The 251,356-nt window shown below is 42.8% G+C and overlaps 6 protein-coding genes across 10 annotated transcripts; 5 read left to right on the top strand and 1 right to left on the bottom strand.

Annotated features, from left to right (window-relative positions):
- Window positions 1-2,071: 2,071 nt before the first annotated feature.
- Window positions 2,072-86,292, top strand: LOC121553169 (sorbin and SH3 domain-containing protein 1). Its single transcript, XM_045211518.1, has 27 exons — window positions 2,072-2,246; window positions 28,381-28,423; window positions 29,949-30,044; window positions 30,553-30,669; window positions 31,716-31,825; window positions 32,147-32,282; window positions 33,209-33,363; window positions 33,897-33,957; window positions 34,123-34,200; window positions 38,794-38,829; window positions 39,843-39,939; window positions 43,157-43,271; window positions 44,718-44,801; window positions 60,644-60,693; window positions 65,393-65,568; window positions 68,067-69,542; window positions 71,388-71,473; window positions 71,727-71,900; window positions 72,933-72,979; window positions 73,348-73,462; window positions 80,747-80,872; window positions 81,133-81,327; window positions 81,574-82,131; window positions 84,168-84,266; window positions 84,915-85,111; window positions 85,469-85,575; window positions 85,795-86,292. The coding sequence occupies exons 3-27, from the start codon at window positions 30,011-30,013 to the stop codon at window positions 85,860-85,862; spliced, it is 4,497 nt and encodes a 1,498-aa protein (XP_045067453.1). The 5' UTR covers window positions 2,072-2,246; window positions 28,381-28,423; window positions 29,949-30,010; the 3' UTR covers window positions 85,863-86,292.
- A 9,497-nt stretch (window positions 86,293-95,789) lies between these two features.
- On the top strand, window positions 95,790-107,027 carry pdlim1 (PDZ and LIM domain 1 (elfin)). The gene is made up of 7 exons (XM_041866216.1): window positions 95,790-96,196; window positions 97,254-97,405; window positions 99,663-99,747; window positions 100,611-100,798; window positions 101,098-101,210; window positions 102,551-102,665; window positions 106,217-107,027. Exons 1-7 carry the CDS (start codon window positions 96,104-96,106, stop codon window positions 106,401-106,403), a joined length of 933 nt encoding a protein of 310 aa, XP_041722150.1. The 5' UTR covers window positions 95,790-96,103; the 3' UTR covers window positions 106,404-107,027.
- Window positions 107,028-123,481: 16,454 nt separating this feature from the next.
- sgpl1 (sphingosine-1-phosphate lyase 1) lies at window positions 123,482-153,972 on the top strand. Of its 2 annotated transcripts, none has more exons than XM_041866938.2 (14): window positions 123,482-124,921; window positions 138,498-138,663; window positions 139,824-139,891; window positions 140,440-140,587; window positions 140,947-141,026; window positions 141,238-141,366; window positions 141,503-141,591; window positions 141,800-141,908; window positions 142,600-142,698; window positions 142,868-143,014; window positions 143,213-143,451; window positions 143,770-143,916; window positions 150,290-150,410; window positions 150,629-153,972. In XM_041866938.2, exons 1-14 carry the CDS (start codon window positions 124,910-124,912, stop codon window positions 150,785-150,787), a joined length of 1,713 nt encoding a protein of 570 aa, XP_041722872.1. In that variant the 5' UTR covers window positions 123,482-124,909; the 3' UTR covers window positions 150,788-153,972. The 2 variants fall into 2 exon arrangements, with proteins under 2 accessions (XP_041722872.1, XP_045067451.1); XM_045211516.1 differs by lacking the exon at window positions 123,482-124,921 and adding an exon at window positions 135,123-135,211.
- A 1,162-nt stretch (window positions 153,973-155,134) lies between these two features.
- Window positions 155,135-157,426, bottom strand: pcbd1 (pterin-4 alpha-carbinolamine dehydratase/dimerization cofactor of hepatocyte nuclear factor 1 alpha). The gene is made up of 4 exons (XM_041866939.1): window positions 157,320-157,426; window positions 156,131-156,262; window positions 155,720-155,800; window positions 155,135-155,507 (listed from the first exon to the last, which is right to left on the bottom strand). Exons 1-4 carry the CDS (start codon window positions 157,320-157,322, stop codon window positions 155,415-155,417), a joined length of 309 nt encoding a protein of 102 aa, XP_041722873.1. The 5' UTR covers window positions 157,323-157,426; the 3' UTR covers window positions 155,135-155,414.
- A 1,097-nt stretch (window positions 157,427-158,523) lies between these two features.
- si:dkey-192p21.6 (uncharacterized protein LOC565246 homolog) lies at window positions 158,524-204,039 on the top strand. 3 transcript variants are annotated; one of them, XM_041866672.2, is made up of 18 exons: window positions 158,524-158,623; window positions 162,735-162,832; window positions 163,138-163,259; window positions 164,379-164,497; window positions 166,975-167,044; window positions 167,155-167,218; window positions 168,261-168,322; window positions 176,988-177,064; window positions 181,398-181,428; window positions 182,529-182,689; window positions 190,217-190,329; window positions 190,545-190,666; window positions 191,473-191,596; window positions 191,808-191,894; window positions 192,777-192,854; window positions 201,874-201,944; window positions 203,289-203,401; window positions 203,708-204,039. In XM_041866672.2, the coding sequence occupies exons 1-18, from the start codon at window positions 158,530-158,532 to the stop codon at window positions 203,887-203,889; spliced, it is 1,788 nt and encodes a 595-aa protein (XP_041722606.2). In that variant the 5' UTR covers window positions 158,524-158,529; the 3' UTR covers window positions 203,890-204,039. The 3 variants fall into 3 exon arrangements, with proteins under 3 accessions (XP_041722606.2, XP_045067363.1, XP_045067362.1); XM_045211427.1 differs by lacking the exon at window positions 162,735-162,832 and having other exon boundaries at window positions 158,540-158,623; XM_045211428.1 differs by lacking the exons at window positions 181,398-181,428; window positions 182,529-182,689.
- Window positions 204,040-207,407: 3,368 nt separating this feature from the next.
- Window positions 207,408-243,649, top strand: ret (ret proto-oncogene receptor tyrosine kinase). Of its 2 annotated transcripts, XM_041866474.1 has the most exons (20): window positions 207,408-207,694; window positions 229,198-229,434; window positions 229,871-230,158; window positions 231,914-232,152; window positions 232,249-232,444; window positions 232,645-232,844; window positions 233,129-233,420; window positions 233,741-233,872; window positions 233,951-234,061; window positions 234,196-234,309; window positions 234,502-234,758; window positions 234,962-235,109; window positions 235,814-235,921; window positions 236,263-236,480; window positions 239,536-239,658; window positions 239,813-239,883; window positions 240,285-240,422; window positions 240,673-240,772; window positions 241,332-241,479; window positions 242,593-243,649. In XM_041866474.1, the coding sequence occupies exons 1-20, from the start codon at window positions 207,631-207,633 to the stop codon at window positions 242,748-242,750; spliced, it is 3,342 nt and encodes a 1,113-aa protein (XP_041722408.1). In that variant the 5' UTR covers window positions 207,408-207,630; the 3' UTR covers window positions 242,751-243,649. The 2 variants fall into 2 exon arrangements, with proteins under 2 accessions (XP_041722408.1, XP_041722409.1); XM_041866475.1 differs by having other exon boundaries at window positions 241,332-242,685.
- The last annotated feature ends 7,707 nt before the right edge of the window (window positions 243,650-251,356 follow it).

Below are 251,356 nucleotides of genomic sequence, written 5' to 3'. Positions count from 1 at the left end.
ACACTTGCATTAACATGTTAGGGTTCCCCATTGTCTAAGCCAACAGGAATCCACATCCTACACCTTAGGCGAGGCTTGTCCTCTGGCGGTGACAGTGTAAATGAGGTCTTCCAGTTACTGAATTACCAAATAAGATACTCTATGTCAGTCAAATGGCATCTCATCTATATTGTATGTTTAAAAAAAATTATCCCACTTTCATATTTGTATTGTTTTGTACTTTTTGCCAGGTGCCTCACAATAAGTATAATTGTTTATTCTCTCTCTATCTGTGATTCTTTGTGTATTCTCTACCAAGCGATATTGTGAGGCAACCGTATCGTCCTTGGTAAACTTTCAGCTCAGTGACATTCTTATTACACTGGCTCTAAAAGCTGAGCTGTGAGGTTGTGCCCAGACTGGCTCTCTAAAAATGTCCATGTGAGACATTGTGTCCATGTGGTGAGTCAGTGCCTTCCCCAGGACCTTCACACATGCCAAGCCCACTCTGTCCTCAGGATCTGGTCATCGTCAACGCCCAATAACTGTCAGGGCTTTTCATGGCCATGCTAGCTAGATGCAACACCAGTAACAACTACCCTCCAACCTCAGAAGCACTATGCTTTCACTGGCCAGGTCAACACACTGGGTGGGTGTTTTTCCTCTCCGAAAAGAGTGACACCTCACCCCACTGCTCAAACATACTGTAAAGTCGCCCTGTTTTTCATTATTCATCACACACATTTTAGTGGATGATTATTTGTTTAAAATAGAGATTTACCTCTCTTTCCGTGCTTATGTACTTTTCAGTTATTTTCATTGTTATATTGTTTTTCACTTTCTCAAACTGTTCTTTTGTAAGAACTTATGTAGGATTATCAGAATACTCCAGTCCAGTAGGTATGTGTTGGCCATATTTTCACTCTCGACAATTACTCATTGTCTTTCCTGAAACACTAGAAACCCAGAAACACTAGAATATGTCAAAGTTGCATGCATTTCCTTTTATGTTGCAGTTAAAACTGCTAGCCCCTGAACATCCAATGGCTCTTGTGTGGAATGTGTAGAACCCTTGGCTAGCAGCCAGTGTGGAAGCTGTTTATGGAAGAGAGGGGGTCCTCACAAATAGAGCTGCTGCTCTGGACCGGGCCTTTTCGAGCCATGTTTGGAGCTGTTTGGTGAGATCCACGCTGAGCACTGGACAGCTTCTCTCCACTCTGCCATTTGTTGAGAAAGAAAAAGTCTAACTACATTACATAACAGCTCCCTGTCTTTTTCTCTGTAGTACACCAGACCTTGTGGTGAGAGCTATTTTATTTATATGAACACTGCTCACTTGAAGTCTCAGAATTAGAGTAGGGATCCCTGGCTGTTTGAGGTTTCTCATAGTTCAACTATTTCTTTCTAAGCAAGCAGAGAGCAGTTCTCGAACATGTGTAGCCTAATGGATTGCTACAGCACACAACAGCTGTTCTCATTCACTGGTAGTGACACTGAGTTTACAGGAGTTTAAATTAGATCATTTTACTGCAAACATATACACTTAGGAAAATGTTTTCCACCATACCAGTGTCCACATTCCTCTCATTTGTCATTTTCATTATTTTTTTTTATTTTTTTTGAATATCTTATATCTCTTCTCATGCTCCTGAGAAAGACAGTTGGAAGCTGGATGAAAAAATCACAAAGCACATACGACTGTCACCATGCACTTTTACAGTTCTACAAAGACCATAATTACATTTCAGTATGTTAGTATTATGCACACATGTTGTTAATGACCTTAGTGAAATGGATTGACTGACCAGTGTAGGTTATCAACACAGTAAGACAACAGTTAGAGAGCATGTGAGTCAAGCCCCAGGGTTGTCCAGTAGCTAATTCCAGACATCTTGTAATGTCCAGTCTATTCTGCATAGGCTGGGTTTGGATGGGGGGCTGAATGTTTTGATATGATCTGCTACAGTTGTTGAGTGAGTGCCACATTCCCAGATGGCATGTGGTGACAGGTCCATCTGGGCACGCCTTGTGCTGAAATCAACCAGAACCCCAGACTCCCCTTGTTGGTCTGGTTCAAGGTTAGAACTGGGCACCTAAAGCAGAGGGTGCAGGGCCCAGTCCGTATCACCTCACCCAGTTAGTCTCAGAGGTCAGAAGGGGGAGAACGAGATCTTGAAGAGGGTCTGTCTAGAGTCGGAGGCTTGTTGACTATCTGAGAGAGCTTCCTACTCCAGGCTGGTTGATCTGGTTTACAAAGAATATTGTAGGTAAGGTGTGATCTTTAATGTGATGTATAATACCACTGCTACACCTGGTTATCAGCGGAGCCTTGTCTGGCAGCGAATCAGTTCATTCAGCCTCATTTAATGCCATAAAAAAAAAACATAGCTGATATGGCTGACTTGCTTAAACAAATGTGGTTTCTACTGACAATTGAGATGTACAAACTATGGCATAAGGAGACGACGAGTGGATGAGAGGCAATCCGTCAGTTGAACAGTGTTTCCTCTGACACATTGGTGCAGTGATGTATAGAGGGAATTTAGTGTCTTTTGGGAAGTGATCCAGAGGATGTGTTTTTCCTGTATGTCTTGTCTTATACATAAGTATACATTCACAGTAAACTGTCCTCCACAAGCAAGTTGTGTTGGACTCCTGAAATATTAGACATGAGTTTGTCACATGACATCTGTCAAGCCTCAGAACAAAGCTTCTTATCAACGATCCTTGATTTTGAAGCTGTGCTGAAGGGAAGGCTACATTTCTGTAGCTATCTGTGCTGTGGAACCTCAGCTGAAACATATCTACAATGAATATGAGTTTCTCTGTTAGTCCTGAATCACACATTAGGGAGAGTGAGCTTTCTTTAAAAGAAACATGTATTATAAAAAAAATTGTACACTTATTTGTTATGGAGTTGCTGCGGTTCCGAATTCTTCGGAAGCCTCTTCCCAATAGCATAAAATCTGAAGCTTCTGCGCTTGTGTGGGATTCTCTACTTTACGCACAGTCTCTGCTCTACTCATTCGGCTGCCCAGAGAACAGGCTACTCTGGCAAATTTCAGTGATGAATGTAGAATGATGCTTTTTAATAAAGTTAGATCAAAGCCAGTGACACGTATTGATGGTTGCCAAGGGAAGCCAGTCTTGCCCCAGATAAAGTCCAAGAAAGAAATATACATTTTCCTTCAATTTGCAAGAGGCTGAATGTATCTCAAAGGAGAAAGCATCCAAGCTAGTGAAACAGCACCCCTCTGTCTCTCTACGTGTAGGCCATCTATCTGATGCTGTCTGGTCCAAACGAGTATGACATTGTTGCCGCCTGTAGCATTGAATGCAAGGGAAGCCAGCGAGCATTTGGCCTCCCTTGATAAAAAAAAAAGTATACAAAATGTGCCAATCAGCGTTGAGCTAAACTGAGCGAGCTCAACTGTGAATGGTCCTGGCGCACCCAAAAAAAGTGTCAAGGGAAGCCAGTTTGGATTTTGCCGTCACTCCTATCAAATCGCATTGAGAGCATACGTCATTGACAGAAACAACTTGAATTGTTGCATCTCGTTGTGTTGTTGTCCTCTGGTGGCTAGCTACCTAGCTAGCTAAAATTGGCCCTTTCCTAAATTAGCCATGGATGTAGATAGGGATTTGGACTTGTAGTTGTACTTAATTCGCCGTACTGGCCAATGATTATAAAGGTGATTCTGATCCAACCATTAATTAATTCATTGTTGTGCCCCTGGCCTGAGAGGATGGAAGTTCAATATGTAGCTAGATGTTGAAGCAGTGGCGATTTTAGCATGTCAATCTTGGTGGGGAAAACAACCCCCAGTTTTTGTGGCATGCCAGCAAAGCCACTACACAACACAACACAACACTAAACAGTACATTAATTGCACTATAACGGTGACAAACGGTGCCCACAAACTGTTAGGGCCTACATAAAGTCCCAAAAGCAGTCCCAACACCTTACCACTGCTACACCTGGCTATCAGCGGAGCCTTGTCTGGCAGCGAAACAGTTCATTCAGCCTCATTTACTGCCATAAAAAAAAACATAGCTGATATGGCTGACTTGCTTAAACGAATGTGGTTTCTACTGACAATTGAGATGTACAAACTATGGCATAAGGAGACGACGAGTGGATGAGAGGCAATCCGTCAGTTGAACGGTGTTTCCTCTGACACATTGGTGCAATGAGTGTTAAGAAGCAGCGTGGCTTGGCAGCTCATGTTTCGGTGGACGCAAGACTCAACCTTTGCCTCTCCCAAGCCCATTGAGGAGTTGCAGCAATGAGACAAGATCGCAATTGGATATCACGAAATTGGGGAGAAAAATGAATAACACTTATTTTTCCAGTCGGAGCTCATTTCTTTCAGAGTTCCCAGTTGTCTTGAACTCACCGAAGTCTGAGATTTCCCAGTTCCAAGTTTCCAGTTGTTTTGAGCGTGGCAGAAGTCATGCTGGATTGACAGCATGGCCAATGTTGAATGTTTATCATTTTAAGCTTGGAAAAGAGACCCTTAAACCCATACTTGGACCACACACTCACTCCACCGAATAGCAGGCTAGTGATTGCTTTGCAATGCTTGCAGTTAGCCACTGATTCCTTCCAAACCACTCATTGTTGAATTTGCGATTTCCAACTTCTTGAGTAATGGCCGATGAGCACCGATACGTTTTATCTATAATTTCTCTTAATTATTTATCTTCATATGTCAAGGATTGAAAAGGATTTGCCAGTAGATTGTCGACTTGATTCATGATGATGACTGCTAGCTTGCTAGCTAAGATTTTGAAAGTATGATGTTGACATGATCAGTCCAATCAAAGCTACTGTAGATATAATGTGATTTGACATCATTTTATCTGTGGCCAGTGACCTTGAGCCTTCTTGGATGGGCACTTCTAATGTAACCCTATGGTAGCACCCAAGAGGCTTGAATTGTCGAGCTCTACCTGTAGATTTTGCGGCGACGTAGTGTCCCCATGAGTGACAAAACACTGAGCCAATCACGGCGCAACTAAAGAACATTACCAACCCCTGCGCTCCGTAGTTTCCGCTGGCTGCCCCACCACCACAGAAAGCACTGAGCTAGGCTGAAACAACAGAATTTTGGTGCTGCCTTACTCAAGAAAGCAAAAAAGAGACCATGTTTGGATGCGACTTTATTAGCACAAGGATAATTTTTTTAAACATTTTTGCAAACTGATATATGACGCGTATTAATGCCAAAATAACATGCAAAACAGGCAAAAAAACAGCAACAATCTCACAAGACAAAAACATCACAGTACTTAGTTTTTGAGTCTTGAAGTGATTAAAAACAGGGGGAAAATATACAGTTGTAGTCAGAAGTTTACATACACCTTAGCCAAATACATTTAAACTCAGTTTTTCACAATTCCTGACATTTAATCCTAGTAAAAATGCCCTGTCTTAGGTCAGTTAGGATCACCACTTTATTTTAAGAATGTGAAATGTCAGAATAATAGTAGAGAGAATTATATATTTCAGCTTTTATTTCTTTCATCACATTCCCAGTGGGTCAGAAGTTTACATACACTCAATTAGTATTTGGTAGCATTGCCTTTAAATTGATTAACTTGGGTCAAAAGTTTCGGGTAGCCTTCCACAAGCTTACCACAATAAGTTGGGTGAATTTTGGCCCATTCCTCCTGACAGAACTGGTGTAACTGAGTCAGGTTTGTAGAGCTCCTTGCTCGCACACGCTTTTTCAGTTCTGCCCACAAATGTTCTATAGGATTGAGGTCAGGGCTTTGTGATGGCCACTCCAATACCTTGACTTTGTTGTTCTTAAGCCATTTTGCCACAACTTTGGAAGTATGCTTGGGGTCATTGTCCATTTGGAAGACCCATTTGCAACCAAGATTTAACTTCCTGACTGATGTCTTGAGATGTTGCTTCAAAATATCCACATACTTTTCCTTCCTCATGATGCCATCTATTTTGTGAAGTGCACCAGACCCTCCTGCAGCAAAGCACCCCCACAGCATGATGCTGCCACCCCCGGGCTTAAAGGTTGGGATGGTGTTCTTCGGCTTGCAAGTCCACCTTTTTCCTCCAAACATAACAATGGTCATTATGGCCAAACAGTTATATTTTTGGTTAATCAGATCAGAGGACATTTCTCCAAAAAGTACGATCTTTGTCCCCATATGAAGTTGCAAACCGTAGTCTGGCTTTTTTATGGTGGTTTTGGAACAGTGGCTTCTTCCTTGCTGACGGCCTTTCAGGTTATGTCGATATAGGACTCATTTTACTGTGGATATAGATACTTTTGTACCTGTTTCCTCCAGCATCTTCACAAGGTCCTTTGCTGTTGTTCTGGGATTGATTTGCACTTTTCGCACCAAAGTACGTCCATCTCTAGGAGACAGAAAGCGTCTCCTTCCTGAGTGGTATGACGGCTGCGTGGTCCCATGGTGTTTATACTTGCGTACTATTGTTTGTACAGATGAACGTGGTACCTTCAGGCGTTTGGAAATATCTCCCAAGGATGAACCAGACTTGTGGAGGTCTACAATTTTCTTTTCTGAGGTCTTGGCTGAATTCTTTTGATTTTCCCATGATGTCAAGCAAAGAGGCACTGAGTTTGAAGGTAGGCCTAGAAATACATCCACAGGTACACCTCCAATTGACTCAAATGATGTCAATTAGCCTATCAGAAGCTTCTAAAACAATGACATCATTTTCTGAAATTTTCCAAGCTGTTTAAAGGCACAGTCAACTTAGTGTATGTAAACTTCTGACCCACTGGAATTGTGATTAAGTGAAATAATCTGTCTGTAAACAATTGTTGGAAAAATTACTTGTGTGATGCACAAAGTAGATGTCCTAACCGACTTGCCAAAACGATAGTTTATTAACAAGAAATTTGTGGAGGGGTTGAAAAACGAGTTTTAATGACTCCAACCTAAGTGTATGTAAACTTCCGACTAGAGCTGCCCCGATCAACTGTAAGTGATGTTATTGTGAAGTGGAAACATATAGGAGCAACAACGGCTCACCCGCGACATGGTAGGCCACACAAGCTCACAGAACGGGAAGGCCGAGGGCATAACAATCATCTGTCCTCGGTTGCAACACTCACTACCGAGTTCCAAACTGCCTCTGGAAGCAACGTCAGCACAATAACTGTTTATCTGGAGCGTCATGAAATGGGTTTCCATGGCCGAGCAGCCGCACACAAGCATAAGATTACCATGCGCAATGCCAAGCTGTGACGAGTACTGAGTATACGAAGAGGCAGGATGCAGATGCAGGAATTAACAAGGTCAAGGTTTACTAAACAGTGACAAAGAGAAATAACAAAGATCGAGTAAACGACACGAAGCTAAACAATCACACACAACATCATCCAGAACAGTCCAGGGCTAAATAGGGGTGGTGATGAGATGATGAGGTGCAGGTGCGCTGGAGGTGATTAGGGTGCGTTGAGTTTCGATTCCGGTGTTGCCGAGCTGGTGCGCTCAGACTGGTGGCTCAGTAGACCGGCGAATCAGAGCACCTGAGGGGAGCAACGGGAGGAGACGTGACAGTACACCCCCTCCCCCTCCCCCCCTCCCCCGGACACGCGGCTCCAGCTGCTGGACGTCGCCGGCCAGGAGGACGACCCCGAGGACGAGGAGCGGGCCGGTCAGGGCGGCGACGCTGGATGTCCCGAATTAGGTTGGGGTCCAGAATGCCCAGCCGGAACCCAGCTCCTCTCCTCAGGACCATACCCCTCCCAGTCCACCAGGTAATGGAGCCGTCCCCCACGGAACCTGGAGTCCAGCAGGTCCCTCACCGCAAATGCCGGACTCCCGTCAATGTCCAGGGGCGGAGGAGGCATACCCCGGGGGACGGCATCCGCCAGAGGACCAGGAACCACCGGCCTGAGGAGAGACACATGAAAAGTGGGTGAGACATGGTAGTGAGGGGGAAGGAGCAGCCGGTATGATACCTCATTTATCCGCCAGAGGACCTAAAATGGCCCCACAAACCGGGGGCTCAGTTTCTTGCAGGGCAGGCGGAGAGGGAGGTTTGTTGTGGACAGCCAGACACGATCCCCAGGCTGGAATACAGGGGCCTCATTGCGGTGGCGGTCGGCTTGGTCCTTCTGCCGACAAATGGCCCTCTGGAGATGGACATGGGCGGCGTCCCAGACCTGTCCGGCCCTATGGAAACACTCGTCAACAGCGGGCGCATCGGTCTGGCTGGGTGTCCGAGGGGCCAGGGCCGGCTGGTACCCCAGGACGCACTGGAAGGGAGTGAGCCCCATGGAGGAGTGAACAAGGGAGTTCTGGGCATATTCTGCCCAAGGAAGAAACCTCGACCACTCGGCCCCGATCTTCTCCAGGAAAGCCTTCCACACTCGGGAGGTGAATTGGGGGCCGCGGTCCGAGACTATGTCCTCCGGAAGTCCATAATGCCGGAAGACCTGTTGGAACAGGAACTCAGTGACCTGGACAGCAGAAGGAAGACCAATTAGTGGCAAAAAACGGCATGATTTGGAGAACCGATCTACGACCACCATGACTGTGATGAAGTCTATGGACAGGTGTGACCAAGGTCACTGAGGCACTGGGAGAGGAACTCGTTTGCCTGCCGGGGCGTTCCGAGGTGTCTTTGTTTGGGAACATACAGAACAGGAGTTGACGTAGCGGGAGACATCAGAAGCCAAGGTGGGCCAGCAGTATTTTTGGGCTAGAGAATGCAGGGTGCGCGTAATACCAGAGTGCCCTGCTGTAAGGGTGGTGTGCGCCCAGATCAGCAGGCGGTCCCAGACACTGGTGGGTACATACACGCGCCCCGGAGGGGCGCTGACAGGCGCTGGGTCCTCCTGAGCCGGCAGGCGGATGTCTTCGTCCACATCCCAAACGACAGGAGCAACGATGAGAGACGAGGGCAGGATAGGACCCCCAGATCCTTCCTTTCTCCGGTATGGTGCATCCTGGAGAGTGCGTCGGCCTTCACATTCTGGGATCCTGGGCGGTAGGACAGAATGAATTGGAAGAGAGTGAGAAATTGGGCCCACCTGGCTTGACGAGAGTTCATCCGTTTCGCTGCCCGTATGTGCTCCAAATTCGGAATGGATGGACTGCGCCCTCCAGCCAGTGTCTCCATTCCTCCAGAGCGAACCACTGCCAACAGCTCCCTTTCTCCAACGCCATAGTTCCTCTCTGCGGGGGTAAGCTTTTTAGAGAAAAAGGCACAGGGATACATTTTCTCTGGCTTACTGTGCCGCTGGGAGAGGACCGCACCCACGCCCTCCTCCGATGCGTCCACCTCCAGGATGAAAGGACGAGATGTATCTGGGTGTTTTAGGATGGGCACTGTGGTGAACCTCTCCTTCAGCCTCTTGAAGGCAGCGTCAGCCTCAGGGTTCCAGGCCAGCTTCTGAGGCCCACCCTTAAGGAGAGAGGTGAGCAGGGCGGCTATGGAGCTGAAGGACCTGATGAAACGTCGGTAGAAATTAGCGAAGCCCAGGAAGCTCTGTAGGCCCTTGATGGTGGTGGGAACTGGCCATGACCTGACGGCGTCCGTCTTCACTCCTTCCCTGAACACCCCCTGAGGACTGATCTGGTATTCCAGGAAGGAGATGGCATGTTGGTGGAATTCGCATTCCTCCCCCTTCACCAACAGGCTGTGTTCCCGGAAGCGGAGTAGGACAGCTCGGACGTGCCTGACGTGCTCCTCGAACGTAGCCGAGTAGATCAGGATATCGTTGATGTACACCACCACCTGTCTACTCAGCGTGTCCCGGAACATGTCATTGACGAAGGACTGGAACACAGATGGTGCGTTGGTGAGGCCGTAGGGCATGACACAGTACACATGCCGTCTTCCACTCGTCTCCTTCCCGGATTCGGATCAGGTTGTAGGCACTCCTCAGGTCCAACTTGGTAAAGTACCGGGCCCCTCGTAGCTGCTCGATGGCCGACGGAACCAGAGGGAGGGGGTACTGGTACTTGGTGATGACTTCGTTCAGCCCCAGTCCTCCGTCTTTTTTGGCCACGAAGAAGAAGCTGGCGGAGGCAGTAGAGGTAGAGCGTCTGATGAACCCCTGTTTCAGGGTCTCCGCCACATACTTCTCCATGGCCTCAGTCTCCGCCATGGAAAGGGGGTAAATGCGACTCTTCGGGGGGTGTTGTCCCTCCAGCAGGTCAATGGCGCAGTCCCAGGGCCTGTGAGGAGGGAGACACGTAGCCTTTAATGAAGAGAAGACATCGGAGAGATCTGCGTACTCACGTGGAATGTTGGGCTGGAGGGCGGACTCCGGACTCTCCACTGACGTGGAACAACAAACCACCGGCAGGCAGGTCTTCTGGCATGAGGTGGACCAGGCTGTGATCCTCTTGGTGCTCCAATTGATGGTGGGGTTATGTAGTCTGAGTCAGGGCAATCCCAAGACGTTCCGGTGAAGGGGTGATGTGACGATGTGGAATGACAGATCCTCGTGGTGCTCCGGGAGTGTGGGATGGTGATGGTGATGGGGAGAGTGACGTGCGTAATGGTGCCTGATCCAAGGGGTTTGTTGTCCAGTGAGGTGACGTGTAGCGGAGATGGCAGTGGCACGGTGGGCAACCCCCATTCAGAGACCAGCTCCCTATCTATAAGGTTCCCCGCTGATCCGGAATCTATCATTGCGGTAGAAATGGAAGAGAAGGAATAACCAGTCACCGTTATGGGAGCTAAAAACAATGGTTTTGTGATAGGAGCTGACGTAACACTCATGGAGCGGCGACGGGAGTCATACCGCCTAGATAGGGAGCCGCCAGGAGATCTGTGGTCTGTGGTGGTGTAGGGGGGGCTGCCCACCTCCTTGGGTGAGGACTCGGAAGCAGGGCGGCTTCCATAGCTCAAATGGTGTTGCCGAGGTGGTGGGCTCAGACCGGTGGCTCAGTAGACCGGCGAATCAGAGCACCGGAGGGGAGCAACGGGAGGAGACGTGACACAAGCGTCGGCTGGAGTGGTGTAAAGCTCGCCACCATTGGACTCTGGAGCAGTGGAAACCATTCTCTGGAGTGATGAATCACGCTTCACCATCTGGCATTCCAACGGACAAATCTGGGTTTGGGGGATGCCATGAGAATGCTACCTGCCCCAATGCATAGTGCCAACTGTAAAGTTTGGTGTAGGAGGAATAATGGTCTTGGGCTGTTTTTCATGGTTTGGTCTAGGCCCCTTAGTTCCAGTGAAGGGAAATCTAAACGCTACAGCATACAATGACATTCTAGATGATTCTGTGTTCCCAACTTTGTGGCAACAGTTTGGGGAAGGCCCTTTCCTGTTTCACATGACAATGCCCCCGTGCACAAAGCGAGGTCCGTACAGAAATGTTTTTTTCCTGGATCAGTGTGGAAGAACTTGATTGGCCTGCACAGAGCCCTGACCTCAACCCCATCAAACACATTTGAGATGAATTGGAACACCTACTGCGAGCCAGGCCTAATCACCCAACATCAGTGCCCGACCTCACTAATGCTCCTGTAGTTGAATGGAAGCAAGTCCCCGCAGCAATGTTCCAACATCTAGTGGAAGGCCTTCCCAGAAGAGTGGAGGCTGTTATAGCAGCAAAGGGGGGACCAACTCCATATTAATGCCTATGATTTTGGAATGAGATGTTCGATGAGCAGGTGTCCACATTCTTTTGGTCATGTAGTGTATTTCCAAGTCGGTGAAGTTGTTATACGACATGCATGCATTCAAGTGCCTTTGAAGTCTGAATAATTTTTTCAACCTATGAAATGTCATTGAGATTGCTAAAAATATGTTAACTAGATTACTAACTGTGACAATATTGTCAAACTAGCTACATTCACATGATAATGATTTGTGCATTCAAGTGCTGTCGGAAACTCGTGCTGTCGGAAATTCGTAAATGCAAGTTTCCAACTCAGAAATAACCACTTGAACAACCCTCCAAGTGGGAAACTCTGCCCAGAAGTTCTGACGCGTCATCACTGACCCTTCACCTTTTCAACCAAACAACGATAAGACAAAGCCATTTACAACCTTCCTGTAATGATGTGGATATAGCTAATGATGTGTAAATGTTGGCAAGGTAGCTAAGGAATTATTAGCAACGTTACCTTGCTTAGCAATGCTATTCTAAATCTGTGGTTGAAGAGTTGTTCTAACTTAAAAAGCACTTGAACGCACGCATGTTGTATCAATGATTTCACCAACTGAGAAATAAGAGATTCGGAAGAGCATTTGAAGGCAGCATATGACTGCCATTGATGATATGTTTTTAATGGTATACCATTATATTGTAGTGGCAACATTGTGTTGTGTAATTGTAAATTGGAGCTAGAGTTTTGTTAATGTCCAGTATTGAAGAGAGAGCTTGCTCTCTTTCTGCAATTTGATAACACACACACACACAGACACACACGTGAGATGTATGCAGCCTTTGCAGAGAGCTCCACCCCTGTATTATCTGTCAACCAGGAAGAAGTAAGTTCACAACGGAACCACACTGTAGCATGTAGCTATTCAGTAATGCTCACAACATTCGGTCTAAATTATTTATTTGCCTTATGGACTTATAATTGTTGGAAATAATCAACATTCAAATATCCATTGAAGATGGTTGAAGAAACAGCATAATCTACTATAAATGGTTATTTCCAAGTTCTACTGACCTCACTGCTGTAAGTTTTCAAAAGTGAAAGTAAACCTCAATTCCAGAAGCCATCACAGAAGAGAGACGGTGGTGGTGAGAAAATGGCATCTAAACCTTCCCTCCCAGAGGATCTCTGATGTACTGTGTGCTGTGACATCTTCAGGGATCCAGTTTTCCTGTTATGTACCCACAGCGTCTGCAAAGCCTGTCTGAAGGAATTCTGGAAACAGAAGGGATCTCTAGAATGTCCAATGTGCCGGAAAATATTGTCAATGGATAACCCCCAATGTATGGATCCTCTGGTGTGCAGTGTAAAAATGGGGAATATACTACACATTCCTTATCTGATGAATGTACTCCATCCACTACCCTCAAAGTGAGAAAGTCCCAGAGAAAGGGAGAGCTTTCATTTGTTGACCCAGTTGATAATACAAAACCTCACAAATCCACACATCATTTCAAAGAGAGAGTTTTTCCATACATGTCTACTTTACGTTATAATCCACTGAGGATTTTGCCAGGGAAGGTCTCTATATCAATTGATTCTGCCTCTGTCTAAACCAGGTGTTAACATACTGTAAATGAGTCAGTAAAATGTAATCTTATTCAGTAATGGACAGCACTTCTAGCGACTTCAGTCTTTGTGAATACAGGCCCTGATATTATAGTTTCTTCTACATGAGTGTGTTTTTTTAAATTGTGGGTAACGTGTTCATGGTAGGCCTGTCAAATCATTGAATTTGAAAGGGAAAGCAACAAGTGCCATGATCCCATGGGAAATGTGGGACTTGAGAATGCTACAGCATCCAGAGACCAAATAGCTGAAGAGATACAAACAACATCATTTAGATTTTCGGGGGGGAGTCGGGGCTCAAACACACCAACAGCGAGTACTTAGCACCTCTGAACGCAATTTGCGAGCCGAGTTCGCACCGATTTTACACGTAGAACTGGTGAAAAACATCGGCAGTCAGATGTCTACAGTGGGTGGTCCCTAAAACAGCGTGCTGAAAGATCGGCAGGCGAACGCTAGATCCACATTCAGTGCGATGTGTGCAAGCATTTATTGAGTTAAAGCTGTCGGTCCTCAAAGATTAAATTAAAACAAATTCATAATTTCCAATGATTTACCTCCCGTAAGAGTGGGGTCCCGCTAGTGTAAATACGTTGCATTACTTATTGCCGTTATCGGTGGGGATTTACATTGGCTGTGTGTTGTAGGACATACATTGCAGATTTGGCATCATGACATTGTGACAGTGTGAGGCATTGTTCAAGCCTAATTGATGTATTCACAGTAATACTTATGGTATGCTGGTATTAATATTTCCTTTATCGTTTTATTTTCTTCTTCTTTTCTTCTTATATATATAAAAAATCTGTCCATACTTCATTTAGCACATGATGTTTGTGTCCCAATAAACAGTGACTTCCTAAAAAGTTATCAATAATAAACAGAGCTCTGTGTTTTCATTCTCGTACAAGCGGCGGTAGGAGTTGGTTTTTAAGAGATTAATGTTGATGGGAAATGTAGGGGTTAATAAGTGATCAGTGGCGACCCGTCATTTTGAGGCCCACCTTTTTTCCCCCAAAACAAATTTATTTATTTAAAAGAATCATTGAGTTAATAAAGCTGCATATAAACTTGGTCTCTATTTTGCTTTCTTGAGTAAGGCAGCTCCAAAATAAAGGTGTTTCAGCCTAGCCCAGTACTTTCTGTTGTGGTGGGGCAGCCAGCGGAAAATACGGAGCGTAGGGGTTGGTAATGTTCTCTAGTTGCGCTGTGATTGGGTAATGTACTCTAGTTGCACCGTGATTGGCTCAGTGTTCTGTCACTCATGGGGACACTAGGTCACCGCCAAATCTAAGGATAGAACTCGAAAAATCAAGTCCCTTGGGTGCTGCCATGGAGTTACAATAGAAGTGCCCATCCAAAAAGGCTTAAGGTCATTGGCCAGAGATAAAATGACGTCAAATAATGTTATACAGTGTCTTCGGAAAGTATTCAGACCCCTTGACTTTTTCCAAATTTTACATTACAACCTTATTCTAAAATTGATTAAATAAATAAAAATCCTCAGCAATCTACACAAAATACAAAATACCCCATAATGACAAAGCAAAAACAGGTTTTTAGAATTTTTTGCAAATGGATTAAAAATAAAAAACAGAAATTCCTTATTTACATATGTATTCAGACCATTTGCTATGAGACTCGAAATTGAGCTCAATTGCATCCTGTTTCCATTGATCATCCTTGAGATGTTACTACAACTTGATTGGAGTCCACCTGTGGCAAATTCAATTGATTGGACATGATTTGGAAAGGCACACACCTGTCTATATAAGGTCCCACAGTTGACAGTGCATGTCAGAGCAAAAACCAAGCCATGAGGTCGAAGGAATTGTCCGTAGAGACAGGATTGTGTTGAGGCACAGATCTGGGGAAGAGTACCCCAAAATTTCTGCAGCATTGAACGTCCCCAAGAACACAGTGGCCTCCATAATTCTTAAATGGAAGAAGTTTGGAACCACCAAGACTCTTCCTAGAGCTGGCTGCCCGGCCAAACTGAGCAATCGGGGGAGAAGGACCTTGGTCAGGGAGGTAACAAGAACCCAATGGTCACTCTGACAGAGCTCTAGAGTTTCTCTGTGGAGATGGGAGAACCTTCCAGATGGGCAACCATCTCTGCAGCACTCCACCAATCAGGCCTTTATGCCAGAGTGGCCAGACAGAAGCCACTCCTCAGTAAAAGGCACATGACAGTACGCTTGGAGTTTGCCAAAAGTCACCTAAAGACTCTCGTACCATGAGAAACAAGATTCTCTGGTCTGATGAAACCAAGATTGAACTCTTTGGCCTGAATGCCAATCGTCACGTCTGGAGGAAACCTGGCACCATCCCTACGGTGAAGCATGGTGGTGGCAGCATCATGCTGTGGGGATGTTTTTCAGCGGCAGGGACTGGGAGACTAGTCAGGATCGAGGCAAAGATGAACGGAGCAAAGTACAGCGAGATCCTTGATGAAAACCTGCTCCAGACTGGGGCGAAGGTTCACCTTCCAACAGGACAACGACCCTAAGAACACAACCAAGACAATGCAGGAGTGGCTTCGGGACAAGTCTCTGAATGTCCTTGAGTGGCCCAGCTAGAGCCCGGACTTGAACCCAATCAAAAATCTCTGGAGAGACCTGAAAATAGCTGTGCACCCATCCAACCTGACAGAGCTTGAGAGGATCTGCAGAGAAGAATGGGAGAAACTCCCCAATTACAAGTGTGCCAAGCTTGTAGCATCATACCCAAGAAGACTCAAGGCTGTAATCAATGCCAAAGGTGCTCCAACAACGTACTGAGTAATGGGTCTGAATACTTATGTAAATGATATACTTCCGTTTTTTTAAAATACTTTTGCAAAACATTCTAAAAACAAGTTTTTGCTTTGTCATTATGGGGTAGTGTGTGTAGATTGATGAGGGGGAAAAAACAATTTAATCCATTTTAGAATAAGGCTGTAATGTAACAAAATTTGGAAAAAGGGGTCTGAATACTTTCCAAATGCACTGTATCTACAGTAGCTTTGATTGGACTGATCATGTCAACATCATACTTTCAAAATGTCAGAAGGGAACCGATGTGGATGTGGTGGAGGAGTCAGGTGCAGGACACAGAGGTTAAGTCCAACAGACTTTAATAATCCAAAGTCAACAGACCAAAAATAACACGACCTCGACTAAACAAGAGGCGAGGGAGAATTACGCAAACACGCGTAAACACTAAACATAAAACAAACAGAGTGCAAACACGTAGCTCCGAAAAACATGACAGAAAAAAACAACACACAATAATACTAACACAAAACAAGGAACTTATAGGGCACGCAATCAACACACAAATGGCCACAGGTGATACAGACAGACAAAAGCAATCGACTGCAGAAACATAGAGCGGTGGCAGCTAGTACTCCGGGGACGGCGCTCGCCGAAGCCTGCCCGAACCAGGAGGAGGAGCAGTCTCGGCCGAAACCGTGACAGTACCGAGGACGCGGACCCGGGCGCGTGGGATGCCCATGGTGAAACTCAGTCAGGAGGGATGGATCGAGTATGTCCCTCCTGGGTACCCAGCACCGTTCCTCTGGACCGTACCCCTCCCACTCCACGAGATACTGGAGACCACTCCTCCGGCGCCTCGAGTCCAAGATGGTCCGGACCCGGTACGCCGGGACCCCCTCGATGTCCAAAGGGGGCGGAGGGGTCTCTCCTATCCTATCTTCTTGGAGTGGGCCAGCTACCACCGGCCTGAGAAGAGACACATGGAACGAGGGGTTAATATTTTTATACTCTATAGGCAGTTGTAACCTGTAACACACCTCGTTCAATCTTCTCAGGACTTTGAAGGGCCCCACAAACCGCCGACCCAGCTTCCGGCAGGGCAGGCGGAGGGGCAGGTTTCGAGTCGAGAGCCAGACTCGATCTCCCGGTGCGTACACCGGTCCCTCACTGCGGTGGCTGTCGGCGCTCGCCTTTGTTGACGGATGGCACGCTGCAGATGGACATGGGCAGCGTCCCCACGTCTCCTCCGAGCGCCGAATCCACTCGTCCACCGCAGGAGCCTCGATCTGGCTCTCGTGCCATGGTGCCAGAACCGGCTGATAGCCTAAAACACACTGGAAAGGTGTTAAATTGGTGGAGGAGTGGCGGAGAGAGTTCTGGGCCATCTCTGCCCAGGGGATGAACCTAGACCACTCCTCCGGCCGGTCCCGGCAATAGGACCTCAAAAACCTACCCACATCCTGGTTGACACGTTCCACCTGCCCATTGCTCTCTGGGTGGTACCCGAGGTAAGGCTTACCGAGACCCCCAACCGTTCCATGAACGCCCCCCAAACTCTGGAGGTGAACTGGGGACCTCGGTCAGACACTATATCCTCGGGGACCCCATAGTGCCGGAACACATGGGTAAATAGGGCCTCAGCGGTTTGTAGGGCAGTAGGGAGACCCGGCATGGGAAGGAGACGACAGGCCTTAGAAAACCGATCCACAACGACCAAAATGGTGGTATTCCCCTGGGAGGGGGGAGATCGGTTACGAAGTCCACCGATAGGTGGGACCATGGTCGTTGTGGAACGGGCAGGGGGTGTAGCTTACCCCTGGGCAAATGTCTAGGCGCCTTACACTGGGCACACACCGAGCAGGAGGAGACATAAACCCTCACATCCCTGGCTAACGTTGGCCACCAGTATTTCATGCTAAGACAGTGCACGGTCCGGCCAATACCTGGATGTCCAGAGGAGGGTGATGTATGAGCCCAATAAATCAGTCGATCACGAATCTCGAGCGGAACGTACGTCCGCCCCACAGGACACTCGGGGGGAGTAGGGTCGGTACGCAGTGCCCGCTCGATTTCGCATCGACCTCCCATACCACCGGAGCCACCAAACAAGACTCCGGCAATATGGAAGTAGGCTCGTTGGACCTCTCCTCTGTGTCATACCGCCGGGACAGGGCGTCTGTCTTACCATTCTGGGACCCAGGGATGTATGTGATCTTAAAACGAACCGGGTTAGGAACATGTTCCACCTAGCCTGACGAGGGTTCAATCTCCTAGCTGCCCGGATGTACTCCAGGTTACGGTGATCAGTCAGAATGAGGAAAGGGTGTTGAGCCCCCTCAAGCCAATGCCTCCACACCTTTAGGGCCTGGACTACGGCTAACAGCTCCCTGTCCCCAACATCATAATTACGCTCCGCCGAGCTGAGCTTCTTAGAGTAGAACGCACAGGGGCGGAGTTTAGGTGGCGTGCCGGACCGTTGTGACAGAACTGCCCCCAATACCGGTCTCGGAAGCGTCTACCTCTACTTGGAAGGGTAAAGAGGGATCCGGATGCGCCAGCACAGGGGCCGAGGTGAACAGGTTCTTTAGTTTGACAAATGCCCTGTCCGCCTCAGCCGACCACTGCAAACGAACCGGACCCCCCTTTAGCAGGGACGTAACGGGAGCTGCAACCTGTCCAAAACCCCGAATAAACCTCCGGTAGTAATTAGCAAAACCCAAGAACTGCTGCACCTCTTTTACAGTGGTTGGAGTTTGCCAATTACGCACGGCCGATACCCGGTCTACCTCTATCTCCACGCCAGACGCAGACAACCGATAACCCAAAAAGGAGACGGACTCCTGGAAGAACAGGCATTTCTCTGCCTTGACATACAGGTCATGCTCCAACAGTCTTCTCAACACTCGGCGCACCTGGGCTACATGCTCGGCTCGTGTAGAAGAATACACTAGGATGTCGTCGATGTAAACTACTACACCCTGCCCATGCATGTCCCGGAAAATTTCGTCAACAAAGGATTGGAAGACTGAAGGAGCATTCATTAACCCGTATGGCATGACGAGATACTCGTAATGACCCGAGGTGGTACTAAATGCTGTTTTCCATTCATCCCCCTCCCTAATGCGCACCAGATTGTAAGCGCTCCTGAGATCCAACTTTGTGAAGAACTGCGCTCCGCGTAATGACTCCGTCATCGTCGCAATCAGTGGAAGTGGGTAACTGTATTTAACTGTGATCTGATTGAGACTCCGGTAATCAATACACGGGCGCAATCCCCCGTCCTTCTTCTTCACAAAGAAGAAACTCGAGGAGACCGGGGAAGTAGAGGACCGTATGTATCCCTGTGCCAAGGACTCGGCTATGTAAGTCTCCATAGCCGCTGTCTCCTCTTGAGACAGGGGATACACATGACTCCGTGGCAGAGCCGCTCCTGTTTGGAGATTTATCGCACAGTCCCCCTGTCTATGAGGAGGGAGCCGTGTTGCCCTCGACTTGCTAAACACAAGTGCTAAATCCTCATACTCAGGGGGAATGCGCAGTGCGGGCACTTGGTTCGGACTCTCTACCGAGGTCGCCCCTACGGAAACACCTAAACATCTCCCTACACACTGGGCAGACCACTCCATAAGAGCTCTCTGTTGCCACGCTATGGTAGGATCATGGGTGCTTAACCAGGGAAGGCCCAACACCACGGGGTACGCAGGAGAGTCAATCAGATAAAACTGAATGATCTCCTCATGACCCCCCTGCGTCGTCATCGTCAGTGGTGCTGTGACTTCCCTGATCAGACCCGACCCCAACGGCCGGCTGTCTAATGCGTGGACAGGAAATGGAGCTTCTACCGGCCGAAGGGGAATTCCTAACCTACAACAAAATGCCCGATCAATAAAGTTCCCAGCTGCGCCTGAATCTACTAGCGCCTTATGCTGGGAATGAGGTGCTACCTGTGGAAATTTCACAGGAATACTCATGTGACCAACAGAAAGCTCTGGGTAAGTGGGGCGCCTGCTCACCTGAAATGACTCCCCAGTGCGTGGCCTGTTGTCACCTCTCCCAGGTGGTGCAGGAGATGGCCCCCCTCGGGTTACCTCTCCTCCTCTCTCTAGCGCCAGCACCCCCGAGCTCCATGGGAATCGGCTCGGAGGTGCTGGAGGGCGGAATGGATGACCCCCACTCGGGACGTCCGCGGGTAGCCAGCAGGGTGTCTAGACGGATGGAAATGTCCACCAACTGGTCGAACGACAGGTTGGTGTCCCTGCAGGCCAGCTCACGACGAACGTCCTCTCGTAGGCTACACCGGTAGTGGTCGATGAGGGCCCTCTCATTCCACCCCGCATCCGCTGCTAGTGTCCGGAACTCCAGTGCGAACTCCTGTGCGCTCCTCTTCTCCTGTCGGAGGTGGAACAGACGCTCTCCCGCCGCTTTCCCCTCAGGTGGATGATCGAAGACAGCCCTGAAGCGGCGGGAGAACTCCACGTAGGTGATGGTTGCGGCGTCTATTCCCCTCCATTCGGCGTTGGCCCACTCCAACGCCTTGCCGGATAGACAGGAGATGAGGGCGGAGACGCTCTCGTATCCCGAGGGCGCCGGGTGTATGGTGGCCAGGTAAAGTTCCACCTGCAGGAGAAATCCCTGACACCCGGCTGTAGAACCGTCATATGCCCTCGGGAGCGAGAGCCGAATGCCACTGGGTTCCGGTGCTGAGAGAGGAGGACTGGCCGTTGGTGATGGGAGGTTGTGAGAGTGCGTGGGCACCTCTCTATTCACCAACCGGCGCAGAGTGTTGGACACATCCTCCATGGCGGCCCCGAGTTGCCGGATCATGGTGTCCTGGTAATTGATCCGGTATTCCAGGGATTCGGGTGCCGCCGCTGTTCCTGCTGACTCCATGTTGGTGTGTTGTTCTGTCAGAAGGGAACCGATGTGGATGTGGTGGAGGAGTCAGGTGCAGGACACAGAGGTTAAGTCCAACAGACTTTAATAATCCAAAGTCAACAGACCAAAAATAACACGACCTCGACTAAACAAGAGGCGAGGGAGAATTACGCAAACACGCGTAAACACTAAACATAAAACAAACAGAGTGCAAACACGTAGCTCCGAAAAACATGACAGGAAAAAACAACACACAATAATACTAACACAAAACAAGGAACTTATAGGGCACGCAATCAACACACAAATGGCCACAGGTGATACAGACAGACAAAAGCAATCGACTGCAGAAACATAGAGCGGTGGCAGCTAGTACTCCGGGGACGGCGCTCGCCGAAGCCTGCCCGAACCAGGAGGAGGAGCAGTCTCGGCCGAAACCGTGACACAAAATCTTAGCTAACAAGCTAGCAGTCATCATCATGAGTCAAGTCGACAATCTACTGGCAAATCCTTTTTAATCCTTGTCATGTGAAGAGAAATTATGAAGAGAAATTATAGATAAAACGTATCGGTGCTCATCGGCCATTGGACATAAACAGTACACAATAAATTGGAAATCGCAAATTCAACAATGAGTGGTTTGGAAGGAATCAGTGGCTAACTGCAAGGTTTGCAAAGCAATCACTAGCCTGCTATTCAGTGGAGTGGATGTGTGGTCCAAGTATGGGTTTAAGGGTCTCTTTTCCAAGCTTAAAAGGATAAACATTCAACATTGGCCATTCTGTCAATCCAGCATGACTTCTGCATAACAACTGGAAACTCAGATCTGGGAAATCTGACTTCAGTGAGTTATTTTTTTTAAACGAGCTCCGACTGGGAAAATAAGTTTTGAACGGTCATCCAACTCGGAATTGCAAGTCGGGTTCTCTGGGCTCTTTTTAGAGCTCCGACCTCATCCTGATTCGACCTTGTTTTTTGCCGAGTTCCCAGTTGTCTTGAAAGCACCATAAATCCAGAGAATGCCAGACTTTGATGACAAAGTTTGATGACAAAATATGCCCACGAAGGACCGCCGCACAACCTTCCTGTTCAAGTGAGCACAGCACAACAAGGTGATTTCAAAAATGTATTGTATGCTGCTGCATAAATGATGTAATATGCCAGGGAGATAAGTATACTGTAGTTAAGAAAGTAATACTAAGTGTATGTTGTGTTGTAAGCTGTTAGTAGCCAATGTGCCTAGCCCTAATAATTTGGTCCCTTTCCCCCTCAGAACTTAGCCTTCTGTTCTGAGTTGATGGTGCACATGTAGCCTATAGCCTGTTTTAGAGAAATGTAATCATTGAATATTGTAAGGGCTTTCATTGTCTGCTTATATGTTCCCTTTATTTATCCTACGGTTCTGACTTGGTGTACAGGGAGAATACTGTAAGAACGGCCCATGTTCTGAATTCTGTCGCTGTACATTTCAAAAGTGCTGAACAGATAGTTATATTGACTACATCCATCCTAGCTCGCTTATTAATGTCTTAATCGAAATTACGGATTGCCTCTTATCCGCTCGTCGTCCCCTTATGCCATAGTTTGTACATCTCAATTGTCAGTAGAAACCACATGTTTAAGCAAGTCAGCCATACCAGCTATGTTTTTTTCAAAGGCAGTGAATGAGACTGAATGAACTGTTTCGCTGCCAGACAAGGCTCCGCTGATAGCCAGGTGTAGCAGTGGTAAGGTGTTGGGACAGCATTAGGTAGCCCCTAACTGTTTGTGGGCAGTGTTTGTCACCGTTATAGTGCAATTAATGCATTGTTTAGTGTTGTGTTGTGTAATGGCTTTGCTGGCAGGCATGCATCTAAAAAAATATGTTTTTAGTTTGCCCCACCAAGATGTACATGCTAAAATCGCCACTGTAAGTGATGAATTCCATGTGGTTACAGACCAAAATGAAAGTTAACTCATGGCCTCATAAATGAATGACCTGCAGCAGCCCTCTCATTACATATCTGAGAGCAGAGCACTATATATAATCATCCAAGCACACTGCCAAAATGAATTTGGTTAGGAATGTGGGTTTTGAGTTTCTCAATTTAGTACAGTATCTGTCTGTGCCACTGAGCCAAATTGACCTGCATTTGTTAAGGTAAATTAGCTCTAAAATCATCTCAGATTATCCGGATCAAGAGAATGTGCATTTAGGTAGAAACTTTAGTACTGTAGGTTTACTTGATTACAGTTTATCTCAGTCTCCTGTTTATCTTGGCCTGAGCACTGCTGGCTGTCCCTGCACTGATGACCTGTCTCTCTCTCCCTCCCTCTCCCGCCCTCTCTGGTCGGACTACTGACGATCTCTTTTCCTAATAAAGACTGAAGCAATCTTTGCACTGTGTTTACCTAGTGTACTGTACGCTGTTAGCTGTTACGTCTTCTCTATTGTCTGCAAGGTAGATTTATGATTCAGTGTTTGAAAACACTTAGGGACAGTTTCCTGGATACAGATTAAGCCTAGTCCTGGATTTAAAAGTGCCGTCAATGGAAAATCTCCATTGAAAAGGTTTTTTAGTCAAGGATTAGGCTTAATCTATGTCTGGGAAACTGGCCCTGTAAATTGACCATCTGTACTGTATCTTTCAATAGATTGATTTCCAGTTTGATTATAATTTCTTCAGATAGAGGTAAGGCTTCAAAAACAATGCAGTTATCTCTCATTACTCTCCAAAAGATACTGTTCTGAAACAACAAATGCTTCATGTCAAATAGTCTTAGAGTGTGTTCAGACTGGTCACGAAATATCACATATACAGTCGTGGTCAAAAGTTTTGAGAATGACACAAATACTAATTTTCACAAAGTCTGCTGCCTCAGTTTTGATGATGGCAATTTGCATATACTCCAGAATGTCATGAAGAGTGATCAGATGAATTGCAATAAATTGCAAAGTCCCTCTTTGCCATGAAAATGAACATAATCCCAAAAAAACATTTCCACTACATTTCAGCCCTGCCACAAAATGACCAGCTGCCATCATGTCAATAATTCTCTCGTTAACACAGGTGAGAGTGTTGACGAGGACAAGGCTGGAGATCACTCTGTCATGCTGATTGAGTTAGAATAACAGACTGGAAGCTTTAAAAGGAGGGTGGTGCTTGAAATCATTGTTCTTCCTCTGTTAACCATGGTTACCTGCAAGGAAACAGTGTCATCATTGCTTTGCACAAAAAGGAATGCTCAGGAATGGCAGCAGGCAGGTGTGAGTGCACAGTGAGGCGAAGACTTTTGGAGGATGGCCTGGTGTCAAGAAGGGCAGCAAAGAAGCCACTTCTCTCCAAGAAAAACTTCAGGGACAGACTGATATTCTGCAAAGGGTACAGGGATTGGACTTCTGAGGTCTGGGGTAAAGTCATTTTCTCTGATGAATCCCCTTTCCGATTGTTTGGGTCATCCTGAAAACACCTTGTCCCCGGAGAAGACAAGGTGAGCGCTACCATCAGTCCTGTGTCATGCCAACAGGAAAGCATCCTGAGACCATTCATGTGTGGGGTTGCTTCTCAGCCAAGGGAGTGGGCTCACTCACATTTTGCCTAAGAACACAGCCATGAATAAAGAATGGTACCAACACATCCTCTGAGAGCAACTTCTCCCAACCATCCAAGAACAGTTTGGTGACGACCAATGCCTTTTCCAGCATGATGAAGCACCTTGCCATAAGGCAAAAGTGATAACTAAGTGGCTCGGGGAACAAAACATTGAAATGTTGGGCCATGGCCAGGAAACTCCCCAGACCTTAATCCCATTGAGAACTTGTGGTCGATCCTCAAGAGGCGGGTGGACAAACAAAACCCCACATATTCTGACAAACTCCAAGGCTTGATTATGCAAGAATGGGCTGCCATCAGTCAGGATGTGGCCCAGAAGTTAATTGACAGCATGCCAGGGCGGATTGCAGAGGTCTTGAAAAAGAAGGGTCAACACTGCAAATATTGACTCTTTGCATAAACTTAATGTAATTGTCAATAAAAGCCTTTGACACTTATGGAATGCTTGTAATTATACTTCAGTATACATTTACATTTTAGTCATTTAGCAGACGCTCTTATCCATAGCGACTTACCCCCCCCCGTGGGAAACGAACTTTTGACCACGACTGTAGTTCTTAAAATGACATTTTAGCTGACCTCTTGTGGACACCCGGGGTCAGGAAATTTGTCTATTTCACTACTATAAGAAGAAGAAATATGGCTCAAAGACGTAAGTGTTCTACGATCTGTTGGTACCCTTGGGTCTTGTCTGGAAACTCACTAAAGTCTATTTAGGCTTAATTTCAGGAGGTTATCATCGAACCACAACTGTGTGTGTGTGTGTGTGTGTGTGCGTGCGTGCGTGCATGTGTGCCGTGCGTGTTTGCCTGCAAGCGTGTGAACAAGCGAGAGAGAGAAAGAGAGAGAGAGAGAAAGAAAGTGAGCAAATGTTTGTCTCTGTCTTAACTCAATTCCAATCTTTTCTACAGTGGGCAATATAAATGGGAGTGTTCAGAGTGTCTCTTAAATCAGTCCTCTTGGCGAGATACAATAGAGGACTCCCTGGAAGTGTTTCACTGCCTCTTTTATGTGGCCTTGGTGTTGTTCCTGCATGCTCCAATGATGCAGCTCGGATCAGCACACTGTATGTCCTGTTCTCCCTCTCCTCTCTTTCTACTAGTCCTGGAGGACACATTTAGCTGTCGCACAAGGGACTCTGTTTGATGTGTTCCCTTACTCTTTGTGCATGGAATATCAATAGCAGCACTGTCTTCAGTGGTAGTGTGTATCACTATGGTATTGTTTGTGTACTTAATCATACCACTGATGACTAATGAGGTGAACACCCCTATGTGATGACATATACCTTCCTTGGATACTCATTGTTCTGTGAGGAGAATAATGTTTTCAACTCCAATGTGAATTGCAGTTTCACAAGTGAAATTTGCGGTTTCACATGTTAAAAACGTTCACATGTGAGAATTGGATATGCAGTTTCTCATGTGAAAAACTTTCATGTGAAATTCTCACTTTCACATGTGGTATTGCAAGTACAGTGAGGGAAAAAAGTATTTGATCCCCTGCTGATTTTGTACGTTTGCCCACTGACAAAGAAATGATCAGTCTATAATTTTAATGGTAGGTTTATTTGAACAATGAGAGACAGAATAACAACAAAAAAATCCAGAAAAACGATTTGCATTTTAATGAGGGAAATAAGTATTTGACCCCTCTGCAAAACATGACTTGGTGGCAAAAACTTTGTTGGCAATCACAGAGGTCAGACGCTTCTTGTAGTTGGCCACCAGGTTTGCACACATCTCCGGAGGGATTTTGTCCCACTCCTCTTTGCAGATCTTCTCCAAGTCATTAAGGTTTCGAGGCTGACGTTTGGCAACTCGAACCTTCAGCTCCCTCCACAGATTTTCTATGGGATTAAGGTCTGGAGACTGGGTAGGCCACTCCAGGACCTTAATGTGCTTCTTCTTGACCCACTCCTTTGTTGCCTTGGCCATGTGTTTTGGGTCATTGTCATGCTGGAATACCCATCCACGACCCATTTTCAATGCCCTGGCTGAGGGAAGGAGGTTCTCACCCAAGATTTGACGGTACATGGCCCTGTCCATCGTCCCTTTGTTGCGGTGAAGTTGTCCTGTCCCCTTAGCAGAAAAACACCCCCAAAGCATAATGTTTCCACCTCCATGTTTGACGGTGGGGATGGTGTTCTTGGGGTCATAGGCAGCATTCCTCCTCCTCCAAACACGGCGAGTTGAGTTGATGACAAAGAGCTCAATTTTGGTCTCATCTGACCACAACACTTTCACCCAGTTCTCCTCTGAATCATTCAGATGTTCATTGGCAAACTTCAGACGGGCATGTATATGTGCTTTCTTGAGCAGGGGGACCTTGCGGGCGCTGCAGGATTTCAGTCCTTCACGGCATAGTGTGTTACCAATTGTTTTCTTGGTGACTATGGTCCCAGCTGCCTTGAGATCATTGACAAGATCCTCCCGTGTAGTTCTGGGCTGATTCCTCACCGTTCTCATGATCATTGCAACTCCACGAGGTGAGATCTTGCATGGAGCCCCAGGCCGAGGGAGATTGACAGTTATTTTGTGTTTCTTCCATTTGCGAATAATCGCACCAACTGTTGTCACCTTCTCACCAAGCTGCTTGGCGATGGTCTTGTAGCCCATTCCAGCCTTGTGTAGGTCTACAATCTTGTCCCTGACATCCTTGGAGAGCTCTTTGGTCTTGGCCATGGTGGAGTGTTTGGAATCTGATTGATTGATTGCTTCTGTGGACAGGTGTCTTTTATACAGGTAACAAACTGAGATTAGGAGCACTCCCTTTAAGAGTGTGCTCCTAATCTCAGCTCGTTACCTGTATAAAAGACACCTGGGAGCCAGAAATCTTTCTGATTGAGAGGGGGTCAAATACTTATTTCCCTCATTAAAATGCAAATCAATATATAACATTTTTGACATGCGTTTTTCTGGATTATTTTGTTGTTATTCTGTCTCTCACTGTTCAAATAAACCTACCATTAAAATTATAGACTGATCATTTCTTTGTCATTGGGCAAACGTACAAAATCAGCAGGGGATCAAATACCTTTTTCCCTCACTGTATATGTATAGCCTAAAAACATGGTTAAAACTATAATATTGATATTATGGATGGTCAGTCCTTGCATCCATAGCGTAATCTATGGAATTGAGAGTGGTTGCATTTCTCCAGCCCCATCCCTCAGCTTTTTACCGAAACTGTGGTGGGGAAATGTGTTTCAATGAAGGATTCCCGTTTTAAACACCTTTAATAGAGTGACTGTTATTATATGGTGCAATCCTCTAGTGAGTGAATTACTTTTGTGCCATTAATATCAAGCAAAACTTCTGAAGTCAAGAACAACATTCTTAGTATTGCAAACAAAAATAATAATATTGAAAGCAAAACATAAACCCAAAGATATTGATAGCAAAACAAAATATTGCAAGGAAATATCTATTTTTATTGTAAAAATATTTTTCTGTGATTTTGGTTTATGATAATGCAATTAAATAAAACACCTCCCTCTTTCCTGCAATTAACCCTATCTTTGGTTATGTTACCCTGGCCTTTGCTTTCGCTGCCTTTTTTTTTTCCAGTTGCAAGTTTTGGCATATTCCTTCCAGCAACATAGAACCCTGCATCGCACTTCTGGTTTGCTTCTGAAGCTAAGCAGGGTCGGTCCTGATTGGTCTCTGAATGGGAGACCAGGATGTAACTGGAAGTGGTAAAAAATAACATGAAAACCACGTGTGTGAAAATGTCACATGTGAATTAGATTTTATGCATCAGTACCAGCAGCCCTACAGTTCAGTATGTTAAAGTGATTCATTCAAATAATCAATAAGGATGATCATTTTCTCCATCCATTTAGGCCTATACAAGACTTCCTGGTCTCTCAAGATGGCCCTAACAGAGCTGACTACTATGCTGTAAATGAATACATTTTGCTCAAATCTGCTTTGCTTTACAATAACCCTCCCTCTGGCTTTCTTTTGCTCCAGGGCTGTCCAGCAGAGGGCAGTGTGAGATATGACCAATCCCACAGTAAGTTTCATCCACTTATTTTCCTCATAGTGTATCTCTCATTGTACTGCATAGCTCAGTTCTGCTTCCAGGGGTGAAGGAGGGTGAAATGGCAAAAATCAGGGCTGTCCAGCAGGTCTCCTATATGGAGGCAGTGCAAATGGTTGAAGGAGTGAGTAGAAATGGGGAAGAAATGGCAATGGATGCCTCGCAGCCTGCAGAAAATCTTGTTCATCAGTTAACAGATCCAGAAACCCTGATAGGGAAGAAGGTAGATTTTGTTGCGTTTATTGCACAGGTGATACTGTACAGTCCGCCAAACAAACAAGAAAACAAAGACACTGGATATAATTGTGAACGCGGCTAAAACGTTTTTGGATCTCCAGGGCTTCGTAGCCGAAACATTGAAAACTGACTAAACTGACTAAAGCATTTGAAACTGACTAAAGGAGTAAAAAAAAAAATGTTTTCACCCTTTCCCTATTTTCCCATGTTTTTTCTGTGTTCAAGTTCCCCAGTTTTCACCGCACACAGTAGGTGGCAGCATGCACCTCTAATGTGTGTTTGCAGACCACAATAATACCATAAAAGAGAAGAATAAGCTCAGTTCTGCTGTTGCAGAAGGCTTTAGTGATGTTTAGGGTATTTGATCACAATGCCTGTTCATTTTGTTGAGTGTAATAATCAAGTACATCTTTATCATTGCAGCAGCTTACTCATACAAGAAATAGGCCTATCATGTGTTACACCACTCTAACCATACATTCCAGGCAATCAGCTAAGGCAGTGAACAACAAAAAAAAGTGCTTGTTTATGATGGAGGGCTGACATACAGTAGGCTACATGTTAGCGTGGGCAGTGTTAGTGATTGCATGCGTTTGCGGCATTGATAGCTTAGGTGGAGGGGACACACAAATGCTGTATTCACACGCCACTCATCATCAAAGGGAAAGTTGCATGTGTTCTGTATGTGATGTAGGTTGCATGGTTGATATTCCAGTAAAGTAATCGTCGACACCATCTGTGACTGTACACTTGTAGTTCTGTTCTCTGTAGTCAAACGTACAGTGGCCTACTGTCTTTTCTGTTTCAAAAGGTCATTGTTACAGCAGTGCATCCCTATATGTCACTGTCGTCTCCTTCCTGCAATCTGTCTCCCAGCTCCACTTTCCTCACCGCGTCAACACTTCTCCTTGCTGTCGTCTGTCTCAAATCATGGGGTGTTATTTATTTCATGAGCATGTTGTGTATGTAGTAACATACAATGTGAAGTAGTACAGTGCTCATCAGCTAGTGTCCCAAAATATGTTGTAATAGAAAAAGACACAGGTGTACTATAGCTCTGTTTTGCTGAGCCTTCCTTGGTGAGGTTCACTTACACCCAGGGGTTCAATTGAGGTGTTAACAAAAATACATCCACCTTGTTTTGCCCCTTAATACACTGAACACCCCTCCCTGCCAATGCAACTACCATTCCCCCTGTTCACTTTTGAGAGTTTGCCCCCAGCTTACACTTGTACACTGTGTCTGTCTGTTGTTTTGGCAGCTCCTCCGGTCCCTTCAGGTCCACGCTGTGTGTCTGCAGTCAGAATCATCCCTCTGACAAGCATGAAAGGCTCTCCTGATCTGATTCCGTCTGCAGGTGAACACACTCATTAACTCCTCTTCCCCTCCTCCACTCCTCCACCCCTCCACTCCTCCGTCTCATCTATCTTTCATCAGCCTGAACTTTAGGACACCTTCGACACACTGGATATGCCGAGGAGGATCACTTGTTAACTATCTGCATCCATTTTAAACAACAGGAAGCTACTATAGTGTCTCAGCCAGTGTTACAACACAGTTGTACTTATTGGATATAATGACTGACTAATGGTGTTAGCACGGAATTAATGATATGGATGAGGAGAGTATTAAAGTGTTGGCCTGGATATTTTTATAATTTGGGGGGTGAGGTAACATGGATTCCCTCAGGACCTGAGGCAATAGAACTGTGTCTCATGGTGATTGAAGCTCACTCTGAGAATAGAGTCAAACAATGCGTGTCTGTGAGGATTTTCGCACATATTTTGCCTCGGAACAATGAGTGACTATGAAGATCCAATGAAAGTCTAGTGATAACATCATTGTGTGTTCCTATCTATCTATAGAGCTGGACCCTACAAGGGTGTGTAAAGGGAAGGGGGTCGTGACTCTGAGGGCCACTCTGGTCCACATAGACGACGAGGACTGCGTCAGTGAAGAATCAAATGTTGACACAGCACCAAGTAAGTCAAAGAGAATGCTAAAGCTGCTCTCTAAAATCTTAGATATTACAGCATATGTACAGTATATCTAATATCTCTGATATTATGTAGAGTTTTCCTTCTAATACGGAGTTGAGTGAAACGCCAGCAATAGCTCTGTGAAAGGGATCAAATTAGAGGGCAGATGTATAGCTGGAGGAATATAGTTGATGGGGCAAACTGGAAGGAAATGTTCCCGTTAACAAAATAGCACATTGTAATATCTTGATTATGTCATAGGATGAATCACTAGCAATAATGACTATTTAGTCATTTGTTTTCCATTGTTATCTTGGAGGAAAATTCACTGTGTTGCCAAGCTTTTCTATTCACAGAAGTCTTAAAATGCTTGAGATACTGTACTTCATCAAGTGCAGCTGGACTCACTTATGCACATATTTAGGTTGTTTTGATAGTAAAGTGAGATAACTTGCCACATTTTAAAGTGTATTTATATTTGGTTGCCCAGCCCAACAGAGAATCGTTGACAATGATTGCTCATATTTTGTCAAAAAAAAACTTTTGTTCGGACCTGCCCACACTGCACTTTGGAAACAGGGCCTTGACTGTATACTTGTTTGTTGCATTCAGCACGTTAGAACTGGGCTTTAAACTGGAGGGCTTTTGGGGAGATGCTTTAATTGTTGTTGAGACTGAATATAAAGGCCACTGGAACAAACAGCCTTTACAGACCACTGAATAGGCGCCTTGTTCTGATGACAAAGTTCACAGATTGTGGGAGAATCATTGGGTTTCTTTCTCCATGGAGATATTAGCATCTCTGTCCGGGAAAAGCACTATAGGAAGCGTTTGGTCCCCGCAGGATCAGCCAGAGATTTATTTCATTGAGGATTAATTGTTTCCTGCTTGTAGTTTGGTGTTAATCTCTAAAAAATGTTAATTGCCAAGAGACAAAGATTGCCAAGAGTACAGTAGTTTGTTTTTGTATCTTTCAGTATTGTTAGGTTTCTGATCGTCTTACACTGTTATTCACTGGCCAAACTGAGATTGTTTTGGGATCATTTCAGGTGGTTGGATCAGCCAGATCAATGGAGACAGCTCTCAAAAGGGATTGGCTGATGGAGGCTTCCACGACATCACAGCTGATTTACCTACAGTCAACAGAACTCAACCCCAGGTGCGTTTTCATCTAATCAGTGAATACGATTTTTTTTAATTTCCCCTATTTTGGGCATTTATGGGATAATACATTTGATAATAGCATGCTTGTTTAATGTGAATAAAACCATATTTCAATGTGATATAAATAGCCCTATTTGGTGTATTTCTGCTGAGGATTTTGTGTCAATTGAAGTTATTGCCTAAAATATGTGTTTTCTTAGCAAAACCAGAATATGTTCCTGCTCAACTACTCATACTATCCAGTTTATTGTTATTATCAAAAACGTATATAAGAGAGGAACAGCATCACTCACAAGTGTTATTCACTCATTACCAGGGAAGTTCACCTGTGATCACCGAAGAACCCCAGCTTCCTGCCTCTTCTGACATTCAGAACCATATTACTTCGACAAAGGCCCCCTCCAACACCAAAACTGTCAACCCAACCATAGTTCTACTACAACACAACAGAGGTAAGCACCTCTGATTCTGGGTAGTACTGTATGTGGGTTACGGATGAAATTGCCATGAAATCTGTTGACCACATTGTGAAGTGTGTACTAAATTCTGAAGTTATGTGCCTGGGATAGAGAGTCCAGTGAGACTGACTGAAAGGCGGATTGGGCTTGTACTGAATGTTAGCCAGCATGGATTGACCAGCTCAGAGCAGCTTAGACTTGACCCCTTTGATTAGCCTTGTTTCATTGTCCTTTGTCCATCTCTGTCCTCTCCTCACAACAGAGCAACAAATGCATATTTCTAATATGGAAGGTATGCGCTGGAGTTCTGACAAATTGTCTTGTCCACTGCCTCTTCTTTTCAATCTTAGTTCCTGCCGCTGGCTGGACAACGTTTAGTTTCATTACCTGATAATATAGTCAATTTAGCCAATTTGTTTGTCCATATCGTCCCTACCTGTTTCAGTCCATTTTCTTCTGTATGGTGTCTAATGAGCAGGATACATCTACTACCTTCACCCCCTACTGCCTGAACTGTGCCTAAATATGTTTGCTGTCAGCCTCATGTCGGCCCAATGTGACGTGTTTTCATGCTCCTGCTCTGAGATATTGGATCGTTTTTAATATTTACATAAGAAGAGTACGTCATACAATACCAAACTATCTTATAAATTACTGCACTTATTATATGTACATTTTTCATTGTAAAGCATTTTGTAATTCGTTATCTCAATTGCTGTGGTATTTTCGTGTAATCTGTTCATAATCATGTTTTACCATTGAAATGACTGTATATCGTTTGCATAGTATGCTTGTGGATCATATGGGGTAAACTGCTTGCCCACGATTTATGTAGACTTATTTGACAGGACAGATTTTGAGTGGTAGAACCCACTGTAGCACTTCTCTTCCCTTTGACACAGCAATGCTGGCTTTTTCAGACCACACCCAAGAGAGGGACAAATTGCCTGATCCAGGACCTGTAGTTGGGACAGAGAGAGAACAGAGCCAACACCCAGATATGGACGGCAAGAGGATGAGGTACTCTCAATCCCCTGTCTTGGGCCCACTGAACCAGCCCATTGTGCCAGTACGGGTAAGAAAACAAAATGAAGTGACTGTATAAAAATGCCCTGTGAAGGCTTCAGATTATTTAAAAAAGGCACATGGTTAAAAAAAAAGTGACGTACACGATTAAGCACAACTCATTACATCTGGACTGTACACTCATTGGTGTGTCTTCTTAGCCTGGTCCCAGATCTGTTTGAGCTGTATAGCCAACTCCTATGGTCGTGGTCATGCCAAACAATGACAACAACCATAGGAGTTAGTTATACAGCACATACAGATCTGGAATCAGGCTAAGAAGACACACCAATGAGTGTACAGTCCAGATGTAATGAGTTGTGCTTAATCGTGTACGTCACTTTTTTTTAAACCATGTGCCTTTTTTTAAATAATCTGAAGCCTTCACAGGGCATTTTTCATTTGATGCTAAGGTCGGTAGTACAGTGGTGAAAAATCGATATGCCTCACTGCCAAATGCCAATCCACTTTTACCTATATATTTTTGTCAGAACCCCTGTTTGTTTTTAAATATGACAAAAAACATGAATATGTTCTTTTCAGAACACAGAGAAGTCCAAGGACTGGTACAAGAACATGTTTAAACAGATACACAGAATTCCAGGTAAGGGGATCATTAAAAAAGTCTAACTCCGTGTTCTCATGTGTGTGTTTGATTTGATGTTGACCAACGTGTCAGTTGTTTCTGTCAAGCCGTTGTCTTTGTGAGTCTGTGAGTGTGTTCGTTGTTGTCACGTTGTGTGTTTTTTGTCTCCGTCACCTCGCTCAGAACCTGTTGAGGAAAACCCATACCGCCCCACCTACATATTCCCTGAATCCTATGATCCTAGGCAGATGAAAACCACAGGTACCCAATAGCAATCATGACTCCACTTCCTAACTTTACTAATCATGTATAATCCCTTCATTATAATGCGCTTATGACTGTGTTGACTCTCCCTTTGTTACTTACCATTGCCTTGATAGAATTGAAAACGGGTCAGTAAATGGAGCACTTGTTTGCTTAGTAAAACTAAGAGTGAGCGTAACAGAAGACTACACCATGAATTCACTTGAACTGTTATCTGATATTTCTCATGAATAACATTTTGCATTAACTAATTCATGGACCATATGTTGTAAGGCTGCTCATCTTTTAATATTAATATATTAATGAACAGACATTTCCTGGCATTTCAAGTTCTTCCTGATTGAAAGATGCAGTAGTGTAGACAGATTAGGAACATTTGAGCCACTAGATCAGGGATGGGTAACTGGCTGTCCTTTTTGTAGGCCATTGGATCCATTTAAAATGGAACTCAATCAGGGTCCCAACTTACTGTTGAGAGTTAGAATAGTAGAATAAACAAGGTGCAATTTCAAAATGTGCTTGTGCATCAGCAGTTATTCTCTTGTTATGTCAGTCCCTGACAGTCATTCAATAAGCCCAAGCCAGCGATTATTTTATTTATTGGTAGGTTAGTCTTTAGTCTAGCCATCTAGCCAGCTATCTAAACTTGTAGTAATTTACATTTTAGTCATTTAGCAGACGCTCTTATCCAGAGCGACTTACAGTTAGTGAGTGCATAAATTTTTTTCATACTGGTCCCCCGTGGGAAACGAACCCACAACCCTAGTGTTGCAAGCGCCATGCTCTACCAACTGAGCTACACGGGGCCAATCATGGTTGAATTACGGACCGGTGGGCCCCCATTGGTTTGTAAGTCACTCTCACTCAGATTTCATATTAACATGGCATAAGTCAAGGCAAAATGTGTAGAATTGCAGGAAATTAGCTGTAAAACTGCAAAATCTTCTCTACGCCCCATGGCAAAATATGTAGAATTGCAGGACATTCATTCTAAAACGTCATATTCTTCTCTCCACTGTCAAGAGGGGGGCCGCTAAAATGTTTTGCTCGCAAGCTGGGTGTGGCCCCCCAACAAAAATGTGCTTAGGGCCCCCAAAAGGCAGGCTCTGAATGCATGTGTAGGTAAGGATGTGGGTATGCAGACCCGCGAACCACTGCGGCCCCTCATGATGAGTTCAGATTTTTTGTGGCCCCTACCCCATTAAAGTTGCCCATCCCTGCACTAGATGGTGCTCAAGTGTTATGTATTACAACAACCAAGCATGACAGAGAGGCTTTGTATGTACTGTACAGGCAGTAGTAGATCACGCTGTGTTCCATGGACAGTATATCAACATGTTTACACTACACTAGTTTGAAACTGGTCTAGTCAGTGTAAAAACCCTCTATTTGTGTGTGCATGTGTATTCAGTTATTCTGTATTGACCCACTGAAATAATAGTTATTTAGCCGTTTGTACTATCTAACAGTTGACAGTTGTTTTTAAATCATCAATGCCATGCATGTCTAATGTCGGACTACATCACCTTGCATGTAGTTTTGGACAGTATACACTGAGTATACACTAAGTATACACTGAGTATACACTGAGTATACACTGAGTATACAAAACATTAAGAACTGCTGTTTCCATGACATAGACTGACCAGGTGAAAGCTCTGATCCCTTATTATTGTCACTTGTTAAATCCACATCAATCAGTGTAGATGAAGGGGAGACATGGATTGTGTATGTGTGCCATTCAGAGGGTGAATGGGTAAGACAAAAGATTGAAGTGCCTTTGAACGAGGTATGGTAGTAGGTGCCAGGCGCACCGGTTTGTGTCAAGAACTGCACCGCTGCTGGGTTTTTTATGCTCAACAGTTTCCTGTGTGTATTAAGAATGGGTCCACCACCCAAAGGACATCCAGCAACTTGACACAACTGTGGGAAGCATTGAAGTCAACATGGGCCAGCATCCCAACTCAATAATAGGAAGGTGTTCCTAATGTTTGGTATACTTAGTGTGTAGGTGCTGTGTACAGATGTACTTATTTTCCCTTTTGTTTCTGCTCATGTCTGCTTCCAAGCAACCTGATATGTCTGGTTATTCACTGAGTCAATCAATCAATTGATCAATAAATCGAATAGTTGACCAAAAAAAGCTTGTACGAAATGTGTACACTATTCAGAGATTTCCAAGAACAGCATTACTTATTTATAAGGATGTTAATCGATTGGACCCGTTTTTAGAAAAGTTATGCTTCTTCCAAAGTGCTTTGACTGACAACCTCTGAAAAGCACTCTATTTACAGTGTGTATGAAGAAATGTAATGCCAGAACTAATGGAATAAAGGACATACTGTACTGTGCAATTACAGAGGAGGAATAGACGCTTACTGTGCCCTTTGAAGAGCTGTACCCGGACTTATAGCCTTTTATTTGGATATATGATATACGGCTCTGGCTGTACCCTGCGTTACAGCAGAAATGTATGGAATACCAGTCAAAAGTTTGGACACACCTACTCATTGAAGGGCTTTTCTTTATATTTACTATTTTATACATTGTAGAATAATAGGGAAGACATCAAAACTATGAAATAACACATATGGAATCATGTAGTAACCCAAAAAGTGTTAAACAAATCAATATATATTTTATATTTGAGATTCTTCAAAGTAGCCACCCTTTGCCTTGATGACAGCTTTGCACACTCTTGGCATTCTCTCAAACAGCTTCACCTGGAATGCTTTTCCAACAGTCTTGAACAAGTTCCTACATATGCTGAGCACTTGTTGGCTGCTTTTCTTTCACTCTGCGGTCCAACTCATCCCAAACCATCTCAATTGGGTTGAAGTTGGGTGATTATGGAGGCCAGGTCATCTAATGCAGCACTCCATCATTCTTCTTCTTGGTCAAATAGCCCTTACACAGCCTGGAGGTGTTGGGTCATTGTCCTGTTGAAAAACAAATGATAGTCCTACTCAAATTTGGACTCATCAGACCAAAGGATAGATTTCCACCGGTCTAATGTCCATTGCTCGTGTTTCTTGGCCCAAGCAGGTCTCTTCTTCTTATGGTTGTCCTTTAGTAGTGGTTTCTTTGCAGCAATTTGACCATGAAGGCCTGATTCATGCAGTCTCCTCTGAACAGTTGATGTTGAGATGTGTCAGTGACTTGAACTCTGTGAAGCATTTATTTGGGCTGCAATTTCTGAGGCTGGTAACTCTAATGAACTTATCCTCTACAGCAGAGGTAACTCTGGGTCTTTCTTTCCTGTGGCGGTCCTCATGAGAGCCAGTTTCATCATAGCGCTTGATGGTTTTTGCGACTGCACTTGAAGAAACTTTCAAAGTTCTTGACATTTTCCGGATTGACTGACCTTCATGTCTTAAAGTAATGAAGAACTGTCGTTTCTCTTTGCTTATTTGAGCTGTTCTTGCCATAATATGGACTTGGTCTTTTACCAAATAGGGCTATCTTCTGTATACCACCCCTACCTTGTCACAACACAACTGATTGGCTCAAATGCATTAAGAAGGAAAGAAATTCCACAAATTAACTTTTGAGAAGGCACACCTGTTAATTGAAATGCATTCCAGGTGACTACCTCATGAAGCTGGTTGAGAGAATGCCAAGAGTGTGCAAAGCTGTCATCAAGGCAAAGGGTGGCTACTTTGAACAATCTCAAATATATTTTGATTGATTCCATATGTGTTATTTCATAGTTTTGATGTCTTCACTTTTATTCTACAATTGAGAAAATAGTAAAAATAAAGAAAAACCCTGGAATGAGTAGGTGTGTCCAAACCTTTGACTGGTACTGTATATGTCAGCATAATGTATTTGAATTAATGATGAATATTGATTTTCAGCCATCATGATTAGATGTTTTTAAAAACTATGGCCCCTCCTGGAAAGCTATTGTTGTAGATGTCTGATTCGAATCCAGGCTCTGTCGTAGCCGGCCACGACCGGGAGACCCATGGGGCGGCGCACAATTGGCCCAGCGTCGTCCAGGGTAGGGGAGGGAATGGCCGGCAGGGGATGTAGCTCAGTTGGTAGAGCATGGCGTTTGCAACGCCAGGGTTGTGGGTTCGTTTCCCACGGGGGGCCATTATGAAAGAAAAAAAACAATAAAAAAAATAATAATTGTATGCACTCATGTAAGTCGCTCTGGATAAGAGCGTCCGCTAAATGACGTAAAATGTAAAAATGTAGATGCATGCTATAACATGCCTTTTAGGTCTACGTATTTTTTATTTATTTTTTATTGCTATTCTTAATCTCACTTCTGTTTTAGATATCTTTGACGATACGTTAAGGTGTCAGTCTTGTACAATTGATTAATGTAGTAAACACATTCTTGACCTTGCCATTCTACAAGTTCACTGCTTGTTACATTGCTATAATAAGCAGTTCATAGTATTCTGTCATTATATATATATGTAGCACCACTATAACAAGCGAATGAACAGACAATAGATGGGGCCACCCTTGATTAACATTGCATAACATAGACTTATACAAGTGGAACTGCCAGTGGAGCAGGCTAGTAAGTACATGTTTATAGTGTATTTATAATAATGATTTTTCTCTCTCTTACAGATGATGGTCACTCCGCCTATGGTTATGTGGAAGATGGTGCGTTTTGTCATCCTCTTAGATTCAGAAATTAATAATAATAATCATTTATTTTACTTGTGTAGCGCTTTTTATTTCTGAAAATAATTTCAAAGGGCATTAAAAAGCAAAAAACAACAACAAATTTAAATTGAGATGGTAGAGACTGAGATTGAATGTCTCTAATTTTGGATGAAAGGCTGGGAGTTGAGGCAGTTTGGATAGGATATTCTATTATATATATATATATATATACATTACTAGTCAAAAGTTTGGACACACCTACTCATTCAAGGGTTTTTCTTTATTTTCACTATTTTCTACATTGTAGAATAATAGTAGAGACATCAAAACTATGAAATAACACATATGGAATCATGTAGTAACCAAAAAAGTATTTGAGATTCTTCAAAATAGCCACCCCTTGCCTTGATGACAGCTTTGCACACTCTTGGCATTCTCTCAACCAGTTTCACCTGGAATGCTTTTCCAACAATCTTGAATGAGTTCCCACATAGTCTGAGCACTTGTTGCCTGCTTTTCCTTCACTCTGCGGTCCAACTCATCCCAAACCATCTTAATTGGGTTGAGGTCAGGTGATTCTAGGTGACTACCTCATGAAGCTGGTTGAGAGAATGCCAAGAGTGTGCAAAGCTGTCATCAAGGCAAAGGGTGGCTATTTGAAGAATCTCAAATATGAAATATATTTTGATTTGTTTAACACTTTTTTGGTTAATACATGATTCCATATGTGTTATTTCATAGTTTTGATGTCTTCACTATTATTCTACAATGTAGAAAATAGTAAAAATAAAGGAAAACCCTGGAATGAGTAGGTGTGTCCAAACGTTTGACTTTGTACTGTATATAGTAGAATATCTATAATGTGATCTCAATAGCATGGTCTTTGTGAGGACAAGCCCCTACTCGGACACTTTAGACCTTGAGAAAGATTTCCGTTTATTTCAGTTTAAGCTAAACATTACAAGCCGCTTTCATAGCAGAGTCTGTTGTTCTTTTGTGTTTATTTTCAGTCAAAGGGGTCCCACGGTCAAAAAGTGCTGCTGAAGTTGACCGTAGGTCGTCTATGCCTGTGCCAACACGGTCCTCTTCCCTCAAACCTGCCAAAAGGTAAGTCCTTTTCTATTGCCGTTTCTTTTTAATATGGAGAGTAGTATAGCGTGTCCTCGAAGACCTCTTAACCCAATCTCATTATAAATGAATTGCATTTTTGGTTGCACTTTTAGATGTGGGACTGTAATGAGATACAATAAAAGGTATACGATTATATTCATTTTAGTCAACATGTTTGGTGTGATACTGAATATTTAATCACGGAAAATGTAACCTACACACTTGAATACACACTTGTCATGGATTCAAGAATTCTACTTTTCTGGTTATATTTGATGTTTTTCCAGGAATCAGAAGGGCATCTACAGTAGATGAGTACCAAGCAGTAGGAACAGTACTTTGTTCCTCACCTCTGACATTGACTCATGGGAACCTCATGGTTACCTTGTCCCCAGTTAGGTCCTCTCTAACCTCTACTACCTCCTGTCCTTGTTGTCACACTAGATGTGATTAGACACCCTCCTCGCACCTCCCCTTAAATGTTAGTGCTGACAAAGAAAATCCACTCTCTAAGGCAGGGATCATCAACTAGATTCAGCCGCGGGCCGATTATTTTCTTCAGCGGATGGTCAGGTGGCCGGAACATAATTACAAATAATTTGTAGAGTGCAATTGAACACAAGAAGCCAAACATATATAATATTTGACTAAAACATAATCATTTCAAAACTTGTTTTCATTTGTATAAGATCACATATATGTCTCTATTATGCGTGGTAATACTTTGGAACAGATTTCCAAAATTAAAATCACTTGGAGCTGATTTCCTGGTGTTTTAAATATATATATTGTTTCCCACGGGGGGCTAGTATGAAAATGTATGCACTCACTAACTGTAAGTCGCTCTGGATAAGAGCATCTGCTAAATGACTAAAATGTAAATGTAAATATATATATATTTTGCTCAGAAAACTTGTGGGGCCAAAATTAAATCACCCGCGGGTCAAATTAGGGAACCCTGCATTAAGGCATGTGGAGGAATGAGTGATGGAGTGAAGAAGGAAGACAGGTGATAGAGGATAAACTGTTGCTCACGGAGGCTGCAGATGGTGTGCCTGGTTGGCTCGAGCCCTTTCCTTGGTGTATACAGTGCATTCGAAAAGTATTCAGACCCCTTGACTTTTTCCACATTTTGTTACGTTACAGCCTTATTTTAACATGGATTAAATTGTTTTTTCCCCTCATCAATCTACACACAATACCCCATAATGACAAAGCAAAAACTGGTTTTAGAAATTTTTGCAAATGTATAAAACCCCCCCGGAAATATTACATTTACATAAGTATTCAGACCCTTTACTCAGTACTTTGTGTGATGCACCTTTGGCAGCGATTACAGCCTTGAGTCTAATTGAATATGACACTACAAGCTTGGCACACCTGTATTTGGGGCGTTTCTCCCATTCTTCTCTGCAGATCCTCTCAAGCTCTGTCAGGTTGGATGGGGAGCGTCCCTGCACAGCTATTTTCAGGTCTCTCCAGAGATGTTCGATCGGGTTCAAGTCCGTGCTCTAGCTGGGCCACTCAAGGACATTCAGAGACTTGTCCCGAAGCCACTCCTGCATTGTCTTGGCTGTGTGCTTAGGGTCGTTGTCCTGTTGAAAGGTGAACCTTCGCCTCAGTCTGAGGTCCTGAGCGCTCTGGAGCAGGTTTTCATCAAGGATCTCTCTGACTTAGCTCCTTTCATCTTTGCCTCGATCCTGACTAGTTTCCCAGTCCCTGCCGCTAAAAACATCCCCACTGCATGATGCTGCCACCACCATGCTTCACCGTAGGAATGGTGCCAGGTTTCCTCCAGATGTGATGCTTGGCATTCAGGCCAAAGAGTTTAATCCTGGTTTCATCAGACCAGAGACTCTTGTTTCTCATGGTCTGAGTCCTTTAGGTGCCTTTTGGCAAACTCCAAGCGGGCTGTCATGTGCCTTTTACTTAGGAGTTGCTTCGTCTGCCCACTCTACCATAAAGGCCTGATTGGTGGAGTGCTGCAGAGATGGTTATCCTTCTGGAAGGTTCTTCCATCTCCACAGAGGAACTCTGGAGCTCTGTCAGAGTGACCATCGGGTTCTTGGTCACCTCCCTGACCAAGGCCCTTCTCCCCCGATTGCTCAGTTTGGCCGGGCGGCCAACTCTACGAAGAGTCTTGGTGGTTCCAAACTTCTTCCATTTAAGAATGATGGAGGCCACTGTGCTCCTGAGATATTCACTTAGTAGAAACAATTTGAATATCAAAAAATTATCATTAATAATTACACACACTTATTTTAAAGTGTCCATCAACTGTGCTAATTTTGATGGCAGCCATTTCTTTTTAAGAACCAGGAAGATAAAGTTGTCCCTCTCAAAGAGACAACAGGACTTAATACAGTGGCTTGTATGGCCTCAGAGATACGGACCAAGAACTGATGTCCACTAGAGAGGACAAACATTTATTGCTGGGTCTCAGGGGGATAGAAAGCATTTGTTTCCGTAAAGTATTTAATGCAACACTAGGCCCAGTTGTTTTAATCTGAAACACAACCAAAACAAACAGCAAATGCATCCACCATGTTTGTAGAGTCACAAGCGTGATGTAATCATTGCAAGCTAGGGTTATGGGACCAAATACTAAACGTTTGACTACTTTAACACGCATATAAGTGAATTTCTCCCAATACTTTTGGTCCGCTAAATTGGGGGAACTATGTACAAAAAGTGCTGTAATTTCTAAACGGTTCACCCGATATGGATGAAAATACCCTCAAATTAAAGCTGACAATCTGCACTTTAATCTCATAGTCACTGTATAATTTCAAATCTAGAGTGCAGAGCCAAAACCTACAACAAAATTGTCACTGTCCCAATACTTTTGGATCTCACTGTATATTCTGAAGCAGATGACATTGACCACACCTTGTGGTCTATTCTCTCATGAAATGCAGCTAGGGTCTTTGGTTCAATCTAGTTAGCTAGCATGATTTGATTCATGCCTTGACATGACCGTACATTTTATTCTTTATTAAATCATCTCATAAAACAGCTTTGATCGAGCGCGAGAGAGAGAAAGAGCGACAGGGAGAGTAAAAGAGATGGAGAGTGGGAGGGGCACGAGCTTTACTGTATGGGAAAACGCTGTTGATGATGGAGCTGTAACCCAAAAAACTAGCCCCAGCCAGTTGCCATGGAGACTGCTTGACTTAATAGGGATCTGCTCGCTTTCCTACCCTCCCCCCTGCAGGAACGACTGGGAGCCCCCTGACAAAAAGGTGGACACCAGGAAGTACCGTGCCGAGCCCAAGAGCATCTTCGAGTACGAGCCGGGAAAATCGTCGGTGCTGAAACTGGAGAGAAAGGTACGACAGCCATGCTTCCAGTGCCATGCCTGTGTTTCTGTGTTTGCCTCTGCAGTCTCTATTATACGCATGTTGTGTAAGCTGTTTCCCTCTTAGAGCTTAGGTGGATGCTTCACTAACTAGGGCAGCTCTAGTAGACTGAATTGCCATGTGTACAATATTCCTAAAGGAGGATACTATTACAATGACAGATGACCTAGTTGGCGGTGTGGAGGTATCACTTACAAGCCATGGCCATTGTCTTGCAGTGTTTCAACAGCAAAAATTGGCTTGAATCTGCTTGGAAAATAGTCTGACACAGGACACAGTTTATGGACAAAAAATGCTATGAATACCGATAGATCAATGTCCCAATATAGTGTATGCCACCCGGGTTCAACTGAAAGGTTGAATCTGCGGGGCATTAAAGGCCCACTGTGATATTTACAGTCAATTTTTTCGATGACATACACCCATTGATTCTTAAACAGTATCACTTATTAATGCCTCATGAGATTCATTAACGAGTGGGCCTTTAAACAAATGCTGCATATGGGTTTTAGCTGACAGTTGGTTTAGCTGACAGCCTCTTTGTGTGGCTCATACAGAAGAGAATAGAGATGCTTCTCTACTGTATAATAGTTATTTGATTATATCATAATGTAATCATTGTTTGTCTGGAGCTCAATTAGGGTGAGCTATTATGGGTTAGGACCCATCCCAGTGGCACCACATACTGAACAGTAGAGATCAAGGCCTTGTTACTGCTGTCCACCATTGTCAGACAGATACAGTATGTGATGTGACAATGTATTTAATTACAGGACACAGTCTGTGGTTCTGTGTCAGGTTCCCGGCAGCATTAGTCTCTTATTTTAATCTAGCCTATTATATCTGTTGTTCTGTGAATTATGGTCTTCCTTATTGCCATTGTGGCTCATTGATTGAAATATACTATACATAAACATGTTAGGAAATATATTCACATTCAAATAAGTAGAAGAATAAGATTTCACAAGTAGGAATACAAGCATAAGAAGCAGATGGGACCTATGAAAGCACACTTGCTTATCTTCTCTTATACATGTGCACAGAGTGCACTCTGCAGTTGAGTACGATTCAGATGACTGCTTTATGTTATTTGTTGATGTCACATGTAATATGTGTTCTATGTCTTTATACATTTGAGAACGAATCCGACATCTGTCTGAGATCCAAATTTCCGGGAATGTCCATTTGTTTTTTCGCCTTGGATAACTCACCTGTCATAAAGACAAATCTTCAGGAATTCCTTTGTATTAGGAAATGTTTTGTTTAGAAATTCAGCATGTCGGGAATGTGGGAATGTTGTCTGGATCATATCAAGAATGTGTCATAGCCTCATTGCCTGTGTCTGTAAATTCTGTGCTGTCTGAACTGTCTTCTCTTTGTCTTTCTCCTCCTTTCCTTGTTGCCATGCCGCTGTAGACTCAGCACATTAGTCCAGAAGATGTAGATTTAGAGAATGAGCCTTGGTATAGATTCTTTTCAGAGATGGAGTTTGATAAAGCGGTAAGTGGTCGCTGTCTTAAAGTGACAGTGTATTTAAACAATGCATGTGGTAATAACATCCATGTTTAAATGCCTAATCAAACTACTGACCAAAAATATAAAAGCAACATGCAACAATTTCAACGATTTTACTGAGTTACAGTTCATATATAAGGAAATCAGTCAATTGAAATAAATAAATTAGGACCTAATCTATGGATTTCACATGACTGGGCAGGGGCGCAGCCATTGGTGGTCCTGGGAGGGCATAGGCCCACCCACTGGGGAGCCAGGCCCACCCACTGAGGAGCCAGGCCCAGCCAATCAGAATTAGTTTTTCCCCACAAAAGGGCTTTATTACGGACATAAATGCTCCTCAGTTTCATCAGCTGTCTGGGTGGCTGGTCTCAGATGATCCCATAGGTGAAGAAGCCAGATGTGGAGGTCCTGGGCTGGCATGGTTACACGTGGTCTGCGGTTGGACGTACTGTCAAATTCTCTAAAACGACGTTGGAGGCGGCTTATGGTATAGAAAGTATCTGGCAACAGCTCTGGTGGACATTCCTGTAGTCAGCATGCCAATTGCACACTCCCTCAAAACTTGAGACATCTGTGGCATTGTGTTGTGTGACATAACTGCACATTTTAGATTGGACTTTTATTGTCCCCAGCACAAGATGCACCTGTGTAATGATCATACTGTTTAATCAGCTTCTTAATATTCCACACCTGTCAGGTTGATGGATTATCTTGGCAAAGGAGAAATGCTCACCAACTAAGAGACCCCAGAAGACCCCAGAAATCTACCGTATGCACAAAAAGCGTATTCCTCTACAATTTTGTGCACAAATCTGTTTACATCCCTGTAAACAGATTTGTGCACAAAATTGTAGAGGAATACGCTTTTTGTGCATACGGTAGATTTCTGGGGTCTCTTATTTCAGCTCATGAAACATGGGACCAACAGTTGACATGTTGCGTTTATATTTTTGTTCAGTATATGTCTGTCTGTAAGGACTACTCCAACAACTTTACCTCACATCTGCAAACCTTTACTGAATATAAACAAGCTATTATCCCCTCCTAAAAGTCTTGCAATGGGGCCGTACCTTGTGTAATTGGAGCTACAGCTCTATAGGTACTCAGTTAGCTCTAGATCTAGCTCTATCATTGTATACTGTATACAACACATTTTTACGTTTTTCTTTCTACTATCAGTCGGGAGTGTGAAAGACAAATGGGTCTGTGGCAAAGCAATGCAGTTAATGGTTATTTTGTTATTTGCAATGCCCATGCCATTGCTATCATTGCTTGTCATTTTATTTTGCACGTTTTATATACGTTCTGGAACAACTCCATCTTTTGACTTCAGTAACACCTGAAAGTGTGCTGTCTTTTTTTAAATGTTGTTCTACTTTCATGCTGTAAATCTTGGCACCTGCTCTTCATCTGTGAGGCTTGCTGAGTTTGGATTGTAATTTAGCTATATCGACTATGTTGGCAGCTGAACATTGTATGACGACCTACAGTTGTCACGATTCAGACAGACGACCAGAGGACCACAATTGCGTCACACCAGAAAGTTTATTAAACTTAAGGGAAAAGGGAAGTAGGGAGTGAATGAAGGCTCCAGGGTAACAGGGATCCCGTCCAATGCGCTGGGTCTGTGCCCCCCAGTGGCAGCGATGCGTCCTATGAAGCCGGTGGTGGGTGGTCCAGAAGTCCTGGGGGGAGACACAGACACAACAGGGCGGAATGAAACCAGGCAGCAGTACAGTTCAAGGGAATCCAAAATACGTAGTAGCAAGGCAGAAGGCTGGTCAGAGTTACCGGGATTGAAGAGTAGTCAGGAGTCGTAATGGCAGAAGCAGGTCTGGATCTCCTAAGGCAGAAGAGTATCCAATAAACAGGCAGGTCCGGGGTCACAAAACCAGGGTGAGCCAGAAGCGCGAGCAAACAGGTTCCGGGTGTGAGCTTTGCAGACGATCTGACACCGGAGAGCTGAAAGACAGGGCCTTAAATACTGGGAGAGGTTAGTGGGTAATGCAGCGCAGCTGGCAGAGTAATTAGAGCCGAGCAGAGCAGGGACAGGTGGAGCTAGTTAGGCTGAGTAGAGAGAGGGAGGTGAGCAGAGTGGAAGATAGTGGAAACCAATTAAGGTGGTAACCCGGTGGAGTGAGAGGGCTCATGACAGAACCCCCCAGGGACGGCCCCAGAAGTCCCAAGAGCAACACCACGCCGGGCGGGAGGAGGGGAGCCGGAGGAGGGCTAGAACTCCTCCGAACGGTCCCAGTGAACGTCCTCATCCTCGGAGGAAGCCGGAGGGCCGTGGTCGGGAGATGGGACAGGTCCCGAGACAGGATCAGGCACAGGACAGGAAGCCGAGCGGGCCGGACGGTTAGGGACCCCTCTGGGGCGGCCCCTACGGATTGCAGGTTGATCAGGATGCCGTTGGTGGAAAGCGGTGATGAGAGTCCTATCCACAATCCGACTAGCTGGCACCCAGGTCCTTTCCTCAGGTCCATAGCCCTCCCAGTCAATGAGGTACTGGAGACCCCTACCCCTCCGTCTGGACCGAAGCAGGCGGCGGACGGTGTAAACCAGACCACCATCGACGAGCCGTGGAGGAGGAGGACCAGGCGCAGCAGGGACCAGCGGACTCTCATGGATGGGCTTAATCTTAGACACATGGAAAGTGGGGTGCACCCTCAGGGAATTAGGCAGTTGGAGCCGGACAGCAGTTGGGCTAATCACTCTTATGATAGGGAATGGGCCAATGAACCGAGGTGCCAGCTTCTGCGACTCCACCCTGAGTGGCAGGTTCTTCGATGACAACCACACCCTTTGACCAACATGGTAGGTGGGAGCAGGAATTCTCCGACGGTTGGCCCCGGTAGTGTAGCTGGCAACGGACCTGAGGAGTGTGGCTCGGGCTTGTGACCAGGTGCGGCGACATCGACGGGCAAAAGCAAGTGCAGATGGGCAAGTAACCTCCTCCTCCTGGCTGGCAAATAGAGGAGGCTGGTATCCATAAACACATTGGAAAGGGGACATACCGATGGCAGAGCAGGTCAGAGAATTGTGTGCGTACTCCACCCATGTCAATTGCTGCGACCAGGAGTGGGGGTTGCGTGAAGTCATGCATCGCAGTGCCTTCTCGAGCTCCTGATTAGCCCGCTCTGACTGCCCATTGGATTGGGGATGGAATCCGGAAGTCAGACTGACTGTGGCTCCCAGCAGGTGACAGAACTCCTTCCAAAAAGCGGAGGAGAATTGTGGACCACGGTCAGAAACAACATCCCTTGGCAGTCCGTGGATCCGGAAGACGTGTTCCAGGACCACCTGGGCGGTCTCCTTGGCGGTTGGGAGCTTGGGGAGGGAATGAAGTGTGCCATCTTGCTGAAACGGTCAACGATGGTGAGAATGACGGTCATGCCACTTGAAGGGGGCAGCCCCGTGACAAAGTCAAGGGCGATGTGAGACCAGGGACGTCTGGGCACAGGCAGGGGCTGCAGCAATCCGGCTGGGGGCTGGCAGGACGACTTGTGTTGGTTGCAGATGGGGCAGGCTTGGACCAATTCCCGTACATCCTTCCTCAGAGAGGGCCACCAGAACCTCTGGGCGAGCAGGTTGTAAGTGCGGGTGGAGCCAGGGTGACAAGCTAGGCGGGAGTCATGTCCCCACTGAATGACCTGGGACCTCAGGTCTTCGGGGGACAAAAAGGCGGTCAGCTGGGCAAGTGCTGGGACCTGGCTGGTTACGGAGAGCCTCCAGCACCTGTTCCTCAACAGCCCAGGTCAGAGCTGCAACGATGCAGGGACTTGGCAGAATCGACACAGGGTCCTTGGAGGGGGTGTCATCCTTCTGGAATTGACGGGAGAGGGCGTCTGGCTTGGTGTTGCGTGATCCAGGCCGGTATGACAGAGTGAAATTAAACCTGGTGAAGAACAGGGCCCAGCGGGACTGCCTGGAGTTCAACCGTTTGGCCGTGCGGATGTACTCCAAGTTCTTATGATCGGTCCAAACGAAAATGGAATGGTGGACCCCTCCAGCCAGTGACGCCACTCCTCCAAGGCAAGCTTCACAGCCAGCAGCTCCCGGTTCCCTATGTCGTAATTGCACTCAGAGGGGGACAACCGACGTGAGAAAAAGGCACAGGGATGGAGCTTCCTATCCTCCGCAGCCCACTGAGAAATCACAGCACCAACTCCCACATCCGAGGCGTCCACCTCCACAATGAATTGCCGGTCCACATCAGGCATCTGGAGGATGGGAGCGGAGGTGAACCTCACCTTGAGGGTACTGAAGGCTTTGTCGGCTGCTGGGGTCCAGGTGAAGGGTTGCTTGGTGCTGGTTAGAGCAGTGAGAGGGGCAGCAACGGTACTGTAGTTCCGGATAAACTTCCTATAGAAGTTAGCAAACCCCAGAAACTGTTGCAGCTTCTTTCTGTTCTCCGGAACTGGCCACGAAGTGACTGCTGATACTTTGGCAGGATCCATCTGGATACTTCCTTCTGCCACTATGTACCCCAGGAAGGCCACTGTCTTGACGTGAAACTCACATTTCTCTGCCTTGGCGTAGGGGGAATTCTCCAGAAGACGATGAAGGACTTGCTGGACATGGCGGGTGTGTTCAGACAGGTTTCTGGAGTAAATTAAGATGTCATCCAGGTAAACGAAGACAAACTTGTTTAACATGTCCCGCAGTACATCATTCACTAGAGCCTGGAACACAGCAGGAGCATTGGTGAGGCCAAAAGGCATAACCAGATACTCGTAGTGGCCTGTTGGTGTATTGAATGCGGTCTTCCATTCATCTCCCTCCCGGATCCGCACTAGGTGGTAAGCGTTTCTGAGATCCAACTTGGTAAAAACAGTGGCTCCCTGGAGCAACTCAAAAGCAGAGGTGAGCAGAGGCAGAGGGTAACGGTTTTTCACTGTGATGTCGTTGAGTCCCCTGTAGTCGATGCAGGGGCGAAGAGATCCGTCCTTCTTCCCCACAAAGAAGAAGCCAGCACCAGCAGGAGATGAAGATGAACGGATTAATCCTGCGGACAGAGAGCCATTGATGTAGTCCTCCATGGACTTTCTTTCAGGAGCAGACAACGAATAAAGACGACCCCTTGGAGGAGCTGTTCCAGGGAGGAGGTCGATGGCACAGTCGTGACGGTCGGTGAGGGGGCAGAGATGTGGCTCTTGCTTTGTTAAACACCTCTCTGAGACCATGGTAGCATTCTGGGACATTGGAGAGGTCCGGAGCGGAGTTAGTAGGTACTGGCCGAGGGGTAGTGCGGCAGCAAGCAGGCAGGTTCGGTGGCAGTCCTCTCCCCACTCCCTGATCACCCCGGTCACCCAGTCGAGCTGAGGGTTGTGCCGGGCGGAGCCATGGGTAACCCAGGATGAGGGGTTGGCCTGGAGAGGGGAGCAGGTGAAACTGGATAGTTTCTTGATGGTTTCCGGACAGACCCATCGAGACCGGGGCCGTGACATGAGTGACCGATCCGAGTAAGTGTCCGTCCAGTGCCCGGGCAGGAATAGGAGGTGTCAAACGGAGGTTCTCCAGTCCCAGTTGGCGTGCCAGCTTGACGTCCATTATGTTGGCTTCGGCGCCAGAATCCACCAGAGCAGCCAGGGTGTGAGTTGAGTCAGAGAGGCGGAGGTGAACTTGCAGCAGGGGTTTGCGGTCGGAGGACTGGATGGTCATTGAACTCGACCGGACTCCCCCTACGCCCGGTGAGCTTCGGCCCTTTAAAGGGCAGGTTACCACACGATGTCCATCACCTCCACAATAGAGGCAGAGGTTTGAGGTGAAGCGGCGCTGGCGCTCTGCAGGAGTGAGGGAGGCTCGCCCAATCTCCATAGGCTCAGACTGATCAAGCTGACCTGGGTGAGTGGCAGTAGATGACAGGAGCCCAGTCGGATCTCTCCGAATGCCGGTAGTAGGTGGACCTTGGCGCCCCCTCTCACGAACGACGGGTCTGTATCCTTCTGTCGATCCTGACAGTCAGTGCGATGGCTTCATCAAGAGTGGAAGGCAGTTCATGGGAGACCAACTCGTCCTTGATATAGTCAGCCAAACTATGGAAGAACGCGTCCACCAACGGTGGTGTGTTCCAAGAACTTCGTCTAGCCAGGGTTCGGAAGTCGATGGAATGGTCTGCGACTGTACGTCTGCCTTGTCGAATACTGAACAGTTCACGAGACGCCTCTGCGGTGGGTGAATCCAGGTCAAACACCTTCAGCATCTCCTCAGCAAACAGGTCGAAGGTTGCACATGCGGGGGTTTGACGTTCGAACTCTGCTGTTCCCCAGAGTCGAGCTCGGCCCGTCAGGTGAGTGATGGCATACCCAACTTTAGCCCCCTCCGTGGCGAAGGTCCTTGGCTGCAAGGAGAACTGAAGTCGGCAGCTAGTCAGGAATGGCCGGACCTGGGTTGAATCGCCGTTGAACCGCTCGGGGTTTCCAATCTTGGGTTCCGGAGCAGCGGCTGCAATGACCGGGGCAGGTAACTCGGGGCTGGGCTGGTGGGCAGACTGGCTGGGGTAAGGTTGGTGAGGAGTTGAATGAGCATGGCGAGTTGTTGTTGCTGCTGCTGGAACTGCTGCTCATGCTCATCGGTTTCCATGTCGGGGAAAGTGTGCGCTGAGTCCATAATGGTCAGATCGTACTGTCACGATTCAGACAGACGACCAGAGGACCACAATTGCGTCACACCAGAAAGTTTATTAAACTTAAGGGAAAAGGGAAGTAGGGAGTGAATGAAGGCTCCAGGGGTAACAGGGATCCCGTCCAATGCGCTGGGTCTGTGCCCCCCAGTGGCAGCGATGCGTCCTATGAAGCCGGTGGTGGGTGGTCCAGAAGTCCTGGGGGGAGACACAGACACAACAGGGCGGAATGAAACCAGGCAGCAGTACAGTTCAAGGGAATCCAAAATACGTAGTAGCAAGGCAGAAGGCTGGTCAGAGTTACCGGGATTGAAGAGTAGTCAGGAGTCGTAATGGCAGAAGCAGGTCTGGATCTCCTAAGGCAGAAGAGTATCCAATAAACAGGCAGGTCCGGGGTCACAAAACCAGGGTGAGCCAGAAGCGCGAGCAAACAGGTTCCGGGTGTGAGCTTTGCAGACGATCTGACACCGGAGAGCTGAAAGACAGGGCCTTAAATACTGGGAGAGGTTAGTGGGTAATGCAGCGCAGCTGGCAGAGTAATTAGAGCCGAGCAGAGCAGGGACAGGTGGAGCTAGTTAGGCTGAGTAGAGAGAGGGAGGTGAGCAGAGTGGAAGATAGTGGAAACCAATTAAGGTGGTAACCCGGTGGAGTGAGAGGGCTCATGACAACAGTAGCAATGGCTCTTATCCAGTGATTAGATTATTTACATTTTTACACATTGTCCATTTGTGAGGCAAATAATATACCCAATACAATTCGGGTTAGGTGTCCTACTACCACTGTATATGATGATATAGAATACAGTGCCTTGCAAAAGTATTTATCCCCCTTAGCGTTTTTTCCTATTTTGTTGCATTACAACCTGTAATTTAAATGGATTTTTATTTGGATTTCATGTAATGGACATACACAAAATAGTCCAAATTGGGGAAGTGAAATGAAGATCTGGTGCAACCAATTACCTTCAGAAGTCACATAATTAGTTAATAAAGTCCACCTGTATGCAATCTAAGTGTCACATGATCTGTCACATGATCTCAGTATATATACACCTGTTCTGAAAAGCCCCAGAGTCTGCAACACCACTAAGCAAGGGGAACCACCAAGCAAGCGGCACCATGAAGACCAAGGAGCTCTCCAAACAGGTCAGGGACAAAGTTGTGGAGAAGTACAGATCAAGGTTGGCTTATAAAAAAATATACAAAACATTGAACATCCCACGGAGCACCATTAAATCCATTATTAAAAAATTGAAAGAATATGGCACCACAACAAACCTGCCAAGAGAGGGCCGCCCACCAAAACTCACGGGCCAGGCAAGGAGGGCAGTAATCAGAGATTGGAGTATCTGTCCATAGGACCACTTTAAGCCGTACACTCCACAGAGCTGGGCTTTACGGAAGAGTGACCAGAAAAAAGCCATTGCTTAAAGAAAAAAATAAGCAAACACATTTGGTGTTCGCCAAAAGGCATGTGGGAGACTCCCCAAACATATGGAAAAAGGTACTCTGGTCAGATTAGACTAAAATTGAGCTTTTTGGCCATCAAGGAAAATGCTATGTCTGGCGCAAACCCAACACCTCTCATCACCCCGAGAACATCATCCCCAGAGTGAAGCATGGTGGTGGCAGCATCATGCTGTGGGGATGTTTTTCATCGGCAGGGACTGGGAAACTGGTCAGAATTGAAGGAATGATGGATGACGCTAAATACAGGGAAATTCTTGAGGGAAACCTGTTTCAGTCTTCCAGAGATTTGAGACTGGGACGGAGGTTCACCTTCCAACAGGATAATGACCCTAATCATACTGCTAAAGCAACACTTGAGTGGTTTAAGGGGAAACATTTAAATGTCTTGGAATGGCCTAGTCAAAGCCCAGACCTCAATCCAATTGAGAATCTGTGGTATGACTTAAAGATTGCTGTACACCAGCGGAACACATCCAACTTGAAGGAGCTGGGGCTGTTTTGATTTGAAGAATGGGCATAAATCCCAGTAGCTAGATGTGGCAAGCTTATAGAGACATACCCCAAGACACTTGCAGCTGTAATTCCAGGGTGTAAGGCAACAAAATAGGAAAAATGCCAAGGGGGGGTGAATACTTTCGCAAGCAACTGTACATGTAAGTAATAAATCCCACAGCTGTTATGGCTGTATCAGGCAGAAAGCCATCTTTTCATTTTGTCCCTTACAACAGGATCCTCACGGCTATGCCAACACTGGCACCATGCCCTCTGTACCATGTAATTAACTCAGCACCCATGTGGACATTTTTGTTGTTGCATTGATGGGCACCCTGCAAATGAGGACACACAGCATACGCCAGAGGACTGGGCAGGGTGATTCAACTGTGGTAACACCTCAGATCAAAACTGTGATACCCTTTTCATACTAACATGCTGACCCGAACAGTATTGTGCTGGCTCTGATATTTTCCTTTCACATGGTCCTTTCCAGTACAGTGTCTGACAACTATGGTAGTATATAAAACCAGGCCAGCACAAAATGGCTTGGCTCAGCCCTGTAGCGTGGGTACAACAGTGCCTATGCAAGCATTACACGACAGCCCCTATTCAATCTAGGTGTGCTGTCTAGTCTGGTATATTTACTATAGTAACTTTTCCAAGTGAGGGCATGTTGTCAAGGTTGATTCAGAAGTTTGATATTCGGTGGGGAGCTTGATAAATACCGGTAGGCTACATGCCTCGGGCTCCAGTGGGCACCAGACAAGTATTCAGACTCACTGGCTGCCCACAAACAGATGTTCCGCCTCCATGCCGTCTGCTCTGTCAGTCAGTCAGTCAGGGCCAACCTCTACAGTGGAGTCTGCCTGGAAACCACAACCTCTCCTCTTCCCAACCTTCTCTTTGAGTCACGGTGGTATCCATGGAAAGTCATGTCCGTCTGTCTCAGACTCCAGCAACTCCTGTCCGGCGACTTATATTAGAGTTAGGAGGGGTTAGTACTAGAATCTTTGGCCTTCAAGTGAGATGTCTCAGGGCGCGTGGATGGTTGCCAGATTAGCTCAATTTGATGACCTACTGACTCAACGATCCAGATACACCTGGTATTTGTAGCATTTGACCCTCAAGGGGTGGGCTAGACACCTTGGCACATTGGGTTTAAATTGGCATATCTCTTCTGGATTATGGTGACTCAATCTATGAGTTCTTAGAGTGCTCATGGGATGATGGTTCCTTCTTGGAAGGTCTAGTGAATCTAGACTCCATGTATGTCCATGTAACAGATGACGATCAACCTAAGGAGGAAACCTGAGTATTCTTTCACAATTTGTTCTAAATATTTTGCCCAAAGTTAAGTCCAAGAGCTGAATGGTTTCTTGACAGCATAATGATCTAACAATAGATAAAGTGGTTTTCTGACCTCTTATACTTGTAGGACATTGTCTTATGATCACAATCCCTGTTGCTCCAAAAGCATGGTCATAACCAGTAGGGCTGGGAATTGCCAGGGACCTGATGAGCCGACATTATCACAATACTTAGTTACCGATACGATATGTATTGAGTTTTTCTCGCGATTCTCACGATTCTATACTGAACAAAACTATAAACACAACATGCAACAATTTAAAAGATGTTTACTGCGTTACCGTTCGTATAAGGAAATCAGTCAATTGAAATAAATTCATTAGGCCCTAATCTATGAATTTCACATGACTGGGCAGGGGTGCAACCATGGGTGGGCCTGGGAGGGCATAGGCCCACGCACTTGGCAGCCACGCCCACCGACTGGGGAGCCAGGCCCAGCCAATCAGAATGAGTTTTTCCCCACAAAATGGCTTTATTACAGACAGAAATATTCCTCAGCTCATGAAACATGTGACCAACACTTTACGTGTTGCATTAATATTTTTGTTCAGTATATATGTATTGTGATTCGATACTGTAATTCTATTGTGATTCGATGTTCCAAACAAACGTTGAAAACAAATTGGCTCCCTATTTAAAAAGAAGATGGAGAACAAGCTATGAAGGAATAATACTGGAATTTTGGTGCAAGTACAGCAAAATAGCGCAAAAATAATATTGAAATATTGTCAAAACGACACAATATATCGTCTAAAATATTATCCCGATATGTATCTGTATCGATTTTTCCCCCAATCACTAATAACCAGATAGATGCAATGATATTATCGTTTAATCACATCAACCATTAATACATCTCAAAGATCACGACTTATGCATGAGCTCACAGTCAGAGGTCTGGACATTCGTATGATCACAGTCACGTTCAATCACAGCTCCATGGATATACAAGGCGATACGGAAGCCAAAATGCCATACGTATCTACGGTTAGGAAGAACATTTTGGCCTTCTGTGTTCCGACTGAGCGACACCGTCAGTGACTGGTCTGTCTAGCGTACGCTGTCACTGAGGGGGCAGATGCATGTGGGACCACTAATAAAGTATCTGACTCTGACCACAGTCTCTGTACTGAGTCATACCCTGACTGATATTGGAGTGCGTCCCAAATGGCACCCTATTCCCCATACAGTGCACTATTTTGGACCTGAGCCCTATAGGCCCAGGTGAAAAGTAGTGCACTATAAAGGGAATAGAGTGCCATTTGGGATGTAGCCATTATGAACCTCCATCACAACCTTAATGTTTGACCGGAAGTTACCCATAATCCCATCAGCTCATTGTGTTGTCATATATAACCTCTGTTATATACTTAAGCAATTAGGCACGAGGGGGTGTGGTATATGGCCAATATACCACGGCTAAGGGTTGTTCTTAGTCTCAACGTAACGCGGAGTGGCTGGATACAGATGTTAGCCGTGGTATATTGGCCATATACCACAAACCCCTGAGGTGCCTTATTACTATTATAAACTGGTTACCAACGTAATTAGAGCAGTAAAAATAAATGTTTTGTCATACCCATGGTATACGGCTTTCAGCCAATCAGCATTCAGGGTTCGAACCACCCGGTTTATAATGAACCTTTATCTCTAAGCATTTTATGCGGAGGGAATAAGGATACAGCTATAACAACATCCTAGGGGAGCCAGTGTTTTTATAAGACTTGAGGATTCACTTTTCGAAGGAAAGGCTCCCATTACATAGTGATACACTCATGATTCCTATTTTTGAATGTGAATAAACAAAGCCCATAGCACCCCAACCTGCAATGTTGGCCTATATATATCCCCCTCCAGCAAAGTAGTACATTTCTTTGAGTCAAACAATGTTAAAACAGTGTTCCACTGACGCGCCAAGGGAAAGGAGTTCACGGTACCTTCATCCGCCTAGATCGGTAAACAGCTTCTAAAATGTTGTGTCCCTTAATTTCCATTGAAACCACACATTACACGAAGAGACTTCAGATGTCTGCAATATCTGTCTTAAATCATTGTTTGACTTCAGGGATCTTGGCATGCTAGGGACAATTGTTCATGCATATGAACTTTCCATCTTTTATGATATTATTTTGTACTCCACTTTATATGGAATGTTTCACATTGAAGGTTTTAATCATATTTGGCCCCCAACATATGTGTGAACCTTTGTTTCTGTTCAACTTTTTATTGTTATATCACCTGCCATAGACTATACGGTATCTATCTGTGGCGTTCGGTGCCGTTTAAGATGAGGGAGGATGATTATATTTTTAATGATCATGGCCTTATTTCTATTACAGCATATTGGATGACTGTCATTCATATTCCATTAACCCATCTCAATGTAACATTGATGAGTTTAGGCTACTACATGATACTCTAATTTTCCCTATACCCATCATGAGGTTGCTACAATCTAGCCTATGAATGAAAGATAAAACATTTTGTAATCAAGGTGACAGACAGTGACACATTCAATACTGCCTTGCACACTTTTGCCTGCATCTAGCTGATCTAGGGTGTATTCATTAGTCCAACAGTTGCAAACGAGAGTTTCTATTGGACAAATTCAGCTATGTTTATTCCCGCTTCGTTCCGTTTGCTTCCATTTAAGAAACGTTTTAAAACAGAATCGGCAAAATGAATATACCCCTGATCACACACAAACACAGTTCACTTACATAGCAGCCACATACAAACAGCATGATCACTTTGCTCGTTAATTCCTTCTCGCATCTATGCGCTCTCCTCCTCTCACCTTTTCTCTTCGCTTGTGGACTTCAGTGTGCAACACATCAGCTGTCTGTGACCAGGGAAGAAAACCTTTCAAAGCCAAACCTTCATATCATAACCTCTACACACAGCCTACATCATTGTCACCATATTAGCTAACATCATAGTCAACATAGCTACTAGAACTAATGCATTAGTAAACCCGCTACAATCATACTGTACAGTGTACAGTCAGCAAGCACTTTAGCAGTTACACAGGCGGGTCCCGGTGGCAATAAATTAATAAAACCAAAAGCTTACCTTGACTTGGAAAAGTTCCAGTGTTGGATAGCTATAGCCAGCTAGCTAATATGGCATCTCTCTCTGTTTGAGCTGGGTGTTTGAGTAGGCTAGACTAGCTAGCTGTATTCGCTAGCTAAGTGAGTGAAAGAGAAAGTGAAATATAGCTCTCTCTCTCTCTCCCTCTCTCTCTTGGTTCTCCTTCATTTTTGAAGAAATTAATTTGTTTAAAACTGTTCAACTATTGTCTTTCTCTCTCTTTGAGTCAACTACTCACTACATTTTATGCATTGCAGTGCTAGCTAGCTAGCTGTAGCTTATGCATTCAGTACTAGATTAATTATCTGATCCTTTGATTGGGTGGACAACATGTCAGTTCATGCAGCAAGAGCTCTGATAGGTTGGAGGACGTCCTCCGGAAGTTGTCATAATTACTGTGTAAGTCTATGGAAGTGGGTGAGAACCATGAGCCTCCTAGGTTTTGTATTGAAGTCAATGTACCCAGAGGAGTACGGAAACTAGCTGTCCTCAGGCTACACCATGGTGCTACCCCACAGAGTGCTGTTTGAGGCTACTGTAGACTTTAATTGCAAAATAGTGTGTTTTAATCAATTATTTGGTTACATTAATATATTTAGTATAGTTTTATCTAAAAAGGATAACTTTTTAAAGTAGTCTATGCTGAAATCGCTCCGCCATTTCCTGGTTGCTAAAACTCTAATAGTTCGCCTAATTTCAGTTTATGTGACAAAATAAGCTAGTATAGGGTAGAGAATCATTGTACAATCTAAACCGCTGTGAAATATATTTCCCATAACCAAAAATATTGTTGTTTCAGCTGTTTGAAGCTGGTGTAAAACCAAAAGTAAAAGACCCAAAAACAAAACTTAAGAACGGGAAGCATAGAAATAGCACACATTGAACAGATCTACCGCTTCTTAGACTTGCTTTCACATAGAATTATAGATCTGTAACTCACATTTCTATGTAAATTTGGTCGGGTCACCCAAAAAGTTACATATTGCCACTTTAATGTTTCAGTATTTACATTTTTCTGAAATTCACTGAGGAGGATGGTCTTCCTCTTGCTCATCTGAGGAGCCTCCACTGGTATCTATACATATACATATCTATACATATACATATCTATACATATACATATCTATACATATAACGTAGATTGCTGGGAATCCCCAGGCTTGTAAATCTCTTGTAAATAATCAGATTGAGATCCACCTCTTTTAGTTCAGATAAGCCTCTCACCCCTATTTCCTGTTTATTTTCCAGCAGAGCAGTGTAGTGTCAGCTCAGTTACCCACAAGTAGCAGGAGAAACCATTCATTTCATCCCGTGTTGAGAGAGACTGGGAGATCAGTCAGCAGACCTGGGTTCAATTTGAGCGTTTACTTTAGCCTGCTTGGAGTGACAGATGGGTGGGGTTTGCCGTTTTGCAACGATTATATTGGCTCCATTGCGCCAGGCAAGCTCAATCAAGCCCAGCTAAAATATTTTAAATGATTTCCAATAGTGTTTGAACCCAGTTCCGTCAGACAGAGAGGGATATAAAGACAATAGAGACAAAATTCAGTGGCAGTGGCATGTTCTCGAAGAGGGGGTAAAGTGCCCGTGGAACATTTGGCTTTATAAATAGATGAGTCTATAGACCTGCCAGGCTGAATGCTAGTCTTATAAAGATAGCCATTCATTTTGAAAGGTTATTAATGATCCTCCTCCCCTGGCAACCAGAGGGAAGGCATGTTGTGGGAAATAAGCCTGTGCAGTATGCTACTGGTCTGGACATCTGTTTGAGATGGGCCGGGGGTGAAGACGTGTGGTTGGGGGAGAGGTGAGCGGGGGAGTGTGGCGCTACGAGAAGGGCCAGGCTGGCGCTTGGGATTGTGCAATCTTATTTGCAAACAACACTTGTGCTTTTATTCATGTTCATGTCATGTCTGTTATTTTTACACTCTGTGACGTCCGCATAGAGAAAAGCAACAGAAACAGTGGGCTAAAATTAGCGAGCTCTAAACCATTCAAAATGCTAGCGGGTGCTACCCCACCAGCGAATGGCTCTCCCTGTGTTTTGGGGTTAGTAACCTCCCCAGAATAACAACAAATAAGATAACGTGTGTTTTTAGCTCGCACGGCACAGTCCTATAAACAAACGTATTCACTCACCCTTTCCTTGTTTGTTTATGTATGTCTGCTTGTGCTTATACTATATGTCATTGTGTCAGTTTTACTTTATTTCTGTGTTATTGTAAATGTTTCTCATTGCTTTTATTGTATTCAGGCGTTGTTGTTATTTGCATTATACTGTGACGATATTTGTGTGTGTGTGTGTGTGTTTCTGTGTGTATGTGTGTGCATGTGTGCGCGCACGTGTGTGTAATTTGGCCTGCTTGCACCACCAGCTGGTTAATTGTCCCCTGGTCTGGTCCAGTGGTAATGAGAGTGACTCAATACCAGACAAAAGAGAGGCCCTCTGTGAGAGACACCACCCTATTGGCTGAGCCTAGTGAGAGCCCCCCCCACGCATGGGCCCCCACCCCTGACCGATGCACGCCCACCCCCCTGCACCCCTCCTCACTGCCGCTTGTTCTCCAACTTGCATGCCGGCCAAAACACACGCTTGCTCCTCCATGTAAAAGCTTCGTCCAGCAGAGCTAAGAATCGCAGGCTTTGGAGACACTACAGACAGACACAGGAGAGCGAGAGAAGAGAACCTCACGACAGCTAATGCTCCTGCTTCTGTTCTAGCTGGAAGAGACCTTCCTGTGGATTTATCAATGACTTCTTTGTTTGGTCTGTTGCAGAGTGCCCCCTCTTTCAGCCCCCTGGAAACACCCTCCGACCTACAGAAGTAGTAAGTCCATGCTTCTCATACCTCTATGCTTCTGTCTTAGTGCTTATCCATTCCCAAACGTGTGTTTGTTTGTGTGTAGGGTACGTTTTTAGGAGTGCTGTCAGCAGGGATTCTTTTGTGTGTATTTGAACACCCTATGAAGACTTCCCCATACAGGGAAGGGGGTGACACTCCTCCTGCTAGAGAGAGAGAGAGAGAGAGAGAGAGAGAGAGAGAGAGAGAGAGAGAGAGAGAGAGAGAGAGAGAGAGAGAGAGAGAGAGAGAGAGAGAGAGAGAGAGAGAGAGAGAGAGAGAGAGAGAGAGAGAGAGAGAGAGAGAGAGAGAGAGAGAGAGAGAGAGAGAGAGAGAGAGAGAGAGAGAGAGAGAGAGAGAGAGAGAGAGAGAGAGAGAGAGAGAGAGAGAGAGAGAGAGAGAGAGAGAGAGAGAGAGAGACCTATTAGAGAGAGAGAGAGAGACCTATTAGAGAGAGAGAGAGAGAGAGAGAGAGAGAGAGAGACCTATTAGAGAGAGAGAGAGAGAGAGAGAGAGAGACCTATTAGAGAGAGAGAGAGAGAGAGAGAGACCTATTAGAGAGAGAGAGAGAGAGAGAGAGAGACCTATTAGAGAGAGAGAGAGAGAGAGAGAGAGAGAGAGACCTATTAGAGAGAGAGAGAGAGAGAGAGAGAGAGAGAGAGAGAGAGACCTATTAACGAGGGTAAAAGCTGCCAGTACAGTGTGTCCTCTGTCTGCTTTGGAGAGATTTTGGGGGTGGTGGGGGGGGTGGTTACTATATATTATGCCGATTTATTTAAAGCTGAAAGCAAACAGCCCCTGAATCAAACCTGGATGTAATTTGTGAGTGGAGAGAGACAGGGAACTCCGCTCTACTCCACCACTACAGCTACGTAACTTTACAGAAACCGTCATCCCCCAGAGTGGGTGTGTGAAGCCAGCCTGTATCGTATAACAAGAATAGCTTTTATATGAAAGAGGGTGTTTGGTCATTAAGCAAACCAGCAGCGTTACGACTTGGATCGCTTTGTTTTTGTCAGCAGAGATTTATGTGTGCTATTTTTGTTTCCGCAATAAAATGTAAGGAATTCTAGCCCTCGCCATGGTGACGTTCTTGAGGTCCAATGGCTAAAAGTTATCCCTCCATTTCAACATGGAACTTTCCATCTCTCTCAACACTTAAAGTACATTCGGAAAGTATTCAGACCCCTTGACTTTTTCCACATTTTGTTATGTTACAGCCCTATTCTAAAATGGATTCAATCATTTTTTCCCCCTCATCAATCTACAAACAATAACCCATAATGACAAAGCAAAAACTGTTTTTTATAAATATTTGCAAATGTATTACAAATAAAAAAACGGAAATATCACAATTACATAAGTATTCAGACCCTTTACGCAGTACTTTGTTGAAGCACCTTTGGCAGCGATTACAGCCTTGAGTCTTCTTGGGAATGACGCTACAAGCTTGGCACTCATATATTTGGGGAGTTTATCCCATTCTTCTCTGCAGATCCTGTCAAGCTCTGTCAGGTTGGATGGGGAGCGTTGCTGCACAGCTATTTTCAGGTCTCTCCAGAGATGTTCGATCGGGTTCAAGTCCGGGCTCTGGCTGGGCCACTCAAGGACATTCAGAGACTTGTAACAAAGTCACTCCTGTGTTGTCTTGGCTGTGTGCTTAGGGTCGTTGTCCTGTTGAAAGGTGAACCTTCGCCCCAGTCTGAGGTCCTGAGCACTCTGGAGCAGGTTTTCATCAAGGATCTCTCTGTACTTAGCTCCTTTCATCTCTGCCTCGATCCATACTAGTCTCCCAGTCCCTGCCACTGAAAAACATCTCCACAACATGATACTGCAACCACCATGCTTCACCGTAGGGATGGTGCCAGGTTTCCTCCAGTTGTGACGCTTGGCATTCAGGCCAAGGAGTTCAATCTTGGTTTCATCAGACCAGAGAATCTTGTTTCTCATGGTCTGAGAGTCCTTTAGGTGCCTTTTGGCAAACTCCAAGCGGGCTGTCATGTGCCTTTTACTGAGGAGTGGCTTCCGTCTGCCCACTCTACCATAAAGGCCTGATTAGTGGAGTATTGCAGAGATGGTTGTCCTTCTGGAAGGTTCCCCCATCTCCACAGAGGAACTCTGGAGCTCTGTAAGAGTGACCATTGGGTTCTTTGCTCTGACATGCACTGTCAACTGTGGGACCTTATATAGACAGGTGTGTGCCTTTCCAAATCATGTCCAATCAATTGAATTTACCACAGGTGGACTCCAATCAAGTTGTAGAAACATCTCAAGGACGATCAATGGAAACAGGATGCACCTGAGCTCAATTTTGAGTCTCATAGCAAAGGGTCTGAATACTTATGTAAATAAGATATTTCTGTTTTTATTTGTAATACATTTGCAGAAATGTCTAAAAACTAGTTTTCTCATTGTCAATATGGGGTATTGTGTGTAGATTGATGAGGAAAAACAATAATTTAATCAATTTTAGAATAATGCGCTATCGTAACAAAATGTGAAAAAAGTCGAGGGGTCTGAATACTTTCCGAATGCACTGTATATTAGGATTTCACAGCATGATATCCCCTAACTCTTTGGAACAGTTTATTGTTATCATAAATCTTTGACGTCATTCATTGTCGTCAGCTCATTGTATATTAAGTAGCACAGGTTATTGATATTGCCATGCACTCTATTGCAATAAGTTAATTAGCAGAGAAATCTGTCTGTACATATTATATTATGTCATGTTATGAATACTACATGTTTTAACTCATTTCTACAGTCTAGATGGATTGCTTAAAGTATTGGTTCAGTCTAAAGCCGTTCTTTAAAAAATATTAAACATGTATTTGTAAAGGTCTAACAAATATGTATAGTAACTTGTTGCATCAGCTATCTGCCCCCAAGTTGTGAAAATTCCCATTTAAAATAAGCAAAAACTATTTATTTCTGGTTAATAGCTAATCACATTTGCACATTCCTTTGATAAAAATAAAATTTAAACAACTGTCAGACCACTCGCTTTATTGGCCTTAACCGCATTTGATTTGCTAATGTTTAATAATGTTTGTGATGCAAGTATTGCATTGCATCACAACAGTTTGTGTATAAACCCTGTCTATCGCCTGTTCAAGAAATTCGTTTTAAATAGCCATAAACTCCTGAGATGAAGCTGTACGTCCCACATGCTTTCCTCAAAGGGATACGAGACACATGTTTATGGCGTGAGAGTTTACTGGAGTTGCTTTGAAATTAGAGGCCTAGTCTAAATTCAAGAACTTTCTAGGACACATTTACCTCATTGTTGACTACCACATTGCTTACTGTATACAGACGTGTGTATAAACAAGGGACTAAAACAGATATTTTTTGCTTTGAGTTCAATATAGGTCAGCAACAGACAATATTCAGTCGTTAGACTGTTCACTATTGACTGAGAAGCTATCAGCTGTAGGCTTATATTTAAAATATGACCATTTACAAACAGGGTCAGCTACTATCAATCTATTTTTAGCCTTGCAATTTTATCCATCATCAACAATCAAGCTCTCTGAGCTTGATGCCTGCTGGTTAGATGATATTGGGTAAGAACATCTTCAGTCGTATAACAGATGTTATGTTGGTTCCAAGGAGTTATACAGCCCCTGTAGCCTGCTAAGGGGTATTTATTTGAATACTTGCATGTACTCTATAAAGTAACGTTTTTTTATTTAATATGTAGGCAGTATCCCAAATGGTTGGTTCTTCTGAGAACTATGAAAGAGGTTCTTGTTAAGGGGGTTGAATAAACAAGGAAGGGGGCATGTATAATCCAACATTTGGTTCTTCCTGATAAACTGTAATCAGGCACCATGTCAGAGAGCTTAACTCATTTGGGGAAAACCTGTTACTCTCCTCACGCCTCACTTCACTTCAATTCTGCTCGCAAATGTATGTCTATTGTGTCTCCAAATGTTTGTTTATTGTTAATTTACAGCACAGGAAAGTAGAACATCCGGCAATGGGAATTAGACTACTGTTGTGTCACCCTGTAAAGACACTGTCGGAGGAGCGATTCCCTATGCTGAAAAATTTTGTTGTCAGGCTTTGTTTTATTTTTCCACATGACTTACTACGTTACTGGAAATTGTTGTCAGTTTAATGGCCTCCGCTCGTGCATGGCAGCACAAATAGAAAGACAGGGAGGCGTCAAATTCTCTCCTCAGACAGTGGCATCTGAAGTAGAGTAATCCTGAGAAAAGTACAGGTGCATGGTAGAAGAGAGGCAGGAGCAACATGTGGCAACGTTCAGACAATATTGTTTTGAAATCTCTCCAATTGGCCCCTGTGGAATGCTAAGATAAGGGTGGTGAGCACAAGTAGTGAGTGTTTTACGTCAAGGTCCAAATTCCAGGCATGCTTATATGAAAGCATCTTTATACTCCTCATGTTCCCATAATACAAGTAAACAAAAAGGCTGAATCAACGAGGAATCAACCACAGAATGTTCAAAATAAGTCATAAAAAATCATTTTATGCAACATTTTTAACTCAATTAGACTGCACTTAATTACCAACACTGGCATGTATTAAAGCATGCTCCCTTCTAGCTACAGTAGCTGGTTGTGTAAACATGTAGTCCAGTTCTAATCAGGCTTTCTGAGTAAAGCTGCTTTTTAGGTTGAATCACTCTTTACTCCCTGTTTTTCTCGCCCCTATCTAGCTCTGGGTGTAAGGCCAGACACAGCGAGGTGGAGAAGGACGAAGGATCGTCTGGCAGCGAGCCAGCGGCTCCAGAATGCGACCGCTATGTTTACAAGAACGTCCTGGAGGGCGGTGATATTCCCCTGCAAGGTCTGCGGGCCCTCAACAAGCGCCATGCCAGCACCTGCTCTAAAGGTAGGATTCCACCACTCAACACATGCTGCCAGGAAAGAGAGGGGAACTGAAAGGGGTTTTTACCACTCAGACAGAACCAAATGACTTATGAGGATGTTGAACCATAAAAGTGTCTGTCAGGGATACATGTGTTTCCTTTTAACTTTGTGTTGGAATCCACATATTATTTTGCTTCAGGTTACCACACCAGAGGCCAATCATCTTGCAGCATTTATTTTTTCTCAAATGTTTATTTGATTTATTATTGATATCATGGATCTTTCACCAAACTGTCCATATAATATCCGCTTGGAAATCAATTGAGAGTTAGGCTGTTGAAGGTTTTCCTGCGAAATCAATGAATGAAGGCTATCAGACTAACCTTGGGTTTTCCCCTCGTCTTCCAGTCATTTGCCTCTGCAGGCCAGGCGGTCATTGGAGAGGCTTAGGGGCAGGGCTCCGGAGTGTTCTAAAGTCAGGGAGCAAAGGTCCAGGCGAGGGGACAGATGGGGAGGAAAGGGGAAGATAAACAGTAGTCTGGTTTTCACGGCTGGGCCAGACAGGGGTGAGATAAACAAGAGGGACACAGCAGGGTGGCCAGGAATGAGGAAGTCAGCTGTCAGAGGGAGGTCAGAGGATGGAATTCCTGCGCACATGACCAGGGGAGAGGGAGAGGAAAGGAGGGAAGGGGACGAGAAAGGAAGGGACAGATTGGGCACCGCGAGGTGATGTTGCCCCAATACTTAACATGTCAAGAATTCCAACAGGCAAAGCAAGGCCCAGTCCTAATGTCTAAAAGTAAGAGAATGTACCATTACGCCAGTCCATTTGGAGTTTGTTTGAGTTTTTGCCAGATGCACAAATGTATTCTTTATATTCTTATTTTACGTGAGCTGTCTGCGCTTCTCAATGAATAAGACATATTTGTTCTCTACAGAATGATTTTAGATGGCCAGTAGGCTTACTGTATTGTGAAACAAAGATACCAGATGACTTGACTGAAGTTCAAGTCCCTATCCTATAAAAGTCTTGACTGAAGTCCCTTTTCCATAAAATAGTGGAAACTGCTGTAAAGGGAATTCCGCCCAGAGTTATCTTGAGCAAACTTAGTCAACTGACTAGCACGCTCTCTCATTATGGCTTACCAGAGACATACCACCTTAGCGCTGTGGACACTCAGTTGCAGTACAACAGAGCAAGATAAAGTACAGACAGAGACAAAGAAGCAACCCAAAGTTGGAAGGCAAAAGCTTCATCATGTGGTTCTGCTTCATGCTCTTTCAAACAATAATGGAACACTTTGTTTGTCACAAAACGTTGCTTCCTGCAGGCTGTTCTAGTGGCTACGATTGTAACGTCCCCTTATAATGTCATATTCATGGGAATAACATTAGCATTCAACTTATTCAGTGTGTGGAGCTCAAACAGGATACTGAGTATATTGCAGTTCTTGCCATATATGACTGAGCCAAAATGACAGACTCCTAAGAATAATGCTAGTTAGAATTTGGAGCGTTCTGCTGTAGGCTACATCCCTGTAGAGTTGCTTTCACGACAGCTGGTGGCAGTTATGTGTCATCATTCCCTACTGTGATGTGTCATCCCTTACTGTGGTAGAACTAGCACATACAGTACTTGGCATTACTAGCACATCTCTTACTTAGGTGAGAGTCAACCATAGCCTACTCGTCACAGCAGGTGTGTCCTCCTGAATATTATATTGCAGTGGCTCACAGGGGCTTGTATGACCTTCTAGTTTTTACAGTTTTATTTGAGACTGTATCCTGAGAAGGAAGGGCTTTTTGGGTTAATTCCTCAATGCTGAGGCTTATTTCGTAAGTAGTGTGTTAAGTAGTGCGTAGATGGGCAAGTAGCTTATAGAGTCATTTGTATTTCGTATGAACACTTACAGTATGAGCTATTTACGGCATCATTTTTTTAATGCACATTTTCAAAGCTAGCTCTCTGTTGTGAGGTTCAAGAGGCAAATATTAGAAAATGAAGTCCAGTGTCTCACTCGAACAACAAGTTTACCAACATTACATCACATAGCATTTCATGCATGACATACTTCCCTGCTCTTTGCCCTTTCTGTTGTTTCATTTCTTTTATGTTGCTGCTTACGATCACTACTAATTTAATTATGAATGACTAAAATGTAAAAAATGTAAAAATGTGATTGAATAAGCATAACAGGTCCAATGAAAATACTACACACTTTGTTATTTGTAAACATGCATTTCTAGGCCTATTCAAAATCAACATTTTCATTGCTCCACTAAAAACAAAGCATTTTACTTTGTTTTACAAGTATCATTACTAATTGCATAACAAAGTAATTTGTAGTATAGCAAAGTCATTTGTTACTTGATGTGAAATGTATCAAGTTTTTATCTCCCTCTCATCAACTTTTGATGGAACTTTAGAAATGTGTTGACTGTATTTTTTTCAGTGTGTGTGAATTTGTAACCATAGTAACCTAATATGCTGTTTATTCTGTTGTTCTGCATGCTTGCCAGTGGATTATCAAGGTGGGAATGGCTATATAATTTCACCCTGCTCTTCTGTAAATAGTAGATCAGTTCTTGCCAGTAATGCCCTAGGTTACCAGTGTAAGAATAAGAAGCCTTTATCTGCCGCCAAAGCCTGCATACCCCAAATCCTCCCCTCTAAGTTCAAACCCAAGCTGATGCACCCTAGTGGTGACAGCCAGGACAGTAGGACTGTGCCTGCCAGGCACCCAAAGGCACACAGCTGTGAGGATATATACACAGGGAGCACAGGAGCAGAGGCCCAGGAGAACAGGTTACACTCAAACACAGACTCAAACTCCAATGGTCTCCCCCTTGACTCTGAGACTGATTTTCAAAATGGCAACCCTGCAACTAGAAGGAGCACAGCAGAGTTCTCCACCCTGTACCGGAACATGCACAGTATCCAGAGGCCTTCCTGCTCGGTGGGCTCCAGCCCCCACGGGAGTGTCCGTAGCCTGACCTCCCTGTTTGAAAAGGTGGGGATCAATGAAACTGATGGGGAGGGGGACGAGGCAGGGGGGAACATTCCCGGGCGGGACGCCGTGTTGTCAAGGGTTTCGGCGATTGAGCTGATCATCCAGCGCTCCAGCCCGACTCCCACACGCTCCTCCTCCATGCCAACGCTACCCACTTGCCCCACCCTTAACCACAGCCCCGCCAACCTCTTCATGGCGTCCGCCGTCTCGGCTGAGTTGCTGCTGGTCACTGACCCTGGGCACCCTGGGCAGACAAAGGGCTGCCCTCTGGAGGACACGGAGGGTAAGGCAGCCCAAGATGAGGCCTCTCTGTCAGGCAGTGAGATAGTGGAGGAGGTGGCATCCTCGGAGTACAGTGACACCCTGCGAGCCGAGTCTCTCTCTGGGACTGAGGTAGAAACAGAGCAGCACGGCTCCACAGAGAAAGCCCCAGTACCAAAAGAGAAACTCCCAGAGGTCACTTTCTCCAGAACCTCAAACAGTCCCCCAGCACCAGTCACTCCGTCTGCTCCCCCACACAACTACCACCTCCACAACCACCACCACCTTAAACCCAGCAGCAAGTGCAAAAGCTCCTGCCCAGCCTCCTACACCCGGTTCACCACCATCCGCCGGCATGAGAGGCAGCAGGAGGCCATGGCCCAGCAGGACAAACTGTCCACCCAGGAGAAAAGAAAGAACTCCTCCTCTCTCCCCGTTAACCTCTTCCTCATGGGCCCTGCACCATTCAGGGTGAAGAGGTCTCTCCAGTCTCACCGGGCCAAAAAGACTTTCACAGCCACTAAGGTGATGGCAGGTCAAAGGTCACAGACCCATTCTAATGAGCCCAGGCCCCTCATCCCACAGCGTCTCTCTTCCTTGGAGGTGCTGGAGAGGCTTGGCAACGGGGAGGGTGGGCCGTCCGACAGTGACAACAACCTGACTAATGGTGGAGGCTTGGACACCAATGGGAATCTTCTGCAGCCGCTGGCAGCTCATCGCAGAGGTGGCTATCTCCTCCCCATACTTTCACCTGAGTGTCACCCTCCAGCCTCCCTTCTCCTACACACCCGTGCCGATCTCTATGGCCACTCATTTTGTTTATTCTCCAAACTTTTCTTCCTCACATTGTCTCTGTATTTTTCACAACGTGAAGCTACCACCTTCCATCTTTTTAGTCTGTGTGGTGTGTGACAAAGTGAAAATGCAGCCTCTCCATTTCAGTTTTTGGTGTTTTGGTTTTGGTGGTTTTTTCCATTTCCATTTTCTTGCCCGGTGAAATTGTTTTCCCACCAACCCATCACAAAACATCTGAGTAACTTTGCATGACACCTTCATTTTGATTAAAATATATTGAACTTCATGTAAAATGCCATGCAATGTTGGTGTAGGCTATTGTTATGGCATTGCATACTATATACACCCTCAAGTAATGTATTACCATGCATTTTTTTAAAGGCTTTGTGGATTTGGGTTTTGTCAGCTTTGAGGTAAACAAATGTGCGTCCTCCATTCATCTGTCATCCTCCATTCTGTCATTCTGATAGGACTGCTATTTCAATTAGAGACTATGTGCTTCCCTCTTGTTTCTTTATTGCTGGTATTGGCATTTCCTGTATATATTCCGTGTGATAAAACACACAGAGGTTGGGAGTAATAGGGGTTTATTATGGTGCTTGCTTGGAGGCATGGTGAAATGTCTATTGCTAATGGCTGGGTGGGAAGCAAGATGAGTAATGTAGTACAGTTAGTGACTGGGATGAAGCATTAAACAGTCAGTCATGTCAGGGTGGAAATGATATTACTCATTGGTGATGGGTGATATGCATTTACATTGTACACCAACCATATCATAGTCACATTACTTTATTTCATCTGAGTGTTTTGTACAATATTTGTTTCCTCTATAGCCGTCAACCTCTTTTTCTGCCTTTTTTCATAAACAACACCCTAAAGCTGAGTCATAGTGTGTTACTGTGTTTATTGTTTTGTGCATGTGGGAATATACACTGAGTGGACAAAACATTAAGACCACCTTCCTAATATTGGGTTGGTAACAATCCCCCCCCTCCCCCTTTGCCTTCAGAACAGCCTCAATTCGTCAGGGCATGGACTCTACAAGGTGTCGAAAGCGTTCCACAGGGATGCTGGCCAATATTGACTCCAATGCTTCCCACAGTTGTGTTAAGTTGGCTGGATGTCCTTTGGGTGGTGGACCATTCTTGATGTACACGGGAAACTGACCCAGCAGCGTTGCAGTTCTTGACGCAAACCGATGCGCCTGGCACCTACTACCATACCCTGCTCAAAAGCCCCTTTTGTCTTCTCCATTCACCCTCTGAATGGCACACATACACAATCAATGTTTCAATTGTCTCAAGGCTTGAAAATCCTTCTTTAACCTGTCTCCTACACTTCATCGACACTGATTGAAGTGGATTTAACAAGTGACATCAATAAGGGATGATAGCTTTCACCTGGATTCACCTGGTCAGTCTATGTCATGGAAAGAGCAGGTATTCTTAATGTTTTTGTACACTCAGTGTATGTTTTTTCATTTTTTTTGGGGGGGGGGTGTGTATTTTTCCTTTATCATACTGCAAATGACACCTTTTCTTTGGAGCATAACTAGTTCTATATGGTACAGTGTTACAAATTCCCTTGCTTTGTCAAAATATGCTTTATACATCTATTGGAATTGTGGTATTGCAATGCTGTTAGGGCTATTTAAAAAATATATATATAGATATTATAGATATTGAGAGCAGCATTATTGATAAATGCTGTTATGTGAAAATGTTGAATCCCTTGTGAGATTTTCAGGACATAATTCATGTATTTTTCGTATTAGATTCAGACTCGTCCCAGGCTTTGACCCAAGGAGACCTTGGTGACGGCCAGGATGAGGTGGTCAGGAGACGCCATGGAGACAAAGAGGTAATGTTTCTTTATAGTTTTTTATCATTTCTGCAATGTTTTGTTTCTAGTCCTCTCTCAACAAAACCTGATAGGGCTTCACTCTCTTTTTGAACAAGAAATATCACTAAAAACTTCTCAGTGTACACTAAAACTGTGAAATATTTTAACAATATGAAAATGTCTGTGGTCCTCAGAACTATTAATGTGGCATGCAAAAACAAGTGAAATACAAAAAAATGTACTAGCAGATTATGGAATGTTTCCCTGACAGAAAGTCTTGGAAGAGCAGCGGCGGCTGAAGAGGGAACAGGAGGAGGCTGACACAGCATCGAGGCGACACACGGGAATCGTTCCCACCCACCACCAGTTCATCACTAACGAACGCTTCGGAGACCTGCTCAACGTCAACATCAATGACGCAGACAAGAGAAAATCCGGATCAGAGGTACAGTACAGTACCATCCCTCTCATTGTGCAAATTGACAGCTATTTTGGTGGTGTGTGTGTGTGTGTGTGTGTGTGTGTGTGTGTGTGTGTGTGTGTGTGTGTGTGTGTGTGTGTGTGTGTGTGTGTGTGTGTGTGCGCGTTAATGGCGCGTGGGACAGCTGTTTGTTCACCCGCACCCACCCGCAAATGCTAATAACCCATCCGCAACCGTCCGACTACCCACATAGGCTAGCACAACTTGTTATCACAACACAGTTTTGTTCCCTCCCCCGTTATGTTTCGGTGATTTACCATTTCAACATACCTGGCTACAATACCATACACTACTCTATTTTCAGTGACCAGCTAAATAGATCTGCCAAACATATATTATCATCATGATAAACCTGCTTTTTACTCTGTATTCCCTGGCACATATTTAGTACGTTTTAATCGGTCTGCCTGCTCTTTGACTGTAGCCCACAGTAGCTCAGTATTTACCACCGGACAGAAACACAGTCACAAGAGCTATTTCATTCATGTCATTGCTAGAATATTCTCAGTGGATCAGGGACACTGAAAGGGCACAACTAACAACCAGATGAGCTCAGAGATTAAATTAAGCACTCAAAAACATTTATGCATTTTAACTAATTACCATTATACGTAACCGGTACAAATTAGTACTATGGATTATATTTGTTTATGTTTTTATTCGATTTTGGAAGCATATAATGACAAAGTTAGTGTTAATTTGCAGTGCATTATATGCTGTGGAAAAGAAAACACATTTATATTGCAACTGACATGTACAAGTGATATATTTTTTTTTATGTGCCTCTACTTGTATGAATCAACAATGTCTTATTACAGGGTATAACTATGAGGGTATAATTGACTGTGAACATAAACCAGAAGATAGTCTGCAACCTAGCATGCAAGGCCAGCCTGAACTGAATAACCAACGTTCCGTACATGTCACAGGGCATTGGAGTCCAGGCTCCTTTATCCATGCTTATTTTCTAACAGTCCTTGCTTTGTTTGTTTACAGAGAACTCCAGCCCTGGCTCGGTTTGACTTCAGAGCGGAAACTCTAAAGTGGGTAAAACCCATTGGCACACATACAATGAGTGATTTCAAGAGCATGCACAAAATACTGTGAAGCTGCAGTGAAATATAAACCCTGGTGTGTTGTAATCATCATGAGACTGTAACATGGAGGCCTGTGTACCATTTGTGTGACTGATGGTGGTTTAGATGAAACTCCACTCTCACATAGCAATTTATACATGGGGAGACGTCATTCTGAGTCTTTGAGTGAAATATTGAACGTGGTTGATATGTGGTCATATTTCTGCCATACTTTGTCATATTGCTCATATGCCTTTGACGTTATGCATTTTGACATGAGTGCATATTGTTGAATCCAATAGCTAACCTATGTTTGTTGTTGTACTTTTTTTCAGGGAGTTACCATTTCAAAAGGGAGACATTGTGTACATCATTCGACAGGTGGATAATAATTGGTTCGAAGGGGAACATCACGGCAGAGTCGGCATCTTCCCACGGAGTTATGTTGAGGTACAACCATTTCCTGTATTTTGACTCCAAATGAACTCTGACCTTTTCTTACTAGATGGAACTCACTACAGTACGGTACAGACCAGTGTTGTAAAGTACTTAAGTAAAAATACTTGCTTTTTGGGGTATCTGTACTTTACTTTACTATTTATATTTCTGACAACTTTTACTTTTACTTCACTACATTCCTAAAGAAAATAATGTACTTTTTACTCCATACATTTCCCTGACACCCAAAAGTATTCGTTACATTTTTTATGTTTAGCAGGACAAGAAAATTGTAAAATTCACGCACTTACAGTGGCTTGCGAAAGTATTCACCCCCCCCCCTTGGAATTGTTCCTATTTTGTTGCCTTACAACCTGGAATTAAAATTGATTTTTTTGGGGTTTGTATAATTTGATTTACACAACATGCCTACCACTTTGAAGATGCAAAATATTTTTTATTGTGAAACAAACAAGAAATAAGACAAAAAAAGCATGAGCATGCATAACTATTCACCCCCCCCAATTACAGCTGCAAGTGTCTTGGGGTATGTCTCTATACGCTTGGCACATCTAGCCACTGGGATTTTTGCCCATTCTTCAAGGCAAAACAGCTCCAGCTCCTTCAAGTTGGATGGGTTCTGCTGGTGTACAGCAATCTTTAAGTCATACCACAGATTCTTAATTGGATTGAGGTCTGGGCTTTGACGTCCAAGACATTTAAATGTTTCCCCTTAAACCACTCAAGTGTTGCTTTAGCAGTATGCTTAGGGTCATTGTCCTGCTGGAAGGTGAACCTCCGTCCCAGTCTCAAATCTCTGGAAGACTGAAACAGGTTTCCCTCAAGAATTTCCCTGTATTTAGCGCCATCCATCATTCCTTCAATTCTGACCAGTTTCCCAGTCCCTGCCGATGAAAAACATCCCCACAGCATGATGCTGCCACCACCATGCTTCACTGTGGGGATGGTGTTCTTGGGGTGATGAGAGGTTTTGGGTTTGCGCCAGACATAGTGTTTTCCTTGATGGCCAAAAAGCTCAATTTTAGTCTCCTCTGACCAGAGCACCTTCAAATCAAATCAAATCAAATTTGATTTGACACGTGCCGAATACAGCAGGTGTAGACATTCGAGTAAAATGCTTACTTACAAGCCCTTAACCAAAAAAAATAAAAATAGCAAATAATTAAAGAGCAGCAGTAAAATAAAATAACAGTAGGGAGGTTATATACAGGGGGTACCGGTACAGAGTCAATGTGCGGGGGCACCTGTTAGTCGAGGTAATTGAGGTAGTATGTACATGTGGATAGAGTTAAAGTGACTATGCATAAATAATAAACAGAGTAGCAGCAGCCTAAAAGAGGGGGTTTGGGTGGGGTGGGGTGGGGGGGCAATGCAAATAGTCCGGGTAGCCATGATTAGCTGTTCAGGAGTCTTATGGCTTGGGGGTAGAAGCTGTTAAGAAGCCTTTTGGACCTAGAGTTGGCGCTCCGTTACCACTTGCCGTGCGGTAGCAGAGAGAACAGTATATGACTAGGGTGGCTGGAGTCTTTGATAATTTTTAGGGCCTTCCTCTGACACCGTCTGGTATAGAGGTCCTGGATGGCAGGAAGTTTGGCCCCAGTGATGTACTGGGCTGTACGCACTACCCTCTGTAGTGCCTTGCGGTCGGAGGCCGAGCAGTTGCCATACCAGGCGGTGATGGAACCAGTCAGGATGCTCTCGATGGTGCAGCTGTATAACTTTTTGAGGATCTGAGGACCCATGCCAAATCTTTTCAGTCTTCTGAGGGGGAATAGGCTTTGTCATGCCCTCTTCACGACTGTCTTGGTGTGTTTGGACCATGATAGTTTGTTGGTGATGTGGACACCAAGGAACTTGAAGCTCTCAACCTATTCCATTACAGCCCGTAGATGAGAATGGGGGCGTGCTCAGTCCTCTTTTTTTTCCCGTAGTCGACGATAATCTCCTTTGTCTTGATCACGTTGAGGGAGAGGTAATTATCCTGGCACCACACGGCCAGGTCTCTGACCTCCTCCCTATAGGCTCTCTCATCATTGTCGGTGATCAGGCCTACCACTGTTGTGTTGTCGGGAAACTTAATGATGGTGTTGAAGTCGTGCCTGGCCATGCAGTCATGGGTGAACAGGGAGTACAGGAGGGGACTGAGCACGCACCCCTGAGGGGCCCCTGGGTTTAGGATCAGCGTGGCAGATGTGTTGTTACCTACCCTTACCACCAGGGGGCGGCCCGTCAGGAAGTCCAGGATCCAGTTGCAGAGGGAGGTGTTTAGTCCCAGGGTCCTTAGCTTAGTGATGAGCTTTGAGGGCACTATGGTGTTGAACGCTGAGCTTAGTCAATGAATAGCATTCTCACGTAGGTGTTCCTCTTGTCAAGGTGGGAAAGGGCAGTGTGGAGTGCAATAGAGATTGCATCATCTGTGGATCTGTTGGGGCGGTATGCAAATTGGAGTGGGTCTAGGGTTTCTGGGATAATGGTGTTGATGTGAGCCATGACCAGCCTTTCAAAGCACTTCATGGCAGGTTATCTTAGTGTTCTTGGGAACAGGGAACAGCTTGATCACATAGTCATCCGGAACAGCTGATGCTCTCATGCATGCTTCAGTGTTGCTTGCCTCGAAGCGAGCATAGAAGTGATTTAGCTCATCTGGTAGGCTTGTGTCACTGGGCAGCTCGCGGCTGTGCTTCCCTTTGTAGTCTGTAATAGTTTTCAAGCCCTGCCACATCCGACGAGCGTCAGAGCTGGTGTAGTGCAATTCAATCTTAGTCCTGTATTGACTCTTTGCCTGTTTAATGGTTCGTTGGAGGGCATAGCGGGATTTCTTATAACTTTTTTACATTTTAGTCATTTAGCAGATGCTATTATCCAGAGCGACTTACAGTTAGTGAGTGCATACATTTTTCATACTGGGTCCGGGTTAGAGTCCCGCTCCTTGAAAGCGGCAGCTCTACCCTTTAGCTCAGTGCGGATGTTGCCTGTAATCCATGGTTTCTGGTTGGGGTATGTACGTACGGTCACTGTGGGGACGACGTCATCGATGCACTTATTGATGAAGCCAGTGACTGATGTGGTGTACTCCTCAATGCTATCGGAAGAATCCCGGAACATATTCCAGTCTGTGCTAGCAAAACAGTCCTGTAGCTTAGCATCTGCGTCATCTGACCACTTCCTTATTAACCTAGTCACTGGTGCTTCCTGCTTTAGTTTTTGCTAATAAGCAGGAATCAGGAGGATAGATTTATGGTCAGATTTTCCAAATGGAGGGCGAGGGAGAGCTTTGTACGCGTTTCTGTGTGTGGAGTAAAGGTGGTCTAGAGTTTTTTCCCTCTGGTTGCACATTTAACATGCTGGTAGAAATTAGGTAGAACGGATTTAAGTTTCCCTGTATTAAAGTCCCCGGCCACTAGGAGTGCTGCCTCCGGATGAGCGTTTTCCTGTTTACTTATGGCCTTATACAGCTCATTGAGTGCAATCTTAGTGCCTGCATTGGTTTGTGGTGGTAAATAGACAGCTATGAAAAATATAGATGAAAACTCTCTTGGTAATAGGTCTACAACTTATCATGAGATACTCTACCTCATGCGAGCAAGACCTCGAAACTTCCTTAGTATTAGATTTTATGCACAAGCTGTTGTTTACAAATATACACAGACCGCCACCCCTTGTCTTACCGGAGTCAGCCGTTCTATCCTGCTGATGTAGTGTATATCCCGCCAGCTGTATGTTATCCATGTCGTCGTTCAGCCACAACTCGGTGAAACATAAGATATTACAGTTTTTAATGTCCCGTTGGTAGGATAACCGTAATCTTAAGTCGTCTAATTTATTTTCTAATTATTGAACATTGGCTAATAGGATTGTTGGAAGAGGCAGTTTACTCGCTCGCCGTCGGATCCTTACAAGGCACCCCGACCTACGTCCACGATATCTCTGTCTCTTTCTCATGTGAATGACAGGGATTTGGGCCTTGTCGTGTTTCTGTAGGATATCCTTCGCGTCCGACTTGTTGAATATTTTTTTTAAATCCAATATGAGGTTAGTAATCGCTCTCCTGATATCCAGAAGCAATTTTTGGTCGTAAGAGACGGTGGCAGAAACATTATGTACAGAATAAATTACAAATAACGCGAAAAAACACACATAATAGTACAATTGGTTAGAGGGCTGTTAAACGCAGCCATCTTCTTCGGCGCCATTCTTCCATATGTTTGGGGAGTCTCCCACATGCCTTTTGGCAAACACCAAACGTGTTTGCTTATTTTTTTTAAAGCAATGGCTTTTTTCTGGCCTCTCTTCCGTAAAGCCCAGCTCTGTGGAGTGTACGGCTTAAAGTGGTCCTATGGACAGATACTCCAATCTCCGCTGTGGAGCTTTACAGCTCCTTCAGGGTTATCTTTGGTCTCTTTGTTGCCTCTCTGATTAATGCCATCCTTGCCTGGTCCGTGAGTTTTGGTGGGCGGCCCTCTCTTGGCAGGTTTGTTGTGGTGCCATATTCTTTCCATTTTTTAATAATGGATTTAATGGTGCTCCGTGGGATGTTCAAAGTTTTGGATATTTTTTTATAACCCAACCCTGATCAGTACTTCTCCACAACTTTTGTCCCTGACCTGTTTGGAGAGATCCTTGGTCTTCATGGTGCCGCTTGCTTGGTGGAGCCCCTTGCTTAGTGGTGTTGCAGACTCTGGGGCCTTTCAGAACAGGTGTATATATACTGAGATCATGTGACAGATCATGTGACACTTAGATTGCACACAGGTGGACTTTATTTCACTAAATATGTGACTTCTGAAGGTAATTGGTTGCACCAGATCTTATTTAGGGGATTCATAGCAAAGGGGGTGAATACATATGCACGCACCACTTTTCCGTTATTTATTTTTTAGAATGTTTTGAAACAAGTAATTTTTTTCATTTCACTTCACCAATTTGGACGATTTTGTGTATGTCTATTACATGAAATCCAAATAAAAATCCATTTAAATTACAGGTGGTAATGCAACAAAATAGGAAAAATACCAAGGGAGATTAATACTTTTGCAAGGCACTGTATCAAGAGAACATCCCTGGTCATCCCTACTGCCTCTTATCTGGCGGACTCACTAAACACATTTGTAAATGATGTCTGAGTGTTGGAGTTTGCTCCTGGCTATCCGTAAATAAAAAAGAAAAAAAAGAAAATCGTGCCGTCTGGTTTGCTTAATATAAGGAATTTGAAATTATGTACAGTGAGGGAAAAAAGTATTTGATCCCCTGCTGATTTTGGCCCACTGACAAATAAATGATCAGTCTATAATTTTAATGGTAGGTTTATTTGAACAGTGAGAGACAGAATAACAACAAAAAAATCCACACAAAAAAAGTCAAAAATGTTATAAATTGATTTGCATTTTAATGAGGGAAATTAGTATTTGACCCCTCTGCAAAACATGACTTAGTACTTGGTGGCAAAACCCTTGTTGGCAATCACAGAGGTCAGATGTTTCTTGTAGTTGGCCACCAGGTTTGCACACATCTCAGGATGGATTTTGTCCCACTCCTCTTTGCAGATCTTCTCCAAGTCATTAAGGTTCTGAGGCTGACGTTTGGCAACTCGAACCTTCAGCTCCCTCCACAGATTTTCTATGGGATTAAGGTCTGGAGACTGGCTAGGCCACTCCAGGACCTTAATGTGCTTCTTCTTGAGCCACTCCTTTGTTGCCTTGGCTGTGTGTTTTGGGTCATTGTCATGCTGGAATACCCATCCACGACCCATTTTCAATGCCCTGGCTGAGGGAAGGAGGTTCTCACCCTAGATTTGACGGTACATGGCCCCGTCCATCGTCCCTTTGATGCGGTGAAGTTGTCCTGTCCCCTTAGCAGAAAAACACCCCCAAAGCATAATGTTTCCACCTCCATGTTTGATGGTGGGGATGGTGTTCTTGGGGTCATAGGCAGCATTCCTCCTCCTCCAAACACGGCGAGTTGAGTTGATGCCAAAGAGCTCCATTTTGGTCTCATCTGACCACAACACTTTCACCCAGTTCTCCTCTGAATCATTCAGATGTTCATTGGCAAACTTCAGACGGGCCTGTATATGTGCTTTCTTGAGCAGGGGGACCTTGTGGGTGCTGCAGGATTTCAGTCCTTCACAGCGTAGTGTGTTACCAATTGTTTTCTTGGTGACTATGGTCCCAGCTGCCTTGAGATCATTGACAAGATCCTCCCGTGTAGTTCTGGGCTGATTCCTCACCGTTCTCATGATCATTGCAACTCCACGAGGTGAGATCTTGCATGGAGCCCCAGGCCGAGGGAGATTGACAGTTCTTTTGTGTTTCTTCCATTTGCGAATAATCGCACCAACTGTTGTCACCTTCTCACCAAGCTGCTTGGCGATGGTCTTGTAGCCCATTCCAGCCTTGTGTAGGTCTACAAACTTGTCCCTGACATCCTTGGAGAGCTCTTTGGTCTTGGCCATGGTGGAGAGTTTGGAATCTGATTGATTGATTGCTTCTGTGGACAGGTGTCTTTTATACAGGTAACAAACTGAGATTAGGAGCACTCCCTTTAAGTGTGCTCCTAATCTCAGCTCGTTACCTGTATAAAAGACACCTGGGAGCCAGAAATCTTTCTGATTGAGAGGGGGTCAAATACTTATTTCCCTCATTAAAATGCAAATCAATTTATAACATTTTTGACATGCGTTTTTCTGGATTTTTTGGTTGTTATTCTGTCTCTCACTGTTCAAATAAACCTACCATTAAAATTATAGACTGATCATTTCTTTGTCAGTGGGCAAACGAACAAAATCAGCAGGGGATCAAATACTTTTTTCCCTCACTGTATACTTTTACTTTTACTTTCGATACTTAAATATGTTTTTAGCAATTATGTTTACTTTTGATACTTAAGACTTTTACTCAAGTAGTATTTTACTGTGTGACTTTTTTACTGACACCAGTCAGTTCATCAGGGTTATGACACCAGTCAGTTAATCAGCGTTATGACACCAGTCAGTTCAGAAGTTCAACCATGTATGAGTCCCAGTAATGATATTCACTGGGGTCGTGTTCAGTAAGAAGAAACTGTTCTGAAACAGAGTGAAACAGGGAGGTGCTACCTGAACATGTCCATTAAAAACACAAATATTTGTTTCACGTCACAAAACGTTTTACTACAGTGTGCCCTCTTGAATGTGACACTGGTACCTTTCATTGACTTTAACTGATACCCTCCTAAACTTGACACTTGTTCCTAGCATTGACATTGACTGATGTATTTTGGGCTTTATGTTTTCCCTAGCTCCTTCCCCCCACGGAGAAAGCCCAGCCAAAGAAGAGTGCCCCAGTGCAGGTGCTGGAGTATGGAGAGGCCATAGCACGCTTCAACTTCACAGGGGACACAGTGGTGGAGATGTCATTTAGAAAGGTAAAAAGAAGAACAGGGTTTTAAGGATATTGAGTTTAGGAGCAGTTGTAACATTTGTTCCTCTTTTTGCGTAATACAAATGGAAATCGCAAAGTATTACATCATAGTTACATCATAGTGTTATGATACAGGAAATACAGTATGTTTAACTGAAATGTTGTGTGTGCCGGTGTTTAGTTTGTGCTTGGTGTTATGTTATTCTATGCTATGCGTCTAAATGTGCGATCATATGAGCTAACGTGATACCAATGTGTCTACAGGGAGAGAGGATCACCCTAATTCGTAGGGTCGATGAGAACTGGTATGAGGGCAAGGTCTCCGGCACCAATCGCCAGGGTATCTTCCCCGTCACCTACATAGAGGTGCACAAACGACCCAGAGTCAAGAATGGATTGGATTATCCAGACCCACCCATTGGCCAATCACCTCACCGCAGCCTCAATGCTTCCCCTCAGGTAATGACAAACTCCTCACACAAACTCCTCACACACACTCTCTCTTGTAGAGCTCAGTCTGTCCAGGAATACAACAATCCCATACTCTCCAAGTTTGTCTCTGTTTTTCTAGTTGACTTTGGTGTTGTGCTATTCCATTTTTTTTTACTTTATTATTTGTGTTCATTCATACTCATGTCTAATGTTCCATTTCTGTCCCTCGTCCTCCCCTCTCTCTCTCGCTGGATGGTCATTTTGGTCTATAAGCTGAACCGTGTCCGTAACAACCGGCTCATCACGTCCCCCCTGCCCCTCCCCCGTTCCCCCCGCCGCTCTGTGTCCCCCGAGGTCCATGCCATCTCCTCTGAGTGGATCTCCCTGACCATAGGGGGTGCCGGCCCCCCCGCTGCCCCAACCCCTCCTCTACCCCCACTCCCTTCCGTGTCTTACTGCTGGGGCGAGTACCTGCCCCCTTCCATGTCCGCCAGCCCCGTGCCCCCCATCTGCGGCAGCCCCTACTGCATCTCCCCAATGGCCTCCCCTTCCGCCTCCCCCCTGCCCCCGCTCTACCCGCCCCGCCCTGGCTCAGCCACCCCTTACCTCACCTTCACCCCGCCCCAGGGGGAGGACTTCCTGCTCTCCCCTCCCTCTCCTCGTCTGTCCCGCAGCCTGAGCCCCTGTGGGGGGGTGGGCCTGGAGAGCTGGCTGACTGGGGCCAGCCCCTTGCGCATCCTGGAGAGGGATTTGATGGAGGGGGAGGGGGCAGAGAGAGACAGGAGCACTGGACGCGAAGCCCTGGGCAGCTGGCGAAATTGCCCTGCAGAGGTATCTGGCCTACTGCATGGTGTGCGGTGTTGCATCTCGGGCTCACTGTGGCTGGAACTGGAGTTCTTACCTCCATGAACCACAATAATAGGATGTTTCCGTTGTTGCTGCCTCTAGATAGATAATTGTGCAATAGATAGTGAATGATGACTAACTGTAATGTTGACCTAAAGTTGACCCTCCTCCAATGCAGTCAGCAGAGCTTACACAACTCCTGTGTCATATTTTGGTCTGCATGTTTTTTTGTGTGTGCACTACTCACATGTACATGTTTGAGTGGTAAATTAAGTTTTCAAATGAAAATGTATCTCCTCAGGTGTTTGGAATGAAAAACATGTGACTGTGCATGATTTGTATTTTTAAAATGTGTTGAATGATTCAGAGAGTGGTTGCAGATTCTTGACCCCCACCAATATAGCGTCATCCCACTGGGCACAGACATCAATTCAACGTCTATTCCACGTTCATTGAAATGACGTGGAAACTACATTGATTTAACCAGTGTGTACCCAGTGGGATGTTGTCAAATATTGTCATAGAGGAGCCAATTTTATTACTATTTGAGGATCAAGATTGTTTTGGGAACAATCTGAAATAAGTTTATGAATGTTTTTATAGAACATATAAATGTTGTGATTGTTTTTTGTAATAGAAAATTACTTTTGGTCGAGAGATACACTACATGACCAAAAGTATGTGGACACCTCATTGAACATCTCATTCCAAAATCATGGGCATTAATATGGAGTTGGTCCCCCCTTTGCTGCTATAACAGCCTCCACTCTTCTGGGAAGGCTTTCCACTAGATGTTGGAACATTGCTGCGAGGACTTGCTTCCATTCAGCCACAAGAGCATTAGTGAGGTCGGGCACTGATGTTGGGCGATTAGGCCTGGCTCGCAGTCAGCATTCCAATTCATCCCAAAGGTGTTCGATGGAGTTGAGGTCAGGGCTCTGTGCCGGCCAGTCAAGTTCTTCCACACCGATCTCGACAAACCATTTCTGTATGGACCTCGCTTTGTGCATTGTCATATTGAAACAGGAAAGGGCCTTCCCCAAACTGTTGCCACAAAGTTGGAAGCACAGAATCATCTAGAATGTCATTGTATGCTGTAGCATTAAGATTTCCCTTGACTGGAACTAAGGGGCCTAGCCCAAACCATGAAAAACAGCCCCAGACCATTATTCCTCCTACACCAAACTTTACAGTTGGCACTATGCATTCGGGCAGGTAGCGTTCTCCTGGCATCCGCCAAACCCTGATTTGTCCGTCGGACTGCCAGATGGTGAAGCGTGTTTCAGCACTCCAAAGAATGCTTTTCCATTGCTCCAGAGTCCAATGGCGGCGAGCTTTACACCACTCCAGCTGACGCTTGGCATTGCACCTGGTGATCTTAGGAATGTGTGCAGCTGCTCAGCGATGGAAACCCATTTCATGAAGAGCCTGATGAACAGTTATTGTGCTGACGTTGCTTCCAGAGGCAGTTTGGAACTCAGTAGTGAGTGCTGCAACCGAGGACAGTCAATTCTTACCCTCTACGCGCTTCAGCACTCGACGGTCCTGTTCTGTGAGTTTGTGTGGCCTACCACTTCGCGCCTGAGCCATTGTTGCTCCTAGACGTTTCCACTTCACAATAACAGCACTTACAGTTGACCGGGGCAGCTCTAGCAGGGCAGAAATTTGACGAACTGACTTGTTGGAAAGGTGGCATCCTATGACGGTGCCACATTGAAAGTCACTGAGCTCTTCAGTAAGGCAATTATACTGTGAATGTTAAGCTATGGAGATTGCATGGCTATGTGTTCGATTTTATACACCTGTCAGCAACAGGTGTGGCTGAAATAGCCGAATCCACTAATTTGAAGGGGTGTCCACATACTTTTGTATATATAGTGTATGTCTAACCAAGAGTGTGAATTGACTTCCACTGCAATTGTGTTTACAGCACACACTGTTGAAAATGAATTGCATCCTGTAGACACGAACTCCGATTTGCGATCCTACTGAGTGTAATGTGTGTGTTGTTCCTCTTACAGCTGGTGAAGAATGAGAGTGTCTACCATGGAAGAACCTCCGGAAGCCCTATCATGTTGTTTGACATCCAGGACAACAACATGAATGCTAACTCATTTGCGGTAAGGTGCTGATTTGCATGTTGTGGGTGACGATACTATTAGAAAATTTATGTGTTTGTTGTTTCTGGATTAGAAATATGTGGTGGTGATTCATTTTTCCTGATCTATGATGATCGCTTCGTTTAACTCATCAATGTCAAAATATGAATTGAACTTAACATCATCACTTAACTAATCATTTATCCTAAACCTCATCACTCAGCTTCCGTCAATAAGATTGTCAATAAGATTAATATGACAGCATTCTTGCAAGACCTTGCTGCCATCTTTTCCTCTCCATTGATTGTGCTTGTCTTCTTTTGAATAGAATCAGATGTTCACTAATATTTCATTGTGACTGTGTACATTCTACATGCCACTCACTCTAGTGTTTTGCTCTTCCATGCGTACCCCTTTGCCGGACTCCACCACCATCTCTTCTGGTGTTTCACGGCTTTCCTGGTTTTTCCTGGTTTCTAACGGACCCCTCCCTTTCTGCCTTGCTACTCACCGGACCTCCTACCTTCCTTCTTCCTTTACGTCCTCTAAATCCCTGCCCCGCCCCTCTCCCCAACTCCTTAATCTCTCCTCTCCTTCTGGGCTGACTGGGAATTCTGTGGAAATTCTGGGAATGCTCCCTCTGACCTCTGACCTGACCACTGTCACTAGGAGGCGGTTTGTAATGAGATCATGAATATAGCTGAGACCTCGGTGAGGTACTGCAGCACCCTCTCCCCCCACCCCCATGACTCTGTCCTTCACAGACTCCTGCCCCACCTTCACCCCAGTAAACAATCTCTCATCATTTCCCAGCAACCCCAGTCCCACAGCAGCAGCCCGGAGCCGAGTCGTCTCAGCTGTGGAATGTGAGTATGGCCGTCTGACGTCTGTCCCTACGTCTAGTCTGAGCTCTAGATACACTGTTATACTGTTATACTGTTATACTCTGTCTAAAGGATTCAGAGCCCCAGTTCAAGAGTCATGTTCATTAGGGCACGCAACAGAAAAAGGTTTTGAAAGCTTTGCAACGGAAATCGAAAATGAGCGTTTTATTATTGGATAAGTCCCAGTAGTCCCTCCCTGTTTCAGTTGGTTTCAATCCGTTTGGTGCCTAATGAACACGGCCCTGGTCTGGTAAATACATCTCTTATATCGTTTTTGATATTATGTCTCTCAAGTCCTTTTATGGTTGTATTTCTGACTTATGTAGTGTTATCCTACAGTTTCCAGGCTTTGTACAGTTATGTGCCACAGAATGAGGATGAGCTAGAGCTGCAGGAGGGAGATCTTGTCAGCGTAATGGAGAAGTGCGATGACGGCTGGTTTGTTGGTATGTGCCTGGGGCCTCAGGATAGATTGCCCGAAGATATAGTCACAGTATGTCACATCCATCCATAGCAGAGGGTTAAACTTCCATGTCGGTAGTTTCTCAGAAATTCTCACAGAGGTTCAAACACATAGAGTTCAAAACGTACATTTGTTCTGCCTGAGTAGGCACATTTGATTGCAAAGAATAACAAATATTGTTGTTGTTGTTTTTCATTATCAGGTACCTCGAAGAGGACCAAACAGTTTGGCACGTTTCCAGGAAATTACGTGAAAGAGGTCAACTTGTAACCTGTCAACAAACATTTATAGTGTGAGGAGAACCCAGCTCTAACCATTGGTTACAATTCGAGTTTTGGGAAAGCATTACTATTGCGCTTGATTGTTTAAATTAGGATAGTCATTCAGCCAGGTGAATACGTTTGTCTGGGGTAAGTGATCTGTTTGGTGTGAGGTATGTTAATGTTCATGAGGCGAAGACAGAAGGAAGCTAGCTGTTGACTCACTGCCCAAACGTCAGTGTGGTGTATACGTACTCCAACCACATCCTACACAGTACATGGCTGAATTTATCATATCATATTCTGACAATGGAACTTTTAGTTTGAAAACATCCTCCCAAAATGTCAGCACATACAGACTACGGTATACACTGAGTGTACAAAACATTATGAACACCAGATTTTTCCATGACATAGACTGACCAGGTGAATCCAGGTGACAGCTATGATCCCTTATTGATGTCACTTGTTAAATCCACTTCAATCAGTGTAGATGAAGGGGAGGAGACAGGTTAAAGAATGATTTTTTTATCCTTGAGACAATTGAGACATGGATTGTGTATGTGTGCCATTCAGAGAGTGAATGGGCAAGACAAAAGATTTAAGTGCCTTTGAACAGGGTATGGTAGTAGGTGCCAGGTGCACCGGTTTGTGTCAAGAACTGCAACACTGCTGGGAATTTTAATGCTCAATCTGTTTCCTGTGTGTTTCAAGAATGGTCCACCACCCAAAGGACATCCAGCCAACTTGACACAACTGTGGGAAGCATTGGAGTCAATATGGACCTGCATCCCTGTGGAATGCTTTCAACATGCCCGACTCAATATTAGGAAGGTGTTCTTAATGTTTTGTACACTCAGTCTGTATTCTTGTACCGTGTATATATAGTAGCTGCGGTGTGTCATTGTGATTGTTAACTACTATACAAAGTATTTTTGAAGAACATGAATGTATATCTACAGTATATGGGGGTCAGCAGCAGAGCAGTTCATGGATCAAGAGAGTGGATCTTATAACTTCCATGATGGATCAGGAGGGCTCAAATGTGTTGTTGTTGATGAGCTAGAGAAATAGAAGCTGTTATTCATCAGCTACTTTTCAGGACCTTTTTTGGCGAAAGCATTTTTCATTAACTTTGAAAGCAGATACATACATTGGAAGGTTGACATGACTTGCTAAGTCGTCTAGAAGACTAATGTTTTTCCTAGGAAAACCCAGTAACTAGTAGTGTTTGGTTAGACATACCATGGAGGTATCAGGCTGTATGTGATGACACATACTTGGACAGTGTCCAACAGACCATATTCCTTGATTTGAATTTCGAAAACCCATTGACCTGACAGTGAATTTGTAGGCCTGCTATATTGTGAATCATCTTGGAATGGCTTGGTTTTGTTAGCTCAGAATGCACTGAAAACTATAAAGCTATGTTTGTGACAATGTAGTCAATGTAGGCTTGTAGTCTTCATAAAATAGCAGAACATTCTTACCTCAGTGTAGTTCCAAAGCTTCCAATGCCATTTTAGTATTGCCTCTGTTTATCCAAGGTTTGTACTATAATTCGAGCATGTTCATGTGCATGATAGAAATCCAGAAATGCTCAAACACGTTAGCTAATATTAGCTAAGCTTTCTGTCAGTTGAAGTGATTCATCCAATCAGGAAGACTGGCTGTGCTATGTACGTACCTGATTAAGACAGATCATGCATGTGTATGAAGGAGTGTACGTACAAGCAAGCAAGCATATTTTGCCTGTGCGTCACACAGTATAGGAACATCATCTCTTATCAAAAATAATTTTCTGTCATCTTGTACAGCATATCTGTCCCTGAAAATTAGAAGTAACATTAGCTGTCTGATCTTCTGTGATTCCTGTGAGGTAGCTGGTGGCAGTCAGCTGCCTATGCTATACTGGCTCCAGTGGAACCACAGGACAGGCGTGGTATGCCACTCTTTTTAAAGCACTTAACTTCCGCCCCGTGGTCATTTTTGGGCTTTCTCCTCACACTAATTGTATACTAATTCATTTGAAGTTTAAAAAAGCCTTTCGTGAACTAACACTCGCACTTTACTTTTTTTCCCCCTTACTATCTCTGACTTTGCTAATAATTTAGCTACTTTACTGAGGAAAAATGTACTTACTATGACTGTGATATGTGGTTGACCCACCTAGCTATCTTAAGATGAATGCACTAACTTTAAGTCGCTCTGGATAAGAGTGTCTGCTAAATGATTAAAATGTAAATGTAACTTGTAAAATCAATTTCATATTTTTCATGAAAGTTAACTCTTTGTTTGATTTTAATTTGTGAGCATTTTATTTTTTACATTTGACAAATTATATATCCCAAAATGGTTGGATACAGAGGCCTTTTATACACAGTAGGCTACATGTGTAGCCTCAGTGTAGCATGTACCATTCATCTGAAAGTGTTAAACTATTTAAGAGCATTAAACTGTATCAATGCCATTATTATTTTGAGGCCAGCAGGTGCAACCAGAAAAACATTACTCATTATCTTTGAACTGGATTGCTCCCTCAGTGAAGATTGCTTTGAATTCGGATATCAAAGCATCGAAGCAGTCTTCCTGTGAGGACAGAGGTCCTCAATCTGAGAGCTACATCAGATCACTACGCTGGTAACAGGCACCATATGTCAGAATATATCCTGAAAACTTGGCAGATTGAAAAAAGGATGCCTTATGTTGTGGCAGCTCTACTTTCTTTCTTACTTTGTTCACATCAAATTCTTCCTCCTTATGACTCACTGCTATGTGTTCTTCAGAGGAATCCTCAATGTCATGAGTGACAGCAGTCTGGGTTCACTAGGCAATAGAATTTAAAGACGTTTCTAAGACAAAAAAGTATATCTGTCATAAGACTATCAACATCTAACTAGTATTATTACCTTTATAGTAATACTTAATCTAGTTCATGAAGTGATGATGCTGATGATGATGACTTATATGTTAAATATCTTAATTTCTCCACTTGATGAGGTTAGCTACAGTAGTGCTGTGATGATTAGCGTTGACCAGATTGTGACATGGTTGGGAGCTATTAAAGCCGTGTTCACATTGGCAGTTTGAATTGACTCAAATCCTATTTATTTGCATATCCGATTCAAATCTGTTCTTTTTCCTGCAGTCTGAACAGCCAAAAACCACATGGAATCTGATATTTCAAGCCAAATTTCAAACCACCTTCTAATTCCTGGCCATGTGACTTGTGTCTTAATGGTCAAATCTGATTTATTTGCAGTTTTTAGACTGTAATTTGGGATATCTTGTTGCTTGCTAGCTACTCTGTTGACAGTTTGACAAGAATATGTGGTAACTAACTAGCTTTTTAATTGTTTACAAACAAATTACTGAATATGCTAGAAAGCTAAACAGCTACCTAGCTAGCTAGTTGACTACTGTGGCGAGCCAAAAATAATTTGTTTTGAAAGTTGGATCATCTTATCCTTTGAGGCTTTAAAAGTGTTCTTAAACTCTGATTATGAACATTCAAAGCAACTGGGAAACGTCCATGGCAGGAATTGTTGTCACCTTAGCATGCTACATAACTTCTGAGTGATATGAAGCATGAGCACCACCACCAATCAGCCTACACCACTGCGCACACACCGTCGTTACTATGACAACTAGCATAGCCATGTCAGCAAATTACTGCTGCCTGAACACACACAAATCCAATTTGGTCACTTGTAACCTGCTGTTTGGACAGTCAGTATTCCAAAAAACGGATTTGACATACAAAACTGATTTGAGCATTAAGGCTTTAGTGGCTGCCACCTATGATGTTACCTTGTGAGATATTTAAGTACAGTTCTGCCTGTTCACTCATCTGTCAGTTGTACTTGAAAGGAATAGACAGCTTCATTCTGTCAAGCTGTTACAGTGTTTGTCATTGACATGAGACAATACAACACCCAAACATTCAACATCATTGTTTTCCCCTAGCTCGTTAACAGCCAACTGCCAACATTGATGAGAATATAGTCTTGTGTGACAGTTATTTTAACGAAACCAGTTACATTGTACTAAGTTGCTGAGTTTGTCTCTGCATCATTCATATGACTATCAAGAAGTATTTTGCGGCACTAGGAGAACATAGATGAGGTGTTCTACTGTATGGCCATTCATGTGTTTGTAAATGTCAGTGTTTCTCCCATTGGTTTGCTGTACATAACTTCCATAACTTGTTTCTGAAGGATAATCCGAGTGGTTGTATTGTGACTCAGCTGTGAGCTGTTTACCCCATAGAGATACAGTATAACACAATGTGTTCTATTTAATTCTGTGGTTTCCACCATGCTAGCACTTGCGCTATAGCTATTATTATCTCCAACACAGAGACAATGACATCCAAAGTCAAAGCAAAGCTTACAGAATAAGGTCCAGAGACAATTTAATAAGGAAAGGTCTGTTCCATGTCAAACTGACTGTATGATAGACTTTGGCAACAAGCACTCTCTCTTTCGTATCATATCGTAGCCTCACAAGTCAGTGTAGAATGTTGATGGGATAATGTGCTCCATCAAATTTTTGAATGTATGATTGTGGAGTACTGTATACACTCATTATGTAACAAGGATCAGTGCTTTCAGCTTGAATTAACATTTAAAACATTAAACAGCCTGGCACAATAAGGATTGTAAATATGTATAATAAAGACGTATGGAATGCAAGTGATGGGAAAAGTCACATGAAGCTCTCTCAGTTGTTCCAGAAGGATTTTTTTTGGCAAAGCACAGAGTGAAGAGTTATTGAGCACAGACAGTTTGATGCACATGAAGTAACGTTACGCTGCCATTTTGTGAGGATCATAATGCCTCATTTTCATTCGCTTTTATTGATTATCACAGAAATGTATCCATATGTCATATTTAAGGATATTACTATTGTTGTCCCCATTGTTTTGTAGTATTTGTAATGGGTGAAGACATGTACTGAAGAACATGATAGCTACTGGACCAGTATCTAGACTAAAGTGTGACACAACGCTTGAAATAAATGATTAATCATCGTAAGTATGTGTTCTTTAGTTTGCCGAGACGCACAACCTGCAACAGGTTTTGTTTGTTTGCTTATTTTTTGCGGTGCTGTTACAATGTCAATATTAAAATGAAGACAACACTATTTACTGCTGTGATATTATTATTGATATTTCGGTATTATGCAATATTTAATAAACTATATAAAGCATCCTAAATTACCATGTGTCTTATTGTCCTGTAAAAGGTCTAACTTTGAAACAACTGAAGGGTTAAAAAAACTGTTTTACAGCCATTTGTACACATTGTTTAACTGATCATTTTTTCACAAACACATACACACAACAGACTCACAGAACAGGTATACTCCAGAGAAGACATGCCGTAACCTAAGATGTCCTGTATAACACTGATCATATAATCAATGATGGATGCAAGACAGCACAGTCAGTAATGAACAGATGTTTGTTTAAATTATTATGGAAAAGTAAATAATTTTGGCTACAGTGAGGCCGACACCACCACCAACATCCCAATTTAACCCCTGAATGAAAGTGATCAATGCAGTCCAAAAGTTTTTTATTGCTATGAAGAAGGTAGCTAGCAAATTGTTCAAGCGGCAATCAGCAGTTGAAAAAACTATAAAACGTACTCCACACCCCTCTTTCGGTAAAAAGCTGAGGGATGGGGCTGGAGAAATGTAACCACTCTCAAATTCATAGACAGAGCTAACGATGCAAGGACTGACCATCCATGATATCACAATTATAGTTTTTGTTTACATTTACTTTGTTTACAAACATTGGCATAAAATAAGCTTATATTTTGGGTTCTGATGGGGTACGCCAGCTGAACTATAAATTAATTAGAATTAATGGGTACATATCATTAATTTATAAGTCCAGAAATTATTGTAGCAACTGCAGATTGGCCCTTTAATGTCAACTATTGTTTCCATTGGTTAAAACTAGGCAGACTGGAGTATAATCACACTCCATGAAACTTCAAGGTTTTCAGGCTTCTCATGTACTGGGCAATTTCCATTAAAAGTAGGCTGTTGATTTTAAAGACTAGAAGATCCCAATACATTAGGCCTAGTAGGACAATTGCTGTGACAGCCTGGTCTCATAGACTAGACGTAACATAGTAAATGTAAATCCGGGACGCTCAAATTAGTATGATATGTTACGCTTGGTATGGTTACAGCTACTCATTCAAGGGTTTTTCTTCATTTTTACTATTTTCTACATTGTAGAGTAATAGTGAAGACATCACAACTATGAAATAACACATATGGAATCATGTAGTAACCAACAAAGTGTTAAACAAATCAGATTTTATTTTATATTTGAGATTCTTCAAATAGCCACCCTTTGCCTTGATGACTGCTTTGCACACGCTTGGCATTCTCTCAACCAGCTTCATGAGGTAGTCACCTGGAATGCATTTCAATTAACAAGTGTGCCTTCTCAAAAGTTAATTTGTGGAATTTCTTTCCTTAATGCGTTTGAGCCAATCAGTTGTGTTGTGACAAGGTAGGGGGGTATACAGAAGATAGCCCTATTTGGTAAAAGACGAAGTCCATATTATGGCAAGAACAGCTCAAAAAAGCAAAGAGAACGGCAAAGAGAAACGACAGTCCATCATTACTTTAAGACATGAAGGTCAGTCAATCAGGAACATTTCAAGAACTTTGAACGTTTCTTCAAGTGCAGTCGTAAAAACCATCAAGCGCTATGATGAAACTGGCTCTAATGAGGACCGCCACTGGAATGGAAGACCAGAGTTACCTCTGCTGCAGAGGATAAGTTCATTAGAGTTACCAGCCTCAGAAATTGCAGCCCAAATAAATGCTTCACTGAGTTCAAGTAATAGACACATCTCAACATCAACTGTTCAGAGGAGACTGTGTGAATCAGGCCTTCATAGTCGAATTGCTGCAAATAAACCACTACTAAAGGACACCAATAAGAAGAAGAGACTTGCTTGGACCAAGAAACACGAGCAATGGACATTCGACCGGTGGAAATTTGTCCTTTGGTCTGGAGTCCAAATTGAAGATTTTTGGTTCCAAAAAGAGACGCGGTGTGGGTGAACAGATGATCTCCGCATGTGTATTTCTCATCGTAAAGCATGGAGGAGGAGGTGTTATGGTGTGGGAGTGCTTTGCTGATGACACTGTCTGTGATTTATTTAGAATTCAAGGCACACTTAACCAGCATGGCTACCAAAGCATTCTGCAGTGATACGCCATCCCATCTGGTTTGGGCTTAGTAGGATAACACAGTGCCACTGACGAGGCCCACTACCAAGGACTGTGGCCTCTCCTTCTCCATGGCCAACGTGATTAAGACATTTAAGCATGTTAACCCCCGCAAGGCTGCCGGCCCAGACGGCATCCCTAGCCACGTCCTCAGAGCATGCGCAGACCAGCTGGCTGGTGTGTTCATGGACATATTCAATCTCTCCCTTTCCCAGTCTGCTGTTCCCACATGCTTCAAGATGGCCACCATTGTTCCTGTACCCCAGAAAGCAAAGGTAACTGAACTAAATGACTATCGCCCTGTAGCACATCTCTGTCATCATGAAGTGCTTTGAGATACTAGTCAAGGATCATATGACCTCTACCTTACCTGTCACCCTAGACCCACTTCAATTTGCTTACCACCCCAATAGATCCACAGACGATGCAATCGCCATCACACTGCACACTGCCCTATCCCATCTGGACAAGAGGAATACCTATGTAAGAATGCTGTTCATTGACTATAGCTCAGCATTCAACACCATAGTACCCTCCAAGCTCATCATTAAGCTTGAGGCCCTGGGTCTGAACCCCACCCTGTGCAACTGGGTCGTGGACTTCCTGACGGGCCGCCCTGAGGTGGTGAAGGTAGGAAACAACATCTCCACTTCGCTGATCCTCAACACTGGGGCCCCACAAGGGTGCGTACTCAGCCCCCTCCTGTACTCCCTGTTCACCCAGGACTGCGTGGCCAAGCACGCCTCCAACTCAATCATCAAGTTTGCAGACGACACAACAGTGACGAGACCGCCTACAGGGAGGAGGTGAGGGCTCTGGGAGTGTGGTGCCAGGAAAATAACCTCTCACTCAACATCAACAAAACAAAGGAGATGATTGTGGACTTCAGGAAACAGCAGAGGGTGCACCCCCCTATCCACATCGACGGGACCGCAGTGGAGAAGGTGAAAGCTTCAAGTTCCTTGGCGTACACATCACCGACAAACTGAAATGGTCCAGACAGACAGTGTGGTGAAGAAGGCGCAACAGCGCCTCTTCAACCCCAGGAGGCTAAAGAAATTCGGCTTAGCACCTAAAACCCTCACAAACTTTTACAGATGCACAATTGAGAGCATCCTGTCGGGCTGTATCACCGCCTGGTACGGCAACTGCACCGCCCGCAACCGCAGGGCTCTACAGAGGGTGGTGCGAATTATTTGCAAATAAATTCATTCAAAATCCTACAATGTGATTTTCTTGATATTTTCTTCTCAATTTGTCTGTCATAGTTGACGTGTACCTATGATGAAAAGTACAGGCCTCTCTCATCTTTTTAAGTGGGAGAACTTGCACAATTGGTGGCTGACTAAATACTTTTTTCCCCCACTGTATATATGAAATTGTTAGATATTACTTGTTGGATATTACTGCAGTGTCGGAGCTAGAAGCACAAGCATTTCGCTACACCCGCTATAACATCTGCTAAACACGTGTATGTGACAAATAACATTTGATTTGATTTGAGGACAATGAGCCAACACACCTCCACTCTGTGTAAGGGCTATTTTACCAAGAAGGAGAGTGATGGAGTGCTGCATCAGATGACCTGGCCTCCACAATCCCCCGACCTCAACCAAATTGAGATGGTTTGGGATGAGTCGGACTGCAGAGTGAAGGAAAAGCATCCCACAAGTGCTCAGCATATGTGGGAACTCCTTCAAGACTGCTGGAAAAGCATTCCAAGTGAAGCGGGTTGAGAGAATGCCAAGAGTGTGCAAAGCTGTCATCAAGGCAAAGGGTGGCTATTTGAAGAATCTCAAATATAAAATATATTTTGATTTGTTTAACACTTTTTTGGTTACTACATGATTCCATTTGTGTTATTTCATAGTGTGATGTCTTCACTATTATCCTACAATGTAGAAAATAGTAAAAAATAAAGAAATACCCTTGAATGAGTAGGTGTTCAAAAAATGTTTACCGGTAGTGTAAGACAGAAGGTTCCTTAAGGCAAAAACTAAAGGAGGGTGGTTGGTCAGAGTGGATGGGTGAGCGTATAATGCAAAGGTTGCGTGTTCGAATCTCATCACGGACAACTTTAGCATTTTAGCTAATTAGCAACTTTTTAACTGCTTACTACTTTTTAGCTACTTTGCAACTGCTTAGCATGTTAGCTAACCCTTCCCCTAACCCTAACCTTAACTCTTTAACATAAGTCCTAACCTTAACCCTAACCCCTAAACCTAATCCCTAGCCTAGCTAATGTTAGCCACCTAGCTAATGTTCGCATTAGCCTCCTAGCTAACATTAGCAACAACAAATTGGAGTTCGTAACATATCATACATTTTGCACATTCGTAACATATTGTACGTTTTTCAAATTTGTAACATAGGTAACGTCATACCAATTGTAATCACAAATTAATACATACCATACTAAGTGTAATATATCATAGGGAGTGTAACGGATTTACGTACAGAATAATAAGAAATTCTCTGACACCAGGTTGGCTGTGTAGGCCCTTCATTAATTTGCTTGTCTCCTATCTAACTCCTATAATGGAATTGTTGTCACATTATTATTATTTACAATTCGTTTTTGCAATGCAAATTAAAAAGTAGAGAATGTAGGCCTACACACACCGGGACGTTTCAGTTAGTCGGCTGTAGCCTACTTAGTGGAGCGAAAGGCAGGAATTCCATTTTTGGGAGCGGCACATACCACATCCTGGGATTAGGGTCTTCCATAAATGGTAAACTTGCATATAACATGGTGACGTAACCGTAAATGGTTGAACAAACATAGGAAATCGATCTTATCGGAGTGAAAACATCAAAAACCATTCGCTCAGCTTTGAAACAGGAACCGCCCCTTTAACTTCTAGCTACAAACTAGCCTCATCGAAGTTTGTTCACTTTGATCACACATGTCATATCTGTCAGGACATACACAGGCTGTCTAAGAATTATACGTTTTTAACTCGGATTCGGCAAGTTTGGAAGTAGGCTATGCCTCAACGAGTTGTCGTGCAAGGTCCTGGACCTTGGGGATTCCGTCTAGTTGGTGGGAAGGATTTTGAACAACCCTTGACTATCTCGCGGGTAAGTGTTGTTTCAGATCATCTGTCACTTTATAATGTACTGTTACAATGTAACGGCATCTGGCCTTTTCCCGTGGCAGAACTTTCACTTGCTGACTCGAACACACTCTTTCCGTGAGGCGCGAGGGGAAGCGCTCGTTCTCGCTGCTGTAAAGAACATTATTTTCGTAACCTCCCCAATAATGAATTGCCACTTGAGGGTCAGGAGAAAGTTACTTTTCGGGTCATTGTGACAGATGGCCATTCAATAAAACTGTATTTACTCTGAACGGCCTTTCCCGAGAAACCAGCTTCACAGTTTGTGTTGTGCAAAGTGTGCTACCATGTGCTACTGTTAAATTCGTCCATGAATTGGCCTAGTCTATTTCTAGATGACAATCTTCCATTGTTTGGCCAATACATCCATCCAAGCCTGTATAGGTCTATACATTATTGTTTAGTTTATCTAGAGGGTATTAACAACCAATTATATAGTTTATGTTATTTTCTCAGACATAGGCCTACAGTACAGCACATTTTGTGGGTAGGCAAGATCACATCCCTTGAGACTACATTGTCATAGGTGGGGCACTGAACTTCACTCTGTCTTCACCAACCTAACATTTGCCCTCAACTGGCCCACAATGTTTAGCCCTAAACGTTGTTGTCTCTGAAGTACATATTGAAGAATCATTGGCAAGGTGTATTGAGGGCTTCAGTGCAAAGGATTATGAAGTGTTTTAGATGTAACCAACTGAATGACTGCTATTCACACTCTTATCTTTGACCACCAACTATATTGTTAAGTGTGTTTGTGAAACCGATTCTTGTTATTTGTTAAGTTTCTCGAAGACATCCCTTTGAATGCTTAGTCACCATCATACTTTTCTAGTGTTACTAATCCATTCTGACAACTGAGACTGCGCCCATATTTACCACATAACATCCTGCCACGGGACACTCGAGAGTTTTGCCAAAGGATCCTTGTCCTCCTGAAATGTCATAGATGAATCCCAGATTACTAGGTCCCAAATTTGATAAGAAAGTTTAGTATGTTGATGATGTACTGAATATTTCAGGTCACTCCGGGCAGTAAGGCTGCCCAGGCCAATCTGTGTGTCGGGGATCAGATCCTGGCCATAGATGGAGAGCACACTGAGAGCATGACTCACCTGCAGGCACAGAACAAGATCAAGGGCTGCTTAGAGGAAATGGTCCTCTCCATCGACAGGTAGGGAGTTGCAGTTTTCCATAGACTCAGATGGGTTCAAAAAGCACTGAGTTATGAAACAATCCAGCACAAGTACAGTATCTCTGACACCTGATGTGGTTATATGGAAGGGATACTAAATTGTATGGTTCAAATGGTTAAGGGGGTGGGGGAAGGAAGTCTTGGATTTGTTTATGTCTGAGGTTAAACGCCCACACCAGTAGAAATCCACTTTTTCGAGCTGAAAGACTATGGCCAGAGCTTACCCATGATGTTGCACAACAATTTAAGTCGATAAATCATTGTTTTAGTCAAAGTATGACATATTTGGGCTTGAAGTGATAAATCCGAACTGCCCACTTCATATAAATCTGTGTGAATGCGGTGACTTTTCCTGTAATATGACATACAAATTATTTTCAGCCAACGTTTTGTTTCAGGGCTGGGTTTTATTTGAATGTTACCACACACCAGCATGGCATTGTTTATTAATCAGAAACATCTGAAAATGTATTATTCTTGGTGACAGAGATGAGCCAAACAGCCTTGTGTCCACCATGGAGCAAAACTTTTATATTTTTGCACCTCTGCTTTTTTTTCCTCCTGAAAATCATCATAATCCATCCAATATGTATGTGTAAGCCAGTCCTCAGTAAAAGGCACATGACAGCCCGCTTGGAGTTTGCCAAAATGCACCTGAAGGACTCTCAGACCATGAGAAACAAGATTCTCAGGTCTGATGAAACCAAGATTTAACACTTTGGCCTGAATGCCAAGCGTCACATCTGGAGGAAACCTGGCACCATCCCTACGGTGAAGCATGGTGGTTGCAGCATCATGCTGTGGGGATGTTTTTCAGCGGCAGGGACTGGGATACTAGTTAGGATCAAGGGAAAGATGTACGAAGCAAAGTACAGAGAGATCCTTCATGAGCGCTCAGGACCTCAGACTGGGGCAAAGGTTCACCTTCCAACAGGACAACGACCCTAAGCACACAGCAAGACAACGCAGGAGTAGCTTCGGGACAAGTCTCTGAATGTCCTTGAGTGGCCCAGCCAGAGCCCAGACTTGAACCCGATGTAACATCTCTGGAGAGACCTGAAAATAGCTGTGCAGCGACGCTCCCCATCCAACCTGACAGAGCTCGAGAGGATCTGCAGAGAAGAATGGAAGAAACTCCCCAAATACAGATGTGCCAAGCTTGTTGTGTCATACCCAAGAAGACTCGAGGCTGCAATCGCTGCCAAAGTTGCTTCAACAAAGTACTGAGTAAAGGCTCTGAATACTTAAGTAAATGTGATATTTCTGTTTTTTTACTTATAATACATTTGCAAACATTTCTTAATATATTTTTGCTTTGTCATTATGGGGTATTGTGTGTAGATTGATGAGTAAAACATGTTTTTACATCCATTTTAGAATAAGGCTATAACGTAACAAAATGTAAAAAAAAGTCAAGGGGTCTGAATACTTTCCGAATGTGTTGTATAGTTAGTTACATGTCATTTGCGGTGTGCATGATCATGAGCAATGTCATTCACTTCCCCTGTGAGAACCATGAGCACAGGCTAACTTGACTTTGCTGTGCCGAAGCCTGCCAGCAGTCTACATTTACATTTGACATTTTAGTCATTTAGCAGACGCTCTTATCCAAATGTTGATGTACCAACTTGACGTATGTGTGATATCATGGCAGGACAGTTGTTGTGAGTGGTGCTTTCCTTAAAGGGGCAATCTGTGTTTCTACATCCATTTTTGGACTTTTAAGTTAATGATATATAGCCATTGATTCTTGAAGAATATAACTTATAAGTGCCTCATGAGCTTAGATCTACTGTAACCCCCCCAGAACACAAAATATAAGCTTGTTTTACTCCTTTGTTTGTAAATGATGTAATTGTAAAAACTGTATAGCCTCAAAATATGGTTAAATGTTGGAAATTGATATCATGGATGGACAGTCCTTGCATTCATAGCGCTGTCTTAATTTAAGAGTGGTTACATTTCTCCCAGCCCCATCCCTTTGGCTTTTTACCAAAACGGTGGTGGGGTGTGGCTTTTTACCAAAACGGTGGTGGGGTGATGCTTTGTTATTGTTTGAACTGCAGATTGCCCCTATAAAATATGTTCTTTAGAAATGGTTGTGGTCCCATCAACAGGTTTGAGGCCTGCTCCGTACACACATCTTTAATGTTTATTGCATGTCTGAAAACTGTTTTATTGCAAGACTGAATGTTTTTTAATTGCAAGTCTGTATATTGTCTGACTGTCTTTTTAGATCAGAAACTAAAATCTGGTCACCGCTCTCTTCGGAGGATGGAAAGACCAACCCTTACAAGATGAATCTTGCATCTGAGCCCCAGGTGTGTCTGTCTTGTATCCTACTTCACTCAGACCAAAGATATCATTAGGAAATGAGGCATTCATAAGTTGACTTAGAGGTATGTCCCTGCTCTGTCATGGCATATTAACTGGAAAATCCCATACTCACAGAAAGGAAATTATCCAGTATCTGCAACCTTTCACATCCCCACTGCACAAACAAAGGCTTGGGTTGTGATACTGCCAACGATGAAGTCATTGTTTACTTCCCAACAGGAGATATCCTAGGAGACCATGGCGTTATCAGCCAAGCTCTGACGCAAGACTCAGTTCCTGCATAGTGAATGGAAAATTGAGGCCAAAGTGTGAATTTAATGTAGGAAGTGTGTGATTTGTCAGTCCTCCACAGCTTTCAGGGATGTGTCGCGAACATAGTGCATTTTGGTCACAGAATTTCTAGAAAATATATATGTTTTACGCATACACACTGTTTTAAAAGATTTTTTTCACTTTCGCTGTTAATGAATCCAACAAATGCATTTGTCGTGTGGAGCCACAGCCTGGAGCGGCAGTTTTTTTTGTTATGTCTTTGTGAAAATATGCACGGAGCATGAGCCAGATTTGAAGGTATTTAGTCATTTCATTGACTGTGTACATTAATGGTGTGCTTGCATGTCACCGTATTTTGTTTCGGGCAGCCCCTTTTTTACCGGCTATTATGAAGGAGGTACCCAAATAACCTTTTGACGATGCTATTCTTTACCTCTAATATTCACAAATTAGTCAAGCAACTGTCATACTGTTTCTATCAAGGCATGTGTGTGAGAGATGCCGTTGAAAATAGTTCTATGATTTTGTCCTGTACTCATTACTTTCTTTATCCCTGGCTACACCCAACTTGCAGGAGGTGAAACCCATAGGTTCCGCCCACAACAGGAGCGCCCTGCCATTCGCTGGGTTTGGCCCCAATGTGGTAACCAATCAGTACAACAACCCTGCCGGTCTGTACTCCTCCGAGAACATCAAGGACTTTAACACGGCCGTGGATGACGTGAAAACCATTGCCACTGCTGCTAACGAGCCCAGCACCATGTAAGGATCTATCCCAGCTGGTTGTAATAATGTCATTGCAACCAATTTTACTCGCTGGGTATCATTCTGAAATTTACGACGTGGCTTACGATCGCAGAATGTACTGCATTTTCACTTGTTAAATGCTTACAGTATGTGTTTGTTACAAGTCAAACTCAGTGGTGGCCCAAGGAAACATAGCAATGTGTAAGGCCCTATCACTATAATTGGTTTGTCCTTGATTTGACTACGCCTTTGTACTATATGACTCATTGTATGTAAACTAGTATTGATTTGAAGTGTGTTCATTTGTTTTTCAGCCCAACAGTGGCAGACTCGGAGGTCTACAAAATGCTGCAGGAAAACCAAGAGGCTAATGAGCCTCCTCGACAGTCAGCTTCATTCAAAGTGCTGCAGGAGATTCTGGAGTCAGGTACTTATTCACACATACAGTGCTGTGAAAAAGTATTTGCCCCCTTTCTAATTTTCTCTACTTTTGCATATTTGTGATACTGAATGTTATCAGATCTTCAACCAAAACCTAATATTAGATAAAGGGAACATAAGTGAACAAATAACACAACAATTACATATTTATTTCATTTATTTCATAAACAAAGTTATGCAACACCCAATTCCCCTGTGTGAAAAAGTAATTGCCCCCTTACACTCAACTGGTTGTGCCACCTTTAGCTGCAATGACTCCAACCAAATGCTTCCTGTAGTTGTTGATCAGTCTCTCACGTCGCTGTGGAGGAATTTTGGCCCACTCTTCCATGCAGAACTGCTTTAACTCAGTGACATGTGGGTTTTCAAACATGAACGGCTCGTTTCAAGTCCTGCCACAACATCTCAATTGGGATTAGGTCTGGACTTTGACTAGGCCATTCCAAAACTTCCAATTTGTTGCTTTTTAGTAATTTTCATGTAGACTTGATTGTGTGTTTTGGATCATTGTCTTGCTGCATAACCCAGCTGCGCTTCAGCTTCAGCTCACAGACAGATGGTCTGACATTCTCCTGTAGAATTCTCTGATACAGAGCAGAGTTCATGGTTCCTTCTATTAAGGCAAGTCGTCCAGGTCATGAGGCAGCAAAGCATCCCCAAACCATCACACCACCAAAGGTCAAGCATGGTGGTGGTGGTGTGATGGTAAATGAAATAAATATGTAATTGTTGTGTTATTTGTTCACTTATGTTCCCTTTATCTAATATTAGGTTTTGGATGAAGGTCTGATAACATTCAGTATCACAAATATGCAAAAGTAGAGAAAATTAGAAAGGGGCAAATACTTTTTCACAGCACTGTATATATGCAGCTGATATTTATATAGTGTTTAAGCAATGTGGCATTTACTTCAAAATGGGTTTGAAATGCAACCATTTTGGGTTGCATCACATGGATTGCGTATCAATTGGGTTGGATTATAACCCTGCATAAAGTATTGCCACCGTTGCAATGATGTTGCACAATTTTAGAGACACTAGCACTTTTGTTTCGCATTGTCAAATTGGGTTATAACTTTGTCATGTAATGTTTGGAGTTTTAACATTATGTAATTGGCAATTGTTCTTGAATAGATTTGGTTGAGCTAAGTAGTGTTTAAACGATCATTTTGATTCTATAGTTGGTAACAGACTGGTGACACAATGTATTGTATCTCTGTGTGACACGAAAAGCCTTTGCCATATTTTCCAGGGTTTTCCAAATATTTAATGGCAATTGGTAAGTGGCTTAACAAACCATGATGGCTTGTCTCCTCTTGATTGCAGATCCTGATAAGCCCTCTGGGTTTAGGAGTGTGAAAGCACCCGCCGCAAAAATCGTCTCAACAGTGGGAAATGCACACAAGTTACCAATCTGTGAGAAATGTGGATCAGGGATTGTGTAAGTACAGCATATGATTATTCAAACAGTCGTGATCTCATGATAATATTGTAAACTTTGCATTTTGCTCACAGTGATTTGACGAGGAGATCCACGCCTACTCTGAGATGCTTTATGAATACAGCCCAATTCGGATGGCTTATTTGATACCTATAATATGTTTTCCAGAAAGTGTAAACAGCAAAAAACACATGGAATCTGATCTTTTGAGTTCTGATGTATTCCACATTTTTATATGTGGTTCTCAATCCTGATACAATTAAGATGTTTCATATGCGACCTCAATCTGGATGATCAGATCTGATTTCTTTGCTCTGAAGTGTTGTTTTGCACATGACCTGCCATTAACATGACAAGCTTCCAAAAATTCAACGGTGGCTGCGTGGCTGAATTTCCTGGACGCCTCTTTTCGAAAGCTAAACAATCTTACCTTCTGTGCATGTGTGGGATTCTCTACCTCACGCACACATTTATTTACCTCGTTGCTGCTCCCTCCACTGCCGCTTTCCCCTCCTTCCTCCTGCGGCGATGATCAGATGTCTTTGTCTACAAACTTCGACATGTTGTACTACAAACTTCTTTGTCAGTTGTAACAGTAGGCCGTTACAAACGTAAGCAGGACACCGAAAGGCAGTCGAAGTAGCAATTTAATGTAATTTTTTCAGGTTGGGAGTTACATGCAGCTATCTAGGCAGCATATCAAACATAACAGGACACAGACGGGCTACTCTGGTGAATTTTATGTGCTGTCCATCAAATCATACGGCGTTGCATGATCATTTGAGAAGTGAAATATCAGTTGTATGTTATTGATGGTTAAAAGGCAGATTGTTTTGCCCCAATGCAATGTGTAGACTGCATCCTGCTTATGTTTGTGCTGCTTTAATATCCTAGTTACAACAGACCGAGAAGGTTGAAGCTACCTTGTCCACATTGGCCTACAAAATACATATTTTGGGGGGGAATATTTGTTCAAATCTTCGCTGGGTTTTTATTTAATTTGTTCAGAAATATGAGACAGAGACGTACATCTTCATGTCGATCAAATTGACTGATAGGTCATGTGTGTGTAAAGTAACACGTGCAGAATGTGATACATTTACATTGAGCTAAACAACCGTAAGAGGCATCCAGGTGGAACAGTGACCGGAAATTAGCATTGCATCTGTGTGCTGTTTCAGAGGCTACATCAGTGTGAATGCGGCAATCTGATATGGGTCACATGTAGAATTGCAAAGGGAGGGTGTATTACTGAAAACCTTTGACGTTTACCAGTAAACTACCAGAATTCTTGGTAACTTTTCACGTTTTTTGGGGGGTATCTAGTGGCCTTTTTGGGTGCTTCAGATTATCACAGTTGTTTTGTAATTATCTCTGGCCCTCTGTGTGGCCTTATCACATGTAAAATGTAATGACAAAGCTGTAAAACATTAGCCTAAATACAAACCAACTTAGTGAATACCATTTGTGTTTAATATGAGGGTTTCAGCATGAAATATCATTTATATTGTTTTTTTACACTTATTTATTTTACTATGTCAATATGTCTTTGTTGTAAATATTTTGGCACTAAACTGGTGGCAGTTGTGGGAAAAAGTCAATAGTTGGAAGAGTTGCAGAGTTAATTGAAAATAATATATTTGCTGAAGACGCTTTTTTCATTATTTAGGTTATTTTCTCTTGAACCAAATGGTCTATCCACTAGAAACGAATTAACTACATTGGCACGGCTATAAACAAAGAATACTATATATGAATACATTTTTTGAAAGTCATTCAAGTATAAATTACCAAAGTTACTATAGATTGTCATATATTACCTGTTAATTACTGAAGATTCCGGTAACTTTTGTAAATTAGCAGTATCTTTGCAACCCTAGTCACATGAAAAACTGAGTGTGGACAGTCAGAAAGAAATATCTGAATTGGGTTCTTAGGATGGCTGTATAAACGCAGCCTCGGTTGCTACACTAAGATGAAATACTGTATCTTAGTCTTTTTTGTCACTGGTATTTGTCTCCCAAGTTTTTTTTTTCTGGAATGTCACAGGAGAAGGGTTTTGTGTCACATATCAATTCAGTTGGCTGATATACAGCCATGCTGTGAGCATGCCGCCAACAGCTGTGCACTTCAGGGGTTGTTAACACTTGGTTATAATGTGTTAAGACTTAAAGGGCAATTCTGCCACATTTCAACCTCCTATTCATTATCTACAGCACCAAACCAGTGTCTGTATATGTGAAAACAGCATTTTTCTATGATCTGTGGTTGAAAAGATAAAGGTCCTGAGAAATGCTTCTCACAGGATAGGATTAAAAGTAAGAAATTGTGATTTTCAAAATCTGCAACGAGTTTCTAGCCAGAGGGAGGGTGTGTTCTTACTCCCCATGTCACCGCAAATCTGTTTTGAAAATCACTGTTTTAAAATGTTTGAACTTTTGATGATTTCGTCGGGTATAACTTTTTTACAAAAAAAAGTATACAAAACGTAGAACTGCGCCGTATTCATACATGTCAGTGGAGGCTTCTGAGGGGAGGATAGCTCATAATAATGGCTGGAACGGAGCAAATGGAATTGCAAACACGTGGAAACCATGTGTTTTGATGTATTTGATACCATTCCGCTCCAGCCATTACCACAAGCCTGTCCTCCCCAATTAAGGTGCCACCAACCTCCTGTGGCATATGTAGACACTGGTGTTGTGCTGGAGATAATTAAAATTAGGTTGAAAAGTGGTGGAGTTGCCCTTTAAGAGACGCTCTAAGGGTGCTTGGACATGCCTACTGTGAGACCTCCACGGTGGATTGGGTGGCAAGATTAGGTGTTTTGTCTATCATGATAAGAGAAGATGGAACAGTGTTAGAGGTGTGTGTGGAAAAACGACATCTCAGTTTCTAATTGTCTTACTTATCTAATTGTCTTACTATCTTCCTACAAAGGCAGAAATGGTTGTCTCTGTTTTTAGAATGTATTTTAGACCATTTTTGTCTAACATTTTAGATATAACATTTCATACCCTCTTCATAATGTATACCTCCTTATGCTCTATGCATTACAAGGCACTACATAGGCCTTAATAACTGCTTATAAACATCTGACTACATTCATAGAGCATTATGACAAAGGCTGTAAAATGGCTTATGAAGAGTTATGCCCTATGTGCAAAGCTCATTAGGAAATCTTAAGTTCTCGTCAAGGGGTATATTCAAATTCCCCTGCGCACACTGTCACACATGTAACTCTGTCTTGCACACCAAACATGATTGTCGAACCCCCTCATTTCCAATGAGCATTTCATATTGGCCATTATAAGACTTTGCTACATGGGATATTATGTTGCCTGCGCATAATGCTTTGTGAGTGTTATTAGGAGCTAATAGGTGCTCATAAATATCTATGTAATGCATTATAGTGTATTACGCATGCTCATGAAGCATTATAACTGGGCAAATAATGCATTATGAAGAGGGTTTTCATAAGATTTTTTTTATTATTATTTATTTATTTGACCTAACCATTTAGTTTGTGATCTCTTCTTTCCCAAACTCAGAGGGATGGTTGTCAAGTTGCGGGACAAGTTTCGTCACCCCGAGTGCTACACCTGCTCCAATTGTGACATCAACCTGAAACAGAAGGGACATTTCTTCGTGGAGGACCAGATCTACTGCGAGAAACACGCACGTGAGCGAGTGACTCCACCCGAAGGCTATGACGTGGTCACAGTCTTCCCCAAGTAGAGCTGTCTCGTTGAACACTGCCTCAAACTGCACATGACCATATTAGTGTCTCCAAGACTCCATGAAAACCATTCCAAGACATTCCAGCATTTTAAAGATGTCACATTCTAGACTGTAAAATGGTCTACTGTTTTATGCCTGGATAATGTTACTACCAGGCACAACATGTTAAGCTTCAATCGAGGTTTGCTACTCGTCAAATAATAATAATTTGCACATTATGCGTATACATTTAGGAACCAAAGAAGGCTATGAATTGGTTGCATACATGGTGTAGTCTGGGTTCAACCAATCTCTGTAAGAGGAATCCAAAACATTTGCATTTTAATCAGTAGGCTAATAAATGTTTTGGGTTTATGTTTTTACCATGAAAATCTGTCTCAAACATGCTGTGACTAAGGATATTCAAGGGACCTGCAGTAGCTACTGTACTTGGGTTTGACTTTTTCATGGTGGTTGGATCCAGGATTCTGGTGGCCCTGCTTCTGGGTGGATGTTCATAAACAAAACTCTTCCAAAATGATTGCTGAGCTCTATCTTTTCATAGTGAAAATGCTGTATTGGTCTTCAAAATTACTCTTGTCAATATAATTATGACTTAATAAATGTTGTCTCAAACCGTGATCCTTTGTTTTGTTAGTTCATCAAGTTCTCTGCATAAAGGTTGGGTTTTAAGGACGATTAACATTCTGCAGGGCTGTCTTTTTCAGTATTGGTAAAAGTGTGCTCAACGTTGTTTCAACAAGCAAGGGAGCAACGTCTTGCCCATAGAGCAAAAAGAAAAGGATGGAGAGAAGACGATGAATTGGACGACCAAAAAGGATGGAGTAAGAGTCTGATCGAGGAGACGTTGAGGGCCCGAGGAGACCGAGAGAGACTTATTGTCTGGGGGCATTGAGCAGGGTGGAGAGGAGACACTCAGAGCCCCTCCAGGCCAGGGAGATCATTAGAAGCATTTAGAATGAGATTGTGCTTCTCTTGGGTGGATGAGTGGGAGGCTTCCCACCCATGGGGCTACCTGACCTTTGGACCCAGCAGGAGATGGCACTGCCCTGGTAAGTAGGCCCATACATGCTTCAAAAGTCAGTTTTGTTTAAACACCCGTAAAGTACTGTACAGTAATTGACCATTTCGTCCCTATGTCTCCAGCTGGTCAGGCGCCCGGTCTACTTCATGTTATTCTGGCTGGGGACACCACCTGTTGTTTTTTTGCATGGTGACAGAGCTGGATGCTAGCGGTGACCACTGGTCACCTAGTGACCCTGCTGCTCTGGTTCTTTTTTAATTTACGCTCTTGCTGAAGAGTCTTTCTGGTTTCAAGCATTACCACCTTTCATGAGACCAGCTATTCTGTTTGATGTTATACAGTATTACAAATGACTAGTGACACCCCGCCCTACGGGCGATAAATCATTGCATCTGATTAATTCAATTCAATACAATTTTATCTTTGAGGAATACAACCACAATCTTCAACTCAATAACCTAAAAAAAATGTCACCATATGAGTGAATATTGAATGTGCACAGACAAATAATTTGCTTGCAAATGCAATTGGGGTCATGTAAATAATTGTAAGGCTATCCACAGGTGGGTCCACCTTGTGTGACCATAAGTCTGTGTGTGACCCAGCACAGTAAAATAATTTGGTTGCAGTTACTGCCTCCCTTACATTATAGAAGGCCCGCTTTCACCATAGAAATATAATTACTATTGTGATGCATAGCCTAATTGCCGTGGTAATTTTGAACGTTTAGTCAATTAGCATTATGGGGAATGTAGTCATTCTTCAGTTTCCAAATTGTCCTACAAATGCATAGGCCTACATCATATGCATTGTGACAGCACGGTATCCCAGGGAATACTGAAACATTCCCAACACAAAAACACAGCGGAATATTTGCGTTTAAATGAAGAAAATCTGAAAATTGTAGGAGATTCCCCCGCAGTTAAGTGGCTTACGGTAAACAGCACTTACGGGCGATAAATCATTGGAAATTAGTAATTTGATTCAATGCAATTCCCCCTTCCTGCAAATCAAAAATGTGTTTATCTGTTGTGTTTTTTATTTTATTTTATTGGGTAATATCAGTTATACCCGACACAACATTCAGTTTGCCTCATTCTATGTGTCATGCCACTAGGCTCTTCTAAGAACTAATTTGTTTTTCAGGTCTATATCTTCATTGATGTCCCACCTGGATGTGTGCACCTCTGCAGATGGACTCGGCTACATGCGTGGAAGACGCAAGTCATAATCAGTTTTGCCATTTTCTGTGGCTTATAGCTAACGTTATTTGGTTGAAAATAAAATACTATGTGCTAATGCCAATCACCTTTCTCAGTACCAACCAATCAGGGCGCTGGGAAGCACTCCAGTGGTCCGACCCGCACACCTCAAGTTAGAGCATGTTCACCTGCAGTCTCAAGTAGATGCAAGTTATGTTTGAGGGACGCACAACACTTCAAGATAGAAAACAGCATGTGGGAATCCGTCATTACACAACTTGCATCTACTTGAGACTGCAGGTGAACACGTTCTAACTTGAGGTGTGCGGGTCGGAGCCCTGGAGTGTAGAACCCCTCATGTATAAATATAAATAATTTCACATTCCTTATATTAAGCAAACCAGACAACACGATTTCCTTGGTTTTGTTATTTTTTATTTACGGAAAGCCAGGGGCACATTCCAACACTCAGACGTCATTTACAAATGAAGCATTTGTGTTTAGTTAGTCCGCCAGATCAGAAGTAGTAGGAATGGCTCTTGACAAGTGCATGAATTTGACTATTTTCCTGTCCTGCTAAGTGTTCGAAATGTAACCAGTAATTCTGGGTGTCAGGGGAAAATGTATGGAGTAAAAAGTACATTATTGTCTTTAGGAATGTAGTGGAGTAAAAGTTGTCAAAAATATAAATAGTAAAGTACAGATACCTCAAACTACTTAAGTAATACCTTTAAGTATTTTTACTTCAGTACTTTACACTACTGGGTGTGACGAAAGCATGCAGAGTCAAGGGTGCTGTATGTACACTCTAAAAATTAGGGCTTCAACCAGGGTTCTTCTAAGATCCTCAAAGTTCTTTGAAGAATCTTAGGGTTCTTGGCACTGAAAATTGGCCCCAAATGGTTCTTCCAAGAACCCAATAGGTGGTGGGGTTCATCGAGGAACCTCCTTTGTTGGTGGGGGTTCTTGCAGGAACCTAACTGCCCAACTGAAACATTTGGATTTGAATAAGAAAGGACAGCAGGTGCAGACACTTAACTGAAAAATGTAAAGATCTCAATTTAAGGTCCCTTATATGATCTAAATTCATATTGTTTGATGATGATACCATCTATCTTTTCATATTTGTGCAAATCTTTCTAAAACAGAAAATGGACACAATTCCATGGATATCAATCATCGAAGAGGTAAGAATATGTAGGCTATAAGAATATGTTGAAGGCTAGCTGTATTGGGTGCAGATGACTGAACTGCTCACTTTTGTGTCTGTGTCTGCAGGTATAAAGACGAGGAGGCATACAAAGGTATGTCAGTTGGTATTGGTATGTTATGCAGATCACATGTACCATCCTCCTCCCTTACCTCTTCAATGAAAATCCCATAGGCCTCTACATTGTGGACAAGGTATGTGTATGAAAACCATTATCAAAACTGTTTTTTTCATTCACATTTACCACAAAAACCAAGGTATGAATACTGTTGTGTGCATGTTCTGTTAAACATCTGTATAATTACAATTTTTGGGATTCACAGACTTCACCCTCCCTACACCTCTGATGAATATAACAGGAAACCTGTTCGATCACCATGCATTTCAAAATCATTCTGGCTATGGATACTGAAAACATCAACACATTAACATCAACACGCTAACATCAACATGCCAGGGGATATATCCATTGGACTTGGGGCTCTGCTGGGAGTTTACCTAATATTTTGATATTTTATTCTGCTTTGCCAAAAAAATCATAATAAACACTGACAACTAAAATATTGTGTTATTGCTATCTGTATTATTATTAATAATAATAATAGGGGAGTCCCGTGTAGCTCAGTTGGTAGAGCATGGCGATTGCAACGCCAGGGTTGTGGGTTCGATTCCCACGGGGGACCAGTATGAAAATGTATGCACTCACTAACTGTAAGTCGCTCTGGATAAGAGCGTCTGCTAAATGACTAAAATGTAAAAATGGGAGGGGGAATAGTTCAAAAATTAACCCCAAAAGGTTCTTCAAAAGGTTATTTGAGGATCCATTAAAAGGGGTTCTTTGATGAACTTAGAGGGGTTCCCCCACAGTTTCAATTGAAGAACCCCTAAAGGATACTCCAGGAACCTTTTATTTTTAGAGTGTATCCGCCCTGTGAGGAAGGTACACAGTCAAAGGGCACAGCATTTAGCTGCCCCATGCAGGACCACCGGTGTGGTGAATGTCGAATGCCCAGTTTAATAATAACAAGCTGTCCCCCACGCATGGTAAATCATTGAAAATAATTAATTTAATTAAATACAATGTCATTTTTGAGGACTGACAGTTATACAACACCAGAGAAACTGCAACTCAATAACCCCTACTGCAAATCAAAATGTGTTATTTTCTCTTTTTGGTCTCTGGACATGCTGCTACTATTCTCAACTCCAAAGCATTGTGATTGTTATATTAATTAGAAACCTTGCTTTGTTTGAAAGGATTTGAGGGTTAGTTTAGCAGTTGGGAGAAACAGGGCAGCTTGCCATAGGGCCATGAGATATGCAGTTGTTATTATGGGATGAACACCTTTTACCTCCAACAACTGTTTAATAGAGCCAGATGTTTGTCCCAAAAGCATTATTAAAGATTTGTATAACTATCTGTGGCATTATGATGCATGTACATGACACCACAATGGAAGCAGATATTATTGTGATGGGTCATCTTTCCCCATGGCAATTTGTATTTATTATGGATCCCCATTGGCTGCTGCTAAGGTACTCTTCTTGGGGTCTGGCAAAATTAAGGCAGTTATACAATTTTAAAAACATTACAATACATTCATTACAGAATTCACAACACACTAAGTGTGTGCCATCACCATTATGTCTTCACCCCAAGCTTGCATGCCCAAGTCATTCACCATTATGATCCACTCACTGTGATTTTATGACATACATAAAATGTGACGTCATATAAAGTTAGGCTGAATGTGAACAATACATCAACAGTTAGCTATCAATACTTTAATACAACAAATACAAAATATTTCAAGGATGTGTTTTAAATATAAATAAACAGTGCTACTTCAGACCTCATTCTTAATGATCTCACTAAGGTACTTACCAAGCTTAGGTACTTACATGCATTATAAAAAGCATTCTGCCCAGATTAATTTCTAGATTAGCCTAATCATATCGATAAAACCATTTTACCTTTCCAAAGTGCGTGAGATTAACATTAACGAGTACAAGAAAATTGTACGTGCTGATCAACATATCATTAAAATGAAATCAAGCTTTAGATATTACAACGAAAGATTAAATCAAGCTTTGGTTTGATTAGATGCCATTGTCTTTCATCGATCATTGTTGATTGTGAGATAAAATGCAAAAGGAAAAACGCTTCATTCCTCCTTTGTAAAATCCGTTTGACTCATCCCAATATTGCTTCTTATGTTCTCCGTGGTTGAAATCCGCCCACGTGTTTGCTGAATTCCCGTGCCAAGAGGATGAGGTGGATGTTGAGTCACACTCAGGTGAGATCACACTTGTTGGACTTCCCATGCAACCCTGTGATGCGGGTAAGTAGTGTTGTTGAAGGTTGTCAGGAATTTCACCGAAGGTGTCAGCCATGCGCAAAGTCTCAGTCAGTGCCCAAATGTAATTATGCGCAAAGCGCAACGTTTCAATCTTGGTCAGTTGGGCATCGTCGGGCAGAGCAGGAAGGATGCTTCTCAGAACATCCAATGCAGAGTTGAGATTGTGCATGCGATGCCTTTCCCTGTCGTTTGCCTTCGTCCTACGATTTACCGTTTGTCTGGGCAGTTTTAACCCCGTTTTTTTTCTGTAATTGCTGATGTTGACCACAGTGAATTCTTCTCCTGGTTTGACACCGACCTCTGAAGAACACATGTCAGCTGTCAGTGCGTCTTTGGTTATGCACGGCTCAACAGAGGCGCACAGCAATGTGGGTGACATTCTGCAAAATAAAAATGATGATATGGCATTGAGACGAAATCATGACAATAGTGAGATTACATTCAATGATTACCCACATAAATGGATGTCTTCATAAACAATATCCCAAATACCCTTTGAAAACATACAAGGAGGAAAAAGTACCCCGTGCTCTGATGCACAACATCACTTACCTATACGACGGATGCAGCTTGGGTTGAGTGGGAAGGAGTCGCGTGTCTTTTGGCTACACTTTGTTGATGCACTGCCTGGCTGCATTAATTGGTGACAGGCGCCCGGTCTCTCGGGGCTCTGTAGCGTATATAAGTGCTGCGCGAACAATGGAGAGTTTATGCGCACCTCTGCCATTTTCTGTCCCCTTTATCTTATCTGTCTGTATGGAGTGCGCCTGGATCAACAGCACCTGCCAAGTGGCCAATCAGCGTTTAGGCAGCTCTTTTTGCGCTCTCTGCGCTCTCGTCAGTCACTTATTGCCCTTGTGTCTTATTATCAATCTATACCTGCACAAAATTCAGTTCCATTGATCGAGGTTCACGAGTTCCGCATACAGTAAAAAAAAAAGATGGATAAATATTTTTCTCTGTCCTGAAATTATTTGTGATATTATTTATTGTGGAATGATAAAATGCTAAATTCAAATATAAGTGAGGCAATTAGTTGACAAAATATTAACGTATTTTGCTGTCATGATGCGAGTTCTATTGGTTGGTTAAAGTAACTAGGGTAGATCTACTAATCGAAGGCCTAATTTGTTTTGCTTGGAGATTTATAAGCATTCCCCTAATAATAAGTCTAAAAAGAGTTCATGCAGCTATATAGCAACGTTTTCGGGTGGTCCTTAATCTAAAACCAGTGAATGATGTACGTTTCAACCCATGCACACCCAGTGTAAATTGGCAAATGGTGAAACACACAAGTCCTTCGGCCATGATTCTTGACCTTTACATAAGTGGTAGCAAATAACAACAACACAGAAGCTCTAGTAGTGGTATATATTTAATTCCACCACTTAGAGAAAACCTGATGATAGGCGTTTTTCCCACCAACACACACACGACCAAAGCAAAATAAGAGTATTCACTCTGCAATGCCATCGTTATGTTCGAGTTTCAGCACCTTTTTGGTGTTCTTATCTGTGAGTGCAGATCAGAATTGTTATTCAAATATCACCACCATCCCTTATTTCATTCAGTTTGGATAAATTAGACACAGATGGAGAGCCTACATAGGCGTATATGGTGAATTATTCATAATGATTTGTTCCATAGTTAATATGTAGCCTTTCTCTAATGTTCACTATAATTTCGTGTATAATTCCCCAAAATCTCAAACATAATTAAAACTTCATTATTTGAACATTGGAGTGCTTGGAGATACTGTAGGGGCCGTGCGCCAAACTATTTGGCACTTTAGTTGAACCGTGGCATATAACAACTTTCCTCTAGCAGTTAGGATTTATTTTTTAACAATGTGGCGTTTATCATTAATGCAAAAATCCACATCCACAAAAATCCATATGACACGGTATGTACAAATGATTCATCCACACATTTGCTTTCGAATATTTACTTTTTGAAGGAGATTGCGCTTGAAACAGGTGTTGTGGTGAGCGACATTACGCAGGGGCCCACCTCCCAAACAATTAATGAAGACGTGAAACGTTTGGTCTGTGGTGAAAGACAAAGGGTCTAGCTCTTTGTCTAGTCCATAAAAGCTCTGTGTATGCTCTGACGTGGGAGTGATTCTGTGCGCTATGACATCTCCAAAATAACCAGTATCACCAGAAAGTCAAGAGCGCATTAAACAATTTTAAATAAAAACTAAAACATTTAATTAAAACATACTTCAATTGTATCTTCATTATCAAGATATATTGTTCTCAATTTTGTGAATAATGTCGAAAGAGCGTGTGGTAGGCCTGTAAGACAAACAGTAAGCCTATGGGCTAACATTTTAGATTGCCTACAAGTGAAAACAAAAGCACCCCTTAACTTTCTATCTAAATATGTATTTTGGGAGCCCTCTGATAACCATATGCTTTCAATAAAAAGGACAAATATGCCAAGCAGATAGGAGATGTTGCCTTGCTGTTATAAAAGGCACGAAAAGTCCAAAGTAAACTAAATATTACCGCTTTACAAATAATGCCAAATCCATATTCGGATACCATGGACAGGTGTGAGTTTGAAGCTGTCAGTCTTGTCCCTTGATTTTTATCAGTGTCGTGTAGTGTCTTGCTTGTTATGCAAAGTATAGGCAAACATAGACAGCCCAGTTGCTGTGGAAATGGGAGATATCGGGAAAGAGTTGGTACGAAAGTGATTGAACAATATTTAACAATAAACTGAGCTAGCTCGAGAGCAGGTGATACCTGCCCCAGTCTCGTGATTAACACTTCCTCTACTACTTCACTTTACAATCTGTTGTAATTATTTATTACACGAAATCTATTTATTATTATTTTAGCAACAGAAGTACCAGGTGGGGCTTTATTTTCGTCTTAAGCTGTTGCTTGAAGGACGTTTGGAGAGGGCAATCAAAGTCTAAAAACTCGCTGACCAGATTGTTGCCATCCATTTGTTACAAACTAGCGGCGAACCTATTGAATTTGTCCCCTCTTGTTCAGACACGAAAAAAGGCTGCATACAAAGAAAAAAGGGAAACATCTCTAAGAAAGAAAAACAACTTTAAAAACATTTAATTACAACCCGGAGGCCATATGTACACCTTTTGTGTATATTCTAACAATGTCTCTCCTTTAGAAAGTAGTGGGTGCGCCTTTGGAGACGCGTGCGCTTTTGGAGAGGTGTGCGCATCTTGACCAGAATGACCCTGAGCACACTTATCGCAAGAAGTAATCCGGTTTTGATGTGCTTTAGAGTTTTCTTTTCACATGCTATTTATTGTGTTCCAATACCTTAGCTTTTGATGACAATATCCACCAATTATAGAGGAATAGCAAACAGACTCGTGCTTGAACAATGTTCTTTGTGGTCTCAGGGTCTAATGAATACAGTTATTTAGTCCTCTTGTACAGGTTTAAGGCTCTGTAGTTTGAAATAGAAATTGAATACAATGACGATTGCCAGTTGATCTCGCTCAGTACTCAAGAAACCTGCACAGGTTCTTCAATCTTTATTATAATGAACTTTGTGATTTCATCAAGTGTACATACAAAACATACAATTTGAATAAAACAACGATTTTGTTAGTCTTTCTGTACAACAAAAGTGTTCCACTACAGTGTATTGGATATTTTATCCGATAAACAATAGTCTTACCTGTCAGTATTTGATTCCTACTAGGTACAGTGGAATTAATCATACTCTTTGTAATAATGAGCTGTAATAATAGTCTCTCTATTTGATTTATATCTGAAATGTTTATGGATTATGCTTGACATACATGAAAAAGTCTGAGCTGTATGTAGGTCTACCAGTCCTTAAACATAATCCATAATCAAATCACGAGTAAGGGTCACTGTGAATAGGACTTAATAATGATGACTGTCAAATACCAACTTTTGTTGCTTTTGTAACCAAATCTGGCTAAATTTAATAACCAGAAAGAAAATTAAAATAGATGTGATGTAATTAAATGTATTGTTATTGCTAAGGATTTGGGGTGGAATCGATAGCCTGTACTTCTCTGCATCTCTAACATTATGGCTGGGCTTGATTGTTTACAGTCATGGGAGACTATTTACTATAAAGTTGCTGTAATGTGTTGGTAAGGCCAGTAGGTGGCATTATTGTTGTCCCTCGTTAAACATGGGTCAAACAGGATGTTAACGTCCCAGAGCAGTGGCAGATAGCCTGCATTGGGATGGCACACATTGAACAGTCATGTATTGTGTCCTATAAATGCTCCTATCAGGCCAATAGGCCTACTATTCTGGGAATAGTATAACTCCCCATGTTATGATAGCCTAGATAACATACAGTGGCTTGCGAAAGTATTCACCCCCCTTGGCATTCTTCCTATTTTGTTGCCTTACAACCTGGAATTAAAATTGATTTTCTGGGGGTTTGTATCATTTGATTTACACAACATGCCTACAACTTTGCAAAATATTTTTGTGTGTGAAACAAACAAGAAATAAGACAAAAAAACAGAAAACTTGAGCGTGCATAACTATTCATCCCCCCAAAGTCAATACTTTGTAGAGCCACCTTTTGCAGCAATTACAGCTGCAAGTCTCTTGGGGTATGTCTCTATAAGCTTGGCACATCTAGCCACTGGGATTTTTGACCATTCTTCAAGGCAAAACTGCTCCAGCTCCTTCAAGTTGGATGGGTTCCGCTGGTGTACAGCAATCTTTAAGTCATACCACAGATTCTCAATTGGATTGAGGTCTGGGCTTTGACTAGGCCATTCCAAGACATTTAAATGTTTCCACTTAAACCACTCGAGTGTTGCTTTAGCAGTATGCCTAGGGTCATTGTCCTGCTGGAAGGTGAACCTCCGTCCCAGTCTCAAATCTCTGGAAGACAAAACAGGTTTCCCTCAAGAATTTCCCTGTATTTAGCACCATCCATCACTCCTTCAATTCTGACCAGTTTCCCAGTCCCTGCCGATGGAAAAACATTGGGGATGGTGTTCTCAGGGTGATGAGAGGTGTTGGGTTTGCGCCAGACATAGCGTTTTCCTTGATGGCCAAAAAGCTCAATTTTAGTCTCATCTGACCAGAGTTCCTTTCTTCCATATGTTTGGGGAGTCTCCCACATGGCTTTTGGCGAACACCAAACGTGTTTGCTCATTTTTTCTTTAAGCAATGGCTTTTTTCTGGCCACTCTTCCGTAAAGCCCAGCTCTGTGGAGTGTACGGCTTAAAGTGGTCCTATGGACTGATACTCCAAACTCCACTGTGGAGCTTTGCAGCTCCTTCAGGGTTATCTTTGGTGTCTTTGTTGCCTCTGATTAATGCCATCCTTGCCTGGTCCGTGAGTTTTGGTGGGCGGCCCTCTCTTGGCAGGTTTTTTGTGGTGCCATATTCTTTCCATTTTTTAATAATGGATTTAATGGTGCTCCGTGGGATGTTCAAAGTTTCTGATATTTTTTTATAACCCAACCCTGATCTGTACTTCTCCACAACTTTGTCCCTGACCTGTTTGGAGAGCTCCTTGGTCTTCATGGTGCCGCTTGCTTGGTGGTGCCCCTTGCTTAGTGGTGTTGCAGACTCTGGGGCCTTTCAGAACTGGTGTATATATACTGAGATCATGTGACACTTAGATTGCACACAGGTGGACTTTATTTAACAAATTATGTGACTTCTGAAGGTAATTGGTTGCACCAAATCTTATTTAGGGGCTTCATAGCAAAGGCTGTGAATACATATGCACGCACCACTTTTCCATTATTTATTTTTTAGAATTTTTTGAAACAAGTTATTTTTTTCATTTCACTTCACCAATTTGGACTATTTTGTGTATGTCCATTACGTGAAATCCAAATAAAAATCAATTTAAATTACAGGTTGTAATGCAACAAAATAGGAAAAACACCAAGGGGGGTGAATACTTTTGCAAGGCACTGTAGCCTACAGGCAACTGCAAAAAATAAAGGAAAAACCAACAGTGTCTTAATAGGGTGTTGGGCCACCTCGAGCCAGAACGGCTTCAATGCATCTTGGCATAGATTCTATATTAAAGCAGGGCTGCCAACTTTTGAAGAAAGCTTAGAGTGATGTGAATTTCATTGCCCCCTGGCACAACCCCTAAACCGAAAATGGTACTGTTTTAAAGCAAATTTCCTGCAATTCTACATATTTTGACATGGCTTAGGCCTATGACCAGGGTGGAAAATGTAAAAATTAGTAGACATATCAGATTTCAAATATGTGATTATGTAACCGGTGTGAAATGGCTAGCTAGTTAGCGGTGCGCGCTAGTAGCATTTCAATCGGTGACGTCACTCCCTCTGAGACATTGAAGTAGTTGTTTCCCTTGCTCTGCAAGGGCCGCGGCTTTTGTGGAGCGACGGGTAACGGTGCTTCGAGGGTGACTGTTGTCGATGTGTGCAGAGGGTCCCTGGTTCGAGCCCAGGTAGGGGCGAGGAGAAGGACGGAGCAACACTGTTACAATTACACTGGCAAAATTGGGAAGAAGTGGAATAATAAAGTAAGTGTGGAAAATAACAGTAGTGTTCTTGCTGACAAGCACATTAAATTCCCTATATTTTAGCCCATTGTTAAGAATGAGAATTGTTCCACTGATCAGACTAAATCAATTAAATAGATAATACAATCTCCTGAAGACAAGATGGCATAATCCTACACTACACCCTAACCAAATTATTTGTATATTCATTTTCCCTCCTCTAGAATCAAACAAACTTTTCTGTTCACAATCTGTTTGACAAAATTATTTTCATAGTTACAAATCAGGTCCCCCTCCCAAAACTCCCTGCTAAAACGTCCTGTAGGTCTGTCTGCCTTTTCGTTGTCACAGCCTAAATGCCAATCACGAAACGAGAGGACAAACGCAAGTGTGAATTACATGTACTTTAGTACATGCTGTCAAAAGGCTGCATTCTACAATAATAGGGAGGGGAGTAACAGTTACCTAATTTTGTTGACAACAGCAACCTAATTTTGTTGACAACATTGTACATAAAACAGCACTACCGTGCTGCTCTTTTCACAGTTCTCTCTCGCCATTCAGATCCACTCAAATCTTGAGAGGCGTTTCTTTAAAACACGTATCCAATCCCCTTGATCCCTTCCATAACTAGACCAATAATATTAAAAATTAAAATACAATTAAAATGTTTAACCTTTATTTGACTGGGCAAGTCAGTCAAGAACAATGCTTCAATGTGCCGCGGTTCACCATGCTGTGGCAAGACAGGACAATGATAGAGGTTTCGCTCGTGATGTTAAATTGCAGGTGCAGATGCTCCGATTTCAAAACGATTAGGATCACAGTTGAAAAGTTAACGTACAATGGACTAATTAGACAAATAAAAGCAGTACTTTTCAATGCGTGAGATATAAGAGGTATGCAGTGAGAGCGTGAGAAGATGGTAAAATTGGTGTGTCTCACGGCCAATGCGTGAGAGTTGGAAGCTCTGATTAAAGTACCTTTCTTCCACGAGAAATTCCATAATTTGGTGTTTTGTTGATGGTGGTGGAAAACGCTGTTTCAGGCGCCACACCAGAATCTCCCATGAGTGTTCAATTGTTTGAGATCTGGTGACTGAGACGGCCATGGCCATGACACGTGCTTATCTAACCATTCAGTGACCACTCGTGCCCTGTGGATGGGTTGCCTGGCTACCCAAATTCCTTGCAAACGCTATGCCTCGCCCACGAACGTTAGTTTGTTCTCCGCAATAGATCCCGCCAGAACTTAGTTACCTCTGGTTCATTCAGCCATTCCTATGTGGAAATTGAATGGAGAAAGAATAGGATTTTGGGATAAACGCCGAAAATAATTTCTGAGGTTAACACAGGCTTAGGAGATCTTGTTCTATGAGATAATATCAGTCAGTTAACATGACCTTTATGCAGAGGCGAGTGGGTCAGAGCCCCACCTATTTTGTGCCCCACCTGTTTAGCAAAAAAAAGTGTATATATATATATATATATATATATATATATATATATATATATATACAGTCATGGTCAAAAGTTTTGAGAATGACACAAGTATTGGTCTTCACAAAGTTTGCTGCTTCAGTGTTTTTAGATATTTTTGGCAGATGTTACTATGGTATACTGAAGTATAATTACAAGCATTCCATAAGTGTCAAAGGATTTTATTGACAATTACATTAAGTTTATGCAAAGAGTCAATATTTGCAGTTTAACCCTTATTTTTCAAGACCTCTGCAATCCGCCCTGGCATGCTGTCAATTAACTTCTGGGCCACATCCTGACTGATGGCAGCCCATTCTTGCATAATCAATGCTTGGAGTTTGTCAGAATTTGAGGGGTTTTGTTTGTCCACCTGCCTCTTGAGGATTGACCACAAGTTCTCAATGGGATTAAGGTCTGGGGAGTTTCCTGGCCACGGACCCAAAATGTCGATGTTTTGTTCCCCGAGCCACTTAGTTATCACTTTTGCCTTATGCAAGGTGCTCCATCATGCTGGAAAAGGCATTGTTCGTCAGCAAACTGTTCTTGGATGGTTGGGAGAAGTTGCTCTCAGAGGATGTGTTGGTACCATTCTTTATTCATGGCTGTGTTCTTAGGCAAAATTGTGAGTGAGCCCACTCCCTTGGCTGAGAAGAAACCCCACACATGAATGGTCTCAGGGGGTAGCGCTCCCCTTGTCTTCTCCGGACAAGCTTTTTTCCGGATGCCCCAAACAATCGGAAAGGGGATTCATCAGAGAAAATGACTTTACCCCAGTCCTCAGCAGTCCAATCCCTGTACCATTTGCAGAATATCAGTCTGTCTCTGATGTTTTTCCTGGAGAGAAGTGGCTTCCTCGCTGCCCTTCTTGACACCAGGCCATCCTCCAAAAGTCTTCGCCTCACTGTGTGTGCAGATGCACTTACACCTGCCTGCTGCCATTCCTGAGCAAGCTCTGCACTGGTGGTGCCCCAATCCCACAGCTGAATCAACTTTAGGAGACGGTCCTGGCGCTTGCTGGACTTTCTTGGGTGCACTGAAGCCTTCTTCACAACAATTGAACCTCTCTCCTTGAAGTTCTTGATGATCCGATAAATGGTTGATTTAGGTGCAATCTTACTAGTAGCAATATCCTTGCCTGTGAAGCCCTTTTTGTGCAAAGCAATGATGACGGCACGTGTTTCCTAGCAGGTAACCATGGTTAACAGAGGAAGAACAATGATTTCAAGCACCACCCTCCTTTTAAAGCTTCCAGTCTGTTATTCTAACTCAGTCAGCATGACAGAGTGATCTCCAGCCTTGTCCTTGTCAACACTCTCACCTGTGTTAACGAGAGAATCACTGACATGATGTCAGCTGGTCCTTTTATGGCAGGGCTGAAATGCAGTGGAAATGTTTTTTGGGGATTAAGTTAATTTTCATGGCAAAGAGGGACTTTTCATCTGATCACTCTTCATAACATTCTGGAGTATATCCAAATTGCCATCATAAAAACTGAGGCAGCAGACTTTGTGAAAATTAATATTTGTGTCATTCTCAAAACTTTTGACCACGACTGTATACTACCGTCAAAAGTATTAGAACACCTACTTATTCAAGGGTTTTTGTCGCTGTACATTTCAAAAGTGCTGAACAAACAGTTATATTGGCTACGTCCGACCTAGCTCGCTCATGAATGTCTTAATCAAAATTACGGATTGTCTCTTATCCGCTCGTTGTCCCCTTCTGCCATAGTTTGTACATCTCAATTGTCAGAAGAAACCACATGTTTAAGCAAGTCAGCCATATCAGCTATGTTTTTTAAAAAGGCAATAAATTAGGCTGAATTAACTGTTTTGCTGCCAGATGAGGCTCCGCTGATAGCCAGGTGTAGCGGTGGTAAGTATTCACTCCATGGTGCTGAAAAGAAAGCTCTGCTGTTGGGACAGCTTTATGTAGGCCCTAACAGTTTGTGGGCACCATTTGTCACCATTATAGTGCAATTAATGTATTGTTTAGTGTTTTATTGTGTACTGGCTTTGCTGGCATGCATTAGGAAAAAAAGTTTTTGCCCCACCAAGATTTACATGCTAAAATCGCCACTGCCTTTACTCAAGTGACTCAAGTGACTTTATGTTTTTACCCCATATGTAACTCTGTGTTGTTTTTATCGCACTGCTTTGCTTTATCTTGGCCAGGTCGCAGTTGTAAATGAGAACTTGTTCTCAACTGGCTTACCTGGTTAAATAAAGGTGAAAAAAAATTTTTTTTCCATGATTTTGACAGTTACCTGTAATTTAAAGTAACACCAGCAGTAGTAATAGTCGATGTGCTGTGAGCATCCCCACAAAGTCAATTGAACAACTGAAAGATTCCATGCATTCCAATAATCATTTTGGACTTTTCAAGATGTGAACGTTTGAAAGCCTTATTTAGAAAGAGGATATTGTTGAATATTGAATAGAAAGATACTCATCCTTACTCTCAAATTAGAATATTACCAGTGTGTGCCAATTCTCTTACGAAAAAAATATTGTATTTGGAGTGCAGTATAGCTGCAGAACAATGCAGTGCAAGTGCAGCAACAGTGCAGTATAACTGCAGTTCAACTGCAGTACACTGCAGTTATTCTGAAATTACTGCGTCCAAAATACCACAGTCGACTGCAGCAGTTACTGCACTTTTACTGCAGTTTAAAAACTACAATCTTTTTTGTATAGTTTGTTATATAAATGATGATTTCCATTATGGTCTATGGCCTTGTGTTATTATAGACTACTGTAATGTATTGAGGGAGTCATGGGGTGGCGCTCGGGGGCACTGTTCGCTCTCTGCTCCATCTGGCGTATGAAAACGTCTAACGTCAGTACAAATGAGTCGAAAGTACAAATGCATTTCCGTTTGCGGATGTCGAAAACTGCTACCATTATGCCATTAAACACGATATTTATAGTAGGCCTATATGGACAAAAAGCCAGTAAAGGAGTTTACCTATTGAGTAAATCTATCGGGTTTGTAGAATTATAATTGCGTGTACCGTGCACAAATAATATGACGTATGCCGCGTTCAAAACAACTGGGAACTCGGAAATCTCTGACTTCATTGCGTTCAAGGCAACTGGGAACTCGGGAAAAAAAACGAGCTCCGACTAGGGAAAGTTGTTTTGAACGTTGATCCAACTCGGAATTTGAACTCGGACACTTCTATCTAGAGCTCCGACTTTCCGACCTGAAGTTCACTGACGTCATAATTTGAATTCGTATTTTTCCGAGTTCCCAGTTGACTTGAAAGTTCCATTAAGACGGAAAGGTTGCTTGATGGGAGTGTTGTCGGGTTTGAGAACAATCGCGGAAGCAGAAGTAATGCTTGATTCTGTTGGCGCGAGTCAAGATAGAGGAAATTATTGGAATAGGCTACTGTAACGTCTAAGAATGGAGCTAAAAGGTCTAAAGTTGTAAATCAAGATAAGCCTCGGTATGATAATGCATCATTCCTTGTTGGAGTGCGATAAATGAGCAAGGATGTTTTTTTGGGGAAACCCGTTTGCGGTCACAAAGATAGTGAAGAATGCATTGGACTTGTGGAGTCAGCCAAAGTGAACAGGAGTGGTATGATGTTGATTTCATGTGTGCCAAAAGGAGAAAGCGCTGTGGATGTAGAAATTATCGACACATGAAGTGGAATGCTATGATTATCGGAGTAGGGCACCGATAAAAAGTGTAATATCTGGCATCTCGATGGATATTGAGGCTTCGTGGTTTAATTAAGATGAACATGCCAGGAATAGTTGATTCACGTCGCTTAACCCGCACTGTGAATGTAAAGAAAGAGGAAAGCCTTTCTGTATTATCGATGTTTGATGAATAATTTATCCCGACCCATGTAAGGCTGGGATATAATTTATGAGATGTGCGATGCAAGCTTATGTACAACAGCCACTTCAATGTCACGAATGTAAAAAGTTTGGCCACCTGTCAAGTGTTTGCAGACGGAATATTATTTTTGAATAGTCTGTGACGGTAATCACGTTCCAGAGTGCCCTGTTAGGGTTAAGGAGGTCAAAGTAGGTAGGATCAGGGCTGTCGAGAAGGTCTCCTATGCAGAGGCAGTGAACATTGACGAAGAGGCGAGGAGAGTTCATGAAGCTATGGCAGTGGATGATGCCCAATAGTATGTGGATGTCAGTCAGTTGAAAGATTCTGAAACACTAATCCTGAAGAATGTTGATTTTGTTGCGTTAATTGCGCAGGTGATTAATTGTACAGGACAAACTAACAAAAAATCGAAGAAACTGTAAATCATTGTGAAAGCGGCTAAAATGTTATTGGATCTCCAGGATTTCACTGCTGAAACATTGCAGGGAATACTGTCTGAAGATGCTTCCCCCTCTCAGGCCACAGAGCCTGTGTAGGGATCTGAGCACATTTGAATAAGTGAATGAGTACAATTACTTTCGTTTTGTTTTTTGAGAATAATATGAGTGTGTTTTATAAATGTTTTAGTTTAAAAAACAAAATCGTTAAAGTATCTCAGTTTTTACCCCACCCAGTAGGTGGCGGCAATACACCTTTTTGGATGTATTCCGCCAATAAAGGTTGCTTGCTTTTAGTTGCTGGTCACTTCCTGAATATAGGTTACGATTGTCTGTAATATAGTGGCATGTTTATCAGATCCTCGACCACAAAGCAAGCTATACAGAAATATTGAAGTGACTTTCCCTACTAAGAAAAAGTGAAGACAACCATTTGCTGAAGGCTTGCCTTGACACTAACCATGGACTATTGGGTAAGTGAATAATGGGCTATGTCAACCCAGATGCATTTTCTTTCTCACGTCTTGAATAAATGTAAAAATTGCTTGAACCATGTAACGTTAGCTAACTCCGTGTGTCAAAAAGCATATGAACAGCAGGTCTCACTGATAAATTATTTACATTATAACAATTATGTTTACTGTGTTGCTGCAAACTATAGTAAAGTGTCCAGAACAGTGGAGCGAAGTTTGCCTACACACAATCATGTTGCTTGCCCTGGAGCGCTACAATGTTGACATAATTCGCGCATTGTTAAAGTGATTATAGCACGTATTCTTACTATTTCAATAACACCCCTGGCATTTAGAATTATTTTGAAGTCGAACCTTTTTAAAGTGCGAGGATCATTTTCTTTAGGATCGTTTATTTTGTATGTATTCAGAGGGAATAATGTGGCATAAATACAAATCAAGAATCTGATATGGAAAGGTCAAGCATCTTCTAAGATACATTTTGTGTCTTAACTGCCTCAACAACCATTCACACTTGCAGGCATAGCCTTCTAGTTGTAGGTTTGATTTTCTTTTACAAGTTTGCAGTATAATAAGGGTTCTATTACAGTTATTAGAGTGAATAACTGACCAAATACATTCTAGAAATGGGGCAGTGTTCTTAGTATGGAGTAGAGTCACCTCTAGCTTGACGTGGTCTTTCTCACATTCAAATGATCCAGGTTCTTTCTCACATTCAAATGATATGACAACTTTATGATCAAACAGTTTCTCCTGCAGGCAATCTCCTTTGCAGTGATTTTAAGACAAAGAAAGGGAGCTTTTACTGAGATTTCCACATTGAGCCTCATTGTACTGTACTGCACACTGCCTATCATTAGACTTCCTGTTTAACACAAACATACAGGAAGTACTATTATTTATAATGCAGCATAGCTGCAGGAAGTAGGGGTGCTTAGGGTGCTGCAGCACCCCCTCCACCCCCCCCCACCCCCAAGAAAAATCGGAATAAAAACAAAATCTGAATAAATAAATATATGTAAAACAATAAATAATCATCTTCACAAAAGTAGTGCACTGGGCCTTTACTAGTCCTGTATTAGCGGACCGATATAGCCTTATATTGCAATAGACTTACACAGTATAATACGGTATATACAGACATCAGCAGCCACACATGTACTTGGACATCAGCTTTTTATCATCTGCACTACGGATGTCGGCTCTTAATTTGACCCGTTTAGTCGCAGGGGGAAAATAATCCTGCAGTAGGAGGATTTGAATGGCCTGAATAAATATTTAGAACCGCCACCAGGGGGCTGCTGGAAGCAGTGTTTGACCTATATCGGTTCAATTATTTGAATTCCATTTAGTTCTGGGTTTTTTCTGTGAGCTCAATAAGCACATTGTGCAGTTTCTCTAGAGATAAATCAGATCATGCCCGAACTGTGCAATGTCACTTATGAACATTTTTGAACATCTTGGCATGGTTCTGTTATAATCTCCACCCGGCACAGCCAGAAGAGGACTGGCCACCCCTCATAGCCTGGTTCCTCTCTAGGTTTCTTCCTAGGTTTTGCCTTTCTAGGGAGTTTTTCCTAGCCACCGTGCTTCTACACCTGCATTACTAGCTGTTTGGGGTTTTAGGCTGGGTTTCTGTACAGCACTTCGAGATATTAGCTGATGTAAGAAGGGCTATATAAAATAAAATTGATTGAAATTGATTGATGTAGTAGGGAGTTGTAGTTTCCAACAGGCCAATATTCTACACAGAGTAGCGCAGAAAACTTGGTAATTAACTACAATGACCATAATCCATTGCGCGCCTACTGTTTCTTTTACGCCTGCTACGAGAAGAGACCGTAGAATGCGCGATCGAGAGGGATAGAGAGCAGTTGCATCGCAAGGTATCTCTACCTGAAAATACATAATCTAAGTGATTGATTGTTGGTATTCAGCAGTCATAAAAGTATGGTTTATTTACTTTAAAGAACTAGTAAAATAGTGATTTTGTCAGACAGCATAGGCAGCAGCTCTATAGAGATGAGATGATGACTTGGAATGAAATAACAGTCATCAAATAAAACAAATGTAATATATACAACAAATATTTTATTAAATTAATGTAAATAGGTGATTATTAATAAGTGATAAGTAATAATGTGCAGGCCCTACAATCATGGGACTTTTATTAATTTGAATTGTATTATTGTTTTTCAACCCACAGAATGTCAACCGACATCCGTAGTGCGTTTAATAATTTTGAAACGATTGAAATCAAAAACCGTGATTTATTTTTTAATGATCGAACCGAAACCGAACCGACCTCAAAAAGCACTAATAGCTCAGCACTATTGTATACAATGCAGTACCATACCTACATTTGACCTTAGACTAGTTCAAGTACCCTATGTAACTCTAGTAGTGCAGGGTGGATAGGTGGATAGGTGGCGGACGGGTTGAATAAAGAGAGAACCAAACCTTTAAAAAATCCATAAATGTATCATTCTTGTGCAATTTATATCTATAGGCTACATTTGAGGTTTTTCTTTCATTATTTTAGGCTATCAGGCATTAGTGCGTAAGCCTAAGCATCAGGGCCTAACTGTATGCGTGCCAAATAGCCTACCCGCTAATCGCCAAATGCTTTTGGGAACGGGCAGAAAAAGTTAACATTCATCCACAGAGCCAAAAAGGACAATGTCAGAGTTGAACTCAATAAGAGAAAAGCTGCGAAATGGAGAGTTGAAAATAAAGAGACGGGAGGGCCAGAAAAGAAATGTTTAGGAAAGATTTGGTGAAGTGGTAAAAGAGGATGATAGCAGTGCCGGCTATGTTATGTGTGATGATTGTAAGGTGCTATACAAATTCGACAGTCACAAGACGGGGACTTCAAACAGGCCTATGGCACGTCAAGGGAACTGTACACTACTATTCAGATGGGTTAAATGAAAACTGTAATCTGGACACTAACTGTAAGTCTATAACCTCTCACATAGCCTTAATTTTAACTCCTGCAGAATTGAGCATTTCTTGCAGTAATATGATACACCAAATGTAGGCTACATTTTTACTCAGGAACAGGAGTGGATTATTTAAAAAAAAATTCAGTGTCTTGCAAGAATGCGAATGCAGGTAGATACCACCTGTAGAGGTGCTTTCTTTATCAGCATAATAAAAGCTGATAGTATTTCAACCACATAAAATATGCATCCAAGCTGAACTGAATTCTTATAAGAAATATGTTGGGTCGTTTTCACAGCTTTCTATTTCCTTACAACTTGTCAAACTGATGTCATTTGGACATTTTGCACCGAAAATCTTTACTGTTTTTTGTTGTTGAGTTATAGCATTTTCTCCCCGGGCCCTAAACGTCTTTGCTCCGCGAAAGAAGCAGAGATGACAGAGAGAACTTTACCAATGTCAACTAGATTGAAGCATTCATTCTATCGATTTATGACATTCTGGTGAGCAAGAGTTTATTTAGTCTTCTGGGGCAACATATAGGCTAATGACAGTCACAGAAGAGAAGCTGCATGTATTTAATTATAGACAAGTTGACTAACAAATAGCCTACCAAAATGTCAGAAATTATAAGCAGAAACATATCTAAATTAGGCAAAGAAATCCTGAACCTCCTGTCAAAAAATCGTTAAGCCATTTCTGACTGTAGCCTACAGGCATTTTCTATATATTAGTGGGTTAGGTCTGGTGCGGGCCTCAGATTCTCACTTTATCACATATAGTCGGGCGGTTGTGGATGGGTTATTATCAATTAAGGGTGGGTGCGGGTAAACAAACAGCTGACCCGCACACCACTAACGTGTAGGCTACAGTGCTTCTCGTGTGAATTCTTGTGGATTATAATAAATGGTCATATTTGTAAGGGTAGTTGTATTTTTCGTTAGGGAAAATCTTTTTATTTTTAGATCAATTGTTTTATTATGTTCAAGGCACACATATACAGTGGGGAGAACAAGTATTTGATACACTGCCGATTTTGCAGGTTTTCCTACTTACAAAGCATGTAGAGGTCTGTAATTTTTTATCATAGGTACACTTCAACTGTGAGAAACGGAATCTAAAACAAAAATCCAGAAAATCACATTGTATGATTTTTAAGTAATTAATTTGCATTTTATTGCATGACATAAGTATTTGATCACCTACCAACCAGTAAGAATTCCGGCTCTCACAGACCTGTTAGTTTTTCTTTAAGAAGCCCTCCTGTTCTCCACTCATTACCTGTATTAACTGCACCTGTTTGAACTCGTTACCTGTATAAAAGACACCTGTCCACACACTCAATCAAACAGACTCCAACCTCTCCACAATGGCCAAGACCAGAGAGCTGTGTAAGGACATCAGGGATAAAATTGTAGACCTGCACAAGGCTGGGATGGGCTATAGGACAATAGGCAAGCAGCTTGGTGAGAAGGCAACAACTGTTGGTGCAATTATTAGAAAATGGAAGAAGTTCAAGATGACGGTCAATCACCCTCGGTCTGGGGCTCCATGCAAGATCTCATCTCGTGGGGCATCAATGATCACGAGGAAGGTGAGGGATCAGCCCAGAACTACACGGCAGGACCTGGTCAATGACCTGAAGAGAGCTGGGACCACAGTCTCAAAGAAATTGAGGGGAGGATGGATGGGGCCATGTATCGCGACATCTTGGCCAACAATCTCCTTCCCTCAGTAAGAGCATTGAAAATGGGTCGTGGCTGGGTCTTCCAGCATGACAATGACCCGAAACACACAGCCAGGGCCACTAAGGAGTGGCTCCGTAAGAAGCATCTCAAGGTCCTGGAGTGGCCTAGCCAGTCTCCAGACCTGAACCCAATAGAACATCTTTGGAGGGAGCTGAAAGTCTGTATTGCCCAGCGACAGCCCCGAAACCTGAAGGATCTGGAGCAGGTCTGTATGGAGGAGTGGGCCAAAATCCCTGCTGCAGTGTGTGCAAACCTGGTCAAGACCTACAGGAAACGTATGATCTCTGTAATTGCAAACAAAGGTTTCTGTACCAAATATTAAGTTCTGCTTTTCTGATGTATCAAATACTTATGTCATGCAATAAAATGCAAATGAATTACTTAAAAATCATACAATGTGATTTTTTGGATTTTTGTTTTAGATTCCATCTCTCACAGTTGAAGTGTACTATGATAAAAAATTACAGACCACTACATGCTTTGTAAGTAGGAAAACCTGCAAAATCGGCAGTGTATCAAATACTTGTTCTCCCCACTGTATACCAGAGTTCGAATCCGGCCCTCTGCCCTTTTGACTACCCTATCTTCCCTGTCTTTGCCACGTCTTCCCTGGGCTCTGGGGGCCCCAAACCCATCCCTAGACAGCATATGAAAACATCATAACCCATGGCAAAAATGTTTAGAATTGGCTTTAAAAATGCAAATTTCTCTCAGCCTCAATGTGTAGAATAGCATGAGATTAGCTATAAAACTGCACATTTTTCTCTCTGCCCCTTGACAATATGTGTAGAATTGCTGAAAATTAGCTTTAAAACTGCAACATTTTTCTCTTTGCCCCATGGCAAAATGTGGTGAATTGTAGGAAGTTAGCGACCCCCCAAAAAAAAATAATAACTTTGGGGGGGTTGGGGGCTCTTACCCAGACCTTGCAGGGGGGCCCAAAAAACTGCAGTGCGCCACTGTGCCCCACTCCTTAAAAAATCCCTTTTAAGAAAGAATACGTCATTGGACAGATAACAATTAGATTGTGAGTGCACGTCCAATATAAAACATGGTTATAAATAATACAAGGTAAATTGATTCATAGAACACGCACAGACCTGGCAAGCAACAATAGATGCTATGCTAACTAATTCCACCATTGAAAGAGAAAACAAAGAAATAGAAAATAAACTCTGTATGCTGAGATTCAGTTTGGAGATTTTGAGGTGGAAAAATGTTAAGCCTCGAATGCATTTGTCCTTTCAGTTTTGACTCGCACACTGATCGTACATTTTTTTTGACCTTCCAACCTTTTTTTCGACCACGACCTTCCGCTCAAGAAAAAATCTAGTTGATGATCCCTGGCCTATAGCCTCCATTAGGCCCACAAGTTAATTGCATTGACTTAAAGTAAAACAAATAGTCTGATGATTTATACATCAAAGAAAAGTGTCTCGACTCAACTAAATCGTATTTGGATAGGCTCAAATGCATAAACATCTTGACAGTTTTTCAAAATGAAATAGTAGAGCCACACAATACAGGCTGTCAATCCACAACAAGAACTACTTCAAAATGCCGGCATCAAACTGAAAGTACAGTAGGTCTATGCTACTGTAGCCGGCGCATAACAGTTTAGCAATGGAAATCTCACCTACTGTAAGGGCCATCCACTCAAAATACCATAATTATATTGACAAATTATACACAGCCTAACTATAAAACGTGGGCGAGCATCCACACTGGAGGAAACTTTATCGTTCTACTGTAGGCCTACATCTGTCACTCAACTGATGGCCAAATCAGCTCATCAACTTTTTCACACCTTTCATTTTGTGCAATGGATAGGCTAACGGGTAGTCTACAGAATGTAGGCTATTGGAATATAATAAAATAACAAAGGGCCTATTGCAACCATCGATGGCACTATATTATCGTAATGCCTCGTTAAACCATCAATAGGCTCAAAATTCACCCGCACAGCTGATTTCAATTGCAACCATTATTGGTTACCGCATTGCCGCTTCCGAAAATATGATGTCGGGTTTACCTAAGTCCTGCTTGCAACCAAAGTCTTTCAAGACACTTATGTATATATAGTGTATGTGTACACCCCTTCAAATTAGTGGATTTGGCTATTTCAGCCACACCCGTTGCTGACTGGTGTATAAAATCGAGCACACGGCCATGCAATCTCTGTACACAAACATTGGCAGTAGAATGGCCTTACTGAAAAGCTCAGTGACTTTCAACCTGGCATTGTCATAGGATGCCACCTTTCCAACAAGTCAGTTCGTCAAATTTCTGCCCTGCTAGAGCTGCCCCGGTCAACTGTAAGTGCTGTTATTGTGAAGTGGAAACGTCTAGGAGCAACAACGGCTCGGCCGCGAAGTTGTAGGCCACACAAGCTCACAGAACGGGACCGCCGAGTGCTGAAGCGAGTAACACGTAGAAATCATCTGTCCTCGGTTGCAACACTCACTGCTGAGTTCCAAACTGCCTCTGGAAGCAACGTCAGCACAAGAACTGTTCATCGGGAGCTTCATGAAATGGGTTTCCATGACCGAGCAGCCACACACAAGCCTAAGATCACCATGCGCAATGCCAAGCGTCGGCTGGAGTGGTGTAAAGCTCTCCGCCATTGGACTCTGGAGCAGTGGAAACGCGTTCTCTGGAGTGATGAATCACGCTTCACCATCTGGCAGTCTGACGGACGAATCTGGGTTTGGCGGATGCCTGGAGAACGCTACCTGTCCCAATGCATAGTGGCAACTGTAAAGTTTGGTGTAGGAGGAATAATGATCTGTGGCTGTTTTTCATGGTTCAGGCCCCTTAGTTCCAGTGAAGGGAAATCTAAACACTACAGCATACAATTACATTCTAGACGATTCTGTGCTTCCAACTTTGTGGCAACAGTTTGGGGAAGCCCCTTCCTGTTTCAACCTGACAATGCCCCGGGACACAAAGTGAGGTCCATACAGAAATAGTTTGTCAAGATCGGTGTGGAAGAACTTGACTGGCCTGCCAGAGCCCTGACCTCAACCCCATCGAACACCTTTGGAATGAATTGGAACACTGACTGCGAGCCAGGCCTAATCACCCAACATCAGTGCCCGACCTCACTCATGCTCTTGTGGCTGAATGGAAGCAAGTCCCCGCAGCAATGTTCCAACATCTAGTGGAAAGCCTTCCCAGAAGAGTGGAGGCTGTTATAGCAGCAAAGGGGGGGACCATCTCCATATTAATGCCCGTGAATTTGGAATGAGAGTTTCAACGAGCAGGTGTCCACATACATACTTTTGGTAATGTAGTGTATGTTCGCCTTCTGGTTAGTGTTATCATCCGAAAAATGTGGACCTTTTTGAACAGACTAAGGGCGATTTATCTATTTGACAAGCATTCCGTACAATTGAAATAAAGTAGTTCCTCATTCCTCTACTGTGGCTGTTTACCCGACCCTTTGTATGAATGGAAACTGTTGGTGTAGCCTACTGTTATTATTTAATTTGTTTCCTATTGATGTTATGCATTAAATACAACTGTCTTTAAAATAAAAGTGTCTGGTATAGTCATCTGTTATCAAGATCGGGGGTCAAATATCCCTGGACTGTCCATATCTTATTGAGTTGTTTGTGACAGATGTGCCTGTGCCGGAATCGAACCCACAGTAGATCTATAGGTGCGCAGTGAAGGCAGCGGCCCTAACCGCTAGACCACGAATGAACTCAATGTTGATGGTTGACGCTCAGATGTTGGTATTTCACTGGATTATTTGAATTTTATTTTCCAGAAGATACAGACCTTAGAATTCATAGAATGTGTTTGCCAAGCCAGTGTTGATGCTAATGTGGATTATCACACTGTTTTCCCCATGATGTCTCTCCTAGCAGTAGCCTCCTCCTCACACCCAGTACATTTCCATGAGAAATACGACCTCCCCTTGGAGACAACAAAGGTCTCCTTACAGAATACAGTTGGCCTGGGAAAACGGATGCATGGGCGTTTTACACAACAATAGGGAGAACAAAATAAGCGTGAAGGCGGGCTTCAGCACTTCATTATTTCCCCCAATGCAAAGACGGCCGTGAAAAATGTTTTGTAACGGGCAAAGTATGTTAGTTGAAAAATGTCAGACAGAAATGTGTTGGATAACAAAGAGTACGTACGTGGCAAAGGGTTCATATATCTGTTGCAATAGGACTTTCCTTTTGCCCTGACGCAAGATAACACCATTTAATCTCTCCAGTTTATGGCATATAGAAACTCACATTTGCTCAGCTCTGCTGTCTGTGCTACAGAACCACTGAACTCCAAGGGAACTACAGCTTTTGCATACATATTTCAAAATATTCCTGACAATGTTTGTTATTTCACCATTTTTAGATGGAGAATGAAGCCTAATCCTATGAAAAGGCATTCAGATTAGCTGCCAATCTGGTCACATAGTATGTTTCTCCCGTTGCTCCCAACTCTGCTCTACCTGGCTAACCCTGGCAAACCTGTCGGAGAGCATGTTACACAGACAAGTAAACCTAACAACTGTCGTCAGGGGGTGTATTCTTGTGATTGAATGGCAAAGCTTCCATTCAGGTTAATTCATTGTAGAATGTGAGTTTGTCATTACTATAGGCTTAAGTACTGTCAGTACTCTTATGTACACCTTTTTATGTCTATTATTTTATTTTACTGTTTTCTTTTTGTTGCTGTGACTACTAGACCTGGATTGACGTGATTCCACTTAAGCAAGTAGTTAGTCAGTCAATCAAAGCCTACATTTCAAACGAAGTCACTAAAAGTGTTTGCATTGCATACAAATACTCTGCGTTGAGCATGGTTAGCTTGCATGATGTCACTGGAATGCATAACCAGTACCTTTTTGATATTTCCCCCCAAAGCATTATGCGATGTTAGTTTCAGTGGTTAGGAATAGTGGTTATTCAAGTTACTGTCCTGTGGACCTTAAGCTTTTCCCTATCTGATTACAGTGAACCTACATGGAACAATCTTTATTGTTATCAAGCAGAACAGCAGAGTGTTGTAAAAAGCAGTGATGGTGACATAATAGATGAACCCATTTTTACTGCACTCATGTAATTAATGAATCATTTTACTATGGCCACTGGTTTGGAAATAGGCTTAATTTGTCAAATGCAGATATTATATGAGCAGTTTTTCAATATTCCACACCTAAAATAGTGTATTCCTTACTTACTGTATTTGGTTAGTGATCCGTCTATCAGATAGTAATTTGTTTTGAGATGATAACATGCACAACTTGCAGTATCATCTTATTGCACTTCCTCTGCACTTGAATTAACACACCAAATTCATTTGTTTGGGGAGGAAAAGTGTTTCTGAGGTTTGTCTCCTCCATTGGCTATAGATGTTATGTCTAATGGGTGATAAGGGCAGAGTGTAGGCAGCTGACTCCTATTCCTCCACCCCACCTGGTCCTGGTTGTGGAAAATGAGCTACCTTTCAGTCTAATGACTAGTCGAACTTTGGAGTAACAGATTACACTAGTACCTCTCTGATGTAATTTTCGCAACTGCAATTGTGCCACGTTTCTACAGAGGGATCGAAATTGAACCATAGCACGATGACAGAGTCTTCTGGTGTAAGTACTCGTCATTAGTAGACGTATTACTTGTTGGTTTATTGTATTTCTACTTTCGCAAAGATTAAAGTTGACTGATGTTGTGTTGAACTTTATATGATGGAAAGTGTGATGTCAATTGATTATGAGGGAATTGCATTGTGACATTGTTCTAAGTTGTTGTCATTTCGATTTTGTGCATGGGATGTAAATCTGCTATTGGGGACATGATTACTCATGTGATTAATTGACGATGATATGCGGTGACAGTCGGTGTCTGTAGCTAGGTTTCCATCCAATTGTCGACAGATTGTTATGTGAATATTCTAAAATCCGCATTAAAACAATATGCGCATTTTCCCACCAGAGATGTTTCAAATTGACTTGTTGGAGATAAAAGGCTGTGCGTGCTGACAGTGCACACAAAAATAACTTGTTTTTGTGACAATTGTTTACTGAACAAAAATATAAAAAAATATATATGCAACAATTTCAATGATTTTACTGAGTTACAGGTCATTTTAGGAAATCAGTCAATTGAAATAAATTCATTAGGCCTAATCTATGGATTTCACATGACCGGGCAGGGGTGCAGCCATTGGTGGGCCTTGGAGGGCATAGGGAGTTTTTCCCCACAAAAGGGCTTTATTACAAACAGAAATACTCTGTCTGATTGATTGAGAGATTCAAGGAGCTATCATCATTAAGTAACATCATAGATGGAAAGCATTTGAATATTAACATTCATGCACTTCTAAATGAATTTTGTAACTTTGTCCCAGAAGCATTTAACTGCAAGGCACTCCACATCATATGAAGGAATGTGCCTACCTAATTTAGGGGACACATTTCCTTGGCTTTAAATACAGTCTGTGAACAAACACAAAATGTATGAGTTGATGATTCAGATTACAGCATGCCAAGGTCATATTTTTCCATATTCTGGTCCAGTTAAAGGGTTGTTCAGATTCACTTAGATCTGTGGACTGACCTAAGCTGACCTAAATTGTAAATATAGAACAAAGAGTTGCCTGGTAATGTGTGTCTTTCAAATCTTGGAATGTTCTCAAACCATTATTGTCCATGATATGGGTAAGTGTATGGATTCCATATTTGGACCATTCAGGGGGATGCAAAAGGCATTATTGTGAAATATTGGACCATTCAGGGGGATGCAAAAGGCATTATTGTGAAATATTGGGAGTATGGTCATACCATTTTGATTCCCAGTTAGATTGTTTTAAAATTGTGTGGCAAATAGAGATTGTGTGAGCAATAATAGGAACAAATCATTGTTTACTTAGTTTAAGACAGGGTTCCCCAACTGACGGCCCGCGGGCCAAATGTTTTTATTTGGCCCCCCAAGTTTTCTGAGCAAAAACAATAATACATCAAATCAAATCAAATTTTATTGGCCACATGCGCCGAATACAACAGGTGCAGACATTACAGTGAAATGCTTACTTACAGCAATACACAATAAAATGAGCTCCAAGTGATTTTAATGTAAGAAATCTGTTCCCAAGTATTCCCACGCACAATAGAGAGACACGTGATCATAAACAAATGTAAGCAAGGTTTGAAATGATTGTTTTAGTCAAACATTATATCTCTTTGGGCTTCTTGCAGTCAATTTGCAGTCATCAAATTATTTGTCATTATAAACTGGCTGGTTCGAGCCCTGAATGCTGATTGCCTGACAGCCGTGGTATATCATACCATATGCCACGGGTATGTATATTTTTTCTGTTCTAATTACGTTGGTAACCAGTTTATAATAGCAATAAGGCACCTTGGGGGTTTGTGGTATATGGCCAATATACCACGGATAAGGGCTGTGTCCAGGCACTCCGCGTTGCGTCGTGCGTAAGAACAGCCCTTAGCTGTGGTATATTGGCCATAGACCACACCCCCTCGTGCCTTATTGCTTAATTATGTTCCGGCCCCCCGTCCATCCGCTCAATAAAAAATTGGCGGCTGAATCTAGTTGATGATCCCTGGTTTAAGGGAAATATTAGTGAAGACCATCTATTCCAGGGCAATAGGAGATAGTGCTAATGCCTGGAAATATCATTTAAAATTTGGTACAGATAGTCTTCCTACGTCTTTCCTCCTTTGTAAGTTTGTTCATTTTATCTGGGATTGCTTACCTTGCCATATAAAATTTGAAACCACTCTATGGATTTTATCCCAATAACCAGAAGGAGGAGACACGGATGGGTTGAACTACAGAAATTTAGCCTTGGCAATATATTCATTTTTACAATAGATATTCTGCCGGTTAAAGCAACTGGGATGTTAGTCCATCTACTGTTAAAGTTTCTGGCAGTGGTTTTATCTAGGGAAGGAAATATATCTACTACTAAATATTTTAAATGGGAAACATTTGAGATTCCATAAATAGAGATGGAGTCCTCCATCGGGGTCTTGAGAGGCAGTAGGGCTGATTTGGTTAGATACATTTTATAACTTGAGATGAAGCTGAATTTATCTATGATCTTCAATGTGTTTGGGAGCGGTTTGAGATGCATTGTCTAGATATAGTAAAATATCGTCCATGTATAATGAGATGAAGTGATCAGTAGATTTTTGGCAAATTTGTGTTATTTATTTAGATTGACAAATTACCTGGGCCAGGGGTTCCATGGATAATAAAAATAGCTAAGGATAAATAAGTACGTCTCGAAGGGATGACGACATCATTTTGGAAATCAGTTTAATATCTGTGTTTATCAAAGATAGGGGGTGATTATGAGAACACTGGGTGGCATCCATACATTTTTTAAAATAAAAGCACAATTTGTGCTGTCTTCGCATCTCTCACAAGTGAACAGCTGTGTTAATCATTTCGAGCTATAGCGGACCTAATTTGATTCCAACATTTTAAATAGAGCTCAAAAAATATTTTGCAGTTAAATTCCCATGTACCGAGAAAAAAAACAACAACAAGTTGAATGGGTTTCCATTGCATTTTCAACTCTACTGATGGCTTTGTCACAACAAACGTTGTCTTGTATAGTGAATATAGCCACTCTGGTTTGCTGTTTTCATCAGGCCTAGCTGTAACATATTTTAGTGGGAAGTATTCAACCCTAAACAAGACACCATAGGATGAAAGCTTTACTTTTGTATGATCTTTAAAACAAAGTGGGTGTTTAGTCATGACCATCTTTTTGTTCTTCTCCTCAGCAGTTTTATCGATATGCATGTAGTCCCCAGGACCCTCCAGAAAATCCTTATACGTTGCATAGCAGTACAGATGGATCTACAATTGGAAATTAACAATGTCATCTCGCTACGTTCCTAGAGTGCCTTGGAGGTGTACAAGGAGATGCTATTGCTCTACCTGGAGGAAGGCAGGCGGCTTGTGAACACCAACTGCGAGGAGCTGGAACCATGGCAGATCATTGGAGCTACTCTCATCTCGACCCTAGGAGCAGTCTGGGTCAAAGGCTTCCTGTTTCAGCAAGAAAGTAAGTTTTCAGATGATGGAATGAGGCACGTGTGTATCAAATGCATGGGGAAATGTTATGAATGGGTGTTTATGTGTTCTACATGATGAAAAGTGCTTTTTGGTTTAATCAGACATGCTGCTTCATGATTCATTACCCGTCTGAAGGAGTGTGCAGTTATTCACTTCCCCTCGTGGATTTAAAAGGAAAGGACTGGTGTAAACTCTCTCTAGCTCATGCTTACATCAATCCAATGACTGGTAGAAAGGCTGAGAATTGGGACTCGGGAAGGTGTCAGCATTAAAGCACCAAGAGTTGGACCCGAAGTATGGCAGGGATTGACATTAAGGTCTGAAAGGCCCTCACCCGTTGGGCATGTCAGGAGTATTTTTGGGTTGGCCGAAGATTATGATCACTTGCCCGATATTTTTAAGTCGCTATTTTCACCTACACACAGGGGAGGAAACAGAGAGTCCAGACTACTGGATTTCTTTGTAATTTGGTTGTTGTCAGTAAAAATAAATCACCTGCCCAATGGGGCAACCTCAGAGCAGATTCAACTTGGGCAACTGCTCAGGTCACTTGCCCCGGGCAATAGGACAACCCTTAATGTCAATCCCTGTATGGGCTTGAATACTTCTTTCTGATACCATTGTGAGCAATGATCAGCTGACAAAACAATTTCGGTGTGTCTCTGTGATCAGTTAAAGCATTCGATATTGCTGGCCAACAATTTTAAATATGTTTGAACTTGCAGTTGCTGTTTTTGTTCTTGCTCCACACTTCAGTTTGTCTCTCTTTGTTTACAGCTGTTTTACAGTTATTACAAGTGACATAGACATGTTCAGACATGTTACTGTTCTCACTGATGTCTGTGCATTTTCTAGAATCCTACAGATCGGTGATATTTATATTCCAAATCAGTGGAAATTACGATTTGTTTTTTGTTGATGGTAGTAACTTGCTGTACACAATTTCATTTGGCAGGAATGTTGGCAGGAAACTATGTTCCAGTATTAGGTTGTACGCCAGCTGTTGGCCTTTTTGATTTGACTGCCCTTTCCAAGCAGCTGTTTTATTCATATAAACATTCCCCATTGAATTCAGCTTGTGGTTTTCTCCTGTGCTTCTCATCTACTGTTATTTTCAGCTCAATCGCCTCTTTCTTTGTTGCTTAATAGCCCTGACATCCCGAATCAAGAAGCAGTGCTTTCGACTCATCAGAAAAATACCCTTTGTTGGCGCGACAGTAAGTTTCAAGCGGTTATTGTGTTCCTCTATTCCACAGATGTGTTCTGACTCTTCCTAGTCTAGCGTGGTATGAGTCACTCAGTGATGACTTGAGTGTCGGCATGCGGGAGGGAGGGAGGGAGGGAGGGAGGAGGGGGGGGGGTTAAGATCTTTAACACAGTTTACATCATGGACTGGTGATAATGCTGGGTTAGTGTTGGTCATTACAGAATGACTAAAACCATATTTAACTGAAGAGTGTGAATAGGCTACACTTTAATCAGATGGTGAAATCTACATTTACATATTTTGAATGCTCTCTAGCCACAAACATATTTGGATAGCCCAGATCTTCCAGGCATGCTATCACCTATACTTTCACAACTAGCTGGTTTTGATTGCTTTCATATATTTTCTATATTTCCGAAAACACTTTTAGATAAGTTGTGAACGCCAGAGGGTTGTAGCCTAAACATGCCATAATGGGTCCCTGCTCCTTGGAAATGGTTTGTGTTGTCTGAGCGGTGATGTGCGTAGTGTGACTAACTCAGTGTCTCTTTGCAACAGATCCAGACCCAGCTGAACAAGGCCCTGGCTGACATGTCTCTCAGTCTTTGCACACTGAAGGAGGGTATGAGCTATACCAAACAGCTGCCTGAACAAGGGCTAACCCAAGTTGAAGTTCTAGACAGAATCAGAGAGTATCAAACACTGAGTAAGTGGCTGAGAGTTGTCCCAGAGCAGGTTCTGGAGCATGTATTAGTCTTGGTAGCCATATGGGGCCGTTGACCTACAGTACCCTACTGCCCTATATATATTGTATTGGCTATATCCTAGAAAATGATTTTTTTTGTTTTTGTGGAGCAATAATATAATACAATGTAATGGCATAATATAATGGCTTATTATGGAGCCAATGACCTACTTGCTACTTCTATCCAAGAAAATGTGATAAATGTTTTGACAAGTGTGCCTGCTGTTTTTAGCATTGGTTTTATTTGTAGGGAAAGTTGTGAAATTACAATATATACCGTAGTCATTTCCTGAGGTATTGCTGTTGTCTGCTCTTCACAGATGAAGTGGATTGGGAGAAAGGACGAGTTTCAGGCGCAGTGTACTGGGGAGATCAGACACTTACCAAACTTTTGGTGAAAGTATGTCTAGTCCACAAAACCATAGTCTTTGTTTCGTCTTGAATTCTTTGAATGAACAATCAAGTTAAACAGCTGTGTGTAGAATTTTGAGTAATACATTTTTTAATTTAAAGCTCATACTACAGTCTGAATATCCCTTGTTTATCCTTGTTTATATGTCAAATCTCATCGCTTAGTGATTCTCTTTTTATATTCTTCTTTTTGTCGCTAGGTGTATGGAGACTTTGCATGGAGCAACCCACTTCACCCAGACCTCTTTCCTGGTGTGAGGAAGATGGAGGCAGAGATTGTGAGAATGGCGTGTACCCTCTTCAACGGTGGGCCCAACTCTTGTGGCACAGTGAGTTTACCTTCAGTACTCCCACAAGACTCACTGACCTAGGGTTTGGGAAATGTTCTTCTCAAGAGAATAATCCAAACGTATGCACCGGCATTTTTTGAACACTGATTGTTGCTGCTGTTTCTGCTTTGTCCAGGTCACCTCCGGAGGAACTGAAAGCATATTGATGGCATGCAAGGCGTACAGAGACATGGCCTATGAGCGGGGTGTGAAACATCCTGAAATGTGAGTTCACTGTCAAAATATAGCCCCAGATGATTTTTATTCTTGGCACACAAGATGGTCTCAGAACAAGCTTGATTTGCATGCTTGAAATGTTTGCTTTCTCATAAATGGTAATTATGGCTACACATAATGGTTATATCACCTGTGAAATACATTTTATACGATACAGGGAATAATTTGTGTTTTATTTCCTCCCCTCATTTTGCAGCATTGCACCAGTCAGTGTCCATGCAGCCTTTGACAAAGCAGCAAACTACTTTGGAATGAAGCTTGTTCATATTCCCCTGGACAAGAAGACCATGAAAGTGGATGTTCAGGTGCAAATATTTATTAGTTCCTATATTAATGGTTATTCTAAAGAATAACTTGACTGGAAAGTCAGTCCGTGCTCAATACACAAAAGGTCTGAGTACACAAAAGGTCAGAGTAAATGTAGGTTTGTTGGTTTACAAATTCCCAATTGTAACTGTTGCCGTGACCCCAGCCTAGTCTAGGTAACGAGAATACGGTGTGATGTCTTGCAACGTGACACTACTGTAACTAATGACTGTCACTGCCGTCACTGACTGGGGAACTCTTCCTCGATTTGGACTGTTTAAGATTACAATGTCAGACATGACAATAGTTATAAAAAACCAGGGCTGTGACGATACCTGTATCTCATTATTTTATCCATGGCAAAAATGTTAAACCTGCAAACCTAAAATATTGTGTGCTATAGCTTGGAAAAAATAAATAAATGTGACTCTGGATAACAACATAATGATGTTTGTTTCCAACATTAGGGCCGTTTTCCTAAAGAAGTTCAATCTGCTTTGTTTTGTTTCCTTGCCAGTATCGCAATACTGGTATCGTCCCGGCCCTACAAAAAAACATGGTGGCAACAATGACTTTAGAATGACTGGTTCTTAGTGAGGGTGGATTAGACTTATCATCACCATAATCATTTGTCTTAAAGCAATATCATGACGCCTTGAACTCCTGATAACTCCTACTTGTTCTGTATAGGCTATGAGGAGAGCCATCAACAAGAACACAGCCATGCTTGTGTGCTCCGCACCCCAGTTCCCCCATGGAATCATTGATCCTATTGAGGAAGTAGGAAAGGTAAAGCTTGTCATTGTTATCTACTTCTCATAGTAAAAGGAAAGTCATGGGGAAATGTATTGGAAAAACTGGTCATTCTTAACATTAAGTTGCTTGTATACCTGTGTAGTAACACTGTTGTTGCATAGTACCTTAAATGACCTAATCCGTCCCACATGGTGTTTTTCAGCTGGCTGTAAAGTACAACCTCCCTCTGCACGTGGATGCTTGTTTGGGAGGGTTTCTCATTGTGTTCATGGCCAAAGCCAATTACCCACTGGCTCCCTTTGACTTCAGGGTAAAGGGTGTGACCAGCATCTCTGCAGACACACACAAGGTAAGAACAGGGTGTGGATCCCAGACAGTCCTACCTAACATTTTCTCCCTCTTGATTTTCAATCATAAGATGCTCATTGTTCCATAAACATGTCGTTTTTTTGGTTACGGTGTTGACTGGTTGTTGTGTTGACTGGTTATGGGGTTGACTGGTTATGGGATTGACTTGTTATTGTTTTTTGATCTACCTCTACTCTAGTATGGCTTCGCCCCCAAAGGTTCATCAGTGATCCTGTATAGTGACAAGAAGTACAGGCATTACCAGTACTTTGTGGCTCCAGACTGGCAGGGGGGCATCTATGCGTCCCCATCAGTGGCAGGTTCTCGGCCAGGAGGTATCATCGCAGCGTGCTGGGCCACCATGATGTACATGGGAGAAGATGGCTACATAAAGACTACCAAGAAGATCATTGACACTGCACGCACCATCAAGACAGAGTAAGAGACCCATCTTTTACTGGAGTTATTATCAGCCTTGATTTCCGGCTTTCTCACTAAACAAGACTTGGATATGTGGTAAAGCGAAACTATTATAGGTACAATCAGAAACATTATGGTCGTTTTTTTTCATCAAGTTTGCTTGGTTGATTCGCTTTCTGTTGGTTTCCGAAACCATCTTTTAACCTATTTACAACAGGCCCAGAATATTGTTAGATTTCGCTGTTTCTAAGAGCTCTTGGCAAGCACATTGAGATCTCAATGTTTTTGGATAAGATAAATATTTGAAGTGTTTTTGTTTCGTTTATTTCCGGACAGAATCCGTAAGATAGACGGAGTGTTTGTGTTTGGAGACCCTGAAGTGTCGGTGGTGGCAATAGGCTCTGACGTCTTCGACATTTTCCGTTTATCCAACGCACTGACGTCAAAGGGTTGGAATCTCAACACGCTACAGTATCCATCCAGGTATGTTTTCCTAAACATTTTCACATATTTGAAATTCAGTCATACTTATCAATTATAATGTATACCTTTCATAGAATATTGACTATGCACTGTATGCTGAAGTAATACCAGCAAACAAAGTCCGCCAGGCTAGAGCTGCATGATGTGGACAAAATATCTAATTGTGATTTTCAAACACTTGGGTGAAAACTTGGTAATTCCATCAGCCATGGTTAAAACAATTGTCAGGATAGAGAACATCACTTCTAAAATGAGATCGTATGAATGAATACATACTGTGCTACCTGAATACACAACCAGATGAAACACATATTTTCCAACATTGTTATAGGCTAGATAGGATTATTCCACCTACATATTAACAAACCTAAATGTTTAACATGGTCATCAAAATATGGTGTGCTATAGTTAATGAATTATGAGTTCCTATTTTACCATTGAGTTCTTAAATAACCTAAATTAATTATTTATTCAGGCAGCCATAGGCTGCAGATGGAATAGGAAACGTATGATTGTGTAAATATGTATAAGTAGGCTTAATTATTATAATAATTTAAATGATATGTCTAAAGTTCCTTAAAAACATAACACGTAGCCTACCGACTGCAAGGTGAATCCTGTCCAAAACATTGGAGTCTGGTCCAGTAAATCAATGTGACATGTTTCAACTTCTCCCTTCATTTTGTTAGACAGTGTTGGAATCTTGTATCTCCTGTCCAGCTTGTTTATCATCTTCTTGAAGCCGTCTTTGCTGAATGTGTAAATAGGAACCATGTCTTTGGCTTTGTGATAGGTGATTGCCTCAGTGATTTCTATGCGTCTGCGGGATGTTTTTTCGTAGGACGTTACACTTGAAAACGCATCGGCAATCAACGCCTGTTTAACGTAGGTGGCTGGTTGTGGCTGAGGGGCTTTGCTGCTGTCGGGCGCTTTTTTGTGGTGTAAGTTACTTAAGTAAAAATACATCGAAGTACAACTTAAGTTGTTTTTTGGGGTATCTGTACTTTACTTTACTATTTTATATATTTTTTACAACTTTTACTTTTACTCCACTACATTCCTAAAGAAAATATATGTACATTTTACTCCATTAGGGCTGTCCCCGACTAAAAACAAATATTGGTCGACCAAGAGTCAGTCAGTCTGTTGAAACTGAGTGGTTGAAACTGAGTGGAAAACATGGTCATTGTGGATTTTGTTTCAAAGCCTAACAATGAATTGAAATGGACAGCGCTTTTTAAGCTGATGATTAATTCAAAACACCCAAACACATAGGATGTGTCTATATGGAAAAATACACTGTTTAAAATTTCGACCAATCGATTGGTCAACATTTTTAAACGTGTATTTTTCCATATATAGACACATCCTATGTGTTTTAATCAAATCAACAAATGCACTGAGTTTAGGGCTGTTGCAGTGACTGTATTACCCTGAATACCACGGTAATCTCCTTTTATGCACTCAGGACATGCGTTGGTAGTACCCAACTCGCTAATGGCCTGGTATTCAGGGCTCTATTGTCCTTCTAACCACTCTGACATCAATGAAATCGAAAATCACATCACATCACAAACACTTATCATCAAAACAGTATTTAAAACTCACCTCACTGTCATTGATCAATTTGAAGAAAGAAGTTCAACAACAGGTTGAAACTGAGTGGAAAACATGGTCGTTGTGAATTTTGTTTCAAAGCCTAACGCAATGAAATTGACAGCGCTTTCTAAGATGATGATTCATTCAAAACACCCATGCACATATTCGAGCTTATACATACGCATAGGCCTATATATGAGCCCAAGCCTGAAGAAAAACTGAATTAAAATAATGATTGTGAAGTTCGTTATACAATACATGTAAATTACGCACCGCTGCCGAAAAACATTTAAAAAAGCTGATTTAAGATGTCTTTATTCCAAAATTAAACAAATTCTAGTAATCGCCTTTTAGTGTGGATTGTATTATTATGCATACTGGATGGACTGGTTACCTTATGCTACACTCCAAAGTTTCTATTCATGAGTCTGGGAGAGAACGTATAGGCCTAGGCGATGCTGTTGGTTCATTGATTGTGCAGGGCGGCTTACAGGTTTAGCCTACAATAGTGAATTTAGTTTTGAATAGCCTAGTTAGTAATAGGGAATGTTTATAATTTCATCATTAATAGGGTGACACATTAGACCACCTTTAGCTACAGAATATCTCACCACCGTGCGTTTCAATCTCCTCCCCTTTCTCCTTCATTACTTTCTCAAGCGCGCAGAGAGAGGAGCTGTCAACAGTTTAATGAATTATGTTTCCTTGTGAAAACATGTTACTTTTGATGTTCCCGAACAGATTTCACGTGGTTTCCCAAATGAAGCACTTGGTAGCTGCAGGAACAGGGTTGGGGAGCCCATGGCATACAGAGTTTGGGCGGAATATCACCTGTCGCGCATGCTCCTCAAACAGTGGTGGATGTTTGGAGTAGCCTTCCCGAACCAACAGCGGGAAAGCGGCTTCCATTCGCTATTTGAGTGCATAGGCAAGTGCATAGGCGGATGACGTCTTTTTTCCCCTGCCCCTGTTCCTGCTCATTTGATAATGGGCCATTCTAAATCGAAACTAGTTTAATATATTAGTAAAGACAATATTAAATTGATAATAGTCTGATGGTGATAATATGATCACTTGATGAGAGAACAGTGTGTGCAGCCTGAGGCAAGGAACCGAGCGCAAGCTTTTTTTGTGACTCTCAAATCATCAATAGCCTATAGTCACATCATGCAGCCCATATATGTTTTGATTTCTAAGACATCCTAAGGTTTGTATCATTAACATCTAAAGTTGCCAAATAACTCTAAATCTAGCGTAGCCTATAGGACCTGTTTCAAATGATCACTTTCACACACAGCCTTAATATGCACGCTCCGGAATGGGAAAAATATCCTTTCTATTTTATTCAGCTAAGTTCAATTATATTCTTCTTACTATAAAATAAATACACGGGACTTATAAGCATATCTTGTCTGCTAAATGAACAAGCCTACAGCCTATGGCATGGAGCATAGCCAGATAACATACAGTAATAAGCCAACTCATACATTTTCTTCATATCATGTTTCTTTAGACCTACCTAAAATAAATAATAGATTTGTTGGTATGATGTTTATTAAATTGATTTATTAGACTTATTAAAATGTAATGTTACAAAGGCACGCATCAGCAGCTTGTATGTGTGGAGCCCTGGAGATGCTATACATGTTTATGTTAATTAACGGTCTATTACTGTGAGACCGGCAGTCTTTTGCATGACAGTAACCGGCTGACACAATGTAATGACCGCCACAGCCCTAACTGAGCTTGTCTGATGCTTTAAGCGCACTATTTGATTAAATAATGAAGAAACACAAATGACTAGAGGGAGTCCGACCAGCGATTGATTTGATTGTGCTGGGCCAGGCTCAGACTTGCTGCGCTGTGTTAAAAAAAAAAAAAAAGTTCTGTTACCGAAATCCCTCATTTGTTTAGGAAAAACATTACCTCAACACTTGCTCTCTTTACGTGACACATGTAAGCATCACATGCACGTGACCAATAGGGCCTAAAATGCATTTCAAATCATGAGTGACTCGTATGCTGTGTGATGACATGAACGAACTAATGATTGATTGATACAGTAGCCTATATAAGTATTGAAATATAGAGCTAAGTAAGTTCCGGTATTAAGTTTAAACAGGATGCGCTCTTAGGCCTACAGCTCAATGGTGGTTATACAAGGCTGCTATACTAAACCTACTAATGATAACGACATGACTTATTATAATGATGCTCATATTCATAGTAATTATAATAAGGAGATCAAGAAAAAGGAGGGTTATTTGTTATAAATAAAACAATTCTGACAATTTGGAACGGTGTAAACAACACTAAATAAATTATAAGTAATACCAGAGAGGCTTTTTTAACGAAAAAAAAAAGTGTAAAGCCTTTTATTACAGCATAGCAAAGATTAGAAACAGACACATTTTTTAATTTGTCTATGCGACATTGTGGTTCCGTGAATCAGTAGGCTATAAAACAAACACTCAAATAGGCAACACAAGCAGGATCTGACTTATTTCTGTAGATATGGCGCAGTGGTATAAAAATGGAAAACCCCCAGCAGTTTTGTTTTCGTTTTCTTTTATTTCATAAAAAATGTCAATGTGTGGCCTAATCTCCCAGTCATCCATCCCTCTGAGGCAAGATTAAAAGGAAAGAGAGAGAGGAGATACATCAGTACATTGTAAATTTTAACCCATTTTTCTCCCCAATTTCGTGATTACGATCTTGTCTCATCGCTGCAACTCCCCAATGGGCTTGAAACATGACCCGCCAAACCACGCCTCTTAACACCCACTCGCTTAACCCGGAAGCCAGGATGCACCAATGTGTCGGAGGAAACACCGTTCAACTGACGACCGAAGTCAGTCTGCAGGCACCCGGCCCGCCACAAGGAGTCGCTAGAGCGCGATGAGCCAAGTAAAGCCCCCCCGGCCAAAGCTGGTTGAGAGAATGCCAAGAGTGTGCAAAGCTGTCATCAATGCAAAGGGTGGCTACTTTGAAGAATCTAAAATCTAAAATATATTTCTTTAACACTTTTTGGGTTACTACATGATTCCATGTGTATTATTTCCTAGTTTTGATGTCTTCACTATTATTCTACAATGTAGAAAATAATAAAAATAAAGAAAAACCCTTGAATGAGTAGGTGTGTCCAGTAATGGAGTTAATCGCGCCACTCTCGTCTGACTTCAACTTTCTGGCCAATGTTAGCTAGCTAGCTTGCTACACACAGGGCTCGAGAATAACTTTTTTCATCACCGTCCCAGAATTGTCCCAAAGTGCAATTTATTTTTATTTTTATGTTTTGCTATGCAAACATGGCTTTACTCATAGGACCTAGGTAATTCACAGTGATTTAAAAGGCTAATAATAGTAGCCTACTACTGAAATAGATACATGGGGCTGGCAACTGAAGCAGAAATTCACCCCCTTGCCTCTATAAAGGCCAACGTTGGAATAATATTTTGCATAAATGTACATAAATAATTAGCCTACATGTAAAAGTGTAGCTTGGGTTATATGCATATTGCTACAGCCTCATGTCCACACCGATGCTGACGTGAGGGAGGCTCCAGAAAATGTAGTCAAACTTTAATGGGACTTTTAATTACATAAATATAGGCTAAACGCCAGTCATGTTTGACAATTAGAATGTTGGTTAACATTAACGTCTAAAGGCTTGATTCAGTTGACATGCTCGAGGCATGGTTGGTTCAGATCAAATGGTCACGAGCGGAGAGAAAGGCATATTACATAAAACATTTTTTTTGGAGGGGGGTGTACAGAACTGTCCCAGAGTCTGTTTGAACCTTCCCAGATCTTTTTTTTTTATCATCCCCGGGACGACCTTCATTTCAAGCCCTGTCTACATACCCAGAAAGAAACACATTGTTCAATCCTCTATGTCTCCCTCTCTGAATCAGTTTAGACAATTATTTCTCAGTTTCTCACCCTTGCTGTGTTGGCTCTAGTAATGATCGGTAGGTCTGGGGGGCGGTCAGGAAACAACGAACGAGGCAAACAAGAATTATGAGGAGAAAGTATGTAGCTAGCTAGTGCTAGTTAATTTGTTTGTTGTTCTCACATCACTTGTCATGACTGCCTGCTGCAGCGCTCTCTCAACGCCAATGACTGTGCTCAACACACACCCCACCGGTCCTCACCCTCCCTCCCTCCCCACCTTTCACTCACTCACTCACTCACACACTCACTAAGCAACAGCCTGCCTCACTGCCTGATAGTCATCAGGAGCAGGTCACAGTGAAATTTATATATTTTTAAGAGAAATGCCATGGCGGCCGCAGGGCAATTTAGAAGTAGCCCAAAAATCCGCAAACCCACAACGAATACATTTTCACCCACGACATCGTTTTCAGAGTAGCCCAATTTTCAAGAAAATCACAGACATGGCAACCCTATACTGTACTTTATTTGTTAAAGCCCTTTCTCTCCTCACCAGCAACTAACTGCGTGCTCTAAGCAGGTATACTTGTGATTGGCCAGCATGTGCATGCCGTGCAGAGAGTGAGGCCGCTTGTGATTGGTCAGCATCATCTGTGCATGTAGAGAGTGAATGAACAGAGTCTAGCGAATCTCGTTGGAGGAGGTACGGTAGTCTAGTGTCAAAGAAAGGAGAAAATCACAGCCTCTTGAGATATTGCACATTTCAGTATTGCAATTTGGATCTGAATTCGATTAATCGTGCAGCACTACCCCAGGTACCATAGCGCCATTTTGAATAATGTTTGTGTTTTTAAACAACGTTCTCTCTGTCCCACCGCAGCATCCATATCTGTTGTACAGTACTACACACACAGGAAGGTGTGGCCAAACAGTTCATCAGTGAGGTCAAAGAGCAGGTGGCTCTCATCTTGAAGAATCCCAATGAGAAGACCACTGGAATGGTGAGTGTTAATGCTGACTCCGTTACCTGGAATACACTTCACAGCAGTACACCAATAGTCTAATAGAAAATATAAATTGTATGAAATTCTTTTTTGGAGGTTATTATTCACACTTTTTTCAAAATATGTTTATTCACTCATTTTATGTTTATAAAAGTGGCTTCACATGCAAACATATTGGATGCATGGCTCTACATTCATATATGTTCATGTTCTAGGGAGCGATTTATGGCATGGCCCAGTCCATCCCTGACAGATCCATGGTGACAGAGATCTCCTGCGGTTTCCTGGACTGCCTCTACAGCACAGAGGAGCCCAAGTCATCTCAGCCCCAGAAGACCCATATAAATGGCAACAGCAACGGCAAGGCCCACTGAGTAGGCTGGCTGTGGCCTGGACACACACCTGGGTCATGTTCATTAGGGCACGCAATGGAAAGCGTTGTAAAACGTTTTGCATCGTAAAAAGAAAATAAGTGTTTCTTATTAGACAAGTTCAGGTAGTCCCTCCCTGTTTCAGTGCGTTTTCTTCCATTTGGTGCCTAATGAACACAGCCCTGGTTACCAGCTTGCTTCACCTCTGCTCCATCCACTGCATCACTCAACAGTTGCATTATCCTGCCCACCTTTTATCTATCTACTCACCCTTTTGCAGATATCTTCTGAAGCACAAGCCATTGTTTTCAGCTACCGTAAGTGACGTTTTTCAAATATGTAGAAAGTGAAAGCACATGTAAAATATGTAGAATAGCAGCTCAAACCATTCAGATAGGGTTTGATCTGTTTTTGTGATTTCTTTATGTAATATACAGTTGTGGGTTTAAAAAAAGTTCTATTCAGCACTTGACGACGGTTTTATTCAAGTTTCATTTCAATGTCTGTTCTTTCTCGAGATTTTCTGTTTCAGTTAGGTGCTATGAACTCTTTAATTTACAATATCCTGATATCTCTCTCACATAATTGTCTCGATCTAAAGTGGTGATTGAAAATATTCTAGATACCTTTTTTTTATTTTTTATATCAGAAACAATTCAGCCTCCAAGTAATGTTTGGAGAGAGCAAGATCACAATCATGTCAGAGAAAACCCCTCTACTGCCCCCTATCAGAAAACACAATTTTCTTCTCAATACTCATGTTCCAGGTACTTACAACATAGTGATTAAATCAGTCTCTGTTTGATTAATGTACAACAAATAACGGTTTTAACTGAAAATCAATGTAATTTCCTAGTGAAATAAATAATGACGCAATGAACAGTAATGAATGATAGAGGAGCAATCATATCTGCATGGATTTGTAAGGACAACCAACTTTAATCATTTAAGACTTGAGCTCCTTTTGAATTTAACACATTACCTTCCTAGGCACTTATTGTACTATATTGCATATATACATGTATTCCTAATTGTGGTCCATCTGTGGCTAATTGCATCTTTCAGTAATAATTCAGACAGCAGGAAACCCTGGCTGCTGTAGTACACTAACTAGTATACTCTGCACTGCCAATATGTTAAGAATCTGAGACTGCAATCCTCTGATTTGACAACATATTCATTATCCCCTTCTATTCTTTGAGTCAATGGTTTAGTCTTGAATTGAATATTCTGGCCAAGAATTGATCTCAAGGAACAGAAAACAACTTATTTCAGCATCTTTATAGGCTTTTTTAAGTCTCCATAATCTCAGATGTAATCGTTTTTGATGTGTTCTTGTAGTAAATTAATTGACTTCTCTTCTAATTTTATCTACCTCAGTTTCTGTTCAATGCAATTGTGTTGCTTATTCACCCAGTAACATCATTGTAAGGCTAAAGAAGACAGGAAAAGCCTTATGTAACGTTTAAACTTTTCAGACTAAACTGTTATGGCATATGAGAAACTGCAAACTGTTCTTAAAAGCAATGATACTGGGATGAAACAGTTTGCAAAAAAACACCCCTACTGTACACTTGGTAGGCAACCCCCCCAAAAAGTTTGATCTTTCCCCTCAATATTTTCCATGTGCATTCACATTAGTGTTTGTAGTCAAACTTAAGTGCATATCAGCTGTTTTCTTTCCATGTCTGTGTCGCAGATGTTTTCACTTTCTGGAGTCATAAGAAGGGAAATAGTCTGACATGAATGTTATGATGATTTGAATCAAACCATTGAATTATGACTTTTAGCCTAGTCCTGTTGTATCATTCTTAAGCATTGACTATGTAACCACTGTGTGTTATTGTATTTTTTATTAATCACAAATTGTCTCATGTCATTTTTATTTTTGTTTTCTTATCTTGAACCATTGTGTTTTTATTTTTGACTGCAGGGTAAGCACTAGTTTGGAGGTCAATTCCGGTCCTCAAGGGCTGCAGTGTCTAGCTAGTTTGTTCTTTGATTGATTTTCTAGCGCCAATGCTTGATTATATAGCAAGAATGAAAACCAATAGACAGGGTGACCCTCAAGGACTGGAGTTGAGGACACTAGCTGGATTACCTGAAAATATACAGTAAGTCTAGAGTGGAACAGTACCACTGAAAAAGGCACATAGTTGTCAAAGACCTGACAATGGATTCATCCTGTGGTGTCTATTTTTCGGTGGAGCTGTCAATGGGGAAATATCCACTAATATTTTGTGACATTTTAATAGCCAGGATATGATATTCAATTGCAATAGAAACATGTACGTGTCCTTATGGAAAATATTGGGATAGTATTAGTACTTGAGAAATTGCTGCTTAGTGATTACCCCACCATATTATATAATCTGTAAATTGTACAGTGAGAATCTGTAAACTTTACGAATGTGCAGTGAAAATCTTAACGAAGCACCTTACCCTCTAGGAGGTATGGTAAAAAATCATGCCTTCTGTTAATGTTGTAAGGGCATCATTTTCACAGCAATAGGCATTTACCTGTATGCCTTTATAGGCCAGATTGATGAGTGCTATTGGGTAATGCCAATGAATAGATCCATAACAACAATCTATGTATCTCTAAAGAATGTAGATTCTATTTCTATGTAACGATCAGCCTCAGGGATTTGGCTTCATAACATCAAGTTCAGTAAGGTCCCGTTCTCTTTTATACTGTACATGTAAATGTTGTTATTGAAATATAATTAAATGTTTAGAAAATAAAAATATATAGTGGCATGAGTTTGTAGCTATCTCGTGAGCTGGGCATAATTAAAAATAATACTAGTAATATGTTTTATATACTGTACTCTGCCTGGGGCGGCCAAATCACTACATCCACCCCTTACTATTGTGTAATTGTTTGCTATCCTTCATTATTCCAGAGGAAACACCATTTGAAAGCATTTGTTGGCCTTGACTACACTCCTTTTAAGCACAATTGATCCAAAAATACTTTCAGCACGCAGGAAGCTAAGCACCATACCATTTTCAATAAGCCTACAACAGCTGTTCCATTTATGTTATTTTTAGAGAAAAAAGTTCAATGTGATGAAACCTTGTTTATAATCTTGTGATTTCTAGGAGGGGTGAAATATTCTGAGGCTGACCCCATTTGTCTGCAGACCTCTCTTTGGACAAATTAATAAACAGACACGTACTGGTTATTCAAACAACTTTGTTTGCCACTTACAAAACATTAGACATAGGAAAACAGTTTGAGACAAATGGTAGTCACAAGTAGACTAGACAGACTGACAACAAAACACACAGTGTTAATGTTGCCACTATAATTTTAGAAAATGACTGGAATGAACAGGTGAAGGAATTTTTCCCAGATTTCAAAGGTTCATAGTCAGAGCTAGTCATATTATGTACCTTTAATGCTTTTGATTTTACAGTACCGGATCCGCTCAGCTGGGGATAGAGGAATGTTTCATATACTGTGGTACGAAATTGACACTTGATAAAGATGAGCAATAATGACTGACTAAAATAAATAATTAAAATAATGAGCTATTATTTTATACTACTACAATTGCTCAGAAAAATAGATTTTGTTTAGCAAGTAATACTCTTTTTCTTCAAAAAGGTAGGAGTTCAAATGATTGACACCCCTACAGATTCTTATAAATAAAGTAGTCATAAGTTTAGTATTTGGTCCAATATTCATGACTACATGAAGCCTGTGACTCTACAAACTTGTTGGATGCATTTGCAGTTTGTTTTGGTTGTGTTTGAGATAATTTTGTGGCCAAAAGAAATGAATGGTAAATAATGTATTGTGTAATTTTGTAGTCACTTATTGTAAATAAGAATATAATGTTTCTAAATACTTCTACATTAATGTGGATGCTACCATGATTACGGATAATCCTGAATGAATCTTGAATAATGATGAGTGAGAAAGTTGCAGAGGGTCAAAGACCATACCCCCAAGACGTGCTAACCTCTCACCATTACCAATAATAGGGGAGGTTAGCATGTTTTGGGGGTATGATCTTTGACCCTCTGCAACTTTCTCACTCATTATTTACAATTCATTCAGGATTATCCATAATCATGGTAGCATCCACATTAATGTAGAATTGTTTTTTTTGTTATTAAACCAAATCTATTTTTTCTGAGCAATTGTATGAGTATAAAATTATATAATTTCCCAATTTATTTGACCATACAATATAGCTCAGTATTTGAATTATTTATTTTATACAGTCATTATTGCTAATCTTTATCAAGGGTGGCAATTTCGGGCCCCACTGTATATAGTCCAATGCTCTTTTTACTGGCTTATGGTCTTGTGCTCTTAAATCCACTTTCCACAAAAGCAAATTTTAAAGATATATTTGGCTTCATCAGTTTAGCAACAAACACCACACCTGCTAAATGTTACATTATGAATTGAAAGTGACCTTTAAACAAACATTAATTGGGATTCTGTGACGTAATTTCCTGTTTGATCATTTCCTGTTCCTGTCCCAGGTTAGTCATCTGAATGAACATATGGAGAGGGATGAATAGGCATCCTCTGCTCTGGGTTCCGCCATTGAAATGACAAACTGAAATGGTTGGAACTGATAGACTGAAATGGCTGCAGGCCATGAGTTGCTCAGAGGACAGATGCTTGGTCGATGAAGGTAGCCAGAGTGATGTCTCTCTGGGAGAGGCCCCCGCAGTCATGTGTGCTGAGTGTGATCTGGACCTGGTGGAGAGAATATAAATTGAGTGAGGATAAGGATGAGAGACAGCAGGAAAGACAGGGTAAATGGACATACACCTGTTACAGCTATAGTGACATATGGAGAGACCACTTTCACAACTAGTGATGCTATCTAGTGATGCTAACAGGTTTGTCTATATCTCTTTTACCCCAGGCAATCCTAGTGGGCCTTGGGCTGGGACTTGTTGAAATACCTTGTTGTACACATTAAACCACTCTGGGTGATGGTCCATCTTCTCAGCTTGTAGTGCCACCCTGGACATGAAGCCAAAGGCCTGTGAGATAAAGTAGCACACTATACATTGTCACAATCAAGTCATATGCGTTTTATACCCTAAAGCCATTAAATTGATCCTAGATCAGCACCCTGACAATATGATGTCATGTGACCAAGAAAGTGTTTAACAAAAATAACAAATGTTTTTTTATTAAACACTTTCTTGGTCACATGACGTCACATTGTCAGAGTGCTGATCTAGGATCAATCTGGACTTTTAGAACATAATGAGTAAGATTACATGGACCGAGAGGACCTGATCCTAGATCAGCACTCTGAGACACTTTATGAATATGGGCCCTGAATATATTGTCAAAGCTTTTCTGACCTGGTTGAAGTCTTTGAAGATGAACTCTTTGTAGATGGCATCCCTTCCCACCACCTCCACCCACTGGGCGTTCCTGAGCAGGGGGAGTAAGTGCCCCCTCTCCTCCTCACTCAAACCCTGGATTTTACTGGCCTGGAAGAGGAAAGCAAATAGTCACTGGCTGCCAATGTAAATGGGGCAGTTGCACAAATGCAAACTGTGATTGGTTGCATAAAAGCCCATCTGGAATGAATAGTGTTGCATTGCATTCCTGGGGCCTGTTCAGAACGTTCAGATAGAAATGTGTTTTGTAGAACAGGTACAATTGTATGTTATGTAGAATTGGAGATTGTGTCAGCTATTTTAATACAATTTATTTCTGCAACATTCTGAACCTTTCACCCTAATTGAAAACATCCCTGGTTTTCAAAACGGTGGGAGGCTCCATTGCTTTCTCTTAATCACTTCAATGGAATTCCACAGCTCTTTACACATGTGGTATCACATGAGCTTTAAACTCAGTGAATTCTGAAAGGTACTTCGAAAAGGAGGGTTAACTGTGTCAGCTGCATTGTGAACGGAAAAGGCACAGGCTACGGAGTGCAATAATACTACGAGCAAATGACTCATCTTCAATTAATTTGTGTAATAGATTGAAAGGCAGGCAACTGAAATAATACTTCAATGGGGGGGATTTGTAAGAGGATTTGTCAATGCCTCCAAATGATTTGTTAGTGTGTTGAGACAAAGCAACTAGATGTCACCATGAAGCAGCCGATATTGCTGATAAAGGAGAATGCCATCAACAGGTATCTTAGCAACATGCTAACCTTCTTTATCACTATCTGTGAAGCGCTGACAGATTTGGGGCACAGCACACTGACCACAGGCAGACAATAACCTGAGGCTTCATCTCATTCAATGACTGGCTGTATAGACTGTTCCTGTCAGGACAATAATATTTTTTTTATTGCAAAACAACAAATATATACACTTTAGGTGCCATCTCGTTCTAACATTCACTCAGTATTCTGTTCTTCAAATATTATTTTTGGCACAATAACAACTCATATTGCTTCATTATCTATTGAAAACAATTTAACAATACAGTACGCCAACAGGTGTGTCAGACAGAATACAGTTGGCATGTGGCTCAAAGCAGCGTCCTCTGATAACATAGAGAAGCTACAATATAAAGCAAATCACTCACCATGGTTTTTGGCTGTTATCAGAGAGACAGAGGGCTCTTTTTCTGCTCCTGCTTCACTTGCACTGAGGCAATCTGCTATCACTGTTAAAGCAACTGGAAAGCAAGTGGGGGTCCTGTTTTAGCTGTCCATGCAGAAGCCTGAACAGAAATGCACAATGCTGGTTATACTGCCTAGCTCGTCTTCGGCATGACCATAATCATAAATCCTCTCCACTGTTGCCCATAACAACACCATTTCACTAGCCAGTCTTTATGTGATAAATTTGAAAAGGGCATCCATGTAGGATGATGTTATCTTTGTGAAAGGATATTGACAGATTATGGTCTCATACAGCAGCTTTCACTGTAAACAAAAATGACTGATTGATGTAATTCACGGGTGTAGGTCAGGATATAACATTCAATGGTTTAGTCTACGATAAAGACGTAGACTAAGCTAATGAAGACCCATGTCAGAGAGATTCCACGGTTATCTCTGTCCCTCTGTCATGGTCCAATGAAGGTCAAAGGTTAATGAGTTGACCTGTGAACTCAGCCGTGACAAGGTGTGCTCAGGGAAATTAACTAGTTAATGAAATGAACAGAGGGAGATGACAAGTGATCAAGGTTAAATGCCTGAATGAGTGTAGGAAATGAATATGGTGCTTCAGTGGTTTGGTATGGTTTGCTCTGCAAAGGGTTTGTTGATACATTGAGTGGCTAGACCTTGAGGTAGATGGGTTTGGGCTGGGGGTTGTATGTTGCAGTACTGATAGAGGGTTGTTTGAACTCCTCTTTTCCCCCAAAATAAAATTAGTCTTAGAATGTGGCTCCTTCTCATCTGTATATCATTGGGTGTAAGACACAACCTGGGATGGTACAGCAATGACAGCAATAAAAAAAAGGAACTGACTCAGTGTGGATGTGGTGTCAATATCGACTGGCTACCATACTAACAACGCACACATTCATGTTCATATTGCATGAGTTTCAAATGTGTGGGTAAAACCTTTAGGTAACATGTCCTATGAGTGCCCTCTCCATAATGCATTATAAGCAGAACTCTGTATGTGACTGTTTATGTTGTCTTATCCTCTCAATCTGATCCCAAAGAGACTCCAAACAAAATGAGATGAACTACTCTACACGCATGCATAGTGCCCTTTGAACACTGTTTATATCTGTAGCTGTCATAAAGATGAGTTGCAGTGGAATTTTTTTGTAGTAGGAAATGGAGCCTAGAAGAATCCTCACACAGACCCTATTTGTGTTCTTTCTTACCACCGGACTAAATGAAGGAAAGCATGGTGCAAAGTTGTATTCAGGTGAGTGTTTTTATTCAGTAAGTATGGGTGTTGTTAAAGGTGGTCTTATTTTGGTGTCCAACAGAGAATGTATAGGACTGCGTATGTTATGCATTTATAGTAGTACTGCAAATTCAATCCATGTGACTGAATCACAGTCATAAACAATTCCTACACGAACTGCTGTATATACTGTGGCTTCACTTTACCAACTGTAACCAAAATGAGTTTCAAATTCTTTACATATTAAATTATTTTTTTCAAAGCAGCATGAAATTATCTCAGTTAACTTTTCTATATTTACTGTACCACCCTATCCATGTTTTAAGCAACTGCCATATCCAAAGTACAATGAAATGTGTAGATTTTACAAAAAATATAATTTGAAAGAAAATTTGCAAACTATCTTTTGTTATCAGTTATGACTCATGTCTTCTAATTTACTTAATGGTCATCTTTGTGATAGGCATGTTATTTACAGTTAGTCTTGCTAACACCAGACCCCTTGACTTTTTCCACATTTTGTTACGTTACAGCCTTATTCCAGTGGTGTAAAGTACTTAAGTAAAAATACTTTACAGTACTACTTAATTAGTTTTTTGGGGTATCTGTACTTTGCTTTACTATTTATATTTTTGGCAACTTTCCCTTTTACTTCACTACATTCCTAAAGAAAATAACGTACTTTCTATTCTATACATTTTCCCTGACACCCAAAAGTACTCGTTACATTTTGACAGGAAAATGGTCCAATTCACAAACTTATCAAGAGAACATCTCTGGTCATCCCTAATGCTTCGTTTGTAAATGATGTCTGAGTGTTGGAGTGTGCCCCTGGCTATCCGTAAATAACAAAATACTTTTAGACTTTTACTCAAGTAGTATTTTACTGGGTGACTTTCACTTTTACTTGAGTCATCTTCTATTAAGGTATCTTTACTTTTACTCTAGTATGACAATTGAGTACTTTTTCCACCACTGCCTTATTCTAAAATTGATTAAATTGGGTTTTTTCCACATAAATCTACACACAATACGCCATAATGACAAAGCAAAAACAGGTTTGTAGAGATTTTGGCTAATTTATAAAATAAAAATAAAAAAATTACACATTTACATAAGTATTCAGACCCTTTACTCAGTACTTTGTTGAAGCACCTTTGGCAGCGATTACAGCATCGATTCTTCTTGGGTATGACACTACAAGCTTGGCACACCTGTATTTGGGGAGTTTCTCCCATTCTTCTCTGCAGATCTTCTGTTAGGTTGGATGGGAAGCGTTGCCGCATAGCTATTTTCAGGTCTCTCCAGAGATGTTCGATCGGGTTCAAGTCCAGGCTCTGGCTGGGCCACTCAAGGACATTCAGAGACTTGTCCCGAAGCCACTCCTGCGTTGTCTTGGCTGTGTGCATAGGGTCGTCCTGTTGGAGTCTGAGGTCCTGAGCCTCGATCCTGACTAGTCTCCCAGTCCCTGCCGCTGAAAAACATCCCCACAGCATGATGCTGCCACCACCATGCTTCACCGTAGGGATGGTGCCAGGTTTCCTCCAGACGTGATGCTTGGCATTCAGGCCAAAGAGTTCAATCTTGGTTTCATCAGACCAGAGAATCTTGTTTCTCATGGTCTGAGAGTCTTTGGGTGCCTTTTGGCAAACTCCAAGCGGGCTGTCATGTGCCTTTTACTGAGGAGTGGCTTCCGTCTGCCCACTCTACCATAAAGGCCTGATTGGTGGAGTGCTGCAGAGATGGTTGTCCTTCTGGACGGTTCTCCCATCTCCACAGAGGAACTATAGAGCTCTGTCAGAGTGACCATCAGGTTCTTGGTCACCTCCCTGACCAAGGCCCTTCTCACCAGATTGCTCAGTTTGGCCGGGCGGCCAGCTCTAGGAAGAGTCTTGGGGGTTCCAAACTTCTTCCATTTAAGAATGATGGAGGCCACTGTGTTCTTGGGGACATTCAATGCTGCAGACATTTTTTGGTACCCTTCCCCAGATCTGTGCCTCAAAACAATCCTGTCTCAGAGCTCTACGGACAATTCCTTCGTCCTCATGGCTTGGTTTTTGCTCTGACATGCACTGTCAACTGTGGGACCTTATATAGACAGGTGTGTGCCTTTCCAAATCATGTCCAATCAATTGAACTTACCACAGGTGGACTCCAATCAAGTTGTAGAAACATCTCAAGGATGATTAATGGAAACAGGATTCATCTTAGCTCAATTTCGAGTCTCATTGCAAAGGGTCTGAATACTTACGTAAATAAGGTATTTCTGGTTTTTATTTGTAATAAAAATTTATAAAAACCTGTTTTCGCTTTGTCATTATGGGGTATTGTGTGTCGATTGCTGAGGATTTGTATTTATTTAATCCATTTTAGAATAAGGCTGTAATGTAACAAAATGTTGAAAAAGTCAAGGGGTCTGAATACTTTCCGAAGGCACTGTATATGTCCCTGACATGAGAGTGAGTCACAGCTTGCTGTGTAGTCACATGGGTCGCACGTCAGCCAGGTTAATTTATAGTGTCTTAAGCAGACCAAGCGTCAGGATAAAGTGACTAGGGTTGGTGAGATTGGCACAATTTTGGAGGGGTACTTGCATTGGAATTACATTGAATTCTGCTTATATCACGCTATACCACAATAAACATAACGTTTAAATGCTGAGACTCAGAGACCATTGATTGAGTGCTTTTGAAGTGACAGGTTGGCGCGAAATCTGTAGCCTATCTCCGCTGTGCTGTATCAGCACAATGTACAGCACCCTACACACTAAAGCAAGGCCGTTTAGGTAATGAATATAGGCTACAAGATAGATAGGGTAATTCACCTGTTACAAACAGCCTATGTGAATGCAGCCGTACACACAGCTGTCTTACCAAAATAATGCAAACGAAATACTGAAAGTAGTAGCCTAGTTATTCATGCATGCAACAAAAATAATGAATAGCAGTTTGACTTAGAATATTGGCACAACTGCGAATGCGAAGGAATGAATGTGAACAGAACAAAACAGCGGTAGGGTGGGCCTAGTAAACAAAATATCAGATCGATAAAGGCATGACTCAATCTATATTTAGGCTAGTTACATTAACAGTAAACAAATGCGGAAAATGGAGATCCAAATAACCAAAACATAGCCTACAGCCTACTACAGTGAGATGCAGCCATGCTTCCTGAGTAATCGATCATTCCATTCTCCCCGAAATCTTCTTGTAAGATCCCCCTCAAATGCCAGTTGGATTAGTTGAGCTTTCCTCGGGTGTAGGATGCTTCTTCTGTGCTGACTGAACACATTTGTCAAAATGGAAAATTAGTTCTCGCGTGTAGCTGTGGACGCCCCAAAAGTCAGTCCATGTGTCAGTAAGCACGGTCGGCATATCGGAGAGAGGCCCAGAGAATTGTTGCACAATATCAAGTTGGGTCCATTTGTCCTCACTGGAGAAGGGCGATTTCAGTCTGCAGAAACTGGCAAGCGACACTAAACTCAGCTTCCACCAAATCTGTTTTGCTTAGATCCAGCAGTGGTTTCACCTTTTTCACATCTGGAAAGTCAAGTCTCTCTGGGTCAAGGTCACACAGGGCTTCCACCAGTTGACTGTTGCGTTCGCTGAATCGTTCTGACATTGAATTTTTTTCAGCTAGCTAAGAACCTAACCAAACTCTGTAGTGGTGAGTCGTGATGCAGAGTTGAGTGAAACAGCTTCAACGGTAAACTTGACCCCGCCCTTATAAATCATAATAAAATATTACAGGTGGAGGCGTGTCACATTATTCACTCAGCCTACCACAGATGAGAAGCATTTTCCCCCCTTTTTATGGAAATCCAAAGGAGTCATACCTAACCGCCCCAGTGGCTTTCCATACCCCCCCTACTCACACAGCTGCGCTCTGTCCATTGTGCTGACACAGCGAAGCTGGGATGCAGATTTTGCACCAACCTGTCACTCAATCATTTAACCTTTTTTGCTATTTTTATATAGGGACATAAAACTAACACAGAGGGGGCACGTTTCAACTGAGGGGGTTAAGCTCCCTTTTGCCCCCTCGTGGAACCGGGCCCAGTCTTAAGCCTGTTTTATCTTTAAGATTCAGATCAAGCTTTTTAATATTGTTATGAATCCATTGTATTTAGGACTGCCTGCATTGAAATTAGACCAGGCAAGTCTTACGGTCCATAACCTGCTACCAACTGGCGTTGATGTCCTCTACACCTCTGATTACTGCTACAAGGTACAGTGTCTATTACTGCTACAAGGTTGAAAAGGTTTAAAAGGTCAACGAAAGATTCAGAGAGGTAATACGATATTTATGTAAAAATGTAAAAAGACAGTTTCATATTTGAGCTCCTTTCACAGGTGCAACAATGCTCAGTAAATCTGGTCCTGGGTGCACATGACATGACATAGCATATCATGCTTCCATATTTGTATGAAACAAAGAAAGCTATACAGTGTGTTTGATGGCGACATCATGCCCAAACGTCACAAACCTGTGTCTTTTTAGAATCTGCTTAGCCTGTTTTCTCCCCCATGCAGTGTCTGTACCAGCCCCTGGTCAGTGTTCTAAATGGTCCCCAGAATGCATCTGTCGTGGTCAGCACCGTCCTCACTCTGACACTGCAGTTACAACCAATGGGCAGAAACACAACTCTCTGCAGGTAACGTATTCATAGATATTGAGCACATAATTAGGCATACGACTGGCATAGCATCTACAAAGGCAATACATAACAATTGCCATAGATAGTGTTGCCATCAATGGGCAACATACATGACTTAAACATGATATTTGTAGGTACATTTTGTAGGTAAATCACTACACAATCTAGTTCCTTGTTTTCGATAATTACAGTCTTCTCTCATAGAGGATTGACTGCAGGTCTGTAATGTTCCCAGGTCTTGACACAGAGCAGAATATACTGCATTGGCATTCCAATGATTGCATTTGCAATCCATGAGATTATTTACTGGGCTGGGAGTGTAATCCTGACCTGCTTTCTGAGCCTGACATATGCTCCTGCTGAAACTACCTCGCCAAGTATTGATCAGAGGCCCTTTTTGGGGTTAATAGGAGCTGACACTCCAATAATGAAGGAAAGAGCCATTAAGCCTGCAAAGCAACATGTCTGGTGGAAACCTCAGAAGAGACTTTCTACAAGAAGAGGCAGTGGCCATATTTATAAACAGTCAGTGCTTTACAAGAAGTCAGGGCAGAGCATTCCATTTGGGGGTCACCCTTAAACGTGCTCCAAGGGATCTGGTTTCACATGACAAGGCAGGGGCAGGTTTCTCTTCTCCTCTTCAGCTGAGGTCTAGTCTTGGGCTTCCTATAGATCAATGCTGAGGTCCCTAACCAGACCGAGCCACTATCGATTTCCTTTAACCCTTAAAAAAAAACACTCCAAGTGATAGCTAGTATGTCATCCCCCAGATAGATCAGTAAGAGCTTGTAATGCACATTTTTGGGGGGTGAAACCGGAGATGTATAGGATATAGGATACAGCTGAAGGCTGCACTACTGGCTTATAGACACTAGGTGTCCCCCACGAGCTACATTTATTATTCCTGTGCAGAAACCTCAGAGGGGATAGTGTGGAAAGGACCATTTACCGCTAAGGTCAAAGGGAAATTCATACTCAAGTGCACTGTAGCAATGTCTAGTGAATGTGTGATACAGTAGATTAAAAGGACAATCAAATGCATGCTTTTTGGTGATCACTGAATTTTTTTAAATGATGAGTGTCTTCCCTCTATTGAGTGCATTGTTGTTGATACAGGTGGAGTCAGTTGTATGAAGAAGCTGGCCGTTACTCTGTCTGGATCCAAGGGTCAGAATCTCCCGTCAACGTCATCTGCTATCATACTGTGGATGTCAGTCCAAATAACATCTATTTCCGTGAGTAAACAAAAACAATTTCCTGTCATTCTGAAAACAAAACATTTAGAACAGCACCATTTTTTTGTACTTTAGATAATCATACTTTAGCAAAATATTTTATTTAGAAAATTATTTTACAGAAAATATCCAATCAATTGGACACGATTATTTAAGATATGGACCTTTTGTGTTTATATATACTTTTTGTGGCATCACAATTATTGAGTACAGTGGATGATACCTGTTTAATATGCAAAATGCCAATAAAATTGAAAGTAGAAAGTACTAGTGTACTTGTGAACCCTTCTAGGAGTAAGGCTAAGTTCCTAATTGAGACCGCAAAGAAGAGACATCAACTGTGTTGTACACGTCCATTGAGAAGTCATTCTCTTTCCTCTCATGGGACATGATGTGTATCGATTAGATAAGACAGCCATTCTTGAAAACGGATAAAATAAAAGCTTTTCTGTTTGTTTTGGTCTGTGCTCTGTGCAGGAAAGGGATTCTGGGTAATACATTAGGGAGCGTGAAGGGATTAAGCCATAATGGGATTTTGAAAGCGTCTCTCTCTATAATGTACACGCTGATTAACAATATTGCAGATTATGTTGTAGATCAGACTTTTAAGGCCATGTAGCCATTATCTGGCAGATATATGGCTACTGTGACTGCACCCCCCACATTATGTTCAGCTTCCATTAGCTTCATTGTCCGGTGATTATTGTTAGGCCCCCATAGGGCTCTCTCAACTTTAAGTAATGGGCTGGTCATCAGCAGACGCTAAAGGCACAGGGAGCAGGTTAGAGTTGGCCTTTGCAATTTAAAAGTTAACTTTAAACTGAGTTGTGACTGGCCCTTGGGCCAATTTATGTTTAAAATATATATGATCGAGAATGTGTTGCGGTCCTGTAACTCTACGTATATACCAATTGTAACCAAGTCTCGTGAGCTATAACATCCATTAATATTACAGTGGACATGCAAGTCCACTCTCTAATGTTATTAGTACTGTATTCCACCTACAGTACCCCAGACCACAAGTCACCTGCATGGTTAATCTAAGCCATAATGCTCCCAGAGTGGTTTGTGGTATAGTGACCATTAATAAGTATTAGTCAAACTGATATACATGCCTCAAGGTCATTATAGGATCTAATTTCCATGTCCATTGCAGTTTCTGTGTTGAGTTTAAATTAAACTGATCCCGAATCTGTAGGTTATTTAGCTGATAATGAAGATGACTCTATTGTACATATGTAAAGCGATTTGATTACTTTAACCAAGACATGATTTTCTTTCATATCACATTTCTATGTTGAGGATAAGGAGTTTACCCTCTCCATGTTTTGAGAGTTATAAAGGTATTTTTCAGAAGGGATCCAGTGCGTAGTCTTTGTTCAGTGGATGTCATAGTGTGTATTCAACCAAGGATGAAATGGCCTCTGTGTTTGTTTTTCCATTCTACGACAAACAGGGAGCACTGCATTTCCTGTCCCCTCTGCTTTGAGTCCTCTAATTACATAGCTGTTTTCATATTCTAAAGGTCAATGACACTTGTTTGGCCAATTTCTATATTTCTATATTATATGGCTATTATCTTTCAATTTAGCACATTAACCTATCCAAGAAGGCAATATCACTATTCTTTCTGTGGCCTGGCCCCTGAGTGTACAGAACATTAAGGACACCTGCTTTTTCCAAGACATAGACTGACCAGGTGAATCCAGGTGAAAGCTATGATCCCTTATTGATGTCACTTATTACATCCACTTCAATCAGTGGGAGAAGACAGGTTAAAGAAGGATTTTTAAGCCTTGAGACAACTGAGACATGGATTGTGTATGTGTGCCATTCAGAGGGTGAATGGGCAAGACAAAATGTTTAAGTGCCTTTGAACAGGTTATGGTAGTAGGTGCCAGGCACACCGGGGAGGTGTTCTTAATGTTTTGTACACTCAGTGTATATTACAGCACATAGGTATAGTAATCCCCCAAAGCATTCTGTATCATTGATGGCAGTCCACTCAATACAGCTTTGTTTCCTTGTTCTTTTTTGTCCCTTAGATTACCTAGATTGACTGCTCTTGAGTTTCGTATTGGGCTGTTTGTCCCTTGAGGGATCCCCTGGTCACCTGGTTGGGTGACAGTAAGCCACTGGGGAGCTTAGACACTGACAATGGGGAGAACATTATTTGAGCTGGCCTGGAAATGGTAGTCAGCCCTCTTATCACTAGTCAGATCCTGTTTTGATAGAGGGGTATATCACTTTCCTGACATGGGCATCCAGACTGGGCTGTGATGAAACATAGGAAGTTGTTGTCTGGTTTCTCTCATCAGTTCAGTCAGAAAGGCTTTGGGTCTTTTAAACTGTATTCAATGATGAACTCATTATTTGTATCGTTTTATTAGGTCCCAAATTTACAAGGAAGGTCCATTCTCCGCTTCCTATTCGCACAGCCCTCCACTGACTCATACTCTTTTGATTTTGTTGTGCAGCTCTGTTGGTGGCAGCTCTTCTACTGGCACTTATTGCTCTCCTGTGTGTCGTTGCTCCCAACCTGTACAGGTGCTGTATTTTAATTGATTTGACATTTGACTTTCTAAATACTGTATGCTTTGATCTGAAGCCAAACTGACATGCTGTGGCAGTTGAAGCTCCTTGTTTTCTGTTTACAGGAGGCGCTGTACGACAAAGCTTATCAAGACCATTTGCTGCAAAGGCCCACAACATGCAATGGATGTCAGTATAATATTAATATTCACTTATTACAACGCAAATCTCAAGTTAGGATTTAACCCTATGTTTCTCTATACAATATATTATGTTTCTACATCCAATTTCATCACTTATAGAACTCATTGTCCTCTGGAATCAAAAATCTACTTTAGCTTTGATCTACCAAATGCATTTAAATGTTTTCATGAACTTTTTCTATTAAGTTTAAGAGGCATTTTAAATGAATGAAAGCCTCCAGGCTCCAGTCACTAAGCCATTTGTGAGATACTAATATGATAATTGATACAAATGTTAGCAGAGTCAGCAGACCTGCATTAGTGATAGATCAAGCATTGTATCTATCATCTTGTCTTGGTCCATGACGTGACAGCCTGACAGGCTCCTGCGTATTTTTGGAGAGCATGAATAGCTTCTCTCATCTTCTCGAGGAAGAGGCCTTCATCTCCCATATGCTCTCATGATGGCAGTCAGATCCATCATACAGAATTAGTGCTAGTGTCTTCCTGCTCTGGCCCTCCAAACTGTTGCATGGAGGTCAACAGGCCAGGGTATTCAAACTGGGAGGGCAGCAGGCCAGAGTAATCCAAGCCCGCTCTTTAAAAAACAAGGAAGTAGTGGCCAACTATTGTCAGCACAGCTAGAAAGAAGGATAGATACCTACAAATCCAACTGGATCAATCTGACTAATTTCTCTACTCTGTTACTGCAAACTCAAGTTTTGTTTGGGTTTGTTAAACACTAGCAGAGGCAATAATATCGAGTAAGCATGATTTGACTATGGATTTCAACCAAACAAAATCGCATTTTTGCCAACACTGAACATTACATACTGTTTACATTATTCAATGGTATTTATTTATTAGGGTGTAACTTTTGCAATATGTAACAAGTATGTAAGTCATAACTGCATGTACTGTACTTACTAGCTTGTTACATGGTTATAACATAGGTTATTACACTGGTTTGTACTTTTGTATAAGGTCTAAGTAATGTAAAGTAATACCCCCAAAAATGAAAGTTTGTTGACTGAAATGCTTTTGTTCAGGATGAGGTTAACACTGCCCAACCAAAAGCAACACGACTGCGCTCATTGGACACTTTCCGAGGGTATGTACATGGAAAATGATTGTTTATCTCTCTATCTCCACATAAGGCTTGTTTACATGCTAATTGATTTTCAGACTAATCATAGGCATGCTGAAGTTGTACAGAACACAAAACAAAGTATGTATTGTTTAACAAAATATTATACGGGTCACTGTCTGGTTACATGGTCACTTGAGCCTTTGTTTTCAGGCAATTGCTTTAGGCATGATTTGTAATATTTTGTTGTCTCTCTATGTTTGAGAACAGCGTATTTCTGTTGGGCAGGAGTGGTGTGATTTAATCTTGGATCCCTGCTCTTCTTAATAGTGGCCTCGGGGCTGACACAAAGCACGCCTCTCTGGAAACAGGAAGCTGGTGTGGGTTTGACCTCCCCTTCGCCAAATAATTGATGCAATAATACCATCAACATATCAGCACATATTCACTGAGCCATAGATCTACAGCTGGGATAGAAAGGAAAGAGCTTTCCAGAGCCAGGTTTTTAGTATCGTGCAGACTTCTCCATGTCTGCTCCCTTCATCTGATGATTTCGGAAATGTTGAAATCTCACTCATTGTATCTGCTCAAGCTGACTCAATATTATTTTGGTACGATTGTATATCTTCAAATCAACATATCAAGCCTTCCTCAACCGGGAAAATGAAATTGCTCATTATCACGTTATTTCAAAATGCTTTTAGTTACCAGGAAATTACCATGCTGTAGATACTAGTGATGGGGGAAGAAAATCGATACAGTTACATATCACAATATTATTTTGGGATGATATTATATCGATATTTGACTCCAAGTATCGATTTGTAAAAATCCCAACCCTACTGTAGAAATCCCAACGCTACTGTTGGTAGCGTTAGCTAGCACTAGTCGACTGTACCTGCGCCAAAACGCCTGTATTTTTCATCCTATCTTCTTTTTAAATGGTGAGCGAACATGTTTTCAACACTTTTATTTCCCTGCCTGATCAAAACTCGTTTTCTCATGCTCTCTCTTGTCACTCTGGAGCAGACATATAGTGAACAATATGTTTGGAATATCAAATCACAATAAAATTGCAGGATTCGAATCGCAATACATACAAAATGGTGAGAATCGAAATACATATCGTATCGACAACTAAGTATCGTGATAATATCGTATCGTGAAGTCCCTGGCAATTCCCAGACCTAGTAGATACAGTACCGTATAATAAATCAAAGTAATAAATCACATTTTCACATGCTCTAGAGAAGACAAGTACAAGTTAAAGGCCAAATTAGAAGCTTGTGAAAACAAGTGTTCTTTCTACTGTTCCCTGACACTAACCAGTAACTTTTCTCTGGGCTTTTCACATATAATCAACAACAGACCTATTTCATTAGAAACATATCAGAATGTTGAAATGTAGGCGTATTTTTGAACATATGTCACTGAAGGTAACATTTAGTTATATGTCACTATAATGACATATTACTGTAGTTATGGCTCTTACAAGAAGACAGAGGGACTATGGTGCTAGTGTGGATGGAGGAAGTACGACATGGGTTGATTCATAACAACCTTCATAGCACATGTATTCAATATCGTTCATCAGGAGTTTTCAAAATAATAGTCCCTTTTCATTACGAAACTAAAAGTTATCAGTAACACTGAAATAGATCTTCATGTATCCATTGTACAGCAGACATTTGTATTTTCACAGCCACAGTACCCAACCCAACCCAAGTGTTATCCTAATAACACTTGTTTCTGGCTGTTATTGGAAGAAAACATATTGTAGGCCTAACATGAAGTTTACAAAGGGTGCTCCAGACCAGAAGTCAGTGTAGGCCAGGTAGGCCAGGTACTTTGTTTACTTCAGATCCACCTTGTCCCAGATATCGTCCGAAAAAAGTTCATAATTCAATATGATAATATTGATAATTCCAAAGGCTGTTTACCCAGCGGCATCTTGCCGCATTGAAAGATCACAAAAGAGGATGCAAAACACTCAATGCACACAGTCACGGACCACTAACCCTATGTTGCTCCCAGCCTGTTACGTGAATAGTGTGACAGAGGGTTGGGTACTGTGGCAGTATCAAATTTCCCATTGTACAATGCTGAAATTAAATAAAGATTTATTTCAAGAGACTTTTATTTTTGAAAACTTGTTATGATTGATGTTGAATAAATGTGTTAAAACGTTTGTTATGAATGATACTGCAACACTCATAAAGGTGTTATGACTGGTTTCATAAAGATGTTATGAATGTCTTGTATGAATGTATATTCCCTTCAAGTAAAGTGTTACCGGATTTTCTCATATGTAATACAAAGTTACATTTGCCTGAGAAGATATACTGCTGAAACAATCTGTAACATATCGATGTTCTCATATTGGTTCCTGTATCAATTGAATGTCCTATACCTCGACACGTGCTTAATCAAATGACTCGGGGCTCAAGATTAACGTTCCAATGCACCTCAACTGGCTGAGTTATGATCCAGACGCCAGTAAATAACAACTTTTCACTGAGGAGAAGAGTCATCAGTCACCTGCCATGAACGCTGGTACATTTTTGAAGCCAAAGGGGTTTCTTCTCCTCTGAAAGACTTTTCAGCTCGTTCCTCCAACTCCGCTGACATGAGTTATAGAGGACAGCTCGACTTTGTTTGCATTTACATTTTTCTAAAAGGATCTTGATTTTAATCTTGTGGCACTTCTAAAAGCCTTCAGCCATTTCATTCATTTTGAAGATGACACACTAAAGATTAGTTGTAATACATTGAACAATTACAGCAAAACAGGATAGTGTAAATTACAGCAAAACAGGATAGTGTAAATTACAGCAAAACAGGATAGTGTAAATTACAGCAAAACAGGATAGTGTAAATTACAGCAAAACAGGATAGTGTAAATTACAAATGGAACAATAACATGTCTCATTAGAATATGTCAAAATAGCGACATTTAACCTTTGTCACCTAAACTGACATGTCACCTAGCGTGGTTAGGGTTAGGGCTACTATGTCAACATTCTGACATTCATATAATGAATAACATAGATAGTTACAGTGAATTCGGAAAGTAGTCAGACCTCTAGACTTTTTCCACATTTTGTTACATTACAGCCTTATTCTAAATGGATGAAATACATGTTTTTCCTCATCAATCTACACACAATACCCCATAATGACAAAGCGAAAACAGGTTTTTAGAAATGTTTGCAAATTTATAAAAAATTAAAAACAGAAATATCTTATTTACATAAGTATTCAGACCCTTTGCTATGAGACTCGAAATTGAGCTCAAGTGCATCCTGTTTCCCTTGATCATCCTTGAGATGTTTCTACAACTTGAATGGAGTCCACCTGTGGTCAATTCAATTCATTGGACATGATTTGGAAAGGCACACACCTGTCTATATAAGGTCCAACAATTGACAGTGCATGTCAGAGCATAAACAAAGCCATGAGGTCGAAGGAATTTTTCGTAGAGCTCTGAGACAGGATTGTGTTGAGGCACAGATCTGGGGAAGGGTACCAAAAAAGTTCTGCAGCATTGAAGGTCCCCAAGAACACAGTGGCCTCCATCAATGGAAGAAGTTTGGAACCACCAAGACTCTTCCTAGAGCTGGCAGCCGGGCCAAACTATGCAATCGGGGGAGAAGGGCCTTGGTCAGGGAGGTGACCAAGAACCCGACGGTCACTCTGACAGAGCTCCAGAGTTCCTCTGTGGAGATGGGAGAACCTTCCAGAAGACCAGCCATCTCTGAAGCACTCCACCAATCAGACCTTTATGGTAGAGTGGCCAGACGGAAGCCACTCCTCAGCGGCAGGGACTGGGAGACTAGTCAGGATCGAGGGAAAGATGAACGGAGCAAAGTACAGAGAGATCCTTGATGAAAACCTGCTCCAGAGTGCTCAGGATCTCAGACTGGGGTGAAGGTTCACCTTCCAACAGGACAACGACCCTAAGCACACAGCCAAGACAACGCAGAAGTGGCTTTGGGACAAGTCTCTGAATGTCCTTGAGTGGCCCAGCCAGAGCCCGGACTTGAACCTGATTGAACATCTCTGGAGAGACCTGGAAATTGCTATGCAGCAACGCTCCCCATCCAACCTGACAGAGCTTGAGAGGATCTGCAGAGAAGAATGGGAGAAACTCCCCAAATACAGGTGTGCCAAGCTTGTAGTGTCATACCCATAAAGACTCGAGGCTGTAATCACTGCCAAGAAAGTACTGAGTGAAGGGTCTGAGTACTTATGTAAATGTTATATTTCAGTTGTATTTTTAATTTTTTTGCAAAAATGTCTAAAAACCTGTTTTTGCTTTGTCATTATGGGGTATTGTGTGTAGATTGATGAGGGAAAATTGTTTTTAATCCGTTTTAGAATAAGGCTGTAACGTAACAAAATGTGGAAAAAGTCAAGGGGTCTGAATACTTTCCGAATGCACTGTATGGGCACCAATGTTATGAATAGATTTGATAGATAGGTTGATGTTTATTGAGAGGACAGTATGCTTTTCATTCTGTGCATTGATATTTGGCCACTGAAATAAGCAGCATGACATTTCCTCTCAAGTACTAGACATTTGTTATGACTAGATTGGGTTTCCATGTACTTGATGTGGCTAGCGATAATGTAAGTAACTCAATACTCAATAGTGATTGAGTGTAGCCATCCATTTGCTTGTAGGCTAAAGAGGCATTGTATTGAACTAAAAGCCTAATTGCTGATGCAATGTAAAGAGATCAAAATCCAAGAAATGTGATGGTATTATCGCATCCACAGTGGATATCATGTCTTAACCCCCTTTGATTTTTTCACATTTTGTTGCATTACAAAGTGGGATTGAAATAGATTTAATTGTATTTTTTTGTCATTGATCTACATAAAAGACTCCATAATGCCAGTGAAAATAAAATTATACAAATGTTTACAAATTAATACAAATGTAATAACTAAAATATAGTCATTGCATTCACCCCCTTTGTTTAATTAAGCCTACATTAGTGCAGGAGTAAAATGTGGCTTAACAAATCACATAATAAGTTACATGGACTCACTCTGTGTGAAATAATAGGGGTTGACGTGATCTCCCAGACAAACAACATCTGTAAGGCCCCTCAGTCAAGTATTGAATTTCAAGTACAAATTCAACTACAAAGACCAGGGAACTTTTCAAAAAACCAAATCAAATCCATTTTTATTTGTCAAATGCTCCGAATACAACAGGTATTCACCTTACAGTGAAATGCTTACTTACAAGCCCTTAACCAACAATGCAGTTTTAAGGAGGAATATTTTTAAAAATCACACAAAAAAATACAATATAAATAATACGAAATAAAAGTAACAAATAACCGAGTCAATGTACGGGGGCACCGGTTAGCCGAGGTAATTGAGGTAATATGTACATGTAGGTAGAGTTATTAAAGTGACTATGCATAGATAATAAACAGAGAGTAGGCGGGGGGGGATATGCAAATAGTCTGGGTAGCCATTTCATTAGATGTTCAGGAATCTTATGGCTTGGGGGTAGAAGCTGTTTAGAAGCCTCTTGGACCTAGACTTAGCGCTCCGCTACCGCTTGCCGTTCGGTAGCAGAGAGAACAGTCTATGACTAGGGTGGCTGGAGTCTTTGACAATTTTCAGGGCCTTCCTCTGACACCGCCTCATAAAGAAGGGGAGTGATTGGTAGATGGCTAACAACAACAAATCAGACATTGAATATCTCTTCAAGCATGGTCAGTTAATAATTATGCTGTGGATGACCACCCAGACACATCAAAGATACAGCTGTCCTTCTGAACTGAGCTGCAGGACAGGAAAGAAACTGCTCAGGGATATCACCATGAGGCCATTGGTGATTTTAAAACAGCTACAGAGTTCAATGGCTGTGATGGGAGAAAACTGAGGATGGATCAACAACATTGTAGTGACTTCACAATAATGACCTAAATGACAGAGTGAAAAAAAGAATACAAATATGCAAAATAAAAGATTCCAAAATATGCATTCTCTATGCAACAAGACACTAAAGTAATACTGCAAAAAAACACGGCAAAGGAATACACTTTTTGGCATAAATGCAAAGCCTTATGTTTGGGGCAAATCCAACACAACACATTACTGAGTAACTGCTTCCTTATTTTCAAGCATGGTGGTGGCTGCATCATGGTATGGGTATGCTTGACATCGGCAAAGACTGGGGATAAAAAGAAACAGGATGGAGCTAAGCACAGGCAAAATCCTAGAGGAAATCCTACTTCAGTCTGCTTTACACCAGACACTGGGAGAGGAGTTCACCTTTCAGCAAGACAATAACCTACAACACAAGGCCAAATCTACACTGGAGTTGCTTACCAAGAAGACAATGAATGTTCCTGAGTGGCCAAGTTACAGTTTTGACTTAAATCTGCTTGAAAATTGCTGACTTCAAAATAGCTGTATAGCCATGATCCCCAACACCTTGAAGAATTTTGAAAATAATAATGTGCAAATATTACCCAAGAAGACTCACAGATGTAATCATTGCAAAGTGTGTTTCTAACATGAATTCACTCATTGGGGTGAATATTTATCTAATTTACATTTTAGTCATTTAGCAGACGCTCTTATCCAGAGTGACTTACAGTTAGTGAGTGCATACATTTTTCATACTGGCCCCCCATGGGTTCTGAACCCACAACCCTGGCATTGCAAACACCATGCTCTACCAACTGAGCTACATGGGGCCAATATGTTAGTGTTTTATTTTTCATTAATCATAAAATCATTTTTAGAATTTGTCTTTCACTTGGACATTAGATTATTCTGTGTAGGTCGTTGACAAAAAATGTCAATTAAATCCATTTTAATCCCACTTTGTAATATATATATATATATATATATATATATAAAACATTATTTATTTTTTTCTCCAGCTATACCCACTGTATTAGTCATGACATTGTGTCTGTGTTTTGTATAGAAGCTAGGTGGTGTTTTGTTGTCATTCACCTGTATCTGGCTGGTGTTCATAAAACTGTTTATCACAGAAACATTATTAGTATGCTGAGAAGCTTGAACTATTCAATTTGCTGATAAAGTGGTAAAATGACAACAAGTCTATTCAAATTAGGTGCTTTAACCTGACAATCTTTGGAATTGTCAGGTTGTGCTCATGTTTTGTATTGTAAAGTAGCTTAATAATCACAATATTTTGCCCTCTCTCACAGGCCAATTTCATAAGACATTGGAAGGTTTAAGAATGGGTAATTTAATCTGACTAAAATGGTTCTCTGAAAGATGTAGGCCAGAGAGTCGGACACCAAATGCTTTTAATTTAAAAGATTGGCAATAAGTCGTTATATTGCAGCAATTTACACGGGGCTCATCTGGAAAATGACTTAACCTTTGTCTCTGTCTCTATGACGACTAATGGACATATTCGTTACAATCTGAATGAGGATGCACATGACGTGTGTTTCTGTGCATGTGTGCATACGTGCATGAATGTATGTGTGTGTGTGTCAGTGTATATGCATATGTATACTTGTGTGTGTATGCAACAGAGTTCGCTCTGCTTTAATAGCTCTTTTGAGATGATAGTGCCAGATTAAAATCTTGTATCAGCAGGTTAGGGCTAAAAGGAGCAGTAATGGCTTCTGGACTTCTTAATTGAATCTGGGCAGAAAAACAAGGGAGGCTCAAACTGAGCTAGACACAGTGTACCTTATCAGACTGGGAGCTTGCTTTATGGTCCTCAAATAATGTTTTTATTTCTTCCATTAACATTACTCATGAATCAAAAGCAGAAATGAGATTTTATACCTGGTGAAAGGAGTGAATCTGCCATTGAGAAAGCTATGGCACTTTACCTGACACAAAGCAAATTTGTGCAATGTAATGCAAATACACATTTTCTGACATGTGATGCAAACAACCGTCTCCCATAGCAGCTGATTCAGTGTAGTATTCCATCATGTATGCTGTGTTTCAGCGGCCCTCGCGAGCACTAAGTTATAAGTGTATCGTAAATTATAGTCAAAGTCTTTAGTCAGCAGTCCTGCATGAGTAGATCTAGAGGACAAGTGTTCATTTCCTGAGTGATTCATTATGCTTAGATTGCATTACCTTGTATTGCGTTTCGGTGTGTGACAATGGAAAAAGTTCCCAATTGTCATACTATCTTAATAGAAAATTATTCAAGTAAAAGTGAAAGTCACCCAGTAAAATACTACTTGAGTAAAAGTCTAAAAGTATTTGGTTTTAAATATACTTAAGTATCAAAGTTAAAGGTAAAGTATAAATCATTGCATTTGACAATTTTCCTGTCCTGCTAAGCATTCAAAGTGTAAAGAGTACTTTTTGGTGTCAGGGAAAATGTATGGAGTAAAAAGTACATTATTTTCTTTAGGAATTTTGTGAAGTAAAAGTTAGTAGTAAAGTAGTAAAGTAAAGTACAGATACTCCAAAAGTATTTTTACATAAGTACTTTACACCACTGAGAATATACCCACCCTTGCTTGGCCTTTTGATCTTTGATTCAGAAGTCATGTCTTTACTAAAAGTAAATTATGTAAAACAGAGTAGTTATATGCTGTACGGACATTTTCTTTAGAATTTCATGTTAGGTGTCAATGTCCAATAATAACAATGCTAGCCTACCAACTGGTTACATGTTTAACTGAAATCTATATTTTTTCAATATTTATAGACTTTCCCTGACAATCATGGTTTTTGTTAACTATGGAGGTGGAGGGTACTGGATATTTGAACATGCACCATGGAATGGTTAGTATACAATTCTAACATACATCACCACACCATACACACAAAACTGTCTCCATTATCAATTCTACTGTAAATTCAGGCTCAACCCAACAACGAGGGCTATGGTGTAATTTCTTATCTAGGCCATCAAGGACCCTCCCAATGGATCAATAACACTAACGACCTAGGGGAAGATGAGGAGGGAGGGTTCCATGTTAAATCTTAATGGAGACTATTACCAAATGTATCTCCAACAGTATTTAAAGGCAAACTAATTTTAAGCTTTATAATAGACCCTTCATCACTCAGCTGAATCGTATTGATTCTAAAGGAAAGTTGATGGATTTTGATATAACTACGTGGCTCCTACTGTCATGGAGGTTTGGACGTTTATAAATCACTCAGTCTGAAAGTCAACTATTTTTTTTTTTTAACTGTGTTTTAGGGGCATTGAATACATTATTATTAATCACACGTCCAGGCTGTTTTGGAGTGTAGTCCAGTTTGTAATATCTGGACAGAAGACCAAGAACTATAGATCTTTAGTAGTATAGTATAGTAGGTGTACTATATGTTTTGTTCCTCTGACTGAATGACTATGTTTAGTTATGCACTTACAGTGAGGGAAAAAAGTATTTGATCCCCTGCTGATTGTGTATGTTTGCCCACTGACAAAGACATGATCAGTCTATAATTTTAATGGTAGGTTTATTTGAACAGTGAGAGACAGAATAACAACAAAAAAATCCAGAAAAACGCATGACAAAAATGTTATAAATTAATTTGCATTTTAATGAGGGAAATAAGTATTTGACCCCTCTGCAAAACATGACTTAGTACTTGGTGGCAAAACCCTTGTTGGCAATCACAGAGGTCAGACGTTTCTTGTAGTTGGCCACCAGGTTTGCACACATCTCAGGAGGGATTTTGTTCCACTCCTCTTTGCAGATCTTCTCCAAGTCATTAAGGTTTTGAGGCTGACGTTTGGCAACTCGAAGCTTCAGCTCCCTCCACAGATTTTCTATGGGATTAAGGTCTGGAGACTGGCTAGGCCACTCCAGGACCTTAATGTGCTTCTTATTGAACCACTCCTTTGTTGCCTTGGCCGTGTGTTTTGGGTCATTGTCATGCTGGAATACCCATCCACGACCCATTTGCAATGCCCTGGCTGAGGGAAGGAGGTTCTCACCCAAGATTTGACGGTAGATGGCCCCGTCCATCGTCCCTTTGATGCGGTGAAGTTGTCCTGTCCCCTTAGCAGAAAAACACCCCCAAAGGATAATGTTTCCACCTCCATGTTTGATGGTGTTCTTGGGGTCATAGGCAGCATTCCTCCTCCTCCAAACACGGCGAGTTGAGTTGATGCCAAAGAGCTCCATTTTGGTCTCATCTGACCACAACAGTTCTCCTCTGAATCATTCAGATGGCAAACTTCAGACGGCCCTGTATATGTGCTTTCTTGAGCAGGGGGACCTTGTGGCCGCTGCAGGATTTCAGTCCTTCAAGGCGTAGTGTGTTACCAATTGTTTCCTTGGTGACTATGGTCCCAGCTGCCTTGAGATCATTGACAAGATCCTCCCGTGTAGTTCTGGGCTGATTCCTCACCGTTCTCATGATCATTGCAACTCCACGAGGTGAGATCTTGCATGGAGCCCCAGGCAGAGGGAGATTGACAGTTATTTTGTGTTTCTTCCATTTGCGAATAATTGCACCAACTGTTGTCACCTTCTCACCAAGCTGCTTGGCGATGGTCTTGTAGCCCATTCCAGCCTTGTGTAGGTCTACAATCTTGTCCCTGACATCCTTGGAGAGCTCTTTGGTCTTGGCCATGGTGGAGAGTTTTGAATCTGATTGATTGATTGCTTCTGTGGACAGGTGTCTTTTATACAGGTAACAAACTGAGATTAGGAGCACTCCCTTTAAGATTGTGCTCCTAATCTCAGCTCGTTACCTGTATAAAAGACACCTGGGAGCCAGAAATCTTTCTGATTAAGAGGGGGTCAAATACTTATTTCCCTCATTAAAATGCAAATCGATTTATAACATTTTTGACATGTGTTTTTCTGGATTTTTTTGTTGTTATTCTGTCTCTCATTGTTCAAATAAACCTACCATTAAAATTATAGACTGATCATTTCTTTGTCAGTGGGCAAACGTACAAAATCAGCAGGGGATCAAATACATTTTTCCCTCACTGTATGACAGTATGAATACTGTCTGTCTCTCTGACTGTATGTCACGATCGTCTAAGGAAGCGGACCAAGGCGCAGCGTGTTGAGCGAACATGTTGACTTTATTAAATTAAAGCAACCACGAAACAACAAAACAAATGACGATACGTGAAGTCCTCTGTGACACTGACAGAACATGGAACAAAAACCCACAACCCCAAGGTGAAAACACACAGTTTAAATATGGCTCCCAATCAGAGATAACGAGCCGACAGCTGACACTCGTTACCACTGATTGGGAGTCACACGAACAACCAAGACAACACACCCAAAGACAACCAACCAAAACACAACAAAACGAACACACCCTGGCTCAACATACAAAGTCCCGGAGCCAGAGCGTGACAGTACCCCCCCCTAAAGGCGCGGACTGCGACCGCGCCTCAAAAACCCCAAACAGGGAGGGCTGGGTGGGTGTTGCTCCTCGGAGGCGGCTCCGACTCCGGGCTTGACCACCACCCCACTTCACTCCCCCCGTAGTGCCCCCGGTCCGATCTGACCCCGCTTGCTGGATCAGGACCTCCGACGCGCACCCCTGGCTTGGCGCGTGAGGTAGGAATGGACCGGACCTGGCAGACGATACGCACCCTTTGCCTGGTGCGTGGAGCCGGAACAGGCCTCACCAGGCTGAAGACTCGCATCCCTGGCTTGGTGCGAGTAGCAGGAATGGGCTGGATCAGGCTGACGGCTCGCACCCTTGGCTTGGTGCGAGTAGCAGGGACGAGCTGAACCAGGCTGACGACTCGCACCCTTGACTTGGTGCGAGTAGCAGGAACGGGCTGGACCAGGCTGGCGACTCGCACCCCTGGTCTGGTGCGAGTGGCAGGAACAGGCCGGGTCGGGCTGGCGACACACACCGGAGGTTCTGTGCGTGGAGCAGGAACAGGCCGGGCTGGGCTGGCGACGCACACCGTAGGCTTTGTGCGTAGAGCAGGGACAGGCCGGGCTGGGCTGGCAACGCACACCGTAGGTTTAGTGCGTGGAGCTGGGACAGGCCTCACCGGACTGTGGAGACGGATAGGAGACCTGGAGCGAAGAGCGGCCACCACCCGTCCTGGCTGGATGCCTACCTTCACACACTCTGCGTGAGGCATCCGCACAGGACGTACAGGGCTGTGAACCCGTACCGACATGACAGCACGCGATACGGGAGCAGGATATCCGGGACCGCGGAGAGGCACTGGAGACCTCGAGCATAGAGCCGGCACACTCCGTCCTGGCTGCATCCCCCCCTTCGCACGACACGTGCGGGGTGCTTGCACAGGACGTACAGGACTGTGCCGGACCACTCGTGGCACAGTACGCTGCTCCGCATACCGCGGAACCTGCCCCGTCTCATGCTGCCATGCCTGAGTACGGGAAGTTGGTTCCGCTCTACCTCCAGGCCTCGCCAACCTGCCTTCTGCCTCCCAACACCCGGTGACCACCTCTCCAAAACGTCCTGTAGCAGCCGCCTGCTGCCCAGCCGCCCAAGCCATGTGCCCCCCCAAAAAATTTATTTGGGGTTGCCTCTCTTCCATCCGACTATGGCCCTGCTGACGCCGTTGCTCCTCTCCATCCTGGGTCTCCCCCTTCATCGCCCTCCGGTACCGGACGGCCTCCTCCTGCGTAATATGTCCCCAGCCGAGGAGGACATCCACCAGCGTTCTCTCCTGCGGGTGTTCCTGTATACGCTGCTTGGTCCTTTTGTGGTGGGTTTTTCTGTCACGATCGTCTAAGGAACCGGACCAAGGCGCAGCGTGTTGAGCGAACATGTTGACTTTATTAAATTAAAGCAACCACGAAACAACAAAACAAATGACGATACGTGAAGTCCTCTGTGACACTGACAGAACATGGAACAAAAACCCACAACCCCAAGGTGAAAACACACAGTTTAAATATGGCTCCCAATCAGAGATAACGAGCCGACAGCTGACACTCGTTACCACTGATTGGGAGTCACACGAACAACCAAGACAACACACCCAAAGACAACCAACCAAAACACAACAAAACGAACACACCCTGGCTCAACATACAAAGTCCCGGAGCCAGAGCGTGACACTGTATGTCTGTCTGTCTGCTCTGTCTGTCCATCTGTATTGATCCTTGTGACCTATAAGCATGTCTCTGTGTTCCAGGTCTTACTGTGGCTGATCTTGTGATGCCTTGGTGGGTTTGACTGCAACAACTGTTCAATAAATCACTGTAAAATTATTACAGGCATGAGCAGAGGAAACTCTTACACATGCTACTAACAAATTATGCTCCTACAGTGCAAACACAGTCAAGTAGTTCACACAGGTCACATGATCTCTAATTAGCACTGCACAGTAACTAACACTACAATAACACACATGGTGTTTCATTACCTTTGTTTCAACCAACTTGATAACTCATTGACAGTGTGTGGTTAGGACTCCTTTGCTCAGACATACAGACACTTGTTTAACACTGAATATTATTGAATATTATGCACTAAATTGTTTAGTCCCAAATGTTTATTGAAGACAGAGGGGTATTGTGCAGTAATGACGCGATTAGATGTGGGGCGTCATAGTCAGGAACTTTATATGGGTGGTGTACACTGTAACAGTATAGCCTATCTAGTAGAGCAATCAGTGTACATATCAGTGCAGTAATTAGGATAGATGACAAAGAATACAGTGAATTATAGATTGATATTTGATATCGGGAAATTGTATTAGACCCTTTGACCAGCAAGATTATCCTTTATCCTTCGGTATTGTGACTAATTAAAGTGATATTACACTCCAAAATCAAATTGGTCTTCTGTTGAGTTAAGTCTACATCCTAGGCCATCTGTTTTGTAGATTCAGCTATAAGCCACAATCCAAAATGAATGGACAAGATAAGCGCCATGTAATTTCCAGATTTGCGGTGCTTATCTTTTACATTCCTTTTTGGGTATGTATGGGGAGGCAGGTAGCGTAGTGGTTAAGAGCGTTGTACCAGTAACCGAAAGGTCGCTGGTTCTAATCCCCGAGCCGACTAGGTGAAAAATCTGTTGATGTGCCCTTGAGCAAGGCACTTAACCCTAATTGCTCCTGTAAGTCGCTCTGGATAAGAGCCTCTGCTAAATGACCAATTTAAGCACAGCTGGACAAACACAGTTGAAGGTGTGGGACATAGATTTATCTTGATATTAGAGTGCGTTTGAGGTCAGAAAACATATTTGATTTTGGAGTGCAATGTCCCTTTAATTTAGTTGTCTATGAGTACTGTAATGTTTCACTGTGTGTTTCATTCAGGTTTGTGTTCATCATTGGGACTTCTGTGGTATTGGCCTTCACCTCCATGCGGAAAAAGGGAGTTGGCCGTTGGCAGCTAATACGCAAGCTAACCTGGAGAACTGTGGTCCTCATCCTTATCGGCTTTTGTTTCATGAACTACTCTCCAAAGGATGGATTATGTAGGTACACACGTAAAAAAAGTTGTTTGATTTACCAAGGAACGTTGTGAACCCTAAATCATAATCATGGATGCACCGGAAACATATGGGAGTAATGAAACATGCAATAAGTCATTCAAATTATAAATCTAAACTCTTGCTATTGAAGCAGTTCAGGATCTGAATCTGTGGCAAGTCATTACAAACTTTCCCCACCAGTATCTTCCTGTTTCCATATGACCTTAACATGATGAGTGTGGAATACTATTATTTAGATACCATTAGATACACTACGTGACCAAAAGTATGTGGACACCTGCTCGTCGAACATATCATTCCAAAATCATGAGCATTAATATGGAGTTGGTCCCCATTTGCTGCTATAACAGCCTCCACCCTTCTGGGAAGGCTTTCCACTAGATGTTGGAACATTGCTGTGGGGACTTGCTTCCATTCAGCCACAAAAACTTAAGCGAGGTCGGGCACTGATGTTGGGCGATTAGGCCTGGCTCGCAGTCGGCATACCAATTCATCCCAAAGGTGTTCGATGGGGTTGAGGTCAGGGCTCTATGCAGGCCAGTCAAGTTCTTCCACACCGATCTCGACAAACCATTTCTGTATGGACCTCGCTTTGTGCACAGGGGCACTGTCATGCTGAAACAGCAAAGGGCCTTCCCCAAACTGTTGCCACAAAGTTGGAAGCACAGAATAGTCTAGAATGTCATTGTATGCTGTAGCGTTAAGATTTCCCTTCACTGGAACTAAGGGGCCAAGCCCGAACCATGAAAAACAGCCCCAGACCATTATTCCTCCTCCACCAAACTTTACAGTTGGCACAATGCATTGGGGCAGGTAGCATTCTCCTGGCATCCGACAAACCCAGAAGCGTGATTCATCCAGTGGAGGCTACTGCGGGGAGGACGGCTCATAATAATGGCTGGAATGGAGTAAATGGAATGACATCAAACACATGGAAAACATGTGTTTGATGTATTTGATACCATTCCACCCATTCCACTCCACGAGCCCATTCTCCCCAATTAAGGTGCCACCAACCTCCTGTGGATTCATCACTCCAGAGAACACGTTTCCACTGCTCCAGAGTCCAATGGCCGTGAGCTTTACACCGCTCCAGCCGATGCTTGGCATTGCGCATGGTGCTCTTAGGCTTGTGTGCGGCTGCTCGGCCATGGAAAGCCATTTCATGAAGCATCCGACAAACAGTTATTGTGCTGACATTGCTTCCAGAGGCAGTTTGGAACTCGGTAGTGAGTGTTGCAACCGAGGACAGACGATTTTTATGCGCTACGCGCTTCAGCACTCAGCGGGCCCGTTCTATGAACTTGTGTGGCTCTGGCAGGGCAGAAATTTGACAAACTGACCTTTTGGAAAGGTGGCATCCTATGACGGTGCCACATTGAAAGTCACTGAGCTCTTCAGTAAGGCCATTCTACTGCCAATGTTTATCTATGGAGATTTCATGGCTGTGTACTTGATGTTATACACCTATCAGCAACAGGTATGGCTGAAATAGCAGAATCCACTAATTTGAAGGTGTATCTTCATTACAAACTGTAGAGTTCAATCCATCCTAGCTCTTGTTCTTGGTCACCATGCTAAATGCTGGAATAATTAATAATGGTTTTCTTATGTAAAACCCCTGTTGGATTATGATTATGAAGTCTGGCAGCGTAGGGTGGCTGGCAGTGGCTCGCTGCCAGAGACGTGACAGGGTTAAATGGGGAAAGCTGTGTGGATTTATTACTGTCCACGAGGCCCTTCACACATTAGCTAACCCTGGCGCTAATGGACTTTTCTGGGTGGATGTCTCTGTAACCGGGTTAAAAAATATATTGTTATTCCTCGCAGTGGGGAACACAGTATCAGGGGACATTTAACAAAAAAAGGATTTGAGCAAAAACAACCAGTGTTGCTGTAATGGACATTTTCAACAGATAGTGTTACATGGTGCCAGCTGTAGACAGTAGATCCTGTATAGTGTAAAACCTCTCATAACAGGATGATGTGTTTTACCATCAACCGCTGTAGACAGTGTTGTCTCTCTCCCCCCTTCCCCATGATGCCCTTGGCATGTCTAACCCTGGGTTTTATCTAATAAGGAAATGGAGGTGCTTCGATCTGTTCAATATGCATACTGTTTTGGTGGTCAAATGAAGAGGTGTTGACCTTTGACGTGTTTTTACTGCCAGTATACAGGTTGGTTTTAGTTTTTGGAGCGCAAGTCAGCTTTAGCTGTTGTGAGGTGATTGCATGTACAATAATAGCCTAATTTATTGTGGGGCTTGGATACATTTCCGGTATTCAACTTTGATTCAAGTCCCACCCCCTAAAATGTCCTTCCATTTGATTCTTCATCAGGATGCTTTATTACAGGATGCTTTATTTTATTCAGTAACCCATTTATTTCCACTTTGCAATAAATCGCCACTTCCAACTGGAAAAACTCTCTGATTTCTTTTATAATTTTGAGCTTTAACAGGCTTCTACTCAGAAGACTCACTATAGTTATTTATATTGATCAAAGCCATGTGCCACCAGAAAATGAACAAAAAAGTGTGCCATTGTAGCCCTTTACACTCGTACCCGTATACGGGTTGGAAATGGCAGATTTGGGCACTGATAAATGCCTACATTGAAATGCAGTGGCTGTACAGTAACAGTCTATACATATAGTCAGAGCTCAGGCTCTGCGCTTCACAGCACTGTATGGGTTTTGACTGACAGATGTTCTGAACTTGAGCACCGTACGCGACAAGAAGTTCAAATAAAATCAAATCAAATTTTATTGGCCACATGCGCCGAATACAACAGGTGCAGACAATACAGTGAAATGCTTACTTACAGCCCTTAACCAACAGTGCATTTATTTTTAACAAAAAAGTAAAAATAAAACAACAACAAAAAAAGTGTTGAGAAAAAAAGAGCAGAAGTAAAATAAAATAACAGTAGGGAGGCTATATATATAGGGGGGTACCGGTGCAGAGTCAATGTGCGGGGGCACCGGCTAGTTGAGGTAGTTGAAGTAATATGTACATGTGGGCAGAGTTAAAGTGACTATGCATGAATAATTAACAGAGTAGCAGCAGCGTAAAAGGATGGGGTGGGGGGCAGTGCAAATAGTCCGGGTAGCCATGATTAGCTGTTCAGGAGTCTTATGGCTTGGGGGTAGAAGCTGTTGAGAAGTCTTTTGGACCTAGACTTGGCACTCCGGTACCGCTTGCCGTGCGGTAGCAGAGAGAACAGTCTATGACTAGGGTGGCTGGAGTCTTTGACAATTTTGAGGGCTTTCCTCTGACACCGCCTGGTATAGAGGTCCTGGATGGCAGGAAGCTTGGCCCCAGTGATGTACTGGGCCGTACGCACTACCCTCTGTAGTGCCTTGCGGTCGGAGGCCAAGCAGTTGCCATACCAGGCGGTGATGCAACCAGTCAGGATGCTCTCGATGGTGCAGCTGTAGAATCGTTTGAGGATCTGAGGACCCATGCCAAATCTTTTCAGTCTCCTGAGGGGGAATAGGCTTTGTCGTGCCCTCTTCACGACTGTCTTGGTGTGTTTGGACCATGATAGTTCGTTGGTGATGTGGACACCAAGGAACTTGAAGCTCTCAACCTGTTCCACTACAGCCCCGTCGATGAGAATGGGGGCGTGCTCAGTCCTCTTTTTTTTCCTGTAGTCCACAATCATCTCCTTTGTCTTGGTCACGTTGAGGGAGAGGTTGTTGTCCTGGCACCACACGGCCAGGTCTCTGACCTCCTCCCTATAGGCTGTCTCATCGTTGTCGGTGATCAGGCCTACCACTGTTGTGTCGTCGGCAAACTTAATGATGGTGTTGGAGTCGTGCCTGGCCATGCAGTCATGGGTGAACAGGGAGTACAGGAGGGGACTGAGCACGCACCCTTGAGGGGCCCCTGTGTTGAGGATCAGCGTGGCAGATATGTTGTTACCTACCCTTACTACTTGGGGGCGGCCTGTCAGGAAGTCCAGGATCCAGTTGCAGAGGGAGGTGTTTAGTCCCAGGATCCTTAGCTTAGTGATGAGCTTTGAGGGCACTATGGTGTTGAATGCTGAGCTGTAGTCAATGAATAGCATTCTCACGTAGGTGTTCCTCTTGTCCAGGTGGGAAAGGGCAGTGTGGAGTGCAATAGAGATTGCATCATCTGTGGATCTGTTGGGGCGGTATGCAAATTGGAGTGGGTCTAGGGTTTCTGGGATAATGCTGTTGATGTGAGCCAAGACCAGCCTTTCAAAGCACTTCATGGCTACAGACGTCAGTGCTACGGGTCGGTAGTCATTTAGGCAGGTTATCTTAGAGTCCTTGGGCACGGGGACTATGGTGGTCTGCTTGAAACATGTTGGTATTACAGACTCAGTCAGGGACATGTTGAAAATGTCAGTGAAGACACTTGCCAGTTGGTCAGCACATGCTCGGAGTACACGTCCTGGTAATCCGTCTGGCCCTGCGGCCTTGTGAATGTTGACCTGCTTAAAAGTCTTACTCACATCGGCTACGGAGAGCGTGATCACATAGTCATCCGGAACAGCTCGTGCTCTCATGCATGCTTCAGTGTTGCTTGCCTCGAAGCGAGCATAGAAGTGGTTTAGCTCGTCTGGAAGTCTTGTGTCACTGGGCAGCTCGCGGCTGTGCTTCCCTTTGTAGTCTGTAATAGTTTTCAAGCCCTGCCACATCCAACGAGCGTCAGAGCCAGTGTAGTACGATTCAATCTTAGTCCTGTATTGACTCTTTGCCTGTTTGATGGTTCGTTGGAGGGCATAGCGGGATTTCTTATAAGCGTCCGGGTTAGAGTCCCGCTCCTTGAAAGCAGCAGCTCTACCCTTTAGCTCAGAGCGGATGTTTCCTGTAATCCATGGCTTCTGGTTAGGGTATGTACGTACGGTCACTGTGGGGACGACGTCATCGATGCACTTATTGATGAAGCCAGTGACTGATGTGGTGTACTCCTCAATGATATCTGAAGAATCCCGGAACATGTTCCAGTCTGTGCTAGCAAAACAGTCCTGTAGCTTAGCATCTGTGACCACTTTTTTATTAACCGAGTCACTGGTGCTTCCTGCTTTAGTTTTTGCTTATAAGCAGGAATCAGGAGGATAGAGTTATGGTCAGATTTGCCAAATGGAGGGGGAGAGCTTTGTATGCGTCTCTGTGTGTGGAGTAAAGGTGGTCTAGAGTTTTTTTCCCTCTGGTTGCACATTTAACATGCTGGTAGAAATTAGGTAGAACGGATTTAAGTTTCCCTGCATTAAAGTCCCCGGCCAAGTTGCCCCCATCCCTCCTGCTAATTGGGCAACCTTTGTTAATTTTTTATGTCTGAATGAGGGAAATGCTGTAAATTAAGAGGACTCGATGTATTTTGAAAGATGAGACATTGAGGATTGTAATAAATACTGCTTTGATGTCATACAAACAAGCCAAACACCTGTGAGTCCAAATGTGCACTTCAAATTCCTATATCATAAATCTCATGTCATATACAGTGTCAACATTTATGATCACTATGTTTGATGTACAGTTACAAGATGACATGGCATCATACCCTGTGTTGTCCTGAACAGAAGGAGCCTATGTTTGTCTAGTGTGAAGAAAATTCACCACGGCACACACACCTGAATGCACTCATGACTCCTTTCTTTGCCCACCAAAATTATGATCTGTTTCCCTGAATTGCCTTGTGAAAGCCTAACACTGTAAGATCCTATTTTACAACTTTGCTAGTCATTTCAAATTATGCCCATCTGACCCAGATGATTTATAATGGACTTTTTGGGGATTGCGTAAACAACAACAGTAATTGTGTGATGGCGGGGATGCAGGGTTGTGTTCCAAATAAAACAACTACAAGTGCGCTTGCTCTAGTTCCTCAACGGCACAGCTAGGAGAGCTCAAAAAAGCACTTTATAGTTGAAGACTCTTTTTTGAGTCATAAAAGCGCATTGAAATTACTTAGGAACTGTGCACCCTTGGATAGGTGTGTGGCCACATGGAGACACCAGTTAGTCCTCTCACTCAAACCCTTGTAATTGTTCTGTCTTATGTTGCACCTACCCCACATTTTCCAGGAATATTCTAATCATGTTACTGAATGTATCCAGAGTATTTTCAGATTTCGTTATCATACAAATGCAGCGAAAAGTGCAGTATATGTAAAATGCACCAATAATCAACAATGCAATGTTTAGATTCAGTCTTGTGTCAGGTGAACTGTTGTGTCCTTACCTTTGGTCTAACAATTTCCCCATATTATAATATAATAATTTTCCCATCTCAATTGCTACCATGGGTATGCATATGCTTTTCATATTTCTTCTGTAAGAAACATTTCAATTTACCCCTATCCGTATAGACCAATTTCCACGAGTGTAAATGGTTAATACTGATGCATGACTCATAAAGAACATGACGTAGCCATAATTATTAATTTCAAAGTAACTTTCGTGGATGTTTCATGCATATTGAACTTGATAATGATGAATGTCATGAGAGATAAGGGACCAATCTCATAGAGGTGTAACCTACGGACTTAACAAACTTGTCATTAGTCACCCAAAGCGCTTCCTCCTTTCCTGTGGAAAGAGACATTTCCGCTTCTTATTTGATTTGTCCAGATCAATGATTGGGATTATCTAGTTTTTTTATGCACTTTGTGCCGCAAAGAGATTGTCTGTTAACTAATGTGGAGATTACCATCAATCTCTGAACCAAAGGCCATTCATGTCCTCCCCAATTTGCCTGGGCTTGGAGATAACTGGGAATCTTTGATGAGCCTTCCACCTCCCTGACACACACCTCGACATCCGAAGACACCCATTTCCACCCATTTCCTCCATTTTACATTTTAGTCATTTAGCAGACGCTCTTATCCAGAGCGACATACAGTTAGTGAGTTCATACATGCATTTTTTATTTTTTCATACTGTCATTCCCCGTGGGAATCGAACCCACAACCCATAACTGGGCCAATTGTGCGCCACCCCATGGGTCTCCCGGTCACGGCCGGCTACGACAGAGCCTGGATTCGAACCAGGATCTCTAGTGGCACAGCTAGCACTGCGATGCAGTGCCTTAGACCACTGTGCCACTCGGGAGGTTCCTCCCTCAGGGAACAGTATTCTTGTGGTCGCCCAGGTGTCGATGGGTGATGCTATTCATTTCCTCTGCAAATATTAGCTTAAGTCATCAGAAAGAGTTTTGCACCGTTTCAAGAACATCTGTATTTCATTTTGTTATAACGTCAATGCTCAGTGTATAGCCAATAACTCCAGTATAAAAGTATAACCCCCGACAGTTGGAGCTTTTGTACTGTACATATTTCTTGCAGTTCTATCTGATGGCTTGTGAGGATATGACCAAAAGTAGTGCCCTATGAGAAAAATTGAGTGCCATTTCAGACACAGCCCAGAACATAGCCATTTTCTCTGTGTTGGCGATGCTGGCTGTATTACAATGTTCTGGTCAGTGTTCTGGTCTATGATCACAGGTCTGTGTGAAGGGTCATTCTCTCTGTGTTGCAGTATCTTGGTCTTGGCTTAGAATCCCTGGAGTCCTCCAGCGTCTGGGATTCACCTACTTCATACTGTCTCTGATGCAGTCTTTCTGGGGCATGGGAGAGATCCCACTGAGCGGGGTGAGACACTGACTTTGTCAAGTTTGTTTTCATCAGTAATTACACTCTGGAAAGCAACCTTATAAGACCATAGAAAGTGTAATTGGTTGCTAAGCGCAGGTTTTTGCATTATGTAACACCTGGCAAACTAGGGGGCTATTACATAAAATGACATCCTGCCGACTATGCCACGTTTAACGTTGCAATTACATTAATTTTGCTTGATCTAACTATAGGATCGCTGGTGGGACCCTGTCCAGGATGTGGTCTTGTATTGGCCAGAGTGGATCTTCATTATTCTCCTTGAGACATTATGGCTGTGTCTCACCTTCCTACTGCCTGTGCCTAACTGCCCCACGTAAGTCAAATCTGCCTGAACACACAATCTCAACAGGTTTTTCAGTTTATCATGTGATTATCATTATAAAGATCTTGATAGATTACTACGTGATGTATCAAATCCAATAAACAATGATCTTCTCTATACAATATACAGTACCTACATTATGGTGTCCAGATTATGACAAAGTCACACATCCATGGGATTTGAATGGGTGACTGTCCTAATATGGACACCGTATAAATAATAATAAGCCAAGAAGTGATGACAATGAATACAATTATTTTCTATATTTATACATGCTGTGGTGATGTGATATTTGGGCCAGTAAACTGGGGTGATGCTGTGGCTGTGGCAGTGGCTGTGGCTGTGGCTGTGGCTGTGGCTGTGGCCGTGGTGTGCACTGTGTAGCATGTGTTGTGCTCGCTAGCTGGTGTTATGAGCCACTGTGATTTATGGGTCTGCGGTTGACGCTTCAGAGGGCATAATTAGCCAATCTCAGTCTGTCATGCGCAATAAGACAGGCCGAGGCAGAGGATCCATCTTCCTCTCTCTCCCTCCTCCCTGTCTGTCCTCTCTGTGCTCCACTCCTATTCCTCCTTTTCAGTTTTTCTGTGCTCCTCTCTCCTGTGCTTGACCCTGCCTGGCATTGTTGTGCCTCCCAAGGCAGCTGAGTATGTTTGATTAAATGTTGATTGTCAGAGTGAATGAAAACCATTTTTACTATTGTCCTTTCTCATCAACATAAACTGTACAATATGTGTGTTGTTATTAGATGTAGATGTGGCAGTAGAAGTCTAATCTAACATTTTTGCATCCAATAGAGGTTATTTGGGGGCTGGTGGGATTGGGGATAATGGCCTATATCCCAACTGTACTGGGGGAGCAGCCGGGTACATTGACAAGTGGTTATTGGGTGATAACATCTACCATTGGCCAACGTGCAAGGTAAGGAGCATTACAGTTTTCTCTCTTCCATTTGTGATATAGTATTTAACATTTGAACACTTTTTAGTTCAGCAAAGGATAAAAATATAAACTAAAGGCAGGGAATCTAACGACAAGCACATTGTTACAAAACAAATACAACAAATTATCTTTACATTAACCTGCTCCATAGGAAATGGCTTGTTAGTTCTTCTCATGTTGTGTTTTTCAGGCCATGTATCGTACTACCCAGCCCTTTGACCCAGAGGGGGTTCTGGGTACTATCAACTCCATTGTCATGGGATTCATGGGGATGCAAGTAAGCAGAGCTCAAGTTTATGACCCAATAATTTTGTACCGTTTTTACCAGATCTGTACCTCAGTCATAACTTTTAAAAAGGCCAAAGGTTTAAGTCCTTCTTATGTGTGTTTTCACGATATTTCAAAACTTGAATAACAAAGGTCATTCATGTAAGTTGCAGTATGGATATCATGTCAACTCAAACTCATAAACAAACTTAATTTCAGCATTTTATTTCATTTCAGTTTTTCATTTCAATCTTTCAATTATTTTCAGTTTTTAATGATTTGTCCATGCATCATGACACTAAGGTTGAGTCAGTAGTCTACTAAAATGGAGGTTGTCTAAGGGACATTTTTCTGCCTCATGTCTGCACAGCTGCTCTCCTGTTATTGACACAGAATGTCGTCCGAAGGTGAGGACAGAGTTTTGGGGTCTTTAGGGTGGGAGCCTTTAAAACAACTCATGCACTTTGATGGCGACAGCGTTGCGTTCAACCGTTTTCTTAGTGGGAAGTTGCCATGCGAAAGCAGCCGCATAGCTCAATTCCCTGTGGGCGGTTGGTGCTGAGCCCTTCAGTCAGCGAGTCTTAGACGACACGCCAGGTGTCCACTCCCCTCGTCTGTGTTTGCCCATGCTAATGTCCTCAGCTGAGACATATTCATCATCACCAAATTAATCAGAGAGCGCCGGTGACTTACACGTCACATCTGGCACCAAAGGGATATGAGAAATATGACCGCCACACCAGGGGCACACAGCACCCTCATCCACTATATGGGCCAATTTAGTTCACCGACTACATCTAACCTGTTTATATAATTTTCTCCTTCAAAGGATCAGTCATGATTAAATGACATGTATACCCAGCCTGCTTAGCAGTGTCCTTTCTTTCCACAGGCGGGAAAAATTCTACTTTTTTACAGGAAAAAGGATGTCAGCATCCTCTCCCGATTCCTAGTATGGGCCATCCTCCTGGTATGTACTGTAAAGCCTCCCACATCTGTTCAGAAATATTACTGGCATGTTTTAGTCTCTTTCTGCATTACTTTGTGATAAGTCAACACCACAGCCCATGATAGATGTAATAATTTCCTTTAAAATAAAAATACCTGTGATGAGTGTGATGGAAGGAGTCAGGCGCAGGAGGGTAATCACCAAATACAGAGTTGATTCCTTCGTTACACTAAATACGCTGGAATAGCGACAAACGAAACAGGCACAGGGGAAACTATCTACCCTGGCAATACACTGTAACGGTATCTCCAACAATACATAGGCACAGGGGAAATATCTACCCTGGCAACAAAATGGTACGAGTTGCTCCACCGAGCTACACTACTCTCACAAATAACAATCACCCACAAGGACAAGGGGGCAGGGGGAACACTTATACACGGACTAATGAGGGGATTAGAACCAGGTGTGTGTGGTTGACAAGACAAGACAAATGTGATGATAATTGGGGCGGCAGTGGTTAGTAAGCCGGTGACGACAAACGCAGAAGCCTGCCCGAACAAGGAGGGGAGGTAGCCTCAGCGGAAGTCGTGACAATACCAAAGACCAGACAAGACTAAAGCTAATGCCTCTCCCGCGCAGTCTATTGGTGGTTATATTTTATTTTATAAGGGAAGCCACATGACGATGTGGCACTATAAAGAAATATAAGCCATTTGGCGTTTAACTTTTTAGTCACTAGTTAGTCGTAGCTGCATAACAGCTCATTAGCAGTCTGTCTGTAGTAGGTATGGGATCTCTGTGTATGTTAAAACAACACAACCATGTATGGCTGTCTGTTTCTTGGCGGACATAAGTATCTTCTGTCTCTCATTGCTTGTGTGTCTCTCGTGTGGTTTCTGTCACGAGTTGCTAAGCCAGAACCCAGAAGCAGACCAGGACAAGGTAAGTTGAAACGAAGGTGAGTGTTTATTTACAAATTCAAGAGTGATGCTGAATAATCCAGGGAACAGAGCGGGCGGCGTTGATTAGTTGTTGGGGGTGCAGTGGTTGATCCCATCCTGGGTCGGCAGCCGCCGACCACCAGGCAGAGGTTGGATGAAGGTTCCGGACGGGTGACTGCAGATGGAACAAAACGGGGGTAAGTAAGCAACAAACCAACAAGGTGCAAAAACAACAAAACTAACGCTAGGCTCTAAGACTGATACTCTGGTAAACCTACTGTTCATGGCTAACGATCCGGCAGGGAATGGATGTTAGGCCAGAGCCTAAGAAGGGTGATGATCAGGACCAGGTGTGCAGATTGCTGATGGGATGCAGGTGCGGAAATCAAGAGAGCTCCCCGGAGCGTTCCAGAACCCTCGGGAAACTGGAGATCACGAACATAAAAACTAGTCCACAGACAGGACCCGACTCAGACTGCCGGGATCGTTACAGTACCCCCTCCGACGAACGCCACCGGGCGGACTCCCCGGAGCGCCAGGATGGAGGCGGTAGAAGTCACTGATGAGGTCAGCATCTAGGACCTGTCGCCGCGAATCCAACTCCTCTCTTCAGGACCATACCCCTCCCAGTCCACGAGATACTGGAAACCCCGGCCCCGCCGTCTGGAATCCATGATGCGACGCACCGTGTAGGCAGGACCACCTCCGATCATCCGAGGAGGAGGAGGAGGAGGCGGAGGAGGCAACAGAGGACTGAGGAAAACAGGCTTGAGGCAGGAGACATGAAAGGTGGGATGGACTCTGAGCGTCCTCGGGAGTTTGAGTCGAACTGCCACCGGATTGATCACCTTCTCCACCACAAACGGACCAATGAACTTCGGTAACAACTTCCTAGACTCAGTCCGTAAAGGAAGATCCCCGTGTGGCCAACCAGACCCTATCTCCGATGGTGTAGGTGGGAGCGGGGATCCGGCGACGATTCGCCTGGAGCTGATACCGGTCCGAAACTCTAAGGAGTGCTTTTCTGGCCCGATGCCAGGTCCGGTGGCAACGACGAATATGGACCTGAACAGAAGGCACTGAGAGCTCCTTCTCCTGAGAAGGGAACAAGGGAGGTTGGTAGCCATACAGGCACTGGAAGGGATACATCCCAGTGGCAGATGTAGGGAGAGTATTGTGGGCATACTCAACCCAAGGCAACTGAGAGACCCAGGAGGTGGGGTTGGAAGAGGCCAGGCAGCGTAGCGTGGATTCCATCTTCTGGTTGGCTCTCTCCGCCTGACCATTAGATTGGGGGTGAAAACCAGATGTGAGACTGACTGTAGCTCCAATGGCCAAACAGAAGGACTTCCAGACAGCAGAGGTAAACTGAGGGCCACGGTCGGAAACGATATCACTGGGCAACCCGTGGACCCTGAAAACCTCCCTAACCAGGATCTCGGACGTCTCCGAGGCAGAGGGAAGCTTGGCAATTGGCACAAAGTGGGCGAACTTGCTGAATCTGTCCACGATAGTCAGAACGACCGTGTTCCCCTCAGAAGCGGGCAACCCAGTGACAAAGTCCAGGGCCAGATGCGACCATGGTCGCCGGGGAATAGGAAGGGGGTGAAGTAGTCCAGAGCTGGGCCGATTGGTACTCTTATTCTGCGCACACACTGGACAGGCAGCAACATAACCCCGAGTATCCTCGGCCATGGCAGGCCACCAAAAACGTCTGCGAAGAAACGCCATTGTCCGAGCCACGCCAGGGTGACAAGCCATCTTGCTGGCGTGGGACCATTTGAGGACAGCAGGACGAACCGACTCAGGCACAAACAACCGACCGGGTGGACCGTTACCGGGACCGGGCTGAGTCCGAAGGGCCGCCAGCACCTCCTCCTCAATCTTCCACATAACTGCTCCCACGACGCAGTTCCGGGGGAGAATTGTCTCGGTCTTGGACCCACTCTCCTCCGTCTTGGAGAACATCCGGGACAAGGCGTCCGCCTTGCCGTTCTTAGATCCAGGTCGGAACGTCAGGGAAAACTTGAATCGTCCGAAAAACAACGCCCACCTGGCCTGACGGGAGTTGAGACGTTTAGCCGATTGCACGTAAGCAAGATTCTTGTGGTCAGTCCAGACAATAAACGGTTGCTCCGCCCCCTCCAACCAGTGGCGCCACTCCTCCAAGGCAAGTTTCACCGCGAGAAGCTCCCGGTTACCCACATCGTAATTCCTCTCCGCAGGCGAAAGGCGACGAGAGTAGTAGGCGCAGGGATGGAGTTTACTGTCCGTGGAGCATCGCTGCGACAGGATGGCGCCAACTCCCACATCAGACGCGTCCACTTCAACGACGAACTGACGGGCCGTGTCCGGTTGAGAGAGAATCGGTGCGTTGGTGAATCGCCTCTTCAAATCCAGAAACGCTCGATCCGCCTCCGGATTCCACTTGAAGGTCCTGATACTGGAAGTCAAGGCAGTTAACGGAGCGGCCACACGGCTGTAATCCCGGATGAATCTGCGGTAGAAATTCGCAAACCCCAAAAATCTCTGGAGCTGCAATCTCGTACCGGGCTGGGCCCATTCCAGAACCGCTCTAACCTTCTCCTGGTCCATCCTAATCTCTCCCCTGGAGATGATGTACCCGAGAAAGGATGTCGTGTGGGCGTGAAACTCGCACTTCTCGGCCTTCACGAACAGGCGATTCTCCAACAATCGCTGCAGAACCTGCCGGACATGCTGGACGTGGTCGGAAGGTTCCTTCGAGAAGATCAGAATGTCATCCAGGTAAACAAACACAAAGAGACCGATCATATCTCTCAGGACGTCGTTCACCATACTCTGGAATACCGCTGGAGCATTGGTCAGTCCAAACGGCATCACCTGATACTCGAAGTGACCCATCGGTGTATTGAAACCCGTCAACCACTCGTCCCCCTCTCTGATCCGGACCATGTGATACGCATTGCGTAGGTCTAGCTTGGTGAACACCGTAGCACCCTGTAAGGAGTCGAAGGCAGAACTCATCAAGGGCAGGGGATACTTGTTCTTGACCGTGATGTCATTCAACCCCCGATAATCAATACACGGTCGAAGAGAGCCATCCTTCTTACCCACAAAGAAGAATCCTGCCCCCCAGGGGTGATGACGAGGGACGAACGAGACCAGCAGCTAGGGACTCCTTGATGTAGGTCTCCAAAGCCTCACGTTCAGGTCGGGAGATACTGTATAACCTTCCCTTGGGGTAGACAGCTCCAGGGAACAGGTTGATGGCACAATCATATGGTCGGTGGGGAGGGAGTGACAGAGCCTTCTGCTTACTGAAAACTTCCCCCAAATCGTGATATGTCTCGGGAACCAGGGACAAATCTGGGGGTTTAGCCTCAATCACCTGACTGGGAACCGAATGGGGGCAGGCAGTCTTGAGACAGTTAGCATGACAATCAAGGCTCCAACTCGTTACCTTGCCCGTCACCCAATCGAACGTGGGATTGTGTTCCTTCAGCCAGGGGTATCCAAGGACCAGAGGAACATGGGAAGACGGCAGAATGAAGAATGAAATCATCTCAGAATGATTCCCCGACAACCGCATCTTAACCGGTTCAGTCCTCATCGTGATACGTGCCAGACTACTGCCGTCCAGAGTGGTAGCTTCAATGGCTTCCGGCAATTGCTCCTTGGAAAGCCCCAGCTGTTCCACCAACTCGGCATCTAGAAAGCTTCCATCGGCACCTGAATCGATAAAAGCGTTAATCGCTAAGCTCTGATTCCTGTTCATAAGGGTAGCCGGGAAACGGGGTCTGACAGAGGTATTGAGAGGTCGAAACTGGCTCGCTAAAAGTCCTCCCAACTTTAGCGAGCCGCGCAGTTTGACGACCCGACTGGAACCTGAGAAGCTGATCGGTTGGACGGAACCCATTGCTTCTCCCTCCTTCGCTCTCGGACTCGATTATCCACCCGAATAGACAAGGCTACCAAGCTGTCCAGGTCACTAGGCTCCGGATAGGAGATCAACTCATCCTTGAGCTGCTCCGACAGACCCTGGTAAAAGGCCGCTTGCAGAGCCTCCTCATTCCACCCACTCTCCACAGCCAACGTCTTGAACTCGATCACGAAGTCGGCCACGCTGCGAGTTCCTTGGCGAAGCGAAAACAGGCGCCTAGCTGCGTCCCTCCCTCGGACGGAATGGTCGAAGAGCTTCCTCATCTCGGCCGTGAACCCCTGGTATGAAGCCATGCAGGGATCCTGTCGTTCCCAAACGGCTGAAGCCCACTCCAGCGCTCGACCACGCAGCAACTCAATCACAAAGGCTATCCTAGCCTTGTCTGTGGCATAAGAGTAGGGCTGTAGATCGAACACTAATCCACACTGCATAAGGAAGGAACGGCATCTTCCCAGCTCCCCCTCATATTTATCCGGCGTCGGAACCTTGGGCTCACGGAAGGACACAGCTTCAGAAGCGGCAGGCGAGATGGGTGAAACCGGTAGTGGATCCTCCACCGGACACTTGCGTTGGTTCTGGACCTCCGTCAGACCGGTAGAAAGGTTCCGAACTGACAACGCGATCTCCTGTAGTACCGTGCTATGATGGCCCAACATCTTCTCCTGCTGGGTAATGGCATGGCGAACAGAGTCCAGGTCCGCTGGGTTCATTACTGGCCGGATCGTTCTGTCACGCAGTTGCTAAGCCAGAACCCAGAAGCAGACCAGGACAAGGTAAGTTGAAACGAAGGTGAGTGTTTATTTACAAATTCAAGAGTGATGCTGAATAATCCAGGGAACAGAGCGGGCGGCGTTGATTAGTTGTTGGGGGTGCAGTGGTTGATCCCATCCTGGTCGGCAGCCGCCGACCACCAGGCAGAGGTTGGATGAAGGTTCGGACGGGTGACTGCAGATGGAACAAAACGGGGGTAAGTAAGCAACAAACCAACAAGGTGCAAAAACAACAAAACTAACGCTAGGCTCTAAGACTGATACTCTGGTAAACCTACTGTTCATGGCTAACGATCCGGCAGGGAATGGATGTTAGGCCAGAGCCTAAGAAGGGTGATGATCAGGACCAGGTGTGCAGATTGCTGATGGGATGCAGGTGCGGAAATCAAGAGAGCTCCCCGGAGCGTTCCAGAACCCTCGGGAAACTGGAGATCACGAACATAAAAACTAGTCCACAGACAGGACCCGACTCAGACTGCCGGGATCGTTACAGTTTCAGAACGTACAAATCCTGCATATTAGTTACATTGAGCTCCGACATCATGGCAAAGATCTCATGTTCTCCTCTTCATTTACTATGCTCTGCTGAAGTGTATGATTGTACCCTACCCTAAGATTCAATTCACAGTAGCAGATGCTGGTTTTATGCTACAGTATAAACCAGTATTCCTCACTACAGGTACTCAACAACTGTAGTGAGTAGACTTTTGTCCCAGTCTAACCATAATATTGTTAGCTAACATCTGATTAGAAACCAATCATCAAGACCAAGATAAGCTGAATCTATTGTTTGAGTGCTGAGCTGGAACAAATGCCTATACACTCTGGTCCTCCAGAACCAGAAGTGAAGTACACTAGTGGTATTGATGTAAAGATAAGTCATTATGAAATAACTGTGATTCTTACATAGATTGACGGGTAATGTTATTGTGTTGGTGGGATAGTGCTCTGTGTGGGTGGTCTCAAAACAGAAAGGGATACAAGCTGGCCACTATTTCATTTGGGGAGACTCTATCCCGTGGGGAAAAGGTAAGTGTCGTGAAAAGTAGACCATTCTTTTCATCTGTTTGCCAACAAAGGGAAGACCCTCCACTCAAACGAGATTGACAAATCCCATGTAGTGATTTTATTTTAGCCTAATCATGTGGACTATGTTAATTATGGCAGAGTTACATGGCATTGGCTGTAGTGAGAGGTTCCATGTTACGGTGGAAGGGAAGGGGTCTTGAGTTCCAGGACCCGGTGACCAGGGGTGGTGATGGAGAGGTTTTAGCTGGATCAGAAACCCTTTGAAGTCTCACTACAGCAAGGAAAAACAAGGAACCAAACAGACTGGGAATGTCTTGAGGCCGCTTTAAAAACTGTAAAATGGAGGATGAATTTTGCCTTGTTATAGAGTTTTATTAAGTCTTATTCTAAATATTAAAATTTGCGTAGGTTTGAGTTTCCATTATATCATAAATTAATTATCCTTTGATGTAGATAGTTAAACTTGATGTAATAGATTATGTTAACATGAAGCAATTATTTAGATAATTATCTAGAACAAAAGAGACTCCAATTTCGGTACAATCATACCTTTTAAAAGCAGATTGTATAATGGGATTCAGATGCATCGCCCTATAAAAAGGGGAATGTATTCGTGTGTTCTGTGAACCAGTACAACATCATCGGAGGCCCCATCAGGGGCATTTAAATGTTATTATCTTCAGCTCCTATGACAAATCTGTCCATTATGTTTCTTGGGTTGAATCTTATTGACTGTTATTATAGGGCGAGTAGCTTGGGGGAGCCAAAATAAATTAGATCCATTTTGTACTTCCCAGAGGCGCAGGGTGATAAAGTAAGCCACCTTTATGTAAAATCATTACCAGCCTATGTTTGTTCTATTTTTATATTTCTTTCACACAATTTACCAGTTAGTACTAGCAGCCATGACAATATTACAATACTCTGTACTGTATGTTATTGTTATGTTGGAGATGTCCTATAGAATAGGCAGATATAGAATAGGTTGTCTTCAAAAGGTGTTTGCAGAAATACAGATTCAAAAAGGACACTGCCAATGGAATTTTGGCAGTGTTGGCAGCACAGCATCGATCTGTTTCCTCATGTCAGAGAAGCTGAGGGTGTAACGCTTTTTCTGTAGAGGTGTCTTTTCCGCCTTCATCATTTTCTCTGAGTATCTCTGAGATGCAAACATGCTACAAACTAAGTCATTGCATTTTGGTTTTGATTTGATGATGGACTTTTTATTGGAATTATAGCCCATTTTACTTACAGTCACATGGAACAGTGTTCCGTGTCTTTCCCCACATTGATGGTGAAAAGAGTCAGACTGATTGACCAGCTCTTATTATTGACTTGTCTGATAAGATGTGACCTTCTAGGAGAGGTTTGAAGCTGTACTTCAGCAGCCTCTTGTATCAGAAATGTGCTCTTGACATTAGTAGTTAGCCCTGCCTGATAAGGAGCTAATTGATGCAGCCAGCCAACCACAGATACTCACACACCAGAGACAGCTTTCTACACAGAATCCACTTCAGGCAGACCAGGGACAGTATTATACACAGATAACACAGTTGGCAGGTCGAAACGTCACTTTTTAACCTTAAAGTGTAATAAACTCCTCCACTTTTCTTTGTGAGCAAGAATTTAGCCTACAGACAGTTCACCACTAGGAGGGACATACAGGATGTTTCAGTAGTGTTGTTGTGGCATGAATTCTCTGGGTGACTGACGGTGCCTTGATATTCCGGGGCGGCCATGCTTCCTCATCCCAATAAACAGCAGCCAGAGTTAATTAAAGCTCAATGATCTGGGCTGGGGAGTGAGAGATTGAAATTGAGCGATTGCCCCACATACCAGCCCCGTCCCTATTTCTGCCTGCCTGCATAGCCTGGAGACTCAATCTAGCCACAGCCAGGCTATTTCCACACCATTGATTCTGTCATCTATACAAATGATGGATAGCCACCGAACAAGCATGTTTAGGTTTGGATCTACAGGGTTTCTTAAAGGAATGCACAAGCACAACTCAAAAATTGAAATAAAGCTAAATTATTTCTTATAGGTAAATAAATATATGATGCAATAAAGGTGTTTATTGATATTTGATATGCAGTAGATATGCCATTTGTTTATAAGAATTGGTAGATAGAAGCATTATTTTTCTAGGGTACAAGTGGATTCACTACGAGCTGGGAGAGATCCAACTATGGTAGAGGTGGATTTAAACCAGTTGGTTTGCAGTTCTTTCGTGAGGGACCTTGTTGATCTGAGGCTCAGATAATCAATGAATCTGCCTCACTCACTCGATTCTGTTGGCCCACGTTTTAGCAGACCCAATACTGCTTGCTTTATCACCCGCATCGATTTGAAATCTGTTTCGTTTCCACCCTCAGGGAATCTCCACAGCCATCCTTTCTAAGTGCACGCGAGACGAAGGATTTATACCTGTCAATAAAAACCTTTGGTAAGTGATTCCTGACCCTCTAAATCCAGTCACTTTCCCTCACAAAAGAGAGGATGAGTTTCCAGCAGGCACAAATCACGGCCTGCTAAAACACGCGTTTACTTGCCTTTAACGACAGATACGACTGTAAATAATCACCCCGGCTGTCAGAGAGTGTGAGGCAAGCCGGGCGATACATCCTCCAACAAGATCACTCTTCTTTACAGCCAGAAGGAAAACAGTCTGTTTTATACTCCCTCCCTACCCACCATCATGGCAGGAAAACTGTCCCCTAGCCAGCTCTCAGGAAAAGGTTCTACCTGGAACCACAAAGGGTTTTCCTACAAGGACAGCTGAAAAACCCTTTATGGTTCTAGATAGCCCCTCCGTTTCTAAAAGTGTAGAGGGTCAATATGGAGTTCAGGGGACAGTATTACTATGGGAAATTTACAACTCACACAGTACTCACTGTATTCCCACAGAGTATAAAAAGGATAGGAATTCAATGTCTAGACTTTCCTGGATGCACAAATATTTGATGAACATTTCAATCACGGTAATGATTTTGCATGAAATATAGTATGATTACAGCCATATATGTTATAGCTGACGTATTTCTTCCACGCTCACACTGCATGTAAAATTAATATGAATCATTTTAATGTCATGTCAGACAGAGTACCATTTCATCTATGATATGTAAGCAGAATCTCCCATGATTCTCCCACATGAGCTTCTTCTCTATAGCCATGCTCATTCATAGCCATTATACCTGCCCTGGTTTTATAGGCAGTTCATCATGCGCAGGTTTTTGAGCTCTTGAGTATGAGTCCCAGCCTTAGAGTCTTTTTTGGACCGCCTTCAGATTAGATAAAAGATGCCTGCTGCTGCAAGGATCTGGGATGTGGCCATTTTACATGAGATGATATTACATCAAACATTCTTGCACTTTGGAACAGACAGGGACATGACTCGCCGACATGGCTCCATGGGTCATGAGCCAAGGATCCACTAACTGACGCTAATATATCATACTAGACTACCATACTGTACTGGACTGTAGCTTAGCATCAGCAGCAAACTCTATTATGCATTTATGGCTGCTTTGTTGTTCACACTTTGTACTGGTCATCCAAACTCTTGACCACAAGTGCCAAGCTTCCCCATGGAAAAGTGTACACATAGTACACTCCTCATACAGGTATACAATACAGAACAGTGTACGCATAATAGAGCGCATTTTAGTTAGAATAACTATCTATTTGTACACTATGCAACATACAGTAGATAGATACAGGTGCAACTTTTATAACTCTATTGCTTGTACAATAAAGTGTATTTGTGTTGTGCATTCATGTACTGTAGGTCTCTGTCGTATATCACCTGCATGGGCTGTTTCTCTTTCCTCCTGCTGGGAGTCATGTATTTCATCATGGACGTTAAGGCCTGGTGGGGCGGCCAACCCTTCATTTACCCAGGTAAGTACACAAAGATAATGGCACAGGGGTCCATTGTTAAGACATTAAGAAACAAGTCAATGTGTTACAATCCAGCGGGCAAAACTGGTCAAAACTGGTTGAAATGATGTCATCATAATGATGTTATTTCAACCAGTTTGTGGTTGTGATTACGTCATTTCAAACAGTTTTTCCTGCTGGAAATGGATGACAACCTTCCTAATGGGAATAAGTTACTGAAAGGATCCAAGATTCATGCAAGCACTTTTGATAACCATTACTTTGTTTTTGGATACCTTGACTTCCTGTCTCTGTGGTGGTCTGCAGGGATGAACTCCATCTTTGTGTACGTGGGCCACTCTCTCCTGGGGTCCTACTTCCCCTTCAGCTGGGAGATGCGCTTCGTGGACAGCCACTGGGAGAAGCTGTTCCAGAGCCTGTGGGCCACCTCCCTCTGGGTCCTCATCGCTTACCTGTTATACAGGAAGAAGTTCTTTCTCAAAATCTAATAGCGCTACAATCCAACTCCTTTCATTCACTGTCTGATTTCATTCTGAGCCATTGTTGTGAGAATTATTGCAAATGCTTGATTTTATTGGTTTACTGTAAAGTGTGTTGTGATTTTAAATGCACTTTAAATAAAGTTTGTTTTGATTTGATATGAAAGTGTATAAGTGGATAATTTGGTTATCTATGTATTGAATTAAAATGTATACAGTGGTATGTTGTATGTGGTAGTGTCAGAAGCGACGTGTATGTGGTGAGTGAAGTCAAGCGCAGGACACAGAGATACTAGCAGACATACTTTACTGATAGGAAAGAACAAACAAAACCTCCGAACCGGGAGGAAAAACACAACACACGTAATACGACAAAAGCGATGCCGATACCGCCTAGACACAAACAATAACACACAAATACCAAACGTGAGACAAGGGTAAATATAGGATCTACAATCAAACATAATAGACAACAGGTGTAACCACTCAAGACAGAACAAGACAAACACCGAAACATCGATCGGCAGTAGCTAGTACTCCGGGGACGACGAACGCCGAAGCCTGCCCGAGCAAGGAGCAGCCTCGGCAGAATCCGTGACAGGTAGACCTAACCACGTTACACTCATATATGCACCTTTGGTTATTTGAGGGATTCTTGGAGGAACCTTTAATGGTTCAATGTAGCTACGGGTTCCTGGAGTACCCTGGAGTGGAGGCGTGGCTTAGTGGGGGCATGGCTTTAAGATAGATCATTTTTTGGCCACCTGTTAGAGTAATTGTCATTTCTCTTCATCTGTTCTGTTGTATTGTCATCACATGTCAAGGTTAAACACTGACAGTTGTGTAGCTTCAATGAGGCTAACAGAGGTGTATGAGTTCCCAAAATTGGAATAGTTAACACTTTATTACTATAAGTAATCAGCAATGTTAATATTATTTATATTATATGCATAAATAGTCAATAAATGTTTACATTTGCAGTGTACAAACTTAACATGATGAATAGGAATGACATTTACGCTAACGGGTGGCCAAAAAGAACTATCTGAAAGCCACACCTCCAATCTGATAGACTGGCACCTCTACAATATATTATTAAAAAGGTTCAAAATCGAACCCCTCCCATCACAAAAAGGTTCAGTTTTGAACCTTTACACAGGTGTTCCTTGAAGACCATTTTCAGAGGGGTTCCTCAAGGAACCTTTTTGAACTGGAATGGTTCTGCCGGTGTTGCAACCCAAAAGGTTCTTCCAGGCACCTTTACTTCTAAGAGTGTAGAGTCTCTTCCCGATAATGGTATGGACTCAATTACTAAAAAGTGGAACTGTATTGAAAGCAAATGTCTGATTTATTGTCCTGTATGGACACCCCGGGATGTTTTACTTGATGTCAGTTGTGTTATGCACTGAATAGAGTGATTAAATCTGAGGTGGTACTCAACAAATTAGAGCCAGCGATTCCCCTACACCAGGGTAGCCACTATGAGTCTGTTGCCATGGCCACTCCACCTCTCTTAGGCAGAGAGTGTGTGCACCATCTGCTCTCTGAGCGACAGCACTTTAATGGGGGTCAAGATGGACAGCCCACTAAGGATTATCATTAATATGAACATCACCTCTTGCACTCATACTAATGCAAAATCAGGGAAATAACACCACTCAATTCGCCCACTGACATCACAGCTACCCAAAATGCCCCAGAAAGAAAACTGTAATTTCAACTTATATTTAAAAAATCTATTCGTATTTCAAAAAATGTCTGCTAGGTTCTTGGTTGTGGAGTTATATCAGCTGCCCTGGGGGTCGAGTAATGCATCATTCCACAGAAACCAAGATAATCAGCCAGCCTGAGAGTAATCCTAGATGAGACACAAAGTCTTCAACATCAGAAACACTCCCCAAACTGAGGGTAACAAGGGCCGGCTCTCACTATAACGCTTTGCCAGGGTTTGAGCTACACAGAGCACAGCTTAGACAGAGCATAGCTCCCACTCACAGGCTTGGACTCTTGTTAACAGCAACCAGACAGTTTCCGTTTAACTCTGTATATTAGCCTACTTCATGTTAGGGGCTTTGTGTAATGAATATCTGGTGGTAAAAATGAAAAAAGTTTGTCCTATAATGCCAACAGGGGAAATGTCCTAATGGATTAAATAAAGAGGTCCCGTGTGGTTCAGTTGATAGAGCATGGCACTTGCAACGCCAGGGTTGTTGGTTCGATTCCCACAGGGGACCAGTACGAAAAAAAGTTTGAAAATGTATGCACTCACTACTGTAAGTTGCTCTTGTTAAGAGTGTTTGCTAAATGACCAAACTGTAAATAAAGATCATCATCAAATGAGACAGTCATGATGACCTGTCACAAGTTATACATGACATAACATACCTCATATGAAATATCCTTGAAACAAATGGGGGTCTTCTGTATCAGGGCCCCCAGTGGAATGGATACGTCAATGGAGGACTATGCGCCCTGACACAGCATCTAGCTAAACCCTGCCACCCACACATTGGCAGAAGTTGTAACGATCCCGGCAGTCTGAGTCGGGTCCTGTCTGTGGACTAGTTTTTATGTTCGTTATCTCCAGTTTCCCGAGGGTTCTGGAACGCTCCGGGGAGCTCTCTTGATTTCCGCACCTGCATCCCATCAGCAATCTGCACACCTGGTCCTGATCATCACCCTTCTTAGGCTCTGGCCTAACATCCATTCCCTGCCGGATCGTTAGCCATGAACAGTAGGTTTACCAGAGTATCAGTCTTAGAGCCTAGCGTTAGTTTTGTTGTTTTTGCACCTTGTTGGTTTGTTGCTTACTCACCCCCGTTTTGTTCCATCTGCAGTCACCCGTCCGGGACCTTCATCCAACCTCTGCCTGGTGGTCGGCGGCTGCCGACCCAGGATGGGATCAACCACTGCACCCCCAACAACTAATCAACGCCGCCCGCTCTGTTCCCTGGATTATTCAGCATCACTCTTGAATTTGTAAATAAACACTCACTTTCGTTTCAACTTACCTTGTCCTGGTCTGCTTCTGGGTTCTGGCTTAGCAACTCGTGACAGAAGTTCAGTAAGTGTGCACACTCACAGAGCTTACTATCTATCACATCACTGATAAACAGATGGTTTGAGATGTATGAGTTTCAAGATCTTTTAGGGCCCTATGATCAGCTCAGTTATGATGGCAATACAGTATTTTCAACATTTGGCCATAGACCTATCAAGACCTGTATTCTACCATTAAGTAATCTAAAAGTAAGGTCTAATAATGTCCAATAATCCTAAACATATGACATAAGCATATTTGAAAATAAACTTCACAAATAAGAGGCATGAGGTGAGAAGTAAAAAGCACAGCACATTTGAGATGTTTTTCATTAGCACTAATAGGACAATTAGTGGGGGGTGTTAATGATTTGACATTCTGTGATATATTAGTTTTTAGAGATGCTATCGCGTATGCTGCTCCGGCTGGACCGGAAAATACATCGCTGCATATTAGCTTGATTTAAACCTCCCCTTGCACTGCTCGCTACAGACGGTCAAGCAGCAAAAGCTGCAGAGACCAGCCCAATGAGAGAGGGACTCCGTCAAAGTACTTAATCTTTTGTCTGGAGGAGCTGCGTGCGGGAAAACGAATACATTACTCTTGCTTACATTCTTATCCATAGGGTCTCTTCCGTTATTTTATACCAGTGGTCTCTACGCGTGATTTTTGATTATTCATCCTGCAACTTTCACTTATGATTGGCGATTATGGGGCAAACGTGTGGTTTCTCTCTGGGAAACATTGTTTTGGTCCTCCTGCTGTTGTGTGAAGGTAAGGGTCAGCCTCAATTAGCCTATATCGCATCTTATGGTTTTCTGGGAATAAAGTTGAAATCTATCTAAATAAGCATACTCTATCTGAATGAACAACATAGCCTAGTTTGCATGTAGCAAACATGTAGTTTACCATTGTTATTATTAAAATTAGTTTCACTTTACAGAATAGGTGGACTTTATTTAATTTCAGATGAAATCAGATGGAAATATATGTAGTCAAACGAAACGTTATTGTTGCTGTGTGATTTATGAATGACCGTGCATAAACGTGCGTAAAGCTGGTTTGAGGCTGAACGTTTTATCTTAGCTTAGTTATGGTGACTGAAACAAACATGTTCTAATTGAGGGCATCAATTCTCAGGGCATCTTTTTCAGTTCATAGTCAAGATGATATGAAGAGATTTATGTGACTAATGTCAATTCGAATAAATGTGCACAACATTTCAAATCTCAATTCCAAATCTCTTTCTGCTTATGCAAATACAGTATGTTAGTTCCAAAAACATTACTAAGACGTTAAGTCCTATGACTTAATATTCACAGCAAATTCAGATAGCATATTTCTAGACTAAAACGGACTAAAACGCATATGCAATTTGGTTCGTTTGGAGAGTTTGGGGATTTGAATGGAATTCAGAGAGTATTTATAACAGTAACATATTATAAGACAACAGACATGCTGCTGGCATACAGTATAAATACATTGTCCTTTCAGATCGTGATATGCATGGCATGGCACATGGCCTCCGTGTGTAAAATGCATACAGCTATATATCATAATATTATAATCCCATTCACAATCCCACTGCCCAACTGTACTAACACTCTCCCCCCAACCAGACTATATTTATAGTCTAACTCATGGCTCAAGAGTTTGTAAATTGCAGTGTGGCCAGAGCTCTAAAGCAGAAAGGTTGTTCAAATATAGACCATTGTGTAGAAGTATTGTTAGAACAACAAATGTATTTATCATAATTTAGAGCACATATAAACTGTTCATATAAAACTCAGTTTAGCATCTCTCTTTAAAAGTGTAATTACAGTAAGACTACTTTGAATCGAGGGAGGAAACCCCCATCAGCAGGATAAAGCCTATATAGCTAGACTGATTTAATTCTCTTTTGAGAGTATGGAATTAATGTGTTAAGTAATCACCCTTGGGAGAGTTGGTAAAATGATTAATGAAATACTTAAATTGTCATAGTTGTGTAAATGTTTTTTGGTCCTTTTTCACAGTGGCAGCAGTAGGCATTTAGTAATGCTCTACATAATTTACCACTCTGCCTTTATATCGTTTTCAGTCCGCAGGTGATATCTGTGAACTAAACTCGCAATAAATCACACCCAAATGATTTTAAGGAGCTGGAGTAACGATAAGTGGGCTATATGGCCTATTGCAGTGTCATAAAAATGTGCAGATTGCAACAGAAATGGCCCTATACACTACCCTGTTTTGAACCAATGTCCCCACGTTTCTTAGGCCTATGAAATGATGTGTTGTTTATCAAGTTGAGTAGGCCTAACCTAGATTTCGAGAGTCAATAGTCCGTTATTTTGCAGGCCCTAGTCCTAATTGCATAGGTGCTGAATACAGCGTCCGGCAGGCTAGACGTGCGCATTGAATGGATTCTACACCAGCCCCTTTGTCGGAACAAAAGCCTCGCGCCACGTGCAAGTCTGAGGGCAGGTGTGCGGCAGGTGCTCCAGTCTCTGAGCAAACACTGCATGTTTGTTTTCTGATCAGAAAATACAGCCAGTTAAACAACTGAATCAACCCACCGTTCTTATAGCAAATGCGTCCTAAAACGCATAACTAAAGACAGGGCAGTAAATTAGAATTTTTAAAAATGGATAGTAGGTCTATGGATAGGATGGGCCACTGATGGTCACAACAAAAAGGTTAGGTGAGGGCCATCCGTAAGAGGACATGACTGTTACTTGGAAAACAGTGGAGAGATGGAACTACAACATGTTTTTGATGGAACAACAATGTCTTTTGATTGAGTTTGACTGTCATTATTTGTCATGTAATCATTCATAATTCAGTGAAGTGGGCCTACTAATAATATCCAACCTGTAAGTTAAATGGAATTTCATACAGGTAAAAAGTATCTTCCAAATGCAGATAGTAACTATTTCAAATTATAATAAAATAATGCAAATTTCAAACACATTACAGCCACAGCATTAATAATAGCTTTTAAATGAAAAGGAATCTATTTATATAACTTATCTATACAGGGATTCTGCTTTAAATCAAGAGCATTTGTAGAGTTGGATATTTGAACATTTAACAGTCATGTTCTAATTATTGTAATGATACCTTGGACAATATGGCTGCCCCAAGTGATCAATAACTGATATACTGAACAAAAATATTAACTCAACATGCAACAATGTCAATGATTTTACTGAGTTACAGTTCATATAAGGAAATCTGTCAATTGAAATAAATAAATTAGGCCCTAATCTATGGATTTCACATGACTGGGCAGGGGCGCAGCCATGGGTGGGCCTGGGAGGGCATAGGCCCACCCACTTCAGAGCCAGGCCCAGCCAATCAGAATTAGTTTTTCCCCTCAAAAGGGTTTTATTACAGACAGAAATACTCCTAAATTTCATCAGCTGTCTGGGTGGCTGGTCTCTGACGATCCCACGGGTGAAGAAGCCGGATGTGGAGGTCCTGGGCTGGCATGGTTACATGTGGTCTGCGGTTGTGAGACCGGTTGGACGTACTGCCAAATTCTCTAAAACGACGTTGGAGGCGGCTTATGGTAGAGAAATGAACAACAGCTCTGGTGAACATTCCTGCAGTCAGCATGCCAATTGCACGCTCCCTCAAAACTTGAGACATCTGTGGAATTGTGTTGTGTGACAAAACTGCACATTTTAGTGGCCTTTTATTTCCCCCAGCACAAAGTGCATCTGTGTAATGATCATGCTGTTTATTCAGCTTCTTGATATGCCACACCTGTCAGGTGGATGGATTATCTTGGCAAAGGAAAAATGTTCACTAACAGGGATGTAAACAAATGTGTGCACATAATTTGAGAGAAATTAGCTTTTTGTGCGTATGGAAAAATTCTGGGATCTTTTATTTCAGCCCATGAAACATGGGACCAACACTTTACATGTTGCGTTTACATTTCTGTTCAGTATACATGGTTCCTGCTGGGGTAATCAAACAAAGGAAATTGGCGATCAATGCTCCTGTAATGGCCATCAGTGTTTTGAAATGGTGGCTGGTTGGAGAGTTTGTGCACATGCAGAGGAGGTGTACAGAAGGAGAAGCCCATGCAAAATGCCTGCTGGAAATCAATATTATTTTAACACAACGTTACATGGTTTTATGAAGGCTAAAATTGTATTTCTATTAAAACTCCCCAAAATCTGATATCTGTATATTTCCATACACGTCATGAAAGCAGTGAATTCACAGGAGGCCTAAAGATCAACACTTTTTGATTTATCACGCAGTCCAGCTCTGTCACATTTGTGGTCATGTAATATATGATTCAGATCGACTGACTCATCATGTTTGCTAGGATCACTGTGTTCTCTCTTGTGTACACTTAGTTACCTGTGTACACATAGCCTATTAATGTGTTAAAAAATATATATTTTAATTTTGTATTATTTATTATTTTCCCCTAACCCTACCACCCCTCCCCTAATTGGAGTAAACTAATGGACAACAACACTTAGGCTTCTGGGGCGGCAGGTAGCTTAGTGGTTAAGAGCGTTGTGCCAGTAACCGAGAGGTCGCTGGTTCTAATCCCCGAGCCGACTAGGTGAAAAATCTGTCGCTGTGCCCTTGAGCAAGGCACTTAACCCTAATTGCTCCTGTAAGTCGCTCTGGATAAGAGCGTCTGCTAAATGACTAAAAATGTAAAATGTAAATGCTTCTACTTCCAGCTTATACATTTCACGGACACAGTATATTTTACAATAGTTATCTTTTTTATTTTTTGTCCCGTCCTTCTGCTACCCTCAACCCCTCTCATCTATCTCTGAAGAGCTATTAATGTGTTATTTTCCACAATGAAAAATTTACTGTATTTCCTGAACAAACCGCTTCTATACTTTGGGAAATAGTATATACCCAGAACCTTTGTGTATGAAAGCTAGCAGATATAATTTCAAATGTTTCAAAACTCCAGGCTACTAAGGTCAGCAAAATTGGGGATGTTGAGCCTTCATTTATATTTTAGTCATTTAGCAGACGGTCTTATCCAGAGCGACTTACAGTTAGTGAGTGCATTCATTTTTCATACTGGCCCCCCGTGGGAATCGAACCCACAACCCTGGCATTGCAAGCGCCATGCTCTACCAACTGAGCTACAGGAGGCCTATTATCTGTCATGAAAGCCAAGAAGTGTAAAGTGATCTGGAGAATTGCCCCAATCCTTTCCATAATTTGACAACGATTCTCTGGCGGAAACAAATGTGTGAAACCACCATCAGGGAACTGAGGGTAGCCTGCTCTTATGACCAAAGAGTTGCACGGTCAAGGTTCGAGGTTCAGGTGAGGTGAGGCACCTCAGTTGACCCTTTTCGGTGAAAAGGTTACCACTGACAAAACATCCATCAGTCAACTGTAGGAAGTAGGTGCATCCTATAAGTAAAGAGGCATGGATGTTTTAGGCATAAAAACATTGATCTGTGGATCTGCTCTTTTGACCTCATTACCCTATTTGTAGCCCTGGGATGACATCTAACCCTTTAAACGCTATCCCAAGTGCTAATCCCTAGTGATTGGCTCCCTCCACCTCCCACAGGAAGTGATGTTAGCAGCTGGTTTACCTGGCTCTCCTCCTTGCATTGGCGCAATCATTTTCATCAGCATCCATCGCTTTTGAGAAGGACCAGACCAATAAATCTAATTTGATACATGACACTATTTGATTTAGGCCCTTATTACATCATATGATTTAGTTAAGCTTGTGTCTTGGGTTGCTTATGGATACATTATAAATCTTCTAAATTTTCTACTCTTGCTGTCAGTGCGTTTTCTTTTAGTATAATTGGAAAAACACCATGATGCAAAAACGTATTTGCTAGAGTGTTACCCCATTTTTTTCTTTTTATTCCAGTCATAGCTTAGTTTCTGGTGATTTTTCTGTGGTGAAAATGTACACTATAGAACATGCACTAGGAGCCAAACCAAGCCAAAATGTTGAACGTCAGTTCTCCACATCAACAAATGTTACTTCAATGTTACTGTAATGTTTTTGAGATGAAAGCTCAGCTGTGCTCTACTCTTGGGTCCATAAGGACTTTTCCCATAGGCAGTAGGTCGCATGTGTAGGAGTTGATACACTGTCATCAAGCTTGTTAACACTGTTGTTACTTAGTATCAGCTCATGGTGGTAACACACAATTTAGAGATGTATTACCTACATTTGATGTTCTATTGACATGTTTTGCTTAGCTATAGGAATTGGTTTTAAACATACATTATTTTTATATAGACTCCAGTTTTATCAGTGTATTTAGATGTGATCGTCCTTATTATATTTCCTGTATTCATATTATGTAAGCGTACTGTTTTAATTATAGGTAACCTAGTCGTAAAATTGGATAACTGAAAACTCCAGGAATTATATAAATGCGCTTCTCTTTCAAAGACAGAGGTACTCATTGTATTATACTTCATTGGTTTATTGCCATATACAGTATGAGAGACCAAGCCCAGTGTCTATGTATGTCTAGGCCTAGGATCCTCTACTGAATGGATGCTACAACTATACCTTTCCCTGATCTGGCACTGTCCCTGATCCTTCAGTCAGTAAATGGTCACATTTACAACCCATTGCATGGGCACATTCTAATTTGCTTTGGTGGAAGGACAAGGAGACATTGATTGAAATTGTGTCCTCAGGGCGTTTAGTGCTCTTTTTTTCACATGGGTCTTGACAAATAATTTTCCAGTGGTCGGTGATGCATGCTGTGTTTGACCGATCATTTACAACAATGAACAATACAAAGACTAAGCTGGGCTCTTTTTAAGCCTCTTTCTCTCTTTCTCCTTGACAAGGCAGGGTAGAGATAGATGTAGGAGTGGCTCAGCGTTGGGATTGCTTTGGCAGTGGCATTTTGACCCTCTGGACTAATAAGATTTTCTATTTGTTGGATGAATTTAGGGAGCCTCTCTTTATGTATAGGGAAATTATGATTACATAGATTACATAGATAGCATGCCAATTTTACTTTACAACACACCCCTTAATATAACATAATAACAGGTATTTTATAGCCTAGTTGTCAAAATCAGTGACCAGGAAGTGCTGTTGCTGTGACCAAGCAAGCATGAAACTTGAGAAGTGGTCAATTAAGAGAAAATGCCAGGCGGAGGCAGAGCAGTTATTGCTTATGGTGTTGAACACAGACAATGCCTATGAGTAGGCTACAATACAGATCATCTATCAATGAAACCTATTTTACATCAGCTGTTCTACAGTAACCCAAAGAGCAAGCAGAAGCAGGGGCAAATTGGCTAGGAGAAACTCAGAAGGAAGAGACTTACGGGTTACTGGAACATATAACATAATAACAGTATAATGACATAACAGTATATGTTTGAAGCTGGCATTTCATGTAAGTGGCCTGATGATGATGATGAAGACATCAAAATAGATCTGCTGTTGCATGATGTGTCCTCTGTTCACTTTCTAATGTCCCAGTCATCCCCAGAGGAATTCTTCAACTGAATTTGTAGTTGCAGCTAGGTTAGCTAACCCCTAAGGAGATGTTATATTAGATTTATTGTTGACTGATTAACATGGAACATTGCATTCGGTTGTTGTAATCTCTGAGGCTAATTGGATTACGTAATGAGAATAATTGATTATTATGTTACTAAATGAATCTACCTGTGGTTCATCTATGTGCATCAAGCAAAGAAATTGTTAAAAAAGAAAAACATCCCCTTACTCTGACTAACAAAATGTTGATTTAAATTGCAACGCTATCACATAAAGAGGCCACAGAAAGCAGTTCCACAACACAACAGCATGCTTGCATATTTGAATTATATATTCAGAAATCATGTATCTGTGTTTACTGGACACACCCCCTCATTGTGATGTGCTTATACTGGTTGCATCGGATGAATGTTAATTAATTAAATTAGCTCCATGGCCACAACACATTGGGCCTAAATCCACTATGCAGTAACTCAAATGCCAAACATTAATGGAACCAGAAACATCACTGTGTCTGTCTCGTTCTCAGGTGTATGAAATGGTCACGTGACAATGTTATGGTTGTTGAATTGTGTCGCAGTTTGAGGTAGGCCTATCCTTATTACTAGTATGTTGCTAGATAGTGAGATGAAGCTTGTTAGTGCTTTATTTTTTATTTTGGGGGGGGGACCCAAAAAGAGGTACTGTACTCCATCTGAAAGTAGAACTGTTTTGATGAATGATCCAAGCTCATCACTAAGCTAAGGACCCTGTGATTGAACACCTCCCTCTGCAACTGGATCCTGGACTTCCTGACGGGCCGCCCCCAGGTGGTGAGGGTAGGCAACAACACATCTGGCACGCTGATCCTCAACACCCTCAGGTGTGCGTGCTTCACCCACGACTGCGTCGCCGCACATGACTCCAACACCATCATTAAGTTTGCCGACGACACTACGGTGGTAGGCCTGATAACCAACGAAAATGAGACAGCCTATAGGGAGGAGGTCAGTGACCTGGCAGTGTGGTGCCAGGACAACAACCTCTCCCTTAACGTCAGCAAGACAAAGGAGCTGATTGTGGACTACATCACTAAGGACCTGTCATAGTCCAAACACACCAACACAGTCGTGAAGAGGGCACGACAGTGCCTCTTCCCCCTCAGGAAGCAGAAAAGATTTGGCATGGGCCCTCAGATCCTCAAAAAGTTATATAGCTGCACCATTGAGAGCATCTTGACTGGCTGCATCACCACTTGGTATGGCAACAACTTGGCATCCGACCGTAAGGCGCTACAGAGGGTAGTGTGTACGGCCCAGTACATCACTGGACCTCTATACCAGGTGGTGTCAGAGGAAGACCCTAAAAACTGTCAAAGACTCCAGCCACCCAAGTCATAGACTGTTCTCGCTGCAACCGCACAGCAAGTCTGGGACCAAAAGGCTCCTGAACAGCTTCTTTCCTAAGCCATTAGACTGCTGAACAGCTAATCAAATGGCTATTTGCATTGACCCACTTTTTTTTTGCACTGACTCTCTTGCACTGACTCTCTTGCACTGACTCTATGCACACTCACTGGACTCTACCCACACACTCACACATACTACACTGACACTCCAACACACACACACATACACACACACTACATCTGCTCGCACACAGAAAACACACACACATGCATATTGACGCCACACATAAACACACACACACACACACACACACACACATAGACACATTTTCACACTCTTTCACACTCTTGACATACGCTGCTGCTACTCTGTTTATTATCTATCCTGATTGCCTAGTCACTTTTAACCCTACCTACATGTACATATTACCTCAATTACCTCAACTACCTCGTACCCCCGCACATTGACTCGGTACCGGTACTCCTTGTATATAGCCTCGTTATTGTTATGTTATTGTGTTACTATTTCCTTTTTTTATTTTGGTAGTTTTCTTACTTTTTAATTCTGGATTGTTGAGAAAGGCCTTGTAAGTAAGCATTTCACAGTAAAGTCTACACCTGTTGTATTCAGTGCATGTGACAAATACAATTTGATTTGCTTTGATTAATTATGCACACAAAAATCTGGACTCGACAGTATGATGTAGCAATTCTGTATATTGGCAATGCAAACTAAGAACATTATAATCAATAATAACTTTCATCAATTGAGTTATTGCTTGATTTGCAGCCTTTTAGTTAATTGGATCTTGTATAGAGTCTTTAGTAATTCTTCTCATTACTGTTTTATTTTTGGAAACAGAGTGATCGCGACAGCTTTCAGAGTCTTTATGACAGATTCATTTGAACTTTGAAATGTATTTATATTCTCACATTGATGTTTTCTATACTCTCTGTGGAATATTGGGTTATAGCTAAGCAGATCGGTGTGCATGATGAGTATGATCCATATGACTCTATAACAGACTTTCAGATTCCACAGTTGTAGTTTTTGTTTGGACAAAAATACATACTAGTATGAGGCAATTAGCCCTATTTTATGTGCTTGGAAATGACTGTGTACATGCTTTTCTCTAGCTCATCAGTTAAAACGATGAGCATGAACATGTTGATTAGTATTGCTATTGATTGGCCCGCTGCCATATACTTGACTTTCTGATGGGTCATTACTGCGGGATAGATGCATTGAATGAATGTTGACCTTGGTAGAAAGGGCATGGGCTTTGCTCTTGTCACAGTCACACAACTCATTGCCCAGACTCAAGACCACTGCTAAACGCACATCTTTTCAGACCTGGATTCAAATAGTTTTTGAAATCTTTCAAATACTTAAGCTGGCACAATGGAACCAATAGAATAGTCTCAAAACTGCAAACCCCTCCAATCTGGCACTCCAGGCAGGCTCAAGCAAATGCTCAAAATACTATTTGATCCCTGGTCTGCGTCTATTACAGAGGCTAGCCCCAAGGTCAAATCTCATGATCTGCACAGGGTTTGGGGAGAATTTTCAATGAGGAGTTATGGGTGGTAGATATAGATGTGGCCCCCCAAGACCCTGTGCTCACCTCCAGTCCAGTTGTGTCCTCACTCCTCAGAAAATATTAGTAAGCAGAGAATTGCTGGGGCTGGGGCTCTTTCTCTAGTCTAGCACATGAGCTCATAGCTGGTCAATCTCTCCGGTGATGTGCGTCGTGAGCTAATTGAGTTTCTGTCTTTGTCCTGGCCAGCTGAGAGTCAGAGGACGTCCCCAGTCAGACTGGTCCAATCCTAAACATCGTTCTTATCTGTCACTGGCGGTCTGAGCATGCAGACATGTTTCAAGTTGTTTGTTTATGTCCTGCAACAGAGGATTGTCTTTATCTAGGCTTCGATTAAAGGAGGAGACAAGAATACGAATTCATACCTATAGCATGTAATGGTTATTAAGTCAATAGAAAGAATGATAGCGCCAGTGTAGTGTTCTTTAAAAACCCTCAAGGAATTATATATCAATTGATGAAAATGGCATTTTAAAAAATCTGAGGGTTTTCTAATTGATAATAATGTTGATACGTAATGCTTTGCATTTATGGTGTACAGTTTATAAGGTGTTTAGTTCTTTGCATTACATGGGGTAACTCACCCCGTCCAACACAAATGTCTAGCACCCACCAGTTTTGGGGGTTATTAGTAGATCAAAGTGTTGGTTTCAAAAAGTCGGACCTTCCATCGTAAATCCTGGCTATGCCTTTGAGCTGAAATCAGTATGTTCAGATTGCATCATGTGTTTGCAGTCATAGTCCTTGCCGTGGTTATGAGAGGTCAAAGCAGTGAGCACATCTGCTGAAGTGACTGTGGCTAACATTGAATTTCTCAGGTTTTCAATCATCACAGTGATCGAAAGAAGTCCTGAGTCACTCCAGTGGTAAACCTTAATGGTATCACTGAACAAAGAAACCTATTTGCTCCCAAACGGGCTTGATGCATTCAATTAATAAGCTTTGATATAAACTGCTTACTTTTCTGTTGGCTTCCGTCCTGGAAATAAATTGAATTTTGACTGATATAAACCAATTGAGCAGCCAGCATATGGTTCACCCAATGTGGCCAACCTCAAGCCACAGTCAGCCCTCACTAGTGAATTCTAGTTTCACCTGTTTGTTGTTTGACCGTCGATTCTTGTCAGTCCACATGTGCCTCCCTTCACATCTTCTCTGAGTGTACCTCTACATCTTATGTATCTGATTTAGGAGAGAAGGATCAAGCAATTCAATACTTATTTCAGATATTATTTTATGTACAATGAGCTCTTATAGTTTGTCTACTGACCCTGATACACAATGATGTTGTTCCTTTTTGTAAACATCGCTCAAGCATTTAGGATCAGAATTTTAAGAGGATATTCTAGCACTTTGTTTTGCAGCGTTATCTACACAGCACAGGAGGTTGGTAGCGCCTTAATTGGGGAGAACGGGCTCGTGGTAATGACTGGAGCGGAATCAGTGGAATGGTATCAAATACATCAAAAAAATGGTTTCCAGGTTTTTGATGCCATTCCATTTGCTCTGTTCTGGCCATTATTATGAGCCGTTCCAGCCTCCACTGCTACACAGTTATCATGTTCCCTGTAGCCTTGGATTTCAGGGCAGGGTGACTGTTTTAGATGTTGGATCTGAAAAAGGGAAATGTCTCCCTCTGATGGTCATTGGCTGCTGCTTGGATTTGGATGCTGGATGCTGTAAGAATATGTGCAACATTTCTTACTATGCTTTCCATATGAGTGCTATGATCGGTGGAGCTTGTTTTCTTAGTACTTGATATACTTTATGATTATGTTGCTTTGCAAAATCTGGCACCTCTTCACTTCCTTAATCCATGTCCAAATTCATGTCCAAATGTTGTGGTTTCAACCTTAAAGTTTTTTTTCAAGCAGATCAAATGTTATGAATGACTTTCATTTGAATAGATATTGGTGTTGGATAATGTCCCCCACTACTTTGAGATGTGGAGTGAAACCAAATAATCTAGCCCTATAGCAGAATTTTATGGAGGGCTATCCAGGTCAGTATTAAAATGCAATGTGAAAATGCTTTTGGACAGAATCTGGCCAAGATTTTTCAGACAAGTGGACTACTGGCACTCATCTTAACAAAGCTTTTAATAAAGAGGGTAATAGCTTGGCTGACTGAATCTCCCTCCTTCAGGAAGACTGGACATATTTTATCCATCAATTCGACCCCCTGTCATCCAAGCACAGCGAAATTAAATCAATGTCTGAAACCAGAGCGAAGGCCTCAACTGCACCAACAGAAATAGAAAATCTAGTTCCGCTGTCTGCTAATGACATTAGTGCATTCCCTAAATGGCCGTCCCCACCGACATTGGACAGGAACACAACAGAGGATATAATTACAGGCCTAACACTCACATCTCACTTTTCCTGTAAAACACACATACAGTAGCCTGCTATTGCGCTTTATAGATTAGCCAACATTGGCCCTAACCCCCTCAGTCCCGGCCAGCAGGTAATGATTCATGATTCATTTCTTCACAGTATCATGTTATCCCCTGCAATTATACTTCCCAAGGTGAAACCAAGGAGAAACGGAAACCACATCCTTATTCACCATGTGAGAAACTCATTACTGCTTGGGTGTCATTTGAGCCCCTCTTTTCAATTTCGGTTGACATAAGAATAAAAGATATGCCAATAAAACATATGTATTGTACAGATACATTCTCATCATATACTGTAGTCTCATCATTTGACATGTATGATGGCATAATTGAAATAGGCCTATCAGGGAAGAGATTTCTGAAACAGGAAACAGCAGAGGGTGCACCCCCCTATCCACATCGACGGGACCGCAGAGGACAAGGTGGAAAGCTTCAAGTTCCTTGGCGTACACATCACCGACAAACTGAAATGGTCCACCCACGCAGACAGTGTGGTGAAGAAGGCCTCTTCAACCTCAGGAGGCTGAAGAAATTCGGCTTGGCACCTAAAACCCTCACAAACTTTTACAGATGCACAATTGAGAGCATCCTGTCGGGCTGTATCACCACCTGCTACAGCAAGAGCACCGTGGTGCGGTCTGCCGAACGCAATATCGGGGGCAAACTACCCGCCCTCCAAGACACAAAAACAGCTTCTATCTCAAGGCCATCAGACTGTTAAATAGCCATCACTAGCACATTAGCGGCTGCTGCTGCCTATTGAAATCACTGGCCACTTAAAAAAATGGAACACTAGTCACTTTAATAATGTTTACATATCTTGCACTACTCATCTCATATGTATATACTGTATTCTATTCTATAATATTCTACTGTATCTTACTCCATGCCGCTCTGTCATTGCTAGTCCATATATGTATATTTTCTTAAATTCCATTCCTTACTAGTTTTGTGTGTATTAGGTATATGTTGTGAAATTGTTAGATATTACTTGTTAGATGTTACTGCACTGTCGGAGATAGAAGCACAAGCATTTCGCTACACCCGCTATAACATCTGCTAAACATGTCTATGTGACAAATTAAATTGATTTGTTAGTTGATTATGTGCAGGCACACCCTCAAGTTAGGCAGTAAAAACAAATGTCATAGGATTGTGAAATTCAATATGGTAGTAAGCCTGAAGGCTACATTCAGTGGATATGTGTCCCACGGTACAGTCACCTCCAAAATGATTGGCGCCCTTGATAAAGATGAGCAAAAAAGACTGTATAAAATAAATAATACAAATACTGAGCCATATTGTATGCAAAAAAAATGAAGAAAATTTGTTTTTTTACACTAATACAATTGCTCTGGGAAATATATTTTGTTTAAGGAGTAATTGTTTTTTTCTCTCAAAAAGATAGGTATCAAAATTATTGGCACCCCTGTTTTCAATACTTTGTGCACCCTAAAAATTGCGAGGATAACGGCACTGAGCATTTTTCTAGAATGTTTTATGAGATTGGAGAACACATTGGGCGGGATCTTAGACCATTCCTCCATTCAGAATCTATCCAGATCCTTGATATCCTTCGGGGTCTGTGTTTATAGACTGCCCTCTTCAATTTAAACCACAGGTTTTCAATGGCAACCTGGACTCAGCAGTCGACGTAACACAGTACATTTAAATTTGATCCCCTCCATTTAGTATGATATGTTACGTTTCATATGATATGCATTAATTTGTGGATGTCCATCATTCATTTCACATGATATGTTACGTCCTCCAATTCATATTATATGTTATGAATTGCCAATATGTATGATATATTACGAATTCCAATTTGTTGTGGCTAATAGTGATGGGAAGTTCGGCTCTTTTTACTGATTCTGATCTTTTCGACTCGTTCAGTCAAAAGAACAAATCTTTCGACTAATTTCGTTCATTGAGTCAGTCATGCCCAGACCACACAGAACCACCTACCGGCGAACGATGAACTGAAATTTGAGTCATGATTTAAGCCTCGCGTTCACGTTGTTCACCATAGGGGGCTTATTGGCGGTGTCATTTGTGACTGAGACTTGTAAACCTATGCTTTAAACAATGTACATTTGCTGTTTGCTAGGCATAGAAAGAAATATGATTATTTCTTGATATATTTTAAACGAGGTCTAGACTAGTTGTGGCCGCTACCAGACTAGATTGTGAACGACTCTTGGCGGAATGCAATGCTTGACTGCCATAAGTATGCTAAGCACAATGTCGTTCGCTGCTCTCAGAATGTCTCTCTCAGACCCAATGCACAAAGTGATCATATAGTATACACTGAGTATACCAAACATTAGGAACGCCTTCTTAATATTGAGGTCCACCCTACTTTTGCCCTCAGAACAGCCTCAATTCGTTGGGGCATGGACTCTATAAGGTGTCGAAAGGGTTCTACGGGGATGCTGGCCCATGTTGACTCCAATGCTTCCCACAGTTGTGTCAAGTTGGCTGGATGTCTATTGGGTGGTGGACCATTCTTGATAAACACAGGAAACTGTTGAGCGTGAAAAACCCAGCAGCGTTGCAGTTCTTCACACACTCAAACTGGTGCGCCTGGCTCCTACTACCATGCCCCGTTCAAAGGCACTTAAATATTTTGTCTTATCCATTCACCCTCTGAATGGCACACATACACAATTCATGTCTCAATTGTCTTAAGGCTTAAAAATCCTTCTTTAACCTGTCTCCTCCCCTTCACCTACACTGATTGAAGGGATCATAGCTTCCACCTGGATTCACCTGGTCAATCTATGTCATGGAAAGAGCAGGTGTTCCTAATGTTTAATACACTCAGTGTAAATGCGTTGGGTTTAGAAAATAACAAAAATACAGTAAAACATACCTGCAGTAAAAGATATCAAACAGTGATAACAGGCATTGACATGTTCACTGGTTGGATAGAACACAGGATATATTTTAGATAGGAGCAATAGTAATGATACATTCCCTCAATGTGAAGTGACATCAATCCATAAATACAGAGTACAAGTACAGCGCATTCAGAAATTATTCAGACCTCTTCCCCTTTTCCACATTTTGTTACATTACAGCCTTATTCTAAAATGGATTAAATACATTTTTTTCCTCAACAATCTATACACAATACCCCATAATGACAAAGCGAAAAAAAGAAATACCTTATTTACATAAGTATTCAGGCCCTTTGCAATGAGACTCGAAATTGAGCTCAGGTGCATCCTGTTTCCATTGATCATCCTAGAGATGTTTCTACAAATTGATTGGAGTCCACCTGTGGTAAATTCAATTGATTGGACATGATTTGGAAAGGCAAACACCTGTCTATATAAGGTCCCACAGTTGACAGTGCATGTCAGAGCAAAAGCCAAGCCATGAGGTCGAAGGAATTGTCCGTAGAGATCCGAGACAGGATTGTGCCGAGGGACAGATCTGGGGAAGGGTACCAAAAAATGTCTGAAGCATTGAATGTCCACAAGAACAAAGTGGCCTCCATCATTCTTAAATGGAAGAATTTTGAAACCAGCCAAACTGAGAAATCGGGGAAGAAGGGCCTTGGTCAGGGAGGTGACCAAGAACCTGATGGTCCCTCTGACAGAGTTCCAGAGTTCCTCTGTGGAGATGGGAGAACCTTCCAGAAGGACAACCATCTCTGCAGCACTCCACCAATCAAGCATTTATGGTAGAGTAGCCAGGCAGAAGTCACTCCTCAGTAAAATGCACGACAGCCCGCTTGGAGTTTGCCAAAAGGCACCTAAAGGACTCTCAGACCATGAGAAACAAGATTCTCTGGTCTGATTAAACCAAGATTGAACTCTTTGAGCTTGAGAGGCTCTGCAGAGAAGAATGGGAGAAACTCCCCAAATACAGGTGTGCCAAGCTTGTAGCGTCATACCCAAGAAGACTCGAGGCGTTAATCGCTGCCAAAGGTGCTTCAACAAAGTACTGAGTAAAAGGTCTGAAAACTTATGTAAATGTATTTCCATTTTTATTTTTCAATAAATGTGCATACATTTCTAAAAACCTGTTTTTGCTTTGTCATTATGTGGTATTGTGTGTAGATTGATAAAAAATAAATAATAATAATGTAATCCATTTTAGAATGAGGCTGTAACGTAACAAAATGTGGAAAAAGTCAAGGGGTCTGAATACTTTCTGAATGCACTGTACAACCCTTCTTACATAAATATTTTAAGAAAGTAAACATTCACTTATTAATATTTCATTAAAGAACACTTTGATTACAAATAAATCACTTGCTAGCGTTACATTACAGTGCGCTGGCTGTCCGCGATAGTTAGCTCATCATTGACATGGCTAGCTAAGCCATCAAACACTTGGTTAACTTGCCAAAATAGGCTTTATATACATTAACTAATCGCTAATGACTTCGGAATATATGACGCAGTTTTCAAAAGACACTATTGTGTCTGAACCTGCTCTCAGAATGTCTCTGTCGACTGAAGAGCAGGCGGACCAACTCTTCAAATAGAGGAGACACACTCAAAACCCACTAGTTGTTCTTTCAAGGGAAATAATATAAAAAGGTCATTATGAAGACAAAGACAAAAACGAAAGTAGGGAGATGGGTCAGGGAGGATGGATGGGCGCATAACGCAAACATCTAGCAACCCAAAGGTTGCGTGTCGAATCACATCACAGACAACTTTAGCATTTTAGCTCATTAGCAACTTTCATGTCAAGTTGAAACTTGAAAGTTGCTAATTAGCTCAAATGCAGTTGTCCATGATGTGATTCAAACACGCAACCTTTGGGTTGCTAGATGTTCGCGTTATGCGCCCATCCATCCTTCCTGACCCATCTCCCTACTTTTGTTTTTGTCTTAAGTAACCTACTGTCCTTTGTAACCATAGAAACGTAATATATCATACAAATTGGAGGGGCAAAAATGTACGTTTAGTATGTTACATCTGAACTATGCGGCCAAGCTGTCAATGGGGTTCAAGTCCAGAGACATTGTCATTGCAAAATGTACATTTTGTGGTCAATTTACCATTTCTTTGTGGATTTGTTGTGTGCTTGGGGTCATTGTCTTGCTGGAAGATCCACTTTAACCAGGTTTTTGGTTAAAATGTCCTCGTACTTGGAGGAGTTCATGATGTTAAACTTAACAAGGGCCCTAGGACGAGTGGTAGCAAAACAGCCCCAGAACATCATAGATCCACCACCATATTTTAAAGTAGATATAAGGTTATTTCTGCATATGCATCCTTCTTTTGACGCCAAACCCACTGCTGGTTTGCATGGCCAAAGACCTCTATTTTTGTCTCATCTGACCATAGCACCCGGTTCCAATTCAAGTGCCAATGCCATTTAGCAAACTCCAGGCATTTACATTTGTTAGTTGCTTACAGTAAAAGCTTTTTTCTGCTAACCCTTCCAAAGAGCCTATTGGCATGGAGGTGGCGTCTAATTGTAGATTTGGAGACTTGGTAACCCCAAGATGCGACCAATTCTTCAACTGTGGCACTTGGATTTTTCTTTGTCTCCCGAACCTCCTTCCTCACTGGGACAAGATACACTTGCGTCCTCTACCAGACAAGTTTACCACTGTTCCAGTGGTTTTAAACTTTTGAATTATTGCCCTATTATTGGTAAGTGGTATAGAAAAAGTTTTTTTTTTTTTTACCCAATGCCTGATTTCTGAAGGTCAACAACCATTTGTCTTTTTACGTTAGTGAGTTCTTTGCCTTTCCCCATGGTGATGGATGACAAATGGATTTGATATGCGTGTTTCCTCATTTTTAGGGCCGGGTTACCAAACGGGGCCCCCAACCAAATTACACAAAATGTTTTTTTCCTATTTTGGGGGGGTTGGGGGCCCTCCAGATAGCATATGAACATGTCATAAGCATTGGCAAAATGTGTAGAATTGCAGGAAATTAGCTTTAAAACTGCAATATTTTCTCTCATCCTCATGGCAAAATGTAAAGAGTAGCATGAGATGAGCTATAAAACAGGAAATCTTTCTCTCTGCCCCCCCCAAATTTTTTTTGTAGAATTGCAGGAAATGTGTTTTAAAACTGCAATATTTTCTCTCAGACTCATGACAAAATGTGTAGAAGATCATTATAAAACTGCACATTCTTCTGTCCCATGGCAAAATGTGTTTAAATACAGGAAGTTGGACGTTTTGTTGTTCTTTTTTTTTTGGAGGTCGGTGCCCCGGGGCCCCGAATGCAGTTGTCCGGCCCTGCTCATTTTTATACCCCAGTGAAACAGGAAGCCATGAAAGGCCACAAAACAGTTCCTTAAACTGAGATGAACTTAAAAACGAAGAATGTTAATGCACATTTTATTTTGTTAGATTTTATTTTAAGAATATTTAGGGATGTCAATAACTTTTTGATAATAGTTTTTATTACTTGTTAAACAAAATCTCTTTCTCTGAGAAATTGTATTAGTGTCACGACTTCCTCCGAGGCTGCCTCCTCTCCTTGTTTGGGCAGGCTTCGATGTTCGTCATAACCGGCCTTCTAGCCACTCATCTCATCATTCCATTTGTTTTGTCTTGTTTATTACACACACCTGGTTCATATCCCCTCATCAGTACCTGTATAAGTGTTCCCTCTGCCCCCTTGTCTTTGTGTGTGATTGTTTATTGTGGAGGTTGGATTAGCTCGGTGGAGCTCTTTGTTATGTTGTATCGCCGGGTTATTTTCACCCGTGTGCTTCGTTTTTTTCCAGTGCGCCTGTTTTCCGCACTGAAGTGTTTGACGCATTGCTGCGTACTACTGTGTTCATCCTTTTATTCTGTGATTTGCCCTCCTGCTCCTGACTCCTTCAAATCACACATCACAGAATCACACACCACAACATGGAGTCAGCAGGAGAAGTGAACAGGCGACCAAATTACCACCTCAACGGGGCGGGGGATTGCCCGATAAACCTCCGGGTAGACGCTGTGCCTCCCAGGAGTCATATATATCCCCTGTCCCAGGCTTAAATGGAGGCTATGGAGACATACGTCTCCGAGTCCCTGTGCCAGGGGTTCATACATCCCTCCACTTCGCCCGCCTCCTCGAGTTTATTTTTTGTGAAGAAGAAAGACGGAGGTCTGCGCCCTTGCATTGATTACTGAGCACTTAACAAGGGGACAATTTGTTATAGTTATCCTCTACCCCTCATTCCATCTGTAATCGAGTCAATGCATGGGGCGCGCTTCTTCACAAAATTAGATCTCCGGAGTGCGTACAACCTGGTGCGTGTCCGAGAGGGGGACGAGTGGAAGACAGCATTCAGCACAACCACAGGGCATTACAAATATCTGGAGATGCCATACGGTTTGATGAATGCTCCATCCGTCTTCCAGTCCTTTGTGAACGAGGTGTTTCGGGACATGCTTGGTCGCGGTGTAGTGGTCTACATCGATTACATTCTGGTGTATTCCGCTACGCGCGCAGAGCATGTGTCCCTGGTTCGCAAAGTGCTGGCCCGACTGTTGAAACATGACAGTTCGTCTCCTTCCTCGGATACTGCATTACCACCTCAGGTGTGGAGATGGAGGGAGATCGCATTTCAGCCGTGCGTAATCGGCTGACTCCAACCACAGTTAAGGCGGTGTAGCGCGTTATTGGCTTTGCCAACTACTATCGTAGGTTTATCCGGAGCTTTGGCAAGGTCGCAGCTCCCATCACATCTCTGTTGAAGGGTGGGCCGTCCCGGCTCCGCTGGTCTGCTGAGGCTGACAGGGCCTTCAGTAACCTGAGGGGTCTGTTCACCTCAGCCCCGGTATCGGCCCTCCCGATCCATCACTACCGTTCGTAGTGGAGGTGGATGCGTCCGAGGTAGGGATAGGTGCTGTCCTATATCAACGTTTGGGCACGCCACCCAAGCTCCGCCCCTGTCCCTTCTTCTCCAAGAAGCTCAGCCCGGCGGTGCAGAACTACGACGTTGGTGATCGGGAGCTGTTGGCTGTTGTCTGAGCCCTGACCGTGTGGAGGCACTGGCTCGAGGGGGTGAAACACCCTTTCCTCGTCTGGACGGACCACCGTAACCTGGAGTACATCCGGGAAGCGAGGAGGCTGAACCCTCACCAGGCCAGGTGGGCCCTATTCTTCACCCGGTTTGATTTTACACTATCTTACATCCCGGGTACAAAGAACATGAAGGCAGACGCACTGTCACGGCTGTATGACACAGAGGAGAGGCCCATAGACAACACCCCCATACTCCCGGCCTCCTGCATTGTGGTGCCAGTAGTGTGGGCGATGGACGCGGACATAGAGCGGGCGTTACGCACAGAGCCATCTCCACCTCAGTGTCCAGCTGGGCTTTAGTACGTGCCTTCTCTTGTCCGTGACCGTCTGATCTATTGGGCACACACGTCCCCCTCCTCTGGTCACCCAGGTATCGGTCGTACAGTGCGCTGCCTGACTGGAAAGTACTGGTGGCCTACCTTGGCTAAGGACGTGAGGGTGTATGTCTCCTCCTGCTCGGTGTGCACACAGAGTAAGTTACCTAGGCACCTCCCAGCGGGTAAGTTACAGCCCTTACCAGTTCCACAACGGCCATGGTCCCACTTGTGTATTGACTTCCTTACTGATCTTCCCCTCTCTCAAGGTAACACCACCATCCTGGTCATTGTGGACCGCTTTTCCAAAGCCTGCCGCCTCCTTCCTCTGCCCGGTCTCCCCATGGCCCTGCAGACTGCGGAGGCCCTATTTACACATCTCTTCCGGCACTACGGGGTGCCAGAGGACATAGTGTTTTTGGCAACAGTGCTTACTTTTTTTCCTCTCTTCAATCAAACAGCATCTCAGTTACTTGCTACTGTACTGGGAATGTCAAAGACTGTGTCTTGATATTTCAGAGTGCACTGTAGTTATTCAGACTATATCTACATGATTCCCAGGTATGTTAATAGTATCTGGGTGGTTTGGTGATTCCATGTGTTACGGAAGCAGCTAACCAACCATGAAAAAGAGTACTCTCACTTTGTCTAGGGGTTCGTGGCCTGCCTAGCTGATCTCAACTCTGTAACATGTCTGAATGTGTGTATTTAACATGAAAGTAGGGGTAAGCTAACAGGGTATTGGATGCATGTGCCTAGGAAGAAAGTGTACTTACCAGGGTCCAGGATGAGCTCTGTCCAGGATGAGCTCTGATGAGCTCTGTCCTGACTCTGTAGTTGTCCAGCCCAAGCAGTTAATAAATGTTCAATTGTTGGTGACAAAAACAATAATATATACAAAAAGAAACAAAAGCTAATGCCATAGCAAAAAGGCATTCAAACAAATGTAGGAAGACCTCGTCAAGCCTTACTGGCACTCTCAGCACCTGCCCGAGTTGCTGCTGCTCCCTAGAGACGGGATGTGGAAGAGTGCTGTCTACCTCTAACTACCTCCATTCCTAACACATGGCATTTCTTTATTTTTGCAGGGTCAGTTGGGCTCTACTTCCCCCAGAATCAGTACAAGGAGACTGTGTACGTCGGGCAGTCTGCAGGGACACCCGTGCTCCAGGTCCACGCCATGGTGGAGAGTGACTCTCAACGGCCCCACTTCTACCTGTGCTACCTGAGGCCTCCACCCTATGCTCCGTGGTTCCACCTGGACGAGACCACAGGGATACTCTCCATGAATAAGACCCTGGAGTGGAGCGACTTTGACTCTGCATGTGAGTTTAATAGAGACAGAAGGTTGTGCATATGTATTATTTTCCCATTGTTTATTGAATATGTTATGAAGTTGACCGTGCAATCTATTTACTTGAGCACAACACTCCAATATTTTTCCAATATACGGTTATATTTAACATTGTAAAATGTGTGGGGGGAAGTGATTCAAGTTGCTCAGCTTTCACGCTTTGTGCATACTAATAACGTTGAGCTTCAAGGTGATGCATCATGTTCAGGGATCTGCTTTCAGAATCTGGTTCTAACCATTGGTTCCAACGATGAACTTAGCATTAAGATGCTTTTGGGATACTGGAGACCAGGACAGTAATGTAATTGCATAGAAGCCCAGAAAGTGCCCAGTCATCAAGAAATAAATGCACTGTGGGAGATTTAAATGGGGCCTTGTGTTACTCTTTTGGTTCTCTTGCTGATCAGATAAGTTTTGGAAGCTGCCGCTGAGTGTCATTGCAGCGACCAGACCATTGAAGAAATTCCTCTGTGGCCTCAGCCACCCCACCGTACAGGTCAGCCTGACCTTCATCAATGACACAGCGCCACCGTGTGGCCAGACCAGACCAGAGCTGAAGAAACTGTGCTTCCCTGACAAAGACCTGCACTCCCACATTAAGGAGAACAGGTTCCCCGGGGCCCTCCGCCAGCTCAGACAGCTCACCAGGCTTAACGTCTGCCCCAACTACACCATCTCCTACAGTGTAGAATCCGGTGAGGCTTGCTACACTCGCCCCACCCACACTGTCTCTGTGCATCATATTATGAGAAACATGAAACACTTTGCATGTCTCTACACTGGCGTACCACACACCCCCGCAGCCCCCCCTGGAGGTTGCCTCCATAGAATTAGGAATTAGAATACTAGAATGGACATGAACCTTCTTATGATGGGATAAAGGTCAGCCATTTTGATCAGGGAATTGTTCTACCATGGTTTGCCAGTGCTGTGATAAGATGTTCTATAAAATAATTAATTTGAATAATTTATCAGGGTCCAGTTTGTCAGCTAGCTAGCCAGCCAGTTTTAGAGGAATGATTCCATACATTTTTCAAATTAACTGCCAATATGCCAACATTCCATTCAAACAATGCAGTCAATCTACAACTATACACTGGCTGAAATCAATAGATGATAGGACTTAGACAAGTTGCAAATGCAACAAGTACTGACATTGTATCATATAAAGAAAACAAAAAAGTATTGGGACAGTGACACATTTTATGTTGTTTTGGCTCTGTACTCCTACACTTTGGATTTGAAATGATACAATGACTATGAGGTTAAAGTGCAGACTGACAGCTTTAATTTGAGGGTATTTCCATTATATCGGGTGAACCGTTAGTATTTGGTCCCATATTCCTAGTTTGCAATGATTACATCAAGCTTGTGACTCTACAAACTTGTTGGATGCATTTGCTGTTTGTTTTGGTTGTGTTTCAGACTATTTTGGGTCCAACAGAAATGTATGGTAAATAATATGTTGTCATTTTATTGTAAATAAGAATATAATATGTTTCTAAACACTTCTACATTAATGTGGATGCTACCATGATTACGGACAAATGTCCAGCTATCATACCCCCACAAAAATTCTAACCTCCCCTATTGGTGGAATGGTGAAAGATTTGCATGTCTTGGGGGTATGATATTTGTGCAACTCTCACTCATCATTATTTACGATTCATTCAGGACTATCTGTAATCATGGTAGCATCCACATTAATAAAGAAGTGTTTAGAAACATATTATATTCTTATTTACAATAAAAGTGACTCCAAAATGACACAAAATGATCCAAGGTGCTGGAGTGCAGAGCTGAAATAACAACAAATGTGTCACTGTCCCAATACTTTTGGAGCTTACTGTATATATATATACAGTATACAGAAAATGTGTATAAAACCCATATAGAAAGCATTTATGATTATATGACAATATTTTAGGTTGACAATAATTCTATTGCACAATTTCTGATATATAACATGCCTTTGTTTAATTTTCCTGCATAAGTAAAATCAGGATTATGCCTCTGCCATTCATTCCAATTAGCTGTAAAACTGCAACATGTTCTCTTAGCTTTATTGCAAAATGTGTAGAATAGCATGTGATTAGCTATAAAACTGCAAATGTTCCTCTCTCCCCCATGGCAAAATGTGTAGAATAGCAGGAAATGTGCTTTAAAAATGCATAATTCTCTCAGCCTCATTGCAAAATGTGTAGAATAGCATGAGATTAGATATAAACTATACATTATTCTCTTTGCCTCAAGGCAGAATGTGTAGAATTGCCACTGGGTCTTTACTAACCTTGGTGGGTTACCCCATGTTCCCACTCTTATAGAATGCATGATATTAACCTCAATCTTCTTTTCGATTTTCTTTCTCATTGCTGCTCCAGTAGTCTGGCAACATGAGACTAACATGACATGTTGTTTACATCTCCTCTTCATGTTCCATTTGGCGCTAGATGTTCCAGCCCCATTCGCTGTGAATGACACCACCACTGAGTTGGTAGTGACAGCTCCATTGGACCGCGAGGAGAGGGAGACGTACAGTCCCATTCTGGTTTGCACAGTGCAGACTGACACGATGATAGACAAGTTTTTTGTTACACTACATATCAACGTCTACGACGAGGACGACAATGCACCGTATGTCAGTGGAACAGACACAGAGGACGTGGTACTAGATTTTGATCGCATGCAGGTGACTTTACATTACTTTTACTACCATACTGTATATCAGTTTATTGCTATAAATGTATCATTGATACCACTGTTGTTCTTGTTGTGTGTTTCTCAGGGAAGTTCTTTTGGCAACTTGGTTGTCTATGATAGAGACACAACACCCAGGTATCCCAAATCCCAGAGTCAGAATAGATTTGTCGGAAATATGATGACCAATGACTCATGGATAAATGAAATGTTCACCATAGAATACTCTTTCAAAGAAGAGAAGGCCATTTTTGGCAACGTCCGAGGCACTGTTCATGAGTTCCGTGAGTAGTCCAGATGAGTTCCACAATCACTCTAAGGGCTGGTTTCCCGGACACAGAGTAAGCCTAGTCGCTTTCCAGTCTAGGACTAGAGTTAATATGTGTCCGGGAAACCAGCCTGTTAACTTCTACAAAATATTTTGATCGATTCATTAAATAAACTAACTGCCCCCCCCCCCCCCTTCCTTTTGTGTGGCATATAGGGCTTGCACTGAAGAAGAATTTGTCTGTAACCGAGAATAGGACACTCCAGCTGGATTACCTGGTTAATGACACTACATACCCCGGTCCAGAGGGAACTGTGATGCTGCACTACAATATCACCATCTTACCTGTCCCCATCCACTTCACCAATGTGACATACCTCTTCACCCTAACATGTAGAGCTAATGTCTACGCCCAGGTACCTAGTGTTCACATGCAGCCCTCTTCGCTTGAGAAGAGGGATCCTGCTTATGAAATGCTTATGAAGCAGACAACTCTTTTAAGATAATAGTATTCCTCTGTGGAGGAATAATGTGATGAAAATGCCATTAAAGCAGTCTGTGAGGTTACTTGGTTGATATTTCACAGGTTAGCTCATCATGGACCTATTTTCACCCCAGTAGGCTATATGCAAGATCATGTGTCAATCCGATTATAACTGTAGCATTTTCCCTGTATGATTTATGTTCCTTCTCTTTTCAGGTTGGTAGGATTTGTGTGGACAACTGCCTGAAGTTCCAGGGCATCAATGTCACATACCGGCTAGCGGTAGCAGAGAAGACAGATAAGAATGTGTCCGCCGACATACAGTCATGCCACGCTGCGATTAGCATTGCACAGAGCCTCAAGGACATGGCGGGGGTGTTATATGTGAACGACACAGAGGCGCTTCACAGGCCAGAGTGCCAGGACCTGCAGTACGTGGTTATTGCTCAAGAGCAACAGAATCTGCTGCAGGCTAGCGCTCAGATCCTCATTGTGCTCGATAGCAATAGTAAGTACTCTCCTGAGATAATTAGTTAATTCCCAGCAATACTCCAGACTGATGCTGATTTGGCCACAGAGATTATCAATGAATGAGATGTATGGCATCCATATTTGGAAGCCGTCAGTTCTGTCTGACTTCCTAATATGGATGCCCTAGTGTTGCCCCTTTTTCAAGGCTCACGCCTCATTGTTAGAGACCTTAGTACTAGTGTAGTAGAGACATTTCAAATTATGTTAACTCTATCCATGTCCAAGACTCTATCCATAGCTTTGTCCATGTCCATAGCTTTGTGTTGTCTTCATAAAGTTTGTGTTTGTGTTGTGTAGTTGATAAGCAGGGCCTAGAGGACCAGCGGTTCCTCTCCTGTGCAAAGGGGAGACAGCGTAGGGACTGTGAGAACATCAGAGGCCTGGGGGCAACCACAGGGAGGTGCCAATGGAGACAGGGCTCTGCAAAAGGTACCCACACTCTACATAATTAGGGGTATTTCATTGGCACAGGAAATGATGCTATTATATTTTTCCTCTATCTTTCAGGAATATCAGAAAGTTATTCCACCTGCTCCCCTGACCTCCGCACATGCCCTGATGGTTTTTGTGATGCAGTTGAAAGCAAAGACGTGTCAATATGTCCTCAGGATTGTACAAGTGAGAAATGTCTAAATCTTTTACTGCCATTTAAATTTGGCTACCGTATTGATGTTCTTTATTTTTTGACAGTATTTCAAGAGCTTTATTTTATTGTTGAATTCAATAGATGTATATGTCTTTGTGTCTCTCAGCTGAACCCGTTATAGGAGGTCATGAGAAAGGCATTGTGTCTGGCATCAGAGCAGGTCATGGAACCTGCTATTGTTACTCTGAAAAATGCTTCTGTGAGAAGGATGATATAGAGGGTGAGTTGTTTCATTTAAAATCCCTTTTTGTTCTATGTGTATTGACCCATATACCCCCCCGCATAGGTCATGAAACAGCATGATACTGTATGTCAATCAAAGGTGAAATTACATTTAGCCTTTGTTATCAGAGGATGGTTTCCATGGTGTTTTTTTGTTGACCACTGACTCCTTCTGCCATGTCTGATCCAGAGGCCATGTGTGACGAGGTCTGCAAGACCATCATTGCCACTGCCGTGCTGCTCTCCTTCATCGTCTCCATCCTCCTGTCCTCCTACTTCATCCATCGTTACCACAAGAACTCCCCCAAGCCCCCCATCACCTCGGCTGAGATGACCTTCCGGCGGCCCGCACAGTCCTACCCCATCAGCTACTCCGCTAACAACATGCGCCGTGGCTCGTTGGACTCCATGGAGAACCATGTAGCCATTGACACCTTCAAAATACCTGTAAGGCCTTAGCTAATACGATGTTTGCCAAATTCCTGAAACTTTCCCCAAATTCCCAGGTTTTCCTGAATATGTTTGGAAAGTTTCCAGAATTTTGCAAACCTAGCTATACTAAATTGCCTTTTAAATGATCATGAGACCTGCAAATATATGTTGTATTAATAGAGACGTTTTTAAAATGCGTTGCTTAATTATTTTAACAGGAGGATCCCAAATGGGAATTTCCACGCAAAAACCTGGTGCTGGGCAAAACCTTAGGAGAAGGGGAGTTTGGGAAGGTTGTCAAGGCAACTGCATTCCGGCTGAAAGGAAAGGCTGGTTACACCACAGTAGCTGTGAAAATGCTTAAAGGTAAGACTAACCGGACAAAGAGCACACAATAGGAATAATTATTGTAAGACTCATGCAGTGAGTGAGTCCCTAGATGTCTGTATACTGAATATACAGTGGAAGTAGATTTTTATGATGTGACATTTGGCCAGATATAAGGTGCAGGCAGTTCTGCCACCCTAGGCGAGACATACATTTTTTTGACGCCCCCTCCTATTCCCACAAAGTAGAATAGTAGCCTATACAGTGTCCGCCCGCAATTACATTTCATGAATGCCCATCCACAGGGGTGCAACTTTGGTTTTAGAAGTGGGGGGGACATCATTATTATATATATATTTTTTTTATCCTATCGGATAAACACTCCAAACAGCCTACCCGACCGCTCGGAGGCGTCCGCATGGTCCTAAAGCACACCGCGGCCTTGTTTTGTATCACATTCCAATGATAAAACTGGGGAGGACAAAAATGCAATTTCAGAATGTCTCCCCTCGTCCCCAGTGAAAGTTGCGCCCCTGCCCATCCATATGGTACCGTTTGTCAGTCCTGATTCCTGACAAAGACCTAAGACTGATCACTTTGGCTACTCAAGCTCTGAATATAAGCTACCCAAATTTATTAAATTCCGCCCTTGTCAATCTGCCGTCCTAATCCTGCCTAAGGGCCTGATAAGGTGATGTATTTTATGAAAGTATTTCATGAATCTCTCTTTTATTTTGCAACAGACCACGCCTCACATAGTGAACTGCGTGACCTCCTGTCAGAATTCACCTTACTGAAGCAAGTCAACCATCCACACGTCATCAAGATGTACGGAGCTTGCAGCCAGGATGGTAAGGCTTCATACCCATCCACTCTGAGCACCATTTGAGGGTATCAATGTTACTGATTGACTGTACCTTCACCAATGGAGATGTGTGATACATGAGAATCTTGTCTTCAGATCTTGTCCTTTATGGTAGCAGTGCCTCAGATACCCTGTCTGATCAAATTATGCTTAAAGTCATCATGAGGTTGTGGTATAATAAATTATGGACCCACTTGATCATATTAATGAAAACGTGATGTCCTTGCAATGCTTAACCTTCCGGTGTTATACCTGGTATATGTGATGAATATTTCATTAAATACTGCCAGATACTCTAAGCCTAAGTGTGTGTTTCTTTCCATCTAGGTCCAATGTACCTGATTGTAGAATATGCCAAATATGGGTCACTGCGCAACTTCCTACGTGAGAGCCGAAAGGTGGGACCCAGCTACATGTTGGGCAACGATGCCAACCGCAACTCGAGCTACCTGGAGAACCCAGATGAGAGGGCACTCACCATGGGCGACCTGATCTCCTTCACCTGGCAGATCTCCAGGGGCATGCAGTACCTGGCTGAAATGAAGGTGCCTGTATAGCAATTATCACTTTCAAAATATTCACCATGTGGCGAATCCTAACTTCCACTTAAGTCAAATTTCACTTAGTCTCCCGTTGACGTCAATGCATGACTCAGTGAAAATTTGACTGAAGTGGAAGTAAGGATTTGCCTTTATTATACAGTCACCTCCAAAATTATTGGCACCCTTGATAAATACTGTATGAGCCAAAAAGACTAAGTAAAGTAAATAATACAAATACTAAGCTATATTGTATGCTCTAAAAACTTGGAAAAGTATATTATTTTATACTAATACAATTGTTTAGAGAAAGAGATTTTGTTTTACAAGTAATAATTGTTTATCTCAAAATTATTGGCACCCCTAAAAATTCTGATCTATAAAATCAAACAAAATTATACCCCCAAGACATGCTAACCTCTCACCATTACCAATTACAACGGAGATTAGCATGTCTTGGGGTTATGATTTTTGTGCCTCTGTAAATTTCTCGCTCATAATTATTCACGATTCATTTAGGATTATCCGTAATCATGGTAGCATCCACATTAATGTAGAAGTGTTTAGAAACATTTTATTGTTATTTACAATAAAAGTGACTCCAAAATGACACAATACATTATTTACTATTCGTTTCTATTGGACAGAAAATAATCAAACACAACTAAAACACACTGCTTGTTGTAGTCATTGAGCGCTAGGAATATGGGACCAAATATTACATTTTGTTTGATTTTATTGATAAGAATCTTCCCAGCTAACAACAAATGTTCCCACAACTTTAGAGAATGTTCCCTTAAGAGTCTCATTACGTCATTACCTAATGTTTTCATAGGAATATTCCTGTCATGTGACTGTTTCCAAGAGCCCATTCCCTTAACCCTTTACACTAGTAGGAATAGGTTTATATGGATAGGGCAAAATTCTTATGTTTCTATGAAATGCATAAGCATGGTAGCAATTGAAAGGGAACAGTTTGGAGATTATTGGAAAATGATTAGACCAAAGTTGAGGACACAACAGCTCACCTGACATAAGACTGAATCCAAACATTACACTGTTGATTGTATGTGCATTTTACATTTACTGTACTTTTCGCCCCGTTTGTTGATAACGAAATCTGAAAATACTCTGGATACATTCAGTAACATGATTAGAATATTCCTGGAAAATGTGGGGTAGGTGCAACATAAGACAAATAAATGACAAGGGTTTGAGTGAGAGGACTAACTGGTGTCTCCATGTGGCCATGCACCTCCCCAAAGTATGCACAGTTCCTAAGTAATTTCAATGCACTTTCATGACTCAAAGAAGTCTTCAACTATAAGGTGCTTTTTTGAGCTCTCCTAGCTGTGCCGTTGAGGATCTAGAGCAAGAACACAATTACTGTTTTCACAATACAAAAACGGCCCATTATAAATCGCAATCTGGGTCAGGTGGGCATAATTTGAAAGCTGTTCTATTGCCAATACGATCTTACAGTGTTAGGCTTTCACAAGGCAATTCAGAGAAACAGATCGTAATTTTGGTGGGCAAAGAAAGGAGTCATGAGTGCATTCAGGTGCATGTTCTGCAGCCAATTTTCTTCACACTAGACAAACATAGGCTCCTGCTGTTCAGGACAACACAGGGTATGACGCCATGTCATCTTGTAACTGTACATCAAACATAATGATCATAAATGTTGACACTGTATATGACATGAGTGTTATAATATGGAAATGTGAAGTGCACATTTTGTATCACTGGTGTTTGGCTTGCTTGTATGACATCAAAGTGGTATTTATTATAATCCTCAATGTCTCATCTTTCAAAATACATAGAGTCCTCTTAATTTACAGCATTTCCCTCACTCAGACAACAAAAAATTAACAATGGTTGCCCAATTAGTGGGAGGGATGGGGGCAACTTCTTGTCGCGTGCGGTGCTCAAGTTCAGAACGTCTGTCAGTCAAAACCCATACAGTGCTGTGAAGCGCAGCGCATGAGCACTGACTTCATTTATAGCATGTTACTGTACAACTACTGCGTTCCAATTTAGGTGCATATCAGTGCCCAATTCGGCCATTTTCAACCCATATACAGGTACGAATGTATAGGCCTACTGTCAAACAGAACTTACCCAGAACGTGGTGACAATGTTCTCAGAAAATTCAATATTACTGCTCGGAACGTTGCAAAGATATACCCGTGTCCAGTTTTCTGAGGGTTAGGAGAATATTCCATCAACGTCACACCAAACATACACAGAACATGGTTGCTATGTTCTCAGAATATAAGATATTAACGTTCTAGACATGTTTTATGGGAACGTTGCATGAACAGTCCTGTGTCCAATGATGTTTAAAACATAGGACGTTGTGTCATGGTCCCCTGGAGGTTTTTGGTCTAGTTCCCAGCTTGTTCCGGGGGCGTCCCTAAAGCCTGAAGGTCCCAAAGAAATGTCCCCCCCCCAAAAAAAGATGTATTACTTTACACATCACCCCTTCATACTGTTGTCGAGCCCATCAAGGCCCTGATTGGTGAACCACTGATCCATTCAGAGCTATTTGCCTGTTGGCAAGGTTAGGAATACTCAAACACACAAAAAGTGTTTTAAATTATATTAAATATATTTGACACACTTTGACATACATGATTACATTGTGCATGTTCATTTATACAGTCATTATTATTCAACATGTCTTCACCTGGGATTTGAACTTAACCTCTTGGGTCATGGCATTCTGATCTTCCTGTTCTGGGTAAAGTTCTGGTTAATGTTCTCCTAAACATGCTAAAGATAAAATAAATATTACTAGTTAAAAACAAAAGCATTTTCTGCATTAGTATAAAATAATATACTTTTTTATTTTGGGGAAGCATGCAAAACAGCTCAGTATCTTTTTTACATAATTTTTTACTCAATTCATCAAGGGTGGCAATAATTTCGGCTCCCACTGTATGTATGAATTCCATGCTAAACCTAGCTCATGGTCAATGTGACTCAGTGTTTTGTAAAGAAAGGAGCTCAACCTGACTATAAACTATAAGAAGCTTGATTGACTTTTGTCCTCCAATAGCTTGTTCACAGGGACCTCGCTGCAAGAAATGTCCTAGTTGCGGAGGGGCGTAAGATGAAGATTTCAGACTTTGGTTTGTCCCGGGACGTGTATGAGGAAGACTCTTATGTGAAGAGGAGCAAGGTAGGGTACCCAAATGTCAAATACCCAAGTACTTTTTAAAATTATATCACAAAATCATATCGTTTTCTGAAATTGTCAATTATTATGTTATCGATTGTAATAAGGATTTCTTAACATAATGTCCATTCTCTTACTTTTTGGCTTCTCTTTTCAGGGCCGAATCCCAGTGAAATGGATGGCAATAGAGTCCTTGTTTGATCACATTTACACAACACAAAGTGACGTGTGAGTACCTTGCACAATCAACTTAAAACACCTGTTATACATATCCATAATCAACTATGTTTGCGTGATAAAAAATCTACTAAATTGCGCAACTGAATGTATTCAACCGAAATGTGTCTTCTGAATCAGAGAGGTGCTGGGGGCTACCTTAATTAACATCGTTGGCACCCAGGGAGCAGTTGTTGGGGGTTAACTGACTTACTCAAGGGCAGAACGGCAGATTTTTCCACCTTGCCAGCTCAGCGATTCCAACCAGCGACCTTTCAGTTACTGGCCCAACGTCCTTAACTGCTAGGCTACCTACCGCCTCGGATAAACCATACAGCAAACATCAGAATCACTGTTTCATCCATGCATTAGGTGGTGGTGCTATTAATGCGGTGTTCTCTGTCTCCTGCCAGCTGGTCCTTTGGTGTGCTGTTGTGGGAAATTGTGACACTGGGTGGAAACCCGTACCCAGGCATCGCCCCTGAACGCCTATTTAACCTCCTCAAGACTGGCTACAGGATGGAGAAACCAGAGAACTGCACTGAGGAAATGTACGTTTGCCACTTTACTTTACCCCAGCTTCATTGTAACCACAGTAAAACTCACTCTTACTCTATTACATTGTGATGGTAATGACATCCATGACATGACAAACCAGCAGCAAACCCACACGTATTCATTCTAATGTTGTAATGATCTATTCTAAATTGTAGGTAAACCATCCCATTGGTTTATTTTCACGGTGAATCGTGTGTTATGTTGCTTCTGACCATTAGGTGTTGTATGAATGTGTTTCTGCAGGTATAATCTGATGCTTCGATGCTGGAAACAGGAGTCAAACAAAAGGCCCATATTCGCAGATATCAGCAAAGAACTGGAGAAGATGATGGTGAAAAACCGGGTAGGATCAAGCAAAACAACCAACACTCTTTCTCTGTCTAATGTGGTCGTTACACTGTTCACTGGTAGTTACAGTATGCAATGTCATAAATGGAGTAAACAGCAAATGGCCAGTCTCATGTCCAGCAATAAGTATAACCAATGTCTGGTGACCATCCCCAAAATATGGCCCTGGGCAACATTTGCAAAACGTATAATTACAATAGATAGCAGTTAGTCTTGTGTTGAGGTAAAGAGGCAAAATATAGTGCAATTTTTTAGGATGCCAAATACAGTGCAAAAATGTGAAGGATATGTTTAGGATTTGAAACAGAGTACTTTTAAAACGTTTTATCTCACACACAAGTAGGAAATGTATTGCTCTAATATATTCTGTTTCCTATCAAGTGTTTGTCATTAGACGTCTTATGCCAGTTGGCTACGATCATAACTATATGGGAGGTTAAGTTAGGTCATAACTGCATGGTAGGAAATGACTGTATTATGACTGTATTAGCAGTATGCTCCACCTTCCTGTCATTAGTGATTAGCCTAATCAGGTGTTCCTCTCCTGTTGTCAGGATTACCTGGACCTGGCAGCGTCTACGCCAGCCGACACCCTACTGTACGACGACGCCCTCTCCGAAGAGGACACACCCCTAGTGGACTGTAATAACGCCCCTCTCCCTCGAACCATTCCCTCCACATGGATTGAAAACAAGCTCTATGGTAGAATTTCCCATGCATTTACTCGATTTTAGAGACAGGACACATAAGCTCTCTAATTGACATGTTGTGTTAGGCTTCCTATAGATCGTGTGTGACTGTGATCTAGGCATGCTTCCTGAAAATGTCTCCCATTTCTTAGAAAATGAGAGTCAGTGGAAAAGGAGGATCTTGTGTCTGATGATTACTATTTGGACCTGCTTCCGATGTACATGAAATATAGACACATCTGTAAATAGTAAACATTTCCATAATTCCCTTATATGACATATTGTAATCAACATTCAATCCTACATATTGATGTTATATTAGGACACATACATTTTGGACAACATAAAAAAAAATCTAAACACATTCCAACACCCACATTTGTAATTAATTTGGAAAATACTGTTAAAAAACAGTTTAACATTTGAAACAGGTCCTTGCTGAATCAATCATTATCTATTACATTTGGATTCCAAACTGTCTTAAGTTATCTGAATTGTTTGTGTGTATATAGGCTACCTATTAAGCACAGAGTAAGCATACAGTAAGGCTTTTGAATTAAACCTTTGGCTAACATTGATAAACAATACTTTGTAAAAGTATTTTCATAAGAAATTCCCAAACAAATCCTACAGATCCTAAGCACTTCCAGTTGATAGTTCATAAAAGTATTTAGCAATAAGATGGCTGCCAGTGACTTAGTTACCATAAACAGACTGTGACTTGGTGTCCATGGTGTCCTGTTACAGTGATGCAATTATTGTATCTGCTTTATATTGACAACAATTATCAATGGTGCATAAGCCAAGGATAACATTTAGAGATCATGACATACATTACCAATAATGTACCAATAATTGTTGTGTTATTTTTCTTTGAATCTTATTTAATCAATCCAGTATATTTTTTTGGGTTAAACTGTACAGGAACTATGGACACCATTATTGTCTGTGAAGTGATTTCTACATAGAATTCTAAATGTATAGCCTTCTTATGTTCCTATGTCAAACATCTGTCTATAATTCACTTCTGAAAAATGTCTTCTCTCAAAAATGTAAGGGAGCCTTACTGTCTGCACTCAACTTTTTCTTTACTCAGTGCAGAAAAATGATATGTTCTCGTTTTTAGGCATGTCATACCCGAACTGGCCTGAGAAGAGCCCGGTACTGCTCAACAGACTTGATGCCACTAACCCAGTCTTTACAAGATATGCCAATGATAGTGTTTATGCAAACTGGATGGCTTTGCCTTCACCCGCAAAAATTGTGGACAAGCTTGATAGTTAAAAGCAAAAACCATTGTGGAAAATAAAGATTCGTAATTGGGTAGATGTGTATATTTATATAAAAACTGTACATAAACAATCTAAAGTTGGTTCCCTTTTATTTCTGTTGCACGGGTATTCCACGTTGAAACTGGGGGATTTAAAAAGTGTATTTGCTGAAAAATGGCTGGAATTACATAGACCATGTTTCAAGCAGCTCTTCGGTATGTTAATCATAACCTCAAAGTCATGTTGGTCAAGTTGTATCATTGCATGACTGTGTACCAGGTTGTATGTCAATGTTAATTTCTTTCAAGTGCCTGTGCCGCTTCTACGATAGCCTCCAATTAGTAAATCTGTAAAAATGTTGTTTCCAGCCCATAATTAAAGGGGACTTCTTTAGCATCACCTGTCCTATATTGTAGACCTGTGAGGTTAAGATGGACAAAGAGTGGACACTGAGTTCATCCAGAAAAACTGCAGAGTTTCTACTTGATATGATCATGTTCTTTGAAATGTAAAAGCCACTTTTGTCTTTCCACTTTAACGTTTCCAAGTATACTTGCCAAAGAAAATAAGAGAACCGTGTTTAGTTTAATATATTCTTTCTTTTACACAAAAAATATCAAATAGTTAGTGCTACTGTGTTGTTAGGACATGAGACTATAAATGTAGAATGTGGGCATGTTCTGTGTCAAAACTGCAGCTCACCATTTGATTCCTCCTAATGGCAATCTTTGTGCAACAATTAGCTATGATTTTGAAAACAAATGAGTGTTATTAATTGTTATTTCATTATTACATGATTATGTTGCAATCAATAAAAAGTTAAAATATGTGCGATCTAGTTATATGATAGCCTCCCCCTTCTTTCTTTCTTTCATCAGATGTAATAATGGAAAAATAATGGAAGCTTACATTGTGAATAAAACCTTATTTATCTGAAACCGTCAGAAAACATGACATTTATTTGGTAAGATATGCTTGGTAGAATTAGATTACCTTATTATTTAATACAAAATGTGTTGTGTGAGTCTCTTACTCTTTAAGATTGGTTTAATGTAGTTGTACATAACACGTCAAAAGGTTGGACACACCTACTCATTCAAGGGTTTTTCTTTATTTTTACTCTTTTTTACATTGTAGAATAATAGTGAAGACATCAAAACTATGAAATAACACATATGGAATCATGTAGTAACCAAAAAAGTGTTAAACAAATCAAAATATATTTTATATTTGAGATTTTTCAAATAGTCTTGATTACAGCTTTGCACTCTCTTGGCATTCTCTCAACCAGCTTCACCTGGAATGATTTTCCAACAGTCTTGAAGGAGTTCCCACATATGCTGAGCACTTGTTGGCTGCTTTTCCTTCACTCTGCGGTCCGACTCATCCCAAACCATCTCAATTGGGTTGAGGTCGGGGGATTGTGGAGGCCAGGTCATCTGATGCAGCACTCCATCACTCTCCTTCTTGGTAAGGTACCCCTTACACAGCCTGGAGGTGTGTTGGGTCATTGTCCTGTTGAAAAACAAATGATAGTCCCACTAAGCCCAAACCAGATGGGATGGCGTATCGCTGCAGAATACTGTGGTAGTGTCAGGCGTCAGTGTGCAGCGGTAGGACGGAGTCAGGCGCAGGACACAGAACTGAGTAACAGACAAACTTTACTCGGAAAGAAACAAATACTAATTCCACGCAGTGAAATAAACCAGCTCACAGCAGTCATAAACACCAAACAAAGAACAATCAAGCACAAAACCATGAGGGAACCAGAGGGTTAAATAGGGAAATAATCATAATGTGATGGGAACCAGGTGTGTACAATAAAGACAAAACAAATAGAAAATAGAAACGTAGATTGGTGGCAGCTAGAAGACCGGTGACTACGACCGCCGATGGCCGCCCGCACAAGGAGAGGCACCAACTTCGGTAGAAGTCGTGACAGTACCCCCAACCTTGACGCGTGGCTCCAGCAGCGCGCCGACCCCAGCCTCGCAGGACGATCCGGGCGGAGACGGTGAAACTCCTGCCGTGAGGAAGGGTCCAGGATGTCCTCCACCGGCACCCAGCATCTCTCCTCCGGACCGTACCCCTTACCTACCGTACCTTCTGTCGCCTGATGGCCCATTGCAGGTGCACATGGGCAGTGTCCCAGGTCTCCTCTGAGCACCGAAACCATTCATCCACCACAGGTGCCTCGATCTGGCTCTGATGCCACGGTGCCAGGACCGGCTGATACTCTAGTACACACTGAAATGGAGACATGTTAGTGGAGGAGTGGCGGAGGGAGTTTTGGGCCATCTCTGCCCAGGGGATGAACGCCGCCCACTCCCCCGGCCGGTCCTGGCAATAGGACCGCAGAAACCTACCCACATCCTGGTTAACTCTCTCCACCTGCCCATTACTCTCGGGGTGAAAACCTGAGGTCAGGCTGACCGAGACCCCCAGATGTTCCATGAACGCCCTCCAGACCCTCGATGTGAACTGGGGACCCCGATCAGACACTATATCCTCAGGCACCCCGTAGTGCCGGAAGACGTGGGTAAACAGAGCCTCCGCAGTCTGTAGGGCCGTAGGGAGACCGGGCAAAGGAAGGAGACGGCAGGACTTAGAAAACCGATCCACAACGACCAGGATCATGGTGTTACCTTGTGACGGAGGAAGATCCGTCACGAAGTCCACCGATAGGTGTGACCACGGCCATTGTGGAACGGGCAGGTGTTTAGGTGCCTTGCACTGGGCGCACACCGAGCAGAAGGAAACATAAACCCTCACGTCCTTAGCTAAAGTGGGCCACCAGTACTTCCCACTAAGACAGCGCACTGTCCGACCGATGCCAGGATGACCAGAGGAGGGTGAGGTGTGGGCCCAACAGATCAATCAATCCCACTTGATGTCCGCGTCAACCTCCCATACCACCGGCGCCACCAGGCAAGAAGCCGGAAGTATGGGAGTGGGATCCGTGGACCACTCCTCTGTGTCATACATCCGGGACAGAGCGTCTGCCTTAGCGTTCTGGGAACCTGGTCTGTAGGATAGGGTGAAAACAAAATGGGTGAAAAACATGGCCCACCTTGCCTGGCGAGGGTTTAGTCTCCTCGCCGCCCGGATGTACTCCAGAATGCGGTGGTCAGTCCAAATGAGGAAAGGGTGTTTAGCCCCCTCAAGCCAATGTCTCCACGCCTTCAGAGCCTTGACAACAGCTAACAGCTCCCGGTCCCCCACATCATAGTTTCGCTCCGACGGGCTGAGCTTCTTCGAAAAGAAAGCACAGGGGCGGAGCTTTGGTGGCGTACCCGAGCACTGAGACAGCACAGCTCCTATCCCAGCCTCGGATGCGTCCACCTCTACTATGAATGCCAAGGAGGGATCAGGATGAGCCAGCACGGGAGCAGAGGTAAACAGAGCCTTCAGGTGACCAAAAGCCCTGTCCGCCCCAGTTGACCACTGCAGTCGCACCGGTCCACCCTTCAGCAAGGAGGTAATGGGAGCCGCTACCTGACCAAAGCCCAGGATAAACCTCCGGTAGTAGTTGGCAAACCCTAAGAACCGCTGCACCTCCTTTACCGTGGTTGGAGTCGGCCAATTACACACGGCTGAAATGCGGTCATTTTCCATCTCCACCCCTGACGCGGACAGGCGGTACCCTAGGAAGGAGACGGACTGTTGTAAGAACAGACATTTGTCAGCCTTGACATACAGGTCATGCTCCAACAGTCGACCAAGCACCTTGCCCACCAGGGACACATGCTCGGCGCGTGTAGCGGAGTATATTAGAATGTAATCTATATACACCACTACACCCTGCCTGTGCAGGTCCCTGAAAATCTCGTCTACAAAGGATTGGAAGACTGATGGAGCATTCATCAACCCGTACGGCATGAAGAGGTACTCATAGTGCCCAGAGGTGGTACTAAATGCCGTCTTCCACTCATCCCCCTCCCAGATACGCACCAGGTTGTACGCGCTCCTGAGATCCAATTTGGTGAAGAAGCGCGCCCCGTGCAATGACTCGGTCACACTGGCTATGAGAGGCAGCGGGTGACTGTACTTCACCGTGATCTGATTTATACCTCGATAGTCAATGCACGGGTGTAAACCTCCATCCTTCTTCTTCACAAAAAGGAAACTCGAGGAGGCAGGTGAAGTGGAAGGCCGAATGTATCCCTGTCCCAGAGTTTCGGAGACATATGTTTCCATACCCGCCGTCTCCTCCTGTGACAGAGGATACACGTGACTCGTCTACCTGGAGATTTATCGCACAATCCCCCCTACAATGGGGTGGTAATTGAGTCGCCTTCTTTTTACAGAATGCGAGAGCCAAATCGGCATATTCGGGGGGGATGTGCATGGTGGAGACCTGGTTTGGACTCTCCACCGAAGTTGCACCTATGGAAACACCCACACACCTCCCTGAGCACTGACGTGACCATCCCTTCAGAGCCCTCTGTTGCCACGAAATAGTGGGGTCATGATGGGCCAACCAGGGAAGCCCCAACACCACAGGAAACGCAGGAGAATCGATCAGGAAGAGACTAATGCTCTCCTCATGACCCTCCTGCGTTATCATACATAGTGGAGCTGTGATCTCCCTAATCAGGCCCGACCCTAAAGGATGACTATCTAAGGCATGTACAGGAAAGGGCACATCAACAGGAACAATAGGGATCCCTAATCTAAGTGCAAATTAACGGTCATTAAAGTTCCCAGCTGCACCTGAATCTATTAGCGCCTTATGCTGGGAATGCGAGGAAAACCCAGGAAACTCTATACAGACACACATGTGCGCAACAGGGAGCTCTGGGTGAGTCGGGTGCCTACTCACCTGGGATGATCCTCCAGTGCCCTGCCTGCTGCCTCGACTCCCTGGGGAACCTCCCCAGCACCGACCAGCAGTGTGCCCTCTGCGGCCACAGGTGGTGCAGGAAACGGCCCCCCCTCTGGTCACCCTTAGAGCAACACCTCCGAGCTCCATAGGTGTAGACTCGGAGGTGCTGGGGGATGGAACGGACGGACCCCAATCCGAGCGTCCGCGGGTGGCCAACAGGTTATCCAGCCGGCTGGATAAATCCACCAGCAGGTCGAGGGTAAGGGTGGTGCCCCTGCAGGCCAGCTCCCGACGAACGTCCTCCCATAGACTACACCGGTAATGGTCGATCAGGGCCCTCTCGTTCCATCCCGCGCTGGCAGCCAGGGTGCTGAAGTCCAGTGCGAAGTCCTGTGCGCTCCTCGTCCCCTATCAGAGATGGAACAAGCGTTCCCCCGCCGCTCTCCCCTGAGACGGATGATCGAAGACCACCTGGAAAGGGCGGGTGAAATCCTCGTAGCGAACCAACGTTGCGTCAGTCCCTCCCCATTCAGCGTTGGCCCACTCCAGCGCTTTCCCCGACAAACAGGAGATGAGGGCGGGCACTCTCTCGTATCCCGAGGGAGCCGGGTGGACGGTCGCCAGGTAGAGCTCCACCTGGAACAGGAACCCCTGGCACCCAGCAGCCATCCTATCATAGACCTTCGGGAGCGAGAGCCGGATCCCACTGGGTCCAGGTGACTGAGGGGTGGACAGCGGTGTGGGTTGAGGTGAAGTTGATGGGGGTGTGGGAGAACCCTCTCTCTCCCATCGCTCCATGGTGTGCAGCACGCGATCCATGGCTGTGCCCAGATTGTGGAGCATCTTCGCGTGCTGCTGGATGCGCTCCTCCACCGGTAACAGAGGACTGGATGCACCTGCTGACTCCATATGTGGTGCGTGATTCTGTCAGGTGTAAGTGTGCAGCTGTAGGACGGAGTTAGGCGCAGGACACAGAACTGACTAACAGACGAACTTTATTCGGAAAGAAACAAATACTAATTCCACGCAGGGAAATAAACCAGCTCACAGCAGTCATAAACACCAAACAAAGAACAATCACGCACAAAACCATGAGGGAACCAGAGGGTTAAATAGGGAAATAATCATAACGTGATGGGAACCAGGTGTGTACAATAAAGACAAAACAAATAGAAAACAGAAACGTAGATCGATGGCAGCTAGAAGACCGGTGACGACGACCGCCGATAGCCGCCCGCACAAAGAGAGGCACCAACTTCGGCGGAAGTTGTGACAGGTAGCCATGCTGGTTAAGTGTGCCTTGAATTCTAAATAAATCACAGACAGGGTCACCAACAAAGCACCCCCACACCATAACACCTCCTCCTCCATCCTTTACGGTGGGAACTACACATTTGGAGATCATCCGTTCACCCACACCGCGTCTCAACCAAAAATCTCAAATTTGGACTCCAGACCAAAGGACACATTTTCCACTGGTCTAATGTCCATTGCTTGTGTTTCTTGGCCCAAGCAGGTCTCTTCTTCTTATTGGTGTCCTTTAGTAGTGATTTTTTGCAGCAATTTGGCCATGAAGGCCTGATTCACACAGTCCCCTCTGAACAGTTGATGTTGAGATGTGTCTGTTACATCAAGCATTTATTTGCGCTGCAATTTCAGAGGCTGGTAACTCCAATGACTACTGGCCGTTTTACAGCCCTCTAACCAATTGTACTATTATGTGTGTTTTTTCGCGTTATTTGTAATTTATTCTGTACATAATGTTTCTGCCATCGTCTCTTATAACCAAAAAGAGCTTCTGGATATCAGGACAGCGATTACTCACCTCGTATTGGACGAAGATTTTTTCTTCAACGAGTCGGACGCAAAGGATATCCTACAGACACACGACAAGGCCCAAATCCCCGACATTCGCAGGAGAAAGAGACTGAGATATCGTGGACGGCAAGCGAGTAAACTGCCTCTTCCATCAATCCTATTAGCCAATGTTCAATCATTTGAAAATAAATTAGATGACCTAATATTACGGTTATCCTACCAACGGGACATTAAAAACTGTAATATCTTATGTTTCACCGAGTCGTGGCTGAACGACGACATGGACAACATACAGCTGACGGGATATACACTACATCGGCAGGATAGAACGGCTGACTCCGGTAAGACAAAGGGTGGCGGTCTGTGTACATTTGTAAAAAACAGCTGGTGCACAAAATCAAATACTAAGGAAGTCACAAGGTTTTGCTCGCCTAGGTAGAGTATCTTATGATAAGCTGTAGACCACACTATTTACCAAGAGAGTTTTCATCTATATTTTTCATAGCTGTCTATTTACCACCACAAACCAATGCTGGCATTAAGATTGCACTCAATGAGCTGTATAAGGCCATAACTTTAATGCAGGGAAACTTAAATCCGTTCTACCTAATTTCTACCAGCATGTTAAATGTGCAACCAGAGGAAAAAAAACTCTAGATCACCTTTACCCCAAACACAGAGACGCATACAAAGCTCTCCCTCGCCCTCCATTTGGCAAATCTGACCATAACTCTATCCCCCTGATTCCTGCTTATAAGCAAAAACTAATGCTTCACCAGTGACTTGGTAAATAAAAAAGTGGTCAGATGACGTAGATGCTAAGCTACAGGACTGTTTTGCTAGCACAAACTGGAACATGTTTCGGGATTCTTCGGAGAGCATTGAGGAGTACACCACATCAGTCACTGGCTTCATCAATAACTGCATCGATGACGTCGTCCCCAAAGTGACCGTACGTACATACCCCAACCAGAAGCCATGGATTACAGGCAACATCCGCGCTGAGCTAAAGGGTAGAGCTGCCGCTTTCAAGGAGCGGGACTCTATCCCGGACGCTTATAAGAAATCCCGCTATGCCCTCCGACGAACCATCAAACAGGCAAAGAGTCAATACAGGACTAAGATTGAATCGTACTACACCGGCTCTGACGCTCGTCGGATGTGGTAGGGCTTGAAAACTATTACAGACTACAAAGGGAAGCACAGCCGCGAGCTGCCCAGTGACACAAGCCTACCAGACGAGCTAAACCACTTCTATGCTCGCTTTTAGGCAAGCAACACTGAAGCATGCATGAGAGCACCAGCTGTTCCGGATGACTGTGTGATCACGCTCTCCGTAGCCAATGTGAGTAAGACTTTTAAGCAGGTCAACATTCACAAGGCCGCAGGGCCAGACGGATTACCAGGACGTGTACTCCGAGCTGTGCTGACCAACTGGCAAGTGTCTTCACTGACATTTTCAACATGTCCCTGACTGAGTCTGTAATACCAACATCTTTCAAGCAGACCACCATAGTCCCCGTGACCAAGGACACTAAGATAACCTCCATAAATGACTACCGACCCGTAGCACTGACGTCTGTAGCCATGAAGTGCTTTGAAAGGCTGGTCATGGCTCACATCAACACCTTTATCCCAGAACACTAGACCCACTCTAATTTGCATACCACCCCAACAGATCCACAGATGATGCAATCTCAATCGCACTCCACACTGCCCTTTCCCACCTGGACAAGAGGAACACCTACGTGAGAATGCTATTCATTGACTACAGCTCAGCGTTCAACACCATAGTGCCCTCAAAGCTCATCACTAAGCTAAGGATCCTGGGACTAAACACCTCCCTCTGCAACTGGATCCTGGACTTCCTGACAGGCCGCCCCCAGGTGGCCACGCTGATCCTTAACACGGGGGCCCCTCAGCGGTGCGTGCTCAGTCCCCTCCTGTACTCCCTGTTCACCCATGACTGCATGGCC

This window comes from Coregonus clupeaformis, chromosome 37 (genome assembly GCF_020615455.1).
Source record: "Coregonus clupeaformis isolate EN_2021a chromosome 37, ASM2061545v1, whole genome shotgun sequence".
NCBI classification, from domain to species: Eukaryota; Metazoa; Chordata; class Actinopteri; order Salmoniformes; family Salmonidae; genus Coregonus; species Coregonus clupeaformis.
Note: the sequence above shows the minus strand (reverse complement) of the source record. Positions and strands in the feature narration are given on the sequence as shown.

Bases quoted from the DNA above. Each gene is read 5' to 3' on its own strand.
- LOC121553169 (XM_045211518.1), top strand. From the start codon at position 30,011: ATGAAAGGCTCTCCTGATCTGATTCCGTCTGCAG. The intron at 69,543-71,387 runs GTGGCTATCTCC...TTTTCGTATTAG, and splicing joins GCTGGCAGCTCATCGCAGAG to ATTCAGACTCGTCCCAGGCT. The intron at 84,267-84,914 runs GTAAGGTGCTGA...CACTGTCACTAG, and splicing joins TGAATGCTAACTCATTTGCG to GAGGCGGTTTGTAATGAGAT.
- pdlim1 (XM_041866216.1), top strand. From the start codon at position 96,104: ATGCCTCAACGAGTTGTCGTGCAAGGTCCTGGACCTTGGGGATTCCGT. The intron at 96,197-97,253 runs GTAAGTGTTGTT...TGAATATTTCAG, and splicing joins AACCCTTGACTATCTCGCGG to GTCACTCCGGGCAGTAAGGC. The intron at 102,666-106,216 runs GTAAGTACAGCA...TCCCAAACTCAG, and splicing joins AAATGTGGATCAGGGATTGT to AGGGATGGTTGTCAAGTTGC.
- sgpl1 (XM_045211516.1), top strand. The intron at 140,588-140,946 runs GTAAGTGGCTGA...TGCTCTTCACAG, and splicing joins CAGAGAGTATCAAACACTGA to ATGAAGTGGATTGGGAGAAA. The intron at 143,452-143,769 runs GTAAGAGACCCA...ATTTCCGGACAG, and splicing joins GCACGCACCATCAAGACAGA to AATCCGTAAGATAGACGGAG.
- pcbd1 (XM_041866939.1), bottom strand. The intron at 155,801-156,130 runs GTCAGAAAAGCT...TTTATCTCACAG, and splicing joins TCTTCAAAGACTTCAACCAG to GCCTTTGGCTTCATGTCCAG. The intron at 155,508-155,719 runs GTATTTCAACAA...TCTCTCCACCAG, and splicing joins GGTTTAATGTGTACAACAAG to GTCCAGATCACACTCAGCAC.
- si:dkey-192p21.6 (XM_041866672.2), top strand. From the start codon at position 158,530: ATGGAGCCTAGAAGAATCCTCACACAGACCCTATTTGTGTTCTTTCTT. The intron at 168,323-176,987 runs GTATGTACATGG...CAATATTTATAG, and splicing joins TCATTGGACACTTTCCGAGG to ACTTTCCCTGACAATCATGG. The intron at 191,597-191,807 runs GTAAGGAGCATT...TGTGTTTTTCAG, and splicing joins ACCATTGGCCAACGTGCAAG to GCCATGTATCGTACTACCCA.
- ret (XM_041866474.1), top strand. From the start codon at position 207,631: ATGGGGCAAACGTGTGGTTTCTCTCTGGGAAACATTGTTTTGGTCCTC. The intron at 236,481-239,535 runs GTGCCTGTATAG...GTCCTCCAATAG, and splicing joins AGTACCTGGCTGAAATGAAG to CTTGTTCACAGGGACCTCGC. The intron at 239,659-239,812 runs GTAGGGTACCCA...TTCTCTTTTCAG, and splicing joins CTTATGTGAAGAGGAGCAAG to GGCCGAATCCCAGTGAAATG.